At 40.4% G+C, this 232,762-nt stretch overlaps 2 protein-coding genes across 4 annotated transcripts; both read right to left on the minus strand.

Moving 5' to 3' along the window:
- Positions 1-4,363: 4,363 nt before the first annotated feature.
- Positions 4,364-157,791, minus strand: LOC126100919 (uncharacterized protein CG4449). 3 transcript variants are annotated; one of them, XM_049911586.1, is made up of 7 exons: positions 157,671-157,791; positions 157,254-157,344; positions 106,909-107,056; positions 77,855-78,059; positions 65,713-65,838; positions 43,952-44,096; positions 4,364-6,126 (listed from the first exon to the last, which is right to left on the minus strand). In XM_049911586.1, exons 2-7 carry the CDS (start codon positions 157,324-157,326, stop codon positions 5,828-5,830), a joined length of 996 nt encoding a protein of 331 aa, XP_049767543.1. In that variant the 5' UTR covers positions 157,327-157,344; positions 157,671-157,791; the 3' UTR covers positions 4,364-5,827. The 3 variants fall into 3 exon arrangements, with proteins under 3 accessions (XP_049767543.1, XP_049767542.1, XP_049767541.1); XM_049911585.1 differs by having other exon boundaries at positions 157,479-157,716; XM_049911584.1 differs by having other exon boundaries at positions 157,521-157,715.
- A 38,867-nt stretch (positions 157,792-196,658) lies between these two features.
- On the minus strand, positions 196,659-197,734 carry LOC126101274 (piggyBac transposable element-derived protein 3-like). The gene is made up of 4 exons (XM_049911957.1): positions 197,400-197,734; positions 197,075-197,275; positions 196,856-197,033; positions 196,659-196,712 (listed from the first exon to the last, which is right to left on the minus strand). Exons 1-4 carry the CDS (start codon positions 197,732-197,734, stop codon positions 196,659-196,661), a joined length of 768 nt encoding a protein of 255 aa, XP_049767914.1.
- Between the last annotated feature and the right edge of the window lie 35,028 nt (positions 197,735-232,762).

The raw sequence follows: 232,762 nt of genomic DNA on the forward strand, positions 1-232,762 counted from the left end.
AGAGAGTCGCCGAGCCCGCCTAAGAAGTTACACATCCAGCTCAAGGAATAAACATGCCTTACTCTGTGCAACATCAAACATTATTGGGTGAAGATTTGACATTTAAATGTTGTTGAAAGAAGAGAAGAGACAATTACTTGTTCATTCATTATATAAAAACAAAGATGATGTAACTTACCAAACGAAAGCGTTGGTATGTTGATACACACACAAACAAACACAAACACACACACAAAATTCAAGCTTTCACAACCCACGATTGCTTCATCAGGAAAGAAGGAAGGAGAGGGAAAGACGAAAGGATGTGGGTTTTAAGGGAGAGGGTAAGGAGTCATTCCAATCCTGGGAGTGGAAATCCTCCCCACTCCACCAAGAGTGTCTTTCCGCCATCCACCTAACCTTTGTAACCTCTTGGTTCATCCCTATGAAATCCCCAAACCACCTTCCCTACCCTCTGGCTCCTACCCTTGTAACTGCCCCCAGTGTAAAACCTGTCCCATGCACCCTCCCACCACCACCTACTCCAGTCCTGTAACCCGGAAGGCATACACGATCAAAGGCAGAGCCACGTGTGAAAGCACCCACGTGATTTACCAACTGACCTGCCTATACTGTGAAGCTTTCTATGTGGGAATTACCAGCAACAAACTGTCCATTCGCATGAATGGACACAGGCAGACAGTGTTTGTTGGTAATGAGGATCACCCGTGGCTAAACATGCCTTGGTGCACGGCCAGCACATCTTGGCACAGTGTTACACCGTCCAGGTTATTTGGATACTTCCCACTAACACCAACCTATCAGAACTCCGGAGATGGGAACTTGCCCTTCAGTATATCCTCTCTTCCCGTTACCCACCAGGCCTCAACCTCCGCTAATTTCAAGTTGCCGCTGCTCATACCCCACCTGTCATTCATCCCTCTTTCTAGTCTTTCCGCTCCCAGGATTGGATGACTCCTTACCCTCTCCCTTAAAACCCACATCCTTTTGTCTTTCCCTCTCCCTCCCTCTTTCCTGATGAAGCAACCGTGTGTTGCGAAAGCTTGAATTTTGTGTGTGTGTTTGTGTTTGTTTGTGTGTCTATCAACATACGAACGCTTTCGTTTGGTAAGTTACATCATCTTTGTTCTTAGATATATTTTTCCCACGTGGAATGTTTCCCTCTATACACACACACACACACGATTGGATGGAAAAGGGCAGGTAGGCAGACCCAAGAAAGGTTGACCTATACCGTGCGGGCAGGGGCACCAAGAAGGGGATTGACCTGTACCATAGTATATCAGGAATTTGTTTAAAGGGGTGTGCCTATCAAAACAGAAGGAGGAAGTGCTTTCATAGTATCAACCCGTATGTGAGGTACAGCTACTGTGCCTAAAGGAAAAGGGCAGTATCATGACAAAAGTCACACATTTTGTAGAGATTATTCTAGTAAGTTTGAATTCTCATGTCTACTCATATTGTTATGTTTGTGTGAAGTTACGTGTGTTGAAAAGAACACCTTTATTTACCCAGAGTTCCTCCAGATTATAAAAGGTATTGAAGAAATCCATACTTAGAAAAAGTAATACACAAAGGAAGGGCAAATAACGGCATACACTTGGGTAATGCACACTTGGGGTTTACGAATGGAAAGGGAACAGAAAGATTCTTGTCCTTAAAAAGTTTACATTGATCAAAAAGTCCATGACTATAATGGTATTAACATGGAAAAGGAAAGAGAGCTACATTTGAAGTAACCGATAGTAAAAAAAAAAAAAAAAAAAAAAAAAAAAAAAAAAAAAAAAAAAAAAAAAAAAAAAAAGTTATATAAATTGATGGAAACGTAATATTATATGAATACAATATTGATGTACATAACAAACATGTATAAAATATCCTGTGTTCGAGCTAAGGGGAGGGATATGTAGTGCCTCGAGAATTTTGGGGTAAATTCTAGAGACCCTCGTATTTCGACCGTCTAAAACACATGTTATTTTAGAGATGAGTGTGGTAAAGTATAACTGTGTCTACTGCACCACAATGATGTGTGTGCAGAACGTATGTGTATCAGACGGATGATCAGCGCGGGCAGGTAGTCGCCGAGCCCGCCTAAGAAGTTACACGCCCAGCTCAAGGAATAAACATGCCGTACTCCGTGCAACATCAAACATTATTGTGTGAACATTTGATGTTGTTGAAAGAAGAGAAGAGACAATTACTTGTACATTCATTCTATTACTTTCGTAAGGTGCAGACAGTTGTCTTGTTAAACTTGGAGAGATTTGCAGACTGTATTTATGGAAAAATAAATGTGATAGTTCCAACGGACCGGAAGGTGTCAAGCTTGGGGAAAATGTTTTAGTCATATGAAAACTGTTATGTGTGATGAAAATACAGTGAGATTGAGTTCAAAGAACTCTCGAGTGTACAGAGTTATTTTAAAAGTACAAAAACTTCCTCCAAAGTAGCATATTTTCTTCGGAGGGAAGTTGATCAGGACATAGCAGCCGGCTGTCAGGAACAGAAGAGCGTCAAAGCAACTCCAAGTAAGTTCGATAGCCAAGATGGAGTGTGAGTCTTGCACACCAGTACCACACTGCCACCCTTAATCACCGGAAACCGCCAGATCAAATTATCTATACGGATAACAAAGTAAGCAAAAATTAGGGTATGGTCCTATCATGCACTATATAATGTGAATATGGAATTGTTACCAACCTTAAAATTTTCCTCTTACAGCATTTTAAAAAGTATAAGACTGCTCTGTGCTAGACTGAAACACATGTCAAATCAGGTAAAGCCCCAGGCGCCTAGTAAAAAAAAAAAAGTATTATATCATGCAACAATGGACTAGAATGTTAAATAAATAATCAAACTGAATGAAACAGACCTTAATAAAGTCATACCAGCAGGCCAGAATGGTGAAATTTTAACACCAAACTCGCAAAGAAGTATACACTATAAACAGAATACACAGATGTGCCATCACAACCTCACGGCAGTAGTGTCAAATGAACAATGGAATGAGCCTCACATACAATGACTGCAGAGGACACACAGAGGTGGCGGTCAAAGCAGATATATGACACTCGGCATATTTAATGCTTAAGAAAACATCTACATATGTGTACAGTTGACGAACAATTGCTGAAAGCTGAGTCCGCTAGTGGGAGCCAACGCTATTATGATTAAATGAGGTCAGTTCTTAAAATTTACTGGATAATATTGGTATGCTTTTCTAATGGGTTTCGATTTCAGTTTATTAATCCCCCTCCCTCCAGTTGATTCATTCTTAGGCAGTATACTTTTAAAGTCGAAGGGGGCTTCCTGTTTTAAGAATCTGTAACTTACATTTTTATTCAGTTACAGCTGGTGTTACTGTTTATCTATTTGGAGTAATTTAAACTTTCCCTTTATGTGTGAGTATTATTTGATTAATTATAAGCTCTTAATTTCATTACAGTGATTCAATCATTTTTAGATTTATTTATTTATTTATTTATTTTGAGCATTCAATACGTTGACAGCCACATAATTGCTTTTAACGACACCTATGTGTGTCCTCTGCAGTGACTGTATGTACACTTCATTCCATTGCTCATTGACATTCCTGGCACGAACTTGTGGTGGCACCTCTTCTGTGTGTTGTTTATAGTGTATACTTTTTTGTGAGTTTGGTCCAAACCATTGCACCATTCTGACCTGCTGGTACAACTTTATTAATGTATGTTTCTTGTAGTTGGATTGTTTATTTTACATTATATCATGGCATAGTTGTTATTGACTAGGCGTCTGGGGGTTTATCTCATTTGACACGTGCACCAATCTAGCACAGAGCTGTCTTACGGATGTTAAAATGCTGTAAAAGGAAAATTTTAAGGTTAGTAATAATTCATCATTCACATTTGAAATTATGCATGCTAGGACCATACCTTAATTTGCGCTCATTTTGTTATCCTTGTAGATAATCTGAAGGTGCCCTACACAGGCCAAACGTGTTGTTAATATAAGAATAAATTGCAACCAAAACTGTTTTTAATTCAAATATTCTACATACGGTTGCTGTACCAGATGATTCTGCTCCATGTTATTTTTTCCAACTGCTGAAGTTCAAGGGCAATTTTCACAGCTGCAGTTTTGAAAGTTTTTAAGGTTTGCATACAGCAAAACAGCATTAGCTGATAACTCAAAAGACCAAGAACTAATGACTGGAGGCTTTGGTTAGGAGGATGGATCTGTGTGCACAAAGTGATGGTGAATATTTTGAGAAATATAGGGATGAAACATGTCAAGCAATTTTTGAACCCAGAAAATGTTATTGTGTCCCTTGTACAAAGAGGAATGTAAAAAGCATGTAATAAAGATACTGGCATTAAGAACGTATTACTTCACTGTTGATTTATTTTCGAACTAGCAGTCCATCGATACAAAACACACATTTTAATCTGATCTATTCTAAAGGAGCAACGATACTATAAAACAATTTAGATATTTTATTGTGTCTTGTACATGTAGAAATATATTTTATTTACACGGAAAACATCAAATAAAATATCTACAATGCTCAGTCATGACAACAGATATACCAAGTTAAACATGTAAAAACAGTGACAGTATTCAAAAGGGGATAAACACAAATAACTCTTATGAATAATAAATTACATAACAGGAAGAGAAAAAAACTTTTTAAGCGCTACTGGATGATTAGGAAAAGGAAGGCGGATGACAGCATATCATAGTTCATGTAAGGCTCATTCAACATCCAAGTTCTGGTTCAACATTAACCTATCACCGCTACCATCCACGCCTTTAAAACAGAAATTCCCTCCTCTTCCTATTCCTAATCTTCAGACTATTGTCTGTCTACAGACCTCTTTCAAACACATATATTATAACTTAAAGTTAACATTATATTTGTTAATGTTTTGAATTGTAAAACTGGAACAATATGCACACAAAAGTCTTCCTTTACTTGGAGATCTGTAAGCAAAATTAAAACAAAGACAAATACAAGAATGTACTCTTCTTTGCAGTTTTTACAGGGATACACATATGAGTGGCTATAGGTAAATCACCACACAAGAGACTTATGTTCACAGTCAGTTTTGTACATTAGGTGATGACGGACACATTGGTTTGTTGATTTTTTGATTTGTTCCACTCTTTTCCAAAAGAGTGCTATAAAATGGAATATACCGACACACAATTTCAAACTATTCAGCATATGAAACACAGTCAATAAACCAACACGCCAAAATCATTTTTATATTACAATCATTTGGAACTATAAAACAAAGAGCTACATTAAAACCTAAGAAGTCTTTGCGTGTTTAAGAGAGGGATAGAGGACTGAACATAGTAAAGTACAAATCACTAAATGTAAAACGGAAATCAAAATTACGAGAGAAAGAGCAAGATTGAACGCTTTTAAGGATAAATCACAAATGCATGAGAAAAAACTATGACATAATAAATCATGTGATGGGCAGCAAGCACAATGCCATTTTTCACTGGGAAAATGTACTGCAATTGTGTGAGAGGTGCAACTAAGATCAATGGAATCTCCAAGAAACCAACAATTACATTCAATGACAATGTTGTTTGTGTGTTGGCAAAGGACACTACAGACTTTTAAATGAAACTATAGTTTATTCAAAAGGTTCTAAAACAATAAACCCCTCCCCACATGCACACAAATAGTTTCTATGTATGTTCCACTAATAAGTGAAACAAATGATTGATTAAAAGAAACTGCCAACATTTTACCACAATTTTTTAAAACGATTTGTTTTCCTAAAAGTCACATATGTTCCCGACTAATTTATCTGGTATAAATGAGTGCATTCTATGCAATAACATTCACTTCAATACATTCTCCACCTTCGAGTTCCAGATCCACAGCAGTATCACTTGAGTTCAAAAGTTCACCATCAAACATAAACTTCAGTCTTTCCTGAGGCATTTCCAACATCTCAGCAACTTTTATCATAAGAACTTTCATTTTTTCATCTTTGTGAATTTTAACAGTTAATGGCTTCTTCCTATCTTTACATAAAATTTTTAGCTCTACATCTTCATCATTTAAGTCTTCTTCATGGGTAACTGCAGCTGGTGCTGGAGCATTTAGAGTGGTTACACCTCCATCTGGAAGTAATCGGAACAGTTACTAACACTTCATACACGAAACAAAAATTTAAACTAAAATTTTTTGTTAAAGAAATTGAATCATTTCCATTTGAAAACACATGCATGAAATTTTTGCCTCATTACGACTGATGACTGGGATGCAGCTGAAATAAATGCCCAAATAAGGATACCTACATTGCCCGCTCCAAAGTGGCACTTTTTTACATAGAGTCAGGGGATGGGATGGGCTGCGGTGAAGGAGGGTGGGGGGGGGAGAGAGAGAGGGGGGGGGGGGGGTTGACTTGGGGGAGGGGACCAAACACGAAGGTTATCACCCCCATTGGATTAGGGAAGTAAGTCAGCTGTGCCCTTTCAAAGGAACCATACCAGCATTTGCCTGAAGCAATTCAGTGTGATAACCACTGCGCCACCTCATTCGGTGTCTCAGAGAGAGAGAGAGAGAGAGAGAGAGAGAGAGAGAGAGAGAGAGCTGTGAAAACAGAAAGAGTGCGCAAAGTTTAAGTTAACTCTGTAAACATTAAAACAATGACCAGCGAAGCAAACAGTGGAAGAAAAAATTTGTCATACGACTGATCAATACAACACGAACTGTGGAGAACTGTGAAAAACACAGTATGGTAAGTTTAAAAGCAATCCACTGATATGTAGAAAAATTCCATGCAAGGCTGGGATCAATCAGCACTGTGAAACACTTATTTTGTGAGAACACAGATGGAAAGAAAACTGAAACACCAAGAAGGAGTTGTGCAACATAAACGAAAGTTGGCTGGTGTGTTTCTACATATGAAAGCTGATGTCTATTCAAATTTGCAGCATCCACATAAGATTGGCACTAGTAGTGTCACTACAAGAATAGAAATAAGGTTTGCTTTAAATACACACTGTAACAGTCGAGAGCATTAGTTACCTTTGAGACTGGATGTGTTGAGCTGATGTTAGTCAAGAATGCCTATCAGGCAACAAAGATGCCATTAACCATACCTCACTGAGTTGGAATGAGATCATGTAATAAGACTATGATAAGCTGTACATGACAGCTGGCAGCATTGGTCACTAGAAATTAGTATCGCAAGAAGACTGGACACCAGACAGCCATGTGTCACTACTGAGAGGGAAGATGGTGGTGGTGGTGGTGGTGGTGGTGGTGGTTAGTGTTTTAATGTCCCGTCGACAACGAGGTCATTAGTGACGGAGCACAAGCTCGGGTTAGTGAAGGATGGGGAAGGAATTCAGCCGTGCCCTTTCAATGGAACCATCCCGGCATTTGCCTGAAACGATTTAGGGAAATCACGGAGAACCTAAATCAGGATGGCTGGAGACGGGATTGAACTGTCGTCCTCCCGAATGCGAGTCCAGTGTGCTAACCACTGCGCCACGAGAGGGAAGACTATTGTGTTTGGAGTACAGCTCTCGCGCATCACAGTGTATCTGCAGCAGTAATTTGAGCAGCAGTTGCCACCACAGTGACACAAAAAACTGTTACAAATCGGTTATTTCAAGAACAGCTCCGAGCCAGAAGCCCTGTAGCATACATTTCACTGACCCCAAACCACTGGCGTTTGCAACTCCAGTGGTGTCAAGTGAGAGCTCATTGGAGATCAGGGTTGAGGTCCAGTGTGTTTTCTGATGAAAGCTGGTTCTGCCTCAGTCCCAGTGGTGAGTGTGTGTTGGTTAAGAGGAGGCTATTTGAGAGCCTGCAAGTAATGAGTGTGTACTAGACACACTGGATCTACACCTGAAGTTATGGCCTGGGTGCAATTTCGTATGACAGCAGGACAATTCTCGTGGTTATCCCACGCACACTGATTTGCAAATTTGTACACCACTCTGGCAATCTGACCTGTTCTGCTGCCATTCATGAACAGCATTCCAGAGGGTGGTGTTCAACAGGATAACACTTGCTCACATACTGCTGTTGTAAACCCATACGTTCTACAGAATGTCGATATGTTGCCTTGGCCTGCTCAATCATCAGATGTCTCCAATCCTGCACCTATGAGACATCATCGGATGATAATTCTGGTGTCATCTACAAACAGCTTTAACTGTCCTTGTATTGACTGACCAAGTGCAACAGACACGGAGCTCCATCCACATACTGACATCTGGCACCTCTACTACACAATGTGTGCTTGTTTGCATTCAAGATTCTGGTGGTTACACTGGTACCAGCATTTAACATTTGCAACGGCTTATCTCGTGCTTGCATTAACATGTGATCCTGCAATGTTATCCACCTAAATGTGTTACCTAGACAAACGTTTTCCCGAAATTTCATTGCTCTTCATTAATTATTTTTTGGTGTTCTGAATTTTTTCCATTTGTGTATATCGTGACTGGAACAATGAATTTTTATAGGTACTGGTGACATCCTTTATTCAAACAAATAATGTTCTTGTGAATGAGTGTGAAGCAAAGAGCAAAAACGACATGCCTGTTACAGATGTACGTCTTTGAAAAGAGTAGAAGACAGCATTTCCTGGGTCATTAATATTGTCCAATGCCACTTTACTCTTACAGTAAACTCCTTCATCACATGCACAAATCTCCCATTGTACTAAGAAATACTGATGCCAACTTAGTTTATTTATTTCACTTTTATCACTTACATCAATGTGGGTTGCCATCACAGTTTCACAAAAATTAAAAATTAACCACACTCAAGTATAATTATTTCTTAGAAAATCATCAATTTCATCTTCATTTAAGTATTTTAACTCTATAAGCCACTATAATTAACCAAAATATCCATGTAGCAAACACTATATCTGTACAAGTCTGAGCATTTAGTGACAGCCTGCATTAACATTAAACAAGTGTCACCTCTCAGTGATGTAGCACATTTGATTAGCAGAATTAAGTCTGTGGATTCTAAGGCAGGCAAGTATAAAATTCTCTCTCTTTGTGTGGCTTGCTGTATAGCAGACATACTTTATGTACATTGAATGGAACATCGACACTATACCCGCCTGCTTGTGTCTGATAAATCTGCCATGAATAAGCACTGTAGGACGCCAAGATACACCAAGGGCTACAAGAATATCCAGACTTTAATGTCTGTTTCATCTTATCTATGGATTCTTCTATTACTTCTGGGTATAGAATTCCATATTTAAGGCCGGTCGGTCGGTTTGGGGGATTAAAGGGACCAGACTACTACGGTCATCGGTCCCTTTTTCCAAAAACTAAAAACACCCACAGAGAATAAAAAACGAACAACAGAAAAGATGGCAGACGACACAGGACAAGACAGACTCAGACAGAGATCGGACAAAACGAGTTAAAATCACACAGAGTATGACAGTGGTTGGCCGACCATAGAGATAAAAAACAAAAAGCCAACCACCGAGAAACACACTAAAAAATCAGACTAAAATCGGAGGCCATAGGCCAGAATCAACACAGAAAGACAAGCACTTAGATTAGTTGATAAAAGCCCCCTGCCCAAATAAAACGCAAAACTAAGCCTGCCATAGCAGGGTCATCAGTTAAAAGGGCAGGGAGCGTATCAGGCAGCGCAAATGTCTGCCTGAGCACAGCTAAAACTGGACAGGACAATAAAATGTGCACCACCGTCACAACCGCCCCACAGCGACAGAGAGGCGGGTCCCCACGGCTCAGTAAATATCCATGCATCAGCCGGGTGTGTCCGATGCGGAGCCGACAAAGGACAACAGAGTCCCTGCGAATGGCTCGCATGGATGATCGCCATACAGCTGTCGTCTCCTTGACAGCACGGAGTTTATTACGTGTGGTCAGATCACACCATTCAGCATCCCAAAGCGTGAGAACTGTGCAGCGTAAGACTGCCCTCAAATCAGTCTCTGGGAGGCCAATGTCCAGAGATGGTTTACTAGTGACCTCTTTCGCCAGGCGGTCTACATGTTCATTGCCGGGTATCCCAACATGGCCTGGGGTCCACACAAATACCACAGAGCGTCCGCAACAAGCAAGAGCATGGAGGGACTCCTGGACAGCCACCACCAGATGAGAGTGAGGGAAACACTGGTCAATAGCTCGTAAACTGCTCAGGGAGACGCTACAGGTAACGAAGGACTCACCTGAGCAGGAGCAGATATACTCTAGGGCACGAAAGATGGCGACCAGCTCAGCAGTGAAAACGCTGCAGCCAGCCGGCAAGGATCGTTGTTCGTAATGGTCCCATATAGTTAGAGCATAACCGACATGACCAGCAACCATCGAACTGTCAGTATAAACAATGCCAGAGCCCTGATACATGGCTCGGATGGAAGTAAAGCGGCGGCGGAAGGCCTCCGGAGGGACTGAGTCCTTCGGGCCCTGTGCCAAGTCAAGCCGAAGGCAAGGGCGGGGCACACACCACAGGGGTGTACGCAGAGGGGCCCGGAAAGGAGGTGGAAGAGTGTAAACCCCAAGCCCAGAGAGAAGCTCTCTGATGCGGACGGCAATCATACAACCCGACCGGGGCCGACATTCTGGGAAATGGACGACCGACTGTGGGAACAGGAGATGATAATTAGGATGCCCGGGCAAGCTACAAACATGCACAGCATAAGCTGCCAGTAAATGTTGGTGCCGTAACCGCAGTGGAGGGACACCTGCCTCCACAAGTATGCTGTCCACAGGGCTGTTCCGGAAAGCACCAGTGGTAAGTCAGATCCCGCTGTGAAGAATTGGGTCCAGCACACGCAATGCAGATGGGGATGCTGAACCATAAGCCAGGCTTCCATAATCCAGACAGGTCTGGATTAATGCCTGGTAGAGCCGTAAGAGGGTAGAGCGGTCGGCACCCCACCTGGTGTGGTTCAAGCATCGCAGAGCATTAAGATGCCGCCAACACATCTGCTTAAGCTGCCGAATATGTGGGAACCAAGTCAACCGGGCATCAAAAACCACACCCAAAAAGCTATGCGTCTCCACCACAGCAAGATAAAGCTGTGGCTCAGGGTGAACTATGCGTCGCCGGCAGAAATGCATAACCCAGGTCTTGGCAGCCGAAAACTGGAAGCCAAGCGCTACAGCCCAAGACTGCGCCTTGCGGATAGCGCCCTGCAGCTGACGTTCAGCAGCGGCAAGCCAATGGAGCTGTAGTAGAGGCAGAAGTCATCAGCATACAAGGATGCTGAGACAGACGTTCCCACCGCCGCAGCGAGCCCATTAATTGAAATTAAAAACAGGCAGACACTTAAAACAGACCCCTGTGGTACCCCGTTCTCCTGAACTCGAGAGGAACTATGGGAGGCTGCAAATTGCACGCAGAAGGTACGATGTGACAGAAAATTGCGTATTAAAATCGGCAGCAGACCCCGAAGACCCCAATCATGAAGCGTAGAGAGGATGTGATGGCGCCATGTCGTATCGTATGCCTTCTGCATGTCGAAAAAGACAGCGACGAGGTGCTGACGGCGGGCAAAGGCCGTACGGATGGCTGACTCCAGGCACACCAGATTGTCGGCGGCAGAGCGACCTTTACGGAACCCACCCTGAGACGGAGCCAGGAGGCCCTGAGACTCAAGTACCCAACTCAATCGCTGGCTCACCATCCGTTCGAGCAACTTGCAAAGAACGTTGGTGAGGCTAATGGGGTGGTAGCTGTCCACGTCCAAGGGGTTCTTGCCAGGTTTCAAAATGGAGATAACAATGCTGTCCCGCCATTGCGACGGAAACTCACCCTCAACCCAGAGACGGTTGTAAAGGTCAAGGCGGCGGCGCTGGCAGTCCACTGAAAGGTGTTTCAGCATCTGACAGTGGATGCGATCTGGCCCAGGAGCGGTATCAGAGCAAGCAGCTAGGGCACTGTGAAATTCCCACTCATTGAATGGAACATTGTAGGATTCAGGATGGTGGGTGCGAAATAAAAGGCTCCAACGTTCCATCCGCTCTTTAATGGAGCAGAAGGCCAGTGGGTAATTCACAGAAACGGAACTCAGAGCAAAATGCTCTGCCAAGCGGTTGGCAATTACGTCGGAGCCAGTACAAACTGCTCCATTCAGTGAGAGCGCAGGGACACTGACAGGGGTCCGATAGCCGTAGACGCGTCGAATCTTGGCCCAGACCTGCGAAGGAGTGACATGGAGGCCAATGGTGGACACATACCGCTCCCAGCACTCCTTCTTGCCTTGGCGGATAAGGAGGCGGGCCCGCGCACGCAGCCGTTTGAAGGCGATAAGGTGGTCTAAGGAGGGATGTCGCTTGTGACGCTGGAGCGCCCGCCGGCGATCTTTAATCGCTTCAGCGATCTCAGGCGACCACCAAGGCTCAGCCTTCCGCCGAGGGGACCCAGAAGAACCGGGAATGGCAGATTCGGCGGCAGTAACGATGCCGGTGGTGACCGATTGAACCACCGCATCAATGTCGTCATTAGAGAGAGACTCAAGAGCGGCAGTGGAGGAGAACAAGTCCCAGTCAGCCTTATTCATAGCCCATCTGCTAGGGCGCCCAGAAGAGTGACGCTGTGGTAGTGACAGAAAGATCGGAAAGTGGTCACTACCACACAGGTCGTCATGCACACTCCATTGGACAGACGGTAAGAGGCTAGGGCTACATATTGAAAGGTCAATGGCGGAGTATGTGCCATGCGCCACACTGAAGTGTGTGAAGGCACCATCATTTAAAATCGAGAGATCGAGCTGCGACAATAAATGCTCAACGATGGCGCCTCGACCTGTTGCCACTGACCCACCCCACAGAGGGTTATGGGCGTTGAAGTCGCCCAATAGCAAGAAAGGTGGCGGCAATTGGGCTATCAGCGCAGCCAGGACATGCTGCGAGACATCACCATCCGGTGGAAGGTAAAGACTGCAGACGGTGACAGCCTGTGGCGTCCACACCCGAACAGCGACAGCCTCTAAAGGTGTTTGTAGAGGGACAGACTCGCTGTGAAGAGTGAAGGACATAGATGCAGACGCCACCAGACACCCTTTCATAAGCTGCCCGGTTCTTATAATAACCCCGATAGCCATGGAGGGCAGGGGTTCGCATCGCTGGAAACCAAGTTTCCTGAAGAGCAATGCAGAAGAAAGGGTGAAGGCTGATAAGTTGTCTGAGCTCAGCTAGATGATGGAAGAAACTGCTGCAGTTCCACTGGAGGATGATATTGTACATGGCTCAGAAGGGCGTGAAGGGACTGGGAAGGCAGTTTACGCTGCTTGTTCACTCGCTGCCACCAATTCAGTACCCATGCGAGTGATATTCATGGCATCTGAGGGACCGGCGAGATCCAGGTCTTTAGCAGACGCCAGAATCTCGACCTCGTCCTCAGACGCTAAGCTTGTAGGAAGCGGTGGAACGAGTGCCAGTGCAATGTCGGGATTCTTGGGAACCTTTTTCATTTTCAGCTTCTCTCTCTGTGCTTTCGGTGGTTCAGGATGGGAGGGCTTCACTGGATCAGTCTCAGGGACGGACGGACGACCGTGAGGCCCTACGACCAGCGACTGGTGGTTGTTTGAGCCACTTGCGGGTGTCCGCTTTTAAAGCGGTCGGAACTTGCGAAGGGAGGTCCCCAAGGGACCCCTTCCTGGCGAGAGGAGCCGAAGAAGTCTTACACTTCTCCGGCTGGGAAGGGGGAACTGATGTCCCCGATGGTTGGGGGGGTGTTGCTCCTGAAGTAGATGGAGCAGGAGCAACAGGGAGTGAAGTGCCCCCCACCATCAAGGGGGCAGGTGAGGTCCTCTGGCTCTGAGAGCCGACAGTGTGTGGTGCAGCAATGGGAACTAGCAGGAGCGACAGTGGCAGCATAAGAGGACGTCATGCGTACTGGATGTAGTCATTCAAACTTACACTTAGCCTCAGTGTAGGTCAGTCTATCCAGGGTCTTGTATTCCATTATTTTCCGTTCCTTCTCTAGAATCTTACAGTCCCCGCAGTTGACACAGATGGGAGGCGGGGCACATGGAGTATCAGGATGGGATGGTTGACCACAATCGCGACAGATGAGGGTGGAAGCACAGCGAGAAGACATATGGCCGAACTTCCAACACTTGAAGCACCGCATCAGGGGAGGGATATAGGGTTTGACATCACAACAGTAGACCATCACCTTGACCTTCTCAGGTAATGTGTCACCCTCGAAGGCCAAGAAGAAGGCACCGGTGGCAACTTGATGATCCCTCGGACCCCGGTGGACGTGCCGGACGAAATGGACACCTCGCCGCTCTAAGTTGGCGTGTAGCTCGTCATCGGACTGTAAAAGAAGATCTCTGTGGAAAATAATGCCCTGGACCATATTTAAGCTTTTATGTGGGATGATAACAACAGAAACATCCCCCACCTTCGTACAAACGAGCAAGGCTCGTGACTGGGCAGAGGATGCTGTTTCGATTAAGATTGACCTTGACCACATTTTGGACAGGCCCTCCACCTCCCCGAACTTGTCCTCTAAATGTTCTACAAAGAACTACGGCTTCACCGACACAAATGATTCCCCATCAGCTCTGGTACAGATGAGATACTGGGGCGAATACCTTTTGCTGTCATTCATAGCCTTTCGTTCCTCCCATGGTGTGGCCAGGGAGGGGAACGATTTAGGGTCATACACATTAGCCTTAAAGTGAGCTTTTGAACACTTAGAGATTGCTGGTGGCTGGCCACCAGCAAGAGATGATGTGCCACGCTTCATTGTGTGTCATCCACCCTGTTGCCACCTACTCTGACCAAGGGCCCTCCCCACGGGCGCCACCCAGCCACAGCAAAGGCCATCCGGCAGGATGGCCATTGCCGGGAGTCCTGAAGCCCCAGGGAGATGGGCATCTACTCCTTTGCATACATGGGGAGTAAACGGCGCAGGCATCAGTAGAGCAATCCCTGTGTTGTCAGGGGGCTACAACCAACAGGGTTCATGGCGGCCCCACCACAACGGACTGGCTACCGTGCTGGATTTTAGGTGAGATGTAGTCCATGGTCGCCGTCAGTGCAAAAAGTGGCACTGCACATTGCATGGCAGAAAGTGCACGCAGGAACGGACCCATGCCCAAGAGATGGAGAGCAGGCAGGACTGCAATGCAACGACGAATAAGCTGGCGATAATTCTCAACGCAAGATGGACACAATGTACCAAGTAAGGCGCCCTTCCCCAATCGGCTCGCTCTTTGGAAAAATTTTGAGATATGGAGGTCAAACCCGACAGGGGACCATCACGTAAGGCCGAAACGTTTGAGACTCCTTTTAGTCACCTCTTACGACAGGCAGGAATACCGCAGGCCTATTCTTACCCCCGAACATGCAGGGGGGCCATATTTAAGGTTAAATAACAAGTTGTTCTGCCTTCAACGTGTTTCATCTTTCTTGGATTCAGTTTTCAGGGGAGCTACTGAAATATGGTTGATGAATGATTTAAAGAAGTGTGATGATGGTTTTTAATCTCAACAATATGTTGAATCCAACACTGGCAATTGTTAACTCTCACAAGGAAACATCAACCAACTTGATCTCTCATATTTAAGGAGAAAAAAGCACACTTGTAAGATAAATGCCCCAGCAATCAATTCTGTGCAGAAGTTTGGGCCACAATTTGGCTAGTACATAGTTATGACTTTCTGAAAGTTCAGCTTTTAAACTTTTGCATGCACAGGATGTTTGTCACTGTTTCACCCTCCTCAGCTGCTTAATGCCCAAGTGTGATGTATTGTAAAGTGGAGTGAATAAAAGATTTGTGAAATACTGCTTTGACTATGGTAACATGATTTGTACATTGCTTCAAAGTTTGCAGTTTCTAACCTCTAGATCAGGGCTTCACAACATATGTGCTCGCGGAGCAAGCTGTGAATAGCAAGGCGCGAGCACGGAGCAGCGCGAGCATGCTACCCCCACTACCGGACCAGAGCGGAGAGTGGGGAAAGTCACGTGGGGCACACAACAGCTGCCGCCAGTCAATGTAAATCCGCGGCCACCTGCAGGGATATCACTCACGAATTATTACAGTGACAAATGAAACAAATAAAGGAGAATGTACACATGCCACATAATTTTATTAGCTTAGTGTATGCCTCTACATTCGCATTAATTTGGGAACTGTTACACAATAAAAGGTGTCACTGAAGTGTGGGATTCTCGGTTATCTTGTACTTTTTGCCCTTTACAATTGCGTCTATGTTCGGAGTAATTGTTCTTGTGCATTTTAGGCGCAGCGTGCAGTTTAAATTTCAATCAGACAACGCGTTTCTCAGGTGTGTCTTGTTACATTTCATTGCAGAGAACAGTTGTTCACAAACATACTTGGAACCCAACATTAATATTATTGTAGCCACCAGTTTGTGCAAACGAGGAAATCTATCCTGAGGGAAGTGTCTGTAGAATTCCAAAATGTTTTTCTTGTTCTGAAATTTGTCTCTGTATTCTGTCAATAATTTCTTGCTGCAGCTCAGGACGAGTCTCTTAAATATTCGCTGAATATGGAGAGAACAGATCAAAATCACTGTCTAGTGCTGTCAGATCTCGAAAGCGCTGATCAACTAAACTATGTGAATAACGTTCACAGTCTTTGTGAACATCTTGCATGGATGATAATTTAGGAAAATGAGCTAGGTTTTCTGTTTCCAGCTGACTCACCCAAAGTGTCAATTTCATTTTAAAAGCTCGTATTCGATCTATGAAATGAGTAATTAGCAGATCTTCACCTTGTAGTGAAATGTTCAAAGCATTCAGATGGCTAGTTAAATCTGCTAAGAACGCGAGATCACATTCAAACATGCGTGCGCACTTCCCCTCCCTCCCCTCCCTCCCTACTCCATGATCTTGCACCTGCTCACAAGCACGTGCCTGAGCAGACGCAAGTACTCGCGCTCAAAAACCAGCCAGTTGTTAAGCCCTGCTCTAGATGTTGCCAGAGACCTCTCTACTTTGAACATTTTTATGTTGTGATTCACAAGTGCAGTGTAAATGAATGAAACTAAGTAGTGCGTCAAAAATGAAGTAGCTTAGCATAATCTAGTTACTAACATGGCTGTTCTGTGTTATTTTCTTGGTATTTTAAAGCTGGCACTGTTACAGAAAAGTAAGTCTGCAGCAGATGTACAATTCGTCAACATGATTGGCATGATTTAACAGCAATTTGAGAATTGTTAACTTCGTTCCTTAATAATTTGTATATCAAAATATAACAATATTGTTAAAACTGTATTTGTGTGTTGCTACACAGCCATTTTCCTCTGAAACTGTCCACTAACATATTTCAGAGCATGATCTGCAAATTACCTTGAACAAGTAGTAATTCAGTCACATTGCTCAGTAATTGCACACCTGGATCAGTACCACCTGCAATTGTTTTCATTCACTGTTTTTCTTCCCTTTTCTCTATAGTATGCTAGGGTTTTTAAATGTTTACAGCAAGGCTGGACAGCACAAGTTAAGGCCCCTCTTAAGTGAACACGGCAGAGTTATAAACTTGATCCAGCTAGAATGGGTTTCGGGAGGCAGCCAGAATACCATTCACTTGCATCCTCAACCCCCGTGCAGCAGGGAGTACTCATGCTGTATTCACTTAAAGACACAGCATTCTGGAAAGAGCCCCTTTTGACTAGATAAAAAAACTTCTACAAAGGAGTCACTTCATATATGGTTCAAATGGCTCTGAGCACTATGCGACTTTTAACTTCTGAGGTCATCAGTTGCCTAGAACTTAGAACTAATTAAACCTAACTAACCTAAGGACATCACACACATCGATGCCAGAGGCAGGATTCGAACCTGCGACCGTAGCGGTCACACGGTTCCAGACTGAAGCGCCTAGATCACTTCATATAGCCCAGCATGGAAGGCACCATGGCCCCACAGCCATGCCAGCTAATGGCTTGTTCAAAATTTTCAGAATACAGAATTCCTATTGGGTTATCTGTGTCAACATGCTTTTGACTTGGGGACTATGTGCCAAGTTTGTCATTTGTCAGTTTTAGAATCATGTTATGGAATGAGAGAAGTCTCCTGGTTCCATTTTCCTACCTCTGATCAACTGATTTAAGAATAATGAAATAGAAAAGAGTAGGAGATTGTTTGACGCAGTTAAATATATTTCATTTGTCAGAAATCGCAATCTCTGTGCTCACTTAGTGGTGAGTTCCTGCTCTGGGGAAAAGACAGCCAAGTTATGGAGCACTCACCGAGCCACTTTGCTTTACATTTTCAGGAGAGTAAATACTTCACATTTTGACATGGAAGAGTACATTTCAATTTAGGCTTTTGTAATGACTTCCTGTAAGGCTTTAGCAGAATTTAGGACAGGAGAGAGACTTCTTAAGAGAGGGCTGATGAGATATACCTAGCTGCCACTAGAAGGATGTCTGTACTTGAGCATTAAGAGCAAAAAAAGGGCTAAAATCATATTCGATGGCCACTACTGCTGCCGCCTTCCTTAATTATGCTCTGTGTGTTTCATAAGATGTGACATCATTGCACCTGCCGATGCCTTTCAGACATCAAGTTAATTCACTCTCTTCAGGAGCAAGTTCGCAGTTTTAAAGTCACACATCCAGGCTCCTGCCCTGCCCTCAAGTGCATTTTGGCAATCCTATAATGTTCGCACCTACCTTTCCAGATACTTTCTACATATAATTCGCAACTTGTGCAGTCAATGGTAATGTCTACGAATTATTAACGTAACTGTCTTTCATCCTCCCAGCCCACTTGTCATAAGGTTACACTTTAGCGTTGTAATTTCTTGTCTGTTTGTCAATGGTTCTTTTTAATACATCAGTGGGTAACTTTCATGTTTAAAGACAATAAAGCTAATTCTTATAGTGACCACTTGTTTTCATAGTTAGAAGATCCCCCTCCCATTAATAAGTCTATGTCAGTGGTGTGGCACTCATTTGTATCACACATAATTTGATCAGTCTTATTAATATTCATTTAAATAAGACTTTTCGATTGTGTGGCAGTATCCTTGTTTTAAATTAATTTGTGTGATCATTTGTGGTGGTTTCTCACACTTGTCGGTTACCAGAGTTTGTTACTGTGCATCACAGAGGTGCATTCCAACTACAACCGACACCGCACAGCATGGTGGTGACATATTACATACTCGTAGCGCTTACTATTTTTTGCATGGATTACCATGTTCTCGAACAAGATTTCAAAACATGTTGGGTGGATGCGACCACTTCCTCCCTCTCCTTCTCTCGCCTTCTACATTTTGCATATAAGAGGGCTCTGGCTGTCATTGCACCAAACAGTGCTTCACACTAGGGCATTAGATGGCTGCAGCGGAGCAGAGCAAGTAACAGACAACTGGTGTGAGCTGAAGTTTACAAGCTGTACTGCATGCTATCAGAATTGTGGCCCAAATTTTCACACGGGATTGAAAGCTGGGACTGACAATTTACAAGTGTGCTTTTTTTCTCCTTAAAATGAGGTCAAGTTAATGACGATTCTTTGTCAGGCACAACAAACTGTCCACCCCGCTGACCAGAATTTCGGAAACAACATCCTTCACAGAGGGATCATGGTAGCATATATCTCTGCAACCAAGTGATATTATTCAACTGTAATTTGCTATGTACTCATATGCACTTGGCTCGCCCTACTGGTGTATAGGGTGGGCGGAAGAGAGTACTTCATTGTCAGTCTTTCTGGCTCATTATGAAGATGGCTGAATGATTTACAGTTGACATAGTTTGGTTAATGTCTGATTCCCAAAATTTTATAGATCAAATGTGCTATGCTTCCAAGATTTCACTCACCCAAATTTCTGCCTTTTGTTCCTTCAGCATCCATTCAAAGGAGAAAAGACACACTTTAATAAATACTTCCTGCCCAAACTGATGGAATTCCTGGACTTTGATACCTCGCTATTCATATACATCGAGTTAGTGCAAAAAACTTAGGAAATTTCAATATTTTCAACTCACATTTCACTCTGGTTTTTCTTTCACTTTACCCTCTTCCACAAATCACGATTTTACCACTCCTATTTAGCCCTTTTCTTAGGCTCTTTACAGATTTTCTTGTAAGTATGCTTGATGTATCAATAGAAGACAAGGAACTACCGATAAGTGTTATTACATCTCCCAATGGCAGGAATGCTATAGCATGTAAAACACAGCATCTCCAGTGGACTGAAAGCTAACTGAATTGTTTGAGACTTAGCAGCATCAAGCTAGCTGTCAGCTACTATCAGTCATCTAGTGCTGTGTTCTGATCTTAATTGACACTTTCATGCATGACAACACTATATTTATAGAATCTGTCACAGAATGAAACAGACTGCTGTCACTGCTATGTGTGAGATTACTGGAGTAATGTTACACTTTGCAGCTGTGGATTGGTATACTTATTCCATCAAGCGAACAGACTAACTACTGTGGTGCTTTCCACCACCACCTATCAATATCGACACATCCGTGTTACTAACTGACAACTAACAAGAATTCAGTTTAACCTTCATGCACATCAAATTAGTTATACAAATTCTTTTAATTTTCTCCTGCCTCAACACAATTATTTTATTTTAATGTGAACTTGTATACTTCTGTTTCGTGTAGGAATGTACCTATGTGAATGTAATAATTGACTGTTGCTGTAGAAGAGCGAGTCATTAATTTGGCAACAAGGAAGTTACTTTCATATCAAGGCACAACTATCATGGACACAAAATTTTCTTAAATGTGGCAGCAACAAGTCAATCAAAATCTAGAATTGGTAATTTTTTGAAAAGTTCAACACTCTGACAGTGACAAACATTGACAGCTATTCCAGCTTTTCAACCATTCAGTGATGCCCAGGAAGACTGAGGAATGTACCACAAGTGGCTAGGCTACTTAAAATCACTAAGCGAGTCAAAGTCTTTCATCGAGTCAATCAGTGACTAGTCTGGCATGGAAAAGGAACATGATAAAAGGAAAACTGAAGTTTTAAATTTTGTATTTGAGAAACCCTTCATGAAAGAGAATTGTACAAACATACTGTCATTTGAACATCCCACAGACTCCCATATAGAGGACATAGTACTAGGTATCCCTGGTGTAGAGAAGCAACTGAAGGAGATAAATACAAATAAGTCACCACATCTGGATAGAATCCCAATCCGGTTTTACAGAGAGCACTATACAGCACTGATCCCTTACTTAGTTTGGATTTATTATAAATCTCTTGTCCAGCACAAAGTCTCAAGCAATTGGAAAAAAGTGCAGGTTAGAATGGTAAAAGAACAGACCCATAAAATTACAGACCAATATCCGTAACACTGGTTTGCTGCAGAATTATGGAACATATTCTGAGTATGATTATAATAAATGTTCTTGAGACGGAAAAACTTTTGTCTGCAAATCATCATGAATTAACACTTTACAAATGAGTTAACATGTTAAGTGCTACAATGGATGAATGTAGTTTTGGCAATTTGCAGACTATTTTAAGCAAAAGTATCTCAATACTTATTATGTCACATCTCCTGAACTGTATGTCATACAATGGTATCATTTTGCAGGTACATTTAATGGTATACATGGATACTGTCTGCTAACTGTGCTATGAATAAGGTCCATAGTAAAGAAGTAATAAATTAAAATACCATGTCTGATGCTTAAGTTTTGCTACATGACCAGCAAAAGTGTAGGAAATGATAAACTTTTTTCCCTTCATTATTTGGGGTGGGGTAGGGGAGGAAGGCGTGGTTGTCAGCAATGACAGCTTTCTTAAAGGTTTGAAATTAAGTATGAAGTCTGTTCCAGGTCCCTAAGAGCCCTTATTCTCAAATACTGGATGAATATAATCTGGGTATTTGCACACCATGAGTTATGCTGCCTCAAGACAAACACAGTTTCTAACTGTAATACTTGCCTTAGTGTGTTAAACTTTTAATATAAGATTATACCTCTTAAAAAGGAGATTATGACAGCATTTTAAATTTTTAAATTTGGCAAGAATCAAACAAAATATTAAAAATCAATTTTTTGTTGCCCTTGGAAGCCATTAAGCAAGCAACCTGCAATTGGTACCAGGTTCCAGGAGAGTCGCTTAGTACTATAGACAGACACTGCAACATACTAACAACTATTCTGAGTGTGCTCCCTGCCGCCGTTGGATCAGCAGCTTCCAGCAGCATGTCGTATACTCCTAGCTTACTTATTTGTTACATAGTTTAATTCTTAATTTCTTTGCGTGTTTTTGGGTACTTGCATTGTTTAATTCATAAATTTCGGGCGTATTATAGTATTTGAGAGTTGTAGCATCGCGCTTCAGTGTTTACTTCGTAGATTCTTACTTAAATTGCATGTGAGTTTCGTTTAAGAGGTGTAATTTCGAGTTTTAGTTACTGTAATCGTAAATTCAGGTATATTGTAGCGCAGTCGTTAGGCATTTGTACAGGTTAGTTAATACATTCTTTGCGTGTTTCCCTTGCGTTATCTAGGCACGGACTCTTGTTTCAGTAACTGTTCTTCAACATCGATTAGAATGGACAGGGACTGTGATTGCTGTGTTCGGATGAGGGCCGAGATGGCATCCCTTCGGTCACAGCTGCAAGTGCCGCTGACTTCGGTCGCGCAGCTTGAGGCTGTTGCCAATGGGCACCACTGTGGGGGGCCGGACTTGGGTATCACGGGGATGTCAACCTCGTCCCGTCTGTCCCCAGATCGGTCTGCCACTGTGGTTGCCCTGGTTGCTGCCCGCAGTGGGGCTGAGCCCTCGCCTGTGGTTGACTGGGAGGTCATTCCAAGGCGTGGCAGGCAGCGAAAGACGTCCCTGGAGGCTGATCAGAAAGCCTCCCCGGTGCATCTGACAAACAGGTTTCAGGCACTGTCTCTGGCTGAGCCAGATGCAGCTGCCTGCCTTGTTTCAGAGGATGATTCTCAGCCTTCAAGGTCCGGGCAATCACAGAGGGTGGGCTTATTGGTGGTTGGGAGCTCCAATGTTAGGCACGTAATGGGGCCCCTTAGGGATATGGCGGCTAAGGAGGGGAAGAAATCCAGTGTGCACTCCATGTGCATTCCGTGTGGAGTCATTCGTGATGTGGAAAGGGTCCTTCCAGATGCCATGAAGAGCACAGGGTGCAGCCAGCTGCAGGTGGTGGCACATGTCGGCACTAATGACGTGTGTCACTTTGCATCTGAGGAAATTCTCTCTGGATTCCAGCGGCTATCTGATTTGGTGAAGGCTGCCGGTCTTGCTTACGAGATGAAGGAAGAGCTCACCATCTGCAGCATCGTGACAGAACCGACTGCGGACCTTTGGTGCAGAGCCAGGTGGAGGGTCTGAATCAAGAGTCTCGGATGGTTTTGCGACCGTATTGGCTGCAGATTCCTTGACTTGCGCCATAGGGTGGTGGGGTTTCGGGTTCCGCTGAATAGGTCAGAATTTCATTACACTCAGCTGGTGGCTACACGGGTAGCGGAGGCTGTGTGGCGTGGACTGGGCGTTTTTTTAGGTTAGAAGGCCTCGGGAAAGTATGCGGTGGGCTGTAATCTCATAGGCTGCATGGCAAATACAGGACGAGCTTGGATCAAGGAACAGTTGGAATTGTAGTAGTAAATTGTTGTAGTTGTGCTGGGAAAGTCCCTGAGCTTCAAGCACTAATAGAAAAAAAAATGGCTCTGAGCACTATGCGACTTAACTTTTGAGGTCATCAGTTGCCTAGAACTTAGAACTAATTAAACCTAACTAACCTAAGGACATCACACACATCCATGCCCGAGGCAGGATTCGAACCTGCGACCGTAGCGGTCACGCGGTTCCAGACTGAAGTGCCTTTAACCGCACGGCCACACCGGCCGGCCCACTAATAGAAAGCACAGAAGCTGAAATCATTATAGGTACAGAAAGCTGGCTAAAGCCTGAAATAAGTTCTGCAGAAACTTTTACGAAGTCTCAGACGGTGTTCAGGAAAAATAGATTAGGCAGAATTGGTGGTGGAGTGTCTGTGTCTGTCAGTAGTGGCTTATCTTGTAGTGAAGTCGAAGTAGATACTCCGTGCGAATTGGTATGGGTGGAGGTTACACTTAACAGCCGAACTAACTTAATAATTGGCTCCTTCTACCGACCCCCAGACTCCGATGATATAGTTGCTGAACAGTTCAGAGAAAATTTGAGTCTCGTAACAAATAAATACCCCACTCATACGGTTATAGTTGGTGGGGACTTCAACCTTCCCTCGACATGTTGACAAAAATACTTGTTCAAAACCGGTGGTAGGCAGAAAACATCCGCCGAGACTGTACTAAATGCTTTCTCCGAAAATTATTTCGAGCAGTTAGTCCACGAACCCACGCGAATTGTAAATGGTTGCGAAAACACACTTGACCTCTTAGCCACAAACAATCCAGAGCTGATAGAGAGCATCATGACTGATACAGGGATTAGTAATCACAAGGTCGTTGTAGCTAGGCTCAATACGGTTTCTTCCAAATCCACCAGAAACAAACGCAAAATAATTTTATTTAAAAAAGCGGATAAAGTGTCACTAGAAGCCTTCCTAAGAGACAATCTCCATTCCTTCCGAACTGACTATGCAAATGTAGACAAAATGTGGCTCAAATTCAAAGATATAGTAGCAACAGCAATTGAGAGATTCATACCTCTTAAATTGGTAAGAGATGAAACTGATCCCCCATGGTACACAAAACAGGTCCGAATGCTGTTGCAGAGGTAACGGAAAAAGCATGTGTAGTTCAAAAGAACGCAAAATCCCAAAGATTGGCTAAAATTTACAGACGCGCGAAATTAGGCACGGACTTCAATGCGAGATGCCTTTAATAGGTTCCACAACGAAACATTGTCTCGAAATTTGGTAGAAAATCCAAAGAAATTCTGGTCGTATGTAAAGTACACAAGCGGCAAGACGCAGTCAACACCTTCGCTGTGCAGTGCCGATGGTACTGTTACAGATGACTGTGCCGCTAAAGCGGAGTTATTGAACACAGTTTTCCGAAATTCCTTCACCAGGGAAGACGAATGGAATATTCCAGAATTTGAAACACGAACAGCTGCTAGCATGAGTTTCTTAGAAGTAGATACCTTAGGGGTTGTGAAGCAACTCAAATCGCTTGATACGTGCAAGTCTTCAGGTCCAGACTGTATACCGATTAGGTTCCTTTCAGATTACGCTGATACAATAGCTCCCTACTTAGCAATCATATACAACCGCTCGCTCACCGAAAGATCTGTACCTACAGATTGGAAAATTGCACAGGTCGCACCAGTGTTTAAGAAGGGTAGTAGGAGTAATCCATTGAAATACAGACCTATATCATTGACGTCAGTTTGCAGTAGGGTTTTGGAGCATACACTGTATTCAAACATTATGAATCACCTCGAAGGGAACGATCTATTGATACGTAATCAGCATGGTTTCAGAAAACATTGTTCTTGTGCAACGCAGCTAGCTCTTTATTCGCACGAAGTAATGGCCGCTATCGACAGGGGATCTCAAGTTGATTCCGTATTTCTAGATTTCCGGAAAGCTTTTGACACCGTTCCTCACAAGCAACTTCTAATCAAGCTGCGGGCCTATGGGGTATCCTCTCAGTTGTGCGACTGGATTTGTGATTTGCTGTCAGGAAGGTCGCAGTTCGTAGTAATAGACGGCAAATCATCGAGTAAAACTGAAGTGATATCAGGTGTTCCCCAGGGAAGCGTCCTGGGACCTCTGTTGTTCCTGATCTATATAAATGACCTGGGTGACAATCTGAGCAGTTCTCTTAGGTTGTTCACAGATGATGCTGTAATTTACCGTCTAGTAAGGTCATCCGAAGACCAGTATCAGTTGCAAAGCGATTTAGAAAAGATTGCTGTATGGTGTGGCAGGTGGCAGTTGACGCTAAATAACGAAAAGTGTGAGGTTATCCACATGAGTTCCAAAAGAAATCCGTTGGAATTCAATTGCTCGATAAATAGTACAAAGCTCAAGGCTGTCAATTCAACTAAGTACCTGGGTGTTAAAATTACGAACAACTTCAGTTGGAAAGACCACAAAGATAATATTGTGGGGAAGGCGAGCCAAAGGTTGCATTTCATTGGCAGGACACTTAGAAGATGTAACAAGTCCACTAAAGAGACAGCTTATACTACACTCGTTCATCCTCTGTTAGAATATTGCTGCGCAGTGTGGGATCCTTACCAGGTGGGATTGACGGAGGACATCGAAAGGGTGCAAAAAAGGGCAGCTCGTTTTGTATTATCACGTAATAGGGGAGAGTGTGTGGCAGATATGATACGCGAATTGGGATGGAGGTCATTAAAGCAAAGACGTTTTTCGTCGCGGCGAGATCTATTTACGAAATTTCAGTCACCAACTTTCTTTTCCGAATGCGAAAATATTTTGTTGAGCCCAACCTACACAGGTAGGAATGATCATCAAAATAAAATAAGAGAAATCAGAGCTCGAACAGAAAGGTTGAGGTGTTCGTTTTTCCCACGCGCTGTTCGGGAGTGGAATGGTAGAGAAATAGTATGATTGTTGTTCGATGAACCCTCTGCCAAGCACTTAAATGCGAATTGCAGAGTAGTCATGTAGATGTAGATCCTGAATTGCCATGTCAATGTCTAATTACTACCTGCCCAAGACACTACCATACACTGCAATAGTACTGGTGCAACCCGTTATTTTACTGATTGTACTTGTCACTGATGCTTGCTATTAGAAGCCTAAGTGACACTCAGTGTACCAATCATGACATCTTACAACAAAGCACAGCAGACAACCAATAACACACATTCATTCTGTTACATACACCATTATATTGCATCATTTTACTTATCTTGACCTTACCCAATCACTGCAGTGTTGTGATTCGAGAATTCCTGTGTAAATTCTAGAACCACTCGGCCTTCCACCATTTCAAACACACAATATTTTAGATGTGAGTGGGAGATTTTTTTTTTTTTTTTTTTTTTTTTTTTGGTTGGGTTTAAGGGCACTCAACTGCTGAGGTCATTAGCGCCCAGTCACTGTTGGTAGAGCACATGGAATCTGGTAAAACGCAAGGGGATGGAGGGGACACCAGAAGGACCTGACAAAGATGCAGACAAAATAAGTAAAGAGATTAAATGTCTTTGGACAAGCCAGTTAAAGTTATAAAACGCAGAAGACGAGCAGCTGCTCGAGCGTCATCAGCTAAAACATCCGGTAAAGTAGATGGCAGGGACAGGACAACACGAAATTGACTAAAACGGGGACACGACAATAAAACATGGTGCACTGTTAATGCCTGACCACAAGGGCACTGCGGGGCTGGGTCACCGGAGAGCAGGTAGCGGTGGCTAAACCGGCAATGCCCAATCCGCAACCTGGTCAGAAGGACCTCCTCGCGCCGAGATGGTCGGGAGGATGTTGTCCAAGCAGTTGGGAGCGGTTTTACTGCCCGGAGCTTGTTTCCTTGGAGGGATGACCAAGCATCCCACCACAACGACACAAGCCTCTTACATACATCCCCACGAACGTCGGATGACGGGACACAATGGGAGGCTAGCCGAGGCAAGAGGACTGCAGCCTTGGCTGCAGCATCCGCGGCCTCATTCCCAGGCCGGGAACCCACAGAAAGCTGACAGAACCACCATTATCAGCGAAAGAATGGAGGGACTGCTGTATCCGTTGAATCAAGGGATGGACCGGATAGGGAGCTCCAAGGCTTTGAAGAGCACTGAGTGAGTCAGAGCAGAGTACATATGATGAATGGCGGTGGCGGCGGGCATACTGAACGGCCTGATGGAGAGCAAAAAGCTCGGCCGTAAAGCTGGAACATTGGTCGAGGAGCCGGTATTTAAAGGTGGCGGCCCCGACGACAAAGGCACAGCCGACACCATCATCAGTTTTGGAGCCATCGGTGTAAATAAAGGCGTGACCGGCAAGTCGAGCACGAAGTTCGACAAACCGTGAGCAATACACTGCAGCCGGAGTACCCTCCTTCGGGAGTGAGCTGAGGTCGAGATAAATATGAACCGGAGCCTGGAGCCAAGGTGGTGTCGGGCTCTCACCCTCTCAGAAGGTGGTAGGGAGGGCAAAATCAAATTGTCAAAGCAGGCGACGGAAGCGGACTCCGGGGGGCAGCAGGGCAGACACATACAACCCGTACTGACGGTCGAGAGAATCGGCGAAGAAGGACTTGTAAGAGGGGCATAGACGACAGCCGGCAGGCATACCGACACAGCAGTACGTCGCGCCGGTAGGTCAACGGTAACTCGGCAGCTTCAGCATAAAGACTCTCGACAGGACTAGTGTAGAAGGCTCCGGTCGCAAGACGTATCCCCCCATGGTGGATGGAGTTGAGCCGGCGTAAGAGGGACGGCCGAGCGGACGAGTAGACGAAGCTCCCATAATCCAGCTTCGATCGGACTATGGACCGATACAAGCGAAGCAGGACAGTGCGATCCGCTCCCCAAGATGAACCGCTAAGAACTCTGAGAACATTAAGGGAACATGTACAACGGGCCGCCAAATAAGAGACATGTGGAGACCAACACAGTTTCCTGTCCAACGTGAGCCCTAGAAACTTAGTTGTGTCCACGAATGGGAGAACAACGGGACCGAGATGTAAGGATGGCGGAAGGAACGCTTTATATCGCCAAAAGTTGATACAAACCGTCTTTTCTTCAGAGAACCGGAAGCCATTTGCCACGCTCCATGAGTAGAGGCTGTCTAGACAACGGTGAAGGCAGCGCTCCAGGAGGCATGTTCTCTGGGCACTGCAGTAGATCGCGAAGTCATCGACAAAGAGAGAGCCCGAGACATTAGGTGGAATGCAATCCATAATTGGATTGATCGCGATGGCAAAAAGGGCTACGCTCAAGACGGAGCCCTGAGGCACTCCGTTCTCCTGGAGGAAGACGTCGGACAATACGGAACCCATACGTACCCTAAACTTTCGATCCATTAAAAAGGAATCAATAAAAAGGGGCAGGCGACCGCGTAGGCCCCACCTGTGCATAGTGCGGAGGATACCTCCTCTCCAACAGGTATCATAAGCCTTCTCCAAGTCGAAGAACACGGCTACCGCTTGGCGCCTTCGCAAAAAGTTGTTCATGATGAATGTCGACAAGGTCACAAGGTGGTCAACAGCGGAGCGGCGGCGACGAAAGCCGCACTGGACATTAGTAAGTAGCCGTCGAGATTCAAGAATCCAGACTAACCGAGCATTAACCATGCGCTCCATCACCTTACAGACACAGCTTGTAAGAGAAATGGGGTGGTAACTAGAAGGAAGGTGTCTATCCTTCCCGGGTTTGGGTATAGGAACAACAACGGCGTCACACCAACGCATGGGGACTTGACCTTCGGTCCAGACGCGATTGTAGGTACGAAGAAGGAAGCTTTTGCCCGCCGGAGAAAGGTGTGCCAGCATCTGAACGTGAATGGCATCTGGCCCCGGAGCAGAGGACCGGGACAGTGCAAGCGCACGTTCGAGTTCCCGCATAGTAAAGGGGGCATTATAGGTTTCCAGATTCAGCGAGTGGAAGGAAGGTCGCCGAGCCTCTTCTGCCTCTTTCCTGGGAAGGAAGGCAGGATGGTAATGGGCGGAGCTTGAAACCTCCGCGAAAAAGCGGCCAAAGGCGTTGGAGACAGCCACAGGATCAACAAGGACCGCATTACCTGAGGTCAGGCCAGGTACCGAGGAGTGGGCCTTAATGCCAGACAGCCGGCGCAGGCTACCCCAAACGACGGAAGAGGGAGTAAAACTGTTAAAGGAGCTGGTGAAAGAGGCCCAACAAGCTTTTTTGCTGTCTTTGATGACTCTACGGCATTGCGCTCGGAGTCGTTTGTATTCAATACAATTCGCCAACGTAGGATGGTGGCGAAAGGTGCGTAAAGCACGTCGTCGGGCACGGATAGCGTCCCTACAAGCCTCGTTCCACCAGGGGACGGAAACGCGACGTGAAGAAGAAGTAGTACGAGGAATTGAACGTTTGGCAGCATTGATGATAACAGCCGTGAGGTATTCGACCTGACTGTCGCAACTGGGAAAATCGGGGTCCGGAAAGGTCGCCAGGGATGAGTAAAGTCCCCAGTCAGCTTTCAGTATGTTCCAGCTCGAAGGACGTGGGGATGGGGTGTGGTGCAGGAGACGAACGACACAGGGGAAGTGGTCACTCGAATAGGTGTCAGAAAGGACATACCACTCGAACCGACAGGCAAGAGTGGTAGAACAGATCGAGAGGTCCAAGTGGGAGTAGGTATGAGTAGAGTCCGAGAGGAAAGTCAGGGTGCCGGTATTGAGGCAGACAAGATTGAGATGGTTGAAGACATCTGCCAAGAGTGAGCCTCTTGGACAGGATGCAGGAGAGCCCCAAAGGGGATGATGGGCATTGAAGTTGCCAAACAATAAAAACGGCGGGGGAAGCTGAACGATCAGGTGCATCATGTCAGCCCGACTAACAGCAGACGACGGTGGAGTGTAGATGGTACAAACTGAAAAAGTAAAAGCAGAAAGAGTAATGCGGACAGCTATTGCTTGGTGTGGGATGGTCAATGGGATGGGATGGTAATAGACATCGTCCCGAACGAGCAACATGACCCCACCATGAGCTGGGATACCGTCCACAGGGGTGAGGTCATACCGCTCCGAGGTATAGTGGGTAAAGGCAATACGGTCAGTCGGGCGCAACTTGGTTTCCTGGAGTCCAAGGACGAGCGGACAGAGCAGGCGGAGGAGCAGTCGTAATTCCTCCCGATGAGATCGAATACCTCTTATGTTCCAATGAAACAACGCCATCGCTAGTCAAAAAGTCGGGGGAACGAGACGGGGGAAGAGCTGGTCACCTCGACAGCCGCGGAGAGCCAGGTTGCGAGGGAACAACGCTACAACCGACGGGAGGCGGATCCGGTTCCATCGACTCGTCGCCAGCTGCGGCCGCTGTCCCTGGTTGTGTAGGAGGGGCAGCATCATTTGCCGACGAAAGGCCAGCTGAGCGCCTGGCAGCAGAGCGTCCCGGCGAAACTGAGGACGGCCGGGAGCAGCGACTCACGGATGGAGCGTCAGACGAAACGCGCCGGGGTGGAGACGGGGATAGAGACTTCTTCTTGGAGGCCTTCTTGGAAGGCCAAGGAGGCACAGGGATGGTGGGCTGGACCCGAAGAAGGTCCTCACGCGCGGGGTCCGTTTTGGAACGCCGGACCTCGGAAGGTGGGGTCCGGAACGTTTCCCCGATGGACGCCTGAGAAGAGGATCGCTTCTCAGGTGGCATGGGGGGAGAAGGAGGAGGAAGGGTGGCCCCTGGAGCAGAGGGGGTGGGGGCCACGGGGGAGGAGGATTTGGAAGGGAGGGATTTGGGAGGCGGAGGCAGAGCCCCCTGATGGGCGGAGGAGGCGAAGGGGGGACAGAATAGGGGTGAGGATACCGCGGAAGGAGTGGACACAACTGAGGCAAACGAAGTGGTCAATGGCACGGGATGGAGGCGGTCATACGTCTTCCTGGCCTCAGAATAAGAGAGCCGATCCAAAGTTTTGATTTCTTGTATCTTCTTCTCCTTCTGATATGCGGGGCAGTCTGAGGATCGAGGCGAGTGGACGCCAGGACAATTAACGCACCGATGTGGTGGGGTGCATGTATGTTCCTCACGAAGAGGATGTCCACAATCACCACAAAGGGGCTCAGCCTCACACCGTGACGACATGTGCCCAAAGCGCAAACACCTAAAACAGCGCATAGGAGGCGGGATGTAGGGTCGCACGTCACACCGGTAGCACATCACCTTTACCTTCTCCGGGAGAACGTCCCCCTCGAAGGCGAGGATAAAGGCCCCGGTGTCGATGCGACGGTCTTTGGGGCCGCACTGGACTCGCCAGACGAAATGCACGCCTCGGCGCTCCAGGTTGGCCCTGAGCTCCTCATCAGATTGTAGCAGGAGGTCACGATGAAAAATAACCCCCTGCGTCCTATTTAGTGCCAGATGTGGGACAATGGAGACTGGGATGTCCCCTAGGCGGTCGCACGCCTGGAGCGCCACCGACTGTGTGGCGGAGGTGGTCTTGATAAGAACGGACCCTGAACGCATCTTGCTGAGAGCCTCAATTTCCCCGAAGATGTCCTCAATGTGCTGAACAAAGAACATGGGCTTGGAGGTGGCGAATGTCCCCCCATCGGTTCGAGAACAGACCAAATAGCGGGGGAAGTACTTCGCCCCAAGCCGGCGGGCCTGTCCCTCCTCCCATGGAGTGGCCAAGGGGGAAAGGGCAGGAGAACCAGAACTAGAAACGGTACCTTTTCTTTTGAAAGACTCGGCCGCAGAGCGACCTGATACGTGGTGACGTTTCATCTGCGAAACGTCCGCCCCAATACCACCCACTCCGACCAGGGGCTCTCCCCACGGGCGCCACCCAGCCGCAGCAAGGGCCACCTGGCAGGATGACCATTGCCGGGAGTCCTGATGCCCCAAGGAGACGGGCATCTACTCCTTGGCCGACGTGGGGAGGGTGCAGCTCAGGTATCGGCAGTACGATCCCAGTGTTGTCAGGGGGCTACAACCTAGAGGGTACATGACGACCCCACCACAACGGGCTGGCTACCGTGCTGGATTTCTGGTGCCATGGAAAGTCCATCATGATCGCTGGTGCAGATGGAGATGCACTATGGGCGTAACTTGGACAACCCATCAGGCGTTTAGGCCCAATTTGAGGAATAGTGGGTATGGTTACAACGCCGGTGTAATGCAGAGTGCCAAGGTCTTAGTGCACTTAGGACCAGTGGTACACCACGTAAGGTGTCCTTCCCCAGAAGGCTCGTACTTCTGTAGAATTTTGAAAAATGGAGGTCAAACCCCAAGGAGGACCATCACATGGAAGGCCGAAACGGTTGAAACTCCTTTTAGTCGCCTCGTACGACAGGCAGGAATACCTCGGGCCTATTCTTACCCCGGACCCGCAGGGGGGTGAGTGGGAGAAAGGAACCTTATCTACTGTGCATCACCTGTGTGTGTGCAGATCTGAAATTTGTCATGAGAAGACTGTAGACATGGCGGTCGAACAGCACCGACAAGTACCTGTCGGTCGATCCATGGAAGTCATAGTGAAAGCACACGGAAGAATCAAGGAACTTCTGTGTTATTCTGTGCTGTTTTGTAATTGGGACTATTGTTAGTGACAAAAGAACAGCTGAGTTGAGAAGACTTAAGTAACTATTAACTCGGACTTGCTAGAGGCAAGACATGTTTCTGATATCTGTGTAATAGAGATGTGATTGTTAAACCAACTCCGTTGTAAATGTAACTTAATGGAGTCTAATGGGAGACAAGACGGGCAACTTACAAGATGTCAAATATTTACGTGAGAAATTACATGTTGTTCTTTATGGAAGTTGAAATACACCGAGCGTGAACTAAAACTATTGCTTTGAGTACCTACTTATTTCACGAGTAGAGAGAGAGAGAGAGAGAGAGAGAGAGAGAGACTTATATTTTCCTTTAGTTATCGTCATTCTTTGGACAAAAAGTTTTTAGAGATTCCAGTAACCGTCTAACCAACGAAGAAGATCGGCTGCACATTCACAAGTAAGTCGACTCATGTAAAAGAAGTGGGAAGGTTGCACACATACTTCACCACTTTAAGTTGTTCAAACCGTTAGAGCAGTACACCATCAAATCAGTCACCACACAACAAATCTTACCAACATGTTAGCTAAGTTTATGACACACTATTATTGAAACTGAAGAACTGCAAAGGCTTTCCTGTTTTGGGAAAAAGGGCCATTTTCTTTTTGTGTTTAGCAAAAGTTACTCTGCTTTGACATTACATTCAACAAACCTGTCTTCTTCCTGCAATTCTATGTGGTTTTCTTCAGTTAATTTTTAAAAAAGAATCAATACTGATTCCAAATATTGTTATTTATTTTAACTGTTGTCAGTACTTAAAAGTACAAGATGAACAATGGCCACACTAGAGAGAGAGGGGGGGAGAGAGAGAGAGAGAGAGAGAGAGAGAGAGAGAGAGAGAGAGAGAGAGAGATATATGAGATATGAGAATGGAACACAATTACAATGCTTCAATTTTTTTTAATCAATAAGGTAACAAGATTTATTCATAAAAGGACATGGGGTCTGCCTCTAGTACACTCTTTTTAGAGACAGATGACAGTGGAACTCTAAGACTAAATATACTCGCTTACCCCACCCTTTCCCTGAAATAGGTCCTTGTGTTCAATCCACACAAATACTCCTCACCTATCAGCTGATGAGACACATAGAATCGCTTCTGTCACTCATTGCTACCCAGGAGAGGAACAACTTAATCACGTTCACCACCAGCATTACAATTATGTTTTTTTGTGACTTGAAATAAGCAATATTTACCAGTTAACCTTCCTAAGATGGTATTCTGAAAGACTATGTTCAGTTACTCACACTGTCACTTAATATTCTTTACTATCTTTATTCCTAATTTATTATTTAATCTTTTATATTGAGCATGTAATCACATCTTCATTAGCAATCACATCAAATTATTTTTTACCTGAAACCTAAACACTGCTTGGTATCTACAACATATAGAACTACTGACATGTGCAACATAAACAACGAGACACATTTGTCTGGGAGAGCAGGAACTACGCTTGCCCTTTACTTGAACTGCTGGCTGTCTTTGTTTGTACTCCAAATGTACATTGTGTCAACTCATACTGCACTAGGCACCTTTCAAACACCAACTCAAGGTCGACTATTTGCTCAACAACGACAGTGATGTTTATGTTCTCACTTCTTGTCCTTCATCAAATTTGAAACCTTTTACATATTCACCAACAAACATACCACAATTAATTATTTGCAATGAAAAACACAGTCCATAGGCTTAAAGCCTCATGTTTCTCTCGCTCTGACCATACAGGAGAACTTTCACACCTGCAATGTTGCATCCCACTTTGAGATGAATCTACCAGATCCCTACAACTTCCTACCTTGTGGATAACTGACAAATAATTGCTCTGTTTGTGGATATGCAACAAGGGTGAAGCCAAGAAACTCAATGCGTGACTTTTGCAATGATGAACAGTCCTCAGACAGGTAGATTCTGCTCACTAGCTTCTAGGCAACAGCTCTGAATGAGACCTTTCTTACAAGCTTCACTTGCAATTCTAATAGCCTCACAATGCAATACATTTATGAACTTAAAATACAGAAGCTGAACTGGCACTTTGATGTCACAACCGTAATGGAGTTCCCACCAAATGAATGCCCAGTAACATTGTAGTAGATATAATCTAACTGTTCCTAAGTTCCTCCTTTCAAGGCATTTCAAGAAGTTCATGGCTTTGATGTCTTCACCATAAAGTTCCCCAAGTGTGGTAGTCAAGTGAGTTTGTATCAAATTTGAAGACCATAAATATCACTGAGTTGTCAAAACTAAACGTGGTATCCAACGTGCACCTAAAGGAAACCAAAAATACGTTGTTTGTTCAAAAAGTCACTCATTTCGTACAATAGAGCCAGTCACAATTGATGATTTGTCATTGCAGTAGGAAGAAAAGTAGTTTATAAAATTATCGATGAACAGTGAGTGCTTCATTAGGGCTTTTGCAGTTTTGGTTGTATTCTAATGTTATTAGCAGGGACTTGCAAAATTAGCATTTGTGATAAATGTAAATATAAACCCAAATTCTGCCTCAAAATGAGAAAATGCAAAATGACTTAACAAGTGCTGTTTCATAACAAAATGTGTGCACATGAACAATTTTGTCAGAGATGATTTGAAATAGTTTTTTTCCTGCACATAAATATCAAAAAGGTAAGAAATTTTCAATTATTGGTTTAGCTTATCAGACAAAGCCCAATTTGGAAGGAGAATGTGTGTTTGAACATGTTTCCAAAAGAAAGTGTGTACCTATACATTAATGTAACAGCATATCACTGCACTTGTATGTTATACTCTGATGCTATATCCCCCATGGCTGACTGAATGGTACGAGTATGACACACTCTGTCTATGGAAACTTACAGAGGTGGTAAAAGTCATGGGATAGCTATACACACATAAACAGATGGTGGTCGTATCGTGTGCAAAAAGTATAAAAGGGCAGCGCGTTGGTGGAGCTGCCATTTGTTCTCAGGTGATTCATGTGAAAAGGTTACCAACGTGATTATGGCTGCATCATGGAATTAACAGACTTTGAACACGAAATAGTAGTTGGAAGTAGATGTGTGGGATATTTCATTTTGGAAACCATTAGGAAAACCAATAATTCTGAGATCCACAGTGTCAAGAGTGTGTCTAGAACACAAAATTTCAGGCATTACCTCTCACCATGAGGTATGCACTTAATAACCAAGAGCAGTGGCGTTTGTATAGAATTGTCAGTGTCAACAGATAAGCAACATTGCACGAAATAATCACAGACATCAATGTGAGGAGTATTACAAATGTATCTGTTACGACATTGAGGTGGAATCTGGCATTCAATAGGCTATGGCAGCAGACAACTGAAGCAGGTGCTTTTGCTAACAGTACCACATCCACCTGCAGTGCCTCTCCTGGACTTGTGACCATATCAGTTGTACTCTAGATGACTGGAAAACTATGGCCTGATCAGATGCGTCCTGATTTCAGTTGCTAAGAGCTGATGGTAGACTTCAAGTGTAATGCAAACCCCATGAAACCATGGATCCTAGTTGTCAACATGGCACTGTGAAAGGTGGCAGTGGCTCCATAATAGTGTGGACTGTGTTTACATAGAATGAGCTGGGTCCTCTGGTCCAACAAACAATTATGGTTGGAAATGGTTATATTTGGCTGTTTGGTAATCATTTTCAACCATTCGTGGACTTCATGTTCCCAAACAACAATGGATTTCTTTTTATGGATGACAATACGCCATGCCATCGGGCCACAGTAGTCTGCGATCGGTCTGACGAATATTCCAGATAAGTCAAGCGAGTGATTTGGCCACCCGCATCATCTGACATGAATCTCATCACAGATTTATTGGACAGTATCCAGAGGTTGTGCACAAAATCCTACACTGGCAACACTTTCACAATTATGGAGGACTATGGAGGAAACATGGCTCAATATTTCTGCAAGGGACTTACAATGACTTGTTGAATCCATGTCACTTCGAGTTGTTGCACTACACTGAGCAAAATGAGGCCCAACATGACATTAGGTGGGGTCCTACAACTTCTGTCATCTAGTGTAGTCACTAGGTAGAAATATGCACATTTGTCTGTGTGCTTAAGTTGTTACTATGTGGACATTTCAACATGACAGTTTTAGGTGGGGCAGGAGGGTTCTGAATTATGACTGTGTAAGACAGCGGTAGAGGTTGCCCCTGAATTATTTCGTTTATGATGCTACCAACTTCAGCAAGCAATTGTGCGGTAGCCGTTATCAAATGCTTTGTACACTCTACTTTTCTTTGCGTTGTGCATTGCTCACTGTTTTCTTTTCTTATTTTGAAATATGTGAAGAGTCTAAACTTGTTCCATCACAGGATTCAGTATGACTCTAACAACACCGGAAGGGATCAGTAATCCCGAAGATCAGTTCTGCTTTCACAGACGCACAAACAATAGGTGTAGTCTACCAGCCCTAAGACACTGTGGCATGGCTTATATCACAGCACTGCTCTTCAACCCTTGGATAGTTGAATTTTTTGATTGACTATAGTGACAGGGAAATGAAACTGTTCAACACATTTTGATCATACTTAGAAGATAGTGCTGCAGCTTCTCAACAGACAAGATCATTTACTGGAAGCTTAAATAGAACCACAAGAAGAAAACAAGCACAAATCACTTCATCTACATCTACATCTACATTTATACTCGGGAGAAGAAGGAAAAAAAAATGTTGAAGTTTTTGCGAAAGCAAACATTCCACCCAACATGGTGAATAAACGCTATTTATTCTCTTTTATTGTAATTTTATCTCCTATCACCAATTTTTTGTTTTTATTTATTCATTTATTTATTGCAACCGATTTCACTTTTAGGCACATAGAATGGCAATCTTTTAAAGTTACTGCCTAGTCATTTTAAAAAATGCATAAATAAATGCTAATTTCACCCAAAGTAGATGTTTCATTTTCAAGTCCCTAGTTGTGGGCACAAAGAATTTGCAAAAATAATTTTTTAAGCATCTAATTCGTAATCTGAATTTTTAAATATATTCATAATTATCACAAGGAATATGAATAATATGTAATTTCTTTCCAAATGAGCATTCACTGACAGCTAGAAAATATATCAAAATTTATGTAACTCACTGAGTAAGTGGGGCAGCTAATAGGCCAGTGCGAGAGATGACACACAAATTGCACAATTCATGTTATCTCTGAAATCTTACCCAATTGCATTTCTCCAATGTTACTTTGTTGAAAGTTCATAAAAGACAACAAGCATTCACTTGCATATCGAAAGTAAGAAGCATAAGCTTCAAGTTTTTATAAACACCATTTCTTGGCCGGAAAAAATGATCATGGAAATGGGGGGGGGGGGGGGGGGGGGGGGGGGGAGTTATTTCTCATCACATTCTACCCTGCAACTTCCTTACAAGCCTTTTAGACTGTTTTTGAGCAATATATTTACCTAGTGTCTCTCCAAAGAACTGTCAGGTGCATTTTCTCTGGTGTTTTGGCAGATATTTGCAATTTTTTTGTTGCATTGTATAAGCAGAGTCAGCCCAAGTAATTACTGCTCGTCATGGCTTTCATGCCACTCCCAATGTCCACACAAAATGTTGGTTTGTTTCCCATTTCAAACAAAACAATTTTACAAAACTCCCAGCATGCTGAAGCAATTATTTTTAGACCAGAATTTTATGTGCCCATTCAATAAACACTCCCAAATTAGTCTCATGCTATACTGGTTTTATCAATAAATATTAACAGGGACAGTAAAACATGAATAATAAAGGGTGATCCAGCTGCGATTCAGCACGTTGCATGCTCAGCAGTACTGGTCAAAGTAGTCCAGGGTAGTGCTGTCACTGCTGGAGTACTGGTTATTCTTCATGTTTTACTGTCCCTGAAAAATACATGCTGATAAATCAAATATTGCACTGGACTATTTCTGAAGCACTCTTTCAAACAGGCACTTATAATTCCTCTTTAAAAATCATTTATCTCATAACAGGAAACAAACTGACACTTTCTGTCAACACTAGGAACCACATGAGGAGGAGGAGACTAGTGTTCAACATCCCGTCAACAATGAGGTCATTAGGGAAGGAGTGGAGGCTTGGCTTACGGAAGCATTGGGAGGGAAATTGGCTGTGCTCTTTCAAAGCAACCATCCCAGCATTTGCCTGAAGTAATTTAGGGAAGTCACAAAAAATCTATATCAAGATGGTCAGACATGAGTTTGAATCATCATACTCCCAAATGCGTGTCACGGGCATCACATGAAAGATGTGGTGAGCACTATTTGTTTGGGCTGACTCCAGCTACACAATACAAAAACGATACTGATATCAACTGGAACACCAGAGAAAATGCACCTAATGACTTTTAGGAGGGACACCCTGTATATACATATGGTGAGGGAGCACAGGAGAATGTCAAGAAACACTGGTCTACTGGTAAGTTCATGGCTACGTTCTGCATGCACTGAACTGCCCTCGAACATTGAGACTACCATCCAGAACTGTCACTGTATGGATTTCACACATTTGGACCCATCAAGGATGTTCTTGGTGAAGAGTGTTTCATGACTAATGCAAAGATGTAACAGTTTGTGTGGAATTAGCTTCAGTCAAGCTTTCATACTTCTTTTAAGACCAACTTTAAAAACTTCGTTGACCGATGATAAAGAACCAATAAAATGGATGAGTGTAAAACAGTAACACCAATATAGTAATTCTGTGTTAATTCTGGATGATACAAATTTCATTACACAAAATTCATCTATATGTGATACATCCTCAAAGTATTCGAATTTGTCAGATGACATGTACCACAACTATGTCATTGAATTTTGTTGCGGCCATGAGAACTTAAAGAATACTGAGGATGTAACAAGCCTAACTGAGGTCACAACGACGAAGAAAAGGAAATAAGTAACAATTCAAAATAGGACATAGCTTGCACATAAGTAAGTAAGGACGCCATTAATATGAGGAATGTAACAATTGCTACAATTGATCAAAACTAAACTTTTGTAATTAATTTCTCATAATGGTATTCAAATCACATTAAGTTTGTGCCACGTAGGAAGGCGGCCCAATTTCAGCCATTCTGGGCATCTCCCTCCATTACCCACTGGTAGCAAGTAAGATTCATTCTCTTTCCAAGGAGCTAGCCACAAGTTACAACTGGACGGTGAGATCTCTCCTGCGTGCTGCACTGTTGCCGTACTTTGCGACAATCAAATTACTCATTCAACAGTCATTGTTTTCTTTCTTTCCTTTTTTTTTAAATATGGCTGGGAATGTGTACCTGTAAATGTTCTAGTGCAATTAAAATAATGTCAGGTGATGGCAATAAACACGAACTGCTTCATGAGCAGGTGAGCGGGATTATTTACCACATTCATAACTTTTTCAAATTTGAATTTTAAAGCAGAGCTCCTACTGATGACATCTGAAGACACTAGAATGGACTGCAGAAGCTTGTCGTCTCGGCAAAAGAACTGTAAAGAGGATTGTAAACAGAAGTGTCAGAGCTGTAGGAACCTTACGAAAGGTTGTTTTTATGTCACCTGGAAAGCTTCAAATCACAAGAAACATGTAGCACAAATGGATGGTTCTGACAATGATGTTTTACAGTACTCCATGTGAATGGTGAATATCCAATATCACAAAAGTGTGTTACAATTAAGCATGATACAATTGGCTTTCAAAGGCAGTGCTTTGTCGATGTAAAGATACTTTAAAAGATATTGGTTTCAAATTGTTAAGAAGAGCATTTTTAGTTGAAAGAAATGACATGGTGCAGTACAAAACACATCCCATACAAAGATGCATGATAAAAGAAGAGGAGGTGGTTCAACGTTGTATTACCTTGATGAAACATGGGAGAATAAGAATCATTTCAAGAAGACCCACAGGAAAATGAGTGAGAGTACTGATAGTTTTAAAATTTCCATAGGAAAAGGTACTCAGATAACTGGGTTTGCTCTTGAGAGTAAACTTGTATTTAGGTGTAAGAAAAAAGCAGTGACTACTATTCACAAATTAATGCTGTCAGTTTAAAGAAGTGGTTCATTGAAAAATACTCTTGCCATACTTTGTTTCAAAGTCGGTCATTGTAATGTACCAAGGCAGTTATCATTCAGCTACTGAGAAAACACCAAATACAAACGCCAGGAAAATGCATATTGTGCTCTGCCTTAAGAATGAAAATATCCCAGACAATATAAGCCAGACTCGTTCCGAAATCCTGCAGCGCTCATTAATTTATACAACTCACACGAAAGAATGTACGAACTCGAATATTTTTCCGAGTGAATGTGGTCACACAGTTTGTGTTTACCTGCATATCACTGATAGCATAATCTGATGGAATTAATTTGAGTACAGATTAAAGACTGTGTAGGAGAGAAAAAAAGAAATATTCAAGGTAACAGACAATGAATCACTTGTCCAAGACACAAGATGTGGTGTCACAGCCAGACACCACACTTGCTAGGTGGTAGCCTTTAAATCGGCCGCAGTCCGTTAGTATACGTCGGACCCGCGTGTCGCCACTATCAGTGATTGCAGACCGAACGCCGCCACACGGCAGGTCTAGAGAGACTTCCTAGCACTCGTCCCAGTGGTACAACCAACTTTGCTAGCGATGGTTCACTGACAAAATTACGCTCTCATTTGCCGAGACGATAGTTAGCATAGTTAGCATAGCCTTCAGCTACGACCTAGCAAGGCGCCATTGCCAGTTACTATTGAGATTATGAATAATGTACCATCAAGAGCGATGTTCACCATTTATGGATTAAAGTTAAGTATTCCAGCAGCTACGTACGTTTTTTGCTAAAGTCTAATTTCCTTGTCCTGTTCCAGACCTCATGCCAGCCTGCGTGAGCTAAAACGCGTGCCTTTCGGCTTCCTCTCATACCGGTGTTGGCTCTCCTGCCAACCCACAACACAAGAGACAAGGTCCCCTCTTCACCATGTGTATGCAATGTGCGGCACACTGAAAAGCTTTAGGAAGAAGACTTTGATAGGGAGGGGAAGATGAACCTAAGCTTTGGATCTATTCTTGTAAATTTACAGTCAGAAGGTTCGGACAGAAAGTCAAACAGCAGTGACAATGGTATTACAATGTAAACTTTGGAACAAAGTAAAGTAATAATATATCTTGATCTTGAAGAATTGTGGTTTAAAAAAATGTATTTGTCAACTTATCAGTTGCATACATAATATGTGAGAACTTTCTAGCCTTCATTCATTAGGAATTTCTATCCTATGACGTATGCAGACCATAATGTTCAATGTATTGCCCAAAGAGAAGTTAGGCTTTTTTCGGAGTATTTTATGCTCTAATAACTGGTGAGAATGTGGCCAGATAAATTCGTGAAAAGTCCGTTATTTTGACAAACTACTGTCATTTTCAAGGCACAAATTGGAAAATGCCATAAAATGAAAGGGAGGGTTATCTGTTGAGATATTTACGGTTTTCAACATTATCAGGCAGTATTCCCTTGAATTATTCACAAAAGATGGTTAACTGTTTGCTTGTTCAATGAATAATAAATGAAGTCTCTCACTGTAATGTCAAATGAGTTAATTTACAGTCATAATGTCCATTGACAGAGAAAATATGTCAACATACTGACCATTTTTACAATAGTCTTTTACACTAGTCTTTTCTACCAGTAATTCTTCTTTACGCACAGTGATTACACTGAAGTATAGTCAAACACACCTACATATATGCCTAATGTACATTTTTAACAGTTCTATGGAGTAGAAGTAGTTGTCAAGCAAATGTAATGATTTCATTTTGTGTTAAAGTTAATTTTGTTGTGTATAACATATTTACTAATAATCCAGTCCAAAAACACAATAAATGACAATTATTGCTATTCACCTCATAGATCTAAATGTATAATATTATGTACCAGTTTCATGCGGCGTCACTTGAATGTGGTTGTCCACCGCCATTTGTTGGCCAGTTCTTGCACTCGTTTCGGGTTCCAATAAAACTTCAGGCCATTTCAACCTCTCTACCTGAATTATGCCGTGAATTAGTGCATTTTAAAATGTTAACGGACTTTTAGGTCACCCCATAGTAACGCCCTCGCACTGACTGACTGTTGTCCGCAGCAACAAAGTTCAGCAATACAAACTATGTGTGCTTGTTTTCTGCTGTCAAGCACACACAGATCTCATCCCATCCACACTTCCCTGCCGCTCCTCCTCAATGGGTGGAAGCACCATCCTAAATGACGCAGGTTATAGTAGATAGGAATCGTAACCACATTACATCCAGCAAAAGATCAAGAAACAATTAAATCAATGGATTGCCATTTGCAAATGTAATGCAAAGAATCTGAAACCTATTCTAACAGGAAAAGCCATAAATGCAATTTTTTCAGATTCACATACTGTAGCATAAAATCTGGGAAAAGATAATTAACAAGAACACAATAGTCTTGTTCTTCAAACTTCACAGGATTTCAAAATGTAAGGAGTCAGTCTTGAAAAATACACTGGACCTAAGAAAGAAAAATTTTCTTTTCATTTAAAAATTGCCAAATTTATGTAATTAGCAAGGCAACGAGCAATCTTGGTGATATTAAGTTCTTTCATTAAAAATCTTTACATGTATGTAGTTGCAAGTGTGTAAATTAATGCTTTTAGATAAAGTTCAGATAATAAGACATTAATGCAACACTGTCTTCAATATTAATTAACATTTTCAGAGAAAAATATCATAAAAGGCACAATAGCAGTTGTCAGATATTTATGGATAACCAAAGATAATTCTGCATCTTGCAAAAGACAGCCATTAACATATTACTACATGTGCTCAAAACTTTATCTGGAGAAATGGTAGATACTTACCAATGAAATCTACAACCGTTAGTTTCAATGAACCTGGCGTATCATCTGGATGAATTTGTTTGTCATTGAGCATAAATAACAACTTATCTTCAGTAACACCTTCTAAATCACTGAAGAACTGGAAGATAGTTTTCATCTTCTGATGCTGAAAATTTTGGAAATATATTGTACTATTTTAGATTAGTATTGTTAAAATAAAAAACTGGCAATGTTAACAAGTTTGTATTCTTGCAGAGCAATAAAATATAGAGAAAATTTTTATAAATTCACCACAAGTACATTCACAATATCTAGATGCAATCTTCTGGTTACACTGGACTCTTGTTTCCTGCATCCTGCAATTTGCAGGACACGCACAATGATAGGTCCCCTCTCTGAAATGTGTCAAGTTACATGACTGTAGCTGGTATAGCTTATCAGTTTAAGGCAGCCATCATTACATCTGTCCATTAGGTGGCAGTGCAACTGAGCAGGCAGTTAAGAGGAGTTCTTTACATTCAGTTTCACAGAAGGAAAGATACACAACATTTTTTCCATCATATTTTAAAAGAAGGAAATACAGGATGTCCTGAGAGGAATGGTCAAATTCAGGGATATGATAGGAACAATCACTCAAAGCACAAAAAATGTAGTTAACTTGGGTTCTAAAATGCATCTCTTAAGAGCTAGAAGCACTTTTTCACCTTCACTACTGTGAAATACATCTCCTCAGCTGAAAAAGTGCTCATGGCTCTTAAGGTACTCATTTTAGAGCCCATATGTACTAGACAATGTGGTTCCCCTCCATACTACCTCCTCCAAACATATGGAAAGGAAAGAGATGGGAGTAGAAGAGATTTGTTTCACAGTATCTAATATGAAGAGCTCACAGCTCTTATTAAGGTATGCATTTTAGAGCCCATCTTTATTACACTTTTTTGTCTTGAATGAGTGTTCCTGTTATATCTCTGATTAATGACCATTCCTCCCGTATGGTGAACCTGAAATTGAGTAATTCAGGATCCCACATCTCTCCAGACTGCAAAACATTGAAATAGAAACTGCTGTTACTGTTGTCATCATTTATCTATTTCTTCCATTGTTCTCAATCTGCAGACCACTTGACAGCACATTTTATCCTCCATTTGCCTCTATCTTTGCAATTCTATTCAGTTCACTTATTACTTCTACATTATGTGCTATCTGCTTGATGTACTAAATTGTTGGTCTCTCTAGAGCATTCTTATTTCACATATTTTCTTGTACGATTTTTGCTGTGAAAGAATAATGTCTATAAAAGTATCCAACCCAGTGGTTCTATTCACTGACAGTCCTCCACAGCAATCTTTTTTCTACTTCATTATTGAAAATTTCTTTTCATCAGGCTTTCTGAAAGGCCTGTAGCCTTTTACTATTAGCAAAAGTTTTTACTTGTTAATACTGGTGTTTCAACTACTGTTATTCAATGTTATTATCTTCTTATTACTGAACAATGTTTTCATTTGTGAAATTCTGCATATGATCTTCTGACAGAATCTACCCTCACTGGTAATTCTGCCACCTAGGTATTTAAAACTAGTTAATTGTTTCAGAGTCTCTCTATCCATATTTACATTTTGCTGCTATTGCAATTCATTCCTTGCCAAGATATCTTTTTGATCATACAATTAAGTTTCTGAAAAGATCCTGTACATACAAGAATCTAATAATTTCATTTCTAAAAAAGGCTAGTGATGCCACAGACCTCTGCTTCTGCTTCCGCAACTGGGAAGTTCTGCACATTTTTTCACATCCGTATCCATACAGAGTTCTGCATTTTTATATCGGAAATTTATCAGAAATTTTAACGAAGGTGATATTGTCAATGTGCGGGCTTATTGGCCCAATGCATCAGCTGCTGCACAGATAGGAGTTCGTTGAGTGGGGCATATAGCAAGCTGACACGTACCCATAGCGATTATTGCATTTATTGGATTATTAAACAGTGATCTCTGTCCACTGCCGCAAAAGTATAGTATTTTCTCACTTGTCAGTCTACTTTGTGTTTCTGTATAATATTACTATGATGTACAGTGTTTTTTAGGCAACGGTTTTGTGGTGAATAATTAGTTAAGAGTGAAATAATGAAACCAAAAACAAGTCACTTGAAATTGTTTTAATGAGATGAATGATTTGAGTGCCAAACGCAAAATCTGTGACAAACTATATTCGCAAAAAGGGTGCACAACCACTGCACTGAAGAGTCATCTTAAATTATTACATGGCAAGAAGTTCATGGAGTTTGGGAAGTTAGATCAAAATTATCAAACTTTCAGTGGAGGTGAAAAACAAAATGTTAGTCAATATTTATCTAACAATGTAGTCAATACTAATAATATAATTCAATTATTATAGGGTGACCTCTGTCCACTGCTGGTGCAAAAACTGTTTTATCTGAATGATTCACAATACGATAACATTTTAAAGATCTCACCCAAACCTTAGTTCTGGTTACAAGTTGATAGATAATGTGACTTTTCTTGTTGGTGCCAGCACTTAATGACATAAGCATATAATAGTCTGCAGCATTGAATAAATACACCACTATAGTACACGAGCTGCACATGGGTGTATGTTAGCAATATTCCACAAAATTTAAATTGCCATTCATCCAACCTAAGGTGAGCACTTTAAAAAGTAATTGCACTCTATATAAAAACATTTCTAAGAATTTTATCTTTCATTTATCTGTAGGAGAGTGAGTGTACACACGTAACTGTTTATAATTTGAGCCAATACCAATCACGTTGCATTTATTCAGTGAAATACTAATTTCTTTATTGTATTTTATTCTCCATATTGCATACCAGGTGTCAATAACTTTTGACCATCACCAGTTCTAAAATAAACACTAATGATGGTAAATAAGTTACTGAAACCTAGTATGCAGTATGAAGAATAAAATCCAATATTTATAAATTAACACTCTACTAAGAAACAGCAGCTTGATTTACAGATTGTTTCAGAAATGCTCCTTTTATGACTGCCACTTTAGCTGGGCATGTTATAAATTATTGATGTGCTCTACTTAACAACTTGGAATTTTATTTTTATAGTACTTTTTACTTATTTAATTTCTTGGGGTATTTTATTTTACTATTTTTATTGCGTCGTTGTTATATGTTTCTTTTACTCTGGCCAAATATGCTAACACAACAACTTACTTGGTAAGAAAGTCTACAAGTAAATGGTTATTGGGACTCCTCATACCTAAAGTCTCAACAAATGGATCATGTGACTGCTGAAATGATTGCTCTCCAGAACTTACACCGCTTAATTTTGTCAATGGTACTGCCATTCACTGAATAATGAATGCTGCTCTTCCAAAATATAAGTTGTAAGGTCATGAATTTTTTACTTCATATTTGTGCAAGAACTTGTACATTAAGCTGGCAAGAAAAATCAAAAATTTACATAAGAGTTTGAAAAAATGTCTTTCACAACTGACATATGGTCTGATCTACATTCTGGAAATCCATTACTTAGTTTTACTTCTCATGATATTTCAAAGGATTTTCACAAGACGTCTATAATTTTGGAATGTGAAGTCATGGCTGGGCATCATACGGATAACATACTAATATCAACAAAATTTGAAATGATGCTTCAAGAATGGGGCATAAATCACCAAGCATTGCATTGTATTGTTCGTGATTATGGATCTAACATAATTAAAGCACTGCAGTTGTCCGGCTTTGATTATGTGAATTGCACAATACATCAGATTCAGCTTTGTATTCGAGCTGCTGCGGAATCACAGAAGTAGCTGCTACAAATTACTGCTAAATTGGAAAAAACCACCACCTACTTAAATCATTCCTCAGTCACACAAACTGAGCTGGCAAAAATTCAAAGGGAATGCCTTAATCAACCTGCTATATCTGTCATTCAGGATTGCCCAACATGGTAAATATTATTAAATATATATAGAAATTGCTTTTAATTTTATGGTAAATCTTTATTGTAAGTATTGTGTGCCTCGTTTTTATGAAAAGCCTATCTGTTAATTTCATTTCTTCTATTTCCAGCTGGAACAGCACGTTCTATATGATGGAACAATTTTCAAAGCTCAAGGAATCGCTAATTTTGTACTCACATTCAATCCAATAATGATAATCTGCACATGTTCAAAAATTTGTAGAATTAATGAAACCATTCAAAGAAATTACTAAAAACTCTAGCAGTTCTCAAGCGAGCATTTCATGACTCAAACAGCTAATTCAAGATCTTGTGACCACTTTACAGCAAGAAGAAACAAAAACTGATACTTCTGAACAATAGCAAAATTTCACAAGAAAATTACGTGATGATATGAATTCAAGCGCAAGATTTGGAGAGCTGACCAAAAACAATTGTGACGTATGTAGATCTGTGATACAAGTCAAAATTTTTCAATGGCATCATCACAAAGCAAGCTAAGCCCAAATACTTATTTTGATGAAGATGAAAGACAGATATAGAAATTCATTTCAAGATGACTACATACCTGCTAGCTCTTAAAGGTGCCGATTTAAAACTGAAAATCAGCCTTCAATATGTTGTGGCTTAATCACAGAATCTCAATTAGAATCACCATTACAAGTGCTACATTTTATGTTAAATATGAACGGAGATCAGCAAGCCCCAACTACATTATGTGATCAAAAGTATCCGTACACCAGGCTGAAATGACTTACAAGTTCATGGCGCCCTCCATTGGTAATGCTGGGATTCAAAATGGTGTTGGCCCACCCTTAGCCTTGATGACAGCTTCCACTCTAGCAGGCATACGTTCAATCAGGTGCTGGAAGGTTTTTTGGGGTATGGCAGCCCATTCTTCATGGAGTGCTGCACTGAGGAGAGGTATCGATGTCGGTCGGTGAGGCTTGGAACGAAGTCAGTGTTCCACAACATCCCAAAGGTGTTCTATAGCACTCAGGTCAAGACTCTGTGTAGGCCAGTCCATTACAGGGATGTTACTGTCGTATAACCACTCCGCCACAGGCCAAGCATTACGAACAGCTGCTCGATCACTTTGAAAGATGCAATCGCCATTCCCGAATTGCTCATCAACAGTGAAAAGCAAGAAGTTGCTTAAGACATCAATGCAGGTCTTTGCTATGATAGTGACATGCAAAACAGCAAGGGGTGCAAGCCTCATCCATGAAAAACACGACCACACCATAACCGCAACTCCAAATTTTACTGTTGGCACTACACACACTGGCAGATGACGTTCACCGGGCATTCGCCATACTCACACCCTGCCATCGGATCGGTAAATTGTGTACCATGATTCATCACTCCACAAAACATTTTTCCACTGTTTACGCTCCTTACACCATGCGAGACATCGTTTGGCATTTACCAGCGTGATGTGTTGCGTATGAGCAGCAGCTCAACCATGAAATCCAAGTTTTCTCACCTCCTGCCTAACTGTCATAGTACTTGCAGTAGATCCTGATGCAGTTAGGAATTCCTGTGTGATAGTCTGCATAGATGTCTGCCTATTACTCATTATGACGCTCTTCAATTGTCAGCGGCCTGTCAGTCAACAGACAAGGTCGGCCTGTACGCTTTTGTGCTGTATGTGTCCCTTCACGTTTCCACTTCAGTATCACATCGGAAACAGTGGGCCTAGGCATGTTTAGGAGTGTGGAAATCTCGCATACAGATGTACGACAGAAGTGACACTCAGTCACCTGGCCACATTCAAAGTCTGTGAATTCTGTAGAGCGCCCCATTTTGCTCTCTCACAATTTCTAATGACTACTGAGGTCACTGATATGGAGTACCTGGCAGTAGGTGGCAGCACACACATATGCAGCAGCCCTCAGCAGTTAGGACGCCTAGGTCAGCTCCAGAGTCTAACAGAAAGAAGAAGGTTCTGCTGCTAGGTAGTTCGCACGGTAGAGGTGTGGGCCAGCAGTTGCAGGAAGTGCTGGGGAGTGAGTACCGAGTCACCAGCATTGTGAAACCTGATGCATGGTTGGCTCCAGTGACTGACAGCATAGGGAAGTTATGTAGGAATTTTGTGAAGGAGGATCAGATAGTGTGCAGTGGGTCAAGCACGGAACAGTCTTGATAGGGACGGGGAATACAATGTACGTGGTGACCTGGTAAAGATAGCTATTCAAACTGGTGGTACTAATGTGCACTTTGTGCAACTGATTCAGCGTCATTATGTGCCTCACCTTAATGCAACTGTTAGGTGCGTTAACATGGGGCTGGGGAGGGTGCTGATGGCAGAGGGCAGGGTCACATATCAGTGATGCCAGTTGGGTCCATCAGTAGATCGAGTTTCACTTGGCATGGCCTGCACCTCAATAGATATGGGAAGGGGAGGCTGGCTAACTTATAGGTGACAGTGTAGTGGGTGGTGGTAGTGGTGATGGGGGTGGGATCACTCATGGAAAAATTCCTTACTAGTTGGTGTTAGAGCTGCACCTTTTTTAGATTGAAGTCAGCTGATAGGTATACCTGCTTAAAGGACGTCCCTGTAACTAAGGGCTCACCTTCAGAAGATACACTACTGGCCATTAAAATTGCTACACCAAGAAGATATTATGCCACAGACACGAAATTTAACCGACAGGAAGAAGATGCTGCGATATGCAAATGATTAGCTTTTCAGAGCATTCACACAAGTTTGACACCAGTGGCGACACCTACAACGTGCTGACATGAGGAACGTTTCCAACCGATTTCTCATACACGAACAGCAGTTGACCGGTGTTGCCTGGTGAAACGTTGTTGTGATGCCTCGTGTAAGGAGGAGAAATGCGTACCATCACATTTCCGACTTTGATAAAGGTCGGATTGTAGCCTATCGCGATTGCGGTTTATCGTATCGCAACTTTGCTGCTTGTGTTGGTCGAGATCCAATGACTGTTAGCAGAATATGGAATCGGTGGGTTCAGGAGGGTAATACGGAACGCCATGAGATGACAGGCATCTTATCCACATGGCTGTAACGGATCATGCAGCCACGTCTCAATCCCTTAGTCAACAGATGGGGATGTTTGCAAGACAACAACCATCTGCATGAACAGTTCGACGACATTTGCAGCAGCATGGACTATCAGCTCGGAGACCATGGCTGCGGTTACCCTTGACGCTGCATCACAGACAGGAGCGCCTGCGATGGTGTACTCAGTGGCGAACATGGTGCACGAATGGTAAAACGTCATTTTTTCGGATGAATCCAGGTTCTGTTTACAGGATCATGATGGTCGCATCCGTGTTTGGCGATATTGCGGTGAACGCACATTGGAAGCATGTTCTTGTCATTGCCATACTGGCGTATCACCCAGCGTGATTGCATGGGGTGCCATTAGTTACACGTTTCGGTCACCTCTTGTTCGCATCGACGGCACTTTTACAGTGGACGTCACATTTCAGATATGTTACAATCCATGACTCTACCCTCCATTCGATACCTGCGAAACCCTACATTTCAGCAGGATAATGCACGACCGCATGTTGCAGGTCCTGTACAGGCCTTTCCGGATACAGAAAATGTTTGACTGCTGCCCTGGCTAGCACATTCTCCAGATCTCTCACCAACTGAAAACGTCTGGTCAATGGTGGCCAAGTAACTGGCTTGTCACAATACGCCAGTCACTACTCTTGATGAACTGTGGTATTGTGTTGAAGCTGCACGGGCAGCTGTACCTGTACACGCCATCCAAGCTCTGTTCGACTCAATGCCCAGGCATATCAAGGTCGTTATTACGGCCAGAGGTGGTTGTTCTGGGTACTGATTTCTCAAGATCTATGCACCCAAATTGTGTGAAAATGTAATCACATGTCAGTTCTAGTATAATATATTTGTCCAACGAATACCCGATTATCGTCTGAGTTTCTTCTTGGTGTAGCAATTTTAATGGCCAGTAGTGCATTATGTTTCCAAGTAGAGAAGGAATTAGCATATTTCATCAAAAAGTAAGAGGTATTAGAGATAAAGTTATTGAACTGCTTATAGATGTTGACTCTGAAATTATTGGTATATCAGAGCACCACTTAAATAATTTGACAATTCAGAGGCTTCCTGTATCAGGATACAGATTGGCTGGCTGTTTCTCAAGGAGTTCCTTGTGGGGTTGGGGAGTGGCTATGAATGTAAAAAACAATATTCCATTTGAGTCCATAGACTTATCACGGCACTGAACAGATATTTGAATGTTGTGCAGGGGCAGTTCAATTTAGTGAAACTAATCTTCTCTGATTTCAGAGCATTTCTGCTCAAGCTAGTGAGGGTTCTTGATTCACTTTGTAGGAAGTACCAGAAATTAGTTATACATGGTGACTTCAATATAAATTTTGTATATTATGGTGCAAGACAGAGGATATTGGAAGATCTCCTAAATTCATATGATCTGACGCAGACTGTGTTTTTTTCCAACTAGGGTGCAGGGGAACAGTAGCACAGCCATAGACAATATTTCTATTCATTCTTCATTACTAGATGGGCATTCTGTTAGTAAAAGGGTGAATGGCCTTTCAGACCATGATACACAAACTTTAACACTAAAAGGCTTCTGTACTCAAACAAATGTCACATTTAATTACAAACTATATAAGAATGTTAATCCAACAGCAATAGAGAGTTTTTTTTAAACCCTGTCAAGGAACAAGAGTGGCAAGATGTTTGTAGTGTCAGTAACATAGATATATAAATATAATGCTTTCCTTAACACATTTCTCATGCTCTGTACGAGTTGCTTTCCATTAGAAAGTTCTAAACGGCATACTAGCAGTAATAGGCAGCCCTGGTGGCTGACTAGTGGGATAAGGACATCATGTAGAACAAAGCGGTAATTATATAAAAATGTTAGAAGAAGTCACTATCAAGTTACAGTAGCCCATTACCAACAGTATCCTAAGGTGCTTAGAAATGTTAAACCATGTGGTCAGTTGCGAACGAAGTGTCTGGTCAGCAGCACAAAGTCAACAATATAAAGTCAGTCCGCAGTAAAAATATTTCTGTTACTGGTCAATCAGATATATGTTCAGTATTTAACAATCATTTTCTAAGCATTGCTAGTGAATTAAATACAAATTTAGTTTCTACAAGGAATGACATAATTTTCTTGGCAAATGCCTTTCCTACACTGATGTCTGAAATACTCCTCTGAGATACAGACAAGAGGGAGATTGAGTCAATAATTAAATCACTGAAGACTAAGGACTCTCATGGTTATGATGGAGTGCCTAGCAGAATATCAAAGTATTATGCTGCACATGTTAGCCCTGTACTTAGCCATAGTTGTAATTTTTCCTTTAGGAATGGTTAGTTTCCTGAACAATTAAAGTACTAAGTAGTAAAGCCGCTTTATAAAAAGGGAGAAAGGGATAATGTAGATAATTTTAGACCTATTTCCATGCCATCAGTGTTTGCTAAAGTTATTGAAAATGCTGTGTATGTAAAGATAATTGATCATTTTATATCACACGATTTGCTATCACATGTACAGGTTTCAAATGCTAGGCATATTTTTTGATTTAACTAAGGCATTTTATTGTGTTGATCACAAAATGTTGCTCCAGAAGTTGGACCATTACGGAATGCGGGGAGTAGCTCACAATTGGTTCACCTCTTACTTTAGCAACAGACGGCAAAAGGTCATTATTCAAAATATCGAGAATGGCTGTGATATGGGGTATGAGTGGGGTACGGTTAAGTGAGGGGTGCTACAGGGATCAGTGTTGGGGCCACTCCTGTTCCTTATTTATATAAATGATATGCCCTCTAGTTTTAGGGGTAACTCTAATATATTTCTTTTTGCTGATGACACTAGCTTGCTAGTGAAGGATGTTGTAAGCAACATTGATTTGGTTTCAAATAGTGCAGTTCATGACCTAAGTTCATGGCTTGTAGAAAATAAACTAATGCTAAATCACAGCACAACTCAGTTTTCACAGTTTCTAACACACAATTCAACAAAACCTGGCGTTTTAATTTCACAGAATGGGCATATGATTAGTGAAACTGAACAGTTTAAATTTCTAGGTGTTCAGATAGATAGTAAACTGTTGTGGAAAGCCCACGTTCAGGATCTTGGTCAAAGACTTAATGCTGCCATTTTTACTATTTGAATGACATCTTAAGTGGACACAAAAATTAGTCTACTTTGCTTATTTTCATTCACTTATGTCGTATGGTATTATATTTTGGTGTACCTCTTCCTATTCTAAAAGAATACTTTTGGCTCAGAAACAGGTGGTGCAGGCAATAAGTGGTGTGAAGTTCACGATCTCCTCTTGTCGATCGCTGTTCATGAGTCGGGGCATTTTGACAATGGCCTCTCAATACATATATTCCTTACTGTCATTTCTTGTTAACAATATTAGCTTATTCCCAAGAATAAGCAGCTTTCACTCAGTTAATATTCCGCAGAAATCAAACCTGCATTTGGATCAGACTTCCTTAACTTCTGTGCAGAAAGGTGTGCAGTATACTGCTGCATTCATTTTCAATAAGCTACCACTTGAATTCAAAAATCTTAGCAGTAATTCACACGCCTTCAAATTGAAACTGAAGAGTTTCCTCATGGGTCATTCCTTCTATTCTGTTGAGGAGTTCCTTGAGAAATTAAGCTGATTCTTGCTGTATTGTTGATTGCGTTTACTTAAACTTATTGACTGACTTTCTTCAGGTTCATAAACATTTTATTTTTATCTGTTATTACTTTTCTGTTGTAATTTCATGTACTGACATGTTCCATGACCTTGGAGACTTGCTCCTTAATTTGGTCCTACGGAACTTGATGTGTAAATAAATAAATATAAGACTGCATGATGAAAAAGTGACAAAATTACCTTTTGTTAAATATAAGCTGCCATTGGTAAATTTTGAGTATTAATAAAATAAAAAAAAGCAGTGTTTGATAAAGAATTGTTACCAAGCCATCAGTTTAATAAGTCATGGCTGCAAATCACTGACACAAATTATTTACAGGAGAATGAAAAAACTTGTAGAGGATAACCTTAGTAAACATCAGTTTGCTTCCAGAGACATGTAGGAACACGTGACTTATAAGATAGATTGGAGATGGGCAAACCTATGTTTATATCACTTGTAGACACAGAAAAAGCTTTGACAATGTGGACTGGACAACACTCCTTCAAATTTTGAACGCAGAAGGAATTAAATGCAGGGACCAAAAGGTTATTTCCAACTTGTGCAGAAACCAGACTGAAGATATAAGAGTCAGAAGTCATGAAAGGGAAACCGTGGTTGAGAAGGGAATGAGATGGGTTGGGCATATCACAGATGTTATTCAATCTGTACATTGAGCAAGCTGTGAAGGAAACCAGAGAGAAATTTCGAAAGGAATTAAGGTTCAGAGTGAAGAAATAAAAACTTTCCAGTTTGCCAATGGCATTGTAATTCTGTCAGAGATGACTAACAACTTGGAAGAACAGTTAAATGGAGTGGATAGTGCCTTAAAAAGAGATTATAAGATGAACATCAATAAAAGTAAAACCAGGATAATGGAATGCAAACCAGATGATGCTGCGGGAATTAGATTAGGAATGAAGACACTAAAAGTAGTATATGAGTTTTGCTATTTGGGCAACTAAATAACTGATAATGGCCAAAGTAGGGAAAATACAAAATGCAGTCTGGCAGTAACAAGGAAAGTATTTTCGAAAATGAGGAATTTGTTAACATCTGATATAAATTTGTTAAAAGATATTTTATGAAGGTATTTGTCTGGAGTGAAGCCTCGTATGAATTCAAGTATGGATGTTAGCCAATTCAGATAAAAAGAAGAAGATAGAAGCTTCCAAAATGTGGTGCTTCACAAGGGTGCTGAAAATTAGACGGGCAGAGAGAGAGAGAGAGAGAGAGAGAGAGAGAGAGAGAGAGAGAGAGACAGTGGATGCGGGAAGCAAAACTGTTGGAAGAGACCAGGGCCTGAATACAGAATACAGTAAGCAGGTTTAAATGGATGTAGGCTGTAGTAATAGTGTAGAGATGAAGGAGCTTGTACATGGACAGGCTAGCATGGACAACTGCACCAAACCAGAATTGAGACTGCAGACTATTGACAAATGTCTGAGTGCTAATGACACTGTGGTGTAGAGGAAGGTGTCATCCTTGAGTGATTTAGGGGGATACAAGATGACACACACGAAATTTCTAGTTGGTGTGATGAATAGTAGCTTGCTCTAGATGCAGAAAAATGTAAGGTAATGTGCATGAGTAGTAAAAGCAATCCTGTCTCGTTCAAATACACCATTAGTAATGTGCTGCTTGACACAATCACATCGATTACATATCTATGTGTAACACTGCAAACCAATATAAAATCAACTGAGCATGTCAGGCTGGTAGTCAGGAAGGCGAATACTCAACTTTATTTAATTGGGAAAATTTTGAGAAAGTGTATTTCATCTATAAAAGTAACAGTGTATAGGACACGAGTGCAACCTTTTCTTGAGTACTGCTAAAATGTTTGGGATACCCATCAGATCAGATTAAAGGAAGACATTGAAGCAATTCAGATGCATACCACTAAATTTGTTACCAATAGGTTCCATCGGCATGCAAATATTACAGAAGTACTTCATGAAATCAAATGGGAATCCCTGGAAGGAAGATGGCACTTTTTTTGTAAGGCATTATTGCAGAAATTTAAAGGACTGACACTGAAGCCGATTGCAGATCGATTCTACTCCTGCCAACATACATTTTGCATGAGGACAACGAAGGTAAGATGAGATAAATTAGGGCTTGTACCAAGGTTTACAGTCAGTCATTTTTCCCTTGCTTTATTTGTGAATGGAACAGGAAAGGAAATGACTAGCAGTGGCTTGTGGTACCCCTCTGCTATGGACCGTAGAGTGGCTTGCAGAATCATGGATGAAGGTGCAGCCAAGAACGACGAGAACCACAACAACAACTGCAAAATAGAGCTTTTTTTCTATTACAGTCAGTTAGGTAGTTGTATTGATTTTAACCTTTGTATCCACTCCTGTGAGCTTATGCAATATTTATATTCCCTAAAAATTATGCGGAAAATGTTCCATTTCTACTTTGATCATGTCACTGCATGGACACATGCAGCATAGAAAACACACCACTTTTGTAGGCCCACTTGGAAGAAAAAAAATCATTTTTGTGAGTTATACAACTGACATGGCTGCTTTTATGAGATGTCATTTAATTAATCCTTAAAAGCGAGCCGATTTACAGAAGCTGCTGATTTTAGCAGGCCATTTTAACACCTTGCACCCCTGAAGTAATACTAGGTGAGCGATTTTTAAATTGGCTTGGAATGGTGGATGAAGATATTAAATTTGCTGGTAACATACTCCATTCACATTGCTTTATTTACATTTGAGTTATTTCCATTTTTTTTTACTCTATCTCAAGGAAAAGAGTATGTTACTGTAAAGCACTGCGATCAAGACCTTGAAAGCAATATACTCAGTCACACTTCAAATGGCCTACTTTTTATCTGTTGACAGCCTTGTTATACTTGTGAACCAGCAGAGGAAAACACTTCTGTTTGTATAACTGTGTTGTACAAAGAACACACAAGAACAAAGTAAATGGCAAGACTTAACATTCCAATATGCAGAGAGATTGCCACATTAATAATTTTTGAACACATAACAGGTACGCAGTGGCGTCTCCACCACTAATGAGACAGTGGCTTGCACATCACTCCAGTTGAGAGATCATCCAGCTTGTTAGCCTGGGAAAAAATGGATTCTGTGCTTGAGCATCTCACACGCAATGCCGTCACGAGACTTTTTTTAGTGCCACGGTAGATCCTGTCTACTAATACTTCCTTCAGTAAGTCGAGCTGCCACTCATGTCACCATGTGCCTCAACAGTCACAGTAGCCTACCATCGTACAGCTGGAACCTAGTGATTATACTTTGTTCACGTCTGTGAACACTACCGAACACTCAGTTTAATGAGTCATGGTTCAAAAATACTGGCATGAATTATTTACAAAAGTATGAAATATCTGGTACAAGCCACACTCAGGAAAGATCAGTTTGACTTTCAGAGAAATTTAGGGAAATGGGAGGCAATATTGATGCAATGACGTATCACACAAGACTGAAGAAAGGCAAAATTTCATTTCTACTCATAGTATACTCATATGTAGATTTAGATAAAACTTGCGACAATGTTGACTTAAACACTCGTTTCAAAATTGTGAAGGTAGAAGGGACAAGATGCGGGGATCAAACAGTTATCTACAAGCTTTTACAACAACCACACTGCAGTTAGTCTATCAAAATGCAGCCCCACTGTGAATGCCATTTTCAAACACGGGGTGAGTTGGTTGACATTCATAAGCAGCTGGAAATTGCCCTGACTACTGTCAAATGATTGCCAACTGCTGTGAATCAATGTGTTAGTAGAGCTCCCAAGAGTCATGTACCTCTGATACCTGCACCACAGGTACCTTAAGTACTATCCTTTCCTGTGGATCCTGTCTCCTCTGCAGGAAGTACAGCATCTGTCATTACCCGTCTGCTTCACTGCAAGTGCTGTGTCAATGGAAGATCTAAGCATCCTGTACAGGGTGGACAGGGACAGGGAAGGACTCAAGGTGTTGTTGTTGTTGTCGTCCCCCTAACCAACAAGTTTCAGTTGCTGTCTTGTACTGAAACTGAGTTAGTGGGACTCACTTCACCTGTTTTGGGGAAACCTGTTTTGCCTGTTGTCAGGAGGAGAAAAACGCAAAAGAGAGGTGTCTACTAATCGTTGGCAGTTGAAACATATGTTGACTGATGGTACACCCTTAGAGAAATGGCAGCAATGAAAAGGAAAGGGCACCAGGTGCATTCAGTATGTATGCCTGGGGACCTCACTCAATATGTTGAAGAGGCTATTCTGGCAGCCACTGAGGGAACAGGGTGCAACCAACTGCAGACTGTTGCGCAAATTTGAACAAATGATGTCTGTCACCTGGGCTCCAAGATAATTTGGGTCATTCCAGCAACTGGCAGAGAAAGTTGAGAAGACTGACCTTCCACATGGTGTTTCAACAAAGCTCACAAATTGCAGAATTGATCGTGGCCCTTTGGTTCTGAGTCAAGTGGAAAGATAACCAGAGGCTCCGAATGTTCTGTGACTTCCTGGACTTGTCCATGGGGTTGAGAACTGTAGGGTCCTACTAAATAGGTCAAGTGTGCACTACACATCGGAGACTGCTACTCAGTTAACTGTTTGTGAGGGGTGCACACACGGGTTTTTCACTGATTAGGCAACTCTCCATTCAATTCATGTAACAATGGATGTAGAAAACCCAGAAGTATCAGTATACGATCAGAATACATGCCTTTCTTAATGTTAAACTACTGAAGCCTTCACAACAAAGTGACAGAGTTTGAAGTGCTCACAAAAAGCAGCGAAACTTGCACAATACTAGGCACAGAAAGCTGATTGAAACCTGAAACAAATAACAGTGATATTCTTGGGGAAAATTTCTGTGTATATCAAAAGGCTGGCAAATGGGAAATGGAGGTGGTGTATTTGTCACAGTAGACAAGAAACTCAAATCCACCGAGATAGAAATTGGAACTGCATTTGAGATTCTTTGGGCGAGACTCAGTATCAGGGGTGGGCATGAAATGATAATTGGATCCTTCTGTCACCCACCTGACTCATCTCCTAATAACTGAAAGCTTTAGAGAAAACTTCAGTTTACCTGAAACGTCCTGGCAGATTAAAACTGTGTGCTGGACCGAGACTCGAACTCGGGACCTTTGCCTTTCACGGGCAAGTGCTCAGTTTACTTGTACCGAGATTCCCCAACCATACTGTAATCATTGGTGGAGACTTCAATCATCCTACAATTAACTGGGGAAATTATAGTTTTGTTAGTGGTGGGCGTGATAAGACATCCTGTGAAACTTTACTAAATGTCTAACAGGTAGTTAGGAACCCACTCACAATGGAAATGTATTTGATCTATTGGCAACAAATAGACCTGATGTCTTTGAGGATGTCCACATTGAAACTGGTAACGGTGACCACGACTCGGTTGTGGCAACAATGATTACCGAAGTAGTGCTGACAGGTCGACAGACACACAAACGAACACAAATATACACACAAAATTCAAGCTTTCGCAACAAACTGTTGCCTCATCAGGAAAGAGGGAAGGAGAGGGAAAGACGAAAGGATGTGGGTTTTAAGGGAGAGGGTAAGGAGTCATTCCAGTCCCGGGAGCGGAAAGACTTACCTTATGGGGAAAAAAGGACGGGTATACACTCGCACACACACACATATCCATCCACACCCAGCACTTTCATTTGGTAAGTCACATCATCTTTGTTTTTAGGTATATTTTTCCTTCAGGGAATGTTTCCTTCTATTATAACCATATATATATATATATATATCTAATGGCCCAAACTCTTTGTCTTTAAATATGTCTGCTTGTGTCTGTATATGTGTGGATGGATATGTGTGTGTGTGCGAGTGTATACCCGTCCTTTTTTCCCCCTAAGGTAAGTCTTTCCGCTCCCGGGACTGGAATGACTCCTTACCCTCTCCCTTAAAACCCACATCCTTTCGTCTTTCCCTCTCCTTCCCTCTTTCCTGATGAGGCAACAGTTTGTTGCGAAAGCTTGAATTTTGTGTGTATGTTTGTGTTCGTTTGTGTGTCTGTCGACCTGCCAGCACTTTCATTTGGTAAGTCACATCATCTTTGTTTTTAGATATATATATATACTTAAAAACAAAGATGATGTGACTTACCAAATGAAAGTGCTGGCAGGTCGACAGACACACAAACGAACACAAATATACACACAAAATTCAAGCTTTCGCAACAAACTGTTGCCTCATCAGGAAAGAGGGAAGGAGAGGGAAAGACGAAAGGATGTGGGTTTTAAGGGAGAGGGTAAGGAGTCATTCCAGTCCCGGGAGCGGAAAGACTTACCTTATGGGGAAAAAAGGACGGGTATACACTCGCACACACACACATATCCATCCACACCCAGCACTTTCATTTGGTAAGTCACATCATCTTTGTTTTTAGGTATATTTTTCCTTCAGGGAATGTTTCCTTCTATTATAACCATATATATATATATCTAATGGCCCAAACTCTTTGTCTTTAAATATGTCTGCTTGTGTCTGTATATGTGTGGATGGATATGTGTGTGTGTGCGCGAGTGTATACCCGTCCTTTTTTCCCCTTAATGTAAGTCTTTCCGCTCCCGGGACTGGAATGACTCCTTACCCTCTCCCTTAAAACCCACATCCTTTCGTCTTTCCCTCTCTTTCCCTCTTTCCTGATGAGGCAACAGTTTGTTGCGAAAGCTTGAATTTTGTGTGTATATTTGTGTTCGTTTGTGTGTCTGTCGACCTGCCAGCACTTTCATTTGGTAAGTCACATCATCTTTGTTTTTAAGTATATATATATATATATATATATATATATATATATATATATATATATATAAAAACAAAGATGATGTGACTTACCAAATGAAAGTGCTGGCAGGTCGACAGACACACAAACGAACACAAACATACACACAAAATTCAAGCTTTCGCAACAAACTGTTGCCTCATCAGGAAAGAGGGAAGGAGAGGGAAAGACGAAAGGATGTGGGTTTTAAGGGAGAGGGTAAGGAGTCATTCCAGTCCCGGGAGCGGAAAGACTTACCTTAGGGGGAAAAAAGGACGGGTACACACTTGCACACACACACATATCCATCCACACATATACAGACATATATATATATATATATATATATATATATATATATATATATATATATATATATATATTCAGTAAACTACTTAAAAAATCACTGGTGTCATATCTCAATGAGGAACTTAAAACCTTCAGCACATCTCAAGAGCATGTAGAGGAACTCTGGCTCAGGTTCATAATGGGAAGGAACCTCCATGGTATACAGTCACTGTACAGAAATTTCTAAAGCAGCAGAGATTACTGAATAATAGGTGTAAAACAAAGTGTGGGGAGGGGGGCTATAGATAGAGAGATGCTGAATGAAATGTGTTTGGCTGTCAAGAGAGCAATGCATGGCGCCTTCAATGGCTACCATAGCAGAATATTGTCAAATGACATTTCCAAAATCCAAAGAAATTCTGGTCATATATAAAGGTTGTTAGTGGCACCAAAGTTAGTGGCCAGTCACTAACGAATGAGAAAGAAACTGAAATTGAGGGTAGCAAATCAAAAGCTGAAATGCTTAACTTTTCAAATATTTCTTTAAAAAGGAGAACCCAGGCGAACTGCCCCAATTTAATCCTCGTACCACTGAAAAGATGAACAAAATAAACATTAGTGTCGGTGGTGTTCAGAAACAGCTGAAATCGTTAAATTGAACAAAGCTCAGTTCTTGGAAAAAGGCACGTCCCACCCGTCTACAAGAAGGTTAGTAGAAATGATACACAAAACTACCATCCAATATCCTTGACATCGATTTGTTGTAGAATCTTAGAACATATTCTGAGCTCAAATATAATAAGGTATCTTGAACGGAATGAACTCCTCAATGCAACCATCATGGATTTCGAAAATATCAATCATATGAAACCCAACTCGCATTCTTCTCACATAACATACTGAAAGCTTTGGATCATGGCAACCAGGCAGACGTGCAGTGTTTCTCGACTTCCAAAAAGCATTTGACTCAGTACCACACCTACGCTTATTGTCAAAAGTACGATCATATTGGGTATCAAGTGAAAATTGTGACTGGATTAAGGACTTTTTGGTAGGGAGGGCACAGCATTTTATCTTGGATGGAGAGTCATCATCAGATGTAGAAGCAACTTCAGGTGTGCCCCAGGGAAGTGTGTTGGGACCCTTGCTGTTCACATTGTGCATAAATGACCTTGCAGACAATATTAACAGTAAAAACCAGGCTTTTTGCAGATGATGTAGTTATCTATAATGAAGTATTATCTGAGAGAAGCTGCATAAATATTCAGTCAGATCTTGATAAGATTTCAATGTGGTTCAGAGCTTGGCAACTTGCTTTAAATGTTCAGAAGTGTAACATTGTGCACTTCATAATATCGAAAAATGTAGTATCCTATGACTATAATATCAATTAGTCATTGTTGGAATCAGCCAACTCATACAAATACCTGCGTGTAACACTTTGTAGAGATGTGAAATGGAATGATCACATAGTTTCAGCTGTGGGTAAAGCAGGTGGCAACTTCTGTTTATTGGCAAAATACTGCAAAAGTGGAATCAGCCCACAAAAGGGACTTCTTACCGTCTGCCATGCACCTCGCAGTGGTTTGCAGAGAATAGATGTAGATGTTGATGTAGATGTAGAGGAGTCTAAGGTCATGTAAGAGAGGTAGTAGTTGAGAAAAGAGGGAGTTTCGTTATTTCAGCAACAGAATAACTGATAATGGCTGAAGTAGATACGATACAAAATGCAGAATGGCAACAGCAAGAAAAGAGTTTCTATAAAAGAGAAATTTGTTAACACTGAATATAAATTTAAATTTTTGGAAGTCTTTGCTGAAGATACTTGTCTGGTATGTAGTCTTGTGCAGAAGTGAAACATGGACAATAAACAGTTCACATAAAAAGAGAATAGAAGCATTTGAAATGTGATGCTGTAGTGGAATAATGAAGATTAAACGGAAAGACTGGATAACGAATGAGTAGATACTGAATCAAATTTGGGAGAAAATTCAGTTAATTCACTTTGCGCCAAAAATAAATAGGCATGAAGAAAAACTACCAAGTGTCTCAAGTATCAAATGTAAAGATGGGCAGTTTGGTATTTGCAGCTGGAGGATTTCTCGAGAGTAAAAGAAAGGAAATCAGAATGTTGTCTGTGTGATAATCAGTGCAGACAGGAAATTTTATTGTATATTCTAACTGCTACTAACACAGAGTGAATGACTTAATGTTGCGTAAGATATTCTCATATGCAGATGCAATCAATGCTACTATCTACCTATCATTTGCCTGAATTAGACAGAGAACTACTAAATGTGAGTTGTGTGGTCTAGTTGACAATTTGTTCACTGTGTCATCAACACCATCATCATCATAATTAGTAGTAGTAGTAGTAGTAGTAGTAGTAGTAGTACTAATCGTGGCAGAGGTGGTGGTACTTTTACTCATCCTTAGATCACTTCCACGAGGGCATTGGACATGTCTTGGGATTATAGTTGAAGAGAGGGGGGGGAACTTTATTCATATATACAGGCATGTCCTTATAGTAGCAACCATCCCAGCACTTGCCTGAAATAATTTAGGGACAGCACAGAAAACCTAAATCATGATGGCCAGATGGGGATTTGAGCCTGATCCTCCCGAATACAAGAAGTCTGTTAAAAAAGAAAGAAGACTAGAATTTAATGGTGGTGATTAAGTCACCTGAAATAGAGCACAAGCCTTGATTAGACAATAATGTAGGAGAAAATTGTCTGCGGCCTCATAAATTGATTTAGGTATGCCACATAAAACATGACAGACAGAGATTTGAACCCCATTTCTCCACATGCAAGCCCACTGAGTTTCCACACTACTTTCACTACCCACTTATGAATATAACCGCAAGTATGGCTCTGAGTGCACCATCTAAGCAAACCTGCAGAGTAACACTGGCCACTAATTTTTGGAAAATGTGTGTCACCTAATTTAAATCTGACTATAAATAGTATTAAGTGAGTGACTTTTCCTCTTGTTTTGTTTATCACATAAAGCTATCCAATTTTCACCACAGACATGGCATGAAAGAGTTAAAATACATGTGATGCCTACTGGAAACATTTCTCTTGAATGTGGAAAGCCATCTTATTTCAAAGAACTTTAGTGTTTTTATTTTACTAATGAAATGCTGCAAATTAGATATGGAAAAGTACATGAAAATAAAATGAAATTTTTGGAGGACAGACACCAAACTACTTACTTTATTTAAAAGAAGAAAAAATAAATCTAAAAAGATGGAAATGAATGCTGTCGATATGACACGTGTATGGAAGTGGATAGTGAAAGTGAAAATGAAGTGAATATTGTGTGTTACGGTAAGTCTAAATTACACGGCAAACAACTGAGTGAATGATTAGAACTTACAGTTGGATACTGTTTACATACTTCACAGTCTAATTAAAACTTATGGAACACGGGGAGTGCCAATGATATCATCTGAAGGTATCATGTCTCATTCAACGTTACACCATTTACTTAACATAAATGGCAGTTGGAACATATACTATGATTTCCCGTCTCAACAATACTTTTAATTCATAGCTCTCTTCCTAATGGGAAATTTTCAGTATAATGTAAGTTTACGTTCAGAAGAGTGTTCTTTTTTCTTTTAACATAGATAGTGTCTACTGAGGTGTTTTTAACACCCCGTCAATACCAACACCATTTGGAATGGAGCACAAAGTAGTTAATGGCAACATTCTCTGACAACAAGCACCTGAAGCACCTCGACTGATACACATTACATTTTATATAGAAAAGAATTACAAATTTCTACAAGAATTACACATCACATCTACTAGACACAAATGACTCACGGGTTTCTCTTTGCATTTTAAGATTCCACAGATACTGCAGGCATATAATGTATATAGGAATGACAGGTACAGAAAACTTAAAAACCAGTATTTATTTATCCATCAAATTTCTTGCTTAATCTAAATTTGACATGTAAACATACTTTTAATACTTCCTTACGTGTATCCTACATTTCCTGAAAGACTGTATCAACTTATTGTCTTGCACAGGTCAAATGTTAAATCATTTAAAAGGAGAACATACCTTCCGGATTTTAAACCTGTGTATATCCTTACTCTTCCACATAACTTTAACAGACATCTCATAATTTTCAAGTTCATCAGGTATTTCAAGGCTCACATTATTAACATTGTCAGTGTTTTCCTCATCCTGTAATTCATACAAGAAAAATTGAATAAAACTGTATACATGTTACATTATGATCAAAATTTAGTTATAAACAAAATTAAGAAAACAGAGTCAAGTTATAGACTGACAGTCCAAAAGTGACTCAACCAATAACAAACTACAATGATCTGTTCTCAAAGGAGTTCACTCAAAACAATCACTTTCAGAAAGGAAGACTAGTATGACAAGCTGAAACACCAATAGGAATACAACTCATTTTGTTATTATAAATGCAAGTTTGGGAAACTTCAGATTGTACAGTTACAGCATGATCTGTCACCCACACCTGGCGACAGGACCAGGAATTGTAAAGACATTTGCAGTAGATACACAGTCAATGTGAGTCTGTGGTTTCAACAGGTAAGAAATAGTATATATTTATATAAACTTAAAGATATATTAAAAACAAAGATTCCATGACTTACCAAACAGGAAAGCGCTAGTAGACAGACACAATAAAAAACACACAAACACACACACAGAATTTCAAGCTTTCGCAACCAACGGTTGCTTCGTCAGGAAAGAGGGAAGGAGAGGGTAAGACGAAAGAATGTGGGTTTTAAGGGAGAGGGTAAGGAGTCATTCCAATCCCGGGAGCGGAAAGACTTACCTTAGGGGGAAAAAAGGACAGGTACACACACACACACACACACACACACACACAGTGTGTGTGTGTGTGTGTGTGTGTGTGTGTGTGTGTGTGTGTGTGTGTGTGTGTGTGTGCGCGCGCGCGCGCGCGCGCGCAAGTGTATACCTGTCCTTTTTTCCCCCCTAAGGTAAGTCTTTCCGCTCCCGGGATTGGAATGACTCCTTACCCTCTCCCTTAAAACCCACATTCTTTCGTCTTTCCCTCTCCTTCCCTCTTTCCTGACGAAGCAACCGTTGGTTGCGAAAGCTTGAAATTCTGTGTGTGTGTTTGTGTGTTTTTTATTGTGTCTGTCTACCAGCACTTTCCCGTTTGGTAAGTCATGGAATCTTTGTTTTTAATATATTTTTCCCATGTGGAATGTTTATTTCTATTTTATTTATATCATTAATATAAACTTAAAGAGTTTGAACTAAAATGTGTGATGTCACCAAATCATCAATGCTTATTTCGTTTTAATCATTGACATCTGAAAATTGATGGCTACTAATAACCTATCCCAAAAGTTTTTAACACTGATGTTATATGATGAATTTGTAGAACAATGTAAATAGCAACATATGTACATCTAATATCATATTTATTAATGACACAGCAATAAATAAATTACATATTCCACAGATTTTTGTCTATTTGCTGTACAAAAAATAAAAAAATAAAAAATTTAGAGAGATGGCTATTGTGTTGTTGACAGAGTGAATATCCTACTTTAGATAGCAGTCTTTCAGAAGCTGACAAAATGGTGGTACAGCTTAAACATCTAAATGCAGTTTTTTGTAGCTTCAGATAAGTAGTAATGATGATGTTAGTCCATACTTCTAGCTGACCTTGTTTCAAATTTAGAAGGTGATCTTTCTAATAATAACTGAATGGATATGGTAGGTCTGTTCCTGTTACTGTTTGCAAATCATTCTTTTCTTGTGCTATTTTATAAAGTTAACTCTATGTTGTTTTTCTATTATGTATCAATGTGTTACCCACTGTCACTGAGAGTCATTTCAACAGCTACGAACAATTCATTGTTAGTATGATTGTCTTTGAATATCCTAAAGTACCTCGAAAGTGTAGGTTCTTGGATCTAGGCTCGAGCTATTGATATGGCTAGTACATTAATACATTCAGTTGTTAGATGCGCTTTTTGGTTTCTGTTATGATGTTACTCTTCATATTCTCTCAGCCTGTATTGATTGTATGTCAGATGATATGATATTCATTACTTATTGGAATTGCTTCACTACTTGAACATACATTGCTATGTATGTTTCGGAAGTAGCCACTCCTGTAGCTCACAGAATATCACAAATACAGATCTACAATATCTGCAGCTGTTAGCATGGCTGGTGTATAGGTACATAAGGGAAAGCCCCAACAAGCTACGACAACAATTTAAAACCAATGATAATAATCATTAGCGCGGCCTCTGTAAGCACCGGAAAAGATGTAATTTGCTATACTGGAAGGCGAATCACAAATGATAAAGACTCCATTCAATTTTTTTTTTTTTTGTCATGCAGACTATGTCTTTAGTTCTCGTGGCGAGAAGACATATTTCTTGTGATACAGTGTGTTGTCTGAATAATAATCCTATGAAAATATGAAGCCTGAGAGTTCGTTTTTGTGCAAAACCACAAAGTTTTCTTTTCTTCCACACACTATCCCAATGTCATGTCAATATAGCTGCCTGCATCAGAAGAGGAAGTCCGATTAAGAATTAATATTGTACACACAGTCAAGAATGAAAAATACTTTTGGCAGAAGAAGACTAATATAACCAAGGATACCAGATTCGACATAAGTTCACGATACCACTGGCTCACAATTTACCAGATTTGTGAATTAAATGTGAAAGACAATTTATTCGCTGCAAAATCCATAAAAATCAAATATGTCAATAGTATAATTAATTTGTTTAATTATATATTTTCATATATATAATTTGCACACTGGTGCAATAAGATGGCAGTAAATGATATTATTCATCACTGGAATTAATTTCATGTTCCATGGATCATTTGCATGATTAATGACAATGATATACGGAGGGGGGGGGGGGTCGAAAAGTGCCTAGCCTAACAAATAAAGACTGACAGAAATTTCATAATACCAATTTATTTTTCAATGTAATATCTGTGTACACTAATCCACTTGCAGGAATTCTCAAATAACTTCTGCAAACCATTCAAACAAAAGGTCTTCGATTTTGAGTCCAACCTTGCATTCACAGCATCAATCACTGCATCATCATTGTCAAATCGTCGCCCTTTGAGGTCTTTTTTTTTTTAGGTTTTTGAAAAGAAAAAAGTCAGGGAACCAAATCTGGAGAATATGGCAGATGACATAACAATTCGAACTTGCTGTCATGCAGATTTTCCCATGTTGCGAGAGCTTTGTGTGCCAGTGCGTTGTCATGATGCAAAAGGACTCTGCCCACACGTTTTCCAAGCTTTCTTTTCTTTATCTCTTCTCTCAAATGGTGAAGGAGGGTGCATGATGCATTGATAGTTACACGCTTTTGCATCCCAGAGACCGATGCCATCATCTTAATGGCTGATTTTTGCAACCGGAATTTTTTTAGTGTACGAGATTAAGGATGTTCCCATTGTTGTGACTGTTATTTTGTCTCAGGATCAAAGTGGTGAACCTACGTTTCATCCATTGTCACATACCTTGCAAGAAAGCTGTCTTCATCCGCTTCAAATTGGCAGACGATTTCTTCACAACACTACACAAGCTCCCGTCTCTGAACTGCATTCAAGCCTTTCGGGACCCACCGAGATGAAACTCTCCGCATTCCCAAAATATCCACAACAATGTCGTGAGCACACCCATTGGAGATTCCGAATGTGGTTTCAATGTACTGCAACATTGTCTGATGATCCTACAAAACTGTATCTTGAATTGCAGTCACTGTTTCATCTTTGGCAATGGTGAAAGGCCTTCTGCTTCTTGGTGCATCTTGCACACTCATTCTTCCACATTTAAATTAGGAAACACAGTTTTTCATTGTGACATATGACAGAGCACTGTCCTTAAGTGTATTCTGCATGTCCTCCACAATTTTCTTGGGCATCATTCCCTTCAAATGAAGATACTGAATCACAGCACAGTTCTTCATTCTCTCAATATTCACCATTTTGGTTACACATGGCAATAGTGCCAGTAAATCATTATATTTCAGCAGAGAAATAAGTCTAGGGACATCTGGGAGTTGGTTCATATCTGCTGGAAATGTAAGTCCATGTCTGTGTAACCTAACAAAGTCGGCCTGTTTGTTGTCACCATCAAAAGATATTTTGAAGTGCAGAATTCCCATGTTTTCCTGTTTCACTTGTAAATGCACACACTTTGATTTAAAAAATGGCTGTTTCTCCATATCCATTTTCCTCTGGACAAGGGGAGGCCTTTCAGAGTCTTTTGTGGCATACAGTAAATTAAAACTTTTGAAATCTTGAAGTTCCATATTATGAACAAGGTACTTGCTGGAAGTGTGTCTTACCAATTGTTGGCAGTCCCAGGGTGTTAAAATGTTCAATTTCTTCTGTTTCCTCTCTATCAATGCATGAACACTATCATCCTCAATATGGGTATGGCCTTTTAGTAGGAACTTCTCAGTTATGGTCTTAATTTGTGGATACTTATGCAGTAGCCAGAAAAAAAAAAAAAAAAAAAAAAAAAAAAAAACACACACATTAGAATATTCACATTCTTATTTTGTCCATAGCAGCTGTCTGTTCAACGTGTGATTTCTTCCACGTCACTGCCAGGTATGACTATATGCCCGCTTCAAAATTGTTGATGCAATTTTGTTTCCGCCTCGCCCTCCTTTTGACTCATCCCACATCACACAGTGAACTGAGGAATCTGATGCAACATACAAGGTAAAATTTAAGGCCCAAAGTTTCCTTTTATAGAAACTAATACTATTTGATATGAGTGGTGATGGCAAACATTTCTGAAGGTCTCCGGTTAATACTGTGTGTGTTGGTGTTCCTCTTGTCTTGATAGTGTAATTACTTTTTAGAAGATACCAGTTTTTTTATTCATTCAGATGAGCAGTATGCTCAGCTTCAACAGATTCTTTTTCTTCTGGAGTCAGATTACTTTTCAGCTTTGTCTGAAATGTATCACTTGTATCACAGGTGTGGTTTTCAAGACAAATTGAACTGTTTAAAAAGATGTCTGTATAAAGCCAATTTTTACCCCTTGTCTCTGGGTCAATATTGTTTTGAAAACAGTCATCTATGTATAGGTCATACATTTTTGTATGTTCAATTCTGGTCCTAAATATTTGCTGACACTCTGTTCTCTACTGTAGTGACTTTAATAATGTGGGAAAGAAGAAACGTGTCTTTTGATACGTTCAACGGTTTCATCAGGTGTTTTTCTGCTTGGAATATGCCTACCCCTTTGATATTTTCTTGCTACTCCACTTGGCTCCATATTTTTTAAAATGTTTACTACAACTGTATTTGAGATAAAAAATGTGTTCAAAAACATAATCTTGCACACCTTAACTCGTCCACCATTTACAGTAAAATAGTAGCTTGCAGTGTTTTCTTTACACTTACTCGAGGTTAAGTTTCTTTTTCTTGAACAAGTTGTACTATGTTGCTCAACACACGCACCAACAAATTGCGTTTTCATATATGTAGACATTTCCTCATGCCAGTACGAATGAAAAATCTTCTGTCTTTCATTTTCAGGCAGTTTTTCTGAGCATTTCATTCTACACATGCACGGAGGCTGCAGTACATTAGCAGGAACAGTCCTACATTTTTTATTGACATATGCCTTCCCACCAGCTACTTTGCGTTTACGGATGTTGCATCTCCATTCGTCAGTATGAGCTACACACTTTGTACCATGCTGTGGAGTATTAGTTTTATTGTTTATTTTCCTTCCCACACATTCACTCATTTCTAAAACTGCACAACTTTTTACAGCACTTTCACTATCACTGCTTAAGTATAAATCTTCCTCTAGTATATTTGGTATTTGTCGTTCATTTGGGACAGTTTGAACATTACTGTTGTTTTTAACTTATTCTCTAATTGATTCTGTGTACTATTATTGTCATCTGAATCAGAACTTGTCTCACTTGAAGGTTCATAGGTTCTATCACAATCGGAGTCATCCTGTTCGTCGTTACTCGAATGCTCCCCTACATCTTATTTTCTGCCAACAGTATGATAGCTAGTTGGATTAGTATTTGATTCTGAAACAAAACAGACCACATAATGGTTCCTCATCTGGTAAAATAGAAATGCCTCATAAGTTAGGTTATGTTTACAACCACATTATTCATTAATATAATGACTGTAGGAAACATTACAGCTTACCTATTGAGGCAGCACTATTACTGCCTTTAAGCAATGTCATAATTTTGTACCTGAGAGAGTTTGGATTCATAATTAATAACTTGTACAAAACAAACACTGGAGATAACACTATCAAGTCCCATGTAAAACTGACTGGACTGACCTTAGTTCACACTAGTGCCACCAGTGCGGTGAAGTATACAGCACTATGTCCAGATGGTGTTGTATACCTCTAAGGCACAGTGGACTTGGTGTTATTTCCTGGCACCGTAACTCCGCCAAAATTCGATGTAGGACATAGTGTGGTATACCTCTGAATAGAGGACAAGGAACTCATATGATTGTGCCAATAATCTCATTTTGACCAAAAATGGACATGGTGTCCTATACCTCCAACCCACAGAATTATACAAATTTCATGTGGAGATAAATATACTGTGTAGGAGCAGTCCAAATTCTCAATACTTTAAACAAATTTCTACAAGCTGAACGTGAGAGAACAACATATATTAATCTTACAGCACATTTTCGAGCAACAAAGACTTTCTTTCTTGAACATAAGTTACTCCATAACCTTAATCCACACGGCATTATTCGATGAAAATTCGAAACATGTCAACCTGCTGATTTGTTTCTCTTCAAGATCTGAAGTGATTCTAAGTGCAAATGTGGTTGAACAAAGTTGTTTTAGAAGCTCCCAAGTGCGCTTTTCCCAGTTTAAATTCTTATCAATGTGAATACCTAAGAACTTTCAAGGTTCCACCCTATTTATTATTTCCTTGTCATGTATTATTCTTATTATTGGTGTAATACCACGAAGAAGTGCAGAACGGAATATGTTGTGTCTTTTTAAAATTGAGAGCAAGACCATTCACATAAAACCAGTCAATCATACTTTCAGCAAAACTTTTTTTAAACAACTTACGAGAATTGAGCCAGGTAATATTAGCAGCGACTGCCGATATTTCAGCAGGAGTACACCCCGCCATTTTCAAGGCACAAACTGCAACGGACACGCGATGTACAAGCAAATTTAAAACCTCAGTTCTTGGAGTAATTCAAGAAAGATAACACACACACTCAACACTAGTGCCACCAAAGGTGACCAAAGTCAGAGGTATCGATAGTGAAAGACTACAAACTACCATGTGAGATAACATTGACTGTGTCCGTCTATTTTTTGACAACGGAGAGAGCACAATTCCAAGCAGAGTTTAAACAAAAACCTCCATCCCTGTTTACAGGGTTGCTCACTAATTTAATCTCAACAGCTCCCTTAATAACACTGTCCCAATAGCTGGATGTGCATGCAAATATTAGGTATTGTTACATAACACAGGGTGACCAATATCCAAACAATGTTCGGCAACAGCAGATCTACTTGGCTGCTGTGATTGTGCATGCCTTTTATGCTCAGTACATCTGTCTTCCACGGACCTGATAGTGAGACTAATGTATGCCATGCCACAGCCTTAAGGAATGCGATATATACCCGCCTTACATAAACCAAGATTCTGGTACCGGGTGCCACAGGTTTTGAATCCGCGCCAGACGGCATGGACCTCGATTACCACTAAAGGTCTCTCTCGCTGTGGCACCGTAAGCCGTGGCTGCGCACGCGCTCCTGGGCCACATACAATGTGAGGGTGCCACAGTGGAGCACATGGTCCCAGCGGCCAATAGCAACATACTCTATCAGGTATTTAAGTGCCTGCCTCTCGCTCAGCAGGCAGTCTGATATTTGCTTTATTCTATAGACACCTCACCTACAGAGACAGCATGTCTACTTGGTTTTCGTGTACGAGTGGACATCGTGGATTCGTGAAGTTTTGCTTGTGACCCCGTTGCTATTTGCGTGTTGTTCGTTAGGTCTTGCTCAGTCGTCTATCATTGTTCGTGTCCATCCTTCCCCATTCATTTTGTTTATTCACAGGCGGCTCCCGTTTGGTCCCACCACGCTTTTGTTCTTGGCAACCCCGCGACCAGAATGGTCGCGGTTGCAACATTTTGGTGACGAGGTAAACGGTGGTTGTTGTTAGCATGGGGGCGAAGTTGGTCTGTCTTCTGGAGCAAAATCAGCTCATGTAGCAGCAGCAGCTCCAGTTAGACACCTTACAACAGCCGCTATGGTTGCTAATGGACAAAGTCGATGCCCGGGACGCATTGCCACAACAGCTTCTGAGTCCTCAGGTGTCCGATGCTTTCCCACGTCCGCCGTTATTCCCACCATTAAATGACACTAAAGACTAGGAAACATAATTACATTGGTTGAAACAACATTTCACGGCTTTTCAAGTCACAGATGACTCCTTGCAGCGGTTGTTGTTTCTGTTTTGGGCCTCCCCAGACACGTTCTTTCATCTTCGCAAGTTGGAACTGTTGTCCGATCCTGTGGCTCTCTCTTTCCAGGAGATATGCCTTTTGCTTGCGAACTATTATTCCCACCGCTACCATGTGGTTGCCTCTCGGCTGGAGTTCCAACAGTATCATAAACAGCCTGGTCAATCATATCGTTCCTGGTCACGGACTTGCAGGGTCTCAGCCGTCAATGCGATTTTACATACACCAATCAGCAGTGTAAGGCTTTGTATGCAGACTCCCTGATCCGGGATGTGGCGGTTCAGCTGGCTCCTGATCCTGAGGTCCACACTATGGCGATGAAACTCAATAAACCCTCCTTCGAAGAGATTCTCTGCATTGCACACTCCTTTGAAATTGTTCAGGCGGCTAATGAGCATCTTATTGCGCACCCGCAAGTTGCGGCGATTGATGTGTCTCGGCATGTTCCGCCATTGCGATATCAACGTGGCCCTGCCGACAGATGGCAGCACCATCGGGATTCCTCTTTGTCTGACATCTCTATGGTATCAGAGCCTCCGGTCGCCCTTCGTCGCCGGTCGCATGGCCCACTGCCATCTTACCCACAGTGCTTTACCACACATTCTCAAGCTGATTGTCCCCACTGCTGGAAAACGTGCACGCTGTGAAACAAGGAGCGCCGTATCCTGTTGGTCTGTCACAGTCGCTCAACTCGCTCCAGTCCTGCCCCTCCTGGGCCTCAAGATACCTTCCATGCTCTACAATCGGTAGTCCCACAGGATGACCCATCAGTGCAGAAGCTTTTCCTCATGCTCTGCCTTTTCGCTGAGGATATCAGTTTTCAGGTCGACACTGGGGCCACCATCTCTCTGATTAAAATGGCGACATACACCTGCCTGGGCTCTCCTGAGTTTTCACCTCCCTCTCGACGTTTGATCGCCTACGGAGACAGTTCCATTCCCCTTCGTGGGCAGTTCGTCACCCAGGCAACGTACAAATGTATCCCCCATCTCCTTACCCAATTCGTCGTTGACCATCCGCCAGCTTCGAATATTTTTGGCCTGGATGCATTTCAGCTGTTTGGCGTTTCAATTTCCAATGAAATTAAGGTCATTTCCACGACTGTTCCTTTTCAGGACTTGGATGATCTGTGCTCTGCTTTTGTGTCATTGTTTGCCACAGATCTCGGATGTGCTTCTGATTTTCAGGCGCACATCACACATCGGCCGGATGCACAGCCTCGCTTTTTCTGGGCCCCGACTCCTTTCAGTGGCCTTACGGTCAGCAGGCTGCTGGCATTCTGGAGCCTATGACATACAGTGCCTGGGTGATGCCGTTGGTGGTCATACAGAAACCCAATGGGTCCCATTTGCCTGTGTGGGGACTTCAGCACTACTGTCAATGCTCAGTCCCTAGTATACACTTACCCCTTCCTCAACAGAAAGACCTTCTCTCCAAACTTGCCGGGGGAGAGTACTTTTCCAAGATCAACCTGGCTGAAGCGTAAAACCGGTTACCCTTGGATGGAGATTCTCGGAACATCTAGGTTATAAATACGCCTTTCGGATTGTACAAGTACAAGTGCCTTCCATTTGGTGTCTCTTTGGCGCTGGCCATTTTCCAGTGGTTTCTGGAGCAGCTTACGCGGCCTATCCCTGCCTGCGTGAATTATCTGTATGACATCTTCATCACTGGGCGTTCCCGCCAGGAACATTTGCAAAACCTCAGTGCCTTATTTCAAGCTCTGCAATCTGCAGGTTTACGCTGTCAGCTGGACAAGTGTTGTTTTTTTTTTTCAACCAGAAGTGGAATACTTAGGCCACTGGCTTAGCAAAGATGGCATTCGCCCTTCGAGTCATAATGTTGAGGCCATTGAGGCCCTTCCTCGTCCCAAGGACTTATCTGAACTCCAGGTCTTTTTGGGCAAGGTTACTTATTACCTAAAGTTCTCACCCCAGGCTGCCTCCATTGCCCAACCCCTCAATCACTTGCATCGCAAAGGAGTGCCTTCTGATTACACTCCTGCCTGTGACCAGGCCTTTCTCCATTTAATGGCAATGCTGAAGTCCGCCCCTTGCCTTACTCCCTTCTCACTGGACCGTCCCTTGGTTGTGGCGGCTGATGCGTCAGCAAATGGCATTGGGGCCGGCCTCGCACATCGGAATGCCAATGGCTCTGAACAGCCCAACGCTTATGCGTCTAAGACACTGACCCCAGCGCAACGGAACTACTCCCAGATTGAAAAAGAGGCCCTGGCGATCATGTTCGCCATCCAAAAATTTCACACCTATCTTCCTGCGACAAAGTTTCCTCCTGACAGACCATAAACCCTTAGTTACGCTTTTCAGACCCCACTCTCACATTCCTGAGTGGACGGCCTAACGTCTACAGTGCTGGGCGTTATTTTTATGAAATTATGCTTACACCACCCATTATAAGTCCACCGCCCACCATGCTAACGCAGATGCATTGTCCCGTCTCCCTGCAGGCCCTGATCCTGTATTTGACCAACAGGAGGTCCTCTGCTTTCACATTGATTCTGCCCGCCGGGATACGCTGGACTGCCTGCCTCTTAAGGTTGCTCACATTGCTGTGGCTACCTGCCGCGACCCTATCTTGCGGCAGGTTCTCCGCTATGTGGTCCACAGGTGGCCCTCCTACATTACTTGTTGGATGAGAACCGATTTCAGCCCCTGGTGCCACCTGTCCCACAGGCTCTCTGTGGTCGATGGTGTCCTTCTGTTGGCCACGGAGTCGGATGCCCTCCGGATTTGCAGATTCAAGTGCTCAGTTATTACACCGTAGGCACTGGGGTATGTCCTGCATGAAAGTTTTCACTTGCCAGCACGTGTATTGGCCCAACATTGATGGCGATTTGGCTGCCTGGTCTGCGGGTGCACTGTGTGTGCGCGTCACCAGGCAAGTCCCCCCCTCAGTTGTTTGCACCCTGGACTGTGCCCCTCGCCGGCACTCTGATATTGGAAAAATTACTTTGTGTGCCAACTGATTAATGATTCTCATCCTTTTGCTAGAATATAAGTTAAAGTTATCTGTCAAATGTGAGTACAAGGAGACCTGAATAAACATTTTGGATCTTTAATGAGTCCAGGTCTTTAGCGATAGGAATCAAATTCGGTAAATAAATATGCAAAGCGATTTTATGTGAACACGTGAAAAGAATTACTAGGCTTCTCTTTTTATGTATTAAGAGACACAATCCTATCACAAACATTTTCAGCTAGAGGACCAGTGGTGCAGCTACCAAGAGGCCACATTAACCTACAGGCTGGGGTCCTTATATCATTACAACTTCAAAGACAAAGATTAGAGTAGATGAAATCATGTCTTAGTCCTCCTTAACAACCCAGTCTAACCCATAGAACAATTTTTGAATTTTAATTATGCAGCTAGATATAAATCACTTTATGTAACAAAAAATATAAAAACATGAATGATACCTTAGATTAATGTAAAGTAATTAAGTAAATGTTGCATACTTTTTGTTGAGAAAGTGTACTATAACTCTAAATCAACTTGTTCTACATCGTAACAAGAGATCGCAATTATGATCCATGCAAATAAGTAATTCACTAACTACCACCATTTCATCTCACATCATATAACAAGAATAAATGGGTACATGGAAAAAAAATTTAAGTTACATATATTTCTTTACCAGTAAAAACAAATACATTGATGAGGTTATCTGACATACCGAGTCCTCCACAATGAGTGGCACTTCATTGGTGATAACGGGCATACTCTTTCTACCTCTACTATCGCCCCTGGTTCCTCTAGCATGGCCTCTACCTCTACCTCTAGATCTAGCTCTTCCTCTTGGTCTCCCTCGCCCTCTGCCTCTGGTGACACTTCTGGTTTGTCTTGCAGGTTCAGGAGATGTGTCCCGAATTTCAATAACACTATACAGATAAAGTGCATGAGGTATTACGAGAGTACATTACATGGAAAGCTAAAACACACACACACACACACACACACACACACACACACAGAGAGAGAGAGAGAGAGAGAGAGAGAGAGAGAGCAGTAAGACACAGTCAAAATTCTTGTAAGAAAAAAAATATAAAGGATTCAAGTGTACATTCTTCTGTCTTAAATGCACAGAAATTCAAATCAGTCTTTGAAAATGAAACATACACATTGTTACTCGTAAGTGCATGAAAAAACCTTATTTGTTGTGCAGTATCTTACATTCAAATCCAATTCCTGAACTGCTCTCCAGAAAATTTGCTATTTCAGTTACTAATGAATTTAAACATTTAATTTATGTATTTACAAGGCCTTTACTGTATAGAACTGATACAAATATAACATTTATGCCTGAAAGCAGAATGCATTAATATCACAGTTGAACCTTTGTCAGAGCCAGGTTGGGCTCAGAGTTTATGCTGCAGCTTTAGCTATGTGTGTTAGTTCAACAAATGCAAGTAAATGAAATGTTTTACGAAGAGTCATCAAAAAATATCATGACTGAATTTTTTAGCAGGAACTGCTGACACTGCAATCATTTTATGTAGTATGTCTGATAGCCTGATCTACTGAGACAGGTAGCGTCAAGTTGGAACATGTTCTGACTCTTCATGCAGTATCCAGAGGAGCTAAAGTGCAGTTGGGTTTACCATGTCTGTCGCACATCATGGATGTCAAACAATGCATGAACATTAAGTTCTGTTTCAAGTTGCAAAAACCTGCCCAAGGTACTAATGAGAAGTTGAAATTAGCATATGGCGATAACGCTGTAACTCTGAAGACTGTTTACAGGTGGTATGAGTAATCAAAAAGTGGAAATACACTGGTAGAAGATCGAGCAACATTTGGGACATCCATTAGCATCAGAAATAGAAGAAAACATGCTAAACGTAGCAAAAATTGTTCATTCAAACAGGTGAATAACAATTCGAGAACGTACTGAAGAACTTAGCATCTCATTTTGACCAATAATTTACAAATGAGATGAGTGAGTGCAAAATTTGTTCCCAGACTTTTGAGTAAGGAACAGAAGGAAAATCGTGTGTCTGTTTGCATGGAGCTGAAGGATCATCTTCATTCAGATCTGGATTCCATGCCAAAAAATGTAAGCAGAGATGAAACTTGGGTCTACAGGTATGAGCTGAAAATTTAGAGTTCTCAATGGAAAACCAGAGAACTCCTCACCCTAAAAAGGTAAGTCTGTCAGAATTGAGTATCAAAGTCATGCTCGGGTGTTTTTTTTTTTTTTTTTTTAAAAATATTGAAGGCATAGTGCAATCAGAGTTCGGTCCAAGGGGAACACCTGTAAACGCCAAATTTTGCAAGAGTGTACCGTAACATTTAACATTTGCGAAACAATGTACAAGGAAAGAGGGAAGAAAAATGGACCAATGGGTTCCTTCTTCATCATGACAGTGTGTCATAAATGCACTGCTAGCAAAGTACATTACTTTGAAGGAGATTAACTCAAATTCCATGTAAGCTTATTACTTTGTTTCTAATAGAATTATCACACCTCATATATGTAAGTATAGAGGCACAGATCATCCCAAGCCCTGAAGTGAAATGTATCATGCAAGAACCCCTAGCAGACACACAACACATATGCAACAAACTGACTTAAACTTCTTCAAAAATTGTGTTGCAGTTTCTAACACATCAACATACAAATGAAGCTGAATGAGTTACACTTATGGAAACCATCACTTGCTGGTAATACAACAAAATGTTCAAATTTAGTGCTTCAATTATACATGATATGGAAGAGGTGTACTTTTTAACAGAACTAATGTTTCCAAGTGAATTAATATTTCATCTCTTTGGTAAATCTCATTACTTTAATGTTACGATACAAGGGGCAATCAAAATTTTTCCATCGGAGAGCACTGCTGCAGCATATATGCAACACAGCACAACTCCGATACAGGTATATAAGCACAGACATGTAGGCAAGGGATTAGTGCGCCATCCGTGTCTTTCCAACCTGCATGTGCTAAATGTGAACTATGGCAATGTAATTATCAAATGCATCCAAACAGGACCAGTGTGCTGTTATTCTTTTATTGGCTGCTGAAAGACAAACACTAGTAGGCATTTATTAGAGAATTAAAAAATGTGTATGGGGCAATATACCTGCAGAAAAGTACCATTGTGGAATGGTGCACCAAGGGGTGCTGCTGCCCCATGTTAATGCACATCCCCATACCACAAATGTCGTAATGCAGAAGTTATGCCCACTCAAGTGAGACACACTTGAGTACCCACCCTACAGTCCACAACCCCCCCCCCCCCCCCCCCCAATGTGAATATCCAAACTGGAGGGTTGATGGGACAATTGCCTCAATACTCATAGCAATTTTGCCAAACTGGCACAACGATTCTGTACTATACAGCATTCAGACAGGGACTTTTTGATCATCCCTTATATAAAGAAGTGAATAAAGTAGTATAGGTTTGGCAAAACTGAATGTGGTTTGTGGTTCTTCCATAACCATGTCTGTGGTTTTTTTTAGAATTTACAGAGCAAACTCTAATAACATTTGGACACACAAGAAAAGCCAGTTATTTCACAATTTGAGGGGAAATATGAATGGCCATATTCATAAAAAAAAAATAGCATCCTTAACAGTATATTCTCTAGGTATTTATCTAGAATTGCCATCTTCCTGTTTTCAAAAATCTTAAACCGTTTTAGAACAACATCTAAAAAATGCGTTTTTTTGGTATTAAAACTGAGTTGGAGATTCCAAGATGGTAACATACAGTGAATTGTTGACATTTTCACAATGTGTTTCTAAAGCTCAAATCTTGAAAATCCTTCAAAATTTTCTTGATATCTTTATCTGTTTCTAATAAATAGGTGTTCAAATTTACCATACCTGTACACATAAATCTGTTATGAGGTGAAAATGTAAGTTCATAAAGTGATGTAAGCATGGGAAAATAAGCTATAAAGTGGCTCCATTATCCTCCACAGTGTTCTGGAAACCCTATGCTGCAGTACTGAAGCACAGTCAAAATTTTTGTGCAAGTAAAATCCAGTATGAGGTGTAAAATAAAACTGAGTTATTTTAATTTCACATAAGTAAATTAACAAAATTTTACTGGCCCATAGAGTTCTTTTCATAAGAGTGACATGCCCTACTGCAGCAGGGAAAAAGGGGGTAACCCAAGGGATAAAGCTCCTATCAGAGCCCAAGAAAGGCAAATATGTTCCTGCTTATTAACAGACAGATTGGAAAGTGAGATACCAGCTGCCTCAATCTACCTCCTTCAGGATCTTTAAAAATTTTCTTTCACATTTTGGCATGTGAACAGATTCACTCTTTTTTATGCTGAGAGAGGAGACAGTGGCAGTAGGTGAGGAATAGAGGAGAAAGTAGAAGTGGGTGAAAGCCAGTGATAATGAGAGAGAGAGAGAGAGAGAGAGAGAGAGAGAGAGAGAGAGAGAGAGAGAGAGAGAGGGGGAGGGAGAGAGAGAGAGAGAGAGCCTATGACAATAACAAAATAACAAGAAGAGAGAGATAGTGACAGGGAGAAGAGACAGCAGCAGTGGGAAGGAAGGAATGAGATAGCAACAGTAAGAGAGCAAGAGGGAGACACTGAGAGTGACAGGAGACAGTAGCGGTGGCAGAAGTAGTAGTAGGACAGAACGAAGAAGACTGTGGCTGTGAGACAGGAGATGTGACAGAGAGACACAAAGGGAAAATGTCAATGAGTTGGGCAGGATAAGTGAGTGAGAGAATGGGCAAGTGCGAAGAGATGGGTATGAGCGATTTACAGCGATGGACTAGTGACTGTGAGCAAATATGGTTAGGGGAGCTTGTGGGAGTGAGAAGTGAGTAGCATGATAAACAGAGTATGAATAAATACACATTCCCAAATTTTTGGAAATCTTTTGAAAGGTGCTATGTAAGGTAGAATGAGGTAAGTGGTATCCCAGTTTTCAGTCATGGTCTTTTAAACAAGAACATATTCACCTTTTTTGCGCTCTAAAGGGCATTTTTCCACTGGTTGTTACTACTTTTTTTGTGAATGCTACCCATGCATTTTATTTTCATTCAAACATGAAATTCAAGATTGAAATCAATCCAAATTGTGTAAGATGGCACTGATAATTGCTAACACTGGACCATCTGATCAAAAGTATGTGGATACCCATATGCAGAACAGAACTGACCATTAGATCTAATGAGATATGGGCCTGCTAGTATAATAAAAGATGGGAAATATTATGTCGTCACGAGAAAAGCAATAACAGCAGGTTGGTCTGGAGAGCTCAGTGACTTTGACTGTGGACTAGACATTGAATGTCACCTGAGTAACAAATCCATCAGGGGCTTTTCAACCGTTCTAAAGCTGCCCAAGTCGACTGTTGGTGATGTGACTTAAGCGGAAATGCAAAGGAACAACCACAGCTAACCCAAAACCAGGCAACCTCATGTACTGATAGACTGGAACCATTGGGCATAACAGAGGGGGGGTTGCACAAAAATCACACCAAATCAGCAGAAGGAATCACTTGTGAGTTCCAAAGTGCACCAACAGTCCAGCGACAATGATTGTACCAGTATGATAATGCACCCTGTCATAAAGCAGCACCTGTGAGGCAGCATTTGTTTGTGGGAAACTTTCCTAAAGTAGACTGGCCTGCCTAGAGTCCCAACCTGAACCCAATGGAACATCTGTAGAATGTATTAGAATATCACCTTTGTTCCAGACCCCAGAGTCCAAAATCACTCTGGTTTGGCTCTTGAGGAAGAATGGGTTGCCATTCATCCATAGACATTCAAACACCTAACAGAAAGTGTCTGCAAATTTCAAGCTGTCATAAAGGTGAAGGGTGGATGAAACCCGTATATATATTTCTACTACTGTGTGTTCCTTGCAGAGGGCACTTTTTATTGCAATTAATGCATACGTTTCTGGTTGTACCAAGCACAGATGGATAGATGCAGTGCAGAAAGCTTGACTGTTTCATTGCCTCTACAGAAGTTGCTGCAATTTTCCCCCACCTTTCATAGTTTCTACAGAAGTGGTATGTAGAGTCCCTGAGAATACCTGTCGATTCCATCTGGGAAAAAATTCTTAAGTTTATTTTTAGGCACTATCATTCAACTTTCTTCAAGACCCTGCACACTGGAATTTTTCAGCATTTATGTAACACACTTCTGTGATTCAAGTGGGCCTGTTGCCAATCATGTCTCCCTATTTTGCGAAATATCATGTTTCTTTGGTTCCAAGTGATACAGATCCCATCTATTTAAGGAATATTCCAGCAAAGGTAGTACAAATAGTTGTAGGCAAACTGCAGATCCCCACTACCCTGATAAAAACATCATATTACCCTGTTGTATGGAATTTTACACATTCATTCCAAGCAGTTTTGATTTTCACCATCTTCCAGGGACTATACCAAACAGAAAGAAAGGAACAATACATGTTACTTACGAAAAATGCACAATTCATAGTCATTAAGTACTAAAGAATTATACATGCAGATAACCGAAAAGAAGTACTGAAAAAGCAAAATACCATATAACTTTTACACTTCATGTATCATGCTGCAAACAAATGCCATACTGCAGGGCATATTATGACACACTTCAACAATTACCAGTCAAATATTGTAACCACAGATGTGCAAAATAGTTTATTAAAAACATTTAAATTCACAATACAAATACTTTGTTTTTTTTCTATTTCAAGTGTAAATACAAAATGGTTTTCAATAAATGTGTTCAAATAAAGCATAATACATATTTTCAAAATACCTTTATTCAAATAAAATACCTATTGTTAGTGCACATTTTTCATGACATTTACTTCGCTGATTTTAACATCCATAATTGTTCAGATGTTTCATCTTTTGCTTATGTGGCTGCATTATTAGTTCACCAAAGGAAAAAAGTTCAGCAGGAGCAGAAGTTGATAAACAAGTATCACTCCCCCCCCCCAGTTGTATATCTGTTCAAGGAATCTAAACTACCGTCATTATCTTTTAAACATTGTAATTTTTCCAGATTCACTGTAGTGTTGGCACTATCACTGGTTACAGGAGAAAGAGAGACCTCAACAAACACATCATAAGATTTAACCTTTTTTATATCAAAAAGTTCCAAGTTGTTCCCTTCTTCTTCTTCTTCTTCTTCTTCTTCTGGCTTCATTCTCTACACTTCTGAAATATCTTTAATAAATTCTTTAACATATTCTCTGCTAAACTTCGATACCCGTTTCAATTTGAAAAAAGGATAAGATATGGATGCTAATACGCCATCCTTTGCTTTTGGTTCCTCTAATTTACAGACTCTATTAAAAAGCCTATTAAGACTTTCTTTAATAATTTATATCAGCACACCACAGTATACAGGTTTATCCTTTGCAAGCTGCTTAGCATTCTTTGCACTTTCTTTAGTTCTGGCAGAGGGCATCTACAGTAGGTATCTTTGTCCCCTTCCAATCTTCCGATGCTGTCAGCAATAGGTTCAGCACAAGTTGAATTCATTAAAACATTGTATTTCAATTTCTTCAGAAGCTGCTAATCTGAGTTTCCTTGAAGTTTCATTTACAATGCACTTGACTGTGAGTAGATCTTGAATAGAATTATAGTGAGAATTTCATCATATTGGACACAGAGAAGAAGAGGATTTTCCAGTTGATTCTAAACAGGTTTCACAAGCTTTAGGAGATCTTTAACACAGATTCAAAAGTGCTTGACATTTTGACATGGCTGCATCATTATCTTTTTTTGTATGAATTACTTTGAGATCTGGCTTTATAGATATTTTCTGAAGCTATTAAATGTAACGTGTGTGACCCCACTCCCTCCTTCATTCAATTACTTTGATATTATCAGATGACTTGGTACATTTTACATTAAACAAGTAATATGGTAAACATGTAATGCGTACTCAAGTCTTACTGTCTTTCCTAATAATTACGGTCACTTGACAGGTATACCTTTGGCACTCATTGTGCCATCTGTATGAGTTGTGGAACCACTTTTGTTTAAACAAATGGCTCATTAAATGAACTATGAAGCAATAAATGAAAAAAATCAAGAGAAGCATTTTGCATTTTACAAATACAAAAATCTGTAGTTTACGTATTTCAAATAAAATAGGAAATGCTTTTTGAAAAAAAGAAAATATTTCAAATGTAAAGTAAAAATAGGTATTTTGTATTTGCATTTCAAACACAAGTATTTCACATAATTCACATCTCTGATTGTGACTCATTCAACTGAAATACAGCGACTGAGAATCGAGAAGCAAGGTTACATGTAGAGCCCCAGTAAGCATATGGTGATACAGCAAAGACCACTGTAGTTGTACATATTGCTATAAACTATAAAGCATAGCAACATTCTCACTTTCCTTTTACTAGACTGACGAAGCATGTGCATGTGAAAAATGTGATTTTAATTAGTAGTAGAGTTCAGAGCATCTATTACACTTGGGATTTTGGAATTTATGTCCAGATATGAGAAAGAAAAATGTGGGCACAGTGGAGAAAGCAACGACTGATGTGTAATTTGGATAGCCAGTGAGGCGTCACTTGCACTTTGCAGTTGTGCTTTGGGGAGGTTGTGGATTCCAAGGAAAAGAGGGGCCTGACGAAATGGTCAAGCACTAAAGAAAAATTAATGTTGTTAAATAGTCCCTATGCCAGGCAACCTGGAGTTAAGTACGAACTTACGATTTTGGTGAATCACTGAAGCATCATGTATGAACATGTTGCCTGAAAGCTTTGTTAATTATCACTTTTTATGAGTTGATAACTTATTTGAATTAGGAAGAATTATGGAAACAGTGTTTTGTGATTTTGTAGTGAATTATTTACATGTAGAAGCCTTCTTATAACCCTCACTCCTCTGCAACAAGAAACAAAGTCAGCAGTTAAATACATGGAACAGCACAGCAAGAGGAAACAAGAGGGCAATCAGGAAATCTGGAAAAGAAGGCATCTGTTACCACATGGGAACGAGTAAAGACTTGGCATCTGCAATGTACAGATCACTTACAGTCAAACCACAACAAGAAAAACACCTCACCACCTACCTCATGGCCGATGTGTCCACCTCTGGTGCCAATAACATCATCGTGGCATGGAAGGAATGAGGCCTTCATAGGTCACTGGGGGGAGTTGGGACATTTGCACACACGACTCACCTAATTCCCATAAATTCCGGGGAGGGGGGATGATGAGTTCTAATGCCATGTTCAATCACATCGCAGATGAGACCGATCAGGTTCAAATCTGGTAAGTTTAGGGCCCAGTACATCAGCTGGAACTCACCACTGTGTTACTCGAATCACTCCCATCACACTCCTGGCCTTGTTATTTGGGAAACATTATAGTCACGCAGGGGTGTACATAGTCTGCACCCCCCCCCCCCATTTTTTTTAACATTCCACATGGGAAAAATATATATAAACAACAAAGATGCTGTAACTTACCAAACGAGAAAGCGCTGGTAGATAGACACAATAAAAAACACACAAACACACACACAAATTTCAAGCTTTCACAACCCAAGGTTGCTTCATCAGGAAAGCGAAAGACGAAAGGATGTGGGTGTTAAGGGAGAGGGTAAGAAGTCATTCCAATCCTGGGAGCGGGAAGACTTACCTTACGGGGGAAAAAGGACAGGTATGAGCGCGCGCCCACACACACACACACACACACACACACACACACACACACACACACACACATCTGCACGTATACAGACACAGGGAGACATATGTAAAGCATCTTTTTTATATATATATTTTCCCATGTGGAATGTTTCTTAAATTTTAAAAAAAGAAAATCAGCAGCAATGGGAGCGAAACTCAAAAAGTGGAGAAACTGAAAAACAGAAGGAAAGCTTTGAAAACTACTATAGAAGGGCGGGGGGGGCCAAAAATAGCTTCAAATGACCAACGACATCTCACTGACACTGATCACTGATAAACTCGAGGATGCGATCGGCTGTGTGCGTGTCATCTACTAAAATGGGAGACATATCAGAAGACAGCTGTAAGCGGGCGTGTAGCGGAGTAAAATAGGGGCACTGCCCCCGGTGGTGGACAGAGTCGAGACGCCAAAGAATAGACGGCTGAGCAGAGGAGTAAACTATGCTTCCATAGTCCAATTTCAAGCACACTAAGGCACGATATAGGCGGAGAAGGACCACTCAGTCTGCTCCCCAGGAGGTACCATTCAGAACACGGAGGGAGTTGATGGATCACAGACAGTGAGCCAAAAGATAGGAAACGTGGGAGGACCAGCACAGTTTTCTGTCAAACATAATTCCCAAGAATTTAACAATGTCCGCAAATGGAAGGTCGATAGGGCCTAGATGTAGGAAAAGCGGAAGAAACTCTGTACAATGTCAAAAATTGACACAAACGGTCTTACTGGGAGAAAAGCAGAAGCCAGTTCCGATGCTCCAAGAGTGGAGTCGATCGACAAATCCTTGAAGACGTCATTCAAGAAGGTTGGTCCGTTGAAAACTGTAGTAGATTCAAAATCGTCCACAAAGAGGGAGCCTGAGACATCGGGAAGGAGACTATCCATAATTGGATTTATGGTGATGGCAAACAGTACAAATAGGTGGGCGGGAGCAGACCCAAGGAGATGAAGGAGATCACCTCTCACCATCAGTGTGGACGATGGAATGTATACAGTAGAAAGAGAGAAGGTGTATCCAGAAAGGGAAAGACGGACAGGAAGAGCTTGGAAGGAACTGTTTAAGGGGATTGAGTGATAATTGACAGTATCATGGAGAAGAATCATAAGTCCCCCGTGTGCTGGAGTGCCATCAACAGAGGGGAGATCCAACCGGACTGACTGGAAATGATGGGGGAAGGATGTGGAAAAGGAAGGTATGCAGCCGGAAAGGAAAGAGAGCCGCACTAGCTCGGGGTCCCGTGCTTGCCACGCACATATCCACAAAAGAGTTGTGGAACCCCTAGGGGGGTCAGCAACCAGTGTATGATACTCCTTGGTCACCATGGTGCCTTGCACAGTCTCTATTGGACCCACAGATGCACACATGAATGTTCCCCAGAGCACAATGGAACCGCTGCCAGCTTCTCTCCATCCCGCAGTACAGTTTCAAGGAGCTGTTCCCCTGGAAGACGACAGATTCGCACCTTCCCATCAGCATGATAAAGAAGGTATTGGGATTCATCAGACCACGCAACACTCCGCCGCAGCAGAAACATCCAAAGTTGACGGTCGCATGCCCTTTTCAGTCGTACTTGCTGATGTTGTGGTATTAATATTGGCACATGCACGAGTCATCAGCTGCGGAGGCCCATCATTAGGAGTGTTCAGTGCACTGTGAGTTCAAACATACCTGTTCTCTGCCCAGCATAAAGTCTGATGTTAGTTCCGTCACAGGTCCTATTTCACTGGTCTGCCTAGCCTATGACATCTGACATCTGTAATGGCTGGTGGCCACCCAACCTCATGACGTTTGGACATGGTTTCACCTCGGTTTAGCCTCGTGTTGAAGACACTCACCACAGCACTCCTCGAATACCCGACAAATAGTGCAGTTACCGAAATGCTTGATCCTGGCTGATCAGTGTATAACAGAACTTTTTTTAGTAATACAATATTCACAAATTCACATCTGTGTATTACCAGGATGGTAATACACAGGCATTGAAGACCTGGGGAAACACTAGTACGAAAATCTTTCCAAATTTTTTCGGAACAGTGAAAGATATTTGTACAACGATACACCCGCAGCTTTATAATTACACCAGTGTTCTAACATGTATAACATCCAAACCCCAATTATGTAAAAGAACAGGTAGCATGAAGTGAACTTGCGAGGGGGAAATGTGCAACAATATCAAGTACCTAGACATATCTCTGGGAGTGAACATCAAAAAGGATAGTCATCCAGAAGTCACATACGTGCAAAAACAACAGGGGAAAAACAGTAATTTCATCTCTTTACTAGGAATTACAAAAGAAAGTGAATACCATATTTACGGCAACATTACAAAAATTTTGTGACAAGGTATTTTCTCAAATACCTACGAAGTGAAGTGTTATTGTAAGACAAACCATAACTGAATTGTGCCTGTAATTATGTAACATGAGTTAGATGTATCTTTGTCATCATACATAGTTTACAGGCATAAATCGGATATCATCAGGAAGACCCACCAGTGTAGAGTCATTAAAGACATCAGTGTTTAATGAACTAGTAAAGTAACTGTCCAGCATTAACAAGAGCTTAACAACTCTGAAAAGTACAAAAATTAGAAGAAACCAGATTTTAAGCACTGAATGGCGACAGTTCGTGTCATGCAGATAGAGGTCTGCATTGATGTCCTTACTATATAGTGTATGGCCTAGTGTATACTATATAGTGTATGGTCTAGTGTATCATCTGCCATCTTCTTTATTAGTATGTTCAACACAGGGAGACAACCATTCTCCGCTATTTACACAGCGAATTTAATATTTACAATGGGTCACACAGTACATAGCAGGAAGCTGAACTGGCAAGAGAAGTTGCTATAAAGGGAAGGTTTGAGTTCTGTCTAGTAGACAGTTTTAAACTGTAAGAAATTTTCAAATCAGCTGAAGGTATCTGGATGTTTTTGATTTTACAAATTATATCCATCCTTCTGCCTTGGTTATCACTAGCCTTTCAAAGGTATGTCAAACAGTGAGTCTAACACAGAATCCCCTATTTCCTCCAAAGCAGTACCGAGGCCATCTTCTACCATATTAGCAGACATTTTCTCCCTTTGATAAAGATCCACACTATGCTCTTTGCACCTATCTGGTCTGTTTCTGCTATTAACAGTAGTTCTTTTCCATTGCCAATGTTCTGCCAACAATACTTTTTCAATCTTCCAAAAGTTACTTTCACTTTTCTGTATGCTGAAACTATTCTTCCACTGATAATTTATTTTTTGGATTTCTTTGCATGTTTTCTGCAACCATTTCACTTCACCTCCTTCACACCTATCTTGTCATCTTCACCTTGTGACTTAAGCATTTATATCTTACCTATTAGTCCAGTCAAGGAAGACAAAAGAGATCAACTGGGGGGAAAAGAATTGTATAGTCACAATTTTATGTACAGCGATAGGAATGACTGCCATGACAAACTAAAAATCCTTTTTATGTTTTTCTTGAATAACTTGAAAATCATGGATTCTAACGAAAATGTTTCTCATTACAAAATTCAACTACATACAATTTCCTACAAACAAGTCCTATTTTTCTTTACAACTAATAGTTCCCATATTGCAGAGAATGGAAAAATTTACGTAGATTCTGTCCCTTTGCATTATCTACATCACATCTAAATCTATACTCCACAAACAATCGTGAGGTGGATGGCAGAGAGTACGTCCCATTGTAACAGTTATTAGGGTTTCTTCCTGTTCCATTCACATATGGAGCGCAGGAAAAATTATTATTTATTTGAATGCCTCTGTGTGTGCAGTAATTATTCTAATCTTATCCTCACAATCCCTATGTAAGCGATACGTAGTGGGTTGTTACAAATTCTCAGAATTAACATTTAAAGTTTGTTCTTGAAACTTTCACGTGATATTTTACGTCTATCATCAAGAGTCTTCCAGTTCAGTTTCTTCAGTATCTCTGTGAAACTCCCCATGGATTAAACAAACCTGTGACCATTCATGCTGCCCTTCTCTGTACTAATTCAATATCCCCTGTTAGTCGTATCTGGTATGGGTCCCACACACTTGAGCAATATTACAGAACTGTTCACACAAGTGATTTGTAAGCAATCTCCTTTATAGACTGACTGCACTTCCCCCGTATTCTACCAATAAACCAAACTCTATCACCTGAACCCACAACTGAACCTATGTGATCATTCCACTTTATATCTCTACAAACTATTACACCCTGGCATTTATATGAGTTGGCCGACTCCAACAGTGACTCATTGGTATTATAGTCATAGGATACTACATTTTTTCGTTTTAAGAATTGCAAAATTTTACATTTCTGAACATTTAGAGCAAGTTGCCAATGTCCACATCACATTGAAATCTTATCAATATCTAGAATGAGATTTTCACTCTGCAGCGGAGTGTGCGCCGATATGAAACTTCCTGGCAGATTAAACTGTGTGCCCGACCGAGACTCGAACGCGGGAACTTTGCCTTTCGCGGGCAAGTGCTCTACCATCTGAGCTACCGAAACATGACTCACGCCCGGTCCTCACAGCTTTACTTCTGCCAGTATCTCGTCTCCTACCTTATCAATATCTGACTGAATATTTATGCAGTTTCTTTCAAATAGCATTTCATTGTAAATAACTGCATCATCTGCAAAAGGCCTGATTTTACTATTAATATTGTCTGCAAGGTCATTAATACACAACATGAACAGCAAGGGTCCCAACACATTTCCCTGGGGCACACCCAAAGTGGGGTGCTATGGACGACTAGTATAATTTTCTGAAACACCCTGTAGTTGCATCTTCTGATGCAGTGAGATAGAGAGAGTGCAGAATCAAATGCTCAATCTTCATTTGGCAGACCTGTGAAGGACTGAAGTGCATGACAACAATCCAGCTACCTAACTTCCTTCGCACTTTTACCCTTAACCTCCACCCCGTCCACTCTGTTACCACCCCCAGAACACAATTTATCACTTAACATTGCTCTACTGCACTTCGACATCGTACACACATTTAATATTTGTTTACAATCCACTTGATTTGAAGATAAGCATTTATTTTATACTGTTAAAACAATATTTTTAAAAATCTGTGATTTGTCAATCCCCTGCTCCCCTGCAATGTGGAAGCTATTAGCACTAGAGGAAATGTGAACAGGACCTTTTTGTAGCAAATTTAATGTAGTATAGTTTTGTAATGGCAAACATTTTCACTAGAAGCCACAATTTCTTACTTAGCCAAGAAAAACATAAAAATGTGACTTTTAAAGGCTCTTCGTCCCCATGCCCACTGCAACAGTCAGGATTTTTAGTATGTTACTCATGGGTGTCCCTCATACCACTGTACAAAAAGTTCCAACTACATGAATTTTTTCCCCAATTTTCCTTCATTGACTGGACTATACAGATGGATTTGGCTTGGTTCCAGTTTTGATGATAATAAAATAGTGTCCTTTGAGCTGTCTATGGTAACTCACTCTTCACCTTTAAGTTCTTACTCATAGCAAATTCTACTCCTATTATAATTTATCCAATTTTTTGTGTATTACCCTATACTCATCTGTTCAGATATTTTAAAATCTTATTTGTGTTTCCTTCACTGACCCCTACTACATCTAGTTTTAGTCTGTTCACAATTCTTTTCAGATTTTCTAGTTTCTCTACATCCTTCAGACTTAGGACATTTCACAATCCAACTCGAAAAAAGTTACCCTTTTCATTGGGTTTTCAGTCTTCTTTCTCAGGACCACCTATCCCATGGCAATCCCAGAGCAAATATCCAAACGAGTGACTAATCCAATGGAGAGATCATCACTGAGGTCACATTTCCTGTGGGTAAACTCATGTCTTTTATGCAGTAGTTTCATCAGTTGTTTTCTGCATCCCTGTCACTGATCAATGTCAATTCATCCACATCTCATGGGAAATCTCCCTGTCCAATGCCAGTTTTGGTACATCCTTCACATAAATCGTATTCAAGAGAAGTATGATCATGCCTGAATTTGGCCAGCCATTTGAAAATGATGGGAGCAGACACTTATAAGCTTATCCACTAGGACAAAACAGGCACACTATGACTCCTTTAAAAAAAAATATATGAGGAAAACTGCTCAAAACATCAAATTCACACTTCAGTTACATTATTTCACATCAACCAACAAACATAACGTCATTGATATCAGTGCCATTTCCGTTCCAGGCAAAGCCATTTTCTCCTTGGCCTCATACATGATGCAGATTTACACACAACATTCTTTAACAAGCAGCTGAATTCCACACACCTGCCCAGAAACAAACATATCTTGCACTCTAAGATGAGACCACCTTGTCATGGTAAGAATTCTGTTAGAACTGTGATAGACTATACCTTACCTACAAGTGTTCAAAAGAAACATTTCACAATGATTAGCGCAAAGTATAAAACTCACACAACGCAATTGTTCTCAAACACAATGTTCAATTAATATTAGGGTTCAAGCAATTATCCTCATTCTGTAGTGTACTAAATGAATCACTATGACACAATTGGGCAGCAATGGGGTGATGCATTATCTTTCTAAATGTAAAGACCTTCAGCAGGGTGCCGATCAGAATACATGTTTGTACATTATCTGCCAACAGGTTCATATCTCCATTCCTTATAGGCTACAACAGAAGCTGCACTGTGGATGCCATTTTGTCCTATATAAGTGTTCTCAATAAGACACCTCATCGGACAGAACAGTATAATTACTGATTGTACATGACAGGCAAGTGGGAAACATTACTCCATGTGATTGTAAAAGCATCTATATGAGATGTGATCAAAAAGTAAGGGGAATTTTTGTTTTTCTTAAAGAATGTCTGCTCCAATGTAATCCCCCTCAGATATAACACACTTGTGCCAACATTTTTTCCAATCTTGGAAGCACTTCTGGAGCTCACTTTTCATTATGGAGTTCAGCTCATGCTGTGACACTGTGTCTATCTCATGAATTGTGGTAAAATGATGTCCTTTCACGGTTCTCTTCAGCCTTGGGAATAAAAAGAAGTTAAAGGGGACCATGTCTGGCAAATAAAGAGGCTGAGACAACGTAACAATTTTGTTTTTTGCCAAAAAGTCACGAACAAGCATTGAGGTGTACGCACGAGCATTTGTCGTGATGCAATTTTCATGAATAGTTTTGCCACAATTCTGGTTGTTTTCTTCATATCGCTTCACACAAATGGTGCATAGCTTTCAGGTAGTATTCCTTATTGATAGCGTGACCATAAGACATGAACTGATGATGCACTACCCCATTGCAACAGAAGAAAACAGTGAGAAGAACCTCCTTCCAATATTATCAAACTCTTTGATTTTTTTTTTTTTCAATGTCATATTTTATCACCTGTTATAACCTCCTTTAAAAGTTCTAGGGCATTGTCAACTTCGTTCAGCAATTTCTGAATGATACCTATGCAATGTCATGTTTGGTCAAAATTCAACAGTTCCAATACAAGCTTTGCTGCTAAATGTTTCATGCCCAAAACATCTGAAAAAATTGCTTGGCATCAGTCACAGGATATGCCAACGTCACCAGCAACATACATGACGTTTCAGTGATTTCCCAAAACCATTTTCTTTATTTCTTCCACAATGTCATCTGTAATGACCATACTAAGGCATCCAGGACGGTTGTCGTCTTCAACACCTTCTCGACCCTCTCTGAAATGGCTGTTGATATACTTTCCGGGATGTGAGGTCGTGGTCCAAGAACTTTTCTGCTCCTTACGTTTCATCCAGGACTGCGCTGGACTTCCTCAGAGGCGCTGCTCCGCTGAGTCTTGCCGACTGACTGGTCGGATGTCTGAGAGCGACTTATATATTGTGAGAAAGGGGGGCGTGGTTCAGGTGACACGTGGTGAGCAGTGATAATCCATAGCAAAGATAAGGAAGTCCAGCGCAGTCCTGGACAAAACGTAAGGAGCAGAAAAGTTCTAGGACCATGACCTCACATCCCGGAAAGTATATCAACAGCCATGTCACCCGGTCGTGAAAGCCTTCATTCCTTTCTGAAATGTTTATAGTGCTCGAGTACTCATCTTACTCATAGCAGATTTTCCATAAGCTACAGTCAACATTTTGAATGTAATACTGCACTTTATTTCATTTCCCAAGGAAAATTTAATGTGAATTCTTTGTTCCATCTGTTTTGAAAGTAAAATTTCGCTGAGTACTAAGAAACATGTGTAACCTTTTCGGCTGTCAATAAACTAAATATTCTAAATGACTGAAAATACAAATATATATCAGGAACATGTATACCAAAAGCATTTAAAAAATTCAAAATCAGATCTATGAAGCCCATGAAATTAAGCCATTCCTATTACTTTTTGATCACACGTCATATATGGCTCAATATACAACATGTATTATGACTCATTAGCCCCAAAAACATTTAAGTATGTAATGTAGATCCTGTAGCTATGACAACTGCTGTTGCCAGTGGCATGCAATTGTGAACCAGTGCAGGATGTCTTAAGCAGCTTACATGTTCTTGTTATTACCCAGAATGAAACTCTTGAGTGATTACATAATATTCATGTCTCGCAATACAATCTTCTATACTTCACTGCTTTATAAAAACAGGCATTTAATCAAGACAACCACATAACAGTAATTTCTGACAGTGAAAAATTGGCAGTAGGTAACCAATATAGAGGGGATGAGGAATTTTTTTTTCCCCCATGTGGAAAACTTATTAAGTCTCAGCAGGGGAGAAGGTGCAACACTAGACAACACTAGATTGTTAACAACTAGCAAACATTATTATTGTAAATATGACAGTTATACATGTCACTTCTATCTAAATATATACTCTGCAAGAGACTGTACAATACATGGCCATGATTATTGATTTTGTATCTTATTTCATTCACATATTGAGTGAAGTAAAAATGACTGTGATTGCCTCTGTATGCATCCTAATCTCTTTTTACCTTGTTGTTGTTGTGGTCTTCAGTCCTGAGACTGGTTTGATGCAGCTCTCCATGCTACTCTATCCTGTGTAAGCTTCTTCATCTCCCAGTACTTACTGCAACCTAGATCCTTCTGAATCTGCTTAGTGTATTCATCTCTTGGTCTGCCTCTACGATTTTTACCCTCCACACTGCCCTCCAATGCTAAATTTGTGATCCCCTGATGCCTCAGAACATGTCCTACCAACCGGTCCCTTCTTCTTGTCAAGTTGTGCCACAAACTCCTCTTCTCCCCAATTCTATTCAATACCTCCTCATTAGTTATGTGATCTACCCATCTAATCTTCAGCATTCTTCTGTAGCACCACATTTCGAAAGCTTCTATTCTCTTCTTGTCCAAACTACTTATCGTCCATGTTTCACTTCCATACATGGCTACACTCCAAACAAATACTTTCAGAAATGACTTCCTGACACTTAAATCTATACTCGATGTTAACAAATTTCTCTTCTTCAGAAACGCTTTCCTTGCCATTGCTAGTCTACATTTTATATCCTCTCTACTTCGACCATCATCAGTTATTTTGCTCTTTTTACCTTAATAGTGTGGTTTTGAATGTTTAACTAAGCTGTAATTCCATTTTTATGCACAACAATTTGAAGACCGACCCAGTCGTTTTCTCCTGCTCTGATGGATGAGATAGCTGGTAAGATCTTAATAAACTGATTGCTGGATCCTAGTGTTGCTTAAATTTAAATTGCCATCCTGGTTTATTATATTTTCAGACATTTTTATTTGACAGACTATTTCTTCATGCTGACCCATAAACTTGACATTTGCACCACTGGTTTCATATTTCCTCTCACAACTGTAATAGAGACAGTGCTCAGTGACTGCTGATTTGTTTGGTTGTTCGAATAGTCTGTCCCCAAATAAGGAATGCCATATTTGCATGGAATAAGGTACAGTTCGACTTTTGGACCCACATTGTCTTTAACATTACAAAGAAACTTTTTATTTCTGTTGATGGGACAAAATACGTAATGTGATCAAAAGTATCCGGACACCAGGCTGAAAATTACTTACAAGTCCTGTCGCCTTCCATTGGTAATGCTGGAATTCAATATGGTGTTGGCTCACCCTTAGCCTTGATGACAGCTTCCACTCTCACAGGCATACATTCAATCAGGTCCTGGAAGGTTTCTTGGGGAATGGCAGCCCATTCTTCACAGAATGCTGCACTGAGGAGAGGTATTGATGTCAATCGGTGAGGCTTGGCATGAAGTCGGCGTTCCCAAACATCCCAAAGGCGTTCTATAGGATTCAGGTCAGGACTCTGTGCAGGCCAGTCCATTACAGGGATGTTATTGTCGTGTAACCACTCTACCACAGGCCATGCATTATCAACAGGTGCTCGATCATGTTAAAAGATGCAATTGCCATTCTCGAATTGTTCTTCAACAGTGGGAAGCAAGAAGGTGCTTAAGGGGAGCCAGAACGATCCATCTCCTCAATGTTAATTTTAGCAAATAGAAGGAACATTTTTTCTGAAACGATTAATCATATTGCTCTGAAATTTGGACTACATGTTCAATGAATATTTCTTTACAAAGTTATAATGTCATGTTAAGAAATATTTATTGGTTTTTGTTTTACAATTTTTTAAAACAGATGCTTATTTTTTTTTCTCTAAAGTTTTGCGCTTTTCCTTCTATAACTCTTGAATTATACAATATGTTTTTTACAATTTGTTATAAAAATGAAGGAAAAGAAGTAAACAATGTTGTGTATAAATTTCATTGCTATACTGTTAGCAGTTTCTGAGAAAATATTCCTCAAAGATGAAAATTTTAAAGTTACGGGAAATGGCTTCCAAAGTTATTTTTAATACATTCCTGCCCCATATGATGGATTATCAGCATCCTCTTCTTTTTCCAGTTTTAGTTTCCTTTTCACTGGTCTTTTCTTCCCTTTTGGTGCATGTTGTAGGCTTTTGTCTCTTCTTCCTGCACCTCTTAGTCTTTCTTCATCAGTTAGGTGCATTGTGGTGATGGTGTTGTGTCCTGGTTGGAAACCCAAACGTTTCCAAACATCACATTTGATAACGTTTCCTTCATTGTATGTTGCCACTGCATCATACACTGCAAAATGCAATGTTTTTATCTGTACAAACACTCTTTTGGGAATACTAATCCAAATTAAATTATTTACACTTTCATATGGATTTTGTGTTTTCCCATGTAAACACTTTTCCAATAAACTTGGCTGTGATAAATCTCTGAATATGGGCTTAATTACATCAATTACAGCATTTGGCAAACTGTTTTTATGGGCATATTCCTTTCCTGATTGGTACTTACACCATGAGTCATCACCTGTGGGGCACAGTGCATGTTGTGGGTGCTCATTTGTTGCTGCAGTATGAAAAAATAATGCCCATACTGCTCTCCTCATATGCTCAATGTTTCTTGTATTTTGGCTAATTGCACGCCCATAATACCTCTGCAATCTATCAATTGCTTCATCTGTCAATCTTCCTCTTCCTCCAAGGGTCTTACCATCACTAAGCTTCTGGGATCCTAATGTCTGCTTTAGTTTGCGCAAGCAAGCCCCCCCATGTGCTTCTGCACATGTCCAATGCACTCCTGTTTTTTAATGTGAATTTCACTGCCATAAGGTTTGAGTTCCTCTACAGCTTTATATCCCTTATTATCATCATCATCTCCTATATAGTTAGTGTATTGTACATTATACCACTCCTGTGATCTGGAAAAAATTGCTTTCATTCCCTCTATTTCCATCACTCCACTTGTACCATGAAAATTTGCTTCACAACTTTCACTATGTTCGTCACTGGTATTGCCCTTACATCTACAATGTTTTGAGAGAACAGCAACATCAATTACTTTGCAACTGTCTGCACTGGTAGCTGTCACAACTCCATTTAGAGGTTTATGACCTCTACGTTGCCATGATCCATCTAAAGCAACAGTTAAATCTCTACAATTCCCATTATCTGTCACAGCTTCTTCGACTGCTTTCTTCATTGTTGCTTGAGCAATATCTTCAGCAGAAGATCCCACCAATTCACTATAAAATCCAAACTTGGTTGGTGGTTTTGGCAAGTTCATAATTCCACATAACATTGTCCCCGCAGCACTGCCCTTGCCAATGCAATGCAAGCCATACACTAGCCTAACATTTATATCATACACCTTCTTTCCACTATTACCACTATGAGTAATACTGTTAGAATTAGAAAACGAAACTTCTGCAGCACATTTGTTACACTTCAATAACATTTTACATGCCAAACCAATGTGTGAAGTTATTTTCAATTCCAGGCTTTCTTTGCAAACTTGGCATAATACGTTATGTTTCAAAATATTTGAGAGCAAGGAAATGTTAATTATTTCATTCACATCGTTACTGTCACTTTCATAGTTTTCAAATTTTTCTTTGCTGTCACAAAGTGTCTTGCTGGAAGAAGTTCTATCATATTCATTTGGAGTAGTCGGTGAAGCAGTCTGAGCAGCATCTCCTGTCGAAACAACAAAAGATTTTTTCTTCCACTCATTATGCCTTTTCTTAAACACTCAATTGCTGAAACGGGGCATACTGATATCCACAAACCAAATACGTAAAACAGGTATGAGCAAAATTGTTCAAATACGAAAAAATTGAACGGCTAAACAACACAAAGCAAACTCCACAAGTCAACACACACGGTATAGCGTTTATGTTTACCGATATGAACAGTCACCTGTCACAGAGATAAAGCCATACAACAATGGAAAACAAAACACTGTCTAATTCCGCAAAGATACCCTGCTTGCAGCCAGCGAGCGGCGCCCTCAGAGGTGAGACACCAAGTCGCTACAACCATTTACACGGCGCGTCAACTTTGCAGCGATAAAAAACACAGTTAGAATTCACTTAGAAGGGTGATTTGTTTTATTCAGAAAACTCCAAATAATTTTATAATGAAAAAAAGTTAATTTTGTCATTTTCATCACTCCGGCTCCCCTTAAAACATCAATGTAGGCCTGTGCTGTGACAGTGCCACACAAAACAATAAGAGGTGCAAGCCCCTCCATGAAAAACATGACCACACCATTAACACCACAACTCTGAATTTTACTGTTGGCACTACACATGCTGGCAGATGACGTTCACCAGGCATTCGCCATACCCACACCCTGCCATCGGATTGCCCCATTGTGTACCGTGATTTGTCACTCCGCACAACATTTTTCCACTGTTCAAGCATCCAATGTTTACACTCCTTACACCAAGCGAGGCATCGTTTGGCATTTACTGGCACGATGTGTGGCTTATCAGCAGCCGCTCTACTATGAAATTCAAATTTTCTCACCTACAGCCTAACTGTCAAAGTACTTGCAGTGGATCCTGATGCAGTTTGGAATTTCTGTGTGATGGTCTGGATAGATGTCTGCCTATTATACATTACAACCCTCTACAACTATCGGCAGTCTCTGTCAGTCAACAGACGAGGTCAGCCTGTACGCTTTTGTGCTGTACATGTCCCTTCGTGTTTCCACTTCACTATCACATTGGAAACAGTGGACCTAGGGAGGTTTAGGAGTGTGGAAATCTTGCATATAGACATACGACACAAGTGACACCCATCACCTGACCACATTCAAAGTCTGTGAGTTCCACAGAGCACCCCACATTCTTCTCTCTCACAATGTCTAATGATTACTGATGTCACTGATATGGAGTACCTGGCAGTGGGAGGCGCCACAATGCACTTAATATGAAAAACGTATGTTTCTGGGGGTGTCTGGATACTTTTCATCACATGGTGTATATTATATGCTATGCTTCCAAAAGGAATATACGGATCTCTCTGGAGATGTAGGCAGCATAAGGGAGATAAGTTACCCTAGTCTTTTCTTTTTCTTTCTACGTCTTTTATCTTATTGTTATGATCCATACACAAGATATTTGGTGGTGGCAGTATATTGGTAGCAGAGTCTTTTTTTAGTACAGTTTCTTTAAATTTAACCAACAATGTTGTGCAAGACTATGTGAGCTCTCTTCCAGAGATTTGCATTTAAGTTCCTTGATCATTTCTGTTACACTTTTGTATGGGCTATACTGACCTCTTACGAATCTAACAGCATGTCTCTGACTTTGTTTGATGTCTATTGACATGCCTACTGAATAAAGTCTCCAAACAATGGAACAGTACTCTAGAATTGATCTCAATTGTACCTTATATGTGATTTCCTTTAGAGATCCATTTTACTTTCGTGGAACCCTTCCAACAAATCTAATTCACCCTTTCACCTTCTCTACTACTCGCTTTGTTTGATTGTCCCATTTCATATAACTTCTTTGTATCAGTCCTAAATACTCATACAAAGTGACATATTCAAGATGTTCCTTGAATGAAAATACTTTCCTGTAAAAAAAAAAAAAAAAAAAAAAAAAAACAGTACTGTCAGTGAACAATCTCACAGTCCTGCTGATAAATAATTTAAGTGAACTGAGACAGGTATTGTCGTTCTGGTTCACATCCAATATTACTTTCATTTTTATGGCAGATTTGCTGCCCTCTATTAAGTACTGTGTTCTATCAGTCAAATATTCATCAAGTCAATCACATATGGGTGAAGATAATCTGTATGGTCATATCTTCATTAGTAGGCAATGGTGTGGCACAGTAGTAAATACCTCTTAAAAATTTAAGACAATAGTATCTCTCTGTTCACCTGCATCTACTGTTCACAAAATGTCACATGTGAATATGAATGGGTAGCTTTAAGAGATGAAACGGTGACTTCACCAGAGGGTCAAATAGGCAGAAGGACAAAGCTTGGTAGAAATCCTTATAACAGAAGAGATATTGAATAGATATTGCATTTAACTGATGAAAAGAGAAAATATAAAAATGTAGCAGGCGAAAGGGAATACCAATGTTTAAAAAATCAGAGTGACAGGAAGTGCAAAATGATTAAACAGTTATGGCTAAAGGACAAATGTAAGGATTTAGAAGCGTATGTCATTAGGAGAAAGACAGATATTGCCTACACGAAAAGTAAAGAGGTCTCTGGGGAAAACAGAAGCAGCACAAAGATGATGTGACTTACCAAACAAAAGTGCTGGCAGGTCGATAGACACACAAACAAACACAAACATACACACAAAATTCAAGCTTTCGCAACCAACAGTTGCTTCGTCAGGAAAGAGGGAAGGAGAGGGAAAGACGAAAGGATGTGGGTTTTAAGGGAGAGGGTAAGGAGTCATTCCAATCCCGGGAGCGGAAAGACTTACCTTAGGGGGTAAAAAGGACAGGTATACACTCGCACACACACACATATCCATCTGCACATACACAGACACAAGTAGACATTTGTAAAGGCAAAGAGTTTGGGCAGAGAAGTCAGTCGAGGCAGAAGTACAGAGGCAAAGATGTTGTTGAAATTTTTCCCACATGGAGTATATAGAGGGTCTATACAAGAGAGGTAGACTTGAAGGCAATTTTATAGAAAGGGTAGTGGACGTAGATGAAGATAAGATGGGAGATGCAATACTGCAAGAATAATTTGACAGAGTTCTGAAAGACCTCAGTCAAAACAAGGCCCCAGGAGTAGACGAAATTCCGTCAAAACTACTGATAGCCTTGGGAGAGCCAGCCATGACAATTAACTCTTCCGTCTGGTGTGCAAGATGTATGAGACAAGTGAAATACCATCACACTTCAAGAAGAATGTAATAATTCCAATTTCAAAATAAGCAGTTGCTGAAAGGTGTGAAAATTACTTAACTATCAGTTTAATACGTCACGATTGCAAAACAATGACACGAATTATTTACAGAAGAATTGAAAAACTAACAGAAGCTGACCTCAGGGAAGATCAGTTTCGATTCCGAAAAATGTAGGACTATACGAGTCAATACTGACCTTACAACTTATCTTGGATTATAGGTTAAGGAATGGCAAACCCAAATTTATAGCATTTGCAGACTTAGAGAAAGCTTTTGACAATGCTGACTGGAATACTCTCTTTGAAATTCTGAAGGTGGCAGCAGTAAAATATACATAGTAAAAGGCTATGTACAACTTTTACAGAAACAAGATGGCAGTTATAAGAGTCGAGGGGCATCAAATGGAAGCAATGATTGAGAAGGGAGTGAGTGAGACAGGGTTGTAGCCTATCCCCGATGTTATTTAATCTGTACACCGAACAAGCAGTAAAGGAAACTAAAGAAATTTTGGAGTAGGAATTTAAGTTCAGGGAAAAGAAATAAGAACTTTTGAGGTTTGCCGATGAGACTGTAATTCTGTCAGCAACAGCAAAGAACGTGGAAGAGCAGTTAAACAGAACAGACACTGTCTTGAAAGGAGGGTATACGATGATCAACAACAAAATCAAAACAAGAATTATGAAATGTAGTCGAATTAAATCAGGTGATGCTAAGGGAATGAGATTAGGAAACAAGACACTTAAAGCAATAGATGAGTTTTGCTATTTTGGCAGCAAAATAACTGATGACAGCCAAAGAAGAGGATATAAAATGTAGACTGGCAATGGCAAGAAAAGCATTGTTATAGAAAAGACATTTTTTAACTTTGAAAATAGATTTAAGTGTTAGAAAGTCTCTTCAGAAAGTATTTGTATGGAGTGCAGCCACATACGGAAATGAAACATGGGACGATAAACAGTTTAGACAAGATGAGAATGCAAACTTTTGAAATGAAGCTGCAGAAGAATGTTGAAGGTTAGGTGGGTACATAACTAATGATGAGGTACTGAACAGAATTGGGGAGACAAGAATTTGTGGCACAACTTCATGGGATCAGTTGATAGGACACATTCTGTGCCATCAATGGAGCACCAACTTGGTACTGGAGGGAAGAGTGGAGGGTAAAAATCATAGAGAGAGACCAAAAGATGAACACAGTAAGCCGATTCTAAAGGTTTTAGGTTGCAGCAGTTGTTCGGAGATGAAGACGCTCACACAGGACAGAGCAGCACGGAGAGCTGCATCAAACCAGTCTTCGAACTGAAGACCACAACAACAACAACACGAATAGATAAGTTGCATTTCAAGAATGAGTACTAATTCTTTGAGAGAAGCTTGTTTCCATCCAGGACAAGCCTAATACTTAGGCTTAGAATATGTTCTAGGATCCTGCAACAGAGAGACATCAGCAATATTGGCCAAACCCAGATCTCCCACTTAACATGGAGCAGTAGTCTTAACAGCCTCAGCCATCCAGACAAGCTTCACAGCCTACCCAAATTGTCAATCTGTCACATGCTAGTAACATTCCAGTCCATTAGCCTCACTACTCGTAGCATTATCTGTATTATTGCAAGAGTTCGGATGTGGGGTGCACCTGCACTGAATGTATCAGGAGCTGCCTTCACTCATTATTATATATCCAACAGATATATACAGCAGCCATGAATAAACAAGATAAGGGAAATCGAGACATCAGCCACATTCAGGCACTGAAATAGCATCATGGTCACTAATTGTTCTCTCATTGGTGATGTTCTTAAAAAGATTGGGACTGTTTGTAGCCAGTTGATCTATGAGGGTCATTTGGGAAGCAAAGAACTTTTTTTTCTACAGAAATTTTTATCTGATGTAATTAAATGAAACTGTATTTTATATATAACTTTTATACCCAGGCTACTTTTCCATACACATTCAATGTTCAAATTTAAGCATTAGTCATATTGTTTTATCAGCTTTTTTATGCCTTCTACATATGCAGTTACCACCAAGGTGTTGAACCACTGATTAACAGCTTCTTTAAGTTCGTCTCTTCTGTAGTGCTGATCACTCAAAAAAATCTTTTGATTTGGGGAACAAGTGATAATCACTTAGAGACTAAGTCTAGACTGTATGAAGATGTTGAAATATTTCCCACTGAAACCGCTGAAGCAAATCCTGTGTCAATACAGCTGCAGGTGATTGTGTGTGAAGGAGGATGACTCCACTGAATAGCATTCCACAGCACTTGGTTTTAATTGTGTGACAAAGTCGCTGAAGCATCTGACAGTAGGTCGCTGCATTTATGGTCCCACCTACTATGCATGTTGCCGATGAGCAGGACTCCTTTATGATCCCAAAATATCTTAGCCATAATCTTTCTGGTGCTCAACATTTGTTTTGCTCTTTTCTTTTCAGTTTCATTGGGGATTGTGGATAAAGCCATTCCATTCACTGGCACTCAGTTTCTGGTGCAAAATGTGATAGCCAAGTCTTATCAACTGTGAACTGTGATTCAAAAATTCATCACCATCCTTTTCATAGTGACTGAGAAATTTCAATGTAGTTGCCTTTCATTTCGTTTTGTGTTCGTCTGACAAAATCCAAGGAACTCTCCTGTCACAAAGTTATTTATAGTCCACAACTGCACTAAAAATCTTGTACAACACAATTCTTGGAATTTTGGAGAGATCATCTTGGATTTTTGTTTCAATCCTTGCTCTGAATCCAACTGTCACCACTAAGGGCTGGTTTGAGTGATTTTCGTCGTGAACGTTCTTCCATCTATCATTAAATACAATATACCACATCTGAACTGACACTTCATTCATCAAATTACTGTAAAACTAAGTTATCTGTCTGTAAATTTCAATGGGATGGACTACTTGCGCATTTAAAAAGCGGATATCACCGTGCACCTCAGACCTGGCAAGTTGTCAATTCTCACACATTTTAAGGTTGCACAGCTAAGCAGTAAGTAACCGTATTGGAGCACAGCTCCCCCAAAACTGAAGCAGACTAGTACCAAGGTCAGTGGTCAGTCAGCAGTGGTGGTGTCAAAACAAAATGTTCTTTACTTTCCGAATGACCCTTGTATATTACCTCTTTCATGTGTCGACTGTTGAACTATGACAATATTACAAAAAGGACAGATTGCTACTCACCATATAGAGGAGCTGTTCAGTTGCAGACATGCACAAGAAAAAGACTGATATACATTTGAATTTCTTCTAAATATATGCTATTAGCATATGTGTAGTTCTCCAAGTTGCTGCTGGGCAGGTTGAAAACACAACCTACTGTCACCATATGTGTTGGAATTACAAATAATGGAAGTCAGGAAGAACCATGGAATTCAAATTTCTGTGACTATAATCAATCATTTACTTACAGCAGTACACTACTGTGATTGTAGCCACAAACTGGCAGCACATATAAAAGCACCTCTCCTACAAAGTAGACAGTTGTTTGACACACTGCAGGCTACTCATACTGCGTGTGCTCACTTACCATCTAATCTGCTCTAATGATACTGTGAATTAAAAGGTGATTTCAAATGATGTCTTCGACTTCATTTTAAATACCAATGACAACTTCCTGAGTTGAAGGACACATTTCGAATCCACTATTTAGCAACGCAACATAGTCATGGCCAATTGGTCAGTGTCAAAGTAAAAAGACCTAAGGAGCTAATTAGGCCTGACTAATGTGGATAAGCAACTGACTGCCCACTCATTCCAAGACTATGTCCCCTGAAAACACCAAGAACAACCAACCTCAAAACATCTTTAGGTCCTATGACCAGCAACCTAGGTTTACAACGACGAGAGTGGAACCTGGCACATTTGTGCCTTGCCTATATATAGTTAAATCTATTAACAATGGACCCTACAACATGTATCAAGGCAGCTAACTCAAAAGAACTGCAGTTTTATTAAGGTTAAGCTACTCAATTTAGATCCTTGATACAGTTATCCATTAAAATAGCATTACTGCAACACTTTTTGAGATAAAGACTCAAGTCCAAATCGTCAGATCACAGTGGAAAATGCTGAGATTTCAAATCTTGCTCATCCTGTGTTGTAACTGTCACTGGGGTGGCCCTTACGTGACGTGGTGATACCAAATCCAATTACTATACCAGACTGTTCACTTCTCTGGCATTACTAATACTATCTCTTCAACATGTCATCTATTTCTAATTCAAACATTCACCAGTGTATATTGCCATGCATAGTGTACCGTGAAACCACCCTTTTGTTATTTGTGTAAGCTATGTTAATAATAGCACTTATGACAAAATTTATTCACAAATCCTAATAGTTGAAAATCTTTAGAACACCAATTAATTATACTGATTGATGACTGTGAGACAATGTGCAAAGATTTGCTTTAAGACTTACTTATCATCTTCTTCTTCATTCTGAGTTGAAGTGTCACCTTTTCTTCTTTTACACTGTCGTGTTTCTACATCATTTTCAACCGGTTTTAAAGGAACAGCATTTGGATCACGCTTAAGCATGAACTCACTGAGATCAGTATTCATCCATCCTGTTTATTTTTGTGCATTGTGAGATACAATAAGATGGCAGAATTAAAACAAAATTTTGTCCAACAATATGACTGAAATACATTTTTGGATAATGTTAAGTAATAACTCTTGGTCACTAAATTATTTCAATTAGATGTGAACTGGCAGTACTGTACACAGAATATAACATTACACGCAGAAAACAGATATAAATGTCAATGAATTACATGAATCCCCACCAACATGATGTAGTTTTAATGATAGAATCTTTAAACAAAAACTGCAGGAGGAATTATGAAAAATGCATTTGGCTTTGTGCATGGTTAGGATTATATGAGGTGCATTCAAGTTCTAAGGCCTCCGATTTTTTTTCTCCGGACTGGAAAGAGATAGAAACATGTGCATTGTTTTAAAATGAGGCCGCGTTCATTGTCAATATGTCCCAGAGATGGCAGCACCGTACGGCAGATGGAATTTTACCGCCAGCGGCGAGAATGAGAACTGTTTTAAATACTTAAAATGGCGACGTTTTCCTTACTTAAACAGCGTGCAATCATTCGTTTTCTGAATTTGCGTGGTGTGAAACCAATTGCAATCCATCGACAGTTGAAGAAGGCATGTGGTGATGGAGTTATGGATGTGTCGAAAGTGCGTTCGTGGGTGTGACAGTTTAATGAAGGCAGAACATCGTGTGACAACAAACTGAAACAACCTCGGGCTCGCACAAGCCGGTCTGACGACATGATCGAGAAAGTGGAGAGAATTGTTTTGGGGGATCGCTGAATGACTGTTGAACAGATCGCCTCCAGAGTTGGCATTTCTGTGGGTTCTGTGCACACAATCCTGCATGACGACCTGAAAATGCGAAAAGTGTCATCCAGGTGGGTGCCACGAATGCTGACGGACGACCACATGGCTGCCCGTGTGGCATGTTGCCAAGCAATGTTGATGCGCAACGACAGCATGAATGGGACTTTCTTTTCGTCAGTTATGACAATGGATGAGACGTGGATGCCATTTTTCAATCCAGAAACAGAGCGCCAGTCAGCTCAATGGAAGCACACAGATTCACCGTTACCAAAAAAATTTCGGGTAACCGCCAGTGCTGAAAAAATGATGGTGTCCATGTTCTGGGACAGCGAGGGCGTAGTCCTTACCCATTGCGTTCCAAAGGGCACTACGGTAACAGGTGCATCCTACAAAAATGTTTTGAAGAACAAATTCCTTCCTGCACTGCAACAAAAACGTCCGGGAAGGGCTGCGCGTGTGCTGTTTCATCAAGACAATGCACCCGCACATCGAGCTAACGTTATGCAACAGTTTCTTCGTGATAACAACTTTGAAGTGATTCCTCATGCTCCCTACTCACCTGACCTGGCTCCTAGTCACTTTTGGCTTTTTCCAACAATGAAAGACACTCTCCGTGGCCGCACATTCACTAACCGTGCTGCTATTGCCTCAGCGATTTTCCAGTGGTCAAAACAGACTCCTAAAGAAGCCTTCGCCGCTGCCATGGAATCATGGCGTCAGCGTTGTGAAAAATGTGTACGTCTGCAGGGCGATTACATCGAGAAGTAACGCCAGTTTCATCGATTTCGGGTGAGTAGTCAATTAGAAAAAAAATCGGAGGCCTTAGAACTTGAATGCACCTCGTACTACTGTGCAGCCAGTAACTGGACATGATGACTGGAAGTAAGAATGATAATAGTGTTGGCTTTACGAGACAAGAACTTTGTTATTAAAACTGAAATTCCTTCACTAGTAACTGTATCTATGTTAACGTACAGTGCATGTGTACACTAGTAAATCGGTTTTGGTATAGACCTCTCACCGCCAATCATTGCTTTGTGGCAGTAGTTATCACATTAGAAAGACACAATGCATCTAAGTAACCATGTCAGACACAAATTTCAAAGACAAAAAGGTGACATACACTTACAAAAGGATTGGGTGATGTCCTATAACACTGTCCAATCAGATTAATGTGACCATCTGTCAAAAGCCTGAATAACCAGCCTATGCAGCCCAGACACCACAAGACGTGTAGGACAAGAGTCATTGAGGTTCTGGAAGGTACCAAAAGGCACCTGGAGCTATGCTGACACCAGTGGCGATTGAGGATCCATGGCGCATACAACACAAATGAGGTGGTCCCAAGATTCTTGATTGGGTTTAAATCTGGGGAGTTTGTTGCCCAGGAGAGCACAGCAAACGTGTCCTGATGCTGTTCAAACTACGCTTGTACACTGCAAGCTGTGTGACCCATTGCATTGTCCTACTGGTAGATGCCACTGTGCCAAGAATAACCAGATTGCATGTAGCAGTGGACATGGCTCTTAAGAATAGTTTCATACATATGATGATCCACTGTGCCTTCCAGAATGATAAGACGACACAGAAAATGCCACGGGAACATTACTTATAGCGTAACACTTCCTCCTAAAGCCCGGACCCTTCCACAGGTCATTATAGGGTTTTTGATTTCAGATGTTTCACGCCAACAGTCATCTGTCCGATGGAGCATAAAATATGATTCATCTGAAAATATGACCTGCCACCACTCAGTGTGAACATCCAGTTGCAGTATTGGCATGCAAATTCGAGCCTTCATCACCCATGAATGCCAGTCAGCATTAGTGCATGAACTAGGTGCCTGTCCCAGAAGCCGACATGCGGCAGAACTGTCACTGAACGATCTCTGAGGAGACACTGTCAGTAGCACTTTGGTTCACCTGGGTAGTTAGTTGCTCACCAATTGAATGTGTATTAGGCTGTATACATATACACCTGTCATCTATGGCCCATGGTGCACTACAGCTGCCTCAGCACAGGTTTTGGATAGTGACATCCTGCCATTCACAATATACTTTAATCAAGATGCCACGCAAAAAGTTTGCGAACTTAGCCATCTCAGAAACTTTCCACCCTTGTCTCGAAGGTCAACGATCATGCTCTTTTGGACATCAGATAAATCACTTCATTTCCGCATTGCAACAATGATTGAACTGTTTTCCTCGTTACCCCCCACTCCCTCCTCCAACACGCTTTATATACCCACCACTGCTAGTGCTACAACCTGTCGTTTGTGAGTGGTTATCGCAGGTTGATGTCAAACATAGGTGATGGTCGCATTAATGTGATTGGACTGTGTAAATATAAATGCCGTATTACTTTTCATAAGCAAAGCCTTTTGCAAGCCTTTGATGACAGTGTAATTAATGTTTTACTCTGGGATGAAGAATTTAGTAAAACTAAGAGCTGTATGTGCTTGTTACTGTTAAACTCCCTTGTGGTGAAACTGACACACAAAGCAACAGCTACATGAAACAAAAGCCACATTACAGCAAACAAAATATTACTTTCAAAATAATGGAAGACAAATAGAAGAAAAGAGATTACATGGAAATTGCATGGGTGGGACCTATGAAAACCATACTTTTTGTGATCTATCTCATTAGGCAACAATGACATAAATTATCAGAATATTGAGATTATAAATTTAAAATTTCATATTATAATTAGTATAAGACAGAATATTCAATGTAAGTGAACAACAAACGAAACACCAATATTATTATTCAAGATTAATCAGTATACTCTTGCTACTATTAAGAGTGTACAAGCAAATGAACATATCACACGACTACAACAATTAATAAAGCAGCAGCTTATTTGAAACAACAGATTTTCTGCTGGTTAAAAATGTCTACAGATTTGTATCTTGCATAATTGTAGAGAAAAATGTAGCAAGTGCTTCTGACCAATAACATACACTGTTTGACAATTGCTAAAGAACAACTGTGAATTGCTACGGAACAGCCAATCAATGATAGTAAAAGAAATGTAGAGGGTGGGGCATTTTAACTGCAGCGTAGCCTGTGCATTAACACTCAGTATGTGTTCGACAGTTCCTGCAGTACCTTGCCTGACAAAAGTGGTTGTGGAATCGATTAGTTTGACATTTCGTGTGGTATGGTAACATCTCTGGAAAGACATTATTTGAGCGATTACAATTGTGGATGTGCAGTTGGATGGCTTGAAGCTGGTCAAAGAGTCACTACAGTGGCCACAGGAATGGATGTGTCCAAAAGTGTCATCTCATGATTAAAAAAGGCTTCTGAAGATGGAAATTCTATGTGAAAGCATGCTGTTGGTAACAGACAGATCATCACACTGCAAGAGGAATGATATGTAGCCCTAGTGGCGAAAAGTAACAGACATCTCATTCCTTGACAAATCATTGTAGACCTTACAGCTGCCAGCATTAAACATGTCTGTACCGGAACCATTATGCAGTTATTGTATCAGGCTGGTTTTTATGCTTGGAAGCCTGTTAAAAGGATCCTACTTCAACCATACCATCATCAAGAAAGATTTCATTGGTGTAGGGAGGAAGCTGATTGTGGTCAGCAGTGGTCCAGAGTGGTGTTCTCCAACGAATCCTGCTTCACTGTGACATGTGCTTCTGCCCACCAGTTAGTGCAGAGAGAGAGGGGAACATATTACACACCACAGAATGTTTACGAGCATCATCAGTATTGCATAGGTGTTATGGCATGGCGGGCATTAGAAACAATGGACAAACACCGCCACATATCGCTGCGCAAGGTAATATCACAGCTTAGCAGTACTGCAGGGAGATTATTCTGGATCATGTCCATCTGTTTAGGGGTGCAGTAGGTCACGACTTTCTGTTTATGGTTGACAATGTCCATCCACACAGGACCTCCGAGATGTCAGATACACTAGAATGTGAAGATACTGAGTGTATGGAAAGACGTGCGTATTCCCCGGACTGAACCCTATACAGCATACCTTGGATGGCCTTGATAGCTGTGTTTCTCAATGAACATCATCTAGCTGACCTGTGGAAGAACCGAAAACTGCCTTGAGAGAGGAGTGGGGCAATATCCCCCAAGGACTCCTCTAAAGTTTGGTAGCCAGTGTGAACGACAAGTGTAAAATGTGCGTTAGGGCCTGAGGAGGGCGTATTTCTTACCGGAAGTTCGATATTTACCTTTATGTTGGGAGTCTGACCTGTGTCAAACAAGAATGTTATTTATGTCTGTTATACTGTTTTCCCATGTGATGAGACGTGAACCACTTTTCACTATAAATGTACCACTTGTCCTTTATTACATGTGTACCTACTGGGTTTCATGTTGTCCTTCATTTCCTGTTTTTATACCTGTCCCTTAGCAATTGTCAAGCAGCATATGTTGCTTATTTTTTAACAAAAGCAATGTTAGTTATTAATGTAGATTACGGAAGTAATTAATTATATGAGTTACAACCATAAAGTGAGTTCTGTTTGTATTTCTTTCCATAGTAGTGCTATAATCGTAGTTTGGCACATGCAAGATAGTTGCTTTGAGTTAAGGAGAAGAAGATGATGACATTTTGAATCTCCGTGTGAAGTTTATGGTGTATAATGCTTGCTTAGTATGGCAAAGTCGAATGAAAATCCTGTTACTTGCAAGATTAGATCTGTAAATTATTTTCTGGAAGTGAAGAACCAGTCAACATTCTTTGGCACATTTGTGAAGTTTACAGAGAGAATGTGATACACATTATAACAAAGATAGTAATGATTTTGGCTAAGCAAGATAGTGACTGGGGATGAGAATAGGAGGTTCATTTATGAAACAATCCAACTGAAATGTGAGCCAACGAATGGAGGCACACTGCTTCACCAGTAAAGCAAATCTTGATATGTTAACTAATTCTTCCATCACTTCCTGGTAGAACAACTTCATAATTACAAATGAAAATCACAATACTGTGTATGTCCTACATTATACTATAGAAGATACACAATATCATGATTTTCATTTGTAAATCTTACACCTCTAAAATTTATATGCACACTCTTTCTGCATAGATTCCACTGGTGTAATTTTACTGTGAGGTCCAACAATCAATGCCAGCGTTTACTGCAAGATGTTTACAAAACTGTGTTGCACAATACAAAATAACTGTCACAGAAAGCTCACAAATGGTATGGCTTTGATTTGTGACAGTGCCTGTCCTCAGACGGGAAGCAAGATATGACAACTCTTATTAGACTTTGGGTGGAGCCAGTTTCACCATCCTCCAAACAGCCCTGACCTCGCCCCTAGCAACTTCATCACTTTTTGCACCTGAAAATCTTTCTTGATAGTCAAAAATTCAACAACGATAATGAGCTCCAAGAATATGTTACCACATGGTTGACGACGCAAGCAGTAACCTTCTGTGATTAAGAAGTACAAAAACTTGTGCCACACAATGACAAGAGCCTACAAAAAGGTTGCAGCTTTGTAAAAATATATTTTAAGATTTGTTATTATTTTTTACAATAAATGATTTTTATTTATCCATACTGATATTGTTTCAGTTGTGGAATTTAGTTTATGGTCCTTGTAACATATGATAACATCTGTTTTGACTCATTTCACATTCTACCATCATGGGATCTACAGAAAACATTATATGAACGAAAGGAAGAGGTCATGATAATCGTAATGATGATGAAATGAAACGATCATATGGCATTGCTGGCCAGGAGGCCCCATCTGGGGAAGTTCAGCCGACAAGTGCGAACCTTATTTCAGTCGGCGCCACACTGGGCGACTCACGTGCCAGTGATGAGGATGAAATGATGATGAGGACAACACAACACCCACTCAACGAGTGGAGAAAATCTCCAACCTGGCTGGGAATTGAACCCGGGCCTGCTGCAGGGGAGGCAAGCATGTTACCATCCAGCTAAGCAGGATCACAAAAGGCGAAATCAGTACGTAAAAGTAATGATAAAATTATTGTGGCAAAAAGGGAGAGAGATAATTATGTGAAAACATGGATAGGGCTCCAGTTGTAGCTGGTAGCAGCTCCATGACTGACACCAGAGTGTGGCGAGGCACCTGCCCCCACCCCCCATCAAACAACACCATGCATAAAGTACTTTAGGATTATCTTAAAGCTTGTGTAATGTTCCAAAAGGGATAAAAAACATGGAGTAAATATAGACTTAATGGGCTGGGGCAGCTTAGCACTGCGCACCACCAGCACCAAAAATGCATACTGTCCATGGCTGCCCCAAGCACTGATGCACAAAAGTGTGTCATTAAATTTTGTCAAACAGTTTAATCATAAAACGTATAAAACAATCCCAGCAGCTGTTGTATTGTCAGCTAGTATCTGAGGTAATAACATAATAACATATCCACCTTCAGCTCACATCACAGATTAGCTGGACTGACACACACTAAGAAGATATGGACACCCTCAGGGGTGGTGCACCGGCACACTGGGGTGGTGCACAGGCACATTGGGGTGGTTCCACTTGTCACCCAATACATACCAATATAAGATTACTGCATCTTTTTGAGAGACCTAGGGTGAAACTCACCACTCCTTAACAGTCTCCTTGATTGCACACAATTTGCTAGGGAGTGTAGAAATTTGCCATTTCTGTACACAGGCCTTCAAAACAAAGTTGTAGATGTGTTCTTATGTCAGTACCAGGAAGGGGGGAGGGAGGGGGGTTCCTAGTACTTAACCATCCTGTCAGCCAGTATGCTTGCACGCAACCTAGCTAAAATGATCTCTTCAAGTGAGAGGACCAAGAGGAGGTCGTTCAAGCTGCTGGGAGAGGCTTCATAGCCCGGAGCTTGTTCCCATGAAGGAAGGACCAGTGGTGATGCAAAAGTGACACCACCTGCTGACAGATGGACAGATGGCAACACACAGATCATCGAAGGGAATGTAAGAACTAGCAGGCTAAGGTACTAGGACTGCTGCCTTGGCAGCAGTGTCAGCGGCCTCATTTCCTATCACACCAACGTGATCATGAACCCGTATAAACATCACAGTGGCTTCAACGAGAGTTAGCAAGTGACCTGTTGTACTACAGGATAGAGATGGGCAAAACTGTTCTTTTCATAGATTGGATCAGAACTGTTCACTCCCTGAAATGAATTAGCTCTTTTTCATGACTCACCACTCATTTACAATAGAAAATAAATGGAAGGCACATTGCCCTTTAAACTTGGTTTATTCCAGTACTATACCTGTATTTTGATCTTATTTGATCCTATTTTGAAGTAACACAGATAATGAGTAAGAATTTTGTATTGTTTATTGAAATTTCCACGATATGACAAAGTTTTTGATTATTGATTTATTTTGCACTATCGTGGTTTTTTGGGTGATCGGAAAATGTTGTAACTTGAGATTTACATTAACAATATATTTGGCTATAATGTATTAAAATTTCATTAACCTCATACAAATACATCGCAAGCCATATATTTTTAAAGTGAACGTTTCCTTCCGAAGACGCCTAAAATCGCAAAATCCGTACCAGAATAAGAAAAAAAAATATAAATTAGACTGTAAAACAAAAGTGCTGCATATAGCCTTACGCAGAATAAAACAAGGAAAATATTGGTGTATCACATTTTGCGATACGTTTATCGGTTCGCTCGTAATTAAAGCGTAAATTCGAGTGTCCATAATAAAAATCCTATAGTGAGAGGAGTCATCAGGAACCTAATCTAATCAGTTTAAACAAATAAAAATAAAATAAAAACAACTGATGTATACATAACATAATAATGTAATATACATAGCGGTATTACTACGAAGAACAATATCCAGTAGGGACGAACTCCGACGCAGAGGCGCTAAGTCGAGCAGGTCGAGCCGCGAGCTGTATTACTGCGTGAGCTGAGATCGCAGAGACCATAGTGACACCTGAGTCGCTTTGCTCAACGCTCTGGCTAGAGTCGAGACAGTGGGGTGAGCGTTGAGCGGGCGAGTTCCGAGGGTCGGGGGAGCGTTGAACTCACCCACTCCGAGACAAATTGTCCGTTCCCTTGCGAGCAGGTTGTTGCAAGTAGTTCCTATGTTATCCGCTAGGTGGCTCTCTGTCCTGTTGCTCGCATCAACTGCCCAGAGGGCAGGACGTGCGACTGAAACGATCGCCGACAGAGTGCGATGCGAAGTTAAGCTGCGCCAGACACTGCGCGCGGCAGACGACGCACAGAGACGGCACGGCATATGTGAAACACAAAATCCAATGGGGCACTGCACAATGCAGGCAGCCAAGGTAGAAGCAGGGCAGAGGCCGGCACTGGCTGTGTTGTGTGGCGTGCACTGTGCTGTGACCAGCAGAGGCGCTGCTGATACCGTTCTTTTTTTCTGAATCACTGATTGTTCACTCCTTTGAAAGATTCAACTCTATGAATTAGTTCAAGAGCGGATCCCCCATCTCTACTACAGGATGGACAGTGTACATCACACAGAGGCTTTGAAGGGATATGAGAGTCAGAGCAGATGATGCAATTGAAAAGCCTGTGTCGCCAGATGTACTGCATGGCCTGATACAGGGCGACGAGCTTTGCTGTAAATACTGAGCAGTGTTCCGGAAGCCAATACTGAAAAACATCGGTGACAATGACAATGGCACATGCAACACCATGGTTAGTCTAAGAACAATCAGTGTACACAAAGATACAATCGTGAAGTTCAGTGCGAAGGTCGTGAAGCTGAAGGCAATAGAGCGAGGCTAGAGTAGTGTCCTTAGGAAGTGAATGAAGGCCAAGGGGAACACGGACTACCATATGAAACCAAGGTGGTGAAGGGTTCACACCCATCGGGAAAGTGGCAGGTAGTGTGAAGTTAAGCTGTCAGAGCAAGAGCCGAAAGCGAACTCCAGGAGCTAACAGAGATGAGGGACGCACCCTATACTGGCGATCAAGGGAGTCATCGAAGGAGGCACGGGTTAGGTGGCGAAGCATGGCAGACAAATGGCATGTGTATCTGTTGAGGAGAAAGTCACGGCAGTAGGACAGTGGTAGTTCAGCAGTTTCTGCATAGACTCTAAACTAGTAGTAATAGTATGGTATTCTGCCGTACAGCAGGTCATGTCATGAGTTAAGCCTCTTCCACTTTTGTCTGCCCACAGTCAGTCTTTTTATTTCTGAATATTTGTCTCCTCTGATATTGTCCAGCATCTGATATCTTCTTTTTCCTCTTCCCCTTTTTCCCTCCACCGCTCCTTCTATGCCTTCCTTTAATAAACAGTCCCTCCTCAAACAATGTCCAATTCTGTTTTCTCTTTCTGATGACTTTCAGCATGTTTCTTTCTTCTCCAACTCTTCTTAATACTTCTTCATTCCTTACTTGGTCTTCCCTTTGCACTTTTTCCATTCTTCTCCATACCCACATCTCTAGTGCCTCCAATCTTCTTTCACCTTCCTTCCTCAATGTTCAGGTCTTTGCACTATACAGTACAATGCTCCAGATTAACATCTGGCAAGTCTTTTCCTCAGATCTTTGTTTAGTGGTCTGTAAAGTAATTTCTGTTTCTTCTTGAATCCTTCTTTTGCCATTACAATTCTTTTCCTAATTTCTGTTGAGCAATACTTATCATCAATTATTAAACTTCCCAAGTAACTGAAGTTATTCACTTGCTCTATTTCCTCTCCCCCTATTTTCCTACGGCATTTTCTCCCATTTCCTCCAATTACCAGGCTTTTCATTTTCTTCTTGTTAATCTTCATTCCATATTCTTCTAATTTTTTGTTTAGACCATCTAACATTTGTTCCATCTCTCTTGCACTCTCTGCCATCACAACCATGTTGTCTGCAAATCTTACACACTCCACTCTCTGACCCCCCCCCCCCCCCTCAATACAAACTCCTCTCCTGCCATCAAAACTTTCACTAATAACTTCGTTCAGATAGATATTGATCAGTATTGGTGATAAACAACAACCTTGTCTTACACCTCTTCCCAGTTCAATTTCTTTACTCATCACACCTCCTATTCTTACTCTTGATCTCTGGTTCAAATATACATTTCTAATTAGCCATTTATCTCTTCAGTCAACTCCATGTTTCCTTAGGATTTCTGACACAGTCAAAAGCCTTCTCTAGATCAATGAACACTACATACACCTTCCTTTTCTTCTCCATGTACCTCTCCCTTATCACTCTCAGTAGCCCAAAGGCATCTCTAGTTCCCACTCTTCGCCTGAAACCAAATTGTTCATCATCTATTACGCAATTCAGCTTTCCATATAGCCTTCTGTTGAGCGTCCTCAGCAAAACTTTGGCTGCATGCGATATCAGGCTCACTGTTCTATGTTCCTCACACTTTTTACTGTTCTTTTTCTTTTCTATATGTATTAAGATACTTTCTGTAAAGTTCTTTGGCCATTTTCCTGTCATGTATATTTGATTACACAATTCAATCCACTCCCTTTTTCCTTCTTTCTCCAATGAATTTAACAGTTCTGCAGGAATCCCATCAATTCCCATAGCCTTTCCATTTTTCAGCTCCTTCATAGATGCTTCAATCTCACTAGTTAGGATTGCATTTCCTTTGTAATCATCTGCAACTTTATCTTCTTCTTCTTCTTCTTCTATCCCAAGCCCTTCTTCACTTGGTCAGCTGTCTGCAGCATATAGCCATTCTATATATTCTTCCCATCCTCTCATCTTGGAGTTCACTCACCATTTTACCATCTGCTGCCTCTACTTCCTTTAGTCCATTGTTGTTTCTCTTTTCCCTAATGTCAAATCCATTGTTTCTTTGGAAATCAAGTCATATTTCTCTAATTTCTCTATCCTGTCACACTTTTCTGTCAGCCATTTCTCCTCTGCTTTTTCTGTCAGCCTTCTTAATTCATTATTTAACCTCCTGTAGTAGCACTTCCCTTTTACTGTGTTTACAGTTTTCCATTTCCTGTAGTCATCCATCTAGGTTATCATATCTGGTATTACCCATTCTTTCTTTGCTTTTTTTCCTCTCCTTGACTCCAAGTGTTTCCTTAGCTGCCTTTTTGATCCCACTTTTAAAACAATCCCATCTTCCTTCTGTGCATTTGTTTTCCTGTCCTTGCATCATGATTTCACAATATGCAGTCTCTAATTTTTCACAATTGCCTTTCTCTTCCAGTTTCTCAAAGTTAATGTGCTCTCTCTTCTGTCCTTTCCAGCCTCTCTTCAATTTAACTAGAACCTCAGCAACTACTAATATATGATCTGAATAAATATCTGCCCCTGGATAACTTTTGTCACTCTTTAGGCAATTTAGGTATCTTTGTTGTGTCATTATGTAATCAATTTGATATCTTTTGTTGTCAAATCGAGATATCCAAGTATACCATCACCTTTTGTGGTTATCAAATAGAGTATTTCCAACTACCAAGAAATTTTCATTTCAGTATTCCAACAATCTTTGCCCTCTCTCATTTCTTTCTCCCAGTCCAAATTTCCCTTTTCTATCTTCTCATAACATTTTTCTACCTCTTCATCTAAATGATTATTTGTTGGCATACAGACCCAGATGATAAATAAGTCTTTCTTTTTCCCTTTCAGTCTCATCATCATCATTATTATTCTTCCACTAACATATTCAACCTTGACAACCTTGTCCTCCAGTCTTTTACCTATCAGAATTCCAACTCCATACATTTCATTTTTATCTTCACCCGAATAGTACAATGGGAAGTCGGCACTTTCTAGTTCTCCACAACCACCCCATATCACCTAACACATTCCAAGTACATCCAATTTGTTTCTTGTCATTTCATGTTTGGCGTTTACTAATTTCCCTTTCTGGAGAAGGGTTAAAACATTCCAAGTCCCAATCCTCAATAAGTCTTCCATCTTCTTCTCCTTCCTTACTTTTCCATTTGCTCTAATCTCTGGAGTCATCACTGTATTCTCCTCCCGGAGATCCGATTGAGGGGAAGCTTTACTTCCAAAATACTGTACAAAGAGGTCCATCCCATGAATGTCTAGGGAAGTAATTCCAGTGGTAGTTTCCCGTTGCCTTCCACTGTCCTCCACATCCTGTCAGCTTGTTGACCCAATTTCCCTAGAGTTTGTTACCCAACCTTCCGCTGGTTGCTCAGCTTAACAGGGGCACCACATGTAGCTAGGATTATGGAGAAGTGAGGTGAGAGAGGCTAAGAGAACTCACTTTTTGAGTTCTTATATTCACATCTCACCACTATCCTTAGCCAGAGTTGCAAGGTTGTAGTAGCGACTCTCAACTGGGCTAATGTAAAAGACGCCAGTGGCCAAACAGATGGTGGATAGTACTAAGACAGCATAAGAGGGATGGACGAGCAGATGCATAAACAAAACACTCAAAACTGAGTTCTGAATGTACAAGGGACTGGTACAAACAGAGGAGGGATGTTTGATCTGCTCCCCAGGAAGTACCACTGAGGACACATAGGACATTGAGGGACCACATACAGTGGATGCCAGATAACACACACGGGAGGACCAAGAAAGTTTCCTATCAAGAAAAAGCCCCAGGAATTTCATAGTTTCAATGAACAGAAGAGCAGCAGGCCCAAGCTGTAAAAACTGTGGAAGAAACCAACTGCATCACCAGAAATTCATACAAACAGTTTTATCTGTGGAAAAGCAAAAGCCATTGTCAATGCTCCACGAGTAAAGACGATTGATCACAGAACAAGCCGCCCAATGAGGCAGGTCTATGGAGAGCTGCAGTAGACGGCAAAATTGTCAACGAAATTGTCCTCCACACATGGAGGACATAGTAATAGGCAACCCTGGTGTAGAGAAACAACTGAAAGAGTTGAAAACAGATAAGTCGCCAGGTATGGTATCCCAATTCGGTTTCACAAAGAGTACTCTACAGCACTGACACCTTAATTAGCTTGCATTTATTATGAATCTCTCACTAAGTGCAAAGTCCCAAGTGACTGGAAAAGTGGCGCCTGTATATAAGAAGAGTAAAAGAACAGACCTGCAACATTACAGAAAAACATCCTTAACGTCAGTTTGCTCCTGAATTCTTGGACACATTCTGAGTGTGAATATAATAAATTTCTCTGAGACAGAAAAGCTTCTATCCACAGATCAGCACAGATTTAAAAAACATCACTCATGCAAAATTCAGTTTGCCCTTTCTTGCATCATATTCTACAAACCATGGATGGTGGGCAACAGGTAGATTCCATATTACTAAATTTCCAGACATGGTGCCTCAATGCATACAGTTGAGAAAGGTCCAAGTGTATGATTTATGTTCCCAGAAACACACGTGGCTCAAACACTTTTTAAGTCATGGTTAGGAAGAACTCCTCTGACAGCTGGTAAAATCGTTGTTTATTAAAACGAGACTGTTTTTGTGGCTTCAGGCCACATCATGAGGTGAACAATGTTAAAGGATCACAATCATACACACTGCTCTTAGTCAAAATTTACTATTCACTTGCCTATGATCTTTTAATGTTGTTCACCTGATGATGAGGCTTGAAGCCATGAAACCGGTCACATTTTAACAAACAACAATTTTACCAGCTGTAAACAGAGCTCTTCCTAACATCACGCATTTGAACAGCTGCATTTGCCCAGAATATAAAATAGTTTGTGACTTTTTAAGTAAAAGAGCCCAGTACACTGTCCTTGACAGCAAGTGCTCATCAGATACAAGGGTATCATCAGGGGTGCCCAAGGGAAGTGTCATAGTACTGCTGTAATTTTCTGTATACATATATGGTCTGGCAGACAGGGTGAGCAGCAGTCTGCAGCTGTTTGCTGACGATGCTGTGGTGTACAGGATGATGTCATTGTTGAGTGACTGTGGAGAATAGAATATGACTTAGATAACATTTCTAGTTGGTGTGATGACTGATAACTACTTTTAAATGTAGAAAAATGAAAACAAACCTCTAATGTTCAAATACAGTATTAGTGGTGCGTTGTTTGAGACCAAAGCAAATCAGAGGTGAGCTGTTAGATTTGTTACCAGTCAAGTTTGAGCAACACACAAGTATTCAAGAGATTGTTTGGGAACTCAAACGGGAATCCCTGGAACGAAGATGATGCTCTTTTTGAGGAACACACCAAAGAAAATTTAGAGGTACAGCATTTGAAGCAGACAGCTGAACGAGTCTACTGCCGCCAATGTACATTTTGCATAAGGACTATGAAGGTAAGAGAAATTAGGGCTCATATAGAGGCACATCGACAGTTGTTTTCTCCCTTGTTCTCTTAGTAAATGGAACCGGAAAGGAAATGATTAGTAATGTACACGGTACCCTTTGCCACACACCATACAGTGGCTTGCGGAGTATGTATGTGGATATAGATGTAGATCATTACCTTGTGGAGGTGTGAGTTAATTTTGTACTTCATCTGAAATCATTAGTGTTCCACTTCACACTCTGGAATATTGATTCTGGTTGATGTAATGTAACTGTCTCATATTTTAACTCTGTAACTTTTCTGCTCAGAATTTCATATTCATTGGATTTAAGTAAACATCAAGTTAATCAACACATAGTTGTTCATTATGATAATCCCTCTTTATATCCATCTCTCATACATTTTTGTGGAAGTAATGGGTATTTTGTATAATTTAATAAGCAAAGTGATGACCAATCTGTAGAAAGCTTTCCAGCTTATTAATGGTAGTATGCAGAGCCTGACGAATCTTCTTATTAATGCTGGAGGTTGGGCAATCTGCTCGCCCTTCACATTAGCACTGCCCACTTATTTTACAGCTTACTGACCTGCTTATTCACGTTCATGTGTACGTGGCAGTCCCATTTTGGTAAGGCTTACAATGAAATTCAGACATTGACATTCCTTCCAAGCAGAAAAATCAGATCATTACTCTCCGCTGTTCCACAAAACATGCTGCTACTAAAATAGCCTTGTAGAAACTGCCATAATAGTTAGGTAGTTTACACTGCTAAAGTGAAGTTTTTATAGTGTGATCTCTTGAGACCAGGAGCTAAAAAGAGACAAAAATATATGAAGGGAAGGCAGAAAATCCTCACCTGGCACAGAAGGACCAATGATATCAATAAAATTTTATTTGTAATTTTAGTACATGGTGACCATATTACGGTAGCCAAGATAGAAATGAAGCCAACACCCATCACAATAGTAGAAGTTTATATGCTGATTAGCTCTGCAGAGATTAAGAGATTGGAAGCATGTATGATAAGATAAAACAAAATTATTCAGATTAACACAGGTAAAAATATGATTGTGATGGGGGTCTCGGATTCAATAGTAGGAAAAGGAGAAAAGGAAAAATAGCAGAACATGGATTGGGAGAGAGGAATGAAAGGGGAGACTACCTAATAGAATTTTGTCAGAACATAATTTAATCTAAATGTGTTGGCTTTCATGTCCAGAGACAATTGATGTAAACACTTCCTGAGAGTCATACTGTGTCTTACATTATCCAAGGATTTCTACTGGCTTTTTTTCTTTTTTCCCTATTTTTTACCCTACTGTGTTCACTTTTTATTTCTCAAGCCTACCAATTTGTCTACTACTGTGTTCTTTACCTGTGTTCCAGTCAACTATTGTCTAATGCTCCCCCTCGAACTCTCAGTAACATCTGGTTCTTTCAACTAACCCAGATCACATCTGCTTTATTTCCTACCATTCTACAGTTTCTTCAGTTTTAATCTGCAGTTCATAAACATTTAATTATGGTCAGAATGCACACCTGACTCTGGAAATGTTTTGCAGTTTAAAATCTAGTTTTTTAATCTCTCTCTCTCTGTTACCCGTGTAACTGCTGTGAGAACCTTCCTGTGATTTGTCATCTTCCATGTATGTAATCTTCTTTCACGATTTTTCAAACCAAATTTTAGCAACGATTAAATTATGTTTTCTGAATATCATACTATGTCATACAGGAGAAAAAAGAAATTAAATATTTAAAAAAAACTATACTGAAGAAACCAACATTTCGGCCATGGTTACAATGACTTTCTCCGTATACTTTCTTTCTTTTTTCTTTTTTTTTCACACAGTACAATATTCAGAAAACATAATTCAATCATCACTAACATTTGATTTGAAAAATGAAAGAAGATTACATACATGGAAGACACCTAAAAGCACAGGAAGGTCTCACATCAGCTACGTAATGGTAGGAGATAGATTCCAAAACCAGATTTTAAACTGCAAAACTTTTCCAAGGTCAGATGTGCAATCTGACCATAATTTAATGGTCATGAACGGCAGATTAAAACTGAAGAAATTGTAGAATGATAGGAAATAATGCAGATGGGACCTGTATAAGTTGAAAGAACCAGACGTAATTGAGAGTTTGAGAGGGAGTATTGGACAATGGTTGACTGAGTAAGAAATACTTAATCTAATCGATGAAAGAAGAATATATAAAAGTGCAGCAAACAAAGAAGGCAAAAGGAATACAGATAGACACCAAGTGCAAAATGACAAAGCAGGAATGTCTCAAGGAGTACTGCAAGAATGCAGATAGGGGAAAGGCAAAAGCTGTCTCTAGGAAAATTAAAGAGCTCTTTCGACAAAAGAGAAGCAGCTGCATGAATATAAACAGCTTAGATGCCAAGCCAAAACTAAGCAAAGGGAAAGCTGAAAGGTGGAAGAAATATATAGAAGGACTACACAAAGAAAATGAACTTGAAGATAATATTATAGAAAGGAAAGAGAAAGTAGATGAAAATGAGTTGGGAGTTGCAATACTGTACAGCAAGTTTGACTGTGCACTGAAAGACCAAATCCCAAAAAGGTCTCTCAAGTAGCTGACATTCCCTCAGAATTATGAGATCCTTGGAAGAGTCAGCCATGTTAAAACTATACTACCTGATGTGGAGGATCTATGAGGTAGATGGAATACCCTCACACTTCAAGAAGAATGTGATAATCACAACTGCAAAAAGGCAGGTGCTGAAAAGTGTGAATATTACTGAAGTTTAATAAGTTATGGTTGCAAAATACTGACATCAATTATTTACATAAGAATGGAAAAACTAGTAGAAACCGACCTCAAGCAAGGTCAGTTTGCGTTATAGGAAATACTGACCCAACAACTTGTCTTATAATATAAGTAAATGAAAAACAAACGTGTTTATAGCATTTGTAGAGTTAATGAAAGCTTTTGGCAATGTTTACAGAAATTTTCTCTTTAGCATTCTGAAAGTAGGAGGAATAAAATAAGGGAGAACAAGGTTATTTACAACTTGTACAAAAACCAGATTGTAATTATAAGAGTCAAAGGACATGAAAAGGGCACAGTAATTGAGAAGGGTGTGTGGACTGGGTTGTAGCCTATTCCAAATTGTATTCAATCTGTACATTGAGCAAGCAGTGAAGGAAACTAAAGTGAAATTAGGTAATGGAATTAGAGTTTAGGGAGAATAAATAAAAACTTTGCAGTTTGCCAATGGCATTGCGATTCCCTAAGAGACAGCAAAGCACTTGGAAGAGCAGTTGTATGTAAGAGATTGTGTCTTGAAAAGGGGTTATAAGACGAACATCAACAAAAGTAAAACAAGGATAATTGAATTTCGTTGAATTAAATCAGGTGATACAGAAGGAATCACACTGACCGGCACGAAAAAAGCAACACTTTATCTTCTTACAAAAACTGAAATTTATTTTAAATTTATGACATTAATCCATTATCTTATGATGGAATATTGTGGTACAATCCCATGCAAGCATCCAACAATGAAAAAAGAAAGATGATTATAAACAAATTTAACAAATTAAGCCAGATATGCACAGTTCCAGGAAATTTTGAGCAAGCGCATAATGGTAATGCATGTCCGTTTTGATGTTATACAAGTCACATTTTACTTCACATACCTGAGACGCGATCTTGGAGATCTCTGTTCACATCTTCAAGAGTGTATGGATGGCACCAATGGATGGCATTCAACCTTTCAGCATGCTCCTGATTAATGCGGTAATGTCCTGTTTATGAAGCATTCCCAGTAGTCCAGAAGGGCGTTCTGTAGGTCCTGTAGGTTCTCTGGATAGTGTTGACGAGCTCTTCCCCCAGCTGGTCCCAAATATGATCAATAGGATTTAAATCAGGGCTTCGAGCAGGCCGACCCATAGCATGAATTCCTTTTTCATTCAAGAACTCTAGCATAATTCTCACAATATGTGGGCATGCATTGTTGTGCATTAGTGTAAAATCAGCACCAATAAACAGAGCAAAAGCAGCAAGCTCCAGAAGGATTTCCTCCACAAACCGATCTAGGTAAGGCTCCCATACTCCAAGAAGACCAAATCCATCCTTGCAGCTGTATTGATTCCTGCGCATACCATCACAGAACTGTCCTAAAAACACATCCTGGATGAGAATGTGCAAGAAGAATACCTTTCCCCTGGCCTTCTCCAGAACCTCTCTCTTGTCAGGTAATCTGAGGCCAAATCGTGACTCATCAGTAAGCAACACTGTTGTACTATCCAGCCAAGATGTTCTCTTGGGAAATGTAGTTTAGCTGTACAATGCTCTCTGATGAGTTCTGGACCTGTAGCAGCTCTTCTGGACTGAAGATTGGCTTCTTCCAGTTTTCTTCGAATGATTCTCTCACTAACATGGTGAGAATCGATTTCGTGCTTCAGTGGCATAGGTGTGACAGTTGCAAAGGACTTGAAGTTGTAAACAGCAGTAATCTCTCTTCGATGCTGCTGTTCTCGGGCATGTTCCTGGTCTCCTTACAAAGCCTCCAGTTTCCCTGTACCTTTGTATGTATGTTTCTGGAAATTATGGAGATGTAGTCCTCAACAATTCTGCAACATAATGAATGCTGTGGCCATCTTCCATCAAAGCAACAGATTTCGCAGCCCGTTTATTTCAGAAAGCTGATTACAACAATCACAGAAAGATTTTACAAACTTGATTGAAAAGGCAATAATTCAGGGAACAACAACAAGCACTACAAGAGTGAGAAAACATTATTCGCTCACATTCAGTGATGTGTTTCCCAGGTAACACGGGAAACAAAAATTGAGGCTAGTGCAATAAACAATCAGCACCTCATTGTTTGCTTGCAAAGCAACACCAGTAACATATCTCGTCTCAAAAAATTGATTAAGTGTTTCACTTTGATTAAACAGATAATCCTACAAAGATTACACATCATTTATTGGGTGTTGCGTTTTTCGTGCCGGTCAGTGTAGATTAGGAAATGAGACACTAAAAGTAGCTGATGAGTTTTGCTATCTGGTCTGCAAAATAACTGATGGTCGCTAAAGTAGAGAGAATATAAAATGCAGACCAGCTTCTACATGAAAAGCATTTCCAAAAAAGAATAATTTGTTAACATCTATGTGGTGTACCTCCTACAACAGCAACTAGTTAACCCACAACATGCTTGCACCTTGTGAGTGGCCAATCTTCAAGTACTGTCCACCATGACAGGCACACTTGGTGACAAGCCAAACAATGATCCACCCTCATCCCGCATGTTGGTAAATGTTCCAGGCCACAACATCAACAGTAACACCAGCAAACTGATTCTGGCAGCTGAAGGCGAACATGCTTCTATGACCAATGTGTTGCAATTGCAATTGCTATTGCAGGCACTGTTTTCCTACAACATGTCAAGTGTTCGCTATTAGCTTGTGCTGTATCCATGCACTGTGACAGTATTTAAGCTGGTGCTCAACCATGGACCAGCAGTTTGGTGTCAGCTATCGAATTAGTCATTCCTTTATATTCTCTGGGCCAGGTGCTGGCTGGAACACAGCCCATCAATCAGACTGAATCATTCATTCCTTTGAATTCTCTGGGCCAGGTGCCAGCTGCATCCACAGCCCATCAATCAGAAGCTTGCTAAGGGATCATCATTGGACAGTCGCCATGCAGTGTTTATCTCCGAATCACTACCTAGCTTAGGGCAGTGTCTTTACTTCTTCATTACACTAACCAAGTGCTGATCATGTGATTAACCTTCAAACATTTACAAGTCATAATCAGCACTGAATTTACACAAGCCCAACATTAGTGCCTCTTGACTCTAGCCTTTTCTTACTCATCTTACCTTTTGTTACTCACTTAATCTTTATTTGCCTTTCTTCCTTGTAAATAACTTACTCCACTAAGGAGATTTGTTTATGTTATTTAATATTTAAATAAAACTATTCTTCATTGTTTACCTGGGCAGTGTTCTCACTGCACCTCTACTAGTACACGACACATCATTCTAATACAAATTGAAGTGTCAGAAAGTGTTTTCTGAAGGTATTAATTTGGAGCATATCCTTGCATGGAAGTGAAATGTGGATGATAAGCTATTCAGACTAGAAGAGAATGGAATCTTTTGAAATGTGGTGCTACAGAAGAATGCTGAAGATGTGGGTAAATTGAATAGCTAGTCAGGAGGTACTGAATCAAAATGGGGAAAAAAAGACTTTTACGCTCAAACTGACTAAAAGAAGGGATTGATTGACAGGACACATCCTGAGGCTTCAAGGAATAGTCACAATTTGGTAATGGAGGGAAGTGAGAGGGGATCAAAACTGTAGAGCGAAACCTTAGTATGAATACAGTAAGCAGATTCAAAAGGATGTAAGTTGTAATACTTATTCAGAGATGAAGAGGTTTGCACTGGATAGACTAGTGTGGAGAGTTGCATCAAACCAGTCTTTGGACTGAAGATCACAACATGTTGGTATAAGTTGTACAGCAGTGTAAGTTAAGTGTCAACTTGATCTCCAGAACAGTTTTAATTAAACAGCTTTCTAAGGTAGCTGTATTGTGTATGTTTTACTTCATATGAATAAACTGAAGTAATGTATCATCACAAAATTCTTTGTTGTGATGGTTTATCATCAACGGAGATTCATCCAAACATTTCTTTTATTTTCAACAGTTAACAAATGTCACAATCAATACAGTTAAAATGTTTTACACTTCTCTCCAAAAGTATCCACATGAAGGATGTTCTAAAAGCTACAGTGACCTATGAAAATATCAGAAGACTGCCCTATTTAGCACTGCACAACTGGCTTTTAAAAGGGCATGTAGCTGTTGATGCCACAAGGAATGCCATGGAAGAACTTTAGTATGAACATATCTGCAGAAATGGTTTTTCAAGACAGAAAGTACATCATAGTAAATTTTGTTCAATGTCATAAATTATTTTTGTTGTCATTAACCCATATTTTCCATCAAATCCCTTCTTCTAGAAGTGTTACTACTGTAGCGCTGAAGTGTTACTACTGTAGCGCTGAAGCGTTACTACTGTAGCGCTAATAGAAAATTGAAAGTTAAAGCAAGCTGAGGTGAGATGCCGGAGATCAGATCTGCTGCTACGTGTACAAGACGGTAACAGCCATGATTCATTCCCTAATATGGCATCTTGGATAACAGAAGAAATAATCCACTTGATCAAAGAAACAAGGAAGTATAAAAACAATCACAGAAATTTAGGAACACAGAAATTTAAGTCACTTAGGAATGAAATAAATAGGAAGCACATGATAGCCAAGTCAAATTGATGTGAAGAAATATAAAAACAAATGACGGTTGGAAGGACTGATTCAGCACATAAACAAGTATTAGGTTGTTGCCCAAATTCATAGTGTTTTTGTTCTGCACACTGGCATTCCTGTTGCTATGGATTTATTTATCAACTGTAATTTTTTTATATGTAGTTTACTGTTGCTATATGAGTTTACGTATTGTCATTTAAAGGTAGTATGTGGAGCTGTGGATGTTAGAAAATGACGTGTAAAGAGGAGAAACCTCAACATTTCCAACATGAATTAAAAAGAGGGGTGACAGCAGCGGAGGCAGCCAGAAACATTTGTGCCAAGTATGGGGATATTGCCACTGGACAGAGCATGGCAAGAAACTGCTTTTCTCATGTTAAGGAGAATCATTTTGACATTAGTGACTCTCCGCATTTGGGGACACTTTCAGGGCTTGATGAAGATCATTTTAACACATTAATCCATGATGATCCATGTCAGTGTACTCGATAACTGGCAAATGTGATGACCTGTTATCATTCCACCATCTAGCGACATTTGCTTGCTATGGGGAAGGTTCCAAAAAATGGGTGTATGGGTACTGCATGCTCTAAGCCAAAATCAGAAAAATCTGTGTATGGCCAAAGTGAATCTCTACTTGCTCATCATCAACTAACTCACGAAAATCATTGACCACTGCTATACTGCATGGTTACTGGTGATGAGAAATAATGTCTTTATGCTAACATAAGAGAAAGAAAGGAATGGTTGAGCCCGAACAAAGCAGCAACTGATTCCCCGAGATATAACCAACACTGCTGACATTTACTGTCAACATCCGAGACATCTTGCAGACGCAATCCAAGAAAAATGACCAGACGCAATCCAAGAAAAATGACCAGGAAGACCGCAAGAAGTGATGCTACTCCCACCAGCATTATGCTACACTGACAAAAAAACACTGCACCAAGAGTTGGGAAGTCATTCCACATCCACATTATTTACCTAATCCTGCACCCTCAGAATTTCACTTTTCCTGTTCTCTATCAAACAACCTTCAAGGAACTTCCTTTCTAGATGAAAAGGTACTCCAAACATGGCTTGACTAGTTCTTCACCTCAAAGCCATGTTATTTCTACAGTGATAGAATCGAAAAGTTGCCCCAGTGTTGGCAGACTGTTGTAAACTGTAAAGGAGAATATATTATTGATGACTAAACTTTCTGTTATGTGTATCTGTTGTGTTTATTAAACTTATGGAAAAACGCCATGAACTTATGCACCAATACATTAAAAACAAGTTACAGCATCAACATTAAGAGAGCAAATGGAACTTCACTATTAAGCACCAAGGAGAGAGCAATAGATGGAAAGGGTACGAAATAAAGGTCTCTACAAGCGAAAGGAACTGTCCAATGACATGATTAAGGAAGAAATGGAAGTTGGCATGGATGGCATAGGGGATCCAGTATTAAAGAGCTTTAACAGAGCTTTGGAAGACTTGTGATCAAATTAGGTACAAGAGATAGATGGCATCCCTTCTGAATTTCTGGAATCATTGCGGGAATTGGCAATCGAGCAACTAATTAAACTGGTGTGCAGAAACTACAAGTCTCGAGATATATCATCAATCTATTGGAAAAATATCATCTACACAATCATGAAGACAGCAACAGCAGATAAGTGCAAGAACTATCACATAATCAGCTTATTGGCTCACAGATACAAGTTGCTGAGTAGAATAATATGCAGAGGAATGGGAACAAAATGAGGATATGTTAGATGACAACCGGTTGGCTTTCAGAAAGATAAGGCCACCACAGAGGCAGTTGTGACAATACAGTTGATAACAATTACAAAAAATTAAAACAAGTTCAAAAGATTTGTTGACCTGGAAAAAGCATTCAACAATGTAACTTGGTGGAAAACACAAAATTCTGAGAAAAAACAGGATAAGCTATAAGGAAATAGAGATGATAATCAACATGTGCACAAAGCATGTAGGAACAATAAGAATTGAAGACCACGAATGTGCTCAGATTAGAAAAGTTGTAGGACAATAATGTAGTCTTTCACTGGCACTGTCCAGTCTACACATTGAACAACCAATGATGGAAATAAATGAAAGATTCAAGAGTGGGATTAAAATTCAGCGTGAAAGATATCAATGATAAGATTCACTAATGACATTGCTATTCTCAGTGAGAATGTAGAAGAATTAAAGGATGTTAGGAATGGAATGAAGACTAATGAGTACAGAATATGGAATGAGAGTAAACTAGAGAAGTAGATGAAAGTAAATGGTTTCAGTACGTCACAGATTGCAGCTCTCAGATTTTGAAGAAAATACTTTTTTAAATGTTTAACACTAAACATTATTTATTGGCTGACTAGTTTTGGGCTTTGCCCATTTTCACAAGCCATCTACTACATAGATAATGAAAGTACCAAAATTAAGAAAAATATATATATTATTCTCATACATTAACATACTACAGTCCTGTGTAACTACAATTGTGACAGCACTGAATCGCAGATCTGAGCTATATCTAAGTGTTATGACATAAATTGAATTGACCACAACAAATGTATCCCAAATACAAAATATGACATAAGTAATTACCATACGAACCATATTATTACTGATACCTTTATTATCCACATTCCAAAAATACACTCTTTAGAAGAGAAGGAAAAAAGTATTGAAAATCCTACCAGGAAGAAGGGACAGGATGATACATGTGTTCTGACATCACAGAATCAGTTCCATGGTATTAGAGGAAGCTGCAGAGGTTAAAAACTACAGGGGAAGACAGACTCTGGGACACATCCATTCATGGCAGACCACATAAAAACAGTTGGAAGACAGACGACTCTAAAATGGGGAAAAAAAATGTGTCAAGTGGTTTTAGTTCTGTCAACGACTCACCTTGAAGACAGATGTACAGTTATCAGCCTAAATATTGGAAGAAGAAATAATACTGTCCCGGATGAATGCCCAAAAGATGATGGCGTATTCTGTCCGTCAGGAAAACATCAAGAAACACATCCTAGTACATGCATAATGACCCACTTTTCTCTTCCTGTTCATTTTCACTGACTTGCAAACTGTACCTACTTTTAGCTCACAGCAACTGGCTTCATCTTAGTTTCTGATTTCCCGAATCACCTCATACGTTTCAAGACTGCTTGTGCTGCTCAAAGGTTCTACAGGGGACCCTTACAACAAACTTCAGTAACTTTCACACTTTCACCGTAACTAACAATAGCCACTTACTATGCATCTTCACTGCTTCACTCAACAGTGTCTGATAATATAGTTCTTCCAATTAATAATGAATGTTTTTAATATAATTTTATGTTTTGTAGCAATCTATATATTACGAGGTGCATTCAAGTTCTAAGGCCTCCGATTTTTTTTCTAATTAACTACTCACCCGAAATCGATGAAACTGGCATTACTTCTCGACGTAATCGCCCTGCAGACGTACACATTTTTCACAACGCTGACGCCATGATTCCATGGCAGCAGCGAAGGCTTCTTTAGGAGTCTGTTTTGACCACTGGAAAATCGCTGAGGCAATAGCAGCACGGCTGGTGAATGTGCGGCCACGGAGAGTGTCCTTCATTGTCGGAAAACGCCAAAAGTGGCTAGGAGCCAGGTCAGGTGAGTAGGGAGCATGAGGAATCACTTCAAAGTTGTTATCACGAAGAAACTGTTGCGTAATGTTAGCTCGATGTGCGGGTGCGTTGTCTTGGTGAAACAGCACACGCGCAGCCCTTACCGGACGTTTTTGTTGCAGTGCAGGAAGGAATTTGTTCTTCAAAACATTTTCGTAGGATGCACCTGTTACCGTAGTGCCCTTTGGAACGCAATGGGTAAGGATTACGCCCTCGCTGTCCCAGAACATGGACACCATCATTTTTTCAGCACTGGCGGTTACCCGAAATTTTTTTGGTGGCGGTGAATCTGTGTGCTTCCATTGAGCTGACTGGCGCTCTATTTCAGGATTGAAAAATGGCATCCACGTCTCATCCATTGTCACAACCGACGAAAAGAAAGTCCCATTCATGCTGTCGTTGCGCGTCAACATTGCTTGGCAACATGCCACACGGGCAGCCATGTGGTCGTCCGTCAGCATTCGTGGCACCCACCTGGATGACACTTTTCGCATTTTCAGGTCGTCATGCAGGATTGTGTGCACAGAACCCACAGAAATGCCAACTCTGGAGGCGATTTGTTCAACAGTCATTCGACGATCCCCCAAAACAGTTCTCTCCACTTTCTCGATCATGTCGTCAGACCGGCTTGTGCGAGCCCGAGGTTGTTTCGGTTTGTTGTCACACGATGTTCTGCCTTCATTAAACTGTCACACCCACGAACGCACTTTCGACACATCCATAACTTCATCACCACATGTCTCCTTCAACTGTCGATGAATTTCAATTGGTTTCACACCACGCAAATTCAGAAAACGAATGATTGCACGCTGTTCAATCAAGGAAAACATCGCCATTTTAAGTATTTAAAACAGTTCTCATTCTCGCCACTGGCGGTAAAATTCTATCTGCCGTATGGTGCTGCCATCTCTGGGACGTATTGACAATGAACGCGGCCTCATTTTAAAACAAGGCGCATGTTTCTATCTCTTTCCAGTCTGGAGAAAAAAAATCGGAGGCCTTAGAACTTGAAGGCACCTCGTAGAATAATCATGCTAAGACAGGAACCTAATAGTAGTCTGTTTGAAGTGGTTTAATTGTTTGGATAAGGGTTCGTTTTGAGTAGCTTTATTACTGTAACATGAATAAATCTACTTTCACTTATTACTTTTTCATGTTTGTGCCTCTTCATACAGAAATCATCGTCAATTTTCACCCAACTTAGGTCCACAGTTTTCTCGCAATCTAAGGACCTGCTACAGAATTGACACAATTCATAGACTGATTTTCCTATTATAAAAATTTATAGGAATAATTCAACACAATCTATTTTTCCTTATACTGTTGATATCCCATCCTGCAGTTTCCATTACAAGAAGAATTTTGTAGTTATATAATTTGCATATCTTTTTCACCACTCCTTCTACAAATTGCTTTTTCATCTATATTCAATAACTGAAGGCTCTGTCTGATGTAACCACGACCTTCAACAGCAACCACAGCTACCCACATTACAAGCACAGACTGCAAGTTACATGAGCTCCGGCTCCACAAGAGATACTCCCTTGACACACCTGGATGGCAGCAGTACAGCAAGCATGGTGTATCAACCATAACTAGCTACCATTCATAACAAGGTGCTTTCGCACAACCAAATACCCTCTGCATTCAAAATGTTTTCAAATTTCCCATACAAAGTGTCCTCATGATGCTTCCTTCAAATTAGGAAACTCCCCTTTGGCACCATCTCCAGTAATCAGTCCTTTTCTGGACAGATTTTTTCATCTGCAGATTGATTCCTTCTCTGTTTTGTTTCATGTAGCTGATGCATATGTATGCACCTTCTCTGCATCTGCTCTAGTTGATATACACAGCCACATTCCAGTGAATAGAGATGGAAATCCTGATGGAGGGAAGTGAGATGCATTCCAACCGGCAGTCACATCCATGGGCAGTTATCAGGAGGGAGACATCCCTCGTCTGTAAAGAGACAGGGTACACAGGATGGTGAAGGAATCGGCTAATGCCAATTGCATAAGAAACCATTGTATTTGCAGAGGGGGAATCCCTTCTTCTGTATGGAAATTGTCAATGGGACTAGTGCAAAAGGCATCAATAGGGAGACGCAGCCCACAGTGGTAAACAGGGTCAAGTATTTTCAGAATGGAAGGAGCTGCTGAGCCATAAACCTGACAACCGTAATCTAGTCTGGGCAACACCAAAGCACAGTAAAGATGGAGAAGGGTAGCACAGGCTGAACCTCAAGATGTGTGGGCCAGTTTCCGCATGCATTTAGTCTTCAGGTGCCAAATATGGGGTGGCCACGTCACCTTTTTATCAAAAATAAGGCCCAAGAAACGGGACTGTGCAACAACATCTACGAGCTGGTCCCCTAAATAAAATTTCTGAATCATGGTGTACTGCGGGCTGACAACTGCTTATAGATGTTGACTCTGAAATTATTGGTATAACTGAACACTTCTTAAATAAGGAGATAATTCAGAGGCTTCATTTACCAGGATACAGGTTGGCTGGCAGCTTTTCTAGGAGCTCTTTGCGGTGTGGGTGACTAGCCATGTATGTGAAAAACGGCATCCCATTTGAGTCAGTTGATGTTTCAAAGTACTGCACTGAAAAGGTGTTTGAATGTTGTGCAGGTGTGGTTAAATTTAATGGAGCTAAACTTCTAACTGTTGTTATTTATAGATCCCCAGACTTCGACTTCACAACATTTTTGCTAAAGCTGGAGGAGGTTCTTGGTTCACTTTATATGTGGTAACTTCAATATTAATTGTTCATATAATCTTATGCAAACCGTATTCTTTCCAACGAGAGTGCAAGGGAACAGTAGAACAACCACAGACAACATTTTTGTTCATTCCTCATTACTAGAAGGGCATTCTGTTAGCAAAAAGGTGAATGGCCTTTCAGATCATGATGCACAAATTTTAACTCTAAAAGATTTTTGTGCTGCTATACATGTTAAATATAGTTATCAACTGTTTAGGAAAGCTGATCCAGTTGCTGTAGAGACCTTTGTAAACCTTATCAAGGAACAAGAGTGGAAAGATGTTTACAGTGCTGATACAGTAGATGATAAATATAATGCTTTTCTCAAGACTTTTCTCATGCTCTTTGAAAGTTTCTTTCCGTTAGAACGTTCAAAACAGGGTACTAGCACAAACAGGCAGCCTGGGTGGCTGACTAGAGGGATAAGAATATCTTGTAGAACAAAGAGGCAATTATATCAAAACGTAAGAAACAGGCAAAATCTAAATACAGCAGCCCATTACAAACAGTATTGTAAGGTGCTTAAAAATGTTATTAGGAAGGCAAAAAGTATGTGGTATGCAGATCGAATAGCTAAGTCTCAGGATAAAATTAAAACCATATGGTCAGTCGTAAAGGAAGTGGCTGGTCTGCAGAGACAGGTCGAGGATATAGAATCAGTGCGTAGTGGGAACGTCCGTGTTACTGATAAGTAGCGTATATGTACAGTATTTAATAATCATTTTCTGAATATAGCAGGTGAACTAAATAGAAACCTAGTCCCAACAGGGAATCACGTAGCACTCTTAGAAAAAAGTGTTCCGAGACTGCTACCTGAAATGCTCCTCCATGATACTGACAAGAGGGAGATTGTGTTAATAATTAAATCACTAAAGACCAAGAACTCTCATGGATATGACGGGGTATCTAGCAGAATACTGAATTATTGTTCTATGTATATTAGCCCAGTACGTAGCCATATCTGTAACTTTTCCTTTAGGAATGGTCGGTTTCCTGACCAATTAAAGTACTCGGTAGTGAAGCCACTTTATAAAAAGGGAGACAGGGATAATGTTGACAATTTTAGACCTATTTCTCTGCCATTGGTGTTTGCTAAAGTTAACGAGAAGGTTGTATATACAAGGTTACTGGAGCATTTAAATTCACATAATTTGCTGTCAAATGTACAGTTTGGTTTTAGAAAGGGTTTCACAGGTTTTGGACAGATTAAATAAAAAGTTGTGAACGCTAGGTGTTTTCTTTGATTTAACGAAGGCTTTTGACTGTGTTGACCACAAAATATTACTGCAGAAGTTGGACCATTATGGAGTAAGGGGAGTAGCTTACAATTAGTACGCCTCTTACTTTAAGAACAGAAAGCAGAAGGTAATTCTCCGCAATATTGAGGGTGGTAGTGATGTTCAGTCCCAATGGGGCACTGTTAAGTGGGGCATTCCCCAAGGGTCAGTGCTGGGGCCACCGCTGTTTCTTATTTAGGTACAGGTGATTCAAAAATATTTCTGTTTGCTGATGACACCAGCTTGGTAGTGAAGGATCTTGTGCGTAATATTGAAATAGTATCAAATAATATAGTTCATGAAATAAGTTTGTGGCTCGTGGAAAATAATTTGATGCTAAATCACAGTAAGACTCAGTTTTTACAGTTTCTAACTCACAATTCAACAAGAACAGATATTTTGATCAGACAGAATGGGCATATTATAAGTGAGACGGAACAGTTCAAGTTCCTAGGTGTTAGATAGTAAGCTGTTGTGGAAAGCCCATGTTCAGGATCTTGTTCAGAAACTAAATGCTGCTTTATTTACCATTAGAACAGTATCTGAAATAAGTGACAGTTCAACACGAAAAGTAGTCTACTTCGCATATTTTCATATGCTTATGTCGTATGGTATTATTTTTTGGGGTAATTCTACTGATTCAAAAAGGGTATTTTTGGCTCAAAAACGGGCTGTTTGAGCTATATGTGGTGTAAATTCGATAACCTCTTTTCGACCCCTATTCAATAGTCTGGGAATTCTGACATTGCCCTCACAGTATATATTTTCTTTAATGTCGTTTGTTGTTAGCAATATTAGCTTATTCCCAAGAGTTAGCAGCTTTAACTCAGTTAATACTAGGCAGAAATCAAATCTGCATGTGGAATGCACTTCCTTGACTCTTGTGCAGAAAGGAGTGCAGTATTCTGCTGCATCCATTTTCAGTAAGTTACCACAAGAACTCAAAAATCTTAGCAGTAGCCCTAACACTTTTAAGTCTAAACTGAAGAGTTTCCGCATGGCTCACTCCTACTATTCTGTCAAGGAGCTCCTGGAAGAGCTGAAAAATTAAGCAAATTCCAGTGTTACATTGTTGCTTTTCTTTATTTAAACTTACGACTTGTCGCCTGAATGTGTTTCTTATATTTCATTTTATTTGTTTATACTATCGTGTTATAATTTCATGTATTGACTCGTTCCATGACCATGGAGATTTCTCCTTAATTTGGTCCCACGGAACAATAAATAAATAAATAAATAAATAAAAATAAAGAAAAATGCATAACCCATGTTTTGGAGGGAGAAACCTGGAAGCAATGGGAGACAGCCCGTGCAGAGGCCCGTCGGATGGCGCCTTGGAGCTGGTGCTCATCAGATGCTACCAAGTGGAGCTGCACCAGATGCAAAAATCATCAACATATATGGCCAGGATAACCAGAGACCCAACAGAGGTTACAAGCCTGTTGATGGTTATAACAAAGAGTGTGACTCTTAACACAGAACCCTGTGGGATACCATTCTCCTGAATCTGAGGAGTTCTGAGTGAAGTGCCAGCTTTAGCCCAGAAGAGCCAATGGGATAAAAACTTGCAGATAAAAATTGAAAGAGGGCCACAAAAGTCCGAGTTATGGAGGGTAACTAAACTGTGATGGTGCCAAGCCATGTTGTATGCCTTATGAAGGTCAAAATAGAAAGTGACATGGTGCTGGCTGTTAGTAAATGCCCGTCAGATTGCTGTTTCCAATCTGAGTAAATAGGCAGTTGAAGATCGTCCTTCCCGGAAGCCACACTGGTACGAGGACAAAAGGCCCCGAGATTCGAGTACCCGGCATAATCGGAAGCTAACTATCCTCTCGAGCTGTTTACAAAGTACGTTCATCAAGTTAATCGGGCCTTAGTTGTCGAGAAATGTTGGGTTCTTCATGGGCTTACGGACAGGGATAACTATACTGTCCCATCATTGTGAGAGGAAGACACCCGTGAGCCAAATGCGGTTGACCACCTTGAGTAGATGATGCCTGTAGGTAATAACATCCAAGTGTTGGATCATCTGGTTGTGCATGGAATCCAGGCCTGGGGCCATGTCATGTGAAGAGGCAAGAGCCTGCAAGAATTTCCTTTCAGTGAAGGATTCATTATGGGGGTCAGCTTCGTGGGGGTTGAAACAGAGGGGTCTGTTCAACTCTTGTGTTTCTGCCAGCGAAAGGTAGCAGGATAGGAATAGGACACTGATGCTGTCGCAAGTTATGTCACGAGTGTTCTGCAAGGACCAATGGATCAATGTGCAGAGCACCCTGGAGGATAAGACCCTGGACAGTTGATTTTCACTGGCAGCCCAGAAGGTTACGGAGCTTGGGCCAAACCTGCAATGAAGAAGCATATGTCTACCCAGAACAACCACCTCTGGCCGTAATATCGGCCTTGATACGCCTGGACATTGAATCAAACAGAGCTTGGATAGCGTGTGCAGGTACATCTGCCCAGGCAGCTTCAACACGATACCACAGTTCATCAAGAGTAGTGACTGGTGCACTGTGAGGAGCCAGTTGCTCCGTCACCATTGACCAGTCGTTTTCAATTGGTGAGAGATCTGGAGAATGTGCTGGCCAGGGCAGCAGTCGAACATTTTCTGTATCCAGAAAGGCCCGTACAGAACCTGCAACATGCGGTCGTGCATTATCCTGCTGAAATGTAGGGTTTCGCAGGGATCGAATGAAGGGTCATAACACATCTGAAATGTAATGTCCACTGTTCAAAGTGCCGTCAATGCGAACAAGAGGTGACCGAGACGTGTAACCAATGGCACCCCATACCATTACGCCGGGTGATACGCCAGTATGGCGATGACGAATACATGCTTCCAATGTGGGTTCACCGCGATGTCGCCAAACACGGATGCGACCATCATGATCCTGTAAACAGAACCTGGATTCATCCAAAAAATGACGTTTTGCCATTCGTGCACCATGTTCGTTGTTGAGTACACCATCGAAGGCGTTCCTGTCTGTGATGCAGCGTCAAGGGTAACCGCAGCCATGGTCTCCGAGCTGATAGTCCATGCTGCTGCAAACGTCGTCGAACTGTTCGTGCAGATGGTTGTTGTCATCCCCATCTGTTGACTCAGGGATCGAGACATGACTGCACAATCCGTTACAGCCATGCGGATAAGATGCCTGTCATCTCGACTGATAGTGATACGAGGCCGTTGAGATCCAGCATGGCGGTCCATATTACCCTCCTGAACCCACCGATTCCATATTCTGCTAACAGACATTGGATCTCAACCAACGCGAGCAGAAATGTCGCGATACGATAAACCGCAATCGTGATAGGCTACAATCCGACCTTTATCAAAGTCGGAAACGTGATGGTACGTGTTTCTCCTCCTTACACGAGGCATCACAACAACGTTTCCACCAGGCAACGCCGGTCAACTGCTGTTTGTGTATGAGAAATCAGTTGGAAACTTTCCTCATGTCAGCACGTAGTAGGTGTCGCCACCGGCGCCAACCTTGTGTGAATGATCTGAAAAGCTAATCATTTGCATATCACAGCATCTTCTCCCTGTCGGTTTAATTTCATGTCTGTAGCATGTCATCTTCGTGGTGTAGCTATTTTAATGGCCAGTAGTGTATGAGTAGTGAGCTTTAGCAAGGAGACACACTTAAAGTGAGGAGACTGGTCTGTGAAGGGTGTCATTTAAATATTTGCAGTGCCCATCGGCAGTCCTACACAGTAACTGCTACATCCTCGATCCACCATGGTACTGGTCCACGATGAGGAGGACCTGTGGATAATGGGATAGCAGAGCCAGCAGCATGAAGAATAGTGGCAGAGACACCGTGCATGATCGTATCAATGCCATTCAAGAGAGAGGTGCTGAAGTGCACAGCAAACATAAATAAAGGCCAATTGACCCTGCGGAATATCCAATATGGGGGCCTGCCTGCCTGGTGGCGGCAGGGGATGACAGAATCACAGGAAAGTGGTCACTGTCACAAATATCATCACTGGGTGACCAATGTAGGAAAGACACAAGAGCAGAAGATGAAATCGTAAGATCAATAACAGTGAAGGTGCTGTAAGCGACAATGAAGTGGGTAATGAATTAATGAGACACAAATCAAAGTCTGTAATAAGCTGGTCAATTAATTATAAGACCCCTACCCGTCTACTTGAACCCCCCCCCCCCCCCCCCCGGACAGTGGGTGGTGTGCATTGAAGTCCTTGAGGAGGAGATATGGGGATGAGAGTTGCTGGATTAAAGTATAGGGTTCAATGTAAGGAAGTGGCCTACCCGGCAAGCAATAGACACTGACAACAGTGATTGCTGGGGTTGTTTGCACTCTAACCACTATTGCTCCCAGGTTGGTACAAAGGGGGATGCAGTCACTAATGACAATCAGTGCAAACCAAAGGGCAGTCCCCTACAGATGCTATCCCAGGGCCTGCAAGGTTCTGATAGAATGCCCAATAACTACAAAATGTTGGAGAGTGGTCATCATGCAAGTGTGTTTCTTGAAGAGAAAGATAGAACACAGAATAGTAGGAAACAAGTGGTTATATTTTCCACAGGTGACTATAATATCCATTGCAATTCTACTGGTTTATTATGTGGCAAGAATGCAGGTGATACATAAAGAAGCTGAGGGGAGGTTATGTCACTCGGTCAGTAGTAGTCACCAACGAGGATGGGGTGACATCCATAAATCAGATGTCAGAGTAAGGTTGTGAGGGGGAAGATGGCACCTCCAGGGGCACCAGACAGAGTGAGGGGCTGGGGGTGCAGGCACCTTGGCCTGGGACTTTGTTTCTTCTTCTCGAGGAGGACAGGGCACAGCGGGAGAGCAGTCTTCTGCAAGATCCAGAACAAAAAGAGAGTGAACGACCTCAGGGCGCACAGATGGTGCTTCTCATGGCCAAGTTGTGGTGGTAGGCTTCCGGCCTAACAGACACCCGGAAGGGGGGAGAGGGGGGCAAGGGCTCCATCACCGATAGATGCCAAAGAAGGACACTTCTTCACCAGGGAGAGGTAGCGGTTCCCGGAAGGGATGGCTTGGGAACTGGAGGAAAGAGGAAAGTGATGCTGACTGCTTTCTTTGACTCCCCCAGGGTGATACACCACAAGTACCCACCACAGGGTAAACAATTACCAAAGGGATGTATGTGGTGCGAGAGAATGGGCTTGGGGTCAACAGCAAATTGGTGCTTCCATCACGACAATGTTCCAGCACATTCCTTAACTTGACTCTCACTTTTTTAGTGAAATACCCGATTCCTGTGCTTAAACAGGTTCCTTACTCTCCTAATTAGCACCCTGCGACTTCTGGTTGTTCCCAAACTCAAGAGGCCATTGAAAGGAATGTGATTTCAGAAATAGCAGACATTATAGCAGCAATGACAGCTGAGTTAAACTCCATTCCAAATGAGGCTTTTTCAGCATGCTTCCAACAATAGTGCCACTGCTGAGAGAAGTGTGTGTAGTCCCAAGTGAACTATTTTGAGGGTGGTTAGATGTTCAACTCTCTGGGTAAGCCTGTTCTCTTTTTCCCAGCCAAAGGTTGGAAACCTTTCTAACAGACCTAATATAGCTACACATGCTCTGCTATACAAGTAGCTTTTCTGTATGTACTGCACCTCTAAAGTGCCCATTCCAAATACAGAAAATTATTCATCAATTTGTTCAGTTCAGTGACCCCTGATTCTATAAAGAATCAAACTCCCATGTATAAAATAAGCTTCCAGAGCTCCAGGCACTAATAGAAAGTACTGACGCACAAATTGTTATAGGTACTGAAAGCCGGCTAAAAACATAAATAAGTTCAGGTGAAATTTTTACATAGGACCTGATGGTGTTCAGAAACCATAGATTGAATACAGTTGGTGGTGGCATTTAGGTTCCTGTTATAGTTGTCTATCCTGTAGTGAAATTGAAGCAGATAGTTCCTGTGAGTTACTAAGGGTCAAGGTTACACTTGACAACTAAAATAAATTAATGACTGGTTTCTTTTATCCGACCTGCCAACTCAGATGATAAGTTGCTGAACAGTTCAAAGATGGCTTGAGTCTCATTTCAAATAGGTACCCCACTCATACAATTACACTTAGTTGTCACTTCAATCTACACTCAGTATGTTGGCGGAATTACATGTTTTAAGTCAGTGGTAGGTGTAAAACTAAGTCCAAAATCATACTAAATGCTTTCTTTGAAAATTATCTTGAACAAACTCAGAGTGTACTCAACCTCTTAGCAACAAATAGCACCGAGCAAATAGAAAGCACTGTGACAGATACAGGGACTAGTGACCACAGGGTCATTGTAGTGAGAATGGGTACCAAACCACACTAAAAGAAACACAAATTTATTCCGAAAAGCAGATAAAAATTCTGCTTGACGCCTTTCCCAGAGACGACCTCCACTCTTTCCACACTAATTGTGAAAGTGTAGACCAGATGTGGCTTAAATTTAAAGAAATAGCATCAACACCAATGGATAGTATATCTAAAAAATTAAAAACAGGTCAAAACACTGTTGCAAAAACAATGAAAAAAGCATGCCAAATTTAAAAGAATGCAAAATTCCCACGACTGACAATGTTTTACAGAAGCTCAAAGTGAGAAAAAGTGTCTTAAAGATTTTAAATGGTGTGTAAAGTTTGTTGCAATTCACTAAGTGCTCTCATTATCAAATTCTGCGTGTATAATGACTGCATGTGTGTACAGTGTAAAACCATAAACCTGAGATCATTTAATGAGCAGATTATGACAGCATTTAAGTTTTTAAATTTGGTCAGTGATTTTATAAAATGCTGAAAAACAAACTTCCCTTGCCTTTAGAAGTCATTAGAGAGGCAACTTTTAACTGAACTGGGACACTGTGAAGCATGAACCACATTAACCATTTAGTAATGGCACACCATAGCCTTACTACACAGAGTACACGAAAGAACTTGCCCCCCTTATAACAGCCGTGTACCGCAAGTCTCTAGAGGAACGGAAGGTTCCAAATGATTGGAAAAGAGCACAGGTAGTCCCAGTCTTCAAGAAGGGTCGTCGAGCAGATGCGCAAAACTATTGACTTATATCTCTGACATCGATCTGTTGTAGAATTTTGGAACATGTTTTTTGCTCGAGTATCATGTCGTTTTTGGAAACCCAGAATCTACTATGTAGGAATCAGCATGGATTCTGGAAGCGGCGATCGTGTGAGACCCAACTCGCTTTGTTTGTTCATGAGACCCAGAGAATATTAGATACAGGCTCCCAGGTAGATGCTATTTTCCTTGACTTCTGGAAGGCGTTCGATACAGTTCCGCACTGTCGCCTGATAAACAAAATAAGAGCCTACGGAATATCAGACAAGCTGTGTGGCTGGTTTGAAGAGTTTTTAGCAAACAGAACACAGCATGTTGTTACCAATGGAGAGACGTCTACAGACGTTAAAGTAACCTCTGGCATGCCACAGGGGAGTGTTATGGGACCATTGCTTTTCACAATATACATAAATGACCTAGTAGATAGTGTCGGAAGTTCCATGCGGCTTTTCGCGGATGATGCTGTAGTATACAGAGAAGTGCAGCATTAGAAAATTGTAGCGAAATGCAGGAAGATCTGCAGCGGATAGGCACTTGGTGCAGGGAGTGGCAACTGACCCTTAACATAGACAAATGTAATGTATTGAGAATACATAGAAAGAAGGATCCTTTATTGTATGATTATATGATAGCGGAACAAACACTGGTAGCAGTTACTTCTGTAAAATATCTGGGAGTATGCGTGCAGAACGATTTGAAGTGGAATGATCATATAAAATTAATTGTTGGTAAGGCGGGTACCAGGTTGAGATTCATTGGGAGAGTCCTTAGAAAATGTAGTCCACCAACAAAGGAGGTGGCTTACAAAACACTCGTTCAACCTATACTTGAGTATTGCTCATCAGTGTGGGATCCGTACCAGATCGGGTTGACGGAGGAGATAGAGAAGATCCAAAGAAGAGCGGCGCGTTTCATCACAGGGTTATTTGGTAACCGTGATAGCGTTACGGAGATGTTTAACAAACTCAAGTGGCAGACTCTGCAAGAGAGGCGCTCTGCATCGCGGTGTAGCTTGCTCGTCAGGTTTCGAGAGGGTGCGTTTCTGGATGAGGTATCGAATATTTTGCTTCCCCCTACTTATACCTCCCGAGGAGATCACGAATGTAAAATTAGAGAGATTAGAGCGCGCACGGAGGCTTTCAGACAGTCGTTCTTCCCGCGAACCATACGTGACTGGAACAGGAAAGGGAGGTAATGACAGTGACACGTAAAGTGCCCTCCGCCACACACCGTTGGGTGGCTTGCGGAGTATAAATGTAGATGTAGATGTACTGCTGTGTGTGTTATGAATACAATGTTGCAATGGTAGGCTATGCTTTCATTCTACCATCAAGGCCAGCAGCATACACTACATCCTCTAGCTTTAAACAGAAACTGAAAGCAGCCTCAGAAACTAGCTGACAAGCACAATTTTTCTGTTTCCCTTTTTTCTAACAAATGTATTTATTTATTTTATTCGTCCATGGACCATTTGGTACAATAGTAGTGGACACGTCCGAAACATATAAATATAAAATATTACAAAATAGGATAGAATAAGGTAAGGGTAGGGCAGAAAATCAGACAAGGCCTCACATTTATGGGAATTATATTGTTAGCTCCATTATCGAATGGTTATTTTTATGCCTGGTAAATAGACATTCTCTAAATTAACATTCTGCCAACCACTGCAAAGGGCATGGCAGTGGGTACTTCCTGCTGTATACAATATTACAGTTCCTTCCCATTTCATTTGTAGATGGAGCACGGGAGGAATGACTGCATACATGCCCCTTTACATGCTGTAATTAGTCTAATTTTGCCTTTGTGATCTCTAGTGGAATGATACATATGGGCTTCTTGTAAATTCCTATGCTCATCTCCTAATACTGTCTTTTGCAACTTTGTGACGAAAGTTCTGCAGTATAGATTGCATCTATCTTCAAGTAACCACCTCAGTGACCCTATCGCCTGAATCAAGCAAAGCTGTGACCATTTGTATTCTCTTGTTTGTACAGATTCAATATCCTCAATTATTCCCACTTGGTATGGGTTCCACACACTTGAACAATAGTCTAGGACAGATCAGACAGGGGTTTTGTAAGCAATTTGTCCTGCACACTCACTGCATTTTCCCTGTATACTACCAATGAATAAAAGCATGCCACCTGCATTACCTACGACTCAGCCTACGGTATGTGAACATTCCATTTCATACACGTACGAATTGTTACACTCGGGTGTTTGTATGAGCTGAATGCTTCCATCTGTGACTCAGTGATATTGTAGTCATAGTGCACCACACTCTTCCGTTTTGTGAAGTGCACATTTCTGAACAGTTAAAGCTAGCTGCCAATCTTTTCACAACTTCAAAGTCTTACTAGAATCTTACTGAACATTTGTACAACTTTTTTCAGAAAGGTTTTTCATTATTATCTATAATGCATCATCTGCAAAAATGTTGAGGTTATTATTAATGTTTTGTAGCACATTATTATTAACATACAACAGGAACAACATGAGCCTCAACACAGTACCAAGAGGCACACCTTAAATCATTTCCATCTCTATCGACGAGGCCATCCAACAGATGTTAGTCCACCTTACCAAAACTTCCTCAATGCATGTACCTGACTACCTTTACCCATAGCTTTTCCAATGTCATGTGAGAAGAGTGCGAATTGGGTTTCAAGTGGCCAGTGCATGCAGAGACATTGCTAGTTGTCATGGAAGAGGTCATTCTGTCTGAGTCACATTATGTTTGAGCTCAGAATATATTCCGAGATTCTACAACAGATAAATGACAAATATACTGGATGGTAGTTTTGTGGTTCACTTGCACTACCCTTCTTATAGATGGATATAACCTTGTCTTTCTTCCAGCTCCTGGGCATTGTTTGAGGGATCTACAGTACATTATGGTTAAAAGAGGTGCTACATCAACTGCAAATTCAGTATAGAATTTTTGATAGACATTACTTCATATCCCTGAAGCTTTGCTCTGTTTTAGGGATATAAGCTGTTTCTAATGCCTCTGACTCTAATATACATGCTCCTTATTTTTGAAGTGGTTTAACTGGCACACTACACATGGACTTTCCTTTGTAAAGGAAGATGGGATGAGTTGGTTGACATTCTTAAGCTGGAAATCATCCTGACTACTGACAAGCGATTGGCAGCTGCTGCTAACTGGTGTGTTGGAAGAGCTCCCAAGCGTCATGTACTTGAGATAATGGTACCAGAGGTACCTCAAATACTATCCTCTCCTGTGGATCCTGTCTCCTCTGCAGAAAGTACAGGATCTGTCATTACTCATCCACTTGAATGCAAGGGTGTGTCAATGGAAGATCTAGGCATCCTGCACAGGGTGGACAGGAACCAGGGAGGACTCAGGGTGTTGTATCAATCCCACTAACCAGCAAGTTTGAGGAGCTGACTTTCGCTGAAACTGAGACAGTGGGGCTCACTTCATCTGTTTTGGGGAAACCTGTTTTGCCCGGTGTCAAGAGGGAGCAAACACAAAAGGGTACAGGTGGGTCACTTAATTGTCAACAGTTTAAACATACGGTGAATGACGGTAAACCCTAGGGAAATGATAGCAAGGGACAGGAATGGACACCAGGTGCACTCAAGTGTGTATGCCTGGGCACCTGATTCACCATGTTTCAGCCACTGAGAAAACAGGATGCAACCAACTGCAGATTGTGGCACACATTGGAAAAATGATGCTTAGGTTTGGGCTCCAAGGTCATACTTGGGTCATTCCAGTGACTGGCAGAGAAGGTTGAGAAGACCAGCCTTGCACTTGGGACTTTCAATGAAGCTCACAATTTGCAGCATTGTTCCCAGAACTGATTGTGGTCCTGGGGTTCTGAGTTGACTAAAAGGATTGAATTAGAGACTTGCAAACTTCTGTGACAAGCTACACTGCAACTTCCTGGACCCGCGTCATGGGTTGAGAACTATATGGTCCCCCTAAATAGGTCAGGTGTGCACTACACATGAGACGCTGCTACTAAGGTAGCTGATTGTGTGTAAGGTGCCCCCAAGGGTTACTTAGATTAGGCAACACTCTATTCAACCAGAAATAATAGCTGTAAGAAACCAAGAAGTATCAGACCAAAAGAAATGCCTCCCACAGGTGAGACTATTAAAATCCTAATGGCAAACTGCCAAAGCATTCAGAACAAAATGCCAAAGATTGAAGCACTCTCGACACTCATAAATACTGGGTATAGAAAGCTGGCTGACACCTGAAATTGATAGCAATGAGATTTTTGGGAAAAATTTAAGTGTATATTGAAAGGATAGGAAAATGGGAAACTGGGTGAAGTATTTGTCGCAGTAGACAAGAAACTCAAATCCCCAAGTTAGAAACTGAAACAAGACTCAGTATCAAGGGTGGACACAAAATGATCATTGGATCCTTATATTACCCACCAGATTCATCTCCTGATGTAACCGAAAACTTTAAAGAAAACCTCAGCTAACCTGCACGTAAGCTCCCCAATCATACTGTAATCACAGGTGGAGACTTTAATCATCCAACAATTAATAGGAAAAATTACAAGTTTGTTAGTGTGGGTGTGATAAGACATCCTGTGAAATGTTACTAAATGCCTTCATTGAAAACTACGTAGAACTGATAGTCAGATACTCCACTCATGATAGAAATATATTGGATGTAATGGTAACAAATAGCCCTGACCTCTTTGAGGATATCCACTTTGAATCTGGTATCAGTGACCACGATGCAGATGTGGCAATAATGATTACCAAAGTACATATGATATCTAAAACAAGCAAAAAAATATATATATATGTTTAGTAAACTAGATAGAAAATCAGTAGTGCATATCTCAATGAGGAACTTTAAACTTTCAGTACTGGGTAGGAGCATGTAGAGGAACTATGAGTCAAGTTTAAAAGAATGGTTTACCATGCACTGGATAGGTACGTACCCAGTAGAATAGTTAATAGAGGGAGGGAAACTCCGTGGTATATAGTCACTGTAAAAAAAGTTTAATGAAACAGAAATTACTGCATAATACAAGTAAAACAAAGCCTAGGGATGTAGTTAGTGCAGAATGAAATGCATCTGGCTGTCAAGAGAGCAATCCATGATGCCTTCAAATACTACCATAGCAGAATATTGTTAAATGATCTTTCACAGCACCCAAAGAAATTCTGGTCATCTGTAAAAACTGTTAGTGGCACCAAAGTTAGGAGTCAACAGAAGCGTCCAATTCCACCACTCGGCTTTGACCTGTGATGTAAGGCTGTTGTGGTGTGTGACGTCATGATGGCGCGGAATTTAGTTTGTGAGAGTGGCCTGTTTGTAGATGTTGTTTTGATGTGATCGGTTGTGCTCTCTGGTGATGTGTTTATGTGTTGTGTCTTAGGTGATGTTTTTGGTTTAGTTTGCGTGTGTGGCGTGTTTATAGGTGGGGTATTGTTGCAGTCAGTGGTTCTCTCTGGTAGTGTGTTTATGGGTAGCATTTTATGTGGCGTATGGGATTCATTTGTGTGGTAGCATTGCACATGTGTGGTATCAGTTGTGATTGTGTTTTCAGTGGAATATTTTTCAGTGAGTTAACGATTTTGGTTTTGTTATGTCGACGTTATTGTAGTTTTTTTATGTTCGCCGTGTGTGTTGTCGGTATGGATATGACTGACAAGGTCAACCGTTTCGGTTGTCAGCAATGATGGGGGACAGTGTGTTGTCTCTAATAAAATTTCTTCAACTATTTGGATTGTTGGATGAAGTCATGAAGTGTTCAGTGTATCATGAAGAAATAAGGCTTACTATAGATCCAGCGTCTCGGACCAGGGACAGCTATATGTAGAGATGTCGCAAAGACAACAGGTCAAGGGAAGTGTTCAATTCCATTTTTGATTTTCAAGGGACTTTTTTAATTTTTTTTAATTTTTTGGTAGGATTAAGTGTGGTGGCAGTGAAAGTTTTGAGATTTATAGTGTGGTATTGGTTGTTTCTGTTGACCTATATAGGTCAAGGGAAGTTATCGATTCCAGTGGATTTTGCGTGTAGTGGAATTTGGGAAGGTTGTGGGGTCTTGTTATTTTAATGCTTCTTGTCGTTTGGTGTAGTGGCGTGTGTTTATATTTAGTTTGCCCCCACCCAAAAAACCCCAATTTCCCCCGCTTGTCCCGTTAGTTTCATTATATTTTTGGAGGAATATCCATTTGGTGGTTTTCAATCTATTTTCGTGTTTGTTGTCATGTTTACATGATGACGTCATTGAAGTGGTATGGCAGTTGTTGGGAATGGTCATTTCTGCCATATTGGTGATGTCATTGGTCAAAGCAGAGGGGTGGAATCAGACGCTTCCATTATCTCAAAGTTAGTGTCCAGTCCAGAGCGAATGAGAAAGAAATTGTTTTGAGAGTAGCAAAGCAAAAGCTGAAATGCTTAACTCTGTTTCCAATATCCATTTACAAAGGGAAGCCCAGAAGAACTGCCCCAATGTAATCCTTGTCCAACTGAAACGACGAATGAAATAAGTATCAATGGTGCTGAGAAACAGCTGAAATAGTTAAAATTGAACAAAGCTCCAGGGCCCAACAGAATCCCTGTCAGATTCTATACTGAATTAGCCCCTCTTTCAACTGTAGTCTAACAGAGATGCCTCTTACAAAAACCCGTGCCCAGTTATCAGAAGAAAGCACAGGTCACATCCATCTACAAGAAGGGTAGAAGAAGTGATCCACAAATCCATCAATTTGTTGTATAATCTTAGAACATATTTTGAGCTCAAACGTAATGAGGTATCTTGAATAGAACGACCTCCTCAATACCAGCCAGCATGGATTCCGAATACACCGATCACATGAAACCCAACTCGCACTTTTCTCACATGACATACTGAAAGCTTTGAATCACGGCAACCAGGTAGAAGCAATGTTCTTCGATTTCCGAAATGCATTTGACTCAGTAACAAACCTACGCTTATTGTCAAAAGAACGATAATATGGGGGTGTCAAGCGAAATTTATGACTCGATTTTGATAGGCAGGACAAAACACCATGTTAATCTTGTTGGAGACTCATCAGTAGATGTAAAAGTAACTTCGGGTGTGCCCCAGGCAAGTGTGTTGGGACCCCTGCTATTCATGTTGGATATTAATGACCTTGTAGACAATATTAAAAGTAGCCTTAGACAGAATAATCTACCAAAATTTGCTGCTGTTAGACCTCAAAAAAATCCCATTTTGGAGGAGGTTTAACTTTAGAAAGGCTGACTGATCGAGATTTGCATATTTTTACCGGTTGCCAAAGTGTCATCTATGGAACCAACACAAGAACGGTACAACACCTACCAAAATATCTATACATCGTGATTGTCGAAAATCTTATGTTCCTAGGCTTATATCACATCAGACAGCCTTATTTACAGCATTCAGCTACTTATTTACAGAAAACCCTTTCAGTGAAATAACTATAGAAACAGGAAACAAACTCATTTCCTCTATAAGAGAGTCAAAAAGGGAAAAATGGATTAAAACAATAGAAAACCTGGATCCAAAAAGAGACAGTTATAACACCTGCAGACTTCTGTACCACCCGTGCAAAAACTACGCGAAGCAAAATGTAGTGTGAGGAGGGCTATGCAAGAGGCGTTGAATGAATTCGAAAATAAAGTTCTATGTACTGACTTGGCAGAAAATCCTAAGAAATTTTGGTCTTTTGTCAAAGCGGTAGGTGGAACAAAACAAAATGTCCAGACACTCTGTGACCAAAATGGTACTGAAACAGAGGATGACAGACTAAAGGCCGAAATACTAAATGTCTTTTTCCAAAGCTGTTTCACAGAGGAAGACTGTACTGTAGTTCCTTCTCTAGATTGTCGTACAGATGACAAAATGGTAGATATCGAAATAGACGACAGAGGGATAGAGATACAATTAAAATCGCTCAAAAGAGGAAAGGCCGCTGGACCTGATGGGATACCAGTTCGATTTTACACAGAGTATGCAAAGGAACTTGCCCCCCTTCTTTCAGCGGTGTACCGTAGGTCTCTAGGAGAGCGTAGCGTTCCAAAGGATTGGAAAAGGGCACAGGTCATCCCCATTTTCAAGAAGGGACATCGAACAGATGTGCAGAACTATAGACCTATATCTCTAACGTCGATCAGTTGTAGAATTTTGGAACACGTGTTATGTTCGAATATAATGACTTTTCTGGAGACTAGAAATCTACTCTGTAGGAATCAGCACGGGTTTCGAAAAAGACAGTCGTGTGAAACCCAGCTCGCGCTATTTGTCCACGAGACTCAGAGGGCCATAGACACGGGTTCACAGGTAGATGCCATGTTTCTTGACTTCCGCAAGGCGTTCGATACAGTTCCCCACAGTCGTTTAATAAACAAAGTAAGAGCAATGGACTATCAGACCAATTGTGTGATTGGATTGAAGAGTTCCTAGATAACAGAACGCAGCATGTCATTCTCAATGGAGAGAAGTCATCCGAAGTAAGAGTGATTTCAGGCGTGCCGTAGAGGAGTGTCATAGGACCGTTGCTATTCACAATATACATAAATGACCTTGTGGATGACATCGGAAGTTCACTGAGGCTTTTTGCAGATGATGCTGTGGTGTATCGAGAGGTTGTAACAATGGAAAATTGTACTGTGCTGCGAATACACAGAAAGATAGATCCCTTATCATATAGCTACAAAATAGCGGGTCAGCAACTGGAAGCAGTTAATTCCATAAATTATCTGGGAGTACGCATTAGGAGTGATTTAAAATGGAATGATCATATAAAGTTGATCGTCAGTAAAGCAGATGCCAGACTGAGATTCATTGGAAGAATCCTAAGGAAATGCAATCCGAAAACAAAGGAAGTAGGTTACAGTACACTTGTTCGCCCACTGCTTGAATACTGCTCGGCAGTGTGGGATCCGTACCAGATAGGGTTGATAGAAGAGATAGAGAAGATCCAACTGAGAGCAGCGCGCTTCGTTACAGGATCATTTAGATATCGCGAAAGCGTTACAGAGATGATAGATAAACTCCAGTGGAAGACTCTGCAGGAGAGACGCTCAGTAGCTCGGTACGGGCTTTTGTTGAGGTTTCAAGAACATACCTTCACCAAGGAGTCAAGCAGTATATTGCTCCCTCCTACGTATATCTCGCGAAGAGACCATGAGGATAAAATCAGACAGATTAGAGCCCACACAGAAACATACCGACAATCCTCCTTTCCACGAACAATACGAGACTGGAATAGAAGGGAGAACCGATAGAGGTACTCAGGGTACCCTCCGCCACACACCGTCAGGTGGCTTGCGGAGTATGGATGTAGATGTAGATCCAACTGAGATCACTAAACACACCAAAATATCACCACCAACCAAATAGCACACCAGCTACTGCTAAATGGCAAGCCCAGCCATAAATCCAAAATACCAAAACTATGAAGATGTGAGGAAGATGAGAATAACAACTTTTCACTTCCATTCACAATAGATGAATTACAGAAAGCTATTAAACAGAGTAAAACTGGTGAGCCAGTTGGCTTGGACTATTTACGAACTGAGCAAATCAAGCACTTTGGATTAGCAACAAAGGAATGGATTCTCCAACTCTTGAATAAATGTGTTGATAGATGTCAAATTCCAAAGATATGGCAGAAGGGTCAAGTAATTGCTATACTGAAACCAGATAAAGAATAGTCCAAAGAATTTTAGACCAATCGCATTACTGTGTCACCTTTACAAACTGCCGAAGAGAGTGACTTTAAACCAACTCTCACATTTTATTATTGATATCTTGCTTATATCGCAGTAAGCTGGAATCTGCCCTGGTAAAAGCTGCACAGGACAATTACTCAGTCTTACACTGTTTTAGAAGATGGCTTTGAAGCCCGTAAGGTGACAGGAGTGGTATTTATGGACTTGACAGCAGTGTACGACACCATCAACCACCAATTACTATTAAAAAGGTCTACAACCTAACCAAGGATTTCAGCCTCGCCAGGCTTAACACCAATCTTCTACAGAATCGAAGATTCTTTATTAACCTCCAAGTACAGCACAGCTGATGGAGGCTACTGAAAAATGGCCTTCCTCAGGGAAGTGTGTTGGCTCCAGCTCTGTACAATATATATAGTAGTGACCAATCTATAGTCTCCAACTGCAGGAGTTTCTTGTATGGTGATGATCTCAGTCTGGCAACCCAAAGCACAAACTGTGATTCAATAGTAATCACCCTAAAGAATGCTCTTGAAGATCTGTCAAAATACTAAAGAATAAACCAGCTTAAATGAAAACCATCAAATACACAACAAGTGTGTGCTTTCAATCTGAGAAATAGGGAAACCACCCACAAGAAAGGCTGAATGGTCTGGGGTTAAATTGGAACACAGTGACACTCCAAAATACCTAGGAATGACACTCAACAGATCTCTAACATTCAAAACACACTGCATGAATTTAAAATCAAAAGTCTCCACCAGACCAACATAGTGAAAGAACTGGCCTGATCACAGGGGAGCAGCCAAGCTGAAATGATCCGAATTTTTGCAATGGCATTATGCTACTCTGCTGCAGAGTCTGCTTGCCCTGTTTGGTATAAGTCAACACATGCCAAACAGGTGGACATTGCCCTAAACGACACATGCAGAATTATAATAGGCTGTTTGAAATCAACTACAGTCGATTGGCTCTACCACCTCGCAGGAACTGCACCACTTCCTGTTTGAAGAGAAAGTAGCAACAAACAGGGAAAGAATTAAACTGAAGCAAGAAAAATGCATCCCATGCATGGATAAGAACCCTACGCACAATGACTAATGTCAAGAAAAAGTTTCCTCAGAACATCAGAGAAACTAACAACCGCTGATGAAGAAGGCAGGCTGCAACTATGGAGGGCTGAGACACCCCACCCTCCTGGTTGGAAAAGATTTTCACAGAATCTTTACCCCCTGGTCATGGTGAGAATTGACCAACCTAGAAGTCCTTGAATACGCTGAGGTCAGGTGTGGGCAGAACACAGACTAACTTGGCATAATGGGGATACATTGAAGGAAGCAAAACTCAATATGACTGTAGGGAAGAACAGACTGTTCAACATATGTTTTAGTGTCAACTGTGTTCTACCAATTGTACAGAATATTATCTTCACCAGGCAACGGAAAATGCACTGGAAATGGCCAAATTTTGGTCAGAGATTATATAAACTGTGTTGACCTGTCAATAATTGTATAAACAGTGTTTTTATGTATGAACGTTTCTGAGATGAAAATAATAATAAAATAATAATAATAATAATAATAATAATAATAATAATAAAATGATAATAGACTTTTTGCAGATGATGCAGTTATCTGTAATGAAGTACTATCTCAAAGAAGCTGCATAAATATTCAGTCAGATCTTGACAAGATTTCTAAATGTTGCAAATATCAGCAACTTGCTGTAAAAGTTCAGCAATGTAGAATCATGTACTCACTAAACAAAAAAATGTTGTACCCAATGACTAGACCTATAATATCAATGAGTCATTGTTGGAATCAATCAACTCATACAAATACCTGAGTGTAACACTTTGCAGGGACCTGAAATGTATTGATCACCATAGGTGGTAGACTTCAGTTTATTGGCAGAATACTGAGGAACTGCAATCAGTCCACAATGGAGATTGCTTACAAATTACTTGTGCAACCAGTTCTTGAATATTGCTGAAGTGTGTGAGAACCATATCAGATAAGACTAATAAAGGATATTGAACATAATGCAGAAAAGGGCAGCACAAATGGTGACATGTTTGTTTAATCTCTGGGAGAGCATCACAGAGATACTGAAGAAACTGAATTGGAAGACTCTTGAATGTAGACATAATCTGTCCCAAGATAGTCTATTAACAAAGTTTCAAGAACAGGCTTCAAATAATGTGTCTAGAAATATACTACAATCCCCCATGTATCACTCACACAGGAATCGTCAGTACAAGAAGTATTAGAATAATTACTGCATGAACAGTGGCATTCAATCTATCATTCTTCCCACACTCAATATATGAAAGAAATGGAAAGAAATACTAACTGATACAATGGAATGTATCCTCTACCATGCACCTCACTGTGGTTTATAGATTGTTGATGTAGATTTCAACATGGAGTTCACTATCTGTTATGTGAGTTCCACTGGTTTTCATTCACATTGTTGTGAATACTTCGCTGTTGATCATCAGGATTTTGATAGTAATCTGTGGGGGCCATTTTTTAGGATATTAGAGTAGGCCTAATACTTCTGTCTCAGATATAAATATTACTTTTATTTTCTTGGTCAACAAATTTCTTGATAGCAAAAAGAAGAAATCAAGACAGACATGAACAGAATGACATCAGAATAGAAAGCCACTAACCAATCTGATAACAATATCAATTTCACCATCTGTGGTAGTGGACTAACAGCGGGCAAAGTCTGTCCAGTATAAAGTGTGACACATGAGTAATGGACCTTTCAGCTGCACTAAGCAGATTGTTAAAGATGCAACAATTTCCAGAATCACAATGAAATACTATTACTCTTTCACCCAGCAGATGCGAGACAATAGTACATATAATTTTAAATGCTTGTTCCTGCAGCTCTCATACAAACCCTACCTATGGTACTGAGAAAAATAACGTATCTACCGGTTACCTAACACACTAAATCTTAAAAGCAGATTTGAAACACACTAATTTTATGTTTCCATTCTTAAAGTAAGAAATTAATGTCCTCATGTATTACATAAAAACGTTACATAGCTTGTATTTGTGGTCATTATGTACATGGTATAACATAAATGATAGTGATTCTACTTAAAATTAAAGCATAAAACTATATGATAAGATGCCAAGTACGTCAACAATATGGCAGTGACTGAATGGTACTCGCTCTGTCACAAAATATATGTAACACAGTGAGTACATAAAAGAGAAACACTGCCAAGCAAATTCTGAATGGAAATAGAATAAACTTAAGTAGGTCCTATGCCAACAATTTGTGGCAATGCAGTTTGTTAATTTAAGAGGAAAACTAGAAAATCAGCTCCTGAGAGCGTAAATGAATTTAGAAATAAGGCTATTTATGACAAAACAGCGAATTTTTATTTAAAAAAACAATCTGATGTTCAGGAAGGCAATGATGGATAAAAAAACGTAAGAGTAATAAAAACTTACTCTGATATTCCTTACTGATGTCCGGAAAAAGACTGAAGTTTTCGCTGCTGTCGTCGTCGTCTGTATCAGACATTATGAGGGCTCTTAAAACCTATTGAAAAAGAAAACATAGTCACTTCTTGTACTCATACGCGTTGTAAGCTATAATAGAGTATTTTATTGGTCCCCTTGTATCTTCTTCTGTTGATAAAGAGGGAGAGAGATACATGACATCAACATATTAACCTACAACTGTTCAATATCGTGTAGCAATTTTGTATAACCTACGTAAAATTGAAACTTTTAGTACAGCACCACACTTTTATTCAATATCAAAGTTTATGCAAAAGGTCAGAGTATCTATACATTCGGTTCTATTGGTTCACGAAAACAAATGTATCTGTCAATAACAAAAGCTAAAAACACAACACCACATACATATTCGCATATCTCGCGCGCTTAGTTATTGCTTGCTTTCCCACGCTGCCAACATACCAAGTACCAACCCTGTATCACAAAATCATAATTCCGTCTGTACTACTCACTAAGTACAGTTTAACTGTGATGGCGTCACATATATGCTAACATTATCAGAATAGTTTGTTTCATATATCTCGGACCTGTGTTAAGCTATACGGCGACTAACGAGTTTATCTGTTTCTTGTCCACATTCCATTTAATGGTACCTTTATAGTGTAAACTCAGACGTGTAAATATCAACAAAAACATCGTGTTCATAATTATCATATGATGGTTAAATCGAAGATTTAATGCTTTCAGGCGCTAAACCACAATAAAAGTGTACTATGGCACTCAAATCGAGCAAAATTTACAGAAGAAAATGCTGGTATCAAATAGTAGTATTGTTCCATACGTTTTCTTTACATTTAACGTCACAGGTGTAGTCTCACAAGGCGCTAGGTCATCGCATAGTGTTTGTGTTACAGACCCTGACTTTTTTTTGCCTTTGCATCTTTAGCTACAGCTTCTTCTAGCAATGTATTGGTCGAAACAAATATCGCTGTTCGTCGAAACCTTCTCTCAAGCAGTTTCAAGTGCGGCAGCATATAGTGCGTTTAAAATTAGTTGCGACTTTTGACGTTTGGCTGACCGGAGAGGGACGTGACGCCGTTAACCAGTCAACACCATGATTAAACAGCACGAATTAGATGCATCAACGTTCGTCAGCTCTCGTTGTAACGTCGTATTTTATGACCCTTGTGTGTTTTGTAGTCGTCAGGTATTGTAAACAAGTGTTTTGTGTAGGTGTTGCATTAATAACAACAGTGCAGTACATCTGAATACGAGATTTTCAATAAAAATGTCCGCGAACACGTTCATGGGTTGGAAAGATAACGATGTGCTGCAAAACATTCCTCGGGATTCGACGGTAGTAATGGACAAAACGCATTACCACTCTATTAATGCCACAAAGCTCCAGCAACGCAGTGAAGAAAAGCGGATATTTTGCGGGTACAAAGAAATGGTCCGTGAGATAAATGTGAACCTAGCATGTATAAGGCGAAGGTAATGGAACTTACAGTGCACAAGCCAAAAACTTCACGCTATCGGATCGACGAACTGGCTAACGGTAAAGGGAATAGTTTAATCAGGCTTCCTTCATATCATGCTCATTTAGTCCGACGGAGTTTATGGACCTAGATGAAAAGTCCCGTGATAAAAACAAGAAGTTTACGCTCAGTGAGATTCAAACGCTGACCAAAGAAGCCACTGAAAATGTTGCGCGACAGGACTGGTCTTGATTTGCCAGCCTTACCAAGAAGGCACTCCATGAGAAATTGATTCACGAAGGACTGTTTCAAGTTTTGACGAATATGTAACTTCTATTGTTGCCATGTTAAAATTTGCTTTTTCTGTCAAAACACAGAAGAGTTCGGAAATGTTCATCTAATTACCATTCTAATGCAATTCAATTCAATTCAATTTATCAGCGTCCTTGTAGTACATCATCGAAATGACATAGGACTTGTCAATAAACATTACAATTTAATTCTAATGCAGTTGAAATTGCAACAGAATCCTGAAATAGTGTCTTATTAAATTAACAACGAAGTGCTAGTCATGTCAATGGTTTATGAAACAGTCCGTTCTTAGTATAAAAATAAACTAGTAATTTCTTCACTTATATTGTCACAAAATCAACACCAGTTCTCGTTTCACCAGCTATCGATGGCTCTCAGTAATTAAATAGTAATTTCACTGAAAAAAATCTATAGTCGTCTGAATCAATTGGAATGAAAGTAAATCTAACCTAATATCTCGCTAGATATGGAAGTTTCGCATATTATTCTTATGGCTAAACACGCTCGTCTTTGCGCGCTGTCATTTGCCAAAATTTTGTTTGGATATCTCGAACCATTTATGACATACGAGTAATATGTGAAAATTTTATTATAGTTTTTTCACTGACACACGAGTTTGTCAGGGAGTGCTTTAAATACATTGAATTTTCTCGAAATTGGGAAGAGACGGTGGTGTTCTTAAAAATTTAAAGAATAATTCAATATATCATCTACATTTAGTACGCAGCAACATGTAACCTATCGCGCACCAAACACAAATTCATAGCGATACCTATTTTTCACTGCAAACTAAGAATTTCTTACAGTAGTTTACCTACTATCGAAATTTCACTAAATGATAGCCAGTTCATCATGAAGCTGGCGAATTGAAGATGTGTGAGAATTAGAGCTTATTACCGAATAGTTTCTTTAAAAACGTCTGAGAAAAAATCGCATATCGGCCAGCTTGCGCCGCTTTCTGTTCACCCTGTCAAGCGAGCCTGACAGGTTCCGCACCTATAAGGTGTTGTTATACTGTGGTCACGTGTTGACGCGTCCAGCACACGCTGGCAACCATGCTTTCCTCCACTTGCTCCCTACAGAACTGTCAAAAGTCCCAACTTATTTTAAATGCACTATAATAGCATTCATTCATCAACAGTGCAGCCACCAGCTCCAGTAGGTGATCATCCAGATCCTCTTACTATTTGGAATTTGTTTATGACTGTCAGTGTTTGAATATCATACTGAAATTGATTAATGTAAAAATAAAGAAAGAAACGCCTGAAAATGAACCAGATGTTCAGTATGAAACTGATTTATGTGGACTAAAACTTCTTTTCGTGCATTCATTCGCCATGCTTTGGATGTAGCGGAACCGAGAGCAGGGTGCCTATTCTGTATCTTTCCGCCATTGTGCCGATCGTTTCGGTACTCAATAGCACCGAACGGTCTAGTACTGCCCTGTGTTACTCAGTATGAATTTCGGCAGCGATACCGTACAGATCTAGAGAACTGCCCAGCTAGCACTCAAGCTTATTTCAAGGTGGATATTGAGTTTAGGTTCAGTTGAAAATTCAAGATTGAAAAATCAGCCTGTTACACAGCTTATTTCAAGGTGGATATTGAGTTTAGGTTCAGCTGAAAATTCAAGATTGAAAAATCAACCTGTTACACAGTTTACATCAAGCTGTAAAAAGTTAGGTTGAATTAAAATAATTTTCCCAAGCTTGAAATAAACTGTAATTTCCCTGGAAGCCTGTACAGCAGATGCACGCACAGCATAGCTTCCATAGACGTCCACAGGAAGCGCCACAAGCGTTTATAAGCCTTGCACTCACTCTGCTAGGTTTACAGCCATTTTACTTTTGTGACGCGCGTTAATGATTGTTGACTGTTGTGAAGTTTGTTTTATACTCGAAAATAGTTCGGTAAGTGTGTGGCGTCTCCTGCCTTACTGCTACACCAGGTCTGAAGAGGATATATAGTGTATTACAGGTACGTTGGTGCATTTTCTCTAGTGGTACGTTAATATTACAAATGTTAAATATTATTACGTAACGTAAAGAAATATCATATTCTTTTATGTAGAAAAATTGAGCCTGGATGAAAGTGAAATGGATTACCAGCTAAGAATACATATTACAAGTTGTTCAGCAAAAAGAGGTCATTTTAAACTAGCTCTCTAGTACGTGGCACCAATAAATTAAAACTTAATGTTATTTTACCTTTTTAAAATCTCGCCTTTTTTTGTTCTTTTACATTTCAGTTCCCCAGAACTGGTAATTTCTTAAATTCATTTTGATTTCTTCTTTTATTTCATTTTGATTCAGTTTTACTCACCAAAAAATAATTGTGGGTAGAATAAAAGTCTACATTTTTCTAAACAGTAGATTCCTTACAAGCTTACAGTATGAGGTGTATATCATTTCAAGTAATTGTTTCTTTATAATTCAGATTAAATGACCCTGAAACTGTTAGAAATAGTGATGTGTGGCTTCTTCATGAAGTCATCGCAAAATTACCCAAATATCATCTTTACTTTAAAAATTTCAAACATAAAGTTATTTCAAATTACTTTAAAATTTTTTTGAATGAAGTCACCAGAAGCAGCTGCTTACTCAGTGACATTTATACTAGTTAATGAGTCTTACTACATCAGTGAGTTCGAAGTTATTTTGCTAATCTGGGGTATAAGTTATATTTAGGTTGATCAGTTTCAACTTTTTACATTTTTTATGTTTAGGTATGGCTAACATTTTCTTTTACCTTTTACAGGATCATTATACCGGCAGAAGTCAGTGATATTTGATCCTTCTATGGTCTGTGCGCTGGGGCTGGAGGGGCTTCAGAATAATTAAATTTTAAAATAAAACAATTTTAAACACTTTGAAAATAAAAAAATTTAAACATACATGTCTTGATAATTTTTTTCACACCATTTCCATTCTGATATTTATTTAATTAATTAGGTTCAATAAATTCAGATTAATAATTATATAGCTTAAAACAAGCTGTAAATACCAGGCTGTATTCCACGTGTGTAGATACAGCTGCAGCCAAACTTGATAAGTCAAGCTTGAAATATAGCTTGAACTCTGCCAACTTTGATGTTTGTTTCAAGCTTGAATCCAACTACCAGGCCTGAATATTCCAGCTTTGATCAAGCTTATATACTTGAACTTTACATCTGGAAACAAGTTTGAAACCGGCTTACTGTGCTATCTGGGTGAAGCGCTGTTATCGGTTCGTGTCGCGCAAGCCAATCAAAAGCAAGCGGCCGCAGATCCGCGCATGTGCACTGCAGGGCGCACAGCGCCACGAACACAAAGCGGCTAGCAGACGACACAGACGCGCTATTCTTCCAAGTGCCGAAAATTGCGTTTACGTTGCCATAACGCATGACGCCGCATTCTATCGAGCTGACGTGCCCGCCTTCATCGCACTTGCCTCCTCCTTAACAGTGTCAGGCGCAGTATATCCATGACTGTCAGCTGAAATGCCTATTTTACAGTTTCTCTGACCGCATGTTTCCGTGCATGCACAATAACGATAGCGTATTTGACTGTATTCTGCAGATTGTCGTAAATGCTGCATTATGTCATCTTATTCTCATTCACACTGACATCGTGTTTTGGATTTTACGTTTCGGAAAATGAGTTATGAATAGTGTGTAGTACCACATAGTACTAATACATCCATAAAAACACCCGAAAAATTGATTCTGAGAGTTTCAAACAATAAGAAGATAAACAGTATATGGTTATAAGACGCTCGTAGAGATCCAAATGATTAAGTAGCCCACTTCCCTATATCATGCGTCAACGATTTGGGTCTTAAAAACAAAATTGAAAAGAAAAACGTATTTTCGAGAGCTCCTGCAGTTCGTCGAAGTTTATAACATGCATCTCATGAATGAAAATGTTTCGTATATGGTGCTATAGTCTAAAAATATTCCGGCAGAGATCTTTCATATCTGTCTACTGTGGTCGAGGATTCGATAGCAGATAAATGTTCCACAACCTGGAGGACCTCCTCACTACGGATCAATTGGAATGAAAGTAAATCTAATCTAATCTAAATACTTGTGACAAGCAAGATTATGAAGATGACTGCTGCTAGTTACATTCACAGTAATTTAAGTTGTGATATTAGATTCCTGTCTAACCGCATCTCGGAAATCGCTACATATTCGGAAAAAATGGTGAATTATTTCTGACAAGCAAAAATATAAAGTTCACTGTCGGTTGTTTCACTCAGAGCAATTTCGTATTTTAAACACACAGAAATCACGAAATCATTACTGAGAAAGTGCGCTCTTACATGTACGTAATAACGAAGATTGCAGAAAAATCTTAACTTACAAAAATAACAATGTCTCAGAACGTGTTGCTTATATGAAGAGGAAGAAAAAAAATTGCATCCACCCAGGCGCGAACCAGTCACCTTCCTTATCGCAATCCCGCGCGCTAACCAGAAGTCGTTGCAGACCGAACGGAAAAACGCAAAACATGCTGCACCTGTGACCCAGAAAAAAAGGGGAAGACGCCTTGTTTACCATTGTTGCAAGAAACCAATCTGCCTTGGGAGTTGGCAGCCGCGGTGCAGATCGCACACGCTAGAATATTGAGGTCGTTAAGTAGTTAATTTTCTAATCTCTGTGAATTAAGCTAATATTACACCGTAAAGAAGTTAATTGCAGCCTATTTCTTCTTACCTATTGAAGGTTTCACTTATGTCAGCGCATTTCTCCAAAAAGAAAAAGAAAATCCTAAGGGCTGGTAACTGCGTACTTGAAACGTAGGTTTTCATACACATTTAAGACGTTTGCGTAAACATTAAGTGAAGAATTTAGATTGTTTCCGTTACACATATATTTGGCAGTGACGCATCTACTCGAAGAATAAGGGGTTTTAAGTTCTGTCTTTTATTTCTTTTCAAATCGCGGAAAGGCCTAATTTTTCGGGTGTAGGAGTTTTAACTTTTAACGTTATTTTAAGTGCATTACTTTACTATATTAATAGATACACATATATTGATGTTCCACATGACTTCAGTGAATCTTGTGACCTGTAATTAATAGAATATTACTGTTATTGTCTAAAATTTGTGAAAAGATTATAAACAACCACGAGCGAAAAGTGTTTGAGCTGCTGTAGGAAAGTTAGTTCTGGAATTCCATGCAGCTACTGTGACAGGTGGTTACATTGGGGGAGCGAGGGTGTGGGGGAGGGGTATATAGTGGCATGAGAACTGGGAAAATAAAACACGATTCTGCTCCTTGACTCGGTGCGGGTCACATAGCTGCTGCTCTGCTCTCGCTCACTGCGCCAGCATGCCTGGACGCAGGAAGGGAAGGATGAACAAGTCGCCGCGATCGTTAGCCTCCTGGGCCACGTGCCCGGGCTGGATTACAAGCAGAAGAGGAAGAAGCCTGTGCAGTGCTACTGCTGTCAGAAGCTGGGGCACTTTGCCACGAGCTGCACTGGCGCACCCACGTGTTTAAAGTGTGCAACACCGCACCTCACATGCGGGTGCACGAAGCTGAGGGACGCTGCCGTCACATGGATCAACTGTGGCGGCACACATGCTGCCAACTACTGTGGCTGTAGTTATCTCAACAGCTGTGGTCACGGGAATGGGCGGCATACGCACTGAAGGCAAGACACCGTGCAAGACAAGGTAGCAATGGATCAAGATGTGACAGATGCCCTGCCCGTGCATCACACCATCGGAACCTTTGCCAGTGTTGGCGTGGGTGGAGGGCCGTGCTGCTGCACCCCCAACAGCATTTGCAAGATCGAAGACACCATCTCCAACGCAGTCAACCACTCTCAAATCTGCCATGGTGGATGAGAGGACTGCACTCCTGGCTGAGGCAGGCAAGATGCGCCTCCACCTCACACAACTCCACAAGTTGCTGGCCTGCGAGCCTCGCAAGGTGCAAGACATTATGATTGCCACCATCGCCACACAGACGGGTGCTCATCCTGCCTCTGCAGCAATGTGGGGTGCTGTGTGGGTGCGCACGGAGGTGGAGACAGAGAGGTCTGCCCCCTCCCCGAAGGGGGAGAGCCTGCAGAAACAAGATACCGATCCAGCTCCTTCAGCAACATGGGATAACGTGGCCACAGACACCGAACCACCCGCCCGACCTCCCAAGGACAAGGCAGAACAGCCGATACTGGGAGAAGAAGTCCAAACTGCTGTGCCCAGCCAAGAAATGGACGGATAAGAGGTTGTCTATACACAGCCAGGGGAGGCAACCATGCCCTAACTACTGAAGGTGGTCGTGAAATCATTGCGTGACAAGGCGTATGTGGACCACAATAACTACTATCCTTTCACCGATCCTAACATTCATAAACCTCCTCTACCACACAAACCTTACTCCTTCGGTTGGGCCATTGCAAAACTGACCGCTGTCATTCCCAAGAGAGATCTGGATCTCATAAAGAGCTTCCCTATCTTTACTGAATATGACTGGCAACGTACTATCAATGCTACATCGAGAGTCAAGCAAAAGAAGAAGAAGAAACATTCCTCTTCCTCACACTGCTAGTTCCCTAGCACCTACAGTTTTTTTCATTCTATCTAGCGCAGAGAAGTTTTAGTCAATCCTTTTAATCTTAAAAAATTATCTTCATTTGATCCTTGTAGAGTAAATGTCAAGTGACAAAAACTCTAATATTGTAGACTACCTCAGGTGAGGTTGTCAGTACCAGAGAGAGTGAGAGAGAGAGAGGGTGGGCAGGAGGGTGGGGGAGGGGGAATATATGGATCTCTTCCATGGTAGTGCAAAATATGTTCAGGGGATAGGAAAATAGCTGAATTGGAAGGGAGGGTTAGAGCCCTTAAGGCTGGACTTTGAGTACCTCTTTTCTTAGGCTAAGATCAGTGTCCAATGATTCAACATTGAATGAAATTATGCTTAATGAGAAGCTCAGACTGGCAGGTACTAGAGATGCTGAAATATCACAAGATTCTCCTAAAACTAAAGTGAAAGATAATGTTAGTATGTCACAAGCACAGTGAAAAATAATGTTAGCATATTGCAGAAGAATATCAGGGTATTAAAATACAAAGCAGATGAGCTTTTGTTTGTTTAGAAGATTTAGAAACTGAGGAGGGAATACATGTACTATGCCTGTCTGCATATCATATAGTCATGGATATGAAAAAGTTAAATGTCAGTGGATATAAGCTTTCAGCACATGTAAGTACCATAGAGAGACTATGGAGAGAAGAGAATTTGTCTTATATGTTAAAATCTGTCATAGTGGAAAAATTTAGAAACTAAAAAAAATTGCCTAGAGCAACATATAAGTGTGTGTGTGTGTGTGTGTGTGTGTGTGTGTGTGTGTGTGTGTGTGTGTGTGCGCGAGCATGTGTGAGCTTAAGTTAAATAATGGTATTTTTATAGTTGCAGCTGAGTACAGGTCCCCATTGAGAAATTTTCAGCTACTTTTGAAAAACTTTGTTATGTTGTCTGTCAGACAAAGGGATGAAAATCATTGTTTCTGGGAATTTCAATGTAGATTTTCTGAAAGAGTCTGATAGAAAGCTGGACCTTGAAGTATTACTTGGTTCTTTCAGTTTGATATCAGTTATTGATTTTCCTGCTCAAATGAAAGCAGCAAACTGATAGATAATGTTTTTATTGACCAAGATAAATTTAATCAAATAAAAACTTTTCCTTTTAAGAATGGCCTGTCTTATCATGATGCACTGCTAGTTATAGCATAGGACATGATTCCATTCAGTAATACAAAACAGTCCTCCAACATACTGTGTTCAATTAATGATTTAACAATTGCAAATTTTAGGGAAATCTTACAACAGTTAGACTGAGATGTTAATTTAAAATTTAACCTGTTTCAAGATACCTTTATGAGTATATTTGAAAACAGCTTCTCTAAGAAAATAATGAAACATATTTGTAAGAAACCATCTAAAAAGTCATGGAGTACTAAAGGGATAAAAATATCTTGTAAACAGAGAAGGGAAATGGATATTGTAGCTGGAAGGAGTAATGATACCAAAACAAACATTATAAAAACTGCTGCACTGTATTAATAGAAAGTTATTAAAAATATGTGGAAGTATGTGTTTTATGTCTGGCATTAGCACCTCTCAATAAAATTTAAACAATTTGGAATATTGTTAAAAGGGAAACAGGGCAATCCAGAGTGCAAGAAGACTGTATTTCTATGAAACTCAATGAAAAGTCTGTCAAAAAAAGTCAGAAATATAAAATATTTTTATAATCATTTTTAAAGTATTGCAGAGAAAATAGGAGCTAGCTAGTCATTAGAAAATGTAAGGCTGTATATGGAAGAGGCAGTATCTAAGCAGTTTGATAAAACTGAAATTCAGCTCATCTCTCCTACTGAATTAGGAAAATAATAAATTCACTCGAAAATGAAAGCTTGCATGGAACTGATGGCATTTCCAACAGAATGCTAGAAGCTTGTTCCCAAGAGGTAAGGAGGATTCTCAGCTACATATGTAGTAGCTCACTGAAACAGGGCATTTTTCTGGATAGACTTAAATATGCTATTGTTGACCCATTGCATAAAATAGGGGATAGGTCTCATGCTAACAGTTACTGCCCAATATCATGTCTGACAGCTTTATCCAAAATTCTTGAAAAAGTAATGTATTGAAGAGTAGCTTCATATGTTTGTCAAAATGAAATATGAAGAAAATGCCAGTTTGGTTTTCTGAAAGGCCTTTTAACAGAAAATGCTATATATGCTTTCACTGATCAAATATTAAACACACTGAATAACCAAACATCATCCATTGGGATTTTTTTGTGATCTCTCAAAGTCTTTTGTCTGCGTGTATCATTAAATTCTTCTAGGTAAGCTCAAGTATTGCGGTGTGAGTGGGACTGCACAGAAATAGTTTAATTCATATTTAACTGGAAGGTTGAAATTTCCCTCCAGCTAGGAAGGTATCGAGAGTGTTATTCCATGGGGTTCAGTCTTGGATCCCTTAAAAAATAATGAATGTCTTTCACAAAATTATTAAGTGGTCTCTGCAAATGGCCTCTCACTAAAGTTTGAGAAAACATAGTACATACATTTCTGCACAGTAAATAGCATAACACCATTGATAAATGTAGACTTTGAACAGAAGTCTGTTGCTAAGTCAGAATATTCTAAATTTCTGAGTGTGTGCACTAATGAGGAATTGAATTGGAAGAAACACATTGATGATCTGCTGTATCAGTTAGTTTCAGTTATGTGTGATATTAGGGTTATTTCAAATTTTAGTGATAAACATATCAGTAAGTTAGCCTACTGTGCCAGTTTTCATTCATTGCTTTCATATTGCATCATATTTTGGGGTAATTAATCATTAAGAGAAAAATTATTCATTGCACAAAAGCGTGTAGTCAGAATAATAGCTGGAGCCAACCCAAGATCACCTCGAAGGCATTTATTTAAGGAACTTGGGATATTCACAGTGCCTTCACAATACATATTCTCACTTATGAAATTTATTATTAATAACCCACCCTAATTCAAAAATTATAGCAAAGTGCATAGCCACAACACTAGGGGAAGGAATGATCTTCACTATTCTGGGTTAAATCTGACTTCGGCACAGAAAGGGGTGAATTATGCTGCCACAAAAATCTTTGGTAATTTGCCAAATAGCATTAAAAGTTTGACAGATAGCCAACCAGCATTTAAAAACAAATTAAAATAATTTCTGAATGACAAATTCTACTCAATAGCTGAAATTTTAGATATGAAGTAGTAACTGTAAAAAATAAATAAATAAAAAGTTTTATGAATACTTATGGTAAACAAACTCATTAACATCATTACAAAATGTTGTATTAATTATCGAAGAAACAAATATTAATGTGTTGTGTTAGGGAAGAACTGGGGGGTGGTGGTTAGTGTTTAACGTCCCGTCGACAACGAGGTCATTAGAGACGGAGCGCAAGCTCGGGGTAGGGAAGGATTGGGAAGGAAATCGGCCGTGCCCTTTCAAAGGAACCATAGGGAAGAACTGATCAGGTTAATGGGGGAGACGGGTGAAGACAGGTGGGAATGGTAGCAAGGAACAGGGGTCATAGAAAGAGATCAGAATCTGACTGTATCATGATTGGTAACAACAACAGAACTGGCTTGCTACCTCATTTATCTAAGGAAGAGGCTCAAGTGTATGCAAGTGCAGTCAATACTCAACAGATTTTCACCAGGAAACCAACCGTTTCAAAATGGTAGAAAATAGGAGAAGTGTTCTGTTGTTAGGTAGTAGCCATGTAAGAGGTGGGGGCCAGATCTTGCAGGAAAAAATAGGTGACAGGTACCAGGTCCAAGTTTTTTCAAGCCCACTGCAAGACTTAATCAAGTGATAGAGGATGTAGAATCATTGTGCAAGGGTTTTACAAAGCAGGATCATGTTGTGAAACGGGGTGGAGCAGGAAACAGGGAACATGGCTACAACAATGAGTGTGACCTGGTAACAATAGCATCTGCACTGAGCCATACAAATGTTAGCTTGGTTCCTGCTTTCATGTGGTACGATCAGCCCCAATCAAACAGCTCTGTCAGTATAGTCAGTGTAGAGTTAGATCAGGTGCTCCAAGCAAGTACTTTGTTGGGCATAGGTTTGGTTCCTGTTGATGCTATTCATAGGTGGGATTTCACAAGGCATGGTCTGCATCACAGCAGGAAGGAAAAAGTAAACAGCTGGGATGATAGCAAAATCTTTAGGGTAGTGGGGGTGAGGGCACTGAAACTCATGGGAGTACCTGTTTTTTAGGTTAATATCAGTGTCCAATGATTCAACACTGAATGAAATTAAGCTTAATGAGAATGTCAGACAGGTAGGTGCTACAGAGGTTAAAATGTCACAAGATTCTCATAAAAGTATAGTGGAAAATAAAGTGAGTCTATTGCACAAGAGAACTGTAAGAAACTGTCTAAAAGGTCATGGCTCACTAAAGCGATAAAAATATCTTGTAAACAGAGAAGGGAAATGTATCTTACAGCTAGAAGGAGTAATTATTCCAAAGCAAACATTATAAAAACTACTGTGCTGTATTAAGAAAAGTTAGTAAAAATATGCAGAGAGAGAGAGAGAGAGAGAGAGAGAGAGAGAGAGAGAGAGAGAGAGAGAGATCAGAAAACTTTTGCTAAACTGATATGTCCTACATGAGATGTGTTCATGATCTGTGGAACAAGTACAAATGTAATGTGCTCGACAAAAGTTTGCAGTGAGTGCAAATAAAACTTTTTAAATACAAACAAATACCCTAAAAAATACTAGTGTGATTTTTATTTTTATATCTTTCATGGGAGTTTATTATTTTTTACTATTATGTGAATATTATACAATAAAAATACAGCAAAAAATAAAATTTAGATTTCAGGGTGTTTGACTTTTTACGGCATTTCATGTAATGTTATGCTATTCTTTTTTTTTTTTTTTCGGTGCGTATTGTTCAAAGAAATACACATTAAAAGTTATTTAAATATATTTTTTGTGTGGTATTAAAGTAACCTTTACATAATAAACTGAATTATGTCAATGAAATAGCTGAATGTAATTTTTATGGCTATTTAAATATAACGGTCTGTCAGACCATACCTAGGATAAAGTATGTCAAAAAATTACCTGGGAGGTAAGGATTATTATACTGTGTCATTGGTTGTTAAGAATGAGACTGAATTGTGAGGAGTTTTTCTTTTTACTTATTGCACAATCACTATTATTGTAATACATTTCCACTATGTAAGTGAATAATAATAATAATAATAAATATTGTTATTAGGCCATCACACACACACATAATACAGTCGATAATTTAAAAGAAAAAACAGGCTAGTTATTAACACTACAGTTTTATGTTACATGTGGTAAACTCCTTTATATTATAGAATCTGTGGGCCACTAACCAGTCATGCAGTGTTTGTATGAATAGTGATTTTGACAGTCTTTGGTATGGAGTATAAATGCATCTATTGCTTCTTGTGAATGTATATTTTCTTCACATTTTCACACACACACACACACACACACACACACACACACACACACAGAGAGAGAGAGAGAGGGAGAGAGAGAGAGAGAGAGAGAGAGAGAGAGACAACACACCATTTTTAAACTATGGAAACTTGGTGCCAGATTCACTAATTGGCCGTGGGATTGCCCTGTTGTTGTCCATCGGTTGACGGGCAGTGCTATGGTTGTCGGTTCACACATACAAACGTCCCTCGCCCCATCACTGCCCCAACGTAACACACACAGGTGTCTCCACCTCACGTCAGAGGCTTTCACACATAAGTTTCACTTCAGAGCACACATGTCACCTGCAATTTAGTCATACAGTAAGTGTGGTGGTGCAGTATTTGTTTGAAGAACAACAAGATAGGGTTTTTGTTTATGGACTAGCTGACGGAAATGCACATGAAGCTCGAGGTTTGTATGAGGCACAGTACCCAGAAAGACGTCACCCAAACCTGCAAATGTTTACAGCAATTCACTGGCGACTGGGCAAAACAGGCTCGTTAGCAGGATATCATAGTGATGCTGGGAGACCTCGAACACAACAGGATGCTGTATTTGAAGAGACTGGTCTCGAGCGCTTCGAGGAAGCAACTATGACAAGTACTCAAGTGGTTGGATACTACATGGGGGTAACTCATCGGTTAGTCTGGGAGGTTTTGAAGGATGACAGCCAGCATCCATTTAGTTTCCACACTGTCCAACATCTAAATCCTGTGGTGGACTATCAACACAGGCTAGGGTATTGCTGGTGCTTTCTGCAATGTGTTGCATGAGATCCCGACTTCCCCTCCATTGTGTTGTTTACTGACAACTGCAGCTTCCATTGGGATTTACAACACTCGAAACATTCATTACTGGGCAAGGGAAAATCCTCATGTCATGTATGCCCAAGGAAACCAGGAATGATTTTAGCTCAGAATTTGGGCAAGCATTGTGGGTGACAATCTGATTGGGCTGGTCCGTCTACCTCCTAGACTTACCAGGACAAATTACCTTCACTTTTTGCAAGAAACTCTACCCGTTACTTATAATCCATCTTGATTGCAAAATGTTTATTTATATGACCAGTTTTGTGACTCAGCATGTGGAAGTTGCTGTATTTGGATGGGTTACTCCTGTAACCGAAATATCAGATCTGAAGATGGTTCTAGATGAACCCAAACCGGTCATATGAATAAACATTTTGCAATCAAGATGGATTGAAAGTAACATTGTAAAATCACTGACTGCGGCTATACTATCAGACATTATGTCTGTTTTTGCAAAACTCTATCTGGCTTGCTGGAAGATGTTCCCCTGGACATAAGGCTACGAATGTGGTTGCAGCATGATGGGGCATCCATTCATTACAGTCATGCTGTATGTGGACGGTTAAATGAACTCTTCAATGGCCAGGTAATTGGCTCCTGCGATCACCAGACCTCACACCACCGGACTTTTTCTTGTGGGGATCCTTCAAGGTTCTAGTTCCACCCGTCCCCTGCAGGTTTGGGGGTTAGACTAGGCCCAAGGTATTCCTGCCTATCATAAGAGGCGACTAAAAGTCAACCATTTTTCAAAATTTTCCTGAAGAGCGAGCCAATTGGGGAAGGGCACCTTACATGGTGCATTGTGTCCATCATGCATTGAGATCCTTAGCTCACTTCCTTGTCGTCACATTTCAGTCCCACCCATTCTCCATTTCTTGGGCGAGGACACCTTTCCTGGGTGCATTTTCCATCACACACAATGCAGTGTCACTTTCTGTGCTGACGATGACCGTGGACTTCTTTGTACCTCATATCCAGCACAGTAACCTGTCTGTTGTGTTGGGGCCACCATGTAACCTGTTGGTTGTAGTCCACTGACAACACAGGGATCGCTCTGCTGATGCCTGCACCGCTAACTCCCCATGTATGCCAAGGAGTAGAGGCCCATCACCCTGGGGCATTGGGACTCCTGGCAATGGCCATCCTGCCAGATGGCCTTTGCTGTGGCTGGGTGGCGCTCTTGGGGAGGGCTCCTGGTCGGAGTGGGTGGCATCAGGGCAGATGACACGCCATGAACCATTGGGAATAGCATCTACAAAATTTTTTGACTTTGCACTTACATCTGAACCACTATCAAGAAAGCAAGGAAGCTTTTGACCAAAAACTACAACCTCTATTATTGGCTGTCCTGATGATTCTTCAACAATTTCAGGATCTGTTTCTTCCAATAAATCTTGCACTATCTCACATGTGTCGAATCCCATACCTCCTGGGGAAATAACACACATATTTATGGCATCTTTTTCCTCTTTAATTGTGGCAGCTTTAATTAATCTGTCTACTAAAGGCAAGTCAAAACATTACTCCAAAAATGCACCTATGCTAATCCTTTCATATTCTGCAACACTTCCTTCTATGTTGTCAGAGTTTTCAAAATAACCCCCAGATTCATCTACTTCTGTAGGTGCATCACTATCCAATGAACTTTCTTCTACTCTACTTACATCTTAATTGACATCTGAAACTGCTCGATCAGTATCAGACAGAATCTCCTCTATTCTAGCTAAAACTTCACCTGCTGGTATATCTTCCTCCTCTGCTACACTTGCCCCATATACAGTGTTTTCTTCCACGTTCCCTATAGGATCCTCTTTTAGTATTGCTGTGCTCAGTTAGACTAAGATCTTGCTCCACATTCTTATCAGGTAATGCCTGTTCCTTGCTGACCTGGTTCCTAGATACATGATTTTCATCTAATTTTTCACAAAATTCTGCCGCGTTTCCCTGAAAATTAAATATTTTCACTTCCTCCCTTTCCTCTGATATGTTTATAGTACCTGTACCACTACTGTGTGTTGTGTTGGTTGCTGGCTTACAAAGGGCTTTACTAGCAGATTTAACATGCATTTTGGCGGTCTGCAAACACTAGCACCATTACAGACTGCAGCTAGTTTTCCTCATCGCCTATTCTGCCCTTAGCTGTAGTGTTCCATTCATCCAGCTGTCTGGGATGCTGTTCCATTTTCTCAGCTGACTGCTGATTTTGATAACTGTCATTCCTGCTCCTGTCATAATTTCTATATCCAGTAAAGCCCCATTGTCCTCTGGGCCTTCCTTTCTGATAGTTAGCTCTCTGCACACCTACTCTGTTTACTTGCACTTCATTTTGCCTAGTAGGAGCCCTATAATCTCTATTATTATTTTCTTCTTCTGTCAAAAGATTCTCTACCTGTTCCAAGTGACCAATGAAGTTGTTTATGTCCTCCCTGGGTGCAGAAATGATTTTATTTCACGAGTACAAAGACTACTTGTTTTCTAGTCCCATTATAATTTGTTCCGTTTCTAACTTGGTAGTCATGTAAGACAAAATAGTTACCCACTTTTGCATTACTCTCTTCATAGCCTCTTTCTTTGGGTTAAACTTTTCACCTGACCAAAAGCTGTTTAATACTTCCATCTGTTTTCTTTTTCCCCAGTATTCCTCAAAGAGAGCCTGTTTAAAACTTTCCATGTTGTCATACTTGTCTACAGCTAAATTTCCCCAAACACAAGCTTCTCGCATAAGTTTAGGTACTAAAAAGCATATTTTCTCTTTGTCATTCCATGACCCGGGCAACACATCCTCAAAATTATTCCAGAACTCGTTGGGGTGCTCACTCTTATTGCGATCAGATCTCAAAAACTGTCTGTGGCTAACATAGGCAATTCCAGAGGACTCTGTAACACTATTTATTATTACATGACCACTACTGCTAGTAATTTTCTGTTCTATATTTGTTAGTGTTATGTCATGCTCTTGTAGGTTACCATTTACTGCTCTACTAAATCCTGACAAGTTAGTTTTTAATTTATATTTGCACATACTTGCCCTTCAAACAGTTTACATTTGTCATTTTCCTCCTTTATTTTACTAGCCAGAACTTTATGATCCTCATTATACTTTTTTTGAACATGATCTACTTGGACCTGTAGTTTAGTCAAGTGAGCACTTAACTGTTCATCTAGCTGTTCACTAACCTTCAGTAACTTGCTTGATATGGGTAATTAGTTCACCTTTTTCTGTTACTGGTCCCGGCGGAGGTACGAGTCCTCCCTCAGGAATGGGTGTGTGTGTTTTTCCTTTGGATAATTTAGGTTAAGTAGTGTTTAAGCTTAAGGACTGATTACCTTAGCAGTTAAGTCCCATAAGATTTCACACACATTTGAACATTTTTTTCTGTTACAATATCATTCTCACATTCTTGTTTCACATGGGAAATTTGTCCGTTCACACTTTTGTTAAGCTGTGATATCTCATTTTTTACAGAATCACTTAAGCCTGAAATTCTGTGATCCATTTCCCCCTGAATTTCCCCTTTAAAATTTTTCAATTTACAATCAAACTCTTCTGACTGTTTTATAAACCCCTGATTAATTTCAGAAACTAATCTACTTACTTTACTATCCACATCAGATCCAAGTTCATTTATTCATATTACTTATATCATTACCCAGTTCACTTATTTCAGATATCACTCCATTCATACTACTACTAATACCACCCATCTGTTTTATAATGTTTTGTAACATGGTTGCAATGCAAACATTCTGCTCACCAGTCCCCAATTCTGGCTCTATTTTCGTTTCAGTGACAGTAAATGGTACTAATTTAACATTAAGACCAGGTGTCTGTCCCATACTTATTTTTTGAATGGGAGTGCTTATATTTTGCTTATCAACTTCAAAACCTGACTCCCTTTTTATTTTGTTCACAATACCTGGTGCCATCTTAACATCATCTTCCACCGAGTCTTGCTCATTAATTGACCTATAAGAATCAGATACTGATTTTGCTTCAACACTGTCATTAATTTGAGACATATCAGAGCTAAAATTTCCTATCATCTGCAAGTACTGAAACATCAAAATCTACACCATACTTCCTTTCACTTATTACAGACTTGTCACTTTTCTCCATGTTGACAAGTTTCTTTCTACACTGACACACCACATGAAGTAAAACACTACTTAGCTTTTCCTCCATGTTGTCAGCACAGCTATTGCAAGTCCTCTGCCAAAGGCTGCCATGTCCGGTCCACAGCACTGTCCATGGTTGCCAACTACTCCTGCTGCCGAACTACTATGGACGCTGCTACAAGTCACTTCCGTCAGTGTTCCTGAAGTTCACTGACCTCCCTGCCTGCTGTGTCCTGAACCTCTGCTAATATTGTTCACAGTTCTGCACTGGGCTTAAGTCCTCATCCCATCACTTCAGTTCAAAAGTTTATCTGCACACGCATGGGTCTTTCTAACATGGATTTTACAGTGCTGCTTTTAAACTTCATTTGACCCTGAACTTTACTTTTCTCTGCCACTAAATGCACCCTATGTGGTGGGGCTGGTTCCTGTCTCACTACCCTTTAAACAATCTGTCCACCTACCTGGATACGCTTCAGGTTGTCTGCCACTTCACTCTGCAATGGTAGATACTGGTTTAGACAACAAAAGTAGCGTTGACAAAAATTCGACTAAATACCTACCATGCAAACGCCACAAAACTCCATTCTATGGGCATTCTGAAAGTTAGTTAAAATATTAGACTTTCAGGACTATTGCATGACTCATTTGAAAATGTCTAAAATTTCCTGTAAGCTAGCTTGGCCCAGTAGCCAGCTTCAGCTGTGCGAGAGTGAGAACAAAATCAGCTCTCCTCCTGGCTTCACAGCAAGGTATGCTTTCAGTGCATGACGACAACTCTTAATAATTTGCTACATTACAACTTGATGTCAATAGTACAGACACTGGAGAGACATTTCACAGTTGGACATTACCATCTCCGCCACCATGGTGGCTGCTTGGACAGTGACAGGAACAGAGTGATGCAGGGGGTAACAGCCAATGTATGAAAGATGTCAATATGAGCAGAGCAGCAGTCATCAGGAACCATATGAAGATGACAAATCTGTTTGCTGAAATATTGTGGAGAGCTTACTATGTGACCCATGGACACCTGAGTTTTCTACAAGTATATTATAAGCAGAAAAGGTGTATTCAGTGCAAATGTAATTTCATAAAATGATATTATGACTTCTTCATTTGTTCAGAATTCTTGGGTCAGTTAGTCCCATGTTCTGTCCACAGAGAGCTAGCCAAAGTTTTCATTAAAGAATTATTCATACAGTAGGATTTGAAGAGATTGTTTTGCATGATTTGGAAAAAGATTCTTTCAAGCACCTATTAGTGTCTCCAAGAAATACACGCTTAAGAAAATATAGTGTGGCGAGTAATGGTGAGACAACAATTATACCTCAGTTTTGTCAGTGAACTATGTTGTAATACTTGCATCAAGGATGGTGGTCATTACTTTGAACAGTTGGTATTAGCTAAAATTCTTGAGCTGTAAGATGTAAATTATTTATGTCAATAAAAACAAAATATTTTTTTCCAACCATTAGTTCCTTTACCTCAAAGACACTAAAGATTTTGGGCACGTCAGCTGGTATCCTGTGGGTACGTTTAAAAGCTGGCTATTGCGACAAAAACATTTAGTACTTTGTATTTCTGATGAACAGTTTCCATTGCATTACCGTGTTGCATGTAATGGATAATTGCATATGTGGTGGCATGTGTTCATTGTTGATCTTGCACCTTTTGATATTTGGATCTTAAGGTGCAGACAAAATTTCCCACTAAGCTGTTGGATGCTGGGTGCAACAGAAGAGTAGTGACATCTCTGATGCCATTGCAGGTGCACCATAAACTGCAGCCCATCATCTGTGCCATTAGGAAGTGAACATGCTCTGATTGTTTCATTTTGAATGTTGAGAACAAGTTTAGCCAGTTGTCTGAGACATGTGGTAAATAGTTTCTGAAAGCTTAAGTTAGATAGGAAACTTTAAAAAAAAGTATTCTGCTGTTGTGTTGTAGTCATAGGTATGGTGAAGGCCCACAGCAACAGGAGACATTAGGTAAGTAGTATCAAGTCACAAGCATTTTTATACTAAGTGCTGGGCTTAATAAGGTAACCAAAGATTTTGGTACTTTGTGTAAGGTTTTTACTATAGAGAGTCAGGTAGTGGGAGTGGGAGTGTTTGAGAATAGTCTTTGTAGGGAATGGTCTTGCAATATAACCAGTGATTCGGATACAATTGTTGCTCAAACTCAACCACTGAAGATAATGCCGTACAGCCATTCTTGACAGTGCTGTAGGGTAAGTTAGTAGGGGACTTGAGAAGGTGCTGATGACTGCAGACAAGTCACACAGCTCAGTTGGTGCAGCTTATGAGTGACAGTTTAGTAGATGGATCTGGGATAACTCAAGGTCAAATTCTGGTCATAATGTGGAGAAGGGCTAGATCATTTTCAGGATGAAGACAAGAAGAGCTATCCCTGGTTGAAAGGTCATAATGTGGAGAAGGGCTAGATCATTTTCAGGATGAAGTCAAGAAGAGCTATGCCTGGTTGAAAGGTAAGTACATAAATTGCTAATAAAACTTGACAGTGAAATTTGTTTCTAAGGGCATCATTTACTTATCAAAGGAATACTAAGGCTTCCTGTGAAGGGGTACATCTCACTGACTTTTATGTGAAAAGTTTGCTGTAAAAGGGAGAAGTGGCCATTTATACTAAGTCTAATGTTTCATTCAGGAGAGTTGGCATTAAAATATTATGAAGACTACATATTTGAAGATTGTGCAGAAGTGTTTTAATTTTCAAGAAATAAATTCATTATAGGCCTTTACAGATCCCCTAGTACAGACCTCAAAGTTTTCCTTTCTATACTTGATGACATGCTACAATCATTTCTTAAGAAAGGCATGAAGTTGATGTTGTGTGGAGATTTGAACATACACTTTCTGACTGACTCCCTGCAGGAAAGAATGTCAATGGACTAGCCTGAATGTCTTGGACGCATTGTGCTGTCCGAAATTCATAATTATGCTGATTAAAACTATCACGTAATTTTATAATTATATGACAATGGCAAACATCTTTGGCATGCACTAAGAAACCACTACATAAGAAGTGTGACACTGATGATGGACATGCTCTCAATACTAGTCCAGCAATAAATGAATAATTACATTCCATCCTGGATTTTCCATTGTTTGAATGGATAAAAAAAAAAAACAAATAAAAGTAATCTCTATTGGGTAGCTTAATGTCAGTAAGCATGCAAATATGATACATTTCCTAGACTAACTTGAATATTACAACCTGATACAGACAATAGACTTTCCAACCAGAGTTGAAGGAAATAACGGCATGATCACAGACAATATCTTCATAGATTTTTCTCATATTGAATAGCACAGTGTGAGAACAATGGCATGTCAAATCATGATGCATGGATAGTAATACTGAAAGGAATCAAATAAGAGTCATATCCCAGGGTAATGAATAAAATATTTTGAGATATGGGTCCACCTGCTCTGAAGACATTTGAAGCCCAAAAGGGGAATCTTGGCAAGAAGTCCACATACAATACAGATGATGTGACTGAAAAACATAACATGTTTCCTCTACTTTCACCACTTTGATAGCTCTTTCCCGTTAAAAAAATTCAGGCAGAGATGCGCTACTAACAAGCAACTGATTTGGATAACTATTGTCATTACATTGTCATGTAGTCATGTAGTAAGAAACAGGAGCTGTATCATAATATGAGGGACAGTCAGAGCCCAGTAGCAGAATGTCACTACACACAATACTGCCAAGTGCTGAGAAACATCATCAGACAGACTAAAACAATGCATAAGAGAATGGAAAGCCTTGAGAAACAAAATTAAAACTGTATGTTCAACTGTGAAAGAGGTATCAGGGCAGAATGTGGGCATCAAATATATGAGGCATTCAGGATAAAAGTGGTACAAGCCCTGAGTAATTGTTTCTGAGGTATCAGAGGATAAAGATATATGAGAATAAAAAAATTAGCACAAATTTTACTAACATAAATTTACTTTATTTTGAAACAGACAATTGTACTTCACTTGTTCCATGTAAAATGGAGTATGTAGAACACTCATTGGAGACTGCAACAATGGACTTGCTTCAGTAGATCCCTGAAAATAATTGCAAACAAAATAGTATACCATATAACAGTTCCATGTTTAATATTTCCATATCCGTTCTTGTATTGACTACATTTACCTATGTACACTTAGAGCAAATCATCATTGTCTTCAGACTTGGTGTCATTTTCAGCAAACCGTTTTTAAAGTGAGTTTGCAATGCAAGGAATATGTTTGAACAAAAGATGCTGAATGAGAGCAATAAAAAGCAGCAAATCCAAGACATCCTCCTCCATTGCATCCATAACTGCTTGTCACTGTTTGTAAAGGCTATCTTTCTGGTAGCTGATGTGCTGGTCTTCCTTTACCTTTTTTTGCCAAATTAGTTTCACGGAACTGTATGTCAGAATCGAGCCTGTTTTTATATTTCATCTCTTTTCATACCTCAACCACTGAATGTCTACCCAGTTCACTTCGTGACTATCAACAGTTTTCTTCTTGTTTGCAATGACTGCTTCCAATTTCTTTGTGGATAAAAAGTCAGTATGCATCATGTGAACTATTTTAAATAGATTTTCTTCTTAGGTTCTTTCACAGTGGTTATCCAGTCACATGGTGAATAAATATGGGTTTGTTTTTCTACCCTTTGCATGGATCAAGCCAAAGTTGGCTTCGTTTTATAGGTACAGATGCCCTGACACAAGTAATTTATGGTCTATGATTTCTGTTTCCATACCAGCTTCATGTCCTGGTTTCTACAAAGCAAGTTCCATTTTTATGTTCTGATTTTGTCCTGTGCAGCTGTTGGAATATAAAATCACATGCTTGCAGTGTTTTGCATGTTCCTTGAGATGCTTCATTAGGCATATTGAAAGGTATTGTGACCCTCTTCCCCCTTCTGTTTCATCCCACACATACATAATTCATTCTTTCCATTAAATGAATGTATTCCAAAGTTGTACACATACAGATTCCTCTTGTAGTAGGCTTCTGATGTGGAAAATTTTGGAAACGGGAATTCCTTCTGTAGATTGAAAGTCAGTATGTACGAGTCATTTGAAATATTTGTTGCATCTGATTTCAGGTTTTCCCTGGCATGCGCAGCTTTTCGTAAGTGAACATCTCTTTCCTGTATCATGCATAACACTGTAGCTTCATTCCATTCTATTGAAATCTCAAGTTAATTTCATCACAGAAACTGCGCTTCTCTTTTGGTGGTCATTTGAAATGGAGATTAAATTTTGTTGAAAAGGCCTGATATTAGAATTTCTCTTTTGCTGGTGTTTGATGTTCTTCATCATATTTCTGGAAGTACATGCTACACATTTTGGAAATACACAAGTCTGGGATTAAGTACTTTCTTTCAGGATTTTTGTTTCACGTGTAATGACTTTGATAAGCTTGAAATGATTTTATATATTCCATAACATCCATGTCATCAATTTTAGTTCCCGGGTTCTTAACTGCAGCAAAAATATCCGGCTTGATATGCAACAGTACAGTCATCTATCAGATATCTGAAATGTATTTAGAAAGAATGCTCTATAAACCTAGGAATAAATTCTGATTTCCAGAACCATTTTGCGCTGTCTCCTTCTCACACTTAATGATTGCACTGTCCCTCAAAGATAAATATTTTGTTGTGAATAGTCACCTAGGGTCCAAAAAGAATGAAACAGTTTCCTAGACTGCTCTTCCATTATTCTTGCAGAACATTTTAATCGACATGTGCAGGTTCTGTTGATAAAAACTTTTCTTTTAACCAGTTGTTCTTTTCTGGTTATATACTCTTGTCCAGTACTTTGGAGTATTTTCCTTTTGTTGGTTTTCCAAGTCTCCACATTTCATGTACATTTTCTTCCTCTCTGCTTTAATGGTGACTGACTATTCTCTTTGATTCCCTCTCTCAACCCTACAACAAATAATATAATACAAATAGCTGTTACAAACACAGAAAAGTAAAATTTGAGACAAATAAGTGCATTGTAGTGCATTAGTGGTTCCAGACTGGACATATTATTGGTTAACAATGTATAGAAGTGCTATAATTGACAAAAATGTAATGTATGCTTCACAGTATGTTTTGAACTACATTATTTTATCTTCATTTTCTTCTGAACAGTCTATTTCCATAGTGATGATTATTTGGTGTAGTGGAATTACAAAGCATGCAGTGTGGATTTACTTCATTTGTCATCTGAAATAATAAGCAGCTATTTCAGTTGCCAAGTAAAATGTTACCATATGGCACCTTAGTGCTCAACCAAAGACTTCATTCACTAGTTTGCACTAAAGATTCTGTAAATTAAGAGTGCACTAAGCCTCTGTTCTCAAAACACAATTTTTATGGTCTTACACCACTTGTACTCTGATCACCTCATATTACACCTCTCTTGTGTGGCAATGAAACTGTTAGTGATCCATCAGAGTTGTGCAAATATTTATAATCACTTGTTGTCAGTAACCGGTAATTAAATCAAAATTTCCTTTGGTCCAGGTAAATATACAGAACTCTTGAAAGCTGGTGTTCTGAAACAAGTACATCACATGCAGCTACAGGGAACAAGGAAAGATTAATTAAATCCATTATTATATCATTTAGGAATCAAGATTCCATAGGTATGATGAAAGTTCAAGTAGCCAGATTAGTGGCACCATACATTATTTCTGTAGTCAGTCACCCATGTAGTGTGTCTCGTGTGCGGTCAGTCTCCTGTCAGATTGAAATAATCATTAATGGAACCACTTAAAAATGGGAGATAGAGAAATAATGTAGTTGGTTACTGGCCAATTTCTTTGCTACCATTGTTTTTAAAAGTGGCACACTTCAGTGTACATAACTTGCTATCAGGCTTGCAGTTCAGCTTCAGGAAATGAGCACTCACAAAAAATGCAATTATTCTTTAGAGTATACAGCATTATCAGACCCAAATGATAGGTTGAGGATAGCAGACTTTTCTTTGATTTAACATAAGCATTTGATTGTGAGAACCATGCAACATTTGTGTCTAAGTTGGAACATTATGGGATTAGCGACAAATCTCAGCAGTTGTTCACTTCATATCTGAAAAGTTGAAAGCAGAGGTTGTCCTCTTGTCTCAACAAACAGAGAAGAGCTTTGAACCTGACTGGGGTCAGCTAAAGTGTGAGGTGCCACAGGGTTCCATTCCATGCCCATGCTCTGCCACCAGGGCTGGTTTAAGACACAAGCTGCCATTCGGGATGCCATGCTGAGAGAGGCCACAACTGTAAGATTTCTATATAGGACTTTTCACAACATTAGTCATGGCTAAGTGGGCACCAAGATGAGCTGGGCACCCTAGTGCAAGATTTTTATTCATTGAGTATCATAATTACACTCCTGGAAATGGAAAAAAGAACACATTGACACCGGTGTGTCAGACCCACCATACTTGCTCCGGACACTGCGAGAGGGCTGTACGAGCAATGATCACATGCACGGCACAGCGGACACACCAGGAACCGCGGCGTTGGCCGTCGAATGGCGCTAGCTGCGCAGCATTTGTGCACTGCCGCCGTCAGTGTCAGCCAGTTTGCCGTGGCATACGGAGCTCCATCACAGTCTTTAACACTGGTAGCATGCCGCGACAGCGTGGACGTGAACCGTATGTGCAGTTGACGGACTTTGAGCGAGGGCATATAGTGGGCATGCGGGAGGCCGGGTGGACGTACCGCCGAATTGCTCAACACGTGGGGCGTGAGGTCTCCACAGTACATCGATGTTGTCGCCAGTGGTCGGCGGAAGGTGCACGTGCCCATCGACCTGGGACCGGACCGCAGCGATGCACGGATGCACGCCAAGACCGTAGGATCCTACGCAGTGCCGTAGGGGACCGCACCGCCACTTCCCAGCAAATTAGGGACACTGTTGCTCCTGGGGTATCGGCGAGGACCATTCGCAACCGTCTCCATGAAGCTGGGCTATGGTCCCGCACACCGTTAGGCCGTCTTCCGCTCATGCCCCAACATCGTGCAGCCCGCCTCCAGTGGTGTCGCGACAGGCGTGAATGGAGGGACGAATGGAGACGTGTCGTCTTCAGCGATGAGAGTCGCTTCTGCCTTGGTGCCAACGATGGTCGTATGCGTGTTTGGCGCCGTGCAGGTGAGCGCCACAATCAGGACTGCATACGACCAAGGCACACAGGGCCAACACCCGGCATCATGGTGTGGGGAGCGATCTCCTACACTGGCCGTACACCACTGGTGATCGTCGAGGGGACACTGAATAGTGCACGGTACATCCAAACCGTCATCGAACCCATCGTTCTACCATTCCTAGACCGGCAAGGGAACTTGCTGTTCCAACAGGACAATGCACGTCCGCATGTATCCCGTGCCACCCAATGTGCTCTAGAAGGTGTAAGTCAACTACCCTGGCCAGCAAGATCTCCGGATCTGTCCCCCATTGAGCATGTTTGGGACTGGATGAAGCGTCGTCTCACGCGGTCTGCACGTCCAGCACGAACGCTGGTCCAACTGAGGCGCCAGGTGGAAATGGCATGGCAAGCCGTTCCACAGGACTACATCCAGCATCTCTACGATCGTCTCCATGGGAGAATAGCAGCCTGCATTGCTGCGAAAGGTGGATATACACTGTACTAGTGCCTACATTGTGCATGCTCTGTTGCCTGTGTCTATGTGCCTGTGGTTTTGTCAGTGTGATCATGTGATGTATCTGACCCCAGGAATGTGTCAATAAAGTTTCCCCTTCCTGGGACAATGAATTCACGGTGTTCTTATTCAATTTCCAGGAGTGTAGTTGCAAAAACTGAAACGAGGGAAAAGGGGGCACTAAGTGATAAGTTGCTTGTGTGGAAAAATGTTCGAACTATAAAACTTAATATTCCTTGATCCTCAGGATGTGTCATATCAACTAATTGCTTCTATAAGTCAACAGTCCCAAACACCTTAATATACCATAGTTCCTCAAATGGCAGTCAAGGCAGAGTTGAGGAGTTTCAGTGAGCAATGGCAGCTTCGGATGGACGGGCCTTCAGCAAATACTATGTTAGTAAGCAGTCAGACTCAATTAGCATTCTATACTAAAAAGGACTTGCAAGGTTTGCCTGTATGTGCCTCTAGACTTGACTTATGATTGGAGAAGGTAGTAAGCCTCATTTATTAACCAGTGTCTGTGCTCTTCTGCGTGCTAACACATAAAGAAGCAATAAAAAGCAGACCAGTAAGCAACTCAAAGTCTCATTTCTCCTACCATCTCCATACTTACCCATAGTCTAATGTCCAAGTCATTCCATACTCCCTCCCACCACAGACACCTGAAAAATCACATCTTGACCCCATCACCATTTCATTCATGTATGTAGCCACTCACATACCAAGAAACAGATTACTACCAAAGTAAGTATGCCAGGTCCCACGTTGGGTTACAACACATAAAACTCATGTCAGATGTGGGGTCCAGGCTTCAGTTCCCAGCTGAGTACCTTTACTAAGACGTAAGGTGCCTTAGAGTATAAAAGATTGGATTTTCTTTGAGGAGAACTAGCCGGCTCCATCTTAGTATGAATCGGAGTGAGCTTTTGAGTCAGATCAGGTCTGGTACACATGCAGAGCAGTCCTGTTTAGTTTACAGCAGGGGAGAAGCAAGAAAGAAGACGAAGTCACTATCCCGTGTTGAAGAATTACAAGACCACAGCAAGTAGCTCATGGCAGTAAACAACAGAGGATGCCTTTGCAGCAGTCACAACAACTGAGGTTTGCATCAGTGGCATGAATTCCAATATGGTATGTACACAAGACAGCAGTACAGCACAACGCTCGACCAAGAAACAGGATGAGTGGATCTCACCATAGTATAAGCTCTAAAGCTATGAAAAAGGATGAAAAAACATTTGATACGAATCTGGAAGGTAGCAAGGTTCCCCTTGAGCAAATAGTCTTGTCTGACACATTTAAGTTAATCTCAAGAGCTCTTGATGGAAATAAAGGTGAATAAAGATGAACTTGGGTTATTCATAGATAATTTTGACATATCATTCATACTAATGCCAACCCATAGTCATGGTTTGTTACAGAAATTTGTTAAAACTAGAATTGTGGGCGCAGCTTGAAGTAAACAACAACTTGGGCAAATGTGAAAGGAATTTTCCTGAAGAACTCAGTGTCAAACTGGACTTTGGATTACCTTGCATGTTTATTGTTCTCTAGCAGACAGAAAAGAGCCAAAAGTAAAGTTTGGTGAATTTAACAATACATTCTATCCTGGGTTGTCCATTGTTTCATAAATCCAGATACCTGAGACACTTCTGCTGCAGGTGTAAGAAAGGAGGCCATCATGCAAGAACTGTACTCTGGAACAACCCTCCAGGAAAATGGATGCCATGCAGCCAAGTAGTAGTGGAGCAGAGAAATGGGGCACACCATCAACCATACATTCATACACCATATATTCAAGGATACAGAAAACACGAAATGGGGCACACCATCCACCATACATTCATGCACCATACATTCAAGGATACAGAAAACACGATGTAGAAGTCATCACAAGGAAACTGAAGCCAGTGACTGATGGTTTGTCATCAGTGCCATCTTCAAGGGTGTCCATGGCCATGTAATCATGTGAGTTCTATAATATGTTAATTTGTAATGAAATAGTGCACTTAGTCCAACAGCGTAATGCCAGTGCTATGCTAGCAAATACAAAGACTCAGAAACTGGGAAACAAAAGAATGGCATGAGTAAACAGTTGACCTATGCCACAAAATTGTGCTCAGTAGATTGCAAGGTCAGGAATGGATCTGCAAATATGAGCACAATGAAGTGCACAAGATTCACTGTAGATAGTGCCACTCAGGTGAGCATAATAAGGAAAACAGCATTGAAGAGTATGGTGGGCAGAAATGACAATAAAAAAAAAAACTTAAGGAGAGCACTAAAGAAATAATAGAGACGCAGGGAGCCACAATGTTAATGCTGTGGATAGATGACAATGTGTGTGTAGGTATTCCATATAAAGGAACCGAAGGAATTTTCGACAGACACTTCTGCGAGAATTCAAGAGTAATCATATATTATGCAATGGAGACACTATAGGTAAGGAGAAGATGAGTATGATTACAGGCGGAACTGGAATTGAACTGATGAATCTTGCTGGCTGGGAGAGAACTGCGCTGAGTTAAACATATCACAGGGGCAAATGTGTCAACAAAGGTGCCAGTAGGAATTCGAGTAGGGTTGGACTAAGCAAAGAGTGAGACCTCCAAACCAAGGAACAGAAGAGATAAAAAATTATAAGATACTGCATCCAAGGGATGCAAGAAACAAAGATGAACAGCAGATGGAAAGGAAAGGGAGCCTGTTCAACATTGTATGCATAGGCCCATGAGAAGAGAAAAGATTTTAATGATAAAAGTGCAAGAACACAGATTTGACCAAAGGAATAGTGGAGAAGCAGCAGTTGCAAATGGAAGTGTATTTGCCTATACAATTAGTGACCATGCAGAGAAGCACCTGCATCACAACTACTTTGAATACCACAGAAGAAGAAGAAGTTATATTTGAATGTCCCAAAGTGAAGAAAGAAGTAGTGCCTGACATAGGAGAAGGTGAGGAATGCTGCATATACAGTATAGTTTCAGTGGACCGAGAGACAAGGTTGCAAACTAGCAGATTAAAGCAAATGGTTTGAGTAACTCATTTAAGCAAAGAAAAAAGGGCATCGACTATTGAAATGTGTACTACATATCACAAAGCATTACACATGCCTGGAAATAGATTAATGTACACTGAGATGGTGAAGCACAAAATTAAGTTGAAACCAGAAGTGCAAGGAAGACTAATAAATATTCAACCATATCAACTACCTGAGGCATAAAAGGATGCTCTTCAAAACAATGCAGATGTGATGTCAAGGAAAGATATCTTTATGCCCAGTGCAAGTGGGTGCAGTTTTCCATTATTGATGATTGATAGACACTTCAGGAAATCGAAAGTGGAGAATAGTTGCAAAATGCTGGAGACTGAATGACATTTGTGTTTCCACTGCCTCATATTAATGATATTTTAGACAGCTTAGGAAAAGCCACGTATTTCACCACTTTAGAATGACAATGTGTTAGTACCACATACCGTTGAGTGAGGATGACAGGGAGGAAGCAGCCATGTCTACTCCAGAAAGACATAATGAATACAAAAGGTTACAGGTGGGAATAACAAATTGAGGACCCCTTTTCAGAGACTGATGAACACAATACTAACTGGACTTCAAGGACTCAATGTGTTTGTATAAGGGTTGTTTGATAAGTTTGATAAATTTCTATGAAATAATCGTTAGTCAGGTTGATTATTCCAAGATTGTGTAAAGAATTTCAACAATGTACAGCATACAGTTCACTGTTGACAGTCAACTGACTTGGTCACTGTGAACTGTGATTGAAAATGGAAAAAAACCTTGTTTGATGTGAGTAAACATTTTCATTTGAAGGACTGCACTGCTGCATAAATAAAAACGAAATTGGATTTTGTTCTCTTGAACTCTGCGCCATCACTTTGTATTAATGAATTTAAACATGGTTGGACAAGCACCAAAGAAAAAGCACACTCCAGCAGTCCAATTGATGTCACCACAAAGGAAACCACTAACAAAATCCATAATATGGTAATGCAAGACCACTAAATAAAAATTCACAAGGTTGCTGAGACTGTAGGCATCTCAACTGAGTGAGTGCATAATATGCTGCATGGAGAATTGGTTATGAAGAAGCTGTGTATGGTAGGTACTGTGATTGCTCGCAGTCAACCATAATTGTTTCCAGCAAATTTCAACACAATGTCTGGCGATGTTTAATCACAATCTGCAAGACCTTTTGTGCCAATTTGTGACTGTTGAGGAAACCTGGATGCATGTTACATGCCAGAGACAAAATGGCAATCAATACAATGAACAAAGGTAGGTGAAAGTGCACCAAAGAGTAAAAGACCATTTTGTCAGCTGGTAAGGTGATAGCCATTGCTCTTTGGGATTCACAAGGAATAATCCTTATAGAAGTAGAAGTTTATTGTCTCATAACATACAATTTCAAGCCATTGATTTAAAGTACAGGAGACTCATCAAAACACAAAACCTGGTTTACAATTTTCCTTATAATACCAGTAATATAATATATAGTACTGAATAATTACTTAATGAAGCAATTAATAATTTTTCTTTGAAAGTAACAAACTTTTAAGATTAACAGTCCTAAGTACTTCCTCTCTCCTGCTCAAATTTTCAGGTTGTCATTTATGAATTCTTCTACTGAATAGTAACATTTCTGCACTAGTGTCTCATATTACGGATTTTTTTCAGTGTTTCTAAATTTATGCTGATCAGTTCTCTTCCTTTCACTTTGTTGCAAATTTTCATACGCATTTAATGTAGAGTTTGAGTATAAAGTTTCAAATGGTGGGTGGGCAGCATAAAATTATTTTGATTTCTGGTGTTGTAATCATGTTGAAAATGATTTGCTACAAAAATCAGGGTTACTGTTTACAAAGATAATCAGCTCATACACATATGGTGAGGGAGTCAATGACATGATTTTCTTCACCCTACATTGTGCATATTTCTAATGATGGGTTTCTAAAGTTTTAGTATTCGACACATATGGTTTGAGTTACCCCAAAATACAATTCCATATCCATTACTGACTCATAGTAGCTGTGATCGTCTTTTTTTTCTTGTGCCCATACTGGTAGCGTTGTGCAATATTCTAATTGCAAATGCTAGGCTATTTAATTTATTTGCAAGGTGCTGTATATGTGATCCCCATAGGCTATTTAATTTATTTGCAAGGTACTGTATATGTGATCCCCATGATGGATTTTTATCTGGTGGAATTCATAGGAATTTCACATGGCTAGCTTCCTGCAAATCCTGGTTTCTGTGACCAACCTGAATATCATTTAATTTTGCTTGTTTTGTTTTAAACTGCATTAACTGAGTCTCTTCCATGTTTAATTTTAACCCGTTTAAAACAAACCAGGTATCTAATTTTTCTAAAGTATTTAATACAGTTTGTTGATTTTGATTAGTACTGTTACTTTCAATGATTAAAGATGTGCCATCTGCAAATAAAACTGAGTGACACCCAATATTAAGTTGCAGATCATTTATGTAAAACAAAAACAGAATGGGACCTAAGACAGAACCTTGAGGAACTCCATGTGAAATGGATTTCCATTTTTAAGTTCCTCTCTCTGACGTTATAATCATACTAATTCCATACTTTTCCAGTTTACAGAGTAGCAAGGAATGATTCACACTATCAAAGGCCTTTGACAGGTCACAAAAAATTCCTGTGGCATGCAGTGAATTGTCTAGCGATGAGCTAATTTTATCAACACAATTATTTATAGTAGATACTGTGGTTTTGACTTTTTGAAATCCATTCTGATTTTTTGAGATTATTTTAAACTTTTCTATGAAATTTTGAATTTGTATGGTGACTACCTAGGTTACTTGGAAAACGGGAGAACCATAACAGGACACTATTATGCTTCATTGTTGGATGATTTGAAACTTGCTAAGGCTGAAAAAATACCAGGGTTGCCATGCAAAAAAGTGCCCTTTGATATCGAGGATAACCATAGCGAAAGTGCATGAATTGCTCTTTGAATTAGATCCTCATCCACCCTATTCACCAGATTTCGCTACAAATGATTTCTACCCCTTCCCTAACTTGAAATTCTGTCTTGCTGGGAAGCAGTTTTTATCAAATCAGGAAGTGATACTTGAGGTTAATAAGTATTTTGCAGAGTTCAACAGAACATATTTTTCCAATGGGATGAAAAATCTGGACGATCACTCAACCATATGTATATCCCTCAAAGGAGCCTATGTCAAGAACTAATGAATTGTTTAGATTAGATTAGATTAGTACTTGTTCCATAGATCATGAATACGACACTTCATAATGATGTGGAACGTTGTAGGTTAATAGAAGGTGTCTATACAAGATATTTTGTGTAATGTAATATCTTGTATAGACACCTTCTATTAACCTGCAACGTTCCACATCATTATGAAGTGTCATATATATATATATATATATATATATATATATATATGTGTGTGTGTGTGTGTGTGTGTGTGTGTGTGTGTGTGTGTATGTGTGTGTGTGTGTCTGTGTGCGTGTGTGTGTGTGTGTGATATATATATATATATATATATATATATATATATATATTTATTGCCATTAAGAAATTCTTTTAATCTCCTTTTAAATGCTATATGGCTATCTGTCAGACTTTTGATGCTATTAGCTAAATGACCAAAGACTTTTGTGGCAGCATAATTTACCCCCTTCTGAGTCAAAGTTAGATTTAACCTTGAGTAGTGAAGATCCGCCTTTCTCCTAGTGTTGTACCCATGTACACTGCTATTACTTTTGAATTCGTTCGGATTGTTAATAACAAATTTCATAAGTGAATATTTATATTGTGAGGCTACATTGAAGATTTTTAGCTCTTTAAATAAGTGTCTGCAGGATGATCTTGGATGAGCTCCAGCAATTATTCTGATTACACGCTTTTGTGCAATGAACACTCTTTTACTCAGTGATGAGTTACCCCAGAATACGATGCCATACGAAAGCAGAGAATGAAAATAGGTGTGGTAAGCTAATTTACTGAGACGTATATCGCCAAAATTTGCAATGACCCTAATAGCATAAGTAGCTGAACTCGAACGTTTCAGCAGATCTTCAGTGTGTTTTTTCCAGTTCAACCCCTCATTAATGCATACATCTAGAAATTTTGAATATTCTACCTTAGCTACCGATTTCTGATCGAAGTCTATATTTATTAATGTTGTCATTCTATTTACTGTGTGGAACTGTATGTACAGTGTTTTGTCAAAGTTTAATGAGAGCCCATTTGCAGAGAGCCACTTAATGATTTTCTGAAATACATCGTTTGCACATGCACCAGTTAATTCTTGTCTGTTGGGTGTGATAGCTATACTTGTATCATCGGTAAAAAGTACTAGCTTTGCATTTTCGTGAATATAGAATGGCAAGTCATTAATATATATTAAGAACAGCAGAGGACCCAAGACCAAACCTTGTGGCACCCCATTCTTGGTTGTTCCCCAGTTTGAGAAATCACCAGTTTTTTGCATATTATGTTAGTGAAACAAACATTTTTCCTTGATTTTTTACCAGACTCATCACACCCCACTATTGTATTTAGATAATGTAGTCATGTTTGGAGCTATGTTAGAAGCGCATGATGCCAGACTTGGCGAAGGATTTGAGAGTTTTTTATACGTCACACAAATGCACCAGTAAAATTTTTAATAACGACGTAAATGTCTGATCTTCTGGGCTCGAAATTCTTCTAAATGGTCGTCCTCAAAGAGTTGATTTTTAAATGAAGGTCAAACGCTTTGTGATTTAATAAATTCATGGTACATTCTCGCACATAGATCATCTTACGTAAAAGGAAATCTCCTTTGAATATAAAGCTTTTCAAACCACCATTCGCAATATTTTCCCGCGACTTGTTAGAAATAGGTTTGTTTCAGCAGTTGCAAGAGAGCGCCAGATAACAAGCGTCACCGCGCTTGCGCAGCTACAATGGCGAAGGAAGCCCATATGTTCGTACGTGTAAAACATTAAAAGATCTTACATTATGTCATAAAAGAAACAAGACATCAGAGGATACTTCACGAGCGTCGGAATTTCGTGAACCATACTAAAACGCATAATTCGGCTTAAAATGCACACTCGTATGCAAATTTTCTTGGAGTACCAGTACTGTATTATCTCATGTTTGGTTCTTTATTATGGCATAATGCCATACGTGCACTTGAAATGCAGCGAACAGCTGAAACTAGCCAATAGTGTGAAATTAAAGACTTCGTTTCAAATAAATTTACTGCCTCAACAGAAAAGATTAATGAAAGTCAAATCTCTTTAGCAAACCGGGCAAAATCACTTCATTGTTCTGTAAGGCGATTAATGTTTGGGTGTCAAAAAGGTGGAAATAAAATCGAAAACTAATAACATATTTTAGCCTTCCGTAATTACGCGAACGTATTTTAATTCATGTGATAGCTCCCGGCCACAAAAATTCGTTTTGTTATCATTTAACAAGAGAGCAATAGACAAAGAGGAAACAACAAAATCACTAAACGTAAACACAGGTCACGTGGAGACGACCCACCTCCCCACCACAACTCAGACTGCTCTGTGCATCAGACCCAGATTTACTAATTTCCGGGGCAGTATCAAGTAGTGGCGCCCAGCCACACATCTGTAACCAAAAGTGGGAGAATGTACTACTCATACGCGACACTCAATTCCGCATGCGCCCGCCCACAACTGCTCAAACGAATCTAATTTAAACAGTTGTCACACCACGCTCATCGGAGGCAATTTGTTGTTACAAAGCATTGCATAGTCTTCCTTAAGCCTTTGACACACTTTGCTGTTGGCAGGCGCTTGTGTGAGCACTGTTTTGTTGTTGTATACGGCGCATTTCCTTTGCAACTTAAGTTTTATTTTCTTTCTTTCTTTTTCCCCTGGTCATGTTTTGTTGCTGCAGTATTATTCTGCAGTAGCGGGATACAGTAATATCCTTCGTTAGAGTATTGGTTCTTACCGGTCAAAATCACAAAAATTTAACTGAAGACTAAAACAATGAAAAATTCCCTGAATTCTAAACAATTCCTGGGTTTTTCCCGGTTTTCTACCGGATGAAAAAATTCCCGGGTTTTTCCCGGATCTCCCGGTTGTCCTGGGTCGTATACACCCTGACTATTCATCGTTATCCTATTCAGCATAATTTTTGCCACTTTGTTGCAATTCCTCCAGTAATCCTTTAAAATGTTGCACATGCATGACTGAAGTTTTAACACTTATGATGTTTTTTGTACAATCCTTCAATTTATTATTTGACATCTGACATTCCAAACGTTCTTGATGTAGTAAGCAGTGAATGGACAGTGCATCCAGTAAATTCTATTCCTGCTTAACCAATATTATCAAACCACTGTTTACGCCGATCATTGACGGACAGCCCTCTGTACACACTGATGTTAAACTGCTTGTTGGTAAGCCATTTTTTTCCTCCAAAACCTTTAATTGCCTTCATAAAATTACAATCCTTTGCATGACCTGACTTCTCATGGTTATAATTCCCAGGAAGTCTTCTTATATCACAAACAATAAAAACTGAACCATTGAAGCTAGATTTGTATGTGCAAGCCTGAAGTATTTGCATATTTTTTACTTCATTATTTGTGCTCTCCAACATATTTTCGAAATCTCCCATGTGGCAGCACAGGTAGACCCTGAAAGTATAAGGTTTTTTATTTCAGCCAATATTTGTTTACTGTTTAGTATCAGTGAGCATGTTGTCCGTGTGTAAAATGGGGAAGACGTGCAATATGTCCCAGTATGACTAAAGGCAGATTGTGATGGCTCGGAGGCTCAGCACGAATATTTCGGAAACTGCCCGACTTCTCAGGTGTTCAAGGGGTGCTGTGGTGAGTGTCTTCGACCCATGGGGAAACCAAGATCCAGATATCGTGGGGTTGGGCAGCCACACCTCATTACAGGTCTCGGATGTCGTAGACTGGACAGACTGGGAAAACAGGATAGGTGGCGAATTGTAGCAGAACTAAGATCAGACTTTAGTGCTGCACAGAGTAGAAGTGTGTCTGAAGACACACACCAAACACTCCTAACAACGGACCTCCGCAACCAACAAACCATACATGTGTCAATGTTAACACCACAACATCAGCAACCTTGACTGAAATGGGCACATGAGCATTGACACTGGACGTTGGCACAGTGGCAGAGCATTGCATGGCCTTATGAACCCTGATATCTTCTTCATGATGCTAATGGGAGGGCGCGAATCTGTCGTCTTCCAAGTGTACAGCTCCTTGACATCTGTATTGCGGAACAGAGACAAGCTGGCGTTTACTCAGTAATGCTCTAGAGAACATTCACATTGGCATCAATGGGTCCAGAGGGCAGTGTGTATATGTGACAAGGAAAAAAAGTTCTCAGATTTCCCGGTCAAAAATACACTATTTCCCAGATGACAATATGCCTTTTCCATGTTAAGTGACAGTATACTTCCGCTCGAAACTGAAAAACTTATCAATCTTTTGAGTGGTTAAGGTTTTATGCCCAGGTGTAGAACTTTCTGCCACTTAAAAGAAAACAGGTTTTGGAAAGATCTTTTATGTGCAGCAGCGTGTATGCTGCATATTTTCATATTACGAAAGTATAAATTCGAATTCCACCAAACACATTTCTTTCCAAAACATTGAAATCGAGGTTGTGATGCACTTTTGTAAGCCAATCATAGTTCATGTCACGTGATTTCACCAACCGATGACAGCAGATATTCAAAGCATAGGATATGTAATGTTGTCAATCAATAGCAACATTACCGTTAAGTAGCATGTACACTCAGATAGGAAAAGGTAATTCTTTAAATTAATAAACATAGCGTAGCTACAAGAAAAGCTAAGCTATCACATATAATCTCGGCCTTGAAGATTAATAACTACAAGAATAGTTAAACTTCCGTATATAATATTGGTCTTTTTCCGTGTGTTGCACTTTAATATACATCACACAAGTGTGCCAAGAAAATTTTAAATAATGACATAAATGTCCAGTCTTCTGGGCTCGAAATTCTTCTAAGTGGCTGGTCCTCAAAGTGTTAAGTTTTAAATGAGAATCAAACGGGCTGTGATTTAAGAAATTTGTTGCACATTCTCTAACTTAACATAATTCATCTTCTGTAAAAGGAAATTTACTTTGAAAATAACGCTTTTCACACCACCATTCGCAATATTTTCCCGCCATCCATTAGAAATAAGTTCATTTCAACAGTTTCCAGAGAACATCAGGAAACGGGCATTACTGCACATGCGTAGCTTCGATAATATAGGAGCCCAGTGTGTTTGTACGTATTTAGCATTAAGAGATCTTACATTACGTCGTAAAAGCCGTCACAGATGTTTCAAGAGCAACGAAATTTCGTGAACTATATTAAAACGCATAATTCGGCTTAAAGTGCACATCTGTACGTCTAGATTCACAATGAAGTAGGCCCCAATCTAATTTTAAGCTTTTCAGCATGGTTTGTGGGATGCAAATTTTCTTGGAGTACCAATACTGTATTACTTCATGTTTGGTTCCCTATTATGGCATAATGCCATACGGGCCAGAAGACGAAAACATGCACTTGAAATTCAGCAAACAGCTGAAACTAGCGTAGTGTGAAATGAAACACTTTCAAATAACTGTACTGCCTCTGTGGAAATGGTTAGTAAAAACTAAATTTCTTTAGCAAACCGACGAAAACAACTTTAATGTTCTGCAAGGCGATTAACCCATTATATCCCGAAATATTTTTTTTTCAGATTTTGATAAAACTTCATATTCTGAATGTTAATTTGTTATTGTGGCCTGAAATGTATACTTTTTTTAATGTATGATATATCATTTGGTGGGCAGTAAGGCATAGAATTCTTACCAGATTTTTATTACACTTAAAATGTTGAATTTTTCATGATTGTCATTCAATAACTCAGATTTTTTTAACTTCATTATTATTTATATTTTAAATATACATTATTTATTCACATGTTAAAGATATATGGTAAAAACAAATTGTTGAAGAAACAAGTAACTTTAATGTATTACATGAATAAAAAGACATTGCTATAATAGGAATGAATGACAAAAATGATGGTTTATCAGGAAACTGTCTTCTTAGTGCTGGTGATAGAAAATGAAACACCACTTCGAATGGAGTCCTACATTGCATTTTACACAATGGAATATTGTGCATTTCCCACACTGTCCACATCTTCTTTGTGTGCTCTGTTCATCAATCATATGTCCAGTATTATCAAATCTGATGTCTTCTTGCACCTGGGATAGAAATCGTGGTCTCACAGCTCTTGGCTTTTCAATGTTGGACGAGGTCAGGACTGAAAGCACTATACGTCTGGTAAATTCCAATAGGCTCATGTACTGTTATTTAGTTGCCTGTATAAGATCCACACATTCACAACAGCCCCAGTCAGGCATAACCTGATCAAACGCCAGTACCCTTTCTTTGATCTTTTTCGAATGTGGTATAAACTTTGTAGATTGTCAAAAAGGTCTACACCTCCCATGTGGCGAATATATTCCTGCACAAGAGAAGGCTGTGATATGGAAACCTTCTTTCTTGATCCTCTATTCCACCTCAAGCATGTACTCTCACCTTATACACCTACATCCTGTACATTTGTCCCCAAAGTCACGTGACTATTGTCATTCCATCTTACCAGTGTGACGCAACACACGAGTAGTACCTCTTGGTGTCTACTTTATATCTGGCATAGGTGCCTTCTCCAAGCGGTCATTTCTCAGGGTTCCTATGCATTTGATTCCATGTGAAGAAAAAGATTCAAGTAGGAGCAAAGAGTTAAAGTAATTATCAATGTACAGTCTGCTGTTCAGAGGGATGTAGCCCACACAAAGCTTTTCAACAACAGACTGCCCCAGTGTCTTCTGGGGATCTCTTTGACTTGCCCCAACATATGGCTCAAATTTGATGAGATATCCAGTAGATGTAGCTGACCACCACCATTTGAAACCATAGCGAATTGGCTTGCCCCTTATAAACTGTTTCATAAAGTGGTGTCCAGAATAAGGCTCCATGGCCTCATCCAAGAAGAAATTTTACCATAGAGGCGAACTTTGTAAACTTTATGTTCTTTTTCAATGTTGTTAATATCATTGACATGGAAGAATCTGTGAATTTTGTCAAAAGAATTTCTGGAGATTAGAAACAAGGGCATTGTTTGTGTCAGGTCGGGTCTCCCAGTACATACGTCTATGCCTGAGCTTACAATACCCAGATAAAAGCAAAATAACACTGTATTTGTAAATGTCATCATGACTTATTTGTATGTTGGGTCCGTTTTCAGCAGCATATTCCACTGTCTCTCTCATCAGAATCTCAACCAGATCATCATCAAAAACTGTACGAAAAAGGTCAACTGGAGTCGAATTTGATGTGCGGAGATGTTCTATTATATCAGGTGTAGTATCACGAGATAACTCAGATTTTTGTGATGAGTCTAATTTTTCTTCTATCCATTGTCCAGGATCGTGATTGTGATTTGGAACAGCAAGGATTTTGCTGCTGAGTAGATAAAGATCTTCAATAAGTCTGTCACTTTTTTACTACTCTTACCTGTGCAGTTTGGCCCAGAACCTTTTTCCCTAAATCAGCAACAGTGGCGGGTTGCCCTTCTGAATCACTAGCTGAGTCATCTTCATCACTGTCCTCACCATCATGTGGCGGAACAAGCAAAAATTCAAGTTCCTGGCATCCATCAAATTCATCAAGGGCAGTTTAATCATGATCCTCTGTGGAGAATAGTATATTTAGAACCTCTTCTAAGTCTCTCTCCTTTTCCAAATTGTATCTGAAATAAATCGTACTAATTGATAGAAAATTATCCCTTACTGCCCACCATATAATATTTCATACATCAAAATACAAGCCAATACCACAACAGTGCTAATATAGCACCGGTAAGCTTTTTAAATTTGAGCTAATATATTGATTTGGAGTATTCAGATTAGTAATCCATAGTAATATGTGCAAAATTATAACAATATACATCATAATTGTATCATTACTTACCGCTTATCCATGACGAAAAGCAGCAGCATCAATAGCTCTAGAATAAATACCTTCCGCCACGAAATAAACGATCTCTTTCTTCACTGTTATTGTTGTTTCAAACAATGGACTTCTAAACTAACAATAAAAAAGCATAAAAAAGGTTTCAATTGTTGACCATGAGCTTCTGGAAACTACAATGCCTAAAAATAGCATGCGTATGATAAATCATATGATGGGATATAATGGGTTAATGCTTGACTACCAAAAACATGGAAATGAAATAAAATCCGGAAACTGGAACTAATGCCATAATTTAACCTTCCATAATTATCGGAATGTATTTTAATTCACTTGATAGCTCCAGGCCACAGAAATCCGTTTTGTTTTGAGTTGACATAAGAGCTGTCAACGAAATGTAAACAGCAAACTCAGTATTATCACAGTCTAATATATACAGTCGCGACACTCACTGCTGTGAAAGTTGTTACCATTTGACAGTTCAAGTGACACTATAGTTGAATTCTTTTATCTTGGCGGCTCGCGCATGCTCGCCCAGACGCGGGAGATTGCTGCGTTGCCAGTTGCGAACGACGCACGCCCCAAGAGAAGCAGCGCCATAGTATAGTATAGTTCGCAAACTTACGTTTTTGGGGGAACGCGCAGTTTATGAAGTAAAGCCACCACGGCCGCATTAACCCTTCCGCTGCTACGGAGACGTGCTCCCCGCATTACGTGCTGTGCGCGATTTTGTCATCACTGCACTGCTGGCCTGTGCTGACACATGGTGTTCCGATTGCTTTGACACACATATCATTCGATTTCACAAAAACTATTTGGCCCAAAAATTTGATTTTTACACATCTTCTTGACTGTTACCTTCCCCTCATAAATGACTTAATTTTGTTTCGATGTTCAACGCAGTTATTGTGCAGCATTACATGTAATACACCATTGCACGAAATTTTGAAGAGTTTGCAGAGGTAAAAGTCCATACTTTCCGTATGGTCGATTTTAGTTGCCACAATGTTGAGAATGAAATGTGAACAAGATACCTAAATTTCATATAAAATTGACTGTATAACGATGTCTCATTTAATTTAAGTACCAGATAGGTGTTGTAATATTGAGAAATATTCCGTCTTTCGCGACTGTAGTAAAAGTTTTATTTATACGAGAGTCATTTCGCTTTTTTCTAAAAAGTTCTGATTAAAACAAAATTGGCGAAGTACACAAAACCGAATTGTGGACGTAATAACACATAGAAACTAAAATATTTGTCAGTGAGGCGCAGTGCGAAAACAATTTATGTTTGTCACAACGACAGCAAATACTTGCCAAAATATAGATCAGTTGACGAAAACATTGAATATGATGATGTTGCCAAACAGCGAAGCAAAGAATTGCGTCAAACAATCAAGTAGCTCGGCAATGTATGAGCCGAAATTCTGCTCTAAATAATACTTTTAATACTGTCGCAAAGAATATACCTCAATATGAATAGTAAAACAGCGACTGCGGAAGAGAAGATATACAAACAAAACAGATAACATGAATATTGTATGTGTGCCTTTTCATTGTTTTTAATTGCTGTGAAAAGAAATATTGGAGGAAAAAATTAGGAAAACCGAAAACTTATGTGATTATAATGAATTTAAAAAAATTACATTCAAACGAATTATATTCATGAAGTAAGACACTACGATTTTGTTTTTAAATAAAGAAAATATTATCATGGAATAAGGTTTGAACTCAGAACCTTTCACTTGGCAGCCAAACATCAAACCATTACACTAACGCAGCTCATAGTTCAAACAGAAATCCTGGAGGAGTCTAGAGCAGCACGCAAAATACTAACAAACACTGTGGCTACGAAGTCTTTCGCGACGTATTTCCTGAGTAAAAATTTCTCGGTGTACATGCCGCGTCAAATCAGGATAAATCTCCGAGCTTTCGACCACTGCCTCCATGGTCTTCGTCAGGGCTAAAACTGACTGTCGTGAACTAGCGAGGTTCCCACTTTTATATGCCAATGACGGCATTGGCATATAAAAGTGGGAACCTCGCTAGTTCACGACAGTCAGTTTTAGCCCTGACGAAGACCATGGAGGCAGTGGTCGAAAGCTCGGAGATTTATCCTGATTTGACGCGGCATGTACACCGAGAAATTTTTACTCACTAACAAACACTGTTGGTATGACTATGAATTATCCACATTTCGTCAAAGTGCAATAGGAAATAAACAATTACCGCTATTCTTTATTGCGAAAAAGCGGTTCGTGAGAATGATACAACAACTTTCCAGGGTATCGCCTGAACTAGGAGGCTTATTGCTTGTTTGGTTTAACTAATTAATAGAATATGAAGTAATTGCTATAACGCATTCTTTTTCCAAACTTTCTATAAAAGAAAGTCTGCTATCAAGATATTTCATTTCATTTTATTATCTTCCTGTAAATCATTTACATGATGTAGGAATTGTTACAACAAAGTTATTATACTAGTACAAGTACTACAGACATAATAATGGAATATCACTTTCAAGGCATTTTTAAAAGCACAAATTTAGACATATAAATTAAAATTTTTGGCAATAAATTTACACACAATCAAAGTACTCATCTACGTCATAGAAAGTTTTGCTTAAAAGGTAATTTTTAAGCTCAGTCTTAAATTTTACTTCATCTATTATTTCCTTCATGTACACTGGCAGAGCATTGTAAAGTTTTATTCCAAAATAACTTACATGCTTTTGGGTTTGTGTTGTCCTTACCCTTTCTACATACAAATTCTTACAAGTTCTAGTATTATAATTATGGCAGTCCTCATTTGTATGTAGATATTTCATATGTGCTCTTGTACAAAGAATGCTTTTAAAAATATACAGTGATGGTATTGTGAGTATTTGCAGTTCTTTGAAAAGGGGCCTACAATGAGTTCTTGGACAGTTGTGTGTTATGATTTGTATAGCTCTTTTCTGAAATTTGAAGATGTCTGTTAAGCTTGATTTAGTTTTACCCTAGAACACTATGCCGTAAGACACAATGGACTGAAAGTAAGCAAAATACACTAGTCTAGTGCAGTCTGTGCTGCATACTCTAGATAATATCCTCAATGCAAAACATGGCGAATTGAGCCTGTGGGATAAGTACTTGAGATGGTCTTTCCAGCTTAAGTTTTGATCAATGTGCATGCCTAAAAACTTTCTGGATTGTACACTCTCTATCTTCTTATCCATTAGTTTTAACTGGAGGTCCATATCGAGTTGCTTTGCCATACTGTATATAATTTGTTTTACTTAGATTAAGTGTTAACTCATTAGCATTAAACCAATGTTGAATATATTTCAGGACTATATCAGTTGTGGTGGTTAATGATTTTTTATCATCACTTACAATTATGCTAGTGCCATCTGCGAACAACATTATTTTGGTAGAAATATTAGGATTTTTTATGTTATTTATATAAAGCAAGAATACTAAGGGACCAAGAACACTGCCCTGTGGGACACCTATTTCCAATTTCTTTGCATCTGAGACCCACTTGATTTTCTGATTTTTATGTTCTGCGATGATTTCTACCACCTGAGTTCTATCTTGAAGGTAAGATTCAAACCACTGCTTCACAACTCTCCTTACACCTATGGCCTCCATCTTGTTTAACAGAATTTTGTGATTTACTGTATCAAAAGCTTTAGATAAATCTAAGTTAATTCCCACTACACATTTTTTAGTGTCGAGACTCCTGACAATCTCTTTGGTATAGGCATGGATAGCTGAATCTGTCCTGTGGCCCGAGCAAAAGGCATGTTGATTGCAGTTTAGAAGTTTGTGAGCATCAAAGTAATTTATGAGTCTGGTTTTCATTAATTTCTCTAGAATTTTTGAAAATGATTGGAGAAGGGTTATTGGTCAACAATTTTCTAACTTGCATGGATCTCCTTTTTTAAACAGAGATCTAACCTTAGAGATTTTCAACCTCTCAGGAAACACACCTTCGCTGAAAGACAAATTGGCAATATGTACCAGGGGCTTTATAATTTGTTGGGCAACTTTTTTTATTATTGACACAGGCACTTCATTCACACCTGCAGACATTTTTGATTTTAGACTCTTTATCACATTTAATATTTCATTATCATTGTCTACTTTTGGGGCTGTTAAATTCTCATGTTTAGTAAAGTTTTTACTTAATGACACTGGTACATTTAAAAAGTAATTATTGATGTAATTTGCCAGAGTTTCATCTTTTAATTCAATATTTTCACTATTTTTGAGTACTATTTCCCAATCCTTGAGGCCCCTTCTTTTGTTCAATTACTTTATGTATGACTGAACATTTTTAAAATTGAAGCCATTCGTCCGTGCTCTGCACTACAGTCGAGCTCTGGCAAAGTCAATCTCTGCTCATTGGCGGACTGTGTTTTGTGACGTCAGATGCACAGAACGAACCTAAACTCGCCCGCCATCGTGAATGACGCGCACTATAGCGCCCCTAGCAGTCAGAAAGCTCGCCTTCGTCTGACGGCAGATGCAACGTAAAAATAATGTTTGTTTTTAATTCATTTTGTACGTAATTCACAAAATATTTAGTATATTTTTGCGTCACAAGTGTTAGGAAAACAGCGAGAGACGTATGGTAAATGATCATGAAATATAAGTAAACAGAGCACAAACTATTGAATGGGTTTGGTTGGGTTGGGTTGTTTGGGGAAGGAGACCAGACAGCGAGGTCATCGGTCTCATCAGATTAGGGAAGGAAGTCGGCCGCGCCCTTTCAGAGGAACCATCCCAGCATTTGCCTGGAGTGATTTAGAGAAATCACGGAAAACCTAAATCAGGACGGCCGGACGCGGGATTGAACCGTCGTCCACCCGAACGCGAGAAACTATTGAATGAAGTGACATAAGCTGCAACATATTCTTGTAGAAATAATTAAGAAGTAGCATACAATCGTACTTATTCCACTGAAAGTAAGAGAATGCACACTGTATATCCCACATATGAAGTATATAGATGCTCTTTCTTGTGTAAAAATGAAGCAATATATCACTTTTCATTACGTTCTGTTTTGCAGGAAGCCTGCTTCCAAAAATATGATTTCCATCTTATTCTTTGTGGTATCAGGTTTTCTCAATAAAAAGCATGACTGTTTTAAAACTTTATTATATCCCATTGATACATTTACCAAAAATAAAATGAAATGAATGAGTCAGTCCTAACACTTTAGCAACTCAAATGAGCCAGCTTCATCACTTTTTTATTTCTTCTCTTACTCCCATAGACCAATTCTTGATTCCTGAATTTAATAATGTAAAAGAGCCTCATTTTCACAAACAGTCTTATTAACAGCAGCTTGGTTTCAGCACAACACCCAGGTGGAAAATTGGGGATGTCCATCAACATGTTCACAAAGAAAGCACCACAATTACTTATGTGAGCATATTCATCAAAAGTAGAAGTTATCTTAGTCTCACAATGAGTTAAAAATTCTTTGACATCTTCTGTAATAATAAATAGGCTTCCAAAGTTGCCTTCATAACTTTTAAAATAACAATAAACTTTGTCATTTGCATGTAAGTCTTGGCTGCCATCTACAAGTACTGTCCTACATTTATAACAGTCATGAATTGTAAGCAGTTTCTTTAATACATAATCAAACAGGTATCTAATACTGTTTGCCTCCCCCAGGTCTGTTTGGACCTCCAAATTTGGTAGTCTGATAACTGAACTCGTGTCACTGATGTCCAACGGTGGTGAAACAAGGAATTTTGGCGCTGCTTTCATATCCACTATTGTCTGACCCCAGTTGACACCCTCGCAATTGGAGGTAGCTACACTGTGTGTGTTCATTAATTTGCTTAAAGCACAATTACTGAATGCAGCACAAAACTGTCGCGGTGATGGGTTGCTACAAAAACCACCTTTATACCTTATCACTGAGAAAACGTTTTCCAGTGGATCTTGATTAAGTTTGCGTGTTAATAAATATAACTTGGTTCCATCCAAAACATCATCAACAAACATGTTCAAAGCGCTTATGGTACCCAGAAGTCCTTTAACACACTTAATCCCAGATGAAAAATCTTTCCCACCAACATCTACAAATTTCCATGACTGTATCCATGGCTTTAATATTTCCAAATGTCTTGAGGCACTTGTAATGCAGTTCCTTCAGGATACAGACCCTTTAACACTATATGCATTAAATATGTCAAAAATATCGTTTGCGTTTTGGCAAAAATCTGCAGTAGCAGTAGCAGATAATGATATGGTGCCACAAGTAACAAGTGTCTCAATGCCTGTTGCTACTGTATGATTCAACACACGAACTGCAGTGCTTACCTTCACTTTTGAAAATGCTGGCAGTTGGGCAACTGTTTTAGTGAGGTTAAGGGCCAACTTGTACTTCCTTTCACAATCACTTGAGTACAACTGACAAATGTCCTTCCATGAAGCAGTGCCAATCCATCCTTCGTCTGTTGTGTGGATAATGTTATATCTGAATAAATTATTACGTATGCTTTTCATCAAGGGTGGGGTGTCATAAAAAAGTCGATCATACTCCCTTCGTGTACTAAGCATGGATTAACTGTTGTGATTCGCAGTCTGTGCCTCCACTCCACAAAATTCGAGCCTAGGTCAGTCACACATGTTTTTACAACCAAACCAATCTCTGCGAGTTTTTCGACAACTTCGAAAAATATGCGCGTCAGATGGGTGGCTCCTACTGGTTCTTTGGAGAAATGATATACTAATGGCTGTTTAAAATTTGAGAATATGCCATTAATCATTATAACTAATGCAGTATTGGCAACCATAGATGTACATATGAAACCCATGTCTTCAAATCTAATGACACGATCCCTAGAGCTGTCATATATCAAATTTTCCATTAGTGGCATCTCATCCATAGACAAATTAACAATTATATCAGTTTCTGGTAACTGCTGCACTTTCTGCTTTAAAAGATGAAATATGTTATTATTAACCCACAATTTAATTGTATATCTTCCACATACCTTTGTAAGGTACATACTGATGGAAGGCTAAAACAGTGTGATAAAAAACTGTATGCCCGAGTACTATAATACAACAAATTAAGTGCAAATAATTCAGTTTCATCTTTACATCTCGCACCACGTTTTCCATTCAGTGGGATAATGATTTGGCTTATCAATAAATCGAGAGCATCTTTTTTCAAGTGCTTGGAACCAATACTCTTTAAAATGAGCTTGTCCTTTTGTACTTGTGTCCTGTGACGTTGTGGTTGCAGTTTATTCTTACGGTGGGCACTTTCCTTGTCACGTAGTAATTTTGTACGAAGTCTAATGATTTGCACATTTTTACATTTCACACGATTTTCCAACACGCGAATAATTTCACGTAATCTAAGCATTTCATCTTCAAAAGATGTCTGTGTTGCAGATTACATTGTTAGTGATTTTATATATGTCTCTCGTGTAGGAACACTTGTGGTAACTGTTTCTTCTGTGTCAGGAGACAGTTTTATTGTTTTTGCAGTAAAACTTTCACGTTTGTATGGCAACTTTCTCTTCATCATCACTAGTGTGGCTTAAAAACCATGTTAAAAATTGATATAAACGATACTGTTTACATTTACTGAATACCGTATTCAGCAGCGTAGCTTCTGCACCGCTTTGGGCGCTGTTGTCGCGGTGTATAACAAAATTCAGCCAGTGTGTCGCGACTATATATATTAGACTGTGGTATTATAAGAAACATAAACACGGTCACGTGGAGACTACCCCTCCACTAAAACTCAGACTACTCTGTGCATGCGCGAACCTGGCAGATTGGGCGTGTCAGAAATATTTTTCCGAGTAGAATCTCGCTGCTTGTTGCCACTTCTGATACAGCTAACAGCCGCGCTTCAAGCAGCCAGAAGCTGGAGAACGTACTGCTCTACACGACTCAACTATGCATGCGGATGGGTCCGCTGGCAAACTGCTCAAACGAATCTAATGTAAGCATCGGCCCATCATACTCATCGATAGCAGTTTGTTGTATTGAAGTATTGCATAGTCTTCGTCCTAAAGCCTCCGATACATTTTCCTATTGGCAGACATTTGTGTGTGCACTGCGATTTGTTGTTTCAAATGGCGCATTTCCTTTGAAACCTAGGTTAGTTTTAGTTTTTCTTCTCTCGTTTACGTTTTATTGCTGGAGCACAGTAAAATTCTTTATTAGGATATCAGTTCTTACCTATAAAAATTACAAATATTTAACGAAAACTAAAACAACGAAAAATTCTCGGAATTCTAAAAAAATTCCGAGTTTTTCCCCGTCTTCTCCCGGACGGAAAAAATTCTAAGTTTTTCCCGGATTTCCCAGGGCGTATACACCCTGAGTGGAGCTCGCGCGAGGCACCAAGATGGCCAAGGAGCATCTTACACTGATTGCTCACCGCATACAGCCCTTCATGACAGTTGTGTTTCCCGACGGCAATGGCAATTTTCAGCAAGGCCGGGAGTGTGATCGAGTCTTTGAGGAACACAGTGGCAAGTTCCAATTGATGTGCTGGTCCCCCACCATATCTGAACCCGATCGAACATATCTGGGATGTGACTGAATGTGGCGTCAGAGCTCATCGCCCCCTCTCCGGAATTTACGGGAATTACATGATTTGTGTTTGCAAATGTGGTGCCAACTCCTCCCAGTAACATACCAAGACCTCACTGTTTCCATGCAATGACGCGTAGCTGCTGTTACCCGTGCCGAAGGTGAACATACCGGCTATTAGGTAGGTGGTCAAAATGTACTGGCTGATCAGTGAACTTCGTATAATGCTTACATGACAGCCTCAGTTTGCCCAAGTAGTGCTAACATAAAGTGGTACTGATGACAAATTGCTGATTTTAGATGAGCAGTTTTTTTAATTTCCTTCAATGAACTATGCTTACTCATGTAGTGGCAAATTAAATATGTCTTCATTTCCACAACATTTCCCGGCATATTAACCTAATAGCAGTACCTTCCTGGTGGCCACTTAACAAAATTCTTCTTACTATATTTCTCAGAAACTTCTGCTCTCTTCATTTGTCTTGCTCTTAGTCATTATTGATAATAATAATAATAATGTGAATGAAATGATGATGAAAGACACACAACACCCAGTCATCTCGAGACAGAGAAAATCCCTGACGCCGCCGGGAATTGAACCCAGGACACCGTGCGCGGGAAGCAAGAACGCTACCGCAAGACCACATTATTTATTCCAATAATCACAACATGAACTAGTATACTTGTACATACACTTAAACACGATGAACGCTGAGGAACACCGATCCATTTGTTGTGGGTACCTTCCCACTCTGGTATCCTCTATAATGATGAAGTTGATGCATTAGCCAAACAAGCGGCAACCTTAGGCACCGTCCTGGATCTCCACCTTCCTTATACAGACTACTTACGTGAAGTCAAGGATCACGCAAGACAACAATGGCAGGAAATGTGGAACGTTTCTCAACAGACAAAAGGCGGTTATTACGCAGTGCTACAACCTCGGATTCCTTCACAACCGTGGTTCATGAGGACACATCTGGACCGATCCACGATTTCTACCATCATAAGACTCCGCTTCAATCATGCCTCTTTCCCACAACAAGTACATCGGATCAACGTTTACAGTTCACCAGCATGCGAGTGTGATCCTGAGTCGGAAGCTGATGTCAACCACATCTTATTTATGTGCCCCAAATTTGACCGTGAACGGTTGGTCTTTCTGAAGAGATTGCTGAGTATGGGCTAACATCTTCCTCAATCAGCTTCTTCTCCTTTGTGCACTAAAGACGTTCGTCTATATAAAGTGATAGTTAACTTCATCAAGAGTACTGGTTACAATCTGTAGGTTTTAATGGTGTACGATAATTATAAATATGTCTTGCTGATGAAAATATTTCAGAATTGGTGTGATTGTAAGCCAAGACACTTTTAATTATTTTCCAATTCAATTCAATTTTTAAAACATTATGTACAAAACTGTAGCAGTTAAGCTTTTTATTCTTGTAAATATGCATTTCTGTATTTGTTTATTCAATTATGTGTGTACATTGTCACTATGTGTTGCCGATGGCTAAATTGAGTACACACTCAAAGGCCAAATAAAAAAAATAAAAAAAATTAAAAAAACTGAAACCTATCGCGTGACTGACATGACAAATATGTGGGGGCAGTGGGGCGGGTCCACGGACGATGCGGCCCCATCCTAGGTTTTTCCCTCACGCCTTTCTCCCTGGGTATGCTTGTAATGGGGTACGAACTCATGTCCCGTCAGTGAGAGCACTCTTGTAACATTAAGAGCTCTCCTGTCACACAAAATGATAATAGATTCTGAGTAATAACAATTACATAATGAATTCAGACTTTCCAATTCTAATTGGATACTTCAGATGAACAATTCACAAAAGAAATAAAAACTGCAAGTATAAAAGATCATAACAATTCACGTACATTTTATCATTGTTTAATCAACGAAAAAAATTAATTTTTGAAAATCTAATGTAATTGGAGAGATAAAAAAATCTACTCACCAACCAGCAGTAGCAGAAAACACATATAGAGGTATTTACATTTGCAGGCTTTCGGACCCAGTGGCTCCTAATGGCAGATTGGTTGCATGGGGAGGAAGAGGGGTGAAGGGAAAGGATGATGAGGTTTAGGAAATTGGGATAGTTTGGAAAAGTCGCCCAGAATCCTGGGTCAGGGGAGACTTACCAGATAGGATGAGGTTTCTCTCCTTCCTCCAGTCAGGGCAAACTTACCAGACGAATGTTTTAGTTGGACCACTTTTTTCACTATGTGATAGATGGCGCTGTATTAGTCACAAACATATGGCTCACAGTTTTAGACGAACAGTTGGTCACAGGTAGATTTTTTAAAATTAAAATACGGAACGTAGGTACGTTTGAACATTTTATTTCGGTTGTTCCAATGTGATACATGTAGCTTTGTGAACTTATCATTTCTGAGAACGCATGCTGTTACAGCGTGATTACCTGTAAATACCACATTAATGCAATAAATGCTCAAAATGATGTCCATCAACCTCAATGCATTTGGCAATACGTGTAACGACATTCCTCTCAACAGCGAGTAGTGTGCCTTCCGTAATGTTCGCACATGCACTGAAAATGCGCTGACGCATGTTGTCAGGCGTTGTCGGTGGATCACGATAGCAAACATCCTTCAACTTTCCCCACAGAAAGAAATTCGGGGACGTCAGATCCGGTGAACGTGCGGGCCATGGTATGGTGCTTCGACGACCAATCCACCTATCATGAAATATGCTATTCAATACCGCTTCAACCGCACGCCAGCTATGTGCCGGAAATCCATCATGTTGGAAGTGCAATGGCATTCTGTCATGCAGCGAAACATTTTGTAGTAACATCGGTAGAACATTACGTAGGAAATCAGCATAAATTGCACCATTTAGATTTCCATCGATAAAATGGGGGCCAATTATCCTTCTTCCCATAATGCCGCACCATACATTAACCCGCCAAGGTCGCTGATGTTCCACTTGTCGCACCCATCGTGGATTTTCCGTTGCCCAATAGTGCATATTACGCCGGTTTACGTTAGCGCTGTTGATGAATGACGCTTCGTCGCTAAATAGAACGCGCGCAAAAAATCTGTCATCGTCCCGTAATTTCTCTTGTGCCCAGTGTCAGAACTGTACACGACGTTCAAAGTCGTCGCTATGCAATTCCTGGTGCATAGAAATATGGTACGGGTGCAATCGATGTTGATGTAGCATTCTCAACACCGAGGTTTTTGCGATTCCCGATTGTCGCGCAATTTGTCTACTACTGATGTGCGGATTAGCCGCGACAGCAGCTAAAACATCTACTCGGGCATTATCATTTGCTGCAGGTTGAGGCTGACGTTTCACATGTGGCTGAATACTTCCTGTTTCCTTAAATAACGCAACTATCCGGCGAACGATCCGGAAACTTGGATGACGTCGTCCAGGATACATACATAGCACACGCCCGTTGGGCATTTTGATCACAATAGCCATACATCAACACTATATCGACCTTTTCCGCAATTGGTAAACGGTCCAATTTAACACGGGTAATGTATCACGAAGCAAATACCGTCCGCACTGGCGGAATGTTACATGATGCCACATACTTATACGTTTGTGACTATTACAGCGCGATCTATCACAAAGCGAAAAAAGTGGTCCAACTAAAACATTCATATTTCTTTACGTACTACACGAATATGTAATAAAAATGGGCATTCCTATTTTTAAAATAACGCAGTTGATATACGTTTGACCTATAGCAGTGCCGTCCACTGGGCCAACCATAGCGCCGTCTGGTTTCCCCCTTCAAGCTAGACGAGTTCCGTTCTTTGTAGTTTTTTCGTGAGATATTAGACCCTGACACTGTCAATGGACCACCCTATATATATAATGTTCTCCTGCTACTGATTAGTGGGTAGATTTTTTAAAGATCGAGAGTTATATTTATCACCATTGTTTTAGATACATTTAAAAAATTGCTGATGCGCGTTTCTTTGGTAGTCAATGAATTTTATTTCAAATAAAAGTTGAAACAAATGAAGACAAAAAGGTATAACGAGAAATGGTTAATTTAAATTTGGCAGTGCAGCAATGGTCAATAATTGACGAAGTTAGTTCCCAAGATAAGGCAACTCGCTGCAAGGGCTCCCTTACCTAGGTTCAAGGAGAGACGGGAGGGGCATGGTGAGGAGTCGCTGACCCCCCCCCCCCCCCTAGATCTCGACAACAGGAAGATATAGCATTCCCAGGTATTGCCCCACCCCAATTATGGGCGCTCTTGTGCCCAAGTAGTTACAGATAGAAATAACGAAAAGGCAAGGAGCACCTTCTTCTCCTTTACCCTTCAAATGTGAATGGCTACTTAAAAACAATACATGTTTCATCTTTAATCTGCATTTTTATTTCCTAAAATCACACAGTAAATTTAAGTACAAAGATATTTTAATTAATGTGCCTTGTGATGTACTTTTTTGGCTATCTCATCCAATTTGCGCCTATTCAATCCTTGCAGTGTCTCCTATCTTTTGTTATCATGCAGAACCACTGGGAGCAGGCGTGCGGCGCACGCTGCGGCACGCCTAGAGGCAAATCGCTTTGATTGGATTAGTTTCAATGTCTCCATATCTGAGTGACAAAAGTATTTAATCCTCTCCTCAGAATGCAATGTATATCTGACTGTTCGTATTAAAATACCAAACATCTGTATGCGTGAACCACATTAATAACGGCAGGTATTTCTACTTGTGAAGGCACATCCCCAATGGGGATATTAATAAGTTACATAAAGCCGTTGATTGTTTGCTGCAATTTAAGGAGTATTATCAGTGCATATTCTTTTCATTTTATAAAACAGGCGGAGAAACAAAGAGTCCATATGGTGATCACGTTTTATAGTTTAATTGTAGTAATTTCTAATACTAAATATTTCCTATTTTATAGTCGCTGTTTTAACATGTTAACCTCTGACAGCAGTGTCTATACAGAACTTGAAACCATCGGTCGGACGTAACGTTCTCCCAAAGTGGCCGCGATTCACCTTTGACATTAGAAGTTAATTTTTCGCGGAAGTTTATAACATTTGTGCAGCGATCAGTTACGCTAATGTTGCTCTAATTCCCTTTCCTATTGCCTTTTCGGAGGGACCCTTTTTTTTAAATTAATAACGCCACTTGGAAAACGTCATTTACACCCAGTAAGTAACGAACGAAGGAGTTTTAAACAAGAATAACACAGTTAATTCTCAAAAAAAGTAAGCATCTTTATCTCCTTTTACGGAAGGAGCAAGTAATTTTGTGCCAATACGCATTTGATTATTGTGGTAAACTGATTTTATGAAATTTTGTCAATAATATAAACACGATTTCTAGGTTTCTGATTTCTTATCTATCATAAACAGGTTCGTATATAAGCTCAGTTGTCTTGACGAATTTTGCTGCCCTGTAGGATAAATTCAGTGCCCCCACCCCGTACACCTACATATATTATGTAAATTTCATTCATTGTGTCACTGACACATGACTTGCTACTTTCACATATTACGCTGCCTGACACATTCCTGTTTTTGATGTCATTAGCCTACGTCGTTAATATCAGGATTAATATCCAAAACGCGTTTTACTCCGTTTTATTTACATACCAACACGCGTTGGGAAAGAATTGATGCAATTTTACTGCGATTTCCGGCTCACAATCGAGGAGAAAAGCCGGAAATTTACTGCCATTTCCTGTTCACAATCGAAGAAAAGTGACGTAATTTTACTGCGATTTATGGCTTGCATTCGAAGATAAATGGCAAAATTTTCGTACGATACTTACAAAGCGCCGTAGTACAGTAGTACATGATCACCAGCCACCACTGGCCACGACCTCATAATGCAGCATTCAAAGGAGAGGTGACTTCCGTAACAGACGATTAACAACTGAGAAACTTGTCGCGTTTTTTACTGGTTGCTTATCATCTCCAGTACATCACCGATATTCTCATTGTTAAACCCAACCATATATGGATGCAATGTCAGCCAATAGCGAATCCTCATTTTCCAATAAATTGGCTACACTATTTACTAATGTTAAAACAGTACAGTAAGTACATTCCGTATTACATTAACATACATAAAATTGGTTTCGTATTTGGATAGATTTATTCGCTCCGCCTTACTGGATCTGTTGCCAATTGTAAACTAAATTAACAAACGCTTCGGAAAAATTAAGAGACACTGTTGTAGCGTTATCGACCACATTCTGAATTCAATAGTCACTTATATGCCGGGAAAACAACGAGAGTGTCAGAAATGGAAGGAAATATATTACGCTCTAAAATGTCTACAGTAACACAAAATAAAATATTATAGAACAGAAGGGTAAGCATTTCACTCATTTGTAAATTTATTCAATCAATTACAAACAAACAATTTCAAAAGGTGCGTTGAACACGAACACCACTATCGCCTTTCGCAGCCCACTAGAACCGAGCGAGGTGGCGCAGCGGTTAGCACACAGGACTCGCATTCGGGAGGACGACGGTTCAATCCCGCGTCCGGCCATCCTGATTTAGGTTTTCCGTGATTTCCCTAAATCGCTCCAGGCAAATGCCGGGATGGTTCCTTTGAAAGGACACGGCCGACTTCCTTCCCTGTCCTTCCGTAATCCTATGACCTCGCTGTCTGCTGCCCCCCCCCCCCCCCCCTACAACCCCAACCCCAACCCCAGCCCAATAGGTCAGCTGTAGCTGAGCACTGTATTACCACAGGACAGGCTATGGATTTTTCTGCCACGAAAATCTTGGCCCTAGCGAAAAATTTCTGGGATTCAGTAATTAAATAATCTGTGGAGATACGCCTAGCGCAAAATCTTATAAATCGTGATAGCGGTTTTCAACTGGACAAGGTTTGGGACCCGGTGATTGTGGTGTCACCGCCAGACATCACACTTGCTAGGTGGTAGCCTTTAAATCGGCCGCGGTCCGTTAGTATACGTCGGACCCGCGTGTCGCCACTATCAGTGATTGCAGACCGAGCGCCGCCACACGGCAGGTCTAGAGAGACTTCCTAGCACTCGCCCCAGTTGTACAGCCGAATTTGCTAGCGATGGTTCACTGATAAATTACGCTCTCATTTGCCGAGACGATAGTTAGCGTAGCCTTCAGCTACGTCATTTGCTACGACCTAGCAAGGCGCCATTACCAGTTACTATTGATGCTGTAAAACCGTCAAGAGCGATGTTCACCAATTATGGATTAAAGTTAAGTATTCCAGCAGCTACGTACTTTTTTTACTAGTCTCAATTCCTTTAACTGTTCCAGACCTCACGCCAGCCTGCGTGAGCTAAAACGCGTGCCTTTCGGCTTCCTGTCATAGTGGGTTGGCTGTCTTGCCAATCCACAACAGTGATCTCTATAATTTGCTCTGGGAAAAGATAATTTATTCATAATGACACGTCTGGCGACATCTGACGTCTGTTTTTAGCGACGCCGGCGCGCATTCCGATAGAGGGCGGACACGTACAAGGTGCATTCAAGTTCCAAGGCCTCCGATTTTTTTTCTAATTAACTACTCACCAGAAATCGATGAAACTGGCGTTACTTCTCGACGTAATCGCCCTGCACACGTACACATTTCTCACAACGCTGACGCCATGATTCCATGGCAGCGGCGAAGGCTTCTTTAGGAGTCTGTTTTGACCACTGGAAAATCGCTGAGGCAATAGCAGCACGGATGGTGAATGTGCGGCCACAGAGAGTGACTGTCATTGTTGGAAAAAGCCAAAAGTCACTAGCAGCCAGGTCAGGTGAATAGGGAGCATGAGGAATCACTTCAAAGTTGTTATCACGAAGAAACTGTTGCGTAACGTTAGCTCCATGTGCGGGTGCGTTGTCTTGGTGAAACAGCACACGCGCAGCCCTTACCGAACGTTTTTGTTGCAGTGCAGGAAGGAATTTGTTCTTCAAAACATTTTCGTAGGATGCACCTGTTACCATAGTGCCCTTTGGAACGCAGTGGGTAAGGATTACGCCCTCGCTGTCCCAGAACATGGACACCATCATTTTTTCTGCACTGGCGGTTACCAGAAATTTTTTTGGTGGCGGTGATTCTGTGTGCTTCCATTGAGCTGACTGGCGCTTTGTTTCTGGATTGAAAAATGGCATCCACGTCTCATCCATTGTCACAACCGACGAAAAGAAGGTCCCATTCATGCTGTCGTTGCGCGTCAACATTGCTTGGCAACATGCCACACGGGCAGCCATGTGGTCGTCCGTCAGCATTTGTGGCACCCACCTGGATGACACTTTTCGCATTTTCAGGTCGTCATGCAGGATTGTGTGCACAGAACACACAGAAATGCCAACTCTGGAGGCGATCTGTTCAACAGTCATTCTCTCCACTTTCTCGATCATGTCGTCAGACCGGCTTGTGCGAGCCCGAGGTTGTTTCGGTTTGTTGTCACACGATGTTCTGCCTTCATTAAACTGTCGCACCCACGAACGCAGTTTCGACACATCCATAACTCCATCACCATATGTCTCCTTCAACTGTCGATGAATTTCAATTGGTTTCACACCACGCAAATTCAAAAAATGAATGATTGCATGCTGTTCAAGTAAGGAAAACGTCGCCATTTTAAGTATTTAAAACAGTTCTTATTCTCGCCGCTGGCGGTAAAATTCCATCTGCCGTACAGTGCTGCCATCTCTGGGACGTATTGACAATGAACGCGGCCTCATTTTAAAACAATTCGCATGTTTCTCTCTCTTTCCAGTCCGGAGAAAAAAAAATCGGAGGCCTTAGAACTTGAATGCACCTCGTAGTTTTCACCTTCACGCATGCGCCTGTGCACCACAGATAGAACAGTAGCTCCAGAGGGCGTGGATTTCGATAGAGGACGCTCCTGTGGCGAAGGCCAATGTGCATGCGTTTTCGCGCCAATTTTTGCTATAAAGTTGACTCCGGGATCTTGAAGTCTCCAGTGACGAACACTCACCTGCAGATGGCTGGAAGATTGCCAGCCGAAATATCGTGGCAAGAAGTCAACATGATCCAGCTGCAATCCCAAAATCTCATCGAACATTCAACATGCCGGGAAAACTTCAAGAATCACAATTTCATTAGTTTCGCCCAAAAATTGTTTCAGGAACTACAGAGGGAAAAAAGAACTTCTGGGACTCGGTTTCATTATCAGAAACGAGAGAAGAAAGGGCAAAAAGAAAATCTGGCAGGTTCTATTACGAAATCTTTGACCAAATTTGTAAACGACGATCAAGAAACGTGCTCTGGATCTTGTAATGGTCGCCTAGTCGTAGATATTGCTAATTGCTATAATCGCACTATTTCACTCCCATTTACGGAGCTTGTTAGCACTTGATGTTAGGTTGGCGCCATTAAAATGCATTGTGTTGTGGTAATCGCTGCTACTTGCTGGATCGCTGCCGTGTCTCGATGCTGATGCTGGCTCTAAATCTGGTTGTCTAGGGTTAAAAACATGAGGTCCCGTGTTTTTTATATGATTTTGATGATAAAGAACGAGCGAAACCAACAAATATGTAAACTTCAAATATTTATTACTCTGGTGGCCATCTTAATTCCACTGTCAACCAAAGACCATGATACAACACAAAGTAGTACTTCCTTTACATGTTCTTTGCATTGTTTATCCACCTCAAACAATAACACACAAACACTTTACCAAAGTGACATTCCGACTGCCTCCCGACCCTTCTTGCTGCTTGTATTTATAACATTGTCAAAGAACTACTAAAAAGAGATATAGTTTACAAGTCACATGTACATCTGTTATCATAATTTGTGCAGAAAAGTTATTAATTTGCATCGAGTGACATAATTTAACATGTTATTAAAATGACAGACAGATTTGTTGACTTGACAGAATAATTCTTTGTTACAAAAAGGCCGTTTTTTAGAAGTTTGTCAATTGACTTCTCTAATTTGCATAAATAAGTAAATAACATGAATTATTAAGAATTACATTGGTTTTCGTCTAAAATAGGATTGATTTCGTGAATACTGAGTGAAACCGCTCCTAGTGAACAAATAGGTTTCACTGGGTGATTTTTATTTAAGGAGATCTAAAATACCAAAGTTGGCCACTATTTTTCGTACTTCATATTAATTATTTAAGATGAACTTAGTGTTTTTACATGATGACATTTGCTGTATCAGTGATCAAGTGATATAAACTTTTGTGTGGGTCAGTTATTCAGTATAATTTAATGGGTTGACTGTTTATGGAGACATGTTATGCAATCATTGTTAACATACACAATAACTTTTCTATGATCATAAATACTCGTTAAACTGGTTGAATTTGGAGGGTATCGCATACTTCAGTACAGTACAGCCTTTAATATGTTCCGTTACAATCTGAAATTATGGAAGCAAGTGAAGACAAGACATGTTTTGCTCCTACTCCCTCTGGTGGTCTCAACGAAAGCATAGACACATGTGATGTTACTGCTGAAGACTCTTCAAGCAGTACAGCGGCAGTTTCTGAGAGTTTGACAATTAGCTAAGACCCGGGATGTGGCCTCTTCACACCTATGCCAATATATCATACACATTTAATTCCTAATAAATTACAATGAATCATGAAATTTTACAGATATTTGATGTTGCGAATGTAATTCATCAGCAGCCAATGTTAAGGTCAAGTGTTTCAATTACTCTAAATAGTCTGTAAAAGTAAAGCTTACAAAATTTTTGAAGAGAAAGTCGAACGTTTTGTGTAATGATTTGTCTAAAAGTATGAAATAAAAAATATTAGGGAAACGTTTGGTGCACCTCATTTTCTGTTCACGATTTCGAGCATCATTCAAAGACACATGGAACGTTTCTGTGATCTACTTATTTCTTTTACACAAATCATTTCATAAAATATTTAACTGATTTCTTTCATTTTTTAATTTCAAGTTTTATTAAGATAGCATGATTTTATTGACTCCTCGTTTGCTTTAATAACGTACTTGATTCAGATAAAGCCTTTTGACATTTAAATACCGCACCAATGTATCTTTTTATGTGCGAAATAGCTAGGACTGGAATAGATGAAATTTTTGACACTTCATTTACAGCAGCTTTTCGTGAAATATTTCAATTTTTCCTCAGTTTATTAAGTTTTTGTTAATTATCCTGATTACTTTCAAGCAGTTAAATATTTTCAGCCAAACTAGACCTCATACTGGTGACTTTGACACCCCGTTTCTCTCCCTTTGCTTGGATATGAAAATTTGGACAAAACCTCATGGTGTAAGTTATAGTGAGTCTTGTTTTCGGCTCTGCTCACGCATTTACAAAAATGTATTGAGTGTTAATCATATCATAAAATAGTCCTTTCTGCGTGCTGTAATTTCCAAAATTTGTTGTTTCGACATCTTGAACCTTTTTGAGATACGACGATTTTTACGACCACTTGATTCCCGAAGCGCAGGAAAGGTTCGGACGCACCGCGAGCAACCCGTCCGCGGATATAACAACCAATATTTCAAGACTGGCCTCAACTTTAAATACAATTTAGATATACTGGTTACATTTCATAAGCAATAATGTATGGCCTTAAACGAACTATACGGAAAGTCTACACAATGTGATTTTACCTCTGCAAATTTTTAAAAATTTCGTGCAGCCATGTACTAAATTTCGTGCAGCGCAGTAATTATGACGAATAACGAAAATAAATTCTAACTTTTATCGTTTAAAGATATGAAGCTATAGGTCGCAGAAGAATCAAATTTTTTCACCGAATAGTTTTCTTAAAATCGGATGTTAAGCAATTCATAGCAGCTGTCGCGTCCGCTCCACTGCTTTGGCGAGAAGACACGTGGCTGTCGCGCGTGCTGCAGCGACAAGATTCAAACAAGTTTGAATTCGAACGTCGCCAGTTGTGGCTGTTTTGACGTTTAGCTGCCGGAAGTCACATGACTGTCCCTTCAGTAAACACATGGCTGCGATGACGGTTTTCATGCAGTTGCACCCGTGAATACCGAACGAACTAGTTAAGCATAAAATAATTTCCGTCTAATGTTTTAGTCGTTCATGTTCAATAAACAGAATAGTGTGAAAGTTCCGCGGTAGACGCAACTGAAATTTGCGTAACTGATGTATGTGCGTACAGATACGCCGAAATATTCTACCGATAAGTGTCAGTTTTTTTCTGTGAATCTTAGTTGTTATAACGAAATGTGCGTTAAATATAGAAAAATAAATGTGGTTGAAAAGTTAACACATAATCTGCTACCACGGTTTATTTCGCATTCACATGTAGGGGGTACCAAACCGGGGAATATGAAGTATTTTTAATATTTTGGAAGACGAAAAGCGGCTTTTCAGTAGCCATAGTATAGTTCCAGCCCTGTTAACCCTTTCCAACCCAGTGATGCCATATGACATCATTATATTTAACTTTTTCCCAAGGCCAAACTATTTGTCCAAAGATTATAAACAAGTGTGCAGGGCTTTCTAAAGTTCATTGTTCTTAGGTTGGCTACCGTCAATTCTCTAAAACAGAGAGCACCAGGCTATAATACCTTGACAAAAGTATTGTTGTATGGTCTCTACAGTACAATGCACCCAGCTGGACTTTCAACATTATTTATCAAGATAAAGGAAGCAAACTAATATAAAAGTTGCACTAATAAATTATTGTTGAAAGTGTAAATTAACTAGTAAACACTGTGAAAATAATGCTAGTTACGGTAATTTTCTGCTTGGAAGTCACATGTGTGATTCCATTTGACATCATTGGGCATTTGTTATGTTACCAAATGTAGTACATGCAATAACTTCGACTAAAGTTTACCATAATGTGTAACTCTAATATTTTCAAATTTCTTTTGAAGCTTTATTATACTAACTAATATTAATATGTTAAAATTTTTATTGATACAATTTACCAGTTTGTTTGCTGCTTTAGTAAAAAATTCCTGGTTTGTTTACCAGATGATTCGCAATCATAAATCATTATCAGAAGAAGAAATATTGCTGCTTCTCGAAGGTGATTTATCTGCTTTGGACCTTGATACGTCTGATGTGGAGGAAGATATTGAAAATGCTCGGCAGCAGGACCCTACTACACTGGATATACAGTTTCTTCAAGGAATGGGCCTTGATATGGTTGAAATTCTGGACTCTCAAGCCAATGATGAAAATGATGTTCCCTTAGCTTCAAGATTACTTGCTGAGCCAAACCTTGCACTAAGTCATTCAGCTCAGAAAATTCAGTGTGATACACACCGGGATCTTCGGTGGAGAATGAAGGACATTGAAGAAGTGGATACATCATGTAATGCAGTTTTTTCTGAGCCTCCCGGAGATGAACTGACACCTTTGCAGTATTTCTGAAAAATGTGTAGTGATGACATTATCCAGAACCTAGTCGAGCAGTCCAATCTGTACTGCACACAGAAAACAGGTGCATCTTTAGATACAAATGTTCATGAAATAGAAAAGTATATAGGGATAAACATCCTAGCAGGTGTTGTGAAAATGCCTAGTTACAGAATGTACTGGGCGTAGACTACAAGATTTTCTCCAATAGCTGACTCAACACTAAAATGAAACAAAGAGAGGACCCTGATTATGACAAGCTGTTCAAGGTGAGACCATTTATTGACAAAATCAAACAAGGTTTTTCAATTATTGAACCTGAGGAATATCATTCAGTGGATGAATTAATCATTCCTTTCAAAGGTCATTCATCCCTGAAACAGTATGTAAAAAGCAAGCCACACAAGTGGGGTATAAAAGTTTTTGCCCATGCTGGTTCTAGTGGAATTGTGTACGATTTTGAAATATACTGAGGGAAAGGAACAGTACATAATGATACTGGTCTTGGTATAAGTGGTGATATTGTGATAAGGCTTGTGGAAGGACTGCCAAAATATAAAAAATTTCAAAGTGTTTACAGACAATTGGTTCACCTCTTACAATCTTATTTCTGCCATGAAAAACTATGTCATTTTGGCTGTTGGAACTGTTAGACCCACAAGAGTTCAAGGCTGCAATCTAAAAGCAGACAGTGAGCTGAAAAAGCAGGGACGAGGATCATACGATTATCGAACTGAAACAGAAAGGAACATCATAGCGCTGAAGTGGTACGATAACAAGTCTGTTGTTCTTGCATCATCATACAAATGAGTAAGTCCAGTAGGACCAGTGAAACGTTGCTCAGTGGGAGAACGAAAATATATTGATGTTCCAAGGCTAGACATTGTTAGAGAATATAACCGTTCGATGGGAGAAGTTGATCTGCATGACATGCTGGTTGCTTTGTATAGGAGTAATATTGGTGTGAAAATATTTTATCTAGGGATCGTATTCCACCTCCTTAACATGTGTGTTGTGAATGCGTGGCTCCTACACCGCCGACATTGTTGACAAAGAGGAATTACCAAACACAACGAGGACAGCCATCAGATGACAGTCCATCCATCGCCTACAGTTGTGAAGAAACGAGCCCCATTGGTTCCCAGCCCAGTTGATGATGCAAGATATGACAACATTGGACACTGGCCACAGCATGTAGAAAACAAACAGAGATGTAAATTGTGCATTACAGCATATTCTCGAACGAAATGCATCAAATGTAATAAACCTCTTTGCTTTGCCAAAGACAGGAACTGTTTCTTAAATTTTCATGTAAAGTAATAATCATGCTGTAAAAAACATAAAATTGTCCTGAAATGCAAGTTCCATTATTGTATGTACTAATTCTTCTTTAATAAACTGCATGAAATTGTGTAATTAAAATATTCATTCAAGTTCCATTACCAAGCACTGTGACATCCCAACCACCTGACAGAAGGAAACAAATCCTGCCCAATGATGCCATATGGAGTCATCCCAAATTTCTCTCCAAAAACAAAAAAATAACAAAATTTTTTATAAATATATATAATTCCAATCATTATGTAGGGAAATACGCGAAAAAATATTTTTTCCCACAAGTAAATAAAAGTTGGGCTGGAAAGGGTTAAAAACCTGCATAAGGAATGTTGTATGGTGAAAAATGATCATGGCTACATCTGAACAGAGTCAAAATTTGTACAACTCCAGAAAACGTCATTAGCTTCCAGCAAAAAAGAAAAAAAAAAAAAAAACACACACACACACACACCACCTTCCCTAAACATAACAACTTTACAGCTGAAAAGCATGAAAGTGTTTACTCTGAGCTTAGATATAATGTACTGGATAATGCTACGTGGCTCAAAAATATTGTGATGTATCGTTTTTTTATTCCAGAGAAAGGCCAATATTCCTGTGAAATAATCTTTTCTGTGACAAACACAAAGAAGAATTAAGTTTAAACGGATCACATACTGCTCAGAAAGTTACTCCCATAATCATTAGCAGTGCCTGTCTCAGAACTAAACTTAATGTGTTATTACTCTTTATAGAAGTGAAGCCAGATGTACTGTGTCATGAGGGACATGAAACGGCAGCAGTGGTTGGGAAAGGCATTATATTGAGCAAGCAGTAAATGAAACAAAAGAAAAATTCAGAGTAGGTATTAAAATCCATGGAGAAGAAAAAAAAAAACTTTGAGGTTTGCCGATGACATTGTAATTCTGTCAGAGACAGCAAAGGACTTGGAAGAGCAGTTCAACAGAATGGACAGTGTCTTGAAAGGAGGATATAAGATGAACATCAACAAAAAGAAAACGAGGATAATGGAATGTAGTCGAATTAAGTCGGGTGATGCTGAGGGTATTAGATTAGGAAATGAGACACTTAAAGTAGTAAATGAGTTTTGCTATTTGGGGAGCAAAATAACTGATGATGGTCGAAGTAGAGAGGATATAAAATCTAGACTGGCAATGGCAAGGAAAGCATTTCTGAAGAAGAGAAATTTGTTAACATCGAGTATAGATTTAAGTGTCAGGAAGTCGTTTCTGAAAGTATTTGTATGGAGTGTAGCCATGGATGGAAGTGAAATATTAACTATAAATAGTTTGGACAAGAAGAGAATAGAAGCTTTTGAAATGTGGTGTTACAGAAGAATGCTGAAGATTAGATGGGTAGATCACATAACTAATTAGGAAGTATTGAATAGAACTGGGGAGAAGAGAAATTTGTGGCACAACTTGACTAGAAGAAAGGATCGGTTAGTAGGACATGTTCTGAGGCATCAAGGTATCACCAATTTAGTATTGGAGGGCAGCGTGGAGGGTAAAAATCGTAGAGGGAGACCAAGAGATGAATTCACTAAACAGATTCAGAAGGGTGTAGGTTGCAGTAGGTAGAATCTTGCACAGGATAGAGTAGCATGGAGAGCTGCATCAAACCAGTCTCTGGACTGAAGACCACAACAACAACAACAACAACAACAATCTCATCATACATTTCACCAATCTCTTCATTATCTGCGGAGCTAGTTGGCATATAAACTTGTACTACTGTAGTAGGCATGGACTTTGTATCTATCTTGGCCACAATAATGCATTCACTATGCTGTTTGTAGTAGCTTACCCGCATTCCTATTTTCCTATTCATTACTAAACCTACTCCTGCATTACCCCTATTTAATTTTGTATTTATAACCCTGTATTCACCTGACCAGAAGTCTTGTTCCTCCTGCCACTAATTCCCATTATATCTAACTTTAACCTATCCATTTCCCTTTTTAAATTTTCTAACTTACCTGCCCGATTAAGGGATCTGACATTCCATGCTCCGATCCATAGAATGCCAGTTTTCTTTCTCCTGATAACAACGTCCTCCTGTGTAGTCCCTGCCCACCAAAGATCCGAATGGGGGACTATTTTACCTCCGGAATATTTTACCCAAGGGGACGCCATCGTCATTTAACCATACAATAAAGCTGAATGCCCTCGGGAAAAACTACGGCTGTAGTTTCCCCTTACTTTCAGCCGTTCACAGTACCAGCACAGCAAGGCCGTTTTGGTTAGTATTACAAGGCCAGATCAGTCAATCATCCAGACTGTTGCCCCTGCAACTACTGAAAAGGCTGCTGCCCCTCTTCAGGAACCATATGTTTGTCTGGCCTCTCAACAGATACCCCTCCACTGTGGTTGCACCTACAGTACGGCTATCTGTGTCGCTGAGGCACGCAAGCCTCCCCACCAACGACAAGGTCCACGGTTCATGGGGTAGGGTATTCCAGATAAGAAAGTGAAATTCTTGGTGGTCACAGTGGCCTGTGGCATTACTAGGGATCGTACCCTCCAGGTTGAATTTTTCGAGAGGAAGGAAATTAGTAGGAGACGACCATTATGTTTCGGGACTTGCCATGGAAAGGTGGTCTGAAACTGTCCTGACATTGATGACAGCTATTCTCAACTGCCATCTCAGCCATTTTGCGTTTGGGGCTGACTCATGCTTTGGGCCGAGGTCCGCTGAGGTCTAAGTACGTTTAACATTTTGCAATTAGCACTTTAGCAGCTCACAATTTGCAGGATTTTCAGCATAACTTAGCTCACTTGATTACTTATCTTATTTTGCAAGTCTTGCACTCTATTAGTTTGCATTTGTGAGCTCTACAGATTACGAAAGTTTTGCACTTCCCAAGCAGTCTTCCAGTTAGATTTGACGTATCCTCCAATGTACATTAAGATACAAATAAGCTTCTCATGAGCCACTGTTTGCTACTAATGTTCAAAGAACTGATTATTCTCATGATGGTAATTGCTTAGTAATCGCTTCTTTGGTTAATGTAGAATTCTCTTCGCAATGAACTGACATTTTTCAGTGCATTCTTGCTTTGCAATCATAAACTTGATTATCATACAACTAATCCTAACTACACAATCTGTAAATAATAAATAAAGTTAGTTACTTGCATATCTAATTTATTATCTCACTGTGATGATATTTCCACGCTTCAGCGATTTTGGTTAATTTGTTTAAATTAATATATAATGAACGTAGCACTCACTCGTCTAGCATTGGCATATTAAAGTTGTGAGTGAGGTAGGCAGACAGACCCACAACAGCTCAGCCCCAGCGCGTTTTCAGTGTAATGTCTCATTGGGATGCTAACAGTTTAATGCTGTAAAGAGGTTAAATTTTACAACATCCTCAAATATGATAATAATTCCAGTGCTCTTAGTTGGTGGTTTGGTGAATAAGGTGAACCCACCATCATACTGTTTAGATTATTGCACTAACTGGGTATTTGATTGCTTGCTTCAGACTTCCTCTACTGTTTTACACATTAACTTGTTTCTGTGACCTTCTTCCATTCACAATACTTCTGAATTTATCTTAGTAATGTCCTAAGCCTGATCACTTTTAAATATATATCAAAAATATTTTAAGTGGAAACAGTAAACTTATGTAGTCACACTGAACCTCTTACTTTCATGATTGCAAAATTTACAAAGTTAATCACTGAAATGGTTTCGTATTTTTAAAAGCTATTTAGACACCACAAAATTTTTCTTAACCCTTAACCTGAAAAATCTCTTAAATGTGTGCAACTAGCAATATGCGGTCCAGTAGACCTTGTAACATTTTTTATCCCATAACTCCACATTAGCTGACAAAAATAAAGTGAATAGTCAGTTGCTTCATGTTGTAAGTAAGAAATACTATTCAGTGCTTATTAAGACTCCACTGATTACATTATAAAAAAGGAACACCAAACATATAGCATGAATCTTGAAATGACTGTTAATATTGTTACACTAGATGCGATATTCTTGAATATAAATGAAAGATTGCAGAGAATATAAATGGCAGTAATAATCAAAGGAATTAAACTGTAGACCTTCTGCACAGTTTACACACATCTTCCTACTGCATTCCAGGCAAATTGGTTGACGAGAATTGGTGCACTTTTACGCTGTTTTCCTTTTCTTTGATACAGGATACTTCACAATGTGTTCTCAGTCCATTCTATCTGTTTTATATTCCTCCAACATCTCATCATCAAATAATACTCCTATATTTGCACTTATTTGAGATTTGGTGCACTTTTACGCTGTTTTCCTTTTCTTTGATACAGGATACTTCACAATGTGTTCTCAGTCCATTCTATCTGTTTTATATACCTCCAACATCTCATCATCAAATAATACTCCTATATTTGAAATTTGGCAGGTATTAGTGGCAAAATTCAATTTTCACTTTTACTCCAAGCATTCCTCCTATCAAAATGTTGTATTGAGGTGATTTTCTTGCTCCAACAGACTTTGAATACTTCCACTTGAACTTATTATTGCCATAGAAAAATGTATTTGCTTTGAGTAACTATCTGTGGTACAGGGCACAACAGGCTCTTCTTCCAACAAAGAATTTTGTCCGTTAGTATCACATTCTGTTTCATGTTGAGCATCAGCTGCAGCAAAATCAGAATCACCATCAGAAACATCAAAAATGTCATTGCTGAGCTGTGGCAGGGTTACTGGAGTTGCCTTTTGAATTCCTGGTGCCACTAGCTTGATCTGTCATGCGATGTCCCTCTGGTTTGAGGCCACTAAGATCTTTCCTCAAGGTTGCTGACGTTGATGGCGACTGGATGTGTTGTGGCGTGGTAACGGAGCAAATGAGGACAGTGTGGGAGGTCCGCCCAGTGACTAAGGCGAGAACTTGCGCAAGTGTCTTGGGCATGGAGTCCGGCAAATTGTTGCTGGGCATATTTGTGGGCTAATATGAACCTGTAGCTGACTTCGAGTACCGTCTTCATGCATAGCCTGGCCAGTCAGCCACCTCTGAGCTGTGGCACACCGATGAGAAAGTTGAAGCGTTTTTCCTGTGGCTGAACTCTGCGCCCCTTTTAGATTTGGCAAGCTTCAACTTCGATTTGTTAACTTCAGTTAAGTTTTGGATCTTGAGGTCTTCAACTATTATTTTGCTATTGATACCTACATACATGTTGTGATCATTGTGATTTCTTAGCTGATCTATTATACCTCCAGTTGGTTCCTTGAATTGTGGCCGTTGTTTACATTTCCTGAGTCGATACTGGCCTTGCTTGTTTGTTAACAGGATATCTTAACCTGTGTGAACCAATGGTGTTTCCTGAGTCAGAGTGATAATGTGTTTTTTCTATGCTGTACCTGAAACCCCCCCTCCGTCGTCTAGCAGTGCCTACTAGAACGTTGAGTTTTAGCTGACCTCTTTGTCAAATGTCTTCAAACACCAGATAAGTACCTTTCTCCTGTAATATGGTCAGGTGCCAGTTTCTAGATACCTTTGATCACTGCAGACATCATTGCTCTGTTAATTTTATTGGCTTAGGAAGTGTCTGGATCTCAAAATCTGCAATTGCTGAAGCTATGTAATTGGATTTGGTGGCCTAGTTTTCTTTGAAGCTGTTATTATTGAAGGTCTGCCTGTTTTCTATTTGGTAATTTTGCTTAACTGAAGCTGTTATAATTGAAGGCCTGTCTGTTATCTATTTGGTAATTTTGCTTAACTAAAGCCATTATTATTGAAGACCTACCTTTTTTCCATTTGGAAATTTTACTTAACTAGAGCTGATATTATTGAAAGCCTGCTTATTCCATTTTAATTAAATTAAGAGCTATTTAATAATTTGGGTTAGTTGAAACTCTTATTAATCAAGGCCTACCTGTTTTTATTGCAGTATGAACTTAGAATTCAGGAGCTTAGCACGAAGGGTAGTTATTCCAGGGCTGACGGCCAGGTCGCGCGCGACGTTGGGCACCCTGCTTTGCGGTTGGTGAGCACCATCGGGTAGTTCGGTGCTTCTCTCAATAATATTTCCACAGTGTTGGATGAGGTTCAGCAGAACCTGTCCTTTCTGCAGGACAGTCAACCTACTGTTAGGAAAATTGGTAGAATTCAGGCCCACCTAGCACACTTGGGGAATCGTTTGAGGATCATTATCTCCTTGCAACTTAGCCAGCATGAAGTTACCAGGGTGGAGCAGTTGAGTGATTGAGCAAGGAATTTGCAGATCCAAGCAGCATCCTTAAGCTTGGAAAGTCAGGAAGTGGGAGCATGTCCAGCAGTTATCCCCACGAACCAAGTTCTTTGATGGGGCCCAAGGTTTAGGTGGCCCTCCAGCTAATCATTTCTCTAGACTACCCAATCCACTTATGTCCTTTCAATGATATTTCAGAGCTTCCACTCAATAATTTGGGCCATGTCCAGCAGTTTTTGTGGCTGTTGGTGCAATTTGAATTTCATGCGGATGCCTGAGGACATCTCACCATTTGATATTAGCATCACTTCGCCCCTTGGCGAAAGGTACTCTGAGTGATTTTATATCTTAAGTCCTGATGCGGACAGGCTCAACAGGACAACTAAGGGGACTGATTGTCAATAGGAAGCTCTCGCCACAGATGCGGAATGAGCTTGATCGCAAAAACTACTGGCAGGTGGAGGCATCATTCAAACCGCTGAGCCAGTATGTCGAGTGAGGGCACCTAGCCATCTTGGCTCTTGCTATGTCAGTTTTGGAACTCAATACTGTATCAGACATTTTGGAAGGCATGCTTACCAAGGATAGGTCGTGCTTGGCCTTTTCTTCCTGCCCACTAGCTTCCAGGAATTGCAAACAATGGTTGATTCCACTGAATCCTTGTCATTTGCTGATTAGGAGCAGAGGCGTGTGGAGCACGTGGAAGCTCCTCTGCCCACCTCGAGAATTAATAGGGCTCCTCAGTCATCCAAAATATTTCTAGGAAATGTTTTCGGAGTGGTGCCCGTGATCACTTGGGCCACGAGTGTCCCATAGCATGAGCTCCTAGACCTAGCAAATGACACCAGGTGAAGAAGGGAGACACTGTTTCTGTCGAAAGTGCATATTCAAGCACCCTCTGGATCTGCCCTCCCTTTCATCTGTGCCCTGCTAGGACAAGAACCCTTGTGCGCGCTGCTGGCTTCTGGTAGCTCCGTTTACTTGTTGAATTATAACTGGTATTTGGAGTTTGTGTAAATTATCTTCCTCAGAGATGTTATGTGGCCAATGGGCAATAGTTGCCTCTGGTCAGCGAGGTGCATAGTAGTTTGTCCATTTGTAATTTCTCATGTTCCATTACGCTCTTGCTTGTTAAAGAACTAGTGCTCAATTTGTTGCTTGGGTATGATTTTATTCAGAAAACTGGATTAGTTCTCAACTTTGTGAGCCACACCTTCTCTTTAAGGTTTTCACCTAGTCACAAGATAGCCTTTCGCTCTTGCCGTTGCGCAAGTGTGAAAATTCGGTAAATTGTAACTCCGGTGAATTTGATGTGACCCATCTTGAACTGGGTCAGACAGGGCAGTTGTTGAATATACTGGGGGGAGTTTCCCGAGATTTTCTCTAATAAGCTGGAGCTCATTAACGTCACACAGTACCACATACACTTGGCTGATGATATTCTGTTGCATCTTCTTATCACCTCTCGCCACCCAAAATGAAAATCTTGCGACAGAAATTGGCAAGTATGTTGAAGGAAGGGGTCATTAGGCTGTCTCCATCTCCCTACGCATCACTGATTTTTCTTGTTCCCAAAGCTCAGGGCCAGGACGACAGGCCGGTGGTAGATTATAGACTCCTTAATAAAAAGATTATCTTACAATTTGTCCCCTTGCTGGATCCTCACAACTGTTTTACCTGGTTTTCAGGGTTTAAGTGGTTCACAGTGCTTGATTTCAACCAAGCTTATTATCAGATTCCACTTACCGAGGAGTCTCAACATGTCACTGCATTCTGCACTGACTGGAACCTTTACGAGTTCAACTGGGTGCCATTCGGCTTGTCCACTGAGATGGCAGTTTTGTCTCGTTTGTTAGATTGTATCCTAGGTGACTTGAAGTTTTTGTTTGTGTCTTTAGTTACCGTGATGATGCTGTCATTTATGGTCAGTCGTTTGAGGATCATATTTCCCATCTTCGGGACATCCTCTAGAAGTTTCAGGATGCGGGGTTGACCGTAAAGCTGTCCAGATTACACTTGCTAGAAAAAAGGTGTCCTTTCTGGGACATTTAATTTCTGAGGATGGCATTAGGATTGACCACGAATGAACTAATGTGTTAGAGATATTTCCTCAGGCTCAAAATAGGAAGAAAATAGCCAGATTTATTGGGATGGTAAATTATTTTCGACATTTTGTCTCTGATTTTGCCCAGATGACCACTCCCCTGAATAAACTATGTAGGAAGGGGGAGAAATTTGTCTGGGGTGAGAGCCAACAGACGGCTTTTGAAGCTATCATCCTGGATTCCAGCAGAAGATTCATCATTCAAACTGATCCCTCCAATGCTGGTATTACTGCTGTGTTGTTGCAGGAAGATTACGATATAAGTCACCCATTAGCTTTCATGTCTAGAACGTTATCTGGTGCTGAGATGAATTACTCCATTCATGAGTGCAAAGTGCTAGCTTTGCTTTTTGCCTTATAGAAGTTTCAGTTCTATCTCGAGCATAGGGAGTCTGATCTCGAGATGGACAATCAAGCCCTAAGTTGGGTGTTGGCTCAACCCAGGAAAAATGGTGAGATTGCCCGTGGGTGGTCAGCATCTCTACATTTCATTTCAAGGTGCTATGCATAAAAGAATCTGACAACCAAGTCGCCAGCACCATCAGTCACATGTTTCAGGATGAGGGGGCTGTCGAGAATAAGGGCATTAATGTGTCTCACCTGGTTGTGTATACCGTTTTAGCTGAAGTTCCCCAGTTGTGTGTGAACCTTAAAACCCAACGGGATCAAGATCCAGTGTGGGGTCCATTAAGAAAGCAAATCTTATCCAGTGGTGAGGTTAGTGACTACTCCATCAGGAATGGCATTCTATGTAAACACGTTAACGAAGCCAGAGACTTTAGAATTCGTTTGCCTAAGGAGCTGGTGCCTCCCATTTTCCATTATTTTTGTAATTCTTGAATGGGAGGACATCTGGACCTCTATAAAACCTTAGAAAAGGTTAAAGCTCACCTCAAGTCGCCGTCTTTGTATTAGGGGATAACAGGCGATTAGTGGGTGAGTGTGGAGCTTGTAAGAAGGCTAAATCCAGTAATAGTCCTCTGAAGGACTTGTTACAATCCGAGTGTGAGGAGAACCCTATGGACAAACTCTTTATCAATTATGTAGAGCCTCTTCCTCGTACCAAGAAGGGGAACAGATATATTCAGGTGGTTGTTGACATATTTTCCATCCCTACTTGTGGGGTCACAGTGGCCATTACCATTGCACATCTGACCAACAATTTCAGCTAGTTTGGACTTCCAAAGGCTCTTGTTAGCAATAACCCTCCGGCGTTTGTTTGTGAACAGTTTAAGCAATTTGGCTTTCGTAACACTGTTAAGCACCTAACCAACACGTGATGCTATCCCCAGGCACCTTTTGCCGAAAGAGTGAATCACAACTCTAAGTCAGCTTTGATCATTTACCATCGTAAATCTCAGAGTAAGTGGGATACCACCTTGCCTTGGATCAATTTTGCATTTAACACTGCGCAGCACGGAGCATCCAAGGCAGTTCCTGCCGCTTTCTTGTTTACTTATCCTATCAGTTCCCCTCTCTTTAACTTGTCAGAAAGAACGGACACTATCGATGACCTGCAGCCATCTAGAACGAAATTAGAATTATATATTAATACCTTCAGCTGCACACGGGCATTGATAAATACTATGTCTGAAAGAACATACACCATATCCATATAAGTATATAGTTCTGGCAATACCGGCCATTACCTTCCTCTTCTGTGGTGATGCACACATATTACCCGAACTTTTACAGGACTTGGTAAGAATGTCTTCGATGAGTAATGAGTGTGTTGGGTAGGGACACTACAAATGTAGTGTGTGGATATATAAGATGAGAATGTGGGTCTCGCGGGAGGCATGCACGAGATAGTCCCTGCAGTTGCGCTGTCCTCTGTGCCCTCAGTGGCTCAGATGGATAGAACGTCTGCCATGTAAGTAGGAGATCTCGGGTTCGAGTCCCAGTCAGGGCACAAATTTTCACCTGTCCCCGTTGATATATATCAACGCCCGTCAGCAGCTGTAGGTATTAATATATGATTCTAATTTCGTTCTAGATGGCTGCAGGTCATCAGTGGTGTCTTTTTTTTTCAGACATGTCCGAAAGAACAGACACCATATCCATATAAGTATATTAATCAACTTAAGCCCATTAATTAAACTCCCCCTTCTTCTTCTGTGGGCTTGACCAGTATCCATTGGTTTAAGGAGGAGAGGTTGGGCATGGGGGAGTTTCTGGAGTCATCTATTGAATTCCTGGCACCACTAAATCGATCCATTATATGATGTCCCTCTGGTTTGAGGCCACTAAGATCTTTGCTCAAGGTTGTTGATGGGGATGGGGCATGTTGTGCTGTGGCGAGTTAGGGAGTGGCAATGCAGCGAGGGGGACAGTGTGAGAGGTGCGCCCGGCAACTAAGGTGAGCACTTGCACAAGCGTCTTGTGCACGGAATCTGGTGAGTGGATGCTGGGTGTATTTGTGGGCCGATTTGCATCCGTGGCTGACTTCGTGTGCTGTCTTTATGCATAGCCTGGCCAGCCAGCTCTGGAATGTGGCACACTAATGAGAGAGTTGAAGCCAGTTTCACTGTGCTGA

The sequence above is a fragment of the Schistocerca cancellata genome, chromosome 9 (assembly GCF_023864275.1).
Source record: "Schistocerca cancellata isolate TAMUIC-IGC-003103 chromosome 9, iqSchCanc2.1, whole genome shotgun sequence".
NCBI classification, from domain to species: Eukaryota; Metazoa; Arthropoda; class Insecta; order Orthoptera; family Acrididae; genus Schistocerca; species Schistocerca cancellata.

What these genes read in the sequence shown, in the direction of transcription:
- LOC126100919 (XM_049911586.1), bottom strand. Translation starts at nt 157,326, where the DNA reads ATGTCTGATACAGACGACGACGACAGCAGCGAAAACTTCAGTCTTTTT. An exon ending in AATGAAGAAGAAGATGATAA is followed by an intron (nt 78,060 to 106,908) that starts GTAAGTCTTAAA and finishes TTATCTGTATAG; the next exon opens with TGTTATTGAAATTCGGGACA. An exon ending in AACGGTTGTAGATTTCATTG is followed by an intron (nt 6,127 to 43,951) that starts GTAAGTATCTAC and finishes GATTACTTCCAG; the next exon opens with ATGGAGGTGTAACCACTCTA.
- LOC126101274 (XM_049911957.1), bottom strand. Translation starts at nt 197,734, where the DNA reads ATGGAGCCTTATTCTGGACACCACTTTATGAAACAGTTTATAAGGGGC. An exon ending in GCACCTATGCCAGATATAAA is followed by an intron (nt 197,276 to 197,399) that starts GTAGACACCAAG and finishes TACATGCTTGAG; the next exon opens with GTGGAATAGAGGATCAAGAA. An exon ending in AATGCACAATATTCCATTGT is followed by an intron (nt 196,713 to 196,855) that starts GTAAAATGCAAT and finishes AATACATTAAAG; the next exon opens with TTACTTGTTTCTTCAACAAT.